At 40.6% G+C, this 278698-nt stretch overlaps 3 protein-coding genes, 1 long non-coding RNA gene and 1 pseudogene across 15 annotated transcripts; 2 read left to right on the top strand and 3 right to left on the bottom strand.

Annotated features, from left to right (window-relative positions):
- Nucleotides 39018–177888, top strand: RHOBTB1 (Rho related BTB domain containing 1). Of its 6 annotated transcripts, XM_021073602.1 has the most exons (12): nt 104566–104784; nt 106863–106913; nt 135762–135963; nt 136328–136431; nt 149429–149486; nt 154851–155036; nt 158964–159943; nt 161692–161810; nt 168779–168929; nt 171981–172069; nt 175019–175124; nt 175668–177851. In XM_021073602.1, exons 4-12 carry the CDS (start codon nt 136425–136427, stop codon nt 175835–175837), a joined length of 1866 nt encoding a protein of 621 aa, XP_020929261.1. In that variant the 5' UTR covers nt 104566–104784; nt 106863–106913; nt 135762–135963; nt 136328–136424; the 3' UTR covers nt 175838–177851. The 6 variants fall into 6 exon arrangements, with proteins under 6 accessions (XP_020929257.1, XP_020929259.1, XP_020929256.1 ...); XM_021073598.1 differs by lacking the exons at nt 104566–104784; nt 106863–106913; nt 149429–149486 and adding exons at nt 39018–39152; nt 55738–55839; XM_021073597.1 differs by lacking the exons at nt 104566–104784; nt 149429–149486 and adding an exon at nt 104027–104098.
- On the bottom strand, nt 89849–104421 carry LOC106506012. 2 transcript variants are annotated; one of them, XR_002338811.1, is made up of 3 exons: nt 100351–101098; nt 99987–100159; nt 89849–90381 (listed from the first exon to the last, which is right to left on the bottom strand). XR_002338811.1 is itself a non-coding variant. In XM_021073603.1 (3 exons), the coding sequence occupies exons 1-2, from the start codon at nt 104370–104372 to the stop codon at nt 99996–99998; spliced, it is 420 nt and encodes a 139-aa protein (XP_020929262.1). In that variant the 5' UTR covers nt 104373–104421; the 3' UTR covers nt 89849–90381; nt 99987–99995. The 2 variants fall into 2 exon arrangements, 1 of the variants encoding a protein (XP_020929262.1); XM_021073603.1 differs by lacking the exon at nt 100351–101098 and adding an exon at nt 104117–104421.
- On the bottom strand, nt 110146–203163 carry LOC110256801. 4 transcript variants are annotated; one of them, XR_002338814.1, is made up of 3 exons: nt 202664–203162; nt 188708–188828; nt 110146–112772 (listed from the first exon to the last, which is right to left on the bottom strand). It is a non-coding gene; the product is annotated as an uncharacterized LOC110256801 (long non-coding RNA). The 4 variants fall into 4 exon arrangements; XR_002338815.1 differs by lacking the exon at nt 110146–112772 and adding an exon at nt 151767–152142 and having other exon boundaries at nt 202664–203163; XR_002338812.1 differs by lacking the exon at nt 110146–112772 and adding an exon at nt 183277–185723 and having other exon boundaries at nt 202664–203163.
- CDK1 (cyclin dependent kinase 1) lies at nt 249059–270404 on the bottom strand. 3 transcript variants are annotated; one of them, XM_005671016.3, is made up of 8 exons: nt 270381–270404; nt 267907–267968; nt 263883–264039; nt 263026–263149; nt 260499–260669; nt 258478–258641; nt 258217–258358; nt 249059–255773 (listed from the first exon to the last, which is right to left on the bottom strand). In XM_005671016.3, exons 2-8 carry the CDS (start codon nt 267941–267943, stop codon nt 255675–255677), a joined length of 894 nt encoding a protein of 297 aa, XP_005671073.1. In that variant the 5' UTR covers nt 267944–267968; nt 270381–270404; the 3' UTR covers nt 249059–255674.
- Nucleotides 270074–277098, top strand: LOC100152879 (annotated as a pseudogene).

Raw genomic sequence — 278698 nt, 5'->3', positions numbered from 1 at the left:
GGGAAGGCCTGAGACACATGCATCTTAGAGTCAAGTCACAGTGTTATCACCTGGTGTTAACTGACATTATTGCAGAATTACAGCAAGATCCGTGATTCAAGATGGAGAACTTGGCCACTGAATTAACAAAAGTGGAGAGGCAAAAAAAACCCAAAAAACTCTTTTTGGATAAAATAGCTGAAATGTATCCAAATTTCTTTTTTAAATGAGGCTAGAGGTTACTGAGAATTCACAAGAATCTATTAATTGCCTTCCCACAATCATGATTGTGACAAGGGGTTCATACCAAATGCTCCGAAATATAATGAGACTAATTTGTAAATGTTCCCATAATGCACTAATTCTGAAGGAGCCCGCTGTCAGGGGAAAGTTTCTCCTGACCTCAGTTAATGACCTCCTTACATCGTGAAGCATGAAGATTGATAGATCTTGTAATTTTCTCCCCGTTAATTTAAATGCAGATGCTATTCTTGGGCAACTTGGTGATCACAAGATTTGAAATATTGATAAGAGTCTATAGGACGGTAGTAAAGAAAGCAGTTTTTAACAGACTGTGAAGGAACTTACAGCTTGTTAAAGAAAACTGGCTGCAGCTCAAAAATGCATGGGAAACTGACAGAGTGGGAAGCATTTAAGATAGAGTCAAGGAAGTAAACCATAAAATTTATATTTATGAAGCCAGCAATGCCAAATGAGCAACAGGAACCAATGTGGCTAAGTGTAGAAGGGAAGACGAACACAACAGCAGAGAGGCAAGGAATATTAGAAAAATAAAAATGCACACATACACTGCGATATTTTACCACCTCAATGTTGGCAGCTAAGAAGTGTTCTGAGAACACTGCCGATTTGGAGGGAGCTATGCCCAGGCTGGTGATGGACTGCCCATCACTCCAGCCATCCAAGCCCCCATAAAAGGTATTAACTGGTGATCCCTACATACCTCCTGGACCCTGAACCAGGTTGGCTTCAGGGACATCTGTAAGTCAGAACACCCAGTTGTCACATTAGGAAATTCAACCACGTAACCTGCAGGGCTGTGAAACATAACAGCCTTTGTGAGAAGGATGTCTCCGCATGTGAGAAAATGCACTCTGTGCAGAACACAATCCTTTCTAGCATTGTCAGGGGAGGCTGTTGTTTGGTTCGAGCTGTAACCCAACCCTAAGATATTATGACACCCAGCCAAGAAAAAAAAAAATGTTGACAGTTATCAGTTAAATTTCTTCCCATTCCACTGAGCTATACAGTATTGTCTCTGTCTCAGAGATGAATAAACATAAACAAAGAGAGTTTCAACAATGGGACCAGACAGCTGAGCAGTGGAGAGTCACCGTTGTAACCAAGATAGAAAGAACCTGTACTTTCTCATTACTTCTGAAATCCTTAGCCCTAGAACGTGAGAACAAAAGCATTAAAAATGGTACCTTGAGCTCTTCTTCCAACTCACTCTACTCATTTCTAATGACCAATCCTTGACTACCAGGAAAGGAAGGTGGAAGAGGAGTTGTAAAATATGGAGGAGGGAGTTCCCGTCGTGGCTCAGTGGTTAACGAATCCAACTAGGAATCATGAGGTTGCAGGTTCCATCCCTGGCTTTGCTCAGTGGGTTAAGGATCCGGCGTTGCCGTGAGCTATGGTGTAGGTCGCAGACACAGCTTGGATCCTGTGCTGCTGTGGCTCTGACCGTAGGCTGGCAGCTGTAGCTTAGATTCGACCCCTAGCCTGCGAACCTCCACATGCTGTGGGAGCGGCCCAAGAAATGGCAAAAAGACAAAAAAAAAAAAAGAAAAAGAAAGAAAGAAAAATATGGAGGAGACTCAGGAAAGATGGTTGGCATAAAAGTCACATGGTCCAACTAGGAGTTACAGAGCCCCAGCTCTGTTCTGCAGAAACCCTATGGCTGCAGCTCTCTGAGGAAGTGTTTTAGATCTCTTTGTAAGAGAAGAAGTAGAAAGACATCTTCTCAGGTCAGGCTCCAAAACACAAAGGCAACAGTGCCGGCCTGGAAGTCCGGTGAGCCTGGGTTCTCATCCTACTGCTGTCCCTCTCAAGGTCTGAGTGACCCTGAGCACATCACCAGAGGTGCCTTCTGGAGCTGAGGCTGTTTGCCAAAGAATGGAAGTTGCCTCCCACTCTGCCTTCAACCCTTCAAGCTCTCTGCTCATAACTGAAATAGACTTCAACCAAATGGCCAAGAACTGAGCTTTTAGAGTGTGACCCCTTCAGACAGCTGACAAATCAGCTCCCTATGGTTTCTGCCAGCCAGAAGCTACTCTCCGCAGTAAGATCAGCCCTCTGGAAAACAACCTGTATTTTTCCTCCTGAAAATTCCTATCAGTTCTCTGATAACTGAGCTCCTGTCTATCATTCCTTTGGACCCACAAGTTGCCTGCAAAGGTCTCAAAGTGAAAGTTCTCAAACTTCCTGAAAGAATTCAGACCAAGATGCTCTAACACTGAAGAATTCTCTGAAAGCCAAGCCCCTCACTGCTGGAATGGAGCCCAAGTGTCTACTCCATGGCTCGGAACTCACAATAACTAGAGTTGATGGACTATTTTTGTCAATCTGTTTTCTTTAAGTTCTGAATGTCTTGGATTCACTATTAGTGGTTTCTTTTGTTCCCTTGTAAAAGGCATTGCCTGACAAGCAGAGAGAAAAGTACAGTGACATGTTTTTATAGAACATATCACCAAAGCCTTATTATGAAGCTTGAAGCATTAGGGTTTTGAATATATATTTTAAATAAATAGAAAAGTAATGATGGGCTCCCAACAATTGTAAAATTAGAGGTTCCAACATGATTCTAACAGATGGCATTCTGCTTTGTGTTATCGTGTTCAAGTTAGCAACAGTCTTCATTATACAGAGATATTCTCCAATTGTGTGATCTTCATAATAGGGATTAAGGAAAGGATATAAATGCAGTAATTTAGCAGATCTTATTGTTCGAAAGTGCTCATTTACTTCTAACTTGCCGCATGACTCTGTTGCTTAAAAAATGTTTTCCTGCTGTTTTTTAGCAGCAGGGAGAACAAAACACATTGTTGTTAAGGTTGTTGATTCTAACTAGCTTTCATTAGGTATAAAAACCCATAAAGAATCAATGAATACTCTGTGTTTCTCTAAAGAGCATTCGAGGGTGGGTCCTGTTAATGTGTTCATTGTGTCCAAATAGTATTAGCCCAAGAGAAATAATGAGGAAAAACACGAATAGAAAATGGAAAGTACTCTCCGTTTGTATACTTTCCATGCAATAAAGCATTTTAAGTCAACAACTTGCTTACTACTTACAGGCCAGCATGATATTAAAAAAAAAAATTCCCTTATATAACTGGCCATCTATGTTTAATGGGATTTTTCCGCACAAATATTACATGGTCCCTGATGGAGCTATTAGCTGTTCATGGCAACTGTCCATCTTGATTCTATTCCTCTAAGCTAGCCCAACCCATCCCCAGACCACAAGGCTAGTAGCTAATTTAAAAAAAAAAAAAAGCTATGGCTCCCTAAGCTTTGTCTCAGGACTGCCCATTGACCCTGTAAGACCTATTACAAGGCAACAAACATGTCAAGTGCTCAATACATGCTTTGTGCATAGAAATGAGTCCTCTCCAATAACGTAGTTTATTTTCTCAAAATCACTTGCTGGTAGTAAAGCTGGTTTCATAAGAATAATATTAGAAGAAACTAGACTGTGACAATAAACTTGTGTTTTTTGTTTTATTTATTTATTTATTTTTTTATCATCATGCCCATGGCACGCAGAAGTTCCCGAGCCAGGGATCAAACCCGGCCCAGAGCAATGACCCGAGCCACAGCAATGACAACATTAGATCCTCAACCCACTACACCACAAGTTACTCCTTAAACTCCTTGAGTAATTGTTTATTAATTAGTCTATCTTTTTTTTTTTAACTTTTTAGGACTGAATCTTCGGCATATGGAAGTTCCCAGGCTAGAGGTCCAATTGGAGTTGCAGCTGCCGGCCTACAACACAGCCACAGCAACACAGGATCTGAGCCTCATCTGTGACCTACATCACAACATGGCAACGCCGGATCCTTAACCCACTGAGCAAGACCAGGGATCGAACCTGCATCCTTATGGTTAAGTCAGGTTCATAACTTGTTGAGCCACAATGGGAACTCCCAGTCTATCATTTTTAAGATTATAGATCCTTTTCAGAAATTGATGAGGTAATGAACTCTCTCCCCAGAAAAAGTCACATGAACACATACATATACATACAATTTTGGGGGTTCCATAAACCTTTTAAAGCATTGTGGATTCCATCCAAATTGGAAAAGAAGAAGTAAAACTATCACTATTTGCAGATGACATGATACTATACCTAGAGAATACTAAGGACTCTACCAGAAAACTATTAGAGCTGATCCATGAATTTGACAAAGTTGCAGGATACAAAATTAATACACAGAAATTGACTGCATTTCTATACACTAACAATGAAAGATCAGAAAGAGAAATTAGGGAAGCAATCCCGTTTACCATCACATCCAAAAGAATAAAATACCTAGGAGTAAACCTACCTAAAGAGACAAAGGACCTGTACTCCGAAAACTATAAGACACTGATGAAAGAAATCAAAGACAACACAAACAAATGGAAAAACATACCAGGCTCTTGGATTGGAGGAGTCAATATTATCAAAATGACTATACTACCCAAGGCAACCTACAGATTCAGTACAATCCCTATCAAAGTACCAAGGACATTTTCCACAGAACTAGAACAAAATATTTTAAAGTTTGTTTGGAAGCACAAAAGACCCAGAATAGCCAAAGATATGCTGATAAAGAAAAATGGAGCTGGAGGAGACAGTCTCCCTGACTTCAGACTATACTACAAAACTGTGGTCATCAAAACCTTATGGTACCGGCACAAAGACAGAAATATAGATCAGTGGAACAGGACAGAAAGCCCAGAATTAAACCCACACACCTACAGCCAACTAATCTATGACAAAGGAGGCAAGGATATACAATGGAGAAAGGACAGTCCCTTCAATAAGTGGTGCTGGGAAAACTGGACAGTCACATGGAAAAGAATGAAGTTAGAACCCTTCCTAACACCATACACAAAAATAAACTCAAAATGGATTAAAGACCTAGATATAAGACCAGACACTATAAAACTCTTAGAAGAAAACACCGGCCAAACACTCTCCAACATAAATGACAGCAATATTTTCTCAGATCCACCTCTTAGAGTAATGACAGTAAAAACAAAAGTAAACAAATGGGACCTAATTAAACTTAAAAGTTTTTGCACAGCAACGGAAACCCTAAACAAAATGAAAAGACAACCCACAGAATGGGAGAAAATCTTTGCAAATGAAGCACCTGACAAGGGATTGATCTCCAAAATTTATAAACACCTTCTGCATCGCAACACCAAAACACCAAACAATCCCATCAAAAAATGGGCAGGAGATCTAAACAGACAGTTCTCCACACAAGACAGACAGGTGGCCAAAAAACACATGAAAAGATGTTCAACATCACTCATTCTTAGAGAAATGCAAGTCAAAACCACTCTGAGGTACCACCTTACACCAGCCAGAATGGCCATCCTCAAAAAGTCTACAAACAATAAGGGCTGGAAAGGGTATTGAGAAAAAGGAACCCTAGTACACTGTTGGTGGGATTGCAAATTGGTGCAACCACTGTGGAAAACACTATGGCGAGTCCTCAGAAAACTAAACATAGAACTACCATTTGATCCAGCAATCCCCTTCCTGGGCATCTACCCAGAGAAAGCCATGACTCAAAAAGACACATGTATTCCAATGTTCATCACAACACTATTCACAATAGCCAAGACATGGAAACAACCTAAATGTCCATCGACAGAGGAGTGGATCCAGAAGATGTGGTACATATACACAATGGAATATTACTCAGCCATTAAAAGGAATGAAATACCAGCATTTTTAGCAGCATGGATGGACCTAGAAATTATCATGCTAAGTGAAGTCAGTCAAACAATGAGACACCAACATGAAACGCTATCACTGACATGTGGAATCTAAAAAAAAGGACACAATGAACTTCTTTTCAGAACAGATACTGACTCACAGACTTTGAAAAACTTATGGTTTCCAAAGAAGACAGTTTGGGGGGGTGGGGGATGTGCTGGGGTTGTGGGATGGAAATCCTATAAAATTGGATTGTGATGATCATTGTACAACTATAAATGTAACAAACTCATTGAGTAATAAAAAAATTAATTAAATTAAATTTAAAAAAAAAAGCATTGTGGTTTCGAAGTTAAGGATCCCTGACCTCCCAAAGCAATAAAATGGTCATGGGAATGTCAGTGACACACATAACATCGACTTTACTGATATGCACTAGATCAGATATGAACAAATGACAAAATTCTTTACAGTGTGATACAATGCAATTTTAAGAACCATTATATGAATATCACAGGGCATTCAAATTGTGGAGGCAGATTATTTGCTTCTCAAAGCAATTTTTCAATCTACCCAAGATGGTAAGCGTCTTGAAGCCAGGGAGTTCATGTCTTTGAAGTCACAATCCCTGTGATACAGCTGGCCTTTGGTCAGTATGTGTTGTGTGTGTTGGATGAATACAAAGTTCCCTTGCAGCTTCTATAAATGGCTATGCTTCATTTAAGTGTGTGCATTTAGGTCATTAAAAGCTTGCATGAATGAGCAAAGAGCCTCTGTCAATTGAAGATTACTCAGAAAAGAAGATAAAGCATATCTCAAATTGTAATGTGAGTCAATGGAAAAAGTGATTTACTTTACAAAAATGAAATTTACACAAAACTAGTGCATAAATCAAGATCTCCCCTTTCTCATGAATAATTTGAGTCACCTAGGAAAATTTATAGCCTTTGTCAGGAAACCAATTTAAAACCCTATTCCAATTTTGGTATATATTCTGTTAAAGATAGCACAAATCTTGATGCAGGAAACTTGTCTGAATTGCGTTTTGTTTTTTTGTTTTTTTTTTTCTGGAATAAGGGATGTGAGCTCTTTAAACATCAGGGTTTTTTCCCGTTTTGTTCTGTCTTGCTTTTTAGCTCTTTGCTGAGACAAATGTTGAAGTTTGCTGGATCACTGTCACAAAGAATTCTCTTTAGGTGAAGGTAATACAGAATGAGTGGCTCCAACTAAGGAAGCAAATAGCATATTGAGGGGGATTACTTCCCTCTTCTTCTGGAAATAGTAGAAAATTCCAAATTCCTGACTGGGGGGGAAATATTCATGAGAAAGTTTTTTGTTTTTTTTTTTTTTTTTTTTTTTTACCCCACACAGATCCCTTTCATACAGCACAATCCCCTTTACCACTAAGCTTCTCAGCTATGAGGTTCCAAACTGATTATCCAGGAATTTAGCTACCTCCATGTTAATTAGTCTGTGCACATTGCTATAACAAGACACCACAGACTGGGTGGCTTAAAGAACAGAAACTGATCTCCTTATAGTGCTGGATGCTACAAGTCTAAGAGCAAGGTGGATCCCAGCCACATCTTTGACCTACAATGCAGATCTGGTTTCTCCTGAGGTCTCTATGACCTGCAGATGGCCACCCTCTTATAGCCTCTGCATAGGGATGTCCCTCGACACACACCCCCTAGTGTCTCCTCCTCTTCTGATAAGGACACTGATCCTATTGGCTTAGGACTCCACCCTAACAGCCCTGTGTTAATTCAATTACCTCTTTAAAAACTATCTCCAAATATAGTGACATTCTGAGGAAATGGGGTCAGGACATCAACATATGAATTTGGGGGTGGGGTGCAATTCATCCCATAGCACTCCAAAATGCAGGAATCTGACTGCTGCCCTCTCATATCCCCATGTTCACTGACCACCTTGCACTAGATTTATTCTCCAGGATCAGGCTTAGAATCCCATGACTTCTTTGTGATCTCAAGATACAAAGTGTCTCTGATGCTATTGCAACATCACATCACTTCTGCTTACTTTTCCACTGCCACTAGAGTAGCTAGGAGCCAGGAAAAGGGTTCAAAGTAGAATTCAAAGGGACTTTTTCCTTCTACTTGACCTATGTGTGGATCAGTCTTGATATAAAAAGCAAACCTCCTATCCCTTGTCTGAATGAAAGCATTGATCAGCTGATAACAATAATTCCATTAACACTTGTGTAGAACTCTACTTGAAGAAAATTGTGGAGGAACATCCAGCAAAAGAGACTAAAAAGAGAGAGCCAAACAGAAGTAAAAGAACTATGAGAGAATGGTGTTGGTAGAAGCTTTTAGGGACACTGACCAATAAAAGGTCACAAATTTAGAAATTAAGAAACCATTGATAATCTTTTTCTTTTTATGGCCGCATCTGCAGCAGATGGAAGTTTCCAGGCTAGGGGTGGAATCAAGAGCTGCAGCTGAGGCCTATGCCACCGCAACGCTGGACCCTAGCCACATCTTCAACCTACAGAGCAGCTTGTGGCAACACTGGATCCTTAACCCACTGAGTGAGGCCAGGGATTGAACCGCTCATCATCACAGACATTATGTTGGGTTCTTAATCTGCTTAGCCACAATGGGAACTCCAGAAATCACTGAAAGTTTTGAGAACATTTTCAGTGGGAACTGAAATAATACTTGAAAGCCGAATATTATTGGTTTGGAATTTAATAAGAAGTAGAATAGTGAAGATGAGACAACAGCAAGTAGTGGGAAGGGTAGCTGGGGGAACTGAGTGCCAAGGAATGCATGTGTGGTGTGCATGGTTACAGGCTGAGGAGAGGGAGACAGTGTGGAGAAATTAATTGAGAACTAGACTGTGAGAGAATATAACAAATGAAGCCAGGTTTGGGGAAAAGAAAAGGCATCCAAGGTTCTAAGAACAGGCAAGGAAAGAGCAAAAAGTTGCTGGAAACCTTAGGGAAAAGAAAGCTCACATCCCTCCTTAATAGGGCACATCAGGAGAGGATGATTGTCAGCATGGCTAAGAGGGGAGCCATCTCCACCTCTCCTGGGGTTGGCAATCCCAGACAATTTCAGGAGTTCCCACTGGATATCCATTTGTGATACAGGATATGCTTCAGATGGCAGCTGGGAAAAGGAGGCCTTTGGGGAACGGGGCTCATGTTGAAAAAAGCATTTTGCTGAAAAATCAATTAAACAAAGAGTCGGTTCACTAAATTATCAGTGTGTTTAAATGTTGCTTCCCTTAACTGTAAGTTTACAGCAATTAGTGCTGGATGAGGTTGAACAGATTTTTGAAGATTTGGGGAAGTTTTGGGGTTGACTGATTTTCATGGATTCTTCATTCCACCATTTTAAGAAATATTTCATCTGTGGAAAGCAAAGCATCACCGAGTACTTTCACCTAATTACGAAAATGGGTAATATTCAGAAAAGTACAAGTAAATACCAGTAATTAAACTTTCAGTGTTTCCTATAGAGGATTTTGCCTTGCCCACTCTTTGCTGACTTTTGTTGTTATTACAGCATCAGAGCCAAAATTTAGTATGTGGTACAGTTGCTCTTATTTCCTCACAGTTATTTTCCCCCAAAACTACAGTATCCCCAAGGTGCAAAGAATCTATGAAACTGTCAGCTATTGTGTAAAACTCATCACAGGGAATTGCCCCTCATTCCATCTCTAGAAGTCCTGCCATGGCCTTCAAAACTATAATTTGTTTATAGTATATGTCCATCACTTAGTGCATAGCTGTGTTACTTGGGCTTTTTATGATGGCTGGAAGAGACAAGTTCGAGATATGCTCTATGGGTCAGGAACTTGGGGCAGCATCAGGCACAGGGTCACTAGGGGAACCTGTAACTCCAAGGCCAGGACACATCATCAGCTCCACAGAAAAGTGGGACATTGGCTCAGTGAAGCTAGAAAAGACTTACGCAAGAGTGGCCACCTGAGCACTCTTTCAACTAATACATCCTTTGATCTCTCCATCACAATTCTGTATTTAGATTTAATGTAGTTTGAATTTGAAGTCCTAATCACATGGTCCTTGACAATAATCCCATCTAAGCAGCCTTATTTTCCTTCCCATTTTTGAAGGGTTCCAAATTCCGTAGTTCTGCAACTGTCAACAAATCTATGCCTTTGGAATGCTTTCCATGGTAGCACAACATTTATTTCCTAAGAGACTGATGTGGAATATACAAGTGCCAAGGTAAATTTTATTTGGGCCGAAAATATACTTCCCTTTAATGAGAGAATAACAAATTAGATAATAAAAGCATATGTAAAGAGCCCCTTTGGGGATGAAAGAGGCTATCTTCTGACCCCTGAATTTTGATCAATGGCTTTCTAAGGAATATGGTGCATGACCCAGGGTCAGATTGCTGGGCAACACTCAGAATGTCAACCACAAGGTATGAGAGAGAGGAAGAAGGGGGCAAAGGGGTTAGAGGGAGAGAGAGAGCGAGAGGGAGGGAGAGCGCAAGGTATGTAGAAAGGACAGCTCTCCACAGTGGTTAAAAACCAGAGTCAGGTTTCCTAAGTGAAGTTCTGGTTAGTAATAAGTTTAGATCACTTATTACTTAATATTTGCCAAGTTATTTAATCGCTTTTTGAATTTGTTTTATCTTTCATGAAATCAAGTAAGAACTAGATGAGCGTGTGTATATGTTACTACATACACATGCTCGGTGCATAACATACACTGGATAAATGTTAGCTGTTTTGTACACAGTGGACGAGTCTGTAGATCCCAACCTAGGATCACACACAAAACTTTGTCAATTCTTCCTGTCTTACTTTTTTGCAAGGTGAAGCCTGAAAAGTTGAACTTGAATTGAATGTTATTGTTGCTCTGATACGGAATTCATTCACTCATTCAAGAAATATTCACTGAGTGAATACCATATGCCATACCACGTGCTGAATGTGTAATTAAAAAATAGTGAAAAATAAAACCAACGTGGTCTCTACCCTCGAGGAGTTTATAGTCTAATAGGGAGCACCTCGAACTATAAATAAGGCGCAATTAGAATGCATGTGATGATGACAGGAAAGAGAAGAACAGATGCAAAACAGATGTAAAATCCAAGGCTTCCATCAGTCTAAACCTGCGCCCATGACACGTGGCAGCCAGAATAGCTGCTAGACAAGAAGAGAAGTATTTGATTCTTTTCTGCACTAAAGGACATTCTTGAAGAAAATTAATCAAAGTCAGTTTCCTTTAATGAACTTGTATCTGTACATGGTAAGAAGACTATAGCAGGATGCACCTATCTCATTGGAGAGTCAACTATTAAGCAGTGAAATCTCTGCCTAAAAGAAAGATTCAAATAGACAAAGAAGTGGGTAACAGGCCCTAAAAGAGGGAGAGAGGGAAATTAGGAGTGCATAGAAAACACTTCCCTGACTCCTCTCTGTGCTCGGATTTCTCAGCCCTGGAGCCACATTCCCTTGTTCTGTTTACGTCCTCATGGGCACCTAGAAGGGCTGAAAAGTTCACTCTGAAGCATCTTGGGGAGTCCACACCATTGGCCCCTTCAGTACTGCTTAATAGAACTAACATATCAAGGAGGCATCAATCCCTTGGGCACAGTTGTGATAAGCCTCTCCATGCCCAAAGGAGAAACAGATCTGCATTAGCAGTATTGACAACCAACTGTCTCGGTTTGTCTGATGCTGAGGGATGCCCTAGGCTATGACTTCAACGCTGATACTGGGACCGCCCCACACTAACCGGGACAGTTGACCATCTTAATATCAGGCAGACATCTGTTTTACACTCTTCAGTATCTTCAGTGTGGGGCCTCTAGTAATAGAATGTGGTCATTAAATACAGGTGGGGGGAACCTCTAGGGTCAGAGGACATGTTTGCAAACCCAGCTTCCACTTTCAAGATGTGCAACCTCAGACATCTTCCTCTTCCTCTCTGCACCTCAATTTCCTCACCTGCAAAATAGCAATGCACTTCATGGTGTATTGTAAGGGTTAAATACAATGATAGATGTGAAGATTTCCACATGCCACCTGGCACGATGGCAGCACACACTATGTGTGATTAACTTTACTGCTTTAGTAAGCTCTCAACAAATATTTATGGAATGAACAAATACTTGCATGGACTTTGGATGAGGCTGTCATGTTTCTCACAGTTACAAATGGTTTTTTCCTCTGGAAGTTAAGGGGGTGGGTATGGAACGAATATGACACCCCCAGTGCCCAGATCATCCCACCTCAAGGCTCTACATTTGCCTTCCTACATTTTTCAGGATCCAGACATACTCCTGTAGAGTCTCCTCATCCCACCAAGCATACCTTGAGCAGAAGGACACTTCATGGTCCTAGCAATGGACAGTCACATTCTCTCCATCCTATCCTCAGGAACACTAGGCTACCCTGTAAGCATTGCTACATGGGACATAGTTGGTTGATTTGGCTGAGATCCAAGAAGTGAAGAGAAAAGAAGACAGCAGAACACGTTGCACTTTTTTAAGGATGTGGGAAAATGGACAGCAGGGGTCAAGTCAGGAGACAGAGGATGGGTTTTGTTGGGCTGTGGGTTGGCTTGGATTTGAACCAAAAATGATTAAAACAGCAAAGCATCCACTGTACAAAGTACATCTTACATCAAAAGTAAGTCTACTGATTGTCTTCCCACTGTGGCTCAGAAGAAACAAACCCGACTGGTATCCATGAAGATGTGGGTAAGTACATCTTACATCAAGAGTAAGTCTACTGATTGTCTTCCCACTGTGGCTCAGAAGAAACAAACCCGACTGGTATCCATGAAGATGTGGGTAAGTACATCTTACATCAAGAGTAAGTCTACTGATTGTCTTCCCATTGTGGCTCAGAAGAAACAAACCCGACTAGTATCCATGAGGATGCGGGACCCACTCAGTGGGTTAAGGATCTGGTGTTGCTATGCCTGTGGCATAGGCCAGCATCTGTAGCTCCAATTCAACCCTAGCCTGGGAACTTTCATATGCCACCCCTGTGGCCCTTAAAAAAAAAAAAAAAAAAAGAATAAGTCTAATAGGGAAGCATTATAGTTTACAGAGGAAAAGATCCTGGACTTCAAGGGAAATTCGTAGGAAGTATAAAAAGAACTATTTAGAAAAAGTACAGAAAATACATTAATACTACCCATGACTTTCAAAAAGTTTGGAGACTTGTTCTTGGAGCATTTAAAAATTAAACTCAAGATCCAGTAATCCCTCTCCTGGGCATCCAGAGAAAACTATAATTCAAAAAGATATAGACATCTGTATATTCCTAATGGTACTATTCACAATAGCCAAGACATGGAAACAACCTAAATGTCCATCAACAGATAATTGGATTAAGAAGATGTGGTTTTACATATATACAATGGAGTACTACTCAGCTATAAAAAAAAGAACCAAACAATGCCATTTGCAGCAACATGGATACAACTAGAGATTCTCATGCTAAGTGAAGGAAGTCAAAAAGACAAAGACAAATACCATATGATATCACTCATATATGGAATCTAAAATATGGCGCAAATGAATCTATCTACAAAACAGAAACAGACTCACAAAGGAGTTTCCATTGTAGCTCAGCAGAAATGAATCTGACTAGTATCCATGAGGATGTATATCTGATCCCTGATCTCAGGGATCTGGCGTTGCTGTGAGCTGTGGTGCAGGTCACAGACTTGGCTCGGATCCTGTGTTGCTGTGGCTGTGACGTAGGCAGCAGCTGCAGCTCCAATTCAACCCTAGTCTGGGAATTTCCCTTTGCCTCAGGTCTGGTCCTAAAAAGACAAAAAAAAAAAAAAAAAGAGAAGAAAAAAGAAACAGACTCACACAGACATAGAAAACAGACTACAGACTTGTGGTTGCCAAGGGGGAACAGGAAGGGAGTGGGATGGACTGGGAGTTTGGGGTTATAGACACAAACCATTACTTTTAGAATAAACAAAAAGGTTCTACTGAACAGCATGAGGAACTATATCCAATTTCCTGGGATAGACCATGATGGAAAATATTATTTTAAAAACATGTGTTGGGGGGGAGCGAGTGTGGATGGGTGGCTGGGTCACTGCTATACAGCAGAGATTGGCACAGTACTGTAAATCAACTACACTGTAATTTTTAAAAAACTCACTAATCCTGCCAAAATACCTACCCTTTGGAATAGCGCTCTCTCTCTCTCTCTCTCTCTCTCTCTCTCTCTCTCTCTCTCTCTCTCTCTCACACACACACACACACACACACCCTCATCCATGTTATCACATACACACACACACACACACACACACACCCTCATCCATGTTACCCACATCAGGAGTGATGTCGGTGGGAAAGCACAACTGGGAATCCATGGCTGGTGGAGAGAGCACTGGGTTATGAGACCAGAAATCTTCATTTCAACCAATTCATTTATGACTTCTCTGTTCATTAGCTGCTCTAGCTGCAAAAGGATCACAACCACTTCCGTTCATTTCTCTTTTATAGGATACTCAGAAAGTGGAGTAAGATCACATTCATGGAACCCACTCTTCAGAAGAGACTATTTGGATACCATATATCATTGATTATAAAATTGGACACAAAAATTCTGCCAAGAAACCTCTGTCGAAAAGTCAAGAGAGCCTAATTCCTCTGTAATGATTTTAGTCCTTTATACTACTTAGGCTTTGGAAATATGAAGATTATATTAAAGAAATAGAAGGTCACACTAGTATATAATCAGTCCCTACTAAATATTTTCAAGAGCCTTGTTCAAGTTAGTTTTAACTATTTCATTAACAAGTCAAGACTTTAAAATAGATATTAATTAAAGAAATCCCTTTCTATGCTAGATATTCTATAAGCTTATTCTTCCTCTATAAAGCACTTAGTTCACACTGAGAGAAACAAGTGGTTTCTGATTATAAAGCATAGTGAAAAACACAACCATCATTAGATAGCGTATGTTGAATAAATAACACTCAATCATGTGAGTCAGCCAACTACTGTGGATACAAATATATTTTTGAGTCATGCTGGTTATTAATCAGTGGTAACACCAATGAGCTGAATGAAAAATTTCATCCCGAGCCAACTACTGAAGTGTTGCACAGAATATCACTCAATCATTCTCCACATAATTAGTCACATTGCTAGCTTTGGTAAGATGGTTTGTTTTCCTATATCTTTTCCGGTTTCTTGGGTACTGAACAGTATTCTATGAAGGGACTAGAACAACATCTGGTTTCAATTCTGCTTGCGATTTGAAACTTGCCTCACATGAAAGTCACACCTGTAATAAAAGGTGGAGCCACATTCTGAGTCTTTTATGAGCGTATCAGCTCAGTCATAGCAAGTACATACTGTGATCAGTAAAAAGTACACAGTTTTCTGAATCACTGTGCCTCCTGGAATTCTTTTAGAAGAATGTCAACAGCACAGGGTCAATATTTCGACCTCACAGAACCAGCACCCAGCTCACCACATGATTGTGTTACTTAGACCTCCTACTTATTCATGTCCAGTTTCCTCTCTTGAATCCTGGAGACCAGAAAGAATCAGCAATCATTCAATAATTATTAGAGTTCCTGCTGTGGCATAGTGGGTTAAGAATCCAACTGTAGCAGCTCAGGTCTCTGCAGAGGTGTGGTTCGAACCCCAGCCAAGAGCAGTGGGTTAAAGGATCCAGCATTGCATGGGTCACAGCTGCAACTCAGTTCAATCCTGAATCCCTGGCCCAGGGACTTCCCCATGCCATGAGTGCATCAATCAATCAACCAACTTAAAAAAAAAAATCATTGACAGCTCCCTTTTCCACAAGCTGAGTGAGCCCTGATACTGCCTGTCTGTGTGGACTTTGATGTGGCTCCTCTCTAAGACAACATATTCTCCCTACTCTCAAGGAGATCACACTTTAGTGGGGAAGTCAAAACATATACTCAGAAAATTAAATAACCATGCAGGAGTTTCTTGGCGGCTCAGCAGGTTAAGGACCTGAGTTATTATTACTGTGGCTTGGGTTCAATCCCTGGCTCAAGAACTTTCACATGCCATGGGTGCAGGCTCAGCCAAAGAGATGAATTAAGTAAAATGAATGAATGAATGAATAACAATGCAAAATGTAATAACGTGGCTGAAGTATAAGAAATGTCAAAACATAGTAACTGATTAAATGCTAAATGAATGATATTGAGACCTGTGGATTGTAAACTGTGCTCCAGGTGACCCCAGTTATTTCGGGTAGTGGGGGAACTCTCAAGGATGCAGCACAATAAAAGAGAAGCACCGGGTAGGTGGGGCTTTAGGTGAGTCCTGCCAACCTGGCTTCTACCTCTACCTGAGTAACCCCTGTTATTTTTGGTTTTCTGTTCTCTGTTTTTTGCTTTCTATAGTGGATATTCACATATAATTTCATATCAAAAAAAGGGCTTCAGGAGTTCCCACTGTGGCAGAGTGGGTTAAGGATCCTGCATTGTCTCTGCAACAGCGTGGTTGACTGCTGAAACATGGGTCCCAGATCCCTGGGAATTTCTAAATGCTGCAGGTGCAACTAAAAAAAAAAAGAAGGGGGGCTTAAAATTTATTCTTTTTTTTAGACATCACTGATGTATTTTTAAATGTGATGAATTTCAAAAATCATCTCTGACCTGCTGTGGTGGCAGAAGTTTTGTTGGTAGAGGAGGACTCAGAGAATTATAAAGTCTCCAGTCTAACTGTTTATATAACACTAAGATGCCTCCACAAGCAGAAGTCCAAAGTGCTGGAACATGGTGAGGGGGGTGGTACCCTGTTGTCTAGATTAGCAGAGGAGATAGTGCCACTTGCACACAAGCTGCAGTACAATACAGTGAGGAGGGAGCTCAGGAGGCACCAGCCATGGAGAGGAAGCCCATCAAAACCCACAGCAACAGTCAGGCAGACAGAGACAAAAGCCGTGTACACAGATACAAGACAAACCAGAAAGCTCAGCAGAAAACAAGAAGTTTCCCAGGAAATGGGTACAGCCTATCTGGCTTGAGAGGGGGTCAGTATGGGTGGGGCTCCTGGGCCAACCCACGCAAACAGCAGAGTCAGAACAGTTTCAGGAACTAAAAGTGAGAGTCCAGACTTGCTAGAAATTGCTGAAACACCAAAACTTGAGGACTCAGTCCTTTTCTCCCAAAAATCTCTTGCCTAGAATTGAGCAGGCATCCTCTGTACAGGGAGGTGAGCAGGAAAAGCTCTCAAAGAAGTCCTGACACCTTTTCTCTTCATCTGAAGGTTAGACCTAGAATCCAGGAAGATAGCAATTCTGCTGCTATGGCCTGAAGAGACCAAGTTGTAAAACACCAAACATATTTGCATTTGTTGTTAATAGTAACAGAATCGATGTGGATTGCCTGAGCATAGGGAATGTGTTTTTCCAGATTACAAAAATAGAGCAAACACACCATAAGCATTCTTGGGCTGCAAGCACCAAGAAAAGGATAATTGAAGCATTAAAAATTACTATATATAAAATAAAAAATACATAATTTAAAAAGCAAAGTAACATATTGCTATTTTAAAAAATTAGAAAACTGGAACAAATAATCCCACAAATATCTTTGGAACCACAAAAGATCCTAAATTGCCAGAGCAATCTGAATGAAAAGAACAAAGATGGAAGAATCAGGCTCCCTGACTTCAGACTGTACTACAAAGCTACAGTAACCAAAATAGCATGGTACTATCACAAAAACAGACCTAGAACAATGAACAGGATACAAAGCCCAGGAATAAACCCATGTACCTGTGGTCAATCTACCACAAAGGAGGCAAGAAGAAATGATGGAAAAAAGACAGTGTCTTCAATAAGTGGTGCTGAGAAAACTGGACAGCTACATGTAAAAGAGTAATATCAGAACATTTTCTCACATTACCTACAAAAATAAACTCAAAATGGATTAAAGACCCAAATATAAGACTGGAACTGGAAAGCATAAAACTTTTAGAAGAAAACATAGACAGAACACTCTGACACAAACCTAGCAATATTTTTTTGGACCTGTCTTATCAGGCAAGGGAAACAAAAGCAAAAATAAACAAATGGGACCTAATTAAATTTAAAAGCATTTTCAAATTGAAAGAAACTTAACAAAGTAAAAAGACAGCCTACTGGAGTTCCTGTTGTGGTGAAATGGAATCAGCAATGTCTTGGGAGTGCTGGGACACGGGTTCAATCCCCAGCCAGGCACAGTGGATTAAGTGACACAGTGGGCTCGGGTTGAGACCGAAGCTCCTATCTGATCCCTGGGAACTCCATATGCTGCAGGGCAGCCAAAAAAAAGAAGAAAAAAAAAGACATCCTACTGAATATAAGAAATTATTTACAAATAATATGACAGATAAGGAGCTAATGCCCCCAAAATATAAAAAAAAAAAATCATACAACTCAATACAAAAAGAAAATAGGCAAAGAATATGATTAAAAAGTGGGTGGAGGACCTGAATAGACATTTTTCCAAAGAAAATCCACAGGCCTACAGGCCCATGAAAAGATGCTCAACATCGCTAATCATTAGGGAAATGCACATCAAAACTACAATGAGGCAGAGCCTCCTTGCCTGCCCACTTGCATCTCTCACAAGTGTCCTATCTTAATACACTTATTTCTTGCCTATCAAAAAACAAAACAAAACAAAACAAAACCTACAATGAGATATCACCTCACCCTGCCTGAGTGACGTCTCTGGCAAAAAGTCCACAAATAACACATGTTGGCAAGGATGTGGAGAAAAGCAAACCCTAGTACACCACTGGTGGGAATGAAAACTCTTGCAGCCACTGTAGAAAACAGCATGGATTTTCCTCAAAACACTAAGAACCGAACTACTATGTGATCCAGCAATTCTTAAAAAAAAATTAAAAAAAAGAAATGCAAAAACTCGACTTCAAAAAAATACATGCACCGCAATGTTCATAACAGCATTATTTACAATTGCCAAGATATGGGAGCAACCTAAGTGTCCATCAACAAATGAATGGATAAAGATGTTTTATTTATTTATACACACACACACACAGAAGAATAGTATTAAACCATAAAAAACAATGAAATTTTGCCATTTGCAGCAATGTAGATGGACTTGGAAGATATGCTTAATGAAATCAGACAAAGACAAGTACTCTATGTTATCACTTATACATGGAATCTCAAAAACAAAATGAATGAATGCAATGAAACAGAAACAGACTCACAGAGAACAAACTAGTTGTTACCAGTGGGGAGGGGTAAATTGGGGAGGGACATGATAGGGGTATGGGGTTAAAAGATACTAATATGTATAAAATAAATAAGCACAAATATATATCATACAGCACAGGGAAACATGGTCTTTATTTTATAACTTCAAATGGAGCATAATCTATAAAAATATTGACTCACTATGTTATACACCTGAAAGTAATATTGTAAATCAACTATACTTCAAATTTAGAAAAAAAATTTTTTTCTAGAACACAGGAGTTTCTTGTGGAATTAAGGATGAGGAACAACCAGCTTTCAGAAAGGACAAGAACAGGGAATCTCAGCAGCAAAAGCCTGAGGATCCCCTCTCCAGAGGCTGTCATTAAGGGTTCCCAGTTGCTTCCATATGTGCATGACCCCAATCATGTTTTTTTCTTTTTTCTGATTCTCAGGAAAGAAAGTGTGATTGGCTGTTACCAAAAAGAGTCAATCCTTCATGCAATCATCTATGGCAAGGAGAAAAGGTGAGCAGAACCTGGGTAGCTCTATGAGCTAGAAAGTCTCCTCAGCATGTGACCACAGCATACACAAGCATTCACTGAGTTATGAGAGAAGACATCTGCATGGACTGGATGAATCAGATCAGGTATATAGCATGGCTACGATGACAGTGATTTTGAAAATGCGAAACAAAGTAAGGAAGAGTCTAATAATGAAATTAGGGCTCCTCCAATGTGTTCTTATAACATGACTGTGCCCACCCCATTAGTGTACATACCACTATAACCATTATTTACCTTTTTCTCACCCCACCTCACCAGAGACTGGAAGCATCCCAAAGATGGGAACTGTTTCCTAGTCATCTTTGCATTTCTAATTACTGTACCACAGTTAAACATTTCTTGTATGTTAAATGAAAATCATGCCTTTTGGACTTAGGAAAGCTATTGGTGAGACACCAAAAACATATGCGTTCTCCAGGCAGGAGTTTTGAGCGAGGTAACAGAATACAGGAAGATGTGACCACTGATGAACACGTGCCATGAACGTGGTTGTGGGGCTAGTGAGAAATCCATTACACAGTTAGCTCATGGGAAACAGATCCCCACAACACAGGCTGACGCCAATGAGCCCCTGAAAGTAGTCCTGGGCACTGCCCATCTCAGCCCCTAAGGCAAAGCCTGGCTGACCTTATCTATGAATGGGACTGTTGAAGTTCCTTTTGTGGCTTAAGAACCCAACTAATATCCATGAGGATGCAGGTTAATTCCCTGGCCTCACTCAGTAGGTTAAGGATCCCGCACTGCTACAAGATGTGGTATATGTCACAGAGGCTGCTCAGATCTAGCATTGATCTGGCTGTGGTGTAGGCCTGCAGCTGCAGCTCCTATTGAACCCCTAGCCCAGGAACTACCACATGCCACAGGTGTGGCCATAAAAAGAAAAAAAATGAGGCTGTTATCTTCAGATAGATTCTGCAGCATCACATGCTTGGTCCTTCTCTAGCTACTCTTCCTTTTCTAAATATCTGCCCTAAAAGAAGAGAAGTAGATGAGGGTGAGGTGGGGAGGGGGCCTGTGTGTTTCCCCTTGAGCCTCACCCTCTATTCAATGAGAAATAGTTAATATTTTACTTTTTGCATAATCTATCCATGGAACTCTTTATGGAAAACCCGATTTCAGGTAATTTTATTATAGTTCCTACTTTCCAGGGGGCGGGGGGATTCTTTCACTCTAGAGGTGAGAAGCTTCCCTTTTCTAAATTGAGTCAAATTAATCAGAGAACCTCCCACCTGTCAAGGAATTCCATGAGAGCAAGACCATTCCTAGTCCAGCTACCACTGAGGCTCACCAGAAATCACTGCTTCTTTGAAGAATGTTGCCAACATGTCGTACCATTCCCCAAATACAAGCAAGAAGCAGGTCATCAGTGATGACCTTCAGAGTTATTTGATCATGTTCTTCTTGTGGATCATACTCAGCTTCTCAGAGTGTTTTTAAGGCAAAAGCACATAGGTTAAAATGAGACTGACTAGGAGTTCCTGTCGTGGCACAGTGGTTAACGAATCACACTAGGAACTATGAGGTTGCGGGTTCCATCCCTGCCCTTGTTCAGTGGGTTATGGATCTGGCATTGCCGTGAGCTGTGGTGTAGGTTGCAGACATGGCTCAGATCCCACGTTGCTGTGGCTCTGGTGTAGGCCAGGAGCTACAGCTCCGATTCGACCCCTAGCCTGGGAACCTCCATATGCTGTAGGAGCAGCCCAAGAAATATCAGAAAGACCAAAAAAAAAAAAAAAAAAAAAAGAAAAAAAAAAGAGGCTGACTATGAGCTCTTTGTGTAACTTTTTTTTTTTTGCTTTTTAGGGCCCCACCTATAGCACATAGAGGTCTAATCCGGGCTAGGGGTGTAATCCAAGCTAAGCTGCCAGCCAACCTACACCACAGCCACAGCCATGCCAGATCCAAGCCATGTCTCTGACCTACACCACAGCTCATGGCAACGCAGGATTCTTAACCCACGGAGCAAGGCCAGGGATCAAACAGCAACCTCATGGTCCCTTGTCGGATTCGTTTCCACTGTGCCATGACGGGAACTCCTCGTGTAACTTCTTAACAATAGTGCTCCTTCTATTAAGTGCCAGATATTTGGAATACGAACAAAGCCAAAGTCCCCTAGTGGCCAGGATAAAGGTCCACAGCTGATGCAGAAAACAGGGGATGGAGCCCAGGAGAAGAAATTTCATCTGTCCTGGCAAAGAAACACAAAGAGGAAATCTGGGTCAGGAGGCAGACAGCTTCTACAGTAACATTAGCATCAAAGAAAACGATGAGAATATTATTAAATATAGAATAAATGCATAAAATGTATAAGAGTTGAAACCAAATCGCAACTCTGTCCTTTTAAAAAGCATTATATTGCCTTCTTGGGAAGCATACATCTAAAATTATAATAAGTCAGACTGCTTTAGGTTCCACTCAAAAACATTTTGTTAAAAGACGGCCTTACATCATATTTGAAAAACATAAGCAGATTTTTACCAAATATAGACACAAGGATCATAAACTGAAAATAGAAACCAGAAGACAGACTCAGTGGAAACCAAGGGAATATTGACATTGTATTACACTTGGCAGTAAAGAAATAGAAATCTACTGTGATTTACTACCTCTACATATGAATAAAGAATTAGGTGAAAAAATATTCAAACTATCAGAAATAGTAAGATGCTTTTTGGCAATAAGTAAGAAAGAAGATTTATTTAACTTTGGAGAGGGTTGGCAGAAAGGGGACTCAAATGAGAAACAATAATATCACATATTAACTGTGTTCTTAAACATCCACATTCGGTGTATCAACTTTGGCTGTTGTTATATGCCTTGGCAATTCAATAAAGTTACTGAAATGGAAAATTGAAAATTTTTATTGTGATATTTCCAATTTCTCCACTAGTGGAATAGTTTAATAATAAGCCATTGCATATGCTTTCAGCATTCTCATTAAAATGAGTGAGCTATCATTTTTCTTTCTATTCCTAGTTATCAGCAGCTTTATTTACCACTGCATATTAAGTAGAATGCAAAGCTCAGCTAACCACTTGTGGTTGTTACTTTCCAAACAGGCAAGAACTATCTATTGCAAAGACATAGAGTGTTCAAACTGTATGGAAACCTAAGCATTTACATATTCCACGTCATGTTGTCCAGTATTATTTTGAATGTGCAAAATCTTCCATAGATTGCCCGACTGGGCAATGCCTAAACCAGCACAAAAACTTGTGCTTTGTCCCAACTCTGTGAAACCAGCATCTTAAGGGTGTATGATTTAAAGCCCACACTATTCAGATAGCTCTTTGAAGAAGTCACGTGGTGCAAAGTGAAAGACTCCATAACAGTCATTCAAACATTTCGCTGATGCCAATAAAAGGATTTCAAAGTGAATAAAAAAAAAAAAAAAAACATATTCCACGTCATGGTATCAATGAGGAAAGGGAGGCTCAGAAAAGTTAAGTAACTTATCCTAAGTCAACAGCTAGGCAATGGCAGATGTCATGCTTCTAGATGCTTCTGGAATGCTCTATTACAGCAGACTATCCTAGAGTCCCAATAATTTTTCAATAGTAAATGTTGAACATTGGACCACAAATTCCTATCTGGCAAAAAATAAAAAACTGAATGGCCAAAGAGAAGCCTTCATTTATTGAAAGCATACCTCAGCCTTATCACAAGGAATTCTAGATTGCAAAGGAATCAGATTTCATTTATAGTCACTTTACTTGGGACATTCCCCTTTGGGCTTTTATGAGTCTACCCCTAGCTTTGATATGTTTCAATGTTCTATAAAATGTCTCTTTGCATTCACTTCAGAGGCATGCAGAACATTGACAACTCCCTAATTTGTAAGGCAATATCTCCATAAAGCTGCATTAATTCCTTTGTTGGTCTTTGCAGAGTAAATTTACTTCTAATCTGGTTCCTGCCATCAAGCTGCTCATATCACTAATTTATTTCCCTTTTAAACAGCAATTTGGGCACGTTGTCTTTGGCTCGCGCTCTACATAAAACATTTACGTGAATTCTTAACCCTCCTGAGGAAGTGGGCTTGATCCGAAGAGGAACAGAATGGAGCTGAAAGAACCAAGGGTGGGTCCAATTCTCAGTTCAGTGGCCAGTAAGCCATGTGACCTTGAGCAAATCACTTTTCCTCTCTCTGAACCTTTTTCCAAGTGAAAAATGTAAAAAGGCAATTTCATGACTCCTACACATCTAAAACTCTGCATTTCTTAATTGATCATTTTTAAGCCAATCTGAACAATAATTACTATGCATTTACTCTAAATTTCCATCCCATCTACCTCTATTTACCTAGTACATATTTCAGTCCTAACACTGAGATAAGTAAATAAACCACAGTAAAATGTAATGTCTCCTATACCATGAACTCCATAAAAAGTTAATTCATTTTTATAGGCTCAGTGCCTAGTAGAGTTGAACTCTAAATGTTTGATATATACACAGAAGGATAGATGACTGTCACAGCATAATAGTAAGAAGGGCTAAGTGTATGAGTTTACATTATCTCTGTAAGTAGCCCAGAGATCATTATCCTGAACCTTATCGGAAGAGCTAGCACTTATGTGTAATTTTGCCTGTTAACGGTATAGTGGACTTTACAGTGCATCTCTTATAGCCTGATCCCCTCCTGCCTAATCTTATACTCTTAACCTTCCTTCTGGACCATAAGCTTTTTGAGAGCAAGATCTATGCCTGATTCATCCCAACTTTCTGTACCTAGTCATTGCATTTATTATCTTCCATCAATTTTAACTAATTAAATGAATTGAAAAAAGTAGTTGCAAGATAATAGTACCCAAATAAAATAAATGACACATTTTGTAACAAAGTAAAAACTGTTTTCAGGGATAAAGGTTTGGAAGAAGTTAACTGTGATAATACTTTTTGTCCTTTAAGCCTTTTATTAATCTCAAATTTTCACTTCTATTAAAAAATCATTCATTTTTAGTGACTTACTTTCCCTCACATATTATCAGTTCATAATTAATGTAATATAATGAGGTCTAATATAATCTAATAAGATCTCACAGAGGAGAGGAAGCATGAAGAGTCCTTTATATTTCAGCTGCAGTTCCAACAAAGAAATTGCAATAGAGTTGTATTTGCATGGTTTCAGTTTATATGAAATCCAGTGGGGTAGCATGCTTTGCATGCAGATTAGCTCTATGTTGCTTTAGTAGATACTTTGTCAAATGCTACTAGTCCACTACTTTGAGTAATATGGAATAGCACCAGAATATTAACTCCTGGTAGGATATTCTGTACTTTGGGGGGGGGGGCTATATCTATTCCCAGGCCAAGGATCAAATCCATGTCACAGCAGTGACAATGCTGGATCCTTAACCTGATGAGCCACCAGGGAATTCCTCTGCCTTCTTTTGCCTTATGCGATGCCAGGGTATTTACTTTAGGATGATGTATTTTTGTCCTCAGACATGTCCGTTCCCCTGGTTGAGGAATGCTTTCCCGACAAGCAGTTCTCTTTTTTAGGCAATATCAGTTTCTTGATTGCTATCTCATAATTTTCACATATTCACAATTCCATATTGGCATAAACAATCCATATTAAGATATACATAATGTTCATATTTTCTGACTCACTTTTTAAAGTCATTGCAATGCTAATTATGGTATTAATTCAGTATAATTATACTCATTATTACAAATATGATTTGTTCACAGGGATTTCATTATTAGAAACAGTACTTTATATTACTGTTATAAATACTACCAATAAACCACAATTGTCAGAAACAGCCTTAAAGTATTTCCTATTGGTTTCATCACATTCCAACATGATCAACATGGACATATTATGTGTGTGTAAACTTCAAAGGAACCAGACAATCTTTTATTCCTAAAAAAAAAAATCACTGTCATGCTAATAAAAATAATGGCTAAGATTGACTGTGCACTTGCTATGTGCCAGTTTCTGTGCCAGCACTCAGTGGGTTAATGTGGATCTTCTCACGAATGTTCCTAAGGATCCTATGAGGCAGAAGTTTTAATTAACCCCATTTTACAGATAAGAAAACCAAGGCTTGGACAGGGTAAATAATTACTAAAATGTTTACAGCTGATAAATGGTAGAGCTAGAACTGGAACCCAAACAATTTTACTCCAGATTATTGTGTTTGTGGAGAAAGGATGTACATGCTCAGTTTGGAAGATGCCATACTTTGTATATTTGTACAATTATTCCTCCAAACTCAAGTTTGCACATCATTTTAAAATTCCGCCTTAAAACCCAAAGTATATAGAGAATGCAAATTGAAATATTTGCACTAGGAATTATAGGTGATCAAAAATTTAATGAATCATTATTACTGGGAAATTAGCAAATAGAGTAAATCAAAGTAGGAGCATAATATACTTATTATATAATTATCAGTATAGTTTTCTAACTGTGAATTTGCTAGTGCTGACTGATTAATTTTATAGTTAATAAGCTTATTAACTGTGTACCTTAACAGCTTTTTCTTTTTAGTGTGTAAGGTTTAAAGTTTAATTTCTTCTCACAAAGATTAATCAAAGATTTTCCAGCTGCCAAAAGATAATACAGCAAAAAGGATTAAAAGTAAATTTAACCACAAAGGTTTGATAGTACTGCATCACAGCCCATCCATTTATGAACTGATTTTTGTAAAAAAAAAAAAAAGCAAATATGTAAAATCTGATATTCATTGTTGCCTTTATTATTTTCCATTTGCTGGTCCAATTAGTACCACATTCATAAGAATCATATGCATAAGATAGGCATGAAACCACATTCTCTCTGAAAGTCTATGAGCCTTTCAGAAAATATGCCTAAAGTATTATCTTCTTAAAGATAGCTGACAAATCAGAAATATTTCCTGATTTTTATATCCAAAGCCAAAACTACATAAAACATAAGAGCCAAATATTCCTTGCTTTTAAAACCATGAAGCCTAAATAGTTTAAATATTTATTCTGGGAAGCAAGTAAGTACCTTGAGATTGTAAGAATTCACCCCAATAGCCTTTAGAACAAAACAACACATTGTGATCCATTTCAAAACCATGCTCTATTTACACATTGAAAACTTATTAAGAGTTGGTCATATTCAAAACCCTGTGAGGCACACTCTATGCTGATCATGCCCTTAAAGAACAGATCTTTTGGACTGTCTTGTTTATTCTGTCTGCTTTTAATTATGAAAATAATAAAACAGATACTATTTCCTAACACCTAAGTATAAGAAAGGCTATTTTTATTATATGAAAGTCCAGATGGAGATACTCAAGCCAAGAACTCAATTTTTTTTTTGCTTAGAATTCCTTATACTCGGACCTTCTGAGGCCTGTAGCAGTACCACATTGCAAAACCCATCTATTAAAATTTCCCTTCAGTTGAAATAGATGACACTTAAGTTCGAGAGTGATTTTGCATGAGTATATTTTTAAGAGCTGTATTGCTTTTAAAAAGAAACTGAGATGGAGTTCCCATTGTGGTTCAGTTGGTTAAGAACCCAACAAGTATCCTTAACCCACTGAGTGAGGCCAGGAGTGGGTTAAGGACTCAGTGGGTTAAGGACCCAGCATTGCCATGAGCAGTATAGGTCGCAGACATGGCTCAGATCTGGCATTGCTGTGGCTGTGATGTAGGCCTGTAGCTGCAGCTCTGATTCAACCCATAGCCCAGGAACTTCCATATGCCACAGGTGTAGCTATAAAAAGGAAAAAAGAAAAAAAAGAAACTGAAGGAAAAGGGGAGCAGAGGTAGCATGGTAAGCAGTTGTGAACTTGGGGTCTACAGGAGGGGGAGCTGGAATACAATATTAGTTTCGCCACATAATGATTCACAGCCTTGGATGAGTTTTTTATTTATGACATCTCAGTCTTCTTCACTCATAAAACAGACATTATGTTATTTCCATAATAGCGTTGTGGGGAGTGGGTGATGCAAGTAAAGTACTCAGCATAATGTTGGTAACAAAGCACAGATGCAATGAATGGCAGTTATCCTCATAATTAGAAGAGGTAAACTGGGGAGGAAAAGGTATTATGTCATTTTTCAGGGAGGTTGCAACAACACAAAAACTGTAACACAAAAAATTATGCTTATCTGTGAAGCCACTAAGTTTGGACTGAACTCAAGGATGAAGGACAGAGGGTGTTCTCTTTGTGGCTCAGCACTTAACAAACCCGACTAGTACTCATGAAGACTGGGGTTCCATCCCTGGCCTTGCTCAGTGGGTTAAGGATCCGGCGTTGCCATGAGCTGTGGTGTAGGTTGCAGACGTGGCTCAGACCCCATGGGCCAGCAGCTACAGCCCCGATTCAACCCCTAGCCTAGGAATTTCCATATGCGGCAAGGGTGGCCATGAAAAGCAAAAAAAAAAAAAAACAAAAACAAAACAAAACAAAAAAGAATGAAGGGCAGAGTTCATATTGTGGCTCAGCAGATTCAGAACCTGACTATTATCCATGAGGATGGGGGTTCAATCCTTGCCCTTGATCAGTGGGTTCCGGACCCAGTGTTGCCACAAGCTGCAGCATAGGTCACAGATGTGGCTTGGATATGATGTTTCTGTGGTTGTGGTATAGGCCTGCAGCCGCATATCTGATTTGATCTCTAGCCCAGGAACTTCCATTTGCCGAAGGTGCAGCCTAAAAAGAGGAAAAAAAAAAAAGAATGAGGGCAGTTACCTTTCACGGCCATAAGCCATGCACTTAAAAACTCTCCAATGACTACTTGACCTAAGGAAAAACCATATGCTCTGAGGAAATTGTGGATAATTAACTTGTTAAATAATTCACCAAAATTAACCTCTTGTCCTCTTGTGAACCACTTGGTCACAGTTGAAGAGATTTTGTAAAACAATCATGCTTACAATTCAAAATTCCAGGTGCAAAATTCCTTAGTTGAAATCGGCTCGCAGACCCTATTAGAAGACCTAATTAGGGTTACACCAAGGAAAACAGGTAAAATAAGGTTAACACCCTATTTTTTGTTTCTGGTTTTAGGGCCGCACCCACAGCATATAGAAGTTCCCAGGCAAGGGGGTGAATCAGAGCTGCAACTGCCACCCTATGCCACAGCCACAGCAACATGGGATCCGAGCCATGTCTGCGACCTGCACCACAGCTCACAGCAACGCAGGATCCTTAACCCAATAAATGAGGCCAGGGATCGAACTGCATCCTTATGGATACCAGTCAGGTTCATTTCTGCTAAGTCACAAAGGGAATTCTCATCCTGGTTATTTTTGTAACTAATATTAGCTATAAGGATAAATCACATAAAACTGCTACTTTCATAAGCTTTTTTAAATGGTTAAATAGCAATAACTTCATAAGGTTCAACCTAATTGTCTGAGGTTTTCATATTCTGAGTTCAGAGAAGCATTGCAAGTCTGCCACTTATTTGAGTCTAAGTCTATAGAAGAGCCTAAATCAACTCCTTTAGGAGCCACTGACAAAATGGGGAAGGTTAGACAAAACAGCAAACACAGACCAATTCCCTGAAGGAAGCCAAGAAGACATTATGAAAGTATACTTGACTGTCACAACTGCCTTAAGAGTGTATGTTTTTAGTCCAATCCTTGAGTAATCCTTGAGTGGCCAATAATCCAAGTTTACAAGTTATAAATTTACGGGAGTATCAAGGACCCCTTTGGAATAATTTTGAATGCTGAACTAAATCGTTGGCTTTAAAAAAAATTTGCAATTTCACGGACTGATAGACACAGCTAGTCCACACTGGTATCAGGTTCTTCACTCCTTCCAGGGCATAGGACAACTTCACTTCCCCAGACACTTAGCCAGGTGGGACCATGGAGATGGTCCCAGCCAACAAAACGTGAACAGAAATCCTGAGTATCACTTCTCAGTGCTCAAGGACAGAAAAGGTGCATGTGACTTTCCTCTCTGCACTGCAGCAACCCAGGAGGTCTTAAACAGAGCTGGCAGAGCCACAGGTTCAGAACAGCCCAGATCACCAAGTCAGCTTAAGGACAACGTCTGTGAAGTCACTCAAACCCACTGGGTCCTTGCAGGAACGTGAAATAAAACTCTATTGTGTGAAAGCACTGAGAGTTTGGGGTCTTTTGTACCACAGAATAACCTAATCTGTCTTAACTACTACTATCTTTGAAAGCAACCACAATAACTCTGATTCCTCAAATCCTCCATTTAACCACTAGGCCAAAAAAAAAAAAGCAAGAAAACAAAGACTGAATGGAAATATTCTAAAATGACATTTTTTTTCAATTCTCCCAATTTTCTCTACTGTAGAGTTTTTTCTCTAAAAAATAAAAATAAAAACAAAAATTCAAAACTCGTAACATTTTCGCTCTCCAGCCCTCACCTTCCCTTCCCCTCCCCATCCTACTCCTTCCAGAAAAGATTTGGCTGTGTGGTTTTTCGGTTTTGGTTTTGATATTGTTTCTAAGGAAAACATTTCCTTAACATTTTTAGGGAAAAGTTACTTGGGGTTTGAGGTGAAAATTTAGAACTGGGATATAAGATTTGGGTTCTGAAATCCTCAGTCCTGTTTTCTAAAACATGTCTAGAGAGGGCTGGATTAAAACTTTTGGAGGCCAGCACTGGAGATACTTTGTTTGGCTCTGACCCCTCTGCCCATAAGTAATTCAATATGGCAAAGTCCTAAGTGTGTGTAAGGACTTTTAAGAAAGTTTTAATTTTTTTCCCCCATGACTGTGCCATCTTATTCAGTTTTTAACCATCAGAGATTAAATTGTTTTCAACAGGGCTCTGCATATTATTTCCTAGTGCGCTAAGCACTATGCCTACATTAACTTAGAACAAATTACCATCTAGTCATCAAATATGGTTGATCTGGCCTTCAAGCTGCAGAATGAAACTGAAACAATAATCCATATAAAAGAGGACAGTTCACAGAATAATCAAGCCGGGCTCTGCTGAATTATTTTGAACAGGATACATATAAATATCCCAGATAGTTTCAAATATTAATCGACAAAGTAATAGAAGTTTCAGCTAAACAGACAATCAGTTTCTAGCCCCGCTCCTGGTTTTCAAGCCAAAAGGTGTTAGCACTGTGTACCCCCACCAATAAAAGTAGGTGCAGGGCTCTCAGATTCTGCTGGCAGGGAATGTCTTAAACCTTCTAACTTGCTTCTTGCTCTTCCCTGCTCTCCCCAAATTCTGAACCTTAGATGTGCGTGCTTTTAAACTTGATCAAAGAATTTGCTTCCTGGCTTTTGACCCCCAGTATACCCCAGGATGCAAAGTGTACTTGGTCTCTAGCCCATCCTGTTCCTTTCCTGGCTTGAGGAAAACCAAGACAGCTAATAGTTAGTGAGCAATAGCCCTGTACTAGGCATGGGCTGGGTACTCGGTATACATCACCTCAACTAACATCCACACCAGACCTGATTGATAAGGATTTTTATCATCTTACTGTGATTGACACAACCAAAGAACTTGAGAAAGGGCATACGGCAAAAGGCCAAGACTTCATCAGAGATCACAATGCTATGCTTTTACCTACTGCTCCTATTATTGCCATATCCATTTATTCATCAAAAATATTTACTGAGCACCTACTATGTTTCAGGTTCTGTGCTAAACAATGGTTATATGGGTGTGAACAATACAGACAGGGTCCCTAATTTCATGGCATTTAAATTTTAATGGCATCATAACATGTAATGGAATAAATAATACCCTTTCTGAAAGTGATAAATGCTATAAAGCAAATAAATAAATAAATAAATGGTTAAAGTGACAGAGAAGCCCTGGAGAGGTGGATAGTAACACTTGATGGATGATGAAGAAAGGGATATTGGGAAGGAGCCAGTCATTTGAAAATCTTGGCTAGGGACATTCCAGACTGGGGAAACTACGAGTTCCTAGGTGCAGGGCCCGGAACGAGTGTGCTGTCTTTGAGAAACAGAAAGCCGCCGAGTGTCACTGAGCTTAGGGACCTAGGACAAGATCTGGAGAAAAGATCAAAGAGGTAGACAATGCCAACTCCTTCAGGGCCTGGTTGCCTATGCTGAGGTAGAGTTAATTCTAGATGCACAGAAGCCATATTTTGAGGAGGGAAGTGACTTGATTACAACGTAACTTTTTTTTAAGATAATGCATAATTTTTGGAGCTCTCACTGTGTCACAGCAGGATTGGCAGCATCTTGGGAGCACTGGGACGCAGGTTTGATCCCTAGCCTGGCACATTGGGTTAAGGGTCCAGCATTGCCACAGCTGCAGCTTAAGTCGTGACTACAGCTTAGATCAGATCCCTGGCCCAGGGAACTCCATATGCCACAAGGCAGCCAAAAAAGAAATGAATGAATGAATGAATAAATAAATGATCATTTTAACATTGAATATATAGAGAGAATCTAGCTAATATGAACACATAAGTTACTCCAAAAGACCGAGGCAGAAAAATTCTAAAAGGTAATGGATTTTATGCTCCCTCAGCAAATCAATTCTATCCCAGAAAATAATGGAGTTTGTGAGAGATGAAGGCTCAGGCTTTAAATTCCTAATATTTAGCAATATCAAGAGGTGTCATCTCCTAAGAAGGGGATATTCTCCCAAGGTGAAATGTCCTTGCTCCCACATTGGCACTCTAAGAGTATGCTCTCAGAATTCAAGACAGCCCTGGCAACAAATTCCAGCTCTGCAGTTTTTCCTCATAAAGCATGTTTCAGGTGGAAATGAATACTGCAACCACAAAATAATTTTTATCAAGCATTGCATGTTGAGAAACAGAATCCTTAAAATCAAGGACTGGTCTACTTTTATGAAAGGACAAAACATGGTGCCACTTATACACAATCCATCCTGGCAGATGTTATAGAGTTATAGAGATGTCTTTTTACCATACAGTGCTTTCTTTTGTAAGAAAACCCAGAAGGCACAGCACAGTACAAATAGGAACGTGACAAAATCTGAGACTTTGTCACTAAGAGAATTAAATGAAACGTCTATGCAATCCATGGGAATTTGGTTATAGAATTTACAAGTCACATTTATAGCAACTGCAGACAAATTTCTGAATTCCTCTCAGAAATATTCTATCCTGTTGCAGCTTCTACCATTTGGGACAGGGGAAGCATCCAAGTTAGAGAGAGAAGATTATCACCAAATCTCAGCAATTTTTTCCTTTAAACCATGCCATAAAATCAAATGTAGCTAGATTATCAAGAATGTCATGAGAATATAACTGACAAGTTTAAAATCCAGAGTCTAGAGCCAAAAACTCAAATGTAAGGGGGGAGCTATTGGAATGAAGGTGAGTTCCAGCATCAATATGACTGTCCTAGAAACAACAAAGAAAAAATATTCAGTGTATTTTAACAACGAAACTGCAGGGTAACTTCCTGCCCCTGAGAAAAAGAAAATCTTTATTTTCTCATAAAAGAATAAAGAACACACACATTTCAAGAACCATAAAAACTGCAACTAAGGAAAGGCCATCTGGGCAACTAGATTATCTTTACAATACACTCTTCACTATTTTATTTGGTCCTCTTTTATGTACCTCAGGAAATTAGGTTTCCATCATTCTCCTTGAAACTTTTCTACCAAACTATTAGGTATTATTGCTAAGTGGTAACCAACAATCCCCACCAACCAGCTGAAGGTATTCTGCCTGCCTGTGTCTTACTGATATTTTTTTCTACTATTTTTTTCATTAGGATTGTATTACCAGAATAATACGTTTTTGTGAAGGTTAAAGTTCTAATGGGGAAAACAGAAACTACCAGTGACGTAATGGTGAGTTAACACTGAGACCCCCCCACCAAGGAGAAAAATGAAATAATCTTTATTAATTGTAAAAATAAACAAATCTCCAGAAGAAAATGATCACTTTTCCTTCACGGGCACCCTTTGGGGTAGGGGACTTTGGGGAATTCAAGCATCGTGGGCTGCCTGATGCATATATGCATAGGTAAAATGAGAAAAAGTCCAAGATGTCCTACTTTCTCTAACTCACATTTGCAAAAAACAAACAACAACAACAAAAACCCAACATTCTCACCAATCTCCCTGTGAGGTCACTATCAGAGTGGAGAGTACTCAGAAGGAGAAGTCAGAAGGTTTGGAGTCTGTTCTCAGCTTGGCCAGGATCCAGCCATTTGACCACAGGCAAGCCCTCTGGTATTCTGAGACTTAGCCTCTCCGTTCACCCAATGAACTGTAGCCAAGTCTCCCTTTACGCTCCAAACAGAATGATGTCATGATACTCATCTAAGGAAAGAGCTAAACAGATAGAACTTCTGCCAAAGGTATGCTGATAACAGTTGTTATACAATGTGGGTGGCTGAATAACAGCTTATAAATTCATCCTGCAGAGCAACTGATGCGTAAGTTTTACAGTGGGGAGGGGGAGAATTTTTGAAGGGCTTGAAAAAAATGGGGCAAATCCTTCCCATGTGTGAGAAAGACCAGTCAGAAGAGTGTGAACTTGGAGTTCCCATTGTGGTTCAGCGGGTTAAGAACCTGACACAGTGTCCTTGAGGATGCAGGTTTGATCCCTGACCTCACTCAGTGGGTTAAGGATCCAGTGATGCCATGGCTTTGGCATAGGTCACAGATGTGTCTCAGATCCGGTGTGACTCTAGCTATGGCTGCAGCTCTGATTTGACCCCTAGCCCAGGAACTTTCAGATGCTGCAGGTGTAGCCATAAAAAGAAAAAAAAAAAAAAAAAAAAGAAGAAGAAGAGTTTGAATGTATTTCAATATTACTCACAAATTGCAGGCTCTATGGGATACATTCCACTGGAAGAAAAAAAAGTTAAACTAGTTTCAAGAAGATGGATGAAGATAAAGTTATACTATTGTGATGGATAGTAATTCAAAACTAGAATAGAAGAGTAAACCCCTTAGTAAACCCTGAACTCTTATTTTTATTTTTGGTAATTTTAATCTTTTCTGCCAAATATCATGGCAAATTAACAAGGTTTCTTCTCTTACTTCTCTTGAAATTTTTGAATGATAAAAATACAGTAAAGAGAAATACTAAAGTTCTGGATTATCCATACCTTGAGTAGATATTCTCAGATTAAGAAATTGGTTTTTATTTGTTCTTTTCTTTCAGGACCAGGATTTGGGGTTCTAATACCTCTGGTTACATAAATCAATGTTTCCAAGCTTTTCCAACAGGACACTCCAGCAGTTAAAAATGGTCTATGTGAGTTCCCGTCATGGCTTAGTGGTTAAGGAATCCGACTAGGAACCATGAGGTTGCAGGTTCGAACCCTGGCCTTGTTCAGTGGGTTAAGGATCTGGTGTTGTCGTGAGCTGTTGTTTGGGTCACAGACGCGGCTCGGATTGGTGTTGCTGTGGCTGTGGCATAGGCCGGGGCTACAGCTCCAATTCGACCCCTAGCCTGGGAACTTCCATATGCCATGGCAGCGGCCCACAAAATGTCAAAAGGACAAAAATAAAAATGGTCTATGTATATACTCAATACTTATTCAATTATTCATCAATTTATTCATCAGACTGTTTATTACATATACTATTATACATTACAAAACATACCCACAAATAAAACCTGTTAAAAGTGACTTAATGATGAACTAGAGCATAGCTGTTATTTTTTTGCTAGCCAAAATGCTTCATAGTATCATTAGGCTATATTTCAAAGTACAATATATGCTTAAGGCAAGGCTCATTGTTAATAAAAGTGGATATAAATCCATGTATCATACATCATCTTGATGATTTCAGTGGGAGGGAGAAGCTGACTTCTTGTAAGACTGAATTAAATAGATCATCAGCACTGTTAACCTCCCATTATGGTGAAGAATCCTCACTAAAAGTAGGAAAAGCTTCAATTCCACCAATTTTATGTTGCTTACTTATGCTTGTATTATTAGTATTATCTAATTATCTAAGCCAACTTTAAATCCTTTTAAGCCTCTTTTCCATTTTGTAATTGCTGTGGTTTGGTTAAAACTGGGTAATAGCTTCCTTAAGTCCTTAATTGAACACACATAAAATAATAAGACTCAACACGATGGAGATGAAATGAGTGTAGGGACCACATGTTAGCCCCTGCATGCTATAGATCTCCCAGATTTCCCTAGACACCTCTGCAAGGGAAGACAGGAGACCAACTGACCTATGGTTAAATAAGGGTGCCAGTATCAATATGTATATTATATTTTTGTAAGACCTTATTTTTAAAAATAAAAAACATAAATGGAGGTTCTAGTACAGCCTACTTTGGAGACCAAGAGTAGAAACAAGTAGGCAAGCCATTATCTGAAGCATCTGATATTTTGTTTGATTATCAATGGGACCTGATTCTAGGCACACAACAGCATATGAGTCCTTCAGTTTGACCAGTATGGAACTTCTGCAAACTTTAGAAGCTGTGCTCTCCCTCTGAAACAACACTGTTCACCACAATGACTGCGTCATTCCTTCTCCTCTGAGTGTCAATCATTCATGACCTCAGAAACAGACAACAAATAAGTTGTAAAAGACATCTGTTTATCTCGAATACTTATTCTATTCTCAGGTCCAGATAAGATTAACCTTCAAGCCTCAGCTTATTCTGGGAAGTTCCACAAAGTTTGTTCACTGGTTAAAGGTCACACTATCTCACCATTTCCTGAACTAGTGATCCTAAAATGATTAGCCATAGTTGTCTGTGGACTGTATCTAAACTCCTTCTTTTATATTTTTTGTACTTCATCTTAGTCTTCTCAGGCTGCCGTAACAAAATACCATAGATAGGAGAGCTTAAATAACAGACATTTATTTCTCATAGTTCCAGAAGTGGTGAAGTCTAAAATCAAGTTGTCAGTGGATTCAGATCCTGGTGCAAGCTCTCTTCCTGGCTTGCTGCCTTCTCTCTGTGTGCACATGGCCTTTCCTCCATACCCAGGGTGAGTTGTCTGTTCTCTTTTTTCATAAGGGCACTAATCCTTTCAGATCAGGGCCCTCAGCTTATGACCTAATTTAATTTTAAGCACTTCCAAAAGACCCTTTCTCCAAATGCAGTCACACCAGGGGTTGGAGCGTCAACTCAGGAGTTGTAAGGAGACATGAACCTTCAGTCCATAATATAACTTGTATGCTTTTTCAACAGGTATGTATGGGGTGTCTTCTATGTGCTTGGCACCATAACCAAACTACTGCTGTCATTCTAGAAGAGAGACAGCAGACAGTAAATATGCATGTGTGTGCTCGTGCACATGTATGTTTAAAGGAAAATTTAGGTAGATTAGAGTGAGAGGGTTGAAAGGGGGGCCGTTTTAGAATATGGGGGTCGAGGATTGCCTCTCAAACAAGAGGACAAGAGAGTACATATCTGATCTAAGTAAGGAGCAGGCCTCTGATTACAAGTTTAGAGGAAGAAAATCCAGGTTCAAAGGCCAAGAGGCAGAAGCATGAGAGTTAAAAGAACAACGGAAAGACCAGAGGGGTTGTGGCAGAGAGTGCTAGGGGAGAATGATGGAGATGGAGGTAAGAAAGATGTGGTAGCAGGCAGGTAAGGCCTTGGTGGCCAGGGTCAGGTTTGTGTTGTCGAGACAAGAAGCCACTGCATGGGTTTTGGGCAGAGGATTGACGTGAACTAACAGGTATTCTTCCCCTGGGGTCACCCTAAATTCTATATGAATAACAGACAGGGGGTGGGAAGCAAGAATGAGAGCAGAAAGGGAAGTTCAGAGGCATTTTCATAGACCCAACTGGGTGATGCTTGGACGAGAGGCAGTGGTGGGGAGGAGGCTGGATTTGGAAGACATTGTGAAGATGCAGCTATCAGGATTTCCTGATGGATTGGATATGAGATATGAAAGAAAGGATGTCCCCCCCAAAAAAAAAATTTTGCATAGAAGTAATTCTAGGGTTCAAAACAAAAGAGAAATCTAAATGACCACTTGGAGAGTGACCTAGCACACCATATTCTACATGCAACTTTTCACAGGTGAAATTAAGTATCTGCCATCCTCTATTTAGCAGTCACCCCACTCCACTTCCACCCCCCATCCTGTAAAAATGTGGGCTCCTGGTAAGGCTTGTATCTCTCTCTAGTTCACCCTGTTACCCACACCAAGCTCAATGTCAGTCAGGTACTTTTTGAACCTTCATTACATATTTTAAAGAATGAACAAACGTCCAAAGCTTTGAGCAATCTTGGAAATTGTATCTTCTTAGAAGGGAAAGTAGAATGCTGAAAAAAATATTTTCATTAGATGGCAGATAGGACTATAATGAGTCTATGTTTTCTAGCTTATCCTTTCATGTTATTTAAACTCAAATGAAATCAATTTCACCACTTTAAAAAGATGTTGTCTCTCCTCTGCTATCAGCCGGCTAATACAGGAGAGTTTTACCCTGCTCTGACATCATTACCATATTATACGCTTAATCTATTTAATAATTCTTAAAAAGTATTACTTCTGCTCAAAATAATAGATACCCCTAGCCCTCCATTATTCAAACTCAAGCAAAACGGTAAAAATGAAGTGCGAGGTCTACAGATAATTTCTGAATCTTATTTTCAATGACTGCAGACTGCCTCTCCCATAAACTTTTATACCAGCTGTTAAAAGCTCTTCAAATTGATTTTGTTGCACTTCATTTTCACCCCACCTCCACACTGCAAAGGAAATGAAAAAGAAGAGTAAAGAGAGGGAAAGTTCTGGTGATGGGGAGGTGCAAGGTAGTGACTGGTCTTGGTCTTCCCGGTCACCCAGAAGTATTTTCAAAGGTGACAATATTCAGAGCTTGGAACAGGGCTAACACCCAATGCATTGGTTTCTGGCAATAACTTTTTATTTTAAAATTAAGTCCCTTTAACCCTTTCACTGAAATGTCTTTTGGTTAGGGCAGTGAAAGTTGAACACGCAGCAGGCTGCAGGGTCAATGGAGAGCCTGTGATGTGTGATGTGTGATGTCAACACAACCCAAAGAAAAAAATTACTTGCTTCTCCACTTCTTGGCTAGAGAACGTTCCTACAAATAAAGGCTGACCCTTGACATGGACAGAAACTTTCCTGGGACCTGGCCCCGGGCCAGTCCCCAAGGTGTGTTATAGGGATGCGTCCCCCTCGAGTCCTGTGCGGAAAAGGGCGGGGTCACAGGTGCTTGAGTCAACAAAGCCTGAGGGCCTCCCCCCGCCCCCCTGTGTGGGTACACGGTACTCGTGGGGTGACAGCTCCCAAGGCCCCATGGCGGGAAGGCGGCTCAGGGCTCCGCCCCGGATGACTCTGAGCGGGCCTCGAGGGTGGGGAGGGACCAGCAGCCCCCGCCCTCAGGGGAGGTGGCAGACACCTGGGCGGGGTGGGGACAGTTGTGGGAGGTGTTGCCCCCTCCCAGATAGGTGGAGGGGAGGGCAGGGTCAGCCCGCTCTAAAGCACAGCCACGCCAGCCCCGGGCTGAGACCGGCAAGCCCTAGATCCGGCAAGCCCTAGATCCGTGCTGCCAACACCACCACCACCACCACGGTGCCTCGAGCGACCCCAGGTAGCCGTGCAGGGTGGAGTGGGACCTCGCGTGCAGCGTGGGAGGAAGCGGGTAGGCGGGGTTAGGGGGGCTCTCGGCGCACCCCCGAAATCGGCAGACTCGGGGGACACTTGGTCTTGGAGAATCCATTTGCATCCGTGAAAGAGAGGTGACCTGATTACCCCACACTGACCTCCTGACACTGCCAGGCTGCTCTGAGAAAGCACAGGGCCCCGGGGATGCTGGCTTCCAAAATACCGTGGGTGTTTTCTGCACCTGCCTACCTGTCCCCCAACACACACATACACACACTCACATACACCCCCACCCCTCACCCCCGTGGGCAGAGGCTGGCAGCGCTGGAGGGATTAGAGGGATAATCAGGATCAATCGTAAGAGATTAGCATTTGGGCGGGATGGGATGGTCCACACTGGGGTCTTCGGAAAGTAAGCACAGCATCTGCGGCTCCTTGTAGACAATCGCCCTCAGGAACACGATTGATTTTTCTTGGTTTGTTAGCTCTGAAAGCCCAGGGCTATAAAACCTTTGGGTCAAGAATGACACTCTGATCCATGGAGGCTTTCCTTGCCCTGCTCTCCAACACTTTCTGGTGTCTGCAAGAGGGGCAGATTGAAGGACTGTAAAGAGTTTGAGGTGGGTGTTGAACCAACTCTTTTAGTTTGAATTAGGTTTGATTTTTCAGTATACATGTATGCATTGTTAAGAGAATCAATAAGTGGGGGAGTTCCCATCATGGCTCAGTGGCTGACGAATCCAACTAGGAACCATGAGGTTTCAGGTTCCATCCCTGGCCTTGCTCAGTGGTTTAAGGATCCAGTGCTGCCGTGAGCTGTGGTGTAGGTTGCAGACATGGCTCAAATCCCGAGTTGCTGTGGCTCTGGTGTAGGCCGGTGGCTACAGCTCCGATTAGACCCCTAGCCTGGGAACCTCCGTATGCTGCAGAAGCAGCCCTAGAAATGGCAAAAAGACAAATAATAATAATAAATAAAAAGAATCAATAAGTGGTGCTGTCATTAGAAAGAAAGTCCAGCAGGTATGGAGGACATCATTAGATTTGAAAACTAGTACACTATACAGTTTTAGGAAAACGGCCTGCTTCCAAGTGTTCTTTTTTAGGTGTCATATTACCGGGAATGTGTCTGCGAGGGGAATCCTGTCATGTCACCTTGGTGTCTTGTGAGGTTTCCTCTGGTGCCAGCCACTGAACCTGAGGCAGAGCCCAACAGAGCCCCTTTCACATTTCAGGGTGCAAGCCTGCTTTCCAGACCTCTAGCCTTGGTTTCCAATGAGAGAAAAAGGTACCAGAAAGTGCTCTTGGCAAGTTTGGGAACAAGGAGGAAAGGTGTAGACTTTTTTCCCCCCATTAAAGTTTTCATGTACTGGCAATTTAAAACCCAAAGCATTGTTTACCACCTGTCAGATGCACTGGGAAGTGTAGGGATTAACTAATAAAAGATTCGTAAAATGCTTCCTGAATATAAAATTCCATAAATATGCTAAATAGTAATAATCCACCCATTGTTAAATTTATGTAGCTGCTTCTGTCATGCATACAAGATGATTTAGAATGCATGTTTCCTGTCAATTAAACAATGAGTTTGGAGGAAAATAATGAGTTCAATTCGCATCCTATGAAACTTTTGAAATACAATTTCTCCCATAAGGCACCATTGGCGGGGAGTCATAAAGTAAGCGGCATTTCAAAAAGCTATATATGGAATGGCATTTACCTTATGGTTGGGGGAAAAGGGACCCAGCAAACTTCTGAAACTAAGAAATATGCAGCCCTCATTCGAGTGTGCCTGAAACCATAAATATTCCCTTACGTTTTAGGTGAGACAACAGGGAGGGCAAACGGGTTTTGTGGGATGGCCTTATAGCTGTCCTCTTGAATCCATGAAATATGCCTCTTGCTATTTCGAGGCTGAAGTTTAATCTGTGGTTTTGTTCATAGACAAAGGGGAAAGTCTTCAGAGTTGCTTGGATAAATTATTCATTCTTCCAATATCATGGGCTTCGTTTTTAAGCATTCTTAACACCAGTAATCATTTTAATATCCTGCAGATAATTGAATTAGTTTGTTCCCAGTGGACTGAGTGACATGTTAACATTGTTCTCTTTGCATGTATTTAATAAGAAAGTGTGTCATTCTTCTGTTTACCAGTCTCCTGGAATAAAAGCCATTCCTTATATGCTAATTTTAGGTAGGAACATTGCTATGGATGGTCTGTTTAGGCTTATGAAGACAACCCTAGACTTCCCACTAGCTGATTAAGGGGTGAGCAAAACCATAAAGTTGCGAATGCTTTTCCTTGATACCTTCCCACTTTCCGTAGCCTTTTCTTCTCATTTCCTTTACTCAGCTCTCTCAGATGGACAGGTGCTAAACAGATACCAGTCTAGTAGTCCAGAACTTCCCTCTGCCCCCACTCTTCCTTTATCCAAGTAACTTAACCTCTGCCCTACTTCTAGTCCAACAGCTTGCTATAGCTGCAAGTGCACTAGGTGAAAAATCAAGAGAGTCCACGTGTGGCTATGCTATACCCGGCACTGTGCACCATTATCTCATTAAACCCCTGTGATCATCTGAGGCAGTAGATGCCATCTGTGTTTCACACAAGAGGAAACTTAGCCTCAGAGAAGCTCTGGACCAGGGCCTTTTGGCACTTCCTAATGCACTGTATCCCCTAAGAAGGGCTCACATTCTGTACTGAAGCATGAAAGACTTCTCCCATTTACCTAACTTGCCATTTGATAAGTCCCTTGAGCTCTCTGGGCCTTTGATTTCCTTTCTCTTGTTTTGGATTAAATTGTCTCTCAAAGATCGAAGGAACTGACTGTTCCAGGATTTGGGCTGCGAAGCACATAAGGTGCCCCTCCCAGGGGATTACTGACTGTGCTCTCCCCTGCCCTGCCCTTTCCTCCAATCCCTTCCCTTGTTTATCTTTTTGCTTCCTTTAAGTCCAAGAAAAGATCACCTTCTCCTAGAGGCTTTTCCCAGTCACAGCTTGGACTTCAGTTATTCCCTCCTTCAGTCTTAGTGATCCTTTGGAACACTGATTACAAGCTGTGGTTATTTTATTTGTGTGTCAGCTGACATGCGGTGGTTGTTTTTTATCTTCTCCCCCATCCCTCCCCCATAAGATGATAAGCAGCATGAGGCCAGAGCTCTTTTTTGTCTGTTTTTAATATTTATTTTCAGGGCCTGACTCTGTGACACATAGTTGGTGGTCAAGAAGTATATGTTGAATGAATAATTGTCTCTTATAAAGGACATGGGTTAATGGCCAATGTATTGTCCCCTTCCTTGGGATAACCTAAATGAAGTCCATCAGTCTTACACTGTGAGGGAGTTCTCACGGTGGCTCAGCGGTAACAAACCCGACTAGTATCCATGAGGATGCAGGTTTGATCCCTGGCCTCGCTCAGCGGGTTACAGATCTGGCGTTGCAAGGGAGCTACAGTGCAGGTTGCAGATGAGGCTCATGTCCCACATGGCTGAGGCTGTGGACTAAGCCTGTACCTGCATCTCTGATTTGACCCATAGCCTGGGAACTTCCATAGGCCTCGGGAGTGGCCCTAAAAAAACAAAACAAAACAAAACAAAACAAAAATCTCACACTGTGAGAGTAAGCCTAAATTATAAATGAGGATCCAAGTATAGTGACAGAAACAGCAGGTCTACCCTCGGTTGATAGGACAGATGGGCAAACTGCATATGGTCCCACCTCCATATTTTACAGCAGAAAGAACCACCTCAGAATGATAACAGAAATGTGGGTTTAGAAGACACCAGAAGAGACCAGTCCATGGTCTAAACCATTGCTTTACTGACAAAGAGACTGAAGCTCAGAAAAACACAGAACCCAAAGTATAGAATCTATGCCTCCTGACTTCCAGACCAGCACTCTTTTCACCAAGAATCAAAAATCTCAGTAATCATCTAGTCAACAAGGGTGGGGAATTTGGGACAATGATGCTTTCTTTCAGAAATTACAAAGATCCTTAGGTTTCCCAGACCAATCCTGGAAGCAGCATTACTCCAGAGAAGAACATCCTATTCATATCATCTTATTTTAAAATTTCATATGGCCTCTATAAACTACAGGGACTCATTTACTATTTTAAGGCTCCATCAGGCAACCTTGTAATACCTATCATTAGTTTACCAATTCTGTTTAAATACTTGGGAGCTCCAAATGAGAAATCTTCAGCACTGAGCATTTAACACTAGTGTGATAGATTTCAGATACATTTAAAAAATGATTGGTATTTTGAACTCTAAAAAATGATGGCGTGTTTTTAAAGGCTAAAATAACTTTTCTTCTCTAACTTAGACAGCAATCCTTGCTAGAGTATTCCTTCTCAGTAAAAAAGCTGTTCTTAAACTTTAGAGGTCAAAAAAATCATCTGCAAGGCTTTTTAAAAACCCAGATAGCTCGGAGCCATTCTGCACAATTCTGAATTAATACATATGAGATTGAACTCAGACAACTGCATTTTTTAACAGATACCTTTAGTGATTTCTCCATCAAATGGTCTGAAGTCTCACCCTGAGATCCAAAAATAACTTTGGAATGTTGTGAATTTTCCCAGATTCCTTCTAAGAGGATTTTTAATCAAAAAATCAGTGTGTTTGAATCCAGCAGATAGTTATGATCAAAATCAGTTTATTAGGTATTATGAACATCTGTTTCCTTATAGTAAGAGCCATAATGTATAATCATGATTTAGCTCCTAGCTTTGATATTGGCTCCAAAGTAAGAACATTCCAAAACATTTCTGCTGGGCCACAAAAAAGAAAAAAGAAAAAAAAAATCAGTAATTAGCAACTAAAAGTTGTGTGTTACCTTCCATGAAGAAATAATGAAGTCTCTTCCCCCTAGATGATTATATTCAATATAGTTGAGATATAAGGTTAATATCCACAAAACATTCAAGGACAGGGTTGCAGATCAAGTATAGGTGGCCTGGTTAAATTTGAATTTAAAAGACACAACAAATCATATTTTGGTATAGACATGTCCACTATAATATTTTTATTTACAAACCCAAATATCCCCCTTTTTTTTTTTTTTTTTGCTTTTTGCTTTTTTGGGGTGCCCCCAAGGCACGTGGAAGTTCCCAGGCTAGGAGTCTAATCAGAGCTACAGCTGCCAGCCTACACAGGCCACAGCAATGCTAGATCCGAGCTGCACCTGCAACCTAAACCACTGCTCATGGCAACACCAGATCCCAACCCACTGAGCAAGGCCAAGGATCAAATCTGCATCATCACGGAGAGTAGTCAGGTTCATTATTGTTGAGCCATGATGGGAACTTCCTAAATCCAGCCATCTTGTTCAAGGAACATTAGCATTTAATGTCATTAATTTCTAGACTCGTGTGTGTGTGTGTGTGTGTGTGTGTGTGTGTGTGTGTGTGTGAGAGAGAGAGAGAGAGAGAGAGAGAGAGAGAGAGGGGAGAGGGAGGGAGGGAGAGGTGCTAAGTGGCATGGTTAAGCTTTAAAGTACTGATAAAAGCTCTGGACGTGCTCCTGAGAAAAATGCCCAGTGGTGCTTTCCAAGAGAACTCTCATAACAATTCCATGGATTCCAGGCAGCCATGGTAGACAGCAGAGGCCGGCTCTTCAAAGCTACTTTGGGCTGGCGAGGTCTGGACGATGGCTTAGAAAAGTGGAATTTGAACAGGGCCTTTAAAAGCAGTGGAATTTAAGCTGGATTGTGGGTTTCGGGGACTTCTGAAGTTTGAGAGGAGGCAGCTTTCATGGGGGCTGAGCATATTTAGTGCAGAGTACTGAGAAATGAGCTTGGACAGGTTTCGTTTTGTTTTAAGTCCAGATCATGGACAGCCTTGGATCCGAAAGGGTTTAGACTGCCTATGTTGGGACATAGAGTATCCTCACTGATGTGTCACTTAGGGGAGAAAACATGATCAAACCAAAGGAGATAATGTGGAGTTCCTGCCGTGGCGCAGTGGAAACGAATCTGACTAGGAACCATGAGGTTACAGGTTCGATCCCTGGCCTTGCTCAGTGGGTTAAGGATTTGGTGTTGCCGTGAGCTATGGTGTAGGTCGAAGACACGGCTCGGATCTGGTGTTGCTGTAGCTCTGGCTTAGGCCGGCAACAGTAGCTCTAATTAGACCCCTGGCCTGGGAACCTCCATATGCCACAGGTGTGGCCCTAAAAACACAAAAAGGCAAAAAAAAAAAAAAAAAGGAGCTAATGTAGGAAACTGCAGAAAGCCTGGGTCAGCAAGCTTGGTATAAACTCCTCCAATAGCAAGTTGGGAAGCCTTTGATGCCTCAGCAACCTCTAAGAGCCTCCATCTTTTGACCTGGGAATTGAGAGTAATAATAAAGGCTACTAACAGCGTTGTTGTGAAGGTAAAGTTAAATTGTACGGTGCTCGGCACAGTGCATAGTACTGTGTAAATATTCAATCAGGGGTACCTAGTACTATGACTGCTACTGCTGCTACTACTGTCCTTATTATTGAACTGTGATTAGCCTTGCAGCAGCCTGCCAGGATGGTTTGACAAGAAAGAAAAGGAAAATGAGGATCTGATCTAGAGTTGGAGAAGGCTTGAAAATGCCCCTTTGCCAAGCTGAAATGTCATCATCAAAAATCAGTGAGGGCAGAACAAGTTAGTAAAATCACATTTGTACTTTTGACTGAGAATTTTTTTTACCTTTTTAAAATTGAGGCATAGTTAGTTTAAATGTTAATGTTATGTGTTACATTAATGTTGTATTAGCTTCAGGTGTACAGCAAAGTGATTCAGTTATATATATATATATGTATATAGAATCCTTTTTGGATTATTTTCTATTAAGGTTATTGTAAGACATTGATTATAGTTCCCTGTGCTATACAGTAGGTCCTTGTTTTTTATCTACTTTATATATGGTAGTGTGTATATGTTAACCCCAATCTCCTAATTTATTCTCCCCATCCCCATCTTGCCATCCCCTTTGGTAACTGTGAGTTTGTTTTCTATTTGAGAATTTTAAAACAAATTTCATTACATTAAACTTTTCATTGTTTCTCATAAAAGAGGGCATATTATAGCTAATTCAAACAATTTACTCTGATCCAAAATCAAGTAAACTTTGAGTTTAATTGTGTTGTGTTACTCTTGATAGCAGATTTGCTACCTTATCTTGTTTGGGCTAATATTTAAATTAATTTGCATATGATAAGCTCATAATCATTCAAAATGTTGTTCCCCAAAGTCTTTTAAAGAGCAAAGCAGATGAGCTTCTCAGATATAACTCCTAAAACAACCTCCTTCATGGAGCTGACTGATAAGGCTGGTAATGGTATGATGGAGGCTCTGGTGTCAGACTGCTTAGGTACAAATTCTTTAAACCTCGGTTTCTCCCTATCTGTAAAATAAAAGTAATAATAGCTTTTTATCTCCAAGGCCACGAACACAGAGGTCTCACAAAGTTCCTGGGACACTTTAACTGGCACATAGAATTCTGTGAACCCAGGCTTGTCTTCATCTTACTGGTCTATTATTTCTTCAACATACTCAAAAACAGTTCCATTCAGGGAAACATCTAATAATGTGGGAGATACCTATGATCTTTAGTCACATCTTAATTTACTGATCTCCAGAGCCAAGGCTGTTTAGAGCATTGGCCAAGCCATAGAGTACAGTGTTTTTTTTTGTTATTGTTGTTGTTTTTTTGTCTTTTTGCCATTTCTTGGGCCGCTCTCGCGGCATATGGAGGTTCCCAGGCTAGGGGTCTAATCGGAGCCATAGCCACCAGCCTACGCCAGAGCCACAGAGACACGGGATCCGAGCCGCATCTGCGACCTACACCACAGCTCACGGCAACGCCGGATCTTTAACCCACTGAGCAAGGGCAGGGATCGAACCCGCAACCTCATGGTTCCTAGTCGGATTCGTTAACCACTGCGCCACCACGGGAACTCCAAGTGTTCTTATTTCAAAGAATTTTTAATCCTAATTTTCACAATGTATTCCTTTCTCCTCCTCATCCATCTTCAACTTTTATAGGATGATTGGTGCCTTGCTAAAGAGCTTTGGGTTTCAAACTGTACATTAAAGTGTCTGGGCCTTAGAATTTACTTGGTTATAAATGTATGTTACAGAACAATACAAAATTGGTTTAAGGTACATTATGGTCACATGCATGGCAGTTACATTTCATTTGGTCTGCACTGAACACCTTGAGGGTATCTCTCACAGTGCCTTCAAGATGGCAGGCTCAAATATTTATTTATTGAGTGATTTTAATGTATAATAAAAGACATTGCACTCTTTTTTTCTGAGGATACCTGTCCCTTACATTAGGAAATCTAACTAAAAAAAAAAAAATGAAAACAAGGAAAAGATATCTAACCTTCATGCAGAAGATCATTAGTCTGATATTTCTAGACTGAAGTACTGCATGTAGATTTGACAAGTGAATCGGGAAAACCACCATTATGATTTTCTAGAAGAGCTGTGGGCTATAACAAGCCTGTATCTCCATGAGGGTCTTCGCATTAGCTGGTCTCTCTCTGGAATGCTCTTTCCTCCAATTTTGCTTAGCACGGCTAAGATTATACTGCCTTAGGGAGATCTTCCCTGACCATCCAATCTCATTCACTATCTGTTACATTACTTTGCTACAGTTCATTAATACCCAACTATTTCCCATTTGTGTTTTCATTGCCCACCCTCATCCCCACTGGACCAGAAGCACCCTGAAGTCAGAGGTCAAGGCTAAATGTTTACTGCTGTTTTCTGAGTGACTATTAGAGCACTAGGTACTTGGTAGGTAGTCAATAAATATCTTGTCACTTTGTTGAATGTCCAAAAGAGACCAAGATTTGGTCTTCTGGAGTTATTACACTGCAAAAAAAGAAATTTTTAAACTTTCAGGTCAAATTCACATCTAAGAAGTGGATTAAAAGAAAACGCTTCCACAGTAAAAATTTACATCACAAAATTTTGCATATAATGTGAGAGAGTCCCTGGACCTCAGACTTTCCAGCTCTGAAAGTATATGTATAAATATTAGGAAAATATAACTAAACTACAAAAAAATTAATTACTATGAACACACCAGTGTCTTAATGTTCATATATTTATGGCAGTGAGTTAGTTATATGTTGCCTTGGGAAAATTTTGCAACCCTCCAAAGGGAAAAAAAAAATAGGCTATCTATAAATGTTGTATATTTTATTTATATGCTAGAAAGGATTTGAAGCTTATAGAGAAAGGCTAATAAAAATACATACTGTACAGCAATATAAAATATATTTCAAATAGGTAGGAAAAAATGAGTCAAAGGAAAAAAATAAGGCTTGGGATGTAAGATAGGGCCAGGAGAGAAATTCATACTCAAAATTTATGGAATGAAATTCAACACTCTTGCTAGAAGATAGTAACAAATTTTATTCTCAGTTTTTTAGCAGCCAATGCAGAGGAGAAAAAAGTAATCAGTTATGCCTTGCGGAGGGTCATATTTTACATATACTTATATATGAATATATGTATATGTAGTTGAAAGAAGGAAACATCAGTGCAGTCATAAGGAATCGAGATTATGTTTCCAATGTTTGTTTTCAGAAAGTGCCCTTGTACCTGAGCCTGAAATAACCTATAGTAAAATGTCCAAAAATAACGAGCACTGTGGATATTGATAATCAAGATTTTATGGCTCTCTGTAATTTTTCTTAGCAGTAAGCTTTGCAGAAAGAGGCCTCATTTGGCCACGAAGACTTTCCTAGAACTCGGGGGAGGAGAGATGGGGGAACAGACAGTCAAGACCAAGGTTCTTCTCCATTCTCTTATACCCTCATCGGTCCCTGCGGCCGTGGCTCACGACTTAGATAGAACAACTGGAGCTCTCCCTCTCCCCTCTTCAGGGGTGTGCCCCTAAGATGCACGAGGTCTTCCAGCTAACCCTAGTTTCCTTGGATCACAGTCCACAGGGGACTTCTATGCCTTCTCTTGGAGAGAGCAAATACAATAACTAGCTTCTCAGAACATGATGTGGATCTGTGGCATTCTCTGAGGGGCTATAAATGGATCACACTGACAGCTTTATTTGTCATTCTCAAATGGATGTTTCTTCCCCTTTGTGTTAAATCAAAATCAGATGGCATGTCTTATTTCAATGTGGGATGTTTTGACTCCTATAATTGCCAAAGTACATTCACAACTGATACTATTCTAACTGACAAAATTTGTGTTTTATTACCAGGGGTGGGTGGATTAGGGGGAGGTCAGTCCTGTATTTGGAACGTCACTCAGGGAAAACAACTTAGGCAACATTTTCGTTTTGCCTATTTATTGAGAGCCTGATACAGTTGATAGAATTCTGTCACCATATGGAAGCAGAGACAATTAGATTGCATGTAATGACATGGGTTTTAGAAGCAAGGATATAAAAAGGCGTACCCAGCAGAATAGCCACAACCCAGAGATGGAAACATATTTGAAATCTCTTCTCTCCTTTGCCTCCCCGGTTTGTCTCTGGTCCTGATCCTCTCTTCCTGTCCTTGCAATGGCTCCAGTTCAATATATGCAGTGGCAAAAATAGCAGGAACAGGCTTGGAAAGTACTACCTTCATATCTTAGCATATTCTTATATGTGTGAAAAAAACAGATGCTTTGCCACATAGGTGATATCTTTTCATTTAAAAAAGAAATCCCTATCATTCCCATCTACCCACTACAGAATCTGGAAGAAAAAGGAAGCCCCCCCCCACTTTAATTTCTTAAATCCATCAAAAAGTTCTCGGTACTCTTGTATTTAATCTCAGTACTGTGCTTCTCTTTAGAATTTTTAAACACTAGGCTATGGGTACCTTTTCCTTGCTGAATTTATGTATCTGGGTTTGTTTTCATATTCATTTCATACATTCAAGTTTTCAATCAAGTTGGCTTTAGTGAATACCTACTATGCGCCAGACACTGCTGGGATGCGGTGAATGTCCTCAGGTATTCCCTGTCCTCATCTGGCCTACAGGATGGTGGAGCAAACAGTAACTAATGACACAAATCAGTATGAAATTGCAACTGCTCTAAATGCTACAGAGGAGAGACATGAGGTTCTAGAGAATGAGATCTAAATCATGTATAGAGTCAACTAGACAAGGAGTACAGGCAGAAGGCATGACATGGGGAAGTCATAATGTATGGAAAGCAAAAGAGAATGGGGACAATGAAGAGACAAGGAAAGGCAAGTGGTCAGAGGACAGAGAGCAGGGTGAAGAGATTGAGTCTGGAGATGTAATCGGGGCCATAACTATGAAAGGCTTTTTTGCCATATCAAAACATATGACTTTATGCTCAGACAAAATCACTATTCAAAGGGACACAAGCACCCCAGTGTTCATTGCAGCACTATTCACAATAGCCAAGACATGGAAACAACCCAAATGTCCATCAACAGAGGAATGGTTAAGAAGATGTGGTATATATATACAATGGAATACTACTCAGCCATAAAAAAGAACAAAATAATGCCACTTGCAGCAACACGGATGCACCTAGAGATTCTCATACTAAGTGATGTAAGTCAGAAAGAGAAAGACAAATACCAGAAGATATCACTTATATGTGGAATCTAAAATATGGCACAAGTGAACCTATCTACAGAACAGAAACACACTCACCAACATAGAGAACAGACTTGTGGTTGATGAGGAGGAGTAGGGAGGAAAAGGGATAGATGGGGAGTTCAGGGTTAATAGATGCAAACTATTACATTTAGAATGGATAAAAAATGAGATCCTATTCTATAGCACAGGAAGCTATATCCAGTCTCCTGGGATAAACCATAATGGAAAGGAATATTTCTAAGAATGTATATATGTGTATAACTAAGTCACTCTGCTGTACAGAATTTCTGGTTCTGTCCATGGTCATGCCTGTTTGAGACTCTCTCACAGGTTTACATTTTACCCCTATCTTGAGAGGCTACTTAGGGAGCAGGCATGATAGAGAGGAAAGTCATTCTGATGTTTTGCTGACCACGAGAAAGAGAGTGGAACAAGGTGGAAACTGCATGAAACAGTGAGGTTCTGGGGTCTGACTTGGAGACAAAAATCCCAAACTGACTCCAGGGAATTTTATGAGCATAACACTGCCTGTTCATGCAGCCAATGGTGTTCTTGTGCGCAGGGTCCATAAACCTCACATTGACTGGCCTTGCTAGCGGGGGTGGGAGGAGTGAAGAGTTCCTGGGCTGACATACTACACAGCACACTCTGTGTGACTTCTATGGCCTGGGCTGCAGCCTCAACTTCCCCTCTGCATCTCTACAACCCCAAAGTGTGAGCCCACCAGAGGGAGTCCTCAGACTGAAGGGGTGGGTGCTGCATACAGGCAGTCAGAAAAGACAGATAGACAGACCAGCAGAGCATCGAGCATCAGTAATTATTTACAGCAGTCTGGCTTGAAAGGGGAAGAGAGAGGCTGGAGGGCCGCCAGAGTGAGAGAAGTGGATGAGTCAGCACATATTCATTCCACAAATATGAAACTATCTTACCTGTGTCAGGCAAGAGGACAGGCTCCAGGAAGATGTTTTCTATCCCTTAATGGGAGACCTGCCGTAAGATATATTTCATGTGCTCATCTCCCATGTGTAAAGACTACTTTGTGATCTGATTCGCCAAAGGCGACCTTTTTCCTCAGATATAAATACTTAACTTGATTTTTATAAATTGATCACACACATTTGTTAATCTAAGAAAGAGAGAACAGTAATACGGCAAACTGTATTTGGGTTCTTTTCTCATCCTCTCTCCTTTCATGACTTTTGTTTCCCACATCTGGACAGCCTTGTTATTGTCTCTTATTCAGAAAATATTTTCTAAAATGGTGTCCTTCACCCACTGTTCAGAGCCTTTCATGGTGCTGTTTGGCTTTTTTTTTTTAAGTCTAATCTAAAAATATGGCACAAATGAACCTATCTCCAAAACAGACTCACAGACATGAAGAACAGACTTGTGGTTGCCAAGGGGACAAGTGGGGAGTAGGATGGACAGAGAGTTTGGGGTTGGTAGATAAAAACTATTACATTTAGAATGGATAGGCAGTGAAGTCCTGATGTATAACACAGGGAACTATATCCAGTCTCTTGGGATAGACCATGATAGAAGATAGTATGAGAAAAAGAGTGTGTGTGTGTGTGTGTGTGTGTGTGTGTGTGTGTGTGTGTGTGTAAATGACTGGGTCACTGTGGTACAGCAGAAATTGACACAACTGAAAAAATCAACTATAATAAAAAAAAATTTTTAATTAAAAATCTCTCATAATTTATATAGCATCCACAATATTTAAGCATGAAATACTGCACTGTGGAAGTCAGAAACGTGAAAAAAAAAAAAAAAAGCAGGGTTTCCCTAGCTAGATTATAAGCTTTCTAAGAGCCTTTGCACTACTGTATTTATAGCTATCAAAAATCAAGCCAGGGGAGTTCCCGTCATGGAGCAGTGGTTAACGAATCCGACTAGGAACCATGAGGTTGCGGGTTCGGTCCCTGCCCTTGCTCAGTGGGTTAAGGAGCCGGCGTTGCCGTGAGCTGTGGTGTAGGTTGCAGACGTGGCTCGGATCCCGAGTTGCTGTGGCTCTGGCGTAGGCCGGTTGCTACAGCTCCGATTCAACCCCTAGCCTGGGAACCTCCATATGCCCCGGGAGCGGCCCAAGAAATAGCAACAACAACAGCAACAAAAAAGACAAAAGACAAAAAAAAAAAAAAAAATCAAGCCAGAATACTATACATGTATATGAGTGTGATTCTTGTAGTTAAGGATTAAGGATTCTTAGGTCTATAGAGGAGGATACAATGAATTCTACTCAGGAATTAAGGAAGATCCCTGAAAAGAGGTGGTATTTGAATGGGAGTTTAGGGATGAGCATCTCTCAGTGGGTTAGGGATCTGGCATCATCACTGCTGTGGCTCAGGTTCAATCCCTGGCCTAGGAAATTCCAAATGCCATGGGCACAACCCAAAAAAGGGGGTAGGGGTAGGGTGGAGCATTTCAGGCAGTAGAAAGCTAGTAACCACAGTCATGGAGGCAGAAAACAGCTTTTGGACAAGGGGCACAGAGAGGGGAAATGGATTAGGATGACTAGAAAGGTCAAGTGAAAAACAGTAAAGGTGTTGAGCTCAGGTATTGGAAAGTTCTGCTGAGAAATGTTAGACCTGATCCTATAGGGACTGGAGAGCTTTTAGAAGTTTTCAAGCAAGTGGGGAAGCATGAGATTTAGGAAGAAAACTAGGATCATCATGGGAACTGGGAAGTGATGATAATTAGAAGCAGGGAGTACATAAGATGGAAGGCCACTGCCTGGATGGGAGATGGTGGAGGTTGGATCAGTTTTTGATTGACAGTGGCCTTGGACATGTGAAAGGGAAGTAGAGCATTTTGTGTGCAAAGTGGCCATAGTCAGGTAGATAGGTTTTGTGTGGAAATGCAGTGAGGGAGGCACGGAATGAAAATGATGCCAAGTTCAAGCCACAGAGAGGAACAAGGCCACTGATTGTAAGCAGGAAAAGAAAAGCCAAGTGAGGAGAAGATGGGGATGAGAATCCAGGTGGAAGAGCATCCAAAAAGACAAGCGAAGCTGCAAGTGTGAATGGAATCACTGCCAAGTGGAGAGCCTTAAAAAGGCTCCACATTAAGGGGAGACAGAAGAGCCTGAAGAGGAAAACTGAGGGGAGTTGCCTGAGATGGGAAATGAGGTTTCAAGGACGAGCTTTGTGCTGTGGTTTATTTCATCTACAGTCTAATCATTTGGTTCTCTTTTCCCACTTGGAACGGCTCCACAAAATGGGCTGTGCCACTGTCCTACTGTGCATCTGGGTTCACACTGCCTCTTTGCAGCTCTACCCCTATTTGTTATGAATAGTCATTGTCACCAGTAATCTTCAGAAACTCCTCCTCACCTCAGAGAAAGTAAAGGAGGAGCTCTTGGTGTGTGTGTTACGAAGGAGAGGTGGACGACTTGCTGATTGGGAGTTAGTGGGCTTTTACTTTGGATTTCCCTAATTGGAGCTTCAGGTTTGTCTCCAGACATAATACACTTTTCCTAGCAGTAATAACTATATCCAAGCAAAAGTACTGTCTTGCCCTTCAGTTTTCTTAGTAGACAGTCAGCCCTACTCTTATTAAATAGTGCGTTATTATCTCAACCTCCCTGTATCATGTTTTACATGGAAGACTTTCCTATGAATTTAACATCAAAAGGATAAAATACTTGGCTTCTTTAGGGAAAGTGATGTATTTTCTCCTCTCTTTCTTTTTCTTTTTCTTTTTTTTTTTTTTCTTTTTATAGCCACACCTTTGGTATATGGAATTCCAAATGGGAGCTGCAGCTACTGGTCTACACCACAGCCACAGCAACACTGGATTCAAGCTGCACCTGCAACCTATGCCACAGCTTGTCGAGACGCTGGATCCTTAACCCACTGAGTGAGGCCAGGGATGGAACCCACATCCCCACAGAGACAACATCGGATCCTTAACCTGCTGAGCCACAACGGATACTCCCTTCTTTTTAATAATAGGAGCTTCAGAAGAAATTCTCCTTTCACCTAAATTACCAAGAAACTCAAGTATAAATTATAACTTCAATCCTTTCAAGTGTTGACCAACATAGGTGGCTTATACACTTCTTCCATTTTTACTCTCCCCTCTATTTTCTTATTTTTATTCACATGTTTCTTTTTAGAAGCCACCTCAAATCCTTAAGGTGAAGAGTCAGAGAATAAATACATGAAATACTTTGACTATTAACTCAATGTCTTTGTACACATTGTCTCCTTTGACCATCAGAACAGTTCCCTGAATAGCTGGCATTAATACTCCCACAAGAGGTATATATACACAATGAATACTACTCAGCCATAAAAAGAAGAACATAATGCCATTTGCAGCAACAGGAATGGAACTAGAGACTCTCATACTGAGTGAAGTAAGTCAGAAAGACCATGACAAATACCATATGATATCACTTATAACTGGAATCTAATATATAGCACAAATGAACATCTCCACAGAAAAGAAAATCATGGACTTGGAGAATAGACTTGTGGCTGCCTAGGGAGAGAGAGAGGGAGTGGGAGGGATGGGGAGCATGGGGTTATTGGATTTATTGCTCTTGGAATGGATTTACAATGAGATCCTGCTGTGTAGCATTGAGAACTATGTCTAGATACTTATAGCACAACAGAACAAAGGGAGGAAAAAAATATATATACATATAAGTGTAACTTGGTCCCCATGCTGTACAGCAGAAAAAAATAAATAAAATATAATAAAATAAAAATACTCCCATATGAGAGATGAAGGAACTGGTCCTGAGTGAAGTTAAGGACCTTCAGTTCATGCAGGCAAATACCAAGTGGCTTCTTTCTCTATGGCCGGTAGTCATTTCACCCTTTCCTGCTCCAACTACTCTGGGCAGCTGGCTGATTTGTGAATAGCATATGGTTGGCTGGGGTAGCGCCTATTCAGATGAGAAATAACCACTGACATAATAAAGGAGTCTTGCTTACAAAGTTTTCTTCATGAGGATGACACCCTCCTTGCTTTTATCTCCTGCCCAGGTTTGATAACTACCCAGAAGCACATGGAAAAGGCCTCTTGCAGCAGGTATTCTTGATTAAGTCATGAAAATGAAACTGAAGTTTATTTTTCTCCTTCATATGGTAAGTAACTGCTAATACACGTAGTTCTAATTTATTCACAATATTTACCAAAGAAATGGAGTGACTTCGTGTATGAAGATGGCATGACCTAATATCTAGATTTGTCTTCAGAATGTTTCATAATAATGGGGAATATTCCATTTTTTAGTTCCCTTTGTGGGTTTTTTTTTTTAATTGATGTTAGATATGTTTTATCTGGTTTAGAATTTGAGTCATTTTGATCTACGCATGAGTTTTGATCATTAAAATAACCTAATTCTTCCACACACTTTTAAAATTCTCTGCTGAGTAGCATCTTGTGCAGAAATTTGACCTGTGGACTCTGGAAAGTCATGGCCACATACAGAGAAGACTTAAAAGTGCCAGATTGCTGTGTAGTGCCATTTCTCTTGGTCCTGGATGCCCAACTTTGGAGCAGCTACCCCTTTTGGCCTGGGTACTGACTGTCTTTAATTGGAAAAACTTATTATCACTTTGCAAGTGATTAGAACTGAGTCATCCCAAGTGAGCAAAATCAGCTCTGAAAGAAAGGGCTATATTACCAAGTTCTTTCACCAGTGGATTATGCCTAAAGGACTTAAAATGATTTGAGAGAGTTCACTCTCCTTTGTCCACTCATAAAATCATTTTTTTCCCTCTTCACATATTTTATTTTTCTTTTTATGTTCTAATGCATATTTCAAAGAAAATTTCTATATGTGTATTTGTCACTATTGTAAAATTTCATTTATTCTAACGAATTAGGGAAGTGGACATGTTTGAATTTGTGGGAAGGCTGAATTATAGATAACTTTTAAACAAATGTGGCTTTTATTACTTTAAACTACATATAGTAACTTCAACAAAACCTTATAAAATAGAAATCCTTAAGGAGACCTGTTATAATAAATCATATGAACATTTTGTTATTAGCATATAGATTGGGTGTATGTAGGAGCTTGTAAAGTGCCTGAGGTTCACTGAAAATAGTTTATTCTGTGTCTAAAAAGTGTGCCTAAGACTGAAAATAAATGTTTAAAACACCATATGTTATCTACCTATAAATAAAATGTTTGCAAAAAAAGGTAAACATCAGCCCAGCTCATGAGCAAACTATCAAAAGATTTTAAATTTATTGAAGCCCTAAATTAATGAGATATTACCATGTGTGCATAAATAACTTAAAGAATAAAATTTGCTGATCCTTCTCTCATATGGGTATTTGTGCTAATGAATCAGGATCCTATTTACACGATTAGTCCCCGAAGTAATTGCTTATTTGAAGAAGTTCTGTCTTATGGGTTTTCAGTTAATTAAATCCATTTGCATTTTATGCACACATTTTAAATTCGCAGGTCCTATTTTTCATAAGCCAGATTCAAATATGTTCATGTGATAATTCCTCTCATTAAAACATTAGTCTTTCATTTTAAAAGGAACTGTCAGAATAGCCATGTGCATAAAATGTTTATTAATGAAATCCAATCAGTATTTCAGAAAAGTCTACCCATTAAATATTGGGTTTTTTTTTTTTTTTTTTTTTTTTTTTAGTTTATGTTTTCCTATTGGTAATAGTCATTACCATGCTGAACATACCTTCCATTTCTAGTTTTTCGGTTAGATTTATTTATTCAGTGCCCTCCCCCCACCCCCGGCTTTGATTTTGCATGGCAGTTTTTAACTTCTGATACACCTTTAGAATTACAAGCATCCCTTTCCTACAGAGCAACTTTTTCAAGGTATGTGCATATTAACTGACTGATCTTGCCAACCCAACAGGGAGGCCACTAAAATATGGAGCAAAACTTTTCTAATACTGAAGAATAAAGTACAGTCATTCACAAAGTTAGGCAGGTTTGAACTTGCTTCTAGTTTTCAAATAATTGAAAAGTTGAAAATTAAAGTCCACAAGTGAGGAGTTCCCATTGTGGCGCAGTGGTTAACGAATCCAACTAGGAACCATGAGGTTGTGGGTTCGATCCTTGGCCTTGCTCAATGGGTTAAAGGATCCGGCGTTGCCATGAACTGTGGTATAGGTCACAGACGCGGCTTGGATCCCACGTTGCTGTGTCTCTCGAGTACGCCGGTGGCTACAGCTCCGATTGGACCCCTAGCCTGGGAACCTCCATATGCCATGGGAGCAGCCCTAGAAAAGGCAAAAAGACAAAAAAATAAAAAATAAAAAATAAATAAAGTCCACAAGTGATAAAACTTGTAAATGCCTTCATCAGATCCAGCCTATAGACATCTTTCAATGCTACCCTAGCTTGGAAGCTTGAAAAAGCTAATTGAAGTTAGGAGACAGGAAGCAGCAGCAGGACAGGCTAGATGAGGGAAGAGGCCATGAGGAGCCACAGGATCCTGGCAGTGGGCACAGGGTCTGCAATTAAAGAGCATGCCAAGGCCAGACACTGGGAAAGGCACAAAGAGGTACAATGTAGCAAGCAGCTTTGAAATCCCATTTTTAAATCATGCCTAACTCAACTGTTTTGAAGTGGTTATTAGATGTGTATCTAGTTTACTGTTTATCCAGATTCATTAGTTTCTCTTTTTGTAAAGACATAAAATGCAGAATCTGAATATAGGTAGGTTCAAACTCCAGCCTAAGATTACATTTGAATCAAAAAAGGGTAGAAATGGAGAAGAAGAAAGAAAAAATGATATCCTAAAATCAGAATGACAGTTAACAATAATTGTAATGATATGATAGTTATTTTTTCCTTTTCAGCGATACTAGAAAGTAATATAATTTTGTTGTCATCTTAACATGGGATTATAGTCCAGGTATAAAAGGGAAAACAACTTTTGATATCCTATAAAACTTATACACTTTATGATAAAATAAACAAATTTCATTCAATTAAATCTTACTGTTTCATTTAAGCAATGATCTATGTAAAGTGTAATACCATTAGTCTTCTAAAAAGATATCTTCTTTGAGCTGGAATTGCCCTAAGGAAGCATTTCTTCTCATTTAGAGAAAGTAGGGATAAAGCATTTGTATTACCATTTGTATAAATTTTTAATACTGAATAAAATATTAGTGTTTCGTGTAATATTGATTCTCAACATAATACTCTTCCATAATGGCATGCTAATTGGTTAGAATTAAATCAGCCAGATTCAAAAACCCTGGAAAGAGACCATCTAACACTTGTAATTTTTTTTCATTAGTTTTCAGAACTCCAGTTAAAATGAAATTAATCCTTCAAATAAAAGACAATCATTTTACAATAAACAAAATTCTGTGCACTGTGTCCTATGGACCCTCTCCTCCTCCCCACTTCTCTAGCCCCATGATGACATATAGAATTGAAGAGGGTGGCAAAGAAAGCAGGTCTTCATTTCTGAGTTTCAATCATAGAATAACAGCATTCAAGAGGCAGGCAATCTGTACATTCCAGCTGTGCAGTTTACTAACTCTGAGACCTTAGACATTTTACTTAAACCTCTGGTAGCCACAATTTCCTCATCAGCAGTATTACTAATCTAGTCGTACTGCCCTCCCAGGAGTTGTTGAGGAAGTAAAACAGGTTCTCAACTTGGGGCGAGGGGGTGCGATTTTGCCCTCCAGGAGACATGTGGCAATATCTGGAGAGAGTCTGGGCTGTCACAACTTGAGAGGGTGGGTGTGTAGAGGACAGGGATGTTTCGAATCTTCCTAATCTACACAGAAAACCCCCATCACCACCAACAAAAAAAGTTATCCAGCCCAAAAGATCAGCAGTACCAAGACAGAAACCTTGGAGCAAAGTCAAGTAATGTATGCAGTGAGCATGGTGTCTGATACACAGTAGCTCCTCAGTAAAGCTCAGTATAATTACATTGTTACTGTTGTCCTTTATTTGAGAAGGGACTCCAAATCACCTGCACAGTTTCAGGAGGGAGTAAGCAATTTGGTGAGCCCATCCAGTGCCTGTCTGCTGAGTCATCTGCTCAGGGTGGCCAATTTTTAAGTGTCTTTAGGAACAGACTGACCCACTTAATACTTGACTAATACAGCAGGCTCCTGAAAAGGATCATACCAAAGTACAAGGGCTATCACTTAATTTTTACCTTCTTAGAAAAAAGAAGAAAATAGGAAAAGACTTTTTGTAACTAACTTAGAGTTACGGGTGACTTTTACTTTTTAACTTCTGCTGTTCATAATGGCTCAGGGGTCTCTGACGATCATTTACTTTATAAAATAAACTGATATTTGTACAAATGCCTAGGAGATGTGGTCTTCTGATTAATATAAAATCCCGATTAACTGTTTATAGGGCACATGAACACTATCAATTTCCAAATCAGTTGAATGCAACACTACAGTTTTAGTCTAATGTTAAAAATACTTTAAGGAGGGGGGGAAACTCTTGTTTAATGCAAGATTAAGTCAAAAAGACCTGAGTTTGAACTTTAGCTTATCATCACTGAGCTGTGTGATTTTGAATAAATTTTCCCAACTTCTCTCGGCTCAGTCTCCTCATCTGTTTTGTTTTTTTTTCCTTCGTCATTTTTTATAGTTTTATTTAAGTGTAGTCGATTTACAATGTTGTGATAATTTTCTGCTATACAACAAATTGATTCAGTTATACATATACACACATCCATTCTTTTTCAGATTCTTTTCCCATATCGATTACCACAGAATATTGGATAGATTTCCCTGTGTTGTACAGCAAGTCCCCATTGGCCATTCTATATTCGTCATCTGTTTAATAGGCATAAAATTACCTTATAGAGTTGTTGCAAGAATTAAATGAGACCTCCAGCATTTGACACACATTAGCAGTGCATAAATGGCAGTCGTTGTTGTTGTCATTATTATCATTATTGTTTCTTCTAGGAACCATGCATTGCTTTTGCTTGGCCTTTGGTTCTCATTCTAAAGAATGATAACTGTGGAGTTCCCTTTGTGGCTTAGCAGTTAACGAACCTGACTAGTATCCATGAAGATGTAGGTTCGATCCTTGGCCTCGCTCAGTGGATTAAGAATCCAGCATTGCCATGAGCTGTGGTGTAGGTTGCAGACTCGGCTTGGATCTTGCATTGCTGTGGCTGTGGTGTAGGCCAGCAGCTACAGCTCCAATTGGACTCCTAGCCTGGGAACCTCCATATGCTTCAGGTTCAGCCCTTAAAATAAAAAAATAAAAATAAAAAGAATAACTGTGATGTATAGGTACTTTTTTTTTAATTAACAGAGGAAGCTCAAATTACTTCTATTAACTTGATAAACAAAATGTTAGACTTGCTTCAATAAATTTGGTTTAAGGAGAAAAAAACAACATACATGTTATACATGGAATTTTCCAGCGAGAAATTTTTTTAAGGAAATAGTGGATCTCCTAAATTAAAGAATGAACGATGTGCACTTCTTTCCCTCATATTTTAATATACTTGATAATCCACTTTTTAATTAGCCACTTAATTATAATTCAATAGAAATTTCCCTAGGTGAATGTAGTAACCTACTTCAGAGAGAGAAATGATGCTTTGAGTGGGCGCTCCTACTGTGAATTTTGACACTTTTTTCAGGTCCAATTTGTTCCAAACCTAAATGGCCCAGGAGAAATAGGGAGAGCTCTGTTTCATAACCTAATAATTCTGACTGCCAGAAAGGTTGACTTAAGGCTAAATTCACCTTTTATCGGTATTTTTATTTCTCTCTTTCTTTGTTCCCTGAAGAAGCCTTAAGCATTTTTTTCTTCCCATTATTCATATGTTTTAATTTGAAAATAAAAGCATAATTAATCCAAACGATGGCTCACTTTATTTTTCTTGGTGCTCTGCATTTTTAACTATTCAGGTTTCTCCAACATCCAAATGAAAGGTCCTGATTTTTGCTTTTGGTTTTGTTCTGGGCTTTGGGGGGGGTTGTTTTGGGGGTTTGTTGTTGTTGTTGTTTTGGTTTCCAGGACTGAAAGTACTTGACGAGACCATCATCTAATAGACATTTGTTTAATTCCACAACCCAGACCACGTTAAGGAGGGAGATTTTTTTAATCTATTCCTTAGAAGATATTCAAAGTTCCCAAACCTTAATTTAACATTTGGTTATTCATGAACTTCATTTAAAATGTTTTCAAACTTACCCTTCAATGCTGAAGAAATGAACTGATTGCTTTATTAAACTCTTTTCTTCCAACCAGTTTTAGTTTTGTGTAGTTACAAGTTCAGTGTCTTTGCATAAAATTTTGATACCCTGTCTCTGCATTTCTGGCTCATATTCATTAAACTTATGCAGAGAGAAGAGGTGAACTTGTCATTTTAACCAATTTATCTCCTTGCTTCCGCTCCTGTTCCCTACAATCTTTTTTCAATAAAGTGTACATCTGGTCATTTTGCTCTTTGACTCAAAAACTCTCCAGTGGTTTCCTGTTTTTTAAAAAATAAGATTTTTTAAATTTTTTAAAATTATTTTTAGGACCACTTCTGTGGCATATGGAAGTTCCCAGGCTAGGGGTTGACTCTGAGCCACATCAGTGGCCTACACCACAGCTGGCACCAATGCTGGACACTTAACACACTGAGCAAAGCCAGGGATCAAACCCACATCCTCATGGATACTAGTCAGATTCTTAACCCACTAAGCCACAGTGGAACTCTGGGTTTCCTATTTTGATCAGAGCAAAAGCTAGAACCTAACAATGGACTCAGCCATCTATGTTTTAGCCCCCATCAGGAGCATCCTCTCTCCCTGCCCTCATTCCCATGTTCTTGCCTCAGGACCTTTGCACATGCTATCTCCTATTTTGGACACTCTTCCCAGGGAATCCACACAACCTGCTCTCTCATCTCATTCAACTCATTTCTCAGATGTCAGTTTCTCAGTCAGATCTTCACTGACCACCTTCTAAACATGCAAGCCCTTCCCACAATTCTTAATTCCTTCCTTGGTGTGTTTCTCACCAAGATACTTGCCACCATCTGATAAATTATATAACTTAATGATTACTCATTTATTTACTGTCTGTCTCCCTCCATAAGACGCTCCACAAGGGCAGTGATTTTTGTTTGTTTGGGCTGGTATCCAGGAGGCACTTGATATTCAGTTGAACTGAAGTAGAATTGCAGCCTTACTGATCTTATTTTGTTTCCCTCAACATCTTAATTTGCCTCTATAGTTTTTCCTTCTGGTGCTCTGCCCTTCTTATAGTTCTTTTAGGGAAACTTCAATCACCCTAACCCTGGGTTACATAGAAGAAATGGAAGAAACATTTTCATCATGTTTCCTTTTGATCTCTGATAAGCTTCAACTGGGCTAAGTCTGCATTTTAGCCATGTTCCTTTCCCTATTACTTTTCCTCTTGTTATCGCCAAAATGGTAAATTGACTGGCATAGATTTGATCCCTGATCAGAATACTCCTGGGTGAATCCTGATGCCAAAAAAAAATGAGAGATGGGTGGAAATGCAAGGTTCCATAAAAGTTAAAGAAAATATGAGGGTTATTTTCCTCTGGACCTAGGCCTACTTTTTCTAGCACACATGTTCCTAGCATAAACATTAGAGCCTTAAACCTGATTCAAGAGGATACTTACCTCTTGATGACAAGAAAGCCATAAATGTAGTTCATGACCAAAGATTAGTCACTGTTTATTATTGCTGGTGACACAAGATACATAGGGGAGATTTGGCAATATTTCAGGTATCTCCAGTCAGCCATTTATCATTTCATAGTAGAAGATGAGGAGGTATTTCTATATTAATGGCTCCTACAAAACGAAGTGAGTGGAGAGATGTCTGATGTGTTTTATCAAAGGGGCACTGACAATGTTAAAAATGTGCTGAGTGGATTACAGGTTTTGTACAAGTTGGTTTTCTAAATAATAAGACTCCATTAAAAAAAAAAAAAAGAACACCAAAGAAAAGAAAAGGTAAAAGAATCAGGGAACTATGTCCTATGTTGCTTAGTTCTCCCCTGTGCCCCTGAACAACATTTCTGGACTCAGGCTGAGAAATAGAAGCTTGATTTATCTCTAAAGCCTTTACTGTTTTGAGCAGCATGGCTTCCTTGAAATCCTGCTGCTTTTCAGGCCAGGCTGCTGTCCTGGCCCAGTTTACATCACAGGCCAATTTGACGCAATATGCAGAGATATCATGTACCTCCCAGCTAATGGAACATCACTTCCCTACTTCATGTCATCATTTAGAAGAAACCAAGTCATGGAGCATTGTTAATTACTTCCACCTGATCGAAAAATTCAAGCCCATGTATCCTTTGTAAGTATGATGTCTATACAAGTGAAAGACCTAAAACCCTTTGGGAGTGAACTTAAGTGAGATCAGGGATGTGGCCAGCAAAGAATTTCGCTTTCTAAATGTTGGGGGTGTACCGCTGAAAAGTTTTTAACATAACCAATAACTTCTGTGATGCTCTGCAGAATTCCAAAGACACTGAAAAAATTTAAATAAAAAGCCTCAGCTTGGCTGTGTATATGCTTCAATAGGCAAAAAGATATATTTAATGCAGAGGGTGTTGAATCTGAATTAGTACAAATATTATTAATTTAATGTTCATACTGCATTTTATGGTTTATAAACTGCTTAGCAATAATTTTATATATTTTTCCTCACAGCACCACTGTAAAATATATCAGCATTTCATTTTTCCCCTTTTATAGATGAGGCAACCTTTAATAAGTGATCTATTTCTTTCCTGTGCATATTGGTTAACTGGTAAATGATTAATTTATGTCCACATGAACTTCATCATGCAGAGTATTTATTTTAGTGTGAGTTGGTATTTATTTTACCCACAAAGCATTACAGTATCCAATTATATATGCATGTTTTAAAGGCAGTAAAGCAGTCACCAGTAGTTAATGCAACATTAAGTCAGAGATTTTAAATCCACAGTAAATTCTGAGTTAGGGTATTTAAATCAACCCTCCCCTTTTCTCCCAGCTCTGGTCTGTGTGGGTGAGAAATGGTTCTTCTATAAAATGACCACGTGGCACCCATCCAATGACACAGAAAAGGTATGTTGCGATTTTAAGAGTTTAAACACTTAACTGTAAAATAAAGGACCTAAATGCTGATAACTACATTTGGCAAGAATGGAAGAGCAAGCAGGTCTGATCACTGACCCCTGCCCAGGGAATCACTTGGGACCATGGACCTTCTGTCTTGCTCTCTTCCTACTTTTATTTTTCTGCCCACAGGTCTTCCTTTCCCTGATCAGTTTCTGCATCAGTTAGATGGTTGGTGTGGCTGCTTGTAGGGAAAAGAAGCTAATCACACCCAAATGATACATTAAGGTTGAATAAAGAAGGCATCCCCTGCAACACTATCATTGTGTTATTTCTCCATAACACATGCTACTGCACTATTAGTAACACTATCTCTCTCAATGTGAGCTGCACTTAAAGTCCACAGTTCTCAACAAGCTTCCTAAGCACCGACTCAGCCACACCCCTCTGATGTCATTTTACCACTCTCCTCTTCTAATTTAGAGGACAAGCACCAAAAATCTCCATCATTTTATCCTGTCACATTTTTTAATTAATTAGAACTGTGCTTTCTTTTCATGATAATTTATAATATAGAATTTTCCTTCATTTATTGATCTCAAGACTCTTATATTTAGCCAATAAAACTAAGATTCTAAAAAATTCATTGCAGCGGGTCCCTGCCCTAATGTCACATGCAAAAGTTTCTGATAAAGTCTAAATATTGGCATGTTAGTTGTCAAACACAGATGATTTGAAATACATTGTGTGTGCTGGGTATTTATACTCTTCCAGAACCCAGAAGTCGTCTTTCAAAATTAAAATGTATTTTTTATAATTACTCAATAAATTTTATTACATTTATAGTTGTACAATAATGATCACAACCCTGTTTTATAGCATTTTCATCCCAAGCCCCTAGCCCAACCCCCATCCCCCGACCTGTCTCATTTGGAAACCATAAGTTTTTCAAAGTCTGTGAATCAGCATCTGTTCTGCAAAGAAGTTCACTGTGTCCTTTTTTAGATTGCACATGTAAGTGATAGCATATGACGTTGGTGTCTCACCATCTGACTGACTTTACTTAGAATGATCATTTCTAGGTCCATCCATGTTGCTGCAAATGCTGGTATTTCTTTAAATGGCTGAGTAATATTCCATTGTGTATATACACCACATCTTCCTTATCCACTCTTCTGTTGCTGGACATTTAGGTTGTTTCCATGTCTTGGTTATTGTGTGTAGTGCTGCATTGAACACTGGAGTACATGTGTCTTTTCAAGTCATGGTTTTCTCTGGATAGATGCCCAGGAGTGGGATTGCTGGATCAAATGGTAATTCTATTTTTAGTTTTCTAAAAAACAGAGGACTCTCCACTGTTTTCCACAGTGGTTGCACCAATTTACATTCTCACCAACAGTGTAATAGGGTTGCCTTTTCTCCACACCCTCTCCAGCACTTACTGTTTGTAGACTTTTTGATAATGGTCATTCTGGCGGGTGTAAGGAGTTACCTCATAGTGGCTTTGATTTGCATTTCTCTAATAATAAGTGATGTTGAACATCTTTTCATATATTTTTTGGCCATCTGTATGTCTTCTCTGGAGAATTGTCTGTTTAGATCTTCTGCCCATTTTTTGGTGGGGCTGTTTGATTTTTTGGTATTGAGCTGCAGAAGGGGTTTATAAATTTTGGAGATTAATCCCTTGTCAGTTGCTTCATTTGCAAAGACTTCCTCCCATTCTGTAGGTTGTCTTTGTGTTTTGTTTAGGGTTTCCTTCACTGTGCAGAAACTTTTAAGTTTGATTAAGTTCCATTTGTTTATTTTTGTTTTTATTGTAATTACTCTAGGAGGTGGATCTGAGAAGATATTGCTGTGGTTTATGTCAGAGAGTGTTTGGCCTATGTTTTCTTCTAAGAGTTTTATAGTATCTGGTCTTATATTTCAGTCTTTAATCCATTTTGAGTTTATACCTAAGGGTTCAGGAAGTGCTATGATATGAATTTTACAAAAATAAGTTTATGATTTAAAATGTTGTATATACTGAAATATAAACCCCATTACATCGGATCTATCAATAAAATAATGTATTATGAGGTAATATTTTTTAATTTGTGTCATTCATTATGGGGTGTTTTTATACAGTATCCATTTAATCAGGGCACAGGAGTTTTAAAAATGAGCTTTTTTTTTTTAAACAAGGAAGATTTGGGAGCTTCCTGGTGCCCTAGTGGTTAAGGATTCAGCATGTCACTGCTGTGGTACAGGTTCTATCCCTGGCCCAGGAACTTCTGCATGCCTCAGATATGGTCAAGAAAATTTTTTTAATTTTAAAAATAAATAAAACAAGAAAGATAAATACAGAGAAATGTCACTGAAATAGTCTCCTCAGGCTACTTGCTTAGAGATCAGTTATAAAAGGAATCAGAACCTCAGTGTAGTTTTCTAAATCAGAGTTAGATAGACTTGACCTTTAATGGGCACTGTGGATTATTTTCATATAATGAAGACAGAGAGAGAGAGAGAAATTGGGAGATTTTGGCTATCTTATTCTGCTATAAAAATGGAAAAACACATTAATGAAAAGAACATTTCAAAATATTAGAGTATAATCTAAATAGATGGAGTATAGAAACTTCATCCTTTTAAAAATCCCTTCAGCTAATAAATTACCCAAATGAAATGCTATTATAGCTTCCCTTAATACCACAGTTGCAATATCTAATATCTCAAGGCTTTTCCCTATACAGGACTTTTTTTTTCTTTTCTTTCTTTTTTTTTGGCTGCCGCCCAAGGCATAAAGAAGCTCCCAGAACAGAGATCAAACCCACACCATAGCAGTGACCCGAGTCACAGCAGTGACAACACTGGATCCACCAGGGAACTCCCCAGACTTTTTTGACTGCACTTATCCTTCCTATTTACACTGATGTGACCCATATTGCAGCTTCTCAATTAGACATATCATCTTCCTCTGAGACTCCACATTCTTACACAGCCTTATGGGAGAACTGTGCATTTATATCACCTTCTGGTGCAACGATGGACAGAATGGGTAGAGAACCAGATTAGACTCCCTGCATTTCCCCACATTTTCCAGCAACCCTCACAGAACATGAGATACAAATGAGCGTCCTGTTATTGTAAATGTTGAACTGGGCTTGAGTCCCAGGTTCTCAGTCTTGTAATCCCAGGATCCATTATTATGGTATTTCTGTTTTCATTGACTGTCATCTTTTTATACATTTCTGTTAGCTTCTGCCAAAATGAAACATTTCGAGGAAGGATTCTTATATGGGAAAACTGAAAAATAGTATTCATGCTAAGTAAAAATGCTGCATTTCTTTTCAAAAAGAGAACTTATCAAGTATTCATGATATTTCAGAACTGCATTTGGAGACGTTGCTGAAACTTAATCTTGCCTCCAGATAAAGTCAGCACAGCATTTATACAATTATTACCTAGCATTTCCATGCAAATGAATAAACAGTATTTCAGCTTAAAATTCCTGCTTTATTCTACACATACTTTAAAAAAATCTTACAAGGAAGCATTCCTGTCCATCAGAAGTTGGTACAGAAAAAGGAAATTCAAAGCAACAAATATGTCCTACTGTACAGCACAAGGAACTACATACAGTCTCTTGGGATAGACCATGATGGAAGATAACATAAAAAAGGGAATGTGTGCATATGGATATAGATATAGGGCTGGGTCACTTTGCCCTATAGCAGAAATTGCCACAGCATTGTAAATCAACTAGACTTTAATTAAAAAAAAAAAAGTCAAGGTCATCAAAAACAAAGGAAGTCTGAGAAACTGCCCCAGCCCAAAGGATCCTAAAGAGACACAACAACTGAATATACTATGATATTCTGGATGGGGTCCTAGAGTCAAAAAGGATACTGGGGAAAAGTAATGAAATCTGAGTAAAGTATGGACTTCAGTTAATTATAAAACATCAATATTGATTCCTTGGTTGTAACAAATGTACCATAGTGATTAATGTAAGATGTTAACAACAGGAAAAACTGGGGTGTATGGGAACTCTGTACTGTCTTTTCTATAAATACAAAACTACTCTAAAAAAATTTTTTAAAAAGCAGCAAATATGGGTAGTGCCTTTCTAGCACCTATAGAATAAGATCCTAGCCCAAGAATATGGGTCTCTAGACCATGCAGCAAATGAATTCCTAGAGAGAGAAGAGTCCATTAGGTTTTTCATGGCTTTGCATCCTCAGCCACTTACACCTTCCAATTTATTCTTCTGGTTCCGAACCCAGATTCACTTGGTAACCAGTTCATTGACTATAATTCCTCACATATATTTATTCTACGTCTTTATCCATACCTACAGGGAGAAATTACAGTAGTCAGTAAAACTCATTAGCTTGGTAGATATGTCTCATTGTAAACTAATATATTGGCTTTCTGCTTTTAAAAAAAGCTTTTTAATTAATGTGACTGTTGTCAATGAGATTATTTTAAAGTCATATAATTCCAGGCCACATACGGAGGAAGAAGTTCCATTTCTTGAACATGATACTAGATGGACACAGTCATTTCTCATCTTATATATTTGCTTATAAAATATAGCCACTCCCATACATACTATCACAACACTCTCCCCACTCCACAGGAAAGGGAAGTAATGCTTATAAGAAATGACAGTGAGCCTAACACTGTCCTCTGAGAAATAAAGTTCCTTGTGGAGGTTCACCCAGCCAGTATGTAACAGAATAAAACTGAGGTCTAACAGGTGTCCTTCCAACTAAACTGATGTCTTCACTCACTTTCTACCACTAGCAACGTGGGTCTTGAGGAAGAGAACCAAATTAAAGTCCCTTGGCTATTAGAGAATAAACACTGGTCCTCTAGCTATTTCTTGTGAACAGGTCTAATCCCAGATCTCACCCAGGAACTGGTTGTTCTGTAAGTGGTACTCTTAACTCCACAGACATTGAGAGAAACTTTGTCTGATCATTTAACCAACTCTACACATATTTTGGAATCTGATTTTTAAATGAATAGCAACATAAAGACATGTGTTCATAGTGAGCTCAAGAATTTATTGTATACTCCTTACCAAGAAAAGCCAAGAGAAACAATAGTTATTTTTCCAAGTAGTGTCATAGTTGTCTTTCATTGTTCATTCATATCTCTTTAATTTGGCCTGGCTATAGAATGAGTTATGAGGCTAGTTCCAGGGATCTCATTTTGTTCACTGAAATATGGTTTTGTTTCCAAGCATACATTTATATTATTTACCTAAAACTAATCTGAAAATCTGAAAAAGGCCTTCAATCTATTTAACTGGAGTCGGTAGGAGTGAGGGTACTCCTAAATAATTATAAGCTTAGTGATGCACAGATGAACTAAGGTTCCAAATCTGCACATTCTGCATCTGCAGATTCAACTAACTACAGATGGAAAAAATCTAGGAAAAAAATTCCAGAAATTTCAAAAAAACAAAACTTGAATTTTCCATGCCAGCTTAACATTTACATTGTATTTACAAGTACTTACATACCATTTACATTGTATTAGGTTTTCTGGTTTCTTTGTTTTGTTTGGTTGTGACTACTGCATGTGCAAGTTCCCAGGCCAAGGATAAAACCCCTTGCCACAGCAGTGACCCAAGGCACAGAAGTGACAATGCAAGATCCTTAACCCACTGAGCCACCTGGGAACTCCTATATTAGGTAGGTAATCCAGAGATGATTTAAAGTTTATGGGAGGATGTGCATAGGTTATATGAAACTTCTAGGGAGTTCCCATTGTGGCCTAATGTTAACAAACCCAACTAGTATCTATGAGGACGCAGGTTTGACTCCTGGCTCCACTCAGTGAGTTAAGGATCTAACGTTTCCATGAGCTGCAGCATGGTTGCAGGTTGGGCTCAAATCAGTGTTGCTATGACTGTAGGCTGGAGCGGTAGCTCCAATTGGACCCCTAGCCTGGGAACTTCTATATGCTGAAAAAGAAGAAAAAAATCTACATCATTTTATGTAAGGGTCTTGGGCATCCTCAGATTTTGCTGTCCATGAAGTCCTGGAACCAATCCCCTACAGACACTGAGGGACAACTCTATTTCACATGTTACAGAGAAAGACATAAAATTTTGGAGATTTTTTTAATCTTAAAAAATAGCAGGTATCAAATGTCATGTATTAAACCATTCTAATTTAATGAGGCCATCTTTCCATCTTCTATTACTATTTTGCCAAGACTAATTCAAATATAAGAATCTTTTCTTTAAAAAAAAAGATTATCCCTGGAAGACTGAAATTGTAGAACCTAAACAGGAACTCATTGCAGTGGCCAGCATACCTCCTCACCTGGAATCAATTCTTCCTAATATCTAACTCAATTCTCTCCCCAAATGTCCCATCTTCTCTGCTGCAAGCAATGTAATACTAAATCATCTTTCTCAGTCTGGATTTTTCATTCTTTATTCTTTTCCCATTTTCCCAGGCCTGCAACTTTCCTCTAGGTCAGTATTCTAGTAAAAAATTAGTTTCCTGTGTCACTGACAGCGTCATTTCAATTACAAGGGTTGTTTCTTTTGAATATAAGACCCCAAAGTGTTGCCGTCCTCATTGTAGCTCCGATGTTTCTATGATGCAATGCCCAGATGATGTTTTCAGAATTCCTTCAGAAATGAAGTACTGCTTAAAAACAAAAATAAACCAAAGAAGGCTATCTCGGATAAGACTCAAATGTAATCTGTGCTGAAATTTTTCAAGAAGAGGGTGATCGGTTTTCACTCTCAGATGTTGTTTTGAATGGAGACAGGAAGGTGAACTAAGTGACCTCTTAATGATCTGCCAGCCCTGTGATTTTTGTGATACTCCTGGCGTCTAGAATCTCATTTTCTCCAAACACTAAAATCTAATCTGCCCTAAGATATGAGAGTGTCTAACAGATGAAAACCTTTTAATGGAGGGAAGATTCTGCTTGTTTTCTTGGGAGTAATTTCCTTAACAATTGCTTATATTTCTATTCAAGGCAGCCCGTATTGAATCAAGATTAGCAGACTTACTCTGTAATGATATGCAGTTTATTTCTCAACTTTTCCCTTTGTTGCTCTGCATTAGAAATATTGACTCCTAGAGGTGTGGTTAAAGGATTCAAGAACTCGGCTTTGTTAAGCCTAAAATCCTCCTTGCTTTCTCTATACCACAGCGCTTGTTTCTATTTAAACAGGAAAGCTTTGTTAACATCAGTGGGCATTTTACTTCCAAGCCTATATACCTTCTGAGCGGGTTGCCATAGAGCAAATCACATCTGACAAGCCTGTTTGGTGAAGATTAGCAGCAGTTAGATTAGCAGTCCTTGAGCTTGCTATTTAATCCACCACTAGTGGTTTTGTGCACTAAGCCAATGATAATATTTGCAGGCACAACAATTAGGTTATTGGTTGTCATTACTTTTTAATCAGCTCTTTTTGAACCAAGAGAAGACTTTCAAAATAATTCCTACAAATGCAAAAGGAAAAACAGACCTCTTACCTCTCAGATGGATGATCTGCTTGACTCTAGATTCAGGAGCTATCATTATTTATTACATTATTTACTACATCATTTATTAAGCACTAATAAAGACAATGGTAAGACTTCCATAAAAACTAGCTACCCCAAGCTAATCTCCAGCTGGGTTTTACATATTTTCTTTGACTCATCACAACACGTCTCTGAAGTTTTACCAAAATAAAAGAGGGGAGTTTACTCATATATTCTGGGACCTTTTTTTTCTGATACTGACTTTGTGTGTCCATGAATATTTTGACAATGAGTCTTTCAGCATTCAGCTGGTTATTTGTTGTTGTTGTTTGGTCCCATTGCAATGTGGATGACAGAGAATGAACAGAGAAAACCATAGCATTAATCTTGAACTGTAAAAGCCCTATTTGTATTGCGACACAAATATAAATGTAAAGCAAGCAGAAAAAACGCTAAGTAAGCTCTTTTCTGGGCTGAGTATTAGAAAATATTTAACTCTTACGTTGTTTGGTAGATTTTCTATTGTGTGTACTCTAAGTGCAAAAAGAATTATGAAGTTTGTTCAAAAATTATTCTGAGGTTTTACAGCAAATGATTTTTATCAAAATTTTACTAGTTTCTCGAGTAAATGTACAGCACTGAACTTAATAAATTACCAAGATCCATGAAATATAGAATTAATATTCAGTATAGGTCAGAATTGTAATGATCAGCATATATTTTATATAATACACTAAGGAAAAAATATATGTTACCATTAATACCCCTGTCCTTTGAATAAATACTTGTCTTGTGAATGGAATAGTGGGTTTATATACACAAAGAGGGTAGCATTTGGTTGTGCCAAACACAAGCTGTATCTGCCAATCAATGATATCACCTAAGCCCCACTGTATTTGAAACTGGGAAGCATTTTTTATGCAGTGAGCATAACTGACATAGAATTATCATCACCAACAACCTATTTTTTTTTTAATCACAGTACTGAAAGGTTGATATTGACTGTAATAGGCAAACGGTCACTGATCACTATGACATTCTGCTAAATGACAGACCACAATCCATAGCATTGAATGATCTCTCTGCCAGATAACACCTGGAGATCACAATCAAATGCAGTCTCCAGATGATGGTTTTACCCCGTCGGCCTCATACATCAATCAAGCAGCTGCCTCAGTTTACCAGTTCTCTCTTGCTAACCTCAGATCTGAGATGGTTATAAAAGTTTGCATTCCTGGAGTTTCCGTCGTGGCTCAGTGGTTAACGAATCCAACTAATCCATGAGGTTGCGGGTTTGATCCCTGGCCTTGCTCAGTGGGTTAAAGGATCCGGCATTGCCATGAGCTGTGGTATAGGTTGCAGACGCAGCTCGGATCCCGAGTTGCTGTGGCTGTGGCATAGGCCAGTGGCTACAGCTCCAATTTGACCCCTAGTCTGAACCTCCATATGCCACGGGAGCAGCCCAAGAAATGGCAAAAAAGACCAAAAAAAAAAGTTTGCATTCCTGTCACCTCCATGTCAATCAGCATCCTTTTCTCCTCTGAGAGGGTTATTGGACTAATCAATTGGGGTAATTAAATATATCTGGATTTCTATAGGATATTCGCCAAGGCATTACACAGCATGCTTGGGGCCAAATGAGGAAATATGAGATAGAAATCAAGGAAAGAAGGATTTATAAGGTCTCTATTAGTCCAGGTTCACAGCTCCTACAGTGCAGCCTAAAAGGGACCCCAAAAGCTCCATCAATGTCATTGTGCAATAACTGTCCAGTTATTGTCTATTTTCTCTAGACAATAACTGTCTAGAGAACAACTCTAGAACAAAAGACTTTCAAGGTTGGGGGGACCTTAACACTCCTCTGATGCCTATGGTAATGTTAAAATATCTATGATAGGAATCTCTTGGCTTCTCAACTTCAGACTGTTTGAGTTGATTGAAAGTCCTTAAATCAAATTAAAATGTGTCTGTAGATTCTCCTTCCTGGTCCTACATATAACCTGGGGCTCTAATGGAATGTTTACTTCCCCTCTGATACCCTGACAAGCACCTTTCCAATGCCTCCTCATTCTCTCTGATTTCCTTCGTTCAATGCTCTGGTCATTTTCCTTTGAAGGTGTTTCAATATTTTTAACATTTTGCAAACTTTAGAGTATAATCTGTCCCACACAAGATAAAACACAAGTAGCAATAGCTTTATCCCAAGCTTGTCTTTCTGTTAACAGTGCATGTGTTTTTGTAGCAACTATATATGGAAGTGACACTTGAAATTATAAGTGCTCATCAAATATCTAAGCCAAGTCACATGTAGACCATCCTGTATCTGCAGAGTTGGGTTTCTGTATTTCTGTTCTGTGGTCCCCCACAGCAGGCTTCACATGCAGGTCCATTGTTACTTCATTCAATTTGTCCCATCCAACCAACGTGAATTTTTTTTTTTTTTTCCAGTTTGGAATGGGAGTGTACTCTAATTCTGTCATCTCACTTACTCACTGAGTAAAATAAATCCTACTTGTGTCACTGGCAAATCTGACTAGCATACATTCTACTTTAATACATGTTTTTTTTAAAGCATCAACAATACTGGGACCAAGGGGCCTGACCATTAGACTGTCCTTCTGGACAGACACTGACCATTCATTGTTATCCTTTTCGTGTGGCTGTTCGACAGTTGCCAACACCCTTGATTTCTATCTCATATTTCCTCATTTGGCCCCAAGCATGCTGTGTGATACCTTGGCCAATATCCTATAGAAATCCAGATATATTTAATTACCCCAATTGATTAGTCCAATAACCCTCTCAGAGGAGAAAAGTATGCTGACTGACATGCTCCATTCCTTAGGGAAGCTTCTGGAACCCAGATGCGGCCTCACCACAGGTTTTGAAAAGCCACCTCTCTCCTCCTTTGGAAAATCAGGGCTACATCTGCCCATCCTTTGCTGGTGTCTACCTCTCCTGCTTCCTGCAGTTCCTCAAAGACAGTCAGCAGTGGTTCAACAGGTTTCATCTGTGGCAGGGACCTCAGCTCACTCACTGCCCCTAGAAGCCACCACTGTGTCTAGAACATAAAAGGCATCCTACAATTTTTAAGAAACAGAACACACAAAATTTGGTATTTTGGTTGTTATATTCATGATTTAGAATGCAGAAAGAAGCCTTATACATATGTCTACAGATGAAGTTTATTTTAAACTACATGAGAATTTTTAATCGGACAAAACAACACCCTTGCAAGTTTTCTTGTGGTTGTAAATGCCATTTCCTGGGGTTTCCAGAAAGATGATTTCTGGAAATTCATCTGGAGACATCTGGGGCACTAGTTTTCCTGCCAGGGCTTAGATGGAGCCATATTTGAATTGTCTGGTGGGAGGGAGGGAGAGAGAGAAAAGCGGGGAGGGGCAGTAAAGAACACGCTCTCGTGTGAGACAGGTCTGGAGCAGTAGAAAGGGACTGGGTTTCCAGCTCAGTCCCTTGAGGCCCCATCCTTCTTCCTTACAACTGGAGCCTCTCTGTTCCCTCTTTTTTTTCCCCCTAGGGCCAAATTCTCTTAGGACCTGGCCCTTCTTCTACTAATATAATCTGCACCTCCCCTTCAATCAGCAAAATTTAAGCCAGAAGGCCAAGAGAATGTCAGGAGAAACTGCTCCTAAAGACAAGTAGGTGAAGATGACCAAATCTCCCATTTCAATAAAATCCTGGTAACTGAGATTATTCAAAAGAAATATAGGAATAACAACATTATCTCTTTGCTCCAGGACTGCAATCATTTCTAAGGGATGAAAACACTGGGACAAAATTCCCACCAATCAGAATCCTTGAAGGCATCTAGAATGTAGGCATCCTTGCACATTCTTTTTCATCTTCTCTTCCCTCTTAGCAACGGCTCTCATTTCCATTCCAAAGACATAAACAAAGAAAACAGAAATCTTACAATACTGTTCTCTTTCTCATCTATCAATGTTACTTACCATCACCTCTAAGCTGCAGGTCCATCTTTTATCGGAACACTGCACAACTATAATTTTAAAAATAATAAACATTTATAATTAAAAAAGAATTGCTCCCTTCTCACAGAGTACTGACTTCCCCAATCACCATACCTGAACTTAAAAAGCAAAGAGATACAGGTGTATATCCTGAGACTTTTTTTTAATTGGTTTCCCATCATTTGGAGTTTTCCTTTACATTTTCTATTCCCTAGCATTTTCTATTCTTCATCTGGATTTTTCCATGGTCAATTCGTAGCATCCAAGCCTCCAATAGATCAAGAGTTGCTGCCCACTTCTCAGGAACCCTCCTACACTGTTGATGGGAAAGTAAACTAGTACAACCACTATGAAAAACAGTATGGAGGTTCCTCAGAAAACTAAATATAGAACTACCATATGACCCAGCAATCCCACTCCTGGGCATCCATCCAGAGAAAACCATAATTCATAAAGATGCATCCAGGAGTTCCCATCATGGTACAGAGGAAACAACTCCGACTAGGAACCATGAGGTTGCAGGTTCAATCCCTGGCTCCGCTCAGTGAGTTAAGGATCTGGCATTGACATGAGCTGTGGTGTAGGTCACAGATGCAGCTCGAATCTGGCATTGCTGTGGCTGTGGTGTAGGCCACAGATGCAGCTCGGATCTGGCATTGCTGTGGCTGTGGTGTAGGCCAGCAGCTGTAGCTTCAATTAGACTCCTAGCGTGGGAACTTCCATATGCCGCAGGTACAGCCCTAAAAAACAAAAACAACAAAAGGATGCACCCAAATGTTCATTACAGCACTATTCATAACAGCCAAGACATGAAAACAACCTAAATGTCCATCAAGAGATGAATGGATTAAGATGTGGTATATATACATAATGGATTACTACTCAGCCATAAAAAAAGAACTAAATAATGCCATTTGCAGCAACATGGGTGCAACTAGAGATTCTCAGACTAAGTGAAGTAGGTCAGAGAAAGACAAATACCATATGATATCACATATGTGGAATCTAAAATATGGCACAAATGAACCTATCTACAAAACAGAAACAGACTCACAGACATAGAGAAAATACTTGTGGTTACCAAGGGGGAGGAAAGAGGGAGAAGGATGGACAGGGATCTTGGGGTTAGTATGTGCAGACTGTCCCATTTAGAATAGATAAGCAAGGAGGTCTTGGTGTACAGCACAGAGAACTATATCCAATCACTTGTGACAGAACATGATGGAAGATAATATAAGAAAAAGAATGTATGTATGTATGACTGCAGAAATTAGCACAATATTGTGAATCAACTATACTTTTAAAAAAAGAATAAACATTTACAATTTCTTAAAAAAAGAGTTGCTCCCTTATCAAAGAGGACTGACTTCCCCAACCACCATGTCTGAAGCAGCCACATCACACAGATCCCTCTCTCCTCTTACCTTGCTTTATTTTTCTTACATACACAATTGCTGCCTAGAATAGAAGACACGCTTTGTTTACTAGTATACTGTCTTTCTTCCCTACTAGAATATAAGCCCTCTAAGAACAAGGACATGCTCTTGTTCACCTCAGTGTCCCGGTGCCTGGAACAGTGCCACTACAAGCAAGCTTCTCAATGAATGTACACTTAATGAACAAAGCAATAAATGGATTACTTAAAGCAGAGATGCACAGAAACGGGAAAGAAGGTTATGTAAAAACCACCACTGTGGTTCTTCTTCATAGTTTTCAAGTTTCTTTCACATCAGAATTATGGTAACTACATGGTAGACATTGCTTCTTTTAAAGTAAAGTTAATTTTTTTGCTACAATGTAATCACAATTGCTTTTGATCATCTAAACAGGACTTCATAGACAAGTTAAAAATGTGGAGAGAGAAAATTTTAAAGAAACTACTCATAATCCTAATACCCAAAAAGACTGACATTAAGAGGTTTGGGGTATGTTTAGAATTTTTGCAAGCTTCTCAGTCCTTTCAAGGTATTTTCCCTTTGAAATTTCTTTGCTATAGAATTTTTCTAATCTTTTCCCTGAACTTTTAAAGGTCTGTTCTTATAAATTTGTTGTATTTGATGTTTTTCAGAATTTCTGTTCCCATTACAGTTTCTAAAACTCTATTTTCATTGTTCTTTGAAATTCCTGTTGCTTCCGCATGCCCAACCAGCTCTCCCTCATGAGTTAGAATTTGATTTTTTTGAAATATCAGTGCCCCCATTTATTTCCTTGCCAACCACTCAGGCAGTGACCTATCAGATGTCCTGAGCTTAGCTGAAAATGAATTCCAGGATAGTTGGTTAGAAACCACTGTCAATACTGTTTCACATAAAACACTTGTCTCATGTAGTCTTAAGACTTTATTCTACCATTATGGATATACCAAAAGAATAAAGGCAGTGGGAAAATACTCAAAAGACACTTCCTAAGAAATCTATATTCATTCATTCAGCCAGTGAATTACTGAGGCCTTATTGTGTGTCACTGTTTGAAGCACCTGAGATACCAAAATGAAAGCAAACTATACACTGCTTGGAAAAAGCATACCAATTAATTCTTTTATAAATATTTACTGAACACCTACTGTGTGCTGGGCACTATGCGTGGCTTAAAAGCAGAGAGGAACCATAATGTCAATGATTAGACACACCAGGGTTTAAATCTCGATTACAGTCTAGCTTACAAGATGCTGAATAATTTATCAATAAACTAAGAACAACAACACAATTCAAGGACTACTATTAGGCTTGAGAAATTACATCGAAGATACTGGTGATAGAGAGATGAGCAGAATAAATTCCCTTTTCTCAAGATACTTCTAGTCTGGTAGATAATACACATAAAAACTAGGCATTTGGTAATACTTGTTGAATACAATCAGAACTACTACAGGACAAAATGTGATACTATAATATTAATTATCTTTTCCATTGAATGGTAAGTTTCTTTTAAAACTAGAACTCCGAAGACAGTGTCTTTTTATTACTCATTAAATGTTACTACATTTATTGTTGTACAACAATCATCACAACCCAATTTTATAGCATTTCCATCCCAAACCCCAAGTCTACCCACCCACCCCCAACCTGTCTCATCTAGAAACCTTAAGCTTTTCAAAGTCTGTGAGTGAGTATCTGTTCTGCAAAGAAGTTCATTGTGTCCTTTTTTTAGATTCCACATGTAAGTGATAGCATTATGATGTTGGTTTCTCACTGTCCAACTTCACTTAGCATGATAATTTAGGTCAATCCATGTTGCTGCAAATGCCATTATTTCTTTCCTTTTAATGGCTAAGTAATACTCCATTGTGTATATGTACCACAGCTTCTTGATCCACTCGTCTCCTGATGGACATTTAGGTTGTTTCCATGTCTTGGCTATTGTACAGAGTGCTACAATGAACATTGGAGTACATGTATCTTTTCAAGTCATGGTGTTCTCTGGATTGATGCCCAGGAGTGGGATTGCTGGATCAAATGGTAATTCTATTTTTAGTTTTCTGAGGAATCTCCATGTGGTTTTCCACAGCGGTCACACCAATTTACATTCCCACCAACAGTGTAATAGGGCTCCCTTTTCTCCACACCCTCTCCAGCACTTACTATTTGTAGGCTTTTTTTCATGATGGCCATTCTGGCTGGTGTAAGGTGGTACCTCATATAGTGGTTTTGATTTTAATTTTTCTAATAACTACTGATGTTGAACATCTTTTCATGTGTTTTTTGGCCATCTGTCTGTCTTCTGTGGAGAATTGTCTGTTTGGATCTTCTGCCCATTTTTTGATGGGGTTGTTTGGTTTTTTGGTATTGCGATGCAGAAGGTGTTTATAAATTTTGGAGATCAATCCCTTGTCAGGTGCTTCATTTGCAAAGATTTTCTCCCATTCTGTGGGTTGTCTTTTCATTTTGTTTAGGGTTCCTTCACTGTGCAGAAACTTTTAAGTTTAATTAAGTCCCATTTGTGTATTTTTGTCTTTACTATCATAACTTTAGGAGGTGGATCTGAGAAGATGTTGCTGTGGTTTATGTCAGGGAGTGTTTGGCCTATTTTCCTCTAAGAGTTTTATACTATCTGGTCTTATATTTAGACCTTTAATCCATTTTGAGTTTATTTTTGTGTACGGTGTTAGGGAGTGTTCTAATTTCATTCTTTTACATGTAACTGTCCAGTTTTCCCAGCACCACTTATTGAAGGGGCTGTCTTTTCTCCATTGTATATTCTTGCCTCCTTTGTCATAGATTAGTTGACTGTAGGTGCATGGGAATTCTGGGCATTCTACCCTGTTCCACTGATCTATATTTCTGTCTTTGTGCCAGTACCATGCGGTTTTTGATGACCATAGTTTTGTAGTATAGTCTGAAGTCAGGGAGCTTGATTCCTCCAGCTCTATTTTTCTTTCTCAGGATATTTTTGGCTATTCTGGGTCTTTTGTGCTTCCAAACAAACTTTAAAATATTTTGTTCTAGTTCTGTGGGAAATGTCCTTGGTACTTTGATAGGGAGTGCACTGAAACTGTAGATTGTCTTGGGTGGTAATGTCATTTTGATAATATTGACTCTTCCAACACAAGAGCATGGTGTGTCTTTCCATCTGTTTGTGTCATCTTTGATTTCTTTTATCAGCATCTTATAGTTTTCAGAGTACAAGTCTTTTGTCTCTTTAGGTAGGTTTAATCCTAAGTATTTTATTCTTTTTGATATAATGGTAAATGGGATTGTTTCCCTAATTCCCCTTTTTGATCTTTCATTGTTAGTACATAGAAATGCAGTCAATTTCTTGTATTAATTTTGTACCCTGGAACTTTGCCAAAATTCATGGATGAGCTCTAACAGTTTTCTGGTACAGTCTTGAGGATTCTCTAGGTATAGTATCATGCCATCTGCAAACAGTGATAGTTTTAATTCTTCCTTTCCAATTTGGGTTCCTTTTATTTCTTTTACTTCTCTGATTGCCATGGCTAGGACTTGCAAAACTATGTTGAATCGTAGTGGTGAGAGTGCACATCCTTGGCTTGTTCCTGATCTCAGTAGGAATTCTTTCAGCTTTTCACCATTGAGAATGATGTTCGCTCTGGGTTTGTCATAGATGGCCTTTATTATGTTGAGGTAGGTTCCCTCTATGTCCACTTTCTGAAGGGTTTTTATCAGAAATGGGTGTTGGGTTTTGTCAAAGGGTTTTTCTGCATCTATTGAGAGGATCATATGGTTTTTATACTTCAGTGTGTTAATGTGGTGTATCACACCGATTGATTTGTGGGTACTCAAGAATCCTTGCATCCCTGGGATAAATCTCACTTGATCATGATGTACAGTCCTTTTAGTGTATTGTTGGATTTGGTTTGCTAGTATTTTGTTGAGGATTTTTGCATCGATGTTCATCAGTGAAATTGGCCTGTAGTTTTCTTTTTTTGTGGTGTCTTTGTCTGGTTTTGGTACCAGGGTGATGGTGGCCTCATAGAATGAGTTTGCGAGTGTCCCTTCCTCTGCAATTTTTCGGAATAGGTTCAGAAGAGTAGGTGCTAGCTCTTCTCTAAATGTTTGATCGAATTCTCCTCTGAAGCCATCTGGTCCTGGACTTTTGTTTGTTGGAAGTTTTTTAATCCCAGTTGTAATTTCAATACTTGTGATTGGTCTGTTCATCTTTTCTATTTCATCTTGGTTCAGTCTTGGAAGATTGTACCTTTCTAAGAATTTGTCCGTTTCATCTAGGTTTTCGGTTTTATTGGCATATAGTTGCAGGTAACAGTCTCTTACGATCCTTTGTATTTCTGTAATGTCTTCTGTACTGTCTCCTTTTTCATTTCTAATTTTATTGCTTTGAGTCCTCTCTTTTTCTTGATATGTTTGGCTAAGGTTTATCAATTTTGTTGATCTTTTCAAAAGAACCAGCTTTTCACTGCATTGATCTTTTCTATGGTTTTCTTCCTTTCTATTTCATTGATTTCTACTCTGATCTTTTTGATTTCTTTCCTTCTGCCAACTTTAGGTCTTGTCTGTTCTTCTCTCTCGAGCTGCTTTAGATGTAAAGTTAGGTTGTTTACTTGAGCTTTTTCTTGTTTCCTGAGGTGGGCTTGTATTGCTATAATCTTCCCTCTTAGAAGTGCTTTTGCTGCATCCCATAGGTTTTGGAGTGTTGTATCTTTGTTGTCATTTGCTTCTAGGTATTTTTTAATTTCCTCTTTGATTTCTTTAGTGATCCATTGGTTGTTTAGTAGCATGTTGTTTAGTCTCCACGTGTTTGTGGTTTTTGCAGTTTTTTTCTTGTTGTTTATTTCCAGTTGTACAGTGTTGTGGTCAGAAAAGATGCTTGATATGATTTCAATTTTCTTTAAGTTACCGAGGCTTGATTTGTAGCCTAGGATATGAACAATTTTAGAGAATGTTCCGTGTGCACTTGAGAATAATGTGTATTCTGCTGCTTTTGGATGGAGTGTCCTATAAATATCTATTTAGTCCATCTGGTCTAATGCTTCATTTAGGGCCTGTGTTTCCTTATTGATTTTCTGTCTGGATGATCTGTCCATTGCTGTAGGTGGGGTATTAAAGTCCCCCGCTATTATCGTATTTTTTCTAAAGATAGTATCTTTTGAGTAATTTAATATTCAACAAATGTTAAATGGATGAACAAATAGAATTTTTATAAGTAAGTTTATGTAACATCACCCTAAAGTCATGAAGTTTTCTCCTCAGGCAGAATATTTATTTCCAAATGCTTCATTTTAGTATTAATTATTTAAATTCTCCTGTAAGATTTAGAAAGGAAATCAATTTCTGCCTATGAAGTAGGATTATAAAAGATATTATCCCTAATTTTTCAAGTTTTACATAAAGAAGGTTGAATGATTTGATGATATTATGTCACATCTCCGATGTAAAAATCACGAGCTGATTTTTGCTCTTCCCTTAAAATTAGTGAAGCTTCCTTTGCCTAGAAATAAGTAACAGTTTGGCAATTTTGGAAATTTTTGCCTATTTTTTTCTGTACAAACTGAATTCATAAAGAAAGATTGAAGGAGCTGGGGTTTCTGGTTTCTGGTGCATTAAAAGCTACAAGTATAAACAGTGACTAACACATTAGTCATAGTAAGCAGCTGTTCCCTCACAGGACAAGAAATAACATGTTTAAAATTTTGCAAGAAAGTTAGGATAGACAAAATAAAGAAACTTTTATCTCCTGAGAGTGAATCTAAATTAAGTGACCCTAGAATAATATGCAATGTAAAGACAGTTTAGGATAATACAGCTATCCTTGAAGTAATTTTAATTTTTCATTAAGCCTTTCTTAATAAATTTAGACAAACAAGATGATTTTCCAAGGTCTTAAATTTCTAGGAGAAGCTTGAGAGACTGTGCTTATTTTCCATGTGTCCTCTAGAGGGCAGCGGTAGCCCAAAACACCGGAAAGGATTCCCTGTTAATCTCTCCCTCTCTGTTGACAACCTTTACTCAGGTCCCTTTACCACCTCGCACAGGTCCGCCTTCTGTGAAGGAGCTGCCAGTGATATGTCTGTTTCTGCGTACCCAACTAGCAAAATCATTAGACATTAGAAAAGAACACTGCATGAAGTATATTTTCACAGAGAGTGAAAGTAAAAAACAGGATATGAAGACTGTTTTATGTTTGGGCATGTCACTTCACACACACCAACCCATCCTTGTTGGTCCTTTTTATGCATGTTTCATGCATTTTGGAATAAAGGGTGCCAATGAGACAGTTGGGGGACAAAATAAGATGGGTCAAGGCAAAGAAATCAATGTTTCCTCCTCTAGTGGTTTTGCGACAATCCATAGTATTACTGCATGTCTACGTGTTCATTCATTCATTCACTTAGGAGTTACCTACATTCTACATTTGGTAACATGTCGAACAAAGAATCTATTGCGGGAAGCTTATGATTAAGCAAGCGATGCTAAATCACATCATCCAGAGAAGGATGACACAGGAATGAACCCAACTAGTAGCAATGTGCCATTAAAAAAATATCTGCTCCTTTGATCCATGTTTTGAATTTTTTTTTAACGAGGCCCATGGGTCTGAAATCCTTGCCTGGTCTAAGAGAACACATAATTCTCTATTTAAAAGGTGATGACGAACCATGGGAAGCTTCGTAAAGATGAGGGGAGAGCCTGAGTGTGCGCTTTTCTAATGCTGAGGTTTTCTTTTTCAGTTAATGTTGCTTGTTTAAATATTTTATTCTGCTCATAGACATTTTTTTGCGAAGGGTGCAAATTTCAAAAGAGCCTATTTGCAAGGCTACCCTAAAAGCTTCTTCTCATGCTTGTGAATTTATCTTCTGGGATTTGTTTTTTGGTTTTTTTTTTTTTGTATTGTATTCAGATTATTTGCTGATTCAATTTCTTCATTCACTTTTGTCTCATGAAATTGGGAGCAAGATGCAAACATTAAGTCTGGGAAGCAAAAGACTAACAGTGTCAGAATTATACTTCAGACACTATTTGCTGAGCCATTTGGGTTTTCTGTACGGAACAGAAGGTAACAAAAACGGTCTACCTGTGCACCAGTGAGTGGGTCTGAGAACATTCTTGCCATAACTTTGGGTCAAACCAAATGATGTGGTTTATATGACTGCTTGTTTATGCAGCCAGCTTTGGCTGGAAATTAACACATATTTGCAATACTTCTGGGGGACTTCTGCCATCACATCTGCAGCCATGGGCTGCTCTATGGTCAAGGCTTCACTGAAACATCAGAAAATGGACTTTCAGTCCTAACAATGTGGCTGGTAATCATTTATGATGCTCTAACTCTAGATTAGGAATGACACATTTGTACACTGAAACTATGGAGAGTTAAGTGATAATGCTTTGGAGAGAGAACACAGCAGAAACTAAGCATTGTCAGTGTACTGGTTAGGTTGAGGAGCCGGGACCAACCCAGGAAGGAGTCAAATTGTTTACAAGTAGACCAGAAACCATAGCGTTTTTGAAATCATTTCTCTTTGGCCAGAACTGTCTAAGCCAACTGTTATTTCCAGGGCTGCAGTAAATAACCTTAAACTTTTACCAAAGGACAGAGAAGCCTCTAAGTACTTGTCAAGTGGAAAACTTCCTTAGGAGAAAATAGAAAATTATGACTGTTTGAAAAAGACCTAGACATTTATAGTAGACCTTGGGGGTAGGGGCAGGGGCGGGAAACACTATATAATGTGCTTCTTTCTGAGGATGTGGAAATTTCTCCTAAAAGGTTTTTTTAAAAAGTTTGTATAAAGAGTAGGTATAGGACAGAATTTGGTCTCCTGACTTTATTTTGCATTTGTACATTTGAGATGATTCTATAAAACGGCTACTGTTAAACATTATTTATTCCTCTCTCCTCTGCCATTTCTGTGTGCTTAGAGTGAAAAGAAAAATATAACCATGGTGTGTATTTTGATATATTATCTGCTGTAGAGAAGTGTCTCTTTTTCTATTGGGAAGGATTACTGAAGGTCAGAGACAGCCAGATGATTTTAATGCTGGCTCGAAAAAGAACTACAGATCACTACCCACATATAATGAATCAGGAGACATTTTCTACCATGTGGCTCATTTTGAAAGTCTCTACTCATGACCATCCTACTGTTGGATCTCAGGTGCAGAAAAATGGCCAGCTCCTTTAAAAATATTGTCAACAATCACTACACTAACAGCATTGCAATAATGCATTAATAGAATAGCTTCTCTTACTTAAAATTTATAGCTTTATTAAAAGCATTTCCACACACAGCAATGAGTTTAAACTTTACACAGATCCTAGGTGGGCATAGTTAAGTCCATTCCAGACATTTCTAAGTGGAGAGCTGGGGAGGGGGGGGGTTGGTCCCAAGGTCACATAGCTAGGTCACATAGCTAAGCTCATTCTCAAGCAAGGTCTCCACGTTCTGAGGCTAGATCTAAGTGACATTCTAGTGAGGCTGTATTTACAACCTCATTGTGTTCATTTGATTATCCAAAGCAGCCTATGTGTGTGCAGATGTAACATATGCACAATGGTGCTGTTCTCATGTGCCAGGCAGTGTACTCCAAGCACAGGTCTCATTTTCAGCGACAGGGAAGCAGAGCCCCAGCAAGTCTCAGTAACGCATCTAGTATCACACAGCTAGTGACCAGTAGAGCCGGGGATACCCAGGTTTGTCCAAGTGTGAGGCCACACTGCCTGCCGGAAAAGCACTTTCTTCCCAGTGCTGCTACAGTTCTAGACTAGGCTTTCACTTCCCAATTTTTCTATTCTAAAACTGTCCGGTCATTCTGTTCTGACTTTTGCCTCACTGTTACATGTTTTCATTGAACCTGAGTTTTCTACATGTTCCAAATGATGTGGGACATGAACTCTCTATTTAAAGTGTAACTTGCAGAAGAGTTCTCTGGTGGTCTAGCAGCTAAGATTCCATGTTGTCACCACTGCACCGGGTTCAATCCCTGGTCTGGGGACTGAGATCCCGCATCAAGCTGCTGTATACCGCAAGTAAAAAAAATTAATAAATAAAAAATAGGAGTTCCTGTTGTGGCTCAGTGGTTAAAGAATCTGACTAGGAACCATGAGGTTGTGGGTTCGATCCCTGGGCTCCTTCAGTGGGTTAAGGATCCGGCATTGCCATGAGCTGTGGTGTAGGTCGCAGACATGGCTCGGATCTGGCGTTGCTGTGGCTGTGGCATAGGCCGGCGGCTACAGCTCCGACTGGACCCCTGGCCTGGGAACCTCCATATGCTGCAGGTGTGGCCCTAAAAAGACAAATAAAGTATAACTTGCATGGCATGGCATAATGCCTTCCAAACATTAACAGAGGAACAAGTGAAGTAATTCTGGTAGGCCATGGCTTTCTGAAAGAGACAGCTACCCCTCTTGTTCCTGTGGTTGGTTGACGGGTTGGAAGCAAAAGAAGGCCTGAATAAAACACACTTGACTCTGGGCACAGGACAAAGTAAGTGACTCTTACCTACCCACAAACCCAACCCCAAGTGAAGAAAGATAAGGAAGAGCTATAGAAAGAAGTTTGAAAAAAACTCCACAGTCCTGCTCTCAGCACTGTGACCATGATGGGTTCATCATCTTCCCAAAACTGTACCATCAAGTTCAAGGGTATTAGAGGAGGTAAGCAATGCACCACCAGCCAATACCAAGCAGTATGGGTAACCAAGCTTCCAGCACTGCCCAAAAGGCTACAGAGAATGCAATCCCATGAGTCATTACCAGTGCTTCGCGATTCGGACTGTGATTGACTGTAAACAGCAGAGTGTCCAATGTATGTTGGAGGCAGGGTCCATAAGTAACATCATTAAAGCTTTCTCATGAATATTTCCTGTTTGAGTATTTGATCCAACCAGATAATTCAAACTCTCAGACAGATACTATGACTACGACTTTTTTGGAAAAAGCAGTCATTGATACAATATGTTTTGTTGCAAATGCAGATCATTAAATTTCTGGTTCTCTAAGGGAGTATTTTGTTCCCATGAGCAGCTTATTTACAACTGGCAAAAATCACATGCCTGACTGTGGAGTCAGACTGTTGGATCACCTAGATAAACATACTCTTTGATTAAATTCACCGATGTAATCAGTAGTGGGTTCTGGTTGTCTCATTAATTAGATTCTATGGAAATTCTATGGATGCATCATTTAATTAGATTTTTCACTTAGTACTTATCAGAGGATAGGAAATGTTATCATAGCAATTTTTTGCACATGGTAATGAAATCACTGGTACATTACCAAGATTAAATCACGAAAGAGTAAGAGTATATACCTGTCTTCCTTCCTGCTGCAAGTATCAAGCTTCTTACAGTACCACCTGTGATGGATGGGACATGCAGAATTTCACAGCTTTCCATGACACCCACCAATCTCCATGTCAGAAAAAATTACTGTCTCCAGTCTACTGTTGATCATTATGGCATTTTAGAACAGAATAGCTCATTCTTAAGAATATTAATAGCATCTACCTTTATTGGGCGTTCAACATGTAGAAGGATTGTGTTAGGGACTCTACTTCCATGACCTTATTTAATCTTCAGAGAAACACACTGAGGTTTCTTTCCATTATACAGATGTAGAAACTGAGGCATGGGTCACAGAGATGGTTAAGAATAGAGCCAAGATTGAAATCCAGATCTGACTCATTCTGAGGCCCATCTAATCTAATCCACTTTATTTCGCAGATGCAGAAGCAGGGGGAGTAATCTGTCTTCCCAAAGGGCACACAGCTAAGTAGTGGCAGACAAAAGTAGAATTCAGGTTTCCACCTGTTATCTTTATTGCCATGAGCCTTCACTACAGGCCCGAGCTATTCTGCTTTTAATTTTGTTTCATTTCTGTTTTAGCATAGGCCAGCCAGGCTCAGAGACATGTAAGCAGTACCCATGAGCACCGCTACCTGTGGTGTGTAGAGCAGTCACGTTTGTAATGGACTCTGCGGCCTTGCTTGTCTGCACAGCTCTTAAAGAGGTCTGGAGTTAATCTACTGCTCACTTGGGTCAGCATTTGGCAGCTTTCTTCCAATGGCAGAGTTGGATGTCTGTGGCTTTTTGCTTTCTCCAGTACCTCTGGAAACTTGGCCCAAGAAAGTCATTCTATAGCTCCCTGTTTCAGGACCAAGAACTGTGACTATGGCACAAAGTGCCTTCTACTCTGAACAGCACGGATCTGGCCATGCCTTTTCCTTGCTTTAAATACTTGGGTAAAAATTTTTACCATGAATGAATGTTAAATTTTATCAATGGTTTTCTCTGCATCTGTTGAGATCAAGATTTTCTATTCTACTAATGTGATTTACATAAGTGAGCTGTTTCATAGTAAACCAACCTTGCATTCCTGATCACTTGGTCTTGATGGATCATCCTTTGTTAAGCTGCTAGCTTTATTCATGTTTTTATTTGCTAACATTCTGCTCAGGATATATGACATTCTTGTCAGGTTTTGCTGTATTATGAGGACCATTGCCTGACCTTGGTCTGAGGGTTGGTCCCACAGGTATTTGCATAAATTGAAAGTCATTTAACTTTAAATGCTAAATATTTTACTATGTGTATATTGCACTTCATTTGAATACAGTTTTTAAAAATAATTAAGTTCGCTTTACCTTGTCCTCAAGCCAAACTGATGAGAATGGCCTTCAAGGCTTGTCTGCTTAGACAGCTGGGTAACCTATGTTACTTAACCCTCTACCATGGTCCCATAAGAATAGGTTTAGTTACTCTATCAGTCTTTGGGAAGACATCAGAACTTTTCTAATGCTCTTCCTTCAGCACAGAATGACTTCTCCATACAGCTCTTTCTCCACTTGAGAGAACTCCTTTCATCTTCCAGGCGTAACATAAATGTCATTCCTTATAGAATATTTTGTGGAAGATTCTGACCCCTTCCCCAGCCACTGGCAGATGAGCTGATCCTTTCTCCAGGCTGCCACTGCACTAGGCACACAATGTTCTAACACACAAAGCAAATCCTATGTGTTAGCATTTCTGTCTCCTCTGCTAAGCTAAGTCCTTTTCTGAGTCTCTTGCTTTGCTCACCTTTGGGTATCTGGAACCAGACAGCATCCAACAGGAGTATTTGGCAAACACTGAATGAAAGAATGAATGCTTTCTCCAGTACAGAGTTGGGGCATGGGAAAGAATGTAACATGATAATGCTGTTACCATTTTATTAAACCAATAAACTAGTGAATGAATGCATTCTCCAAAACAATGGGAGCAGGGAGCTTTGGTATATGCTTATGTGTTGTAGCATTAAAAACTAATGCAAAACTTGGAGGCTTAAAACCACAAGCATTTCATTTATTCACTCCCAATTCTGCAACATAAGCAGGGCTCTGTGAGGATACCTGCTCCGCATGGCATCATTTTGGGGTGGTTCAGCTGGGGCTGGAGGATCTTCCTTTAAGATGGCTTCATTCACCTGTGCTGGCAAGCTGGTGCTGGCTGTCAGCGGGGAGCTCAGCTGAGACTGTCTTCTAGGCCTTGGCTATTTATCCGTGGGGGCTCTCTAGTGTCTAGGTTAGGCTTCTCAGAAAGGCAGTCCCAGTGTAGCCCAACTTCTTGCCTTGTGAATAGTTTCCTCCCAAGCACATAAGCAGAAGCGATCAGACCTTCTTAAGGCTTGGGCCCAGAACTGCCATAGCTTCTCTTCCACCACATTCTGTTCACAGGTCACAGAGCAGTGTCTTCCAGGAGAGAGAGTCCCACAGGCAGAAATATTGAGAGGCATGGTTCATTTGGGGATACCAAAGTAACACAGTGAGGATGTTACCATACTAATTGTAAAAATGAAGTCATCTTTATTTTTTTTATCTTTTTGCCTTTTCTAGGGCCACTTCCTGTGGCATACAGAGGTTCCCAGGCTAGGGGTCAAATTGGAGCTGTAACCACCAGCCTATGCCAGAGCCACAGCAACGTGGGATCCGAGCCACGTCTGCTACCTACACCACAGCTCACAGCAACACCAGATCCTTCACCCACTGAGCAAGGCCAGGGATCAAACCTGCAACCTCATGGTTCCTAGTCAGATTCATTAACCACTGCGCCACGATGGGAACTCTGAAGTCGTCTTTATTTTAAACTCTACTCTTTCTTCTTTGTTGGTGGTTGGTATTTTGTGAGATATTTTTAGAAAACACAATGAAAATTCATATCTACACAACTTTTAATTCCAAGTTTTGCCTTATAGATCCCATTGTAGTTACTCGTCAAACAAAAAGAAAATATTTAGCTCCTCTGACCTGTGCAATATCAAGGTCCCAACCCCTCCCCCTTTCTGGTCTTTTTAGGGCTATACCCATGGCATTTGACCCCTAGTTCCCAGGCTAGGGGTCGAATCGGATTTGCAGTTACCGGCCTATGCCACAGCAACGCAGGATCCAAGCCACATTGACAACCTACAAGACAGTGCCAGATCCTTAACCCACTGAGTAGGGCCAGGGGTCGAACCTGTGTCCTCATGGATACCAGTCAGGGTTTGTTACCACTGAGCCACAACAGAAACTCCTAAGCTCTCTTTTTAAAGGGTTTTATTGAAGTATATATTTATAATGTTGTGATAATTTCTGCTGTACAACCAAGTAATTCAGTAGTTATACATATACACACATCCATTCCCTTTCAGATTCTTTTCCCATAGAGATTATCACAGAATATTGGGTAAAGTTCCCTGTGCTGTACAGCAGGTCCCTCTTGGCCAATCTCTCCACATACCAAACACTTTTCAAACTAAAACCTATTGGTTTCTTTTGCAAAAGATCAGCTCAGAAACTGGTTTTTAAAGGAAATGAGAGTTTAAAATTTTGATGCCAGACAAATTATCAGAAAATTTACAATCCCATTAGTGTTCTTTATATCATACTGTGCTCCAAACTAAATGTTTTCAGGTTTCAACTGTATGAAAATAAAAATGGGATCATGTCAAGTTCCCTGTAATTTCATTCAGAGGTTCGTGATTTTCCTGCCTCCCTAAATGTGGCATTTAGCTTCCTTGTTCCCTGGACTCTATCTTTTAACTACATGTTCTGAGGACCCAATTACTGACTTCTTAATCGGATTAAAGATGGGGTCTGTGTCTGCTCTGGCAAAGCACAGAAAATACACTCACAAGTGATGTGTGCTCAAAGACCTTACACATTGCTGCAGGCTATGAATTTGGGTTTGAACTTAGAATTTTGATCCTTGAACTCCTCTTTCTATGGGCATGATCTTGCACGAACAACTTAAATTCTCTACACCTCAGCTTTCCCATCTGTTCGATGGAGCAGAGAATAGTACCTTGAGGGCTTCAGGGAAGATGATACAAGATAGAACTTGCAAAGCACTGAACAGTGTCAGCCATGGAGTAAACATTCAGCAAATGCTGTCTGTCGTTGTCATTATTATTACCATTGGACGAATGCTTAAGAATACCTTAGTTTTTTTTTGCGGAGTTCCCGTCGTGGCGCAGTGGTTAACGAATCCGACTAGGAACCATGAAGTTGCGGGTTCGGTCCCTGCCCTTGCTCAGTGGGTTAACGATCCGGCGTTGCCGTGAGCTGTGGTGTAGGTTGCAGATGCGGCTCGGATCCTGTGTTGCTGTGGCTCTGGAGTAGGCTGGTGGCTACAGCTCCGATTCAACCCCTAGCCTGGGAACCTCCATATGCCGCGGGAGCGGCCCAAGAAATAGCAACAACAACAAAAAAGACAAAAGACAAAAAAAAAAAAAAAAAAAGAATACCTTAGTTTTTCAGAAACGGATTATTAAATTAGCAATTGCCCTAAAATGTTGCCCCACCCACCCACCCACCCTATCTATTCTTTAGTTTGAAAGGACTTGCCTTTCAGAATTCTCATTATCAATTAGCATTTGACTCAGGGTGGTTTTGAGGATGGGAAGAGAGAATGTGAACTGATTCCTAAGGCTTTGAAGTGGTTATACCACTGCATCAAATTGTCTGGGAACAGCTGAAGTCACTCAGAAGAGGATTACCAGCCTATTAACTGTAAAACTTTTGTGGAAGCAGTTCTATGTGTTCATTGATAAAATGAACGGCTAAAAATTGCTATGAATTTAATTGCATGTTTAAATGAAAAACACTTCATCCACTTTGACAGCACATATTAATTTTCAAAATAGTAACTTGTTTTTTTTCCAAACCACAAACTAGCTTGGTATACACATGGTCTCTTGTTTCCTTTGGGAATCAAACACTGGGCCCTTTGGAGTATCTATCATTGACAAGTCACAGATGACATATTTAGATTAGTCTAATAAGAGAATGCTTCCTCATACTGGGGCAGTTACTACCATGCTACCTTAATTAATCACAGTATTACATCATCAACACTGCCAGTATATACTGAACTGACAATGTAAATAAATGTATTTGTGCTGTGTAGTCAGAGCTGGCAATTATCCATGGTTTGAGGTAACCCAGGACAGTTACTCCTAGAACAACGTACTACGGTGACCCACATGTCCACTCAATCAGAAAGAAGCCTTCATGTTAAGGTGTTTGGAACAATTGATCCATGCGGTACAAATGTTTTGGTTATTATTGATGTTGCTGTTCACCAAGAGTGTTCAGGGGTACACTATGGATTGCTAACAGGTCTTCTAAGACCAAAAAGAAGGGATCCTAGTCCAATAAGTGTGGGCTGCTCAACAGAAATGACTCCCCTCTTAAAAACACATTATTTCCTTTCACCTATAAATGCCCTAAGAGTCTTGCAATGAGAAATACAAACTTCTTGAAGAAGAGGATAACATAGAAAGTATTTCTTGGAGTTCTCGTTGTGGCTCAGTGGTAATGAACACAACTAGTATCCATGAGGAGATGGGTTTGATCCCTGGCCTTGCTCAGGGGGTTAAGATCTGGCGTTGCCGTGAGCTGTGGTATAGGTGGCAGATGCGGCTCAGATCCCACATTGCTGTGGCTGCAGTGTAGGCTTGAATTGGTGTAGCTCCAATTCGACCCCTAGCCTGGGAACTTCCATATGCCACAGGTCCTAAAAAAAAAAAAAACAAAAAAAAAAAAAAAACAAAAAACTTCTTAAAATTACTTTAGCATTTAAAAACAAAAGACTATTCCCCTTCATTAACCACGTTTGGCTCAGGGTTGGTCTAACAGAATATATTTAGGAGATAGTTAGGTAGCACTTCCCCAATTATTAATAGAGTCACTGCTAGATAATTCCAAAAATATTTCTGTCTACTTTCCTTCAATCCAGTTTTGTTCTCCTCTCCTCATCCTTTCTGAAGGATTAAACTGCCGAATTTAGCAAATGGATATTCTAGATACCTAACTACATTTGAATGTCAGACAAACAATGAATAATGTTTTAATAAAAGTCTGTCCCAAATACTGCATGGGACAGTTGAATGTAATTGGGTGTCCTGTATTTTATCTGGCAACTCTGACCCCAAGCCAAATGAGAACCGTCAGTAATTAATTAAACTGTCAGCTTAATTTAGTAACAAGTACGAGGAAAGAATCCATTCAATGTTGAATACGTTTTTTGAATCTTTCCTAATAACAAAAGTGTGAAGTGTTTTGGGGATCATTATGTCTTTGGTCTTTTTTATAATAATTTCAACATGAAAAATGCATTCAATCTGGGGACTGCCATGAACTCTAGTACTCTAGTCTGGGCACTTTTCATTTTAGAGATGGGAAAATTGGGCCCTGAGAGAAGTGACATTTCCTGCCCAAGGAAATTCTCTCGCAAGGCGTTGATAACCACCAGTCTTGACTTCTCATAACCTAACTCTCAAGCCAAGGGTCTAAACTCCTATCCAGGCAGTCTTCATTGTTGTATACTGTATTTGGTAGTACCAAAAAAATAGCAATCTCCCCCCCCGAAAAAAAAGGTGACGAACGGGTAAATAAGTGTTCTGAATAACTGAGTTAGCTACGTTTACCATTTTAATGGATAAAATCACAATAAAATGCAATACATTAAAATAATTTTAAAGGGAGTTCTTGTGGCTCAGCAGAAATCAATCTGACTAGTATCCATAAGGACACAGTTTCAATCCCTGGCCTTGCTTAGTTGGTTAAGGATCCGGCGTTGCCATGAGCTGTACTGTCAGTCCCACACAAGGCTCAGATCTGGCATTGCTGTGGCTGTGGTGTAGGCCAACAGCTAAAGCTCCAATCCAACGCCTAGCCTGGGAACCTCCATATGCTGTGGGTGCATCCCTATAATGACAAAAAAAATTAAAAATAATGATAATAAATAAATAAATTTAAAGCTTAAAATATCCTGGACATAACTTATTTTTTTTCTCTTATTCAGAAGGCACCTGAGTGTCTCCCAGTACCTGTCCCTCACTTTTTTATAGTATGCTAGAGTACAAATTTAAGGAGAATTCCAGAGTGTCTTTCAGGTACCTATGTGTTTCTATTTGTAAACTAGTACTCAAGATATATAGACTTTTTTCCCCACCCATTTGCCACCTCCTATGTGTTGCTGAGAATAAACATCAAGTCCAGCAGTAATCAAACTGTATACAAGTAATGCTTAGAAGAGCAACAGTTGTGATGGGTTCCTTTCTATAGAAAGTGGAAGCACTATTTATATTCACAACAGATGGTATATCATCTTTATTAGTAAAAAGAGACATTGTTTGAATTAAGGTACTGAAAACTGCCAAGAAAAAAAGTCACTCAGTTACTGCTTTTTGTCTCCTGTGTCCTATTTAGTACCCATACCACACAAAGACCACTGTCCCTGCAGATGCCATGCAACTTAGAGAAAGGAGTGAGAGCCAAGGGCTAACAACAAGGACTCCAGATTGGTCAATAATTAAGAAGAAGCATCTCTTTGAAACCAATGAGTTATTATGTGTACAGCATATTCCCCCACTAGACAGAAATGGCTATTTAAACATCATGAATAAACATCCTTCACTTAAATATCTGAGAATGACACACTCCCCTGGAGCCTGCATCCCTGCCTTACCCGCATTGCCCATGTATTTAAAATCTAACTTCATAATCACACCATCTGTCAAAATGGGTTGTATTTTTTCTGCATAACCTTCCACTCTTCTCTCATCCACCTGACACTGCTGGTCCAAGGTGGAACCTTTGTCATATGCCACTTGATTTATTAAAAAGTGGAGCAAGAATTTCTTGAGGAAATATCAAGGAATGAACTAGAGATTGCATTATCTCTTTTTCCATAAATTGTGTGTTTTCTGCAATATGGTGATGAGGTGATAACACTCATAGACACCTGGCCCACAGGTGTTAGCTAGCTTGTCCAGGACACTGCAAGTCCTGAAGTTGTCAGCTGGTGAAGATGAGGCCTCTTCAGCTCTACTCAACCTTTAACCCACCTAAGGTTTCTAAGACAGAAAGGGTTAAGACCGTTTACCTGAGGTTTGAATTGAAGAGAAACTGTAGCCCATCAGTCTTCCAGTGACATGGTGTGAGGTCATGCATTGTAATCAGCATTACTTTGAATGGAGAATGTTAGTATGAAATGCTAATGATCTAAAAGTAGATGTCTCCTCTGTCAGCTCTTATTTAAATGAGTAGCTTGGGTATTTGACCTTGGGCAAGTGACTTGAACTTTCTGGTCCTCAGTGTCCTCGTCTATAAAATGGGGATAATAGTGGCACCGCCCCCCCCCCATAAAGTCACTGGGAGGAGTTAATGAGAGTGAGTGTGAAAGCATTTCGCACCATGCTGAACACATAGTGGCTGCTACCTAAAACATTAACTAGTATAATTACAGATTAAAAAGTCAGGTGGTGACCACAGTGTTTATTACTGTTATTCATGCACACCGTACCTTACCTATTTATTACACGTTAACCTTTGCAAAATATTTTCATGATCTCAAAGTGCCCTTTCATGAATGATCAATGTAATCTTGGCCATGGTTACAGTGGAACAAATCAATCCATAAAGAATAATTTTCCCTGAAAAGTGTAATTTAGTCCTAAATCGCATAGGTAGCCTTGTATATATGAGTAATGAGAAGAAATTATAACTATGGAGCCTTGTGAAAGTTTTCTCATGCACCGTTAATAAAAACACTTTTTTATATGGGCTTTCTTGCCTCCACTGCTATTCAAGACACCATGGCATTAGAGACACAGCATTTTCACCAAAACCTCAGGCTCCTCTAAAGTTGATCCTGTGATGGGAAGTGAGATTTTTACCCCTGATCTCAGCTGTTATCGGCTTATGTTTACAAGCTAAGGGACTGGGCTCCTTCAGTGTTGATCCTGACATGTTTAACTGCTTTATCATTCACGTGTGACACAGTTAACTATTTGTTCATAAAGAAGAATTGGAGTTCCTGCTTGGCTAAGCGGTAACGAACCCAGCTACTATCCATGAGGATAAAGGTTCGATCCCTGGCCTCAATCAGTGGGTTAAGGATCTGGCGTTGCTGTGAGCTGTAGGCTTGGTTTGGATCTAGCATCACTGTGGCTGTGGCGTAGGCCAACAGCTGCAGCTCCGATTTGACCCCTAGCCTGGGAACTTCTTTGTGCCACAGGTGTGGCCCTAAAAAGCAAAAACTAAAAAAAAAAAAAATTAAAATTAAAAAAGTAGTTTACTAAATAGTAAATTACAGGTACTGCAAAATATTAAGGTAAACATAAATATTTACAGAGCTCAGGAGAGACTATAGTTGTGTGCCAGAGACATGGTCTTGACTCCAGTGCAAGGATTCAGGTCCTCTGTGCTTTGATATAAGGAAGTTATTATGAAAGCAGAAGTGATGACAATTAAGAAAAAGCCCCTCTCAGCTTCCCCTCCCCCTCTCCCCTTGGGGGGCTGACTAGTAGGTCTCCTTCCAGGTCATAGGTATTTCTAAAAAAATTAGTATTCCCTTTAAAGTGATATCTATACATAAATTAGTGTCCGTGGACTAAATTACTTCAGAATATTTACTTTCATGTGATCAGAAGATCAGGGTTAGAATTCTGGTTCCCCCGCTGTTAACAGAGAGCAAGTCACTTACCCTCTAGTAAACTTCATTTCCCCATCTCTCCTGTTTGAGGTAATAACTCTCGAGGTTGTCATGAAGATTAAGTGACATGTATATTAGAGACGCTCAGTAAGCAAAAAAATGTGACATGAACAAAGGCGGAATTATTTTTCTGAAATGTGCGTGTGTGCACGTGATCCACTTATTCTTCTAACTTCTGCATGTAGTTTAGCTGACTTCTAACCAGCAGAGCAAAAACTCAAACCTCAAAAACTAAACTTTCTACTTTATGGGGAGAACTTGGTGGAGCTATTCTGTAGAATACTGTCAGCACTTGGGGATGAGTGACTGATTTTTGGTCCTCCCGAATCAAAGGACATCCTGTGTTGCACGGTATTTTTAAATGGCTTCATGATGAGTAATTTTACACTTATCAGGGTGTATAAAGCTTCACATTTTACAAGACATTTCCCACAAACATTTTTATTTAGTCTTAACGAACTTTATGGAAAGTTATTATTCTCATCCTCATTTTATATACAGAAATTTTAAATCCAACGAAGGAAGGAACTAGCACAGAATTACATGACTAGTTGGTGGGGCAGCCAAAATACCATACTGCTTTCCTACTCTCCATTACTCTATGCTCCCTTTTATGTGTTTGGGTGTTTGTTTTTTACTTATTTTGTGTGTGTGTCTTTTGTCTTTTTAGGGCCTCACGCATGGCACAGGGAGGTTCCCAGGCTAGGGGTCAAATTGGGGCTGCAGCTGCCAACCTATGCCACAGCAACGCAGGAGCCAAGCTCCGTCTGTGACCTAGACCACAGCTCACAGCACCACCGAATCCTTAATCCACTGAGCAAGGCCAGGGATCGAACCCACGTCCTCATTCAGGTTCATTAACCACTAAGCCATGACAGGAATTCCAGTTTTTGATTAATTTCATTAAGGGAAACTGTTTTGTATTTTTTGTATGAAACAGTTGGTCCAGCAAGATAGCCTTACACACGCTATGACAAATAAATCTCATCATTTATTTTTAATTCAGCAAAGTTGAAGTCTAGCATCAACACCTTTGGTAATATAGCAGCATAGCTTACTTTGAACAAATATCCCTTTCACATGCAGATATTTTTTCCCAGTTCAGAACTGTACTTTTTTTACTTTAAAAAAAATTCAAAGATCATGTGCATTAGACTATTGTGTTTTTCTTTTTTAGAGGTGTGCCATACATGTTTTACAATTAGCAATGCCATATTAAACAAAGCCGGGCAGAGGACCATAAAAGCTGTTTGCAGCCTCCTCTTATACGTGCTGAGCTAGACCAGTGGAACACCATCTTGGTAAGAGAGATTTTGACAGGAAGATGAATGTAGTTAGAACTGCCGTGCTTGCAAAATCACATTTTTACCAAACTTGCCCCACTGCAACACAAAACCTAATGAATGGATCCATACAGAAAGGGTTTTATGCAAATCTGTGCAAATACATTTAATATGCTCTAAGAAAAAGGATACTTTTTTGTCTATTTCCAACACATGGCCTATATATGCCCTCCAGTACCCAGTAATATAGGAACTCTAATTGAAAAAGCATGTTCACCTTCATAGAAATGACAACTAAAAAGCACACTGTATTTAATGCTTCTATCTTTAAATGGGTAACCAAGGAAATGCCAAGATTGGATCTACTAGATTAGCATGAGTGTTCTTTTATAAAAATATATATACTTTTCAAAAAAAGCTTCTCCTAGAAACTGCATTAAGACCAATAACAATAACTAGATGACAAACCCAAGGCCAGGAGTTAATTTACCCTTAGAGCTTTTAGATAAAGGGCATCTCCTTCAGTTGATTCCCACAGCCAATGCTAGCACAGATTTCCCCAGAACAGTAGACAGGAAATAGGAACTTCACAGACCCCAAGAGCAGGTTTGAGTGACAAGTGAGATAAATTCCAAAGCAGTCAAAACCCGACACAGCTGGGCTACTGAGGCTAAAAGGTTTTCACTCTTACACAAGTGAAAGCAATTCAGGTGAACCGATTCGGTGAAAGCGATTCTGTCCCTGTGGTACTTGGGATAAAAAGGGCACAGGATAGTAGGATAGTCCATGTTGATGCATCAACAACAGCAAAGCTGGGGGAGGGGGCCCCCGACAGAATGCTGAACCTGTCCAGGCCCAGGCCCCAGAGCAGTCTGACATCTGGGAGAATCACCTACTCTGGCAGAAAGACTAGAGATCCTCAAAGCAAGAAAAAGTTTACAGAGAAACAGAGGGCCCGGGAGGCTCAGGTCATTTCCTTCTGGATCCCTCAAGACTACGCGTTGGTGAAGAGCCCAGAAGAGGGTCTTCCTTACCTTCTGCCATCACTCGCTCGAGCTGCACACAGCCTCCTGCCTGCTGCCTGGGTGGGGGAGCCCGAGCCCCGGTTCTTCCGGGAAGCTGGCATGGAAGACGATATTGACAAGGAAGGCGCCCCCAAACACTGCTGAAGTCCAGTGCCCGCGGGCCTCACTCTGCAGAAGCATCTCTTCAAAGTCAGGAAACCGAAAATGTTAGCTCGCACGTCACTCACTAAGCCTCCAGCCCCCAGATTCTGTAGCGTACAGCAAAGTTGTCGGAGGTTTCAGGTAAACACCAGGAATCCGTTCCTACAGCTGTTTCTCCATATCTTTCTACCAAACACATCCCTTTGTAAAATAGGCGCATGGGTGCACATACTTTTTTGGCATTTTCAAATGCTGGTAGTGCTTATCCATGAAATTTCTCCATAACACCTGGAACTCGCCACCTAAAATAATATCATCTAAACAGCCACGGGCAGCATCACATCTTGCGTCCAAGAAAGAAGAGACGGACTGTGCAAAGTGGGCCTCCCTCAGGCTTTTAGGGCAGCCATAGCCGCATCCCCATGGCGAGGGCCGCTGGAGGAGGTGTCTGTGCCTGCGCAGTGGCCCCGCCTCCACTACGTAGGCTCTGGCCACAGGCTGCCCAGGCTCTGGGTGTTGGCTACCCACAGCTGAAAAGCATGTTCATCAAAGATTCCCAAAAAAAAGACCCTCTCTAAAGGAGGTTTAGGTAAGCACTGGAGAATATTTAAATACCTGAGAATATTCTCCATAAAGGGAATGACAATAGAAATGTTGAATAGTGATTGAATTGAAGAGTTATCTTGAGGTAGCATTTAGTTTGCAATGTGAAAATTCTATGATCCCAGAATGTATTTTTGGGGAAAAAAAATAATTCCCAAAACTCAGTAGTTAAAAAAAAAAAAATCTAGTTATAAAATAGGCCAAAGATATGAACAGATATTTCAGTAAAGAAGAGATATGGATGGCAGGTGAGAGGCCGTTCAACATCACTAGTCATTAGGGAAATCCAGCTTAAAACCACAGGGACTTGTCCCTACAAAACTCTTAAACAATTGAAATTTTTTTTAAAAAAATAGTGATAACACCAAATGCCGGTGAGAATGTGGAGAAACTAGATTTCTCATACATTACTTGTGGGAATGTAAAATGGTACAGCCACTCTGGAATACAGTTTGATGGTTTCTTAGCATATGACCCAGCAATGGCATTCTTGGGCATTTATCCAAAGAAATAAAAACTGAAGTTCTCACAAATACCTACAATATGATGTTTACAAAAGTGTTTTTCTTAATAGCAAAATACTGTAAGCTACTCAAAAGTCCTTCAGTGGAAAAATGAATGACAAATTTTGGTATGTCCATCTAATAGAAATTTACTCCGCAATAAGAAAAAATGAGCTATTGATATAGGCAACACTCTGGATGAACTTCAAGAGCATTACGCCTAATTTAAAAAAATTAATTCAATCTTAAAACATTACATACTGTATGTTCTTATTAATATAAGCCTCAAAATGACAAAATTCTAGAGATGGAGAACTGATTAATGGCTGGTGGGAGGATGCAAGCACCATGAGTTAGCATGAAGTTTTTTTATGAGAATGGAACAGTTCTGTATCTTTGTTGTGAGAATTTTTTTTAATCCTATGACTTTGGTAAATCATTACCATAAAAGACAGTCAAAAGTTTTTGCACTGCTTTTGTGCAATGTCGGTTTAACTAAGTTTAAGTACCAATTATTATACTTATTAAAAGTGGATGGTATTGATTTCATTACAAGCAACAATTTTAGTATACAAATGTGGATTCTTCTGTGGTAATAACAAAAACAGGGATACATTCATGGCATTGATTCAGGGGATTATTTGCTATTGTTACTTTTCTCTCCTTTCCTATAGGCAAAATATAGTCTGTACTCCTTGCTGCATTTCCTCCAACTTTTCCACAGTCAGTGGAAAAGTTTCATTTGTAAATTATAGGAGCCATATAGCACAGTTGTGGCAACCTCCTCCTCAGATCACTGCCCTGGTTTGGAATGACTTCCTAAAACAGTGACTTTTCCTCTGCCATACCTGAATTATTGTTTACACCAGTTTATTTTCCTGGAAGATCTTCCAGTCAATCTTCCTCAGATTTAGGCATCCAAGTGGGTAATTCCATTGATGACTCTGGGTTTTTTGCCCCCTATGGAAGAAGCATCCTTTGGAAACCTATCTGAACTTTGGTGCCCCCTGGAGGTGGATGGCAACATTGAAACAGTTGCCTACCAACTGGGATCTTTGTATAGGTCCTTCTGGCCCTAATACCTACCTACTGCTTAAACATGCCACTTAACTGTTTTTAATTTATAACTGAGGAAATGAAAGAAATTGAGAAAAAGCATGATGTCAAAAAGCCAGTTAGTGATAAAATAAGGCCTTGGCACCGGCTGACTCTGGTGCAAATGCAACTGACAAAACCTTAGAAAACTACTTCTGTGTGCCCCAGTTTCCTCTTCCATAAAATGGTGATGTTAATAATGCATCTACCTCATCCGTTGTTATGAGGCTTAATTGAGAAAATGTGTTTGAAACCTTCTAGTTTAGCCCATTGCCTGCCGCATGTGAAGGCCATAATACATGTTGATTCCTATTTCTTTTGAGTTTCTACACTATTTCTTAGCCCCCAGGGCAGTTTGAAGAGAAATGGCTTGCAATAAAGAGGACTGATTGCCAAGAGTGAACAGGGTTAATTAACTTTTCCCAAGAAATGTGTTTTTGAAAAAAAAAATGTACATTGATTAAGGCTTTCAAAATGGAGTCACTTTTAAATAGACACAGTGGAGTCTGCTTTGTGCCAAGTAAATGATCACCCCCTCGTGTATCTGTCTTGAAGTTCATAGAGGAGACTTTCATACTTGTTTTTTATTGTCCTCTCTTCTGGGCATCAAAGATTGGAGACTATTAACTCCATTTCCAAAGACAGTTCAGGGAAGATGGCTTAAACAAAACAGGTTGTCCTTAATACCTTTCCTTGTAAAAACATTGAATTTCATTATGCTTTGGGATCTCTGGGGGATTCAGAGAGCACTAGTCAAGATTTTGTCTCCAAAATGGAACATAATCTAGTGGGAAGAGAAGGAATATGCAGTGAACTAAAACTCATCTGGGGATCCTGGGAAGGGAGAATATTCCATCTGAGAAACTGAAGATAATTTCTTGGAAGAAAATGAGGGATAGAGAGGTTTGTTTGCATTTATAATTTTTCCTAATATTCTGTTTCTTGAGGGATAACACAAAGAGACAGCCCTTGCAATCAAATATGGCTCTCTTTCCCTTTTGAGGTTTGTATCCTGCAGAACCTCAGGAATCCATGACCTGAGAACTCCTTGGGGATTAAGGACACATTGTTGCCTTCTTTGTATCCCCAGTCCTCACTACACAGCCTTATCACTAAAGGTTTATTAAATGAATGAATCCCTTAAGGTAGCTGAACACATCAATACCTTTACCCCCCAGCTGGCTTTTTCTAGGCTGTGTGTGAGGGGGTTTAAAGCACACTAATTTTAAAAGGCCGACTGAAAGCTCCTTGAGGCCCTGCAACAAGTGGGTTGTGTTCATTGTCACCTCCTTAGCTCTTGACAGAGTACCTGCCCTACTATAGGCACTAAACAAGTATCTGTCCTGCAAATGCTTGAAAACTACCCCTGGTCCTTTCCTTCAGAGCTCACAGTCAGTCTGGAACGATGAGACAGAGTTCATGAGGGATGACTGCAGTGGGTATCTGAGCATTCTGACAACCCATGAGGGGCCAGAAGTCAATTTCACTTCCTCACTCAGCCATGTATAGGAGGTTGTGAATCGCCTCCTTATTTCGGGTGGGGACAGCCGGTGCGTCCTTATGCCCCTGCGGGGACCCCCCTCGAGCCAAGTCACAGAGGCAGGTAACCCAGAGGGGGGGAGCCTGCCGGCACGTGCAGCGCCCAGGGGAGGAGGAGGCTGGGCTAACGCAGCCCTTAGTCAGCAGCTGGGTTCGGGTTTTAAAACAATAGCCTATGTCCTCCCTCGGAGTCCGCGGCCGGTCAGCTCTTAGGGGGAAGAAAGCCATGCTGCCCAGCCGGTTAGTGGCCCAACTTACTTCTCCAGAGCCTGGGACAAAGGGCCAGCAGTTGTACGGGAGTGGGTGGGGCGCCGGGGACAGAGAACAGGGGGGCACAGGTCGCCCGGCCCCTTCCCTGCCGGCTGCGGGCGGGGAGGGCTGGGGTCTTCCAGGTTCCGTGCACGTTCCTTCCCGGCAGCCCGCCTCCCAGCCGGGGCCCCCCGAGTCTGCAGGAGGCCGAGGCACCCTCGCCACCCGCGCCCCAGCGCCCAGACACACCAGGCCCGGGTTTCATGAATGAAATCCAATCGCGTGGATATAAATAGCCGCGAAGCTGCTCACGTCACCCAGCGAGCGGCGGCCGCCACGGCGGCGGAGCTGGGTGCCGAGCGCTCGGCTCCGCCCGGTCAGGCAGCCTGGGAACGGGGTGGGGGCCTGAGGAAAAGGGGAGGGCTGGGGGCGGAAAGGGGCGAGCCCCTCTCGGCCCGCACCGGGAAGAGCGGCCGCGGCGCCGGGTGAGCCCGCCAGGCCGGGCAGTGCCATGCTGCCTTTGTGCAAAGTTGGGCGGCGGGCGGCACGCCGCGCGCAGGGGCCCCGCACGCCCGCGAGCGCGCGCGGCCGTGGCTGCTGCTGAGTGGCTGGGGGCCCTCCCCCCCTGCTCCCCAGCCCTTGAAGGCGGAGAGAGCTCGCGTCCCGCTCGGCTCCGGGTAGGTTCTGTGTCGTGAGTGCGCTATGCTATGAAACTTCTCTGAGCAGCTGCCGCCGGAGCCCCCGCCGCCCCGGCCCCGGCGGGCGGCAGGTGGGGGGCCCGGGCCGCGCCACGCGGCCGGCAGCGTCCCAAGACCGAGTGGTGGAACCCAGCTGCTCTGGGAGCCGCCCTCGCCCCTCTGCGAGGCCGGGAAGCCCACACATCAGAGGCCAGCAGAAGAGATTTCTAGGAGCGCCCGCACAGCCGCACCCCTAACTTGGAGCAGAGAAAATGCACAACAGGCACCCTTAGCAGACGGGCTGCGCCAGGGAGAGGGTGGTGCCGCGCGACCAGAGGGCTCCTTTCCCTGGAAGGACAGTGTTGGGGAGCCAGAGGGACTGCGGAGGGGGATACGCTAGCCCCTTGGGCGCTTGCACCCCCTGGAGAGTTAGTTGATCGGTCAGCCCACAGTTTGGTGCTCCCCACCCCCAGCCCGTGGCCATGGAGTCTGTTGTGAGTTGCTGTGACAACAGGAGGAGCTGCCATGGGCTTGCAGCACACCTTACCCAGTCTCTGCGTGCTCAGTTTTCGGGGAGAAAAACAGGGTGGGAGTGGGAGGAAGACGTGCAGACAAGGGAATCCAGCCCCCTCGGGGAGGGGGGGGGAAGGGAATGGAAGGCGCAACTATGTGAAAATATATCATTAAATCCTACTGTTAGCTCCGCCGTTTCTATCCTTAACGGTATCAAACATCTCAACTGAGGAGCAATGTCAATATTTAGACTTGGACAAGCCAGAAAGTTAGAAGGGAGTGCCAAGCGCAGGGTTTTGACTTGGCTTTGCACGTCAGCACACAAGCTGTGCCTTTAGAGCTGACTGTACACATTTGCTAGGGGAAAAAATGCATGAAGATTGATATATACACAAAGGCACCCAGACCCAGGAAGATCTAGGAAGTTATGACCAGATGAGTCGCCTTGACTTTGAACTTCCCCCAACCTGTGCTGTCCCAGGCAGCTCTGCTGGACCCCAGCCAGACGCTCAGCTTGAGGTTTCCCTAGTTTGGGGCTCCCCCACCACCAACCGGGCTAGTGCTGCTTATTCTCCGCTGTACTGCGTACAAAAGTACTGTTATCAGTAGTTTTCATCTTTGAAACTGTCCTCTCAATGTCAGCAGATATAAATAGCCAAAAGGCTCTATTTGTTTGATTTCGGCAAACTCTAGGCTTTTCTAAACATACGCTGATAAGTTTGTTTACAAACACTTCAGAAATTTGGAATTATATTTCATTTGCAATAACTCTGTAGATGCAGAAGAGAGTCACTGGTTGCTAGAAAAGAAACACAGTCTCTTTGCAATACAAGTAATGTCTTCATACTGCTCCGCAGATGGGGTAGGCAGCAAATTATCATCAAGCAGAGTTTCCTCTGGGATTCGTGGGTTGTATTTGGACATATTAGTGTTTAACTTGTTCATCTCAGTGTGGAAGACTTTGAAAAATCATTATGAAGTAATAAAATCATAGTCAGTGTTCTAAACTTGCCCGTTGATTGTTGTTTTCTCAAATCGCAACAGTAGTGTAAATTGAAGTCCACAGGGCTATGTGTGTGTGTGTGATCCCAGAGGTGGAAATAGAAACACAGGTAGCTTGGTTTCATTGTCACAACAGTATAACTTATTAACTACACCAGTGTAATTTAATAGGAAAAACTGGAATCATTTGGACTTTTGTTTATGATATTGTCTAAAAATATTTTAAAGGAATAGCATGTCCACTTCTTTGACTTCTGTATTGTAAAATGTCTAGAAGGTTTTCCTTGTTCCTATATATGGGTGTGTGGCAAAATGCTTTTTTGGTATCAGCCCCAAATGCTCAGAAATACATTTTCAGAAATGCTACCTACAAAGTTACAGCTCTTTCGGGAGGTATATGACCCCAAGAAATGCCATTAACACGGACACTCAGCAAAAGTAAAGCAGATTCTGCCCTTGGGTGTGGGGTGCAGGGGGAACAATGTATGTTGAAAGCGTCAGCGGCTCCCCATGTGTTCCTGGCAAGCAGTAGGATTTATAAAGTATTTCTCTCTTTCATGTAGGTAAGTCCAGCTGGGAGCAGGGTATTCTGTTCTTCACTTCCAGCAAGCCAGGTCAGTGTCTTTGTGCAAACCCATTACCAGAGATTGATGACATCCTGTGTCTAATTCTGAGTGTGCATTTCAGAACAAGTGTCTTCCTCGTTTGTCTTAAAACAGTGTGTCCTGGTTTTTTTTTTTTTAATTGACTCAATTATGAATATCACAATTTTAATGATTATTAAAAGTATTCTCCTTACTCTTTGAGTAAAATGGCACTAAAACGGGCCTTGAATCAGTTTGTTCTTTGTAAGAGTCTTTTTGGGGGGGATCGGGTGGTGCCAGAATAGATGAAGATACTCGGGATTTGAGTGCTTGATAATTAGGATTTTACATCTATCCTAATCTTAGGGCTCTAGAGCTGAAAGAAAGTTGATATAATAATAGTTGACATTTTGAGCATGAACCAAAGTTCAAGTAATGTGCTGCATTCTTTGCACTTCTGTTTTCATTGTGCTTTAAAACAAAACAAAACAACAACAACAAAAAAACCCTGTGAGGTGAAACTACTCTCTTGGTCTCCAAAGGACAGGTGAAGAATTGAAAGTTAAGAGAGGTTAGGTAACAGGTTCAATTTTCTGCTTCTAGTAAATGGAAGAAATAGAAAAAAAAATTTTTTTTTAATTCTGTCTTACTCCAAAACCTGAATTCCCTAGTTTGGAAAACCTTCTCCAATAGAGAAACTGGGGCCAAGAAAGGTGAAGTGACCTAACTAAAATAACGTAGTAATTACAGCTTATGTAATAACCTTCGGTGGCACAGCTGTTACCAAAAAAATAAATTCCATTCTCTTAAGTAAACCAGCAAAAATTATAAGCATTTATGTGTACTTTCTGGCATGGCCCCAGGTACAAATTTAAGAAAGTTTTTACCATGGGGTCTCTTGTCTTAAGGATTTTACAAACAGATTTAAAAGACAAGATATTAAACATTCATGCAGAAAAAATGAGAAAATAAATCAAGACCATACATGCCAAAAGTATGAATTGAGGGTAAATGGTACATTTAGGAGAAGTTCCGCATTTTCCACCCTGTGGGATTACTTTGCAAACCCTTGTATACATGGGGGAAAAATTTCCAAGCACATTTTTGTCTAGATAGATAGATAGGATGAGAGTTTAGAGAAAGACAGAATGTAGAATTTCAACCCTAGAGGGAGAGATTATGCATTCCTTTAGAACCGCTAAATTACTGTATCTCAGACTCAAGGTGTTATTGCTTCAAAAGTGTTGAAACAAAATTGTGAGCTGTCTGAATCTGCACAGCATCTTTGAGAAAGCATTACAGTTTGGCATGGTACTTAAGAGTACTGGATTCCTTCTGGAACCTCAATTTAAAGATAAATCTCAAATGTGCCACACAGATAAATTTGGATACATAATAGATAAACCCCAACTAAAGTGCTGGAAAAGGCCAGTATTTAAAGATGAAGCAGGACATTTTCAGTTTTTGTTGACAAACTTCTCTTCTCTCCCCTTCCACACTCCCCTCCCACTTCTTATAGAAGAACTTGTAACATTTGTTAATCCTTCTCCGGGAGTATCATGTAAATGGGAAATAAAAAATGAAATGGGGAGTAAATGACTAAAGAGGCCTTTCTGCATCATCTTTTTGAATGTACTGATACCTCCAACTCAAGCTAATAACTCTTAAAGCTTAATTAGTTAAGAGATACATTTAACCGTTTAAGGAGTTGTTATAAGCTGTCCTGAAACAACTTTATCCTGTAAAAGTTGTTACTATAGTGCATCATTACAAAATAGATTGTAAGAGTACTATTAGACTGGGAAGATCCTGCTACAGGTTAAGACCTCATCATCAACTGATATTGGGTTAGCTATGACAACAGTAGATTGCAAATTATCAATAAAACAACTATAAACTATAATCACTTAAAGAGTAAAATTATACTCTGCATCCTGTAATATTAGCACCAAAAGAGATTTTAGAAAATACATAGTATCTCTAGTAATAATTTATTTATTTATTTATTATTATTTTTTTTTTTTGGTCTTTTTTTTAGCTATTTCCTGGGCCGCTCCCATGGCATATGGAGGTTCCCAGGCTAGGGGTTGAATCGGAGCTGTAACCACCAGCCTACGCCAGAGCCACAGCAACGCCGGATCCGAGCCGTGTCTGCAACCTACACCACAGCTCACGGCAACACCGGATCGTTAACCCACTGAGCAAGGGCAGGGACCGAACCCGCAACCTCATGGTTCCTAGTCGGATTCGTTAACCACTGCGCCATGACGGGAACTCCTCTAGTAATAATTTAATTAACAATCATTTGTTTGATTTTTTTGAACTTCAGAGGCTTTGGTTAATATGCTTGACATCTCAAAACATGCCTGGAGAGATCTGAAATTTTACTGTTTCTGGCTCAGGAAAGTTACCTCAGAGAACAGGCATCTTGTCTTTAACCTTTCTCTGGGACTTCCTTTTAGAAAACCAGCAGTTCGGTCTCATTATTTGAGCCTCACTCTAGCATCACCTAAGAGGCTCCAAAGAGTACAGGTGATGTAAATCTGGTTCTAGTGCTCATCTTCTTTTCTCCACCCAGGCTTCCCACCAATGTCACAACATCAAAACAAAATTTGGAGAGGGGAGGAGACATAAGGCACAAAAAGTGTGGTGTATTTAGAAAGAGGGCAGGAGATTGGAGAGTGAGTGGAGGGTGGAGGGGGAGGGGTGGGAAAAGGGAGAGCTGGGGGGAGGGCAAGAGGCTGTCACTCAGATGCATGGGATGTGTAGGGTTTAGTTATTTATATGTCAGCATCGGAATTGTTTATTTGCTTGTTTTAGTTTATAAACAAAGTGAAGTCACCTTCTCCTCTTCCTAGAGTCTTTGGTTCCTTGTGCTCCAAGGGCTGAAACTGAGAAATGGGCAAATAGAGACAGCCACTCTTTCCGGATGCCCCAGGACACTCTTGGCTTCAGACACTCCCTCCAGTTATCCTGTCAAGTACAGCAGCATATCTCTGATGAGATTTTATCCTCTAAGGAGTGAATTAGAAAGTTTGACAAAGAAAGAGATAGATGCTCCATTACAGTTCGCCACCCTGTACCTGAGTTTACTTATTGCATAGATGCAGGTGATGATGATGTTATGATCTCAGGCTCCATCCCTCGGTGGAGAAATTTCCTTTGAACTGTTACCCAAACATGGTGCAAACCCCTAATGCCCAGTGGGCTAACGATAACCAGTACTTACTCTCCTACTAGATGTCAGATGATTTGTCTAGCTAATATTTGTTATTAGTCACAATTTTATAGAAGCAAAAAGGAAACTCAGATATGTTAAGTCAAAGAATTGATTGGAGGAAGAGCTTGGATTTATACCCAGATCTGCCTAAGAACTTGAATATATATTTGGGGGGGGAGCATTTCATTTCTAAACATTAAATTCCAGGTTACTTTTGCAGATGGTAGAGTATAGGAAGTAAGTAATTATTCATGTGGGTTTTGTGTATTTGGGTTTGTTTCATTTTTGATTTGGTACCTCTGGAACCACACAGCAGTCTTGCCTGGACAAATTTGTTAACTCTTCAGGTCATTCCTAGTGTATTTTGATGGAAGGCACTATCTTAAACAGTTGCATCATGGACCCAGAAAGATTCTTAAGGATACTTAATCCAGCCTCACGTAGGTTAAAAAAAAAAAAACTGCCACCCCAAGAAGCAATGTAACTTACCCATTCTCTTAAATAATAAGGGACACAGCCAGAATTGAACCCAAGTGTCCAAGGACCAGCCTAGAGCTTGTATCTATTACATAACACTGCCTGAAACATGCCAAGTCTTCTAAACCCTCCAACATAGCCAAAAAATTACAGCTATCTGGGTTTGAAATACATCTGAAACCTAATATACATCCAGAAATGGGTGATAAGAGGATTCCAGCCGTGTAAAGATATGGTGGGTACTAGAAGAAACCTCACTTACCTTCACTGATGTCAAGAGAAACCAGTTTTTTTTGTTTTTTTGTTTTTTTTTAAGGCTGAACCCACAGCATATGGAAATTCCTAGGCTAGGGGTCAAATCAGAGCTGCAGCTGCCGGCCTATGCCACAGGCACAGCAACACAGGATTCAAGCCATGTCTGCAACCTATACCACAGCTCATGGCAAAGCCAGATCCCTGACCCATTGAGAGGAGCCAGGGGTTGAACCTGCATCCTCATGGATCCTAGTCGGTTCTTAACCCACTGAGCCACAATGGGAACTCCCCAGTCTTTCCTCTTATTCAAAACATAACAGTCCCCCACTCTGATCCCTTCTAAGCTGTCTTTGTTGAGAAACTTTTGTAAATCAAGTGTGGAGCTTTTTAATTTTGTCTGGTGGCATTCTGGCTTTTTATTAACTAAATGACATGAGTGACATACTTCTTTGGACCTCACTTTGCTCATCTGTAAAATGGGGACAGTGTCACCTCACTCAGGACTATGATGATGTTATAAAATGACATGGGTAAAACAGTAGATGCTCAATAAGGGTGACTTTTCAGCCTTGCTATAGTGTTTCAAGGGAAAATATGATTACCCATGAGGGCAGTTGTATTGTTTTGCTGCAAAATGTCCTGGAGTCATGTGAATGCTGATATTGTAAGGGATGGTTATAGTGACCTTTCCTCTCCAGTGAAAACAGGCCTAGCAGTGTCTCTGAGTGGCCCGGTCACAATTACATTGGTTTTCTTCACGCTCCAGGATTGCCAAGGTTTACTTGAATTATTTTCATGCTTCAGTTTCTGCTGCAAATTAATACCAAGCTCCTCCTGTAAATTTGTAGCTCTCATTTCCTCCTAGGCACTGTTTAAGTATCTATCGGGTTTTCCAGGTAGACTTTTGCATCTCAAAGCAGCTACAATATTTTCAGCCAAAGCAAAAGAAATATTCCCTGAGAATACCGTTGCCAGTAAAACATTTGCGCTTTCAATTTCAAAAGATGTGAGACTTTTCTCCTATCATTTCAATTAAGTCTAGTATTGAATCTTTCCTGTGCGCTGACCCTATCTTTTCTTTTTGTCCTGGGTTGCTGACTGATAGACTGATGGGAAAAGCATAAACACTACCATCTCCTCCTTTCCTCCTCAGCACTTGATAGCCACCCTGGCCTAAATTACACCTCCGGGAAGTATTTCATCACCCTCCTCTCCCCAGCTGCCACTTTGTCATGTGGCACTTGCTGCCCTGCTTTGGGTTTTTGGAACCAAGTCTTTGGCAGTATCACATATGTGAAGAAAAGCTCCTGTTAGGATTTTTTTTCTTCCTTGTCCTCCCCCTGCCCCACCTTTTAAATTAATAATCCAGCTGTCCTAGAAGAGCCTTCATTTTCCCTGAAAAGTCCCAGTTTCCCTTTTCAGTATTTGACAAATGTGTATCTCAGGATGTAGGTCCTCTTCAGGTTGAAGGGTTGTGATTATGTGTTTTCCCCAGTGCTGTGGCTAAACAGGTGGGAAACACTTAAAGATTACCAGTTGCTAGGTGGTTCCTAACCTGATTACTAGTCTCAAACTAGTTATATAAGTTTTAGCTCATGCCAAGTAGTTTATTTTTAAAGCAGTGCTTCTCAGACTTTGTGTGCAGACAGATCACCTGAGCATCTTGATAAACGGCAGATTCTGATTCAGAAGTTCTGGGGTTCGACCAGGGATGATGCATTTCTCGTGGGCCCCTCGCCGATACCAATGCTGTGGGTCTAAGGGCTGCGTTTTGAGTAGTGAGTCTCTCTAAGGGTAGTCACTACTCTATCTTAAGCTGAAAGTCATGCCTTAGAGGCTTTAAGACTCCCATCTTTGTTTGCTTCTTTCTTAAATCATAATAGAGAGTCACAGGATCTTAAACTTGAAAGGGATGTGCTAGAAAATCAGCCAGCACCCTGGAGGGAAAAAAAAAAAAAAAAAAAGTGCATTTATTTACATACATGCGTAACTTGGTATACATTTTGCCAACATAAAGAATGTGTGTAGCATACCATTTATAAATACTAATAAAGACCACTCTTTATTGTAAACTCCATTTAGCTAATTGTGTTTTACAAAACTCTCGTTGGTTTTAGCTGAACTCATCTACCCAGAGTCTACCTATGGTACACTTTATGAGTGTAACTCCAGGATAAATGCTGGCTGATATTTCCATTATGTTAATGAGTAAGACAAAAGTGAAACAACAAAGACATATGTCAGAACTGTCCTCATTCATCAAAGATAGAGGTAACTTCTTTGCTGAACCAGATAATAGTTTTTAAAGACTGTAAGGATATTTTCTTAAATGCACTATTTATAATGCAACGGCTACACATATAACACGCTTTTAAGTTTAATCTGCATTATTAACATTTTAAAAATCATTTTCTTAAGGCAATCAACAGAACAATAAAGCAAGCCCTGACTGGAGTGGTTGCCAATTTCTGTCATCTAAATACTTCCATCATTGCCAACTTCAAGCCACCACTGTGACTGAGTGTAGAGTTAGAAAGAGATGGCACAATAGCATACCGTTTTATAGTATTTCCCCCATGTTGATAAAATTGGTGTAAATAACCTCAAAAAATAGGTAACAGTAAATGTAGTAAAATAGGGTGCTGCGTTTTGAGTATTTACTACTTTTGTTTTTAGTGTAATTTATTTAATAGAAATGTTATATAATTTAATTTTAAATAGTGACTCTCTTTTAATAGGGGCAAAAAAAAAACTGAAAATGTAACAGTTGGTGCATGTATAGTAGGGGCTGACTTTAGCATACCACTAGATGTAGATCATCTGGTCCAGTAACTCTCAACCTTTGCTAGACATCAGAATACCCCCAGGAAATTTATAAGCTATAGTCTTAGTAGATTCATGCTAGGACCCAGGTATCTGAATTTAAAATATTTTTTAATTGAGCTGCAACTTATTTAAAGAAAAATATACAAACTGAAAGTATATAACTTAAAGAATTATCACAAACTGAACACACCCACATAACCAGCATCTATATATAGAAATAGCATTACCAGTACCCCAAATCCCTTCTTAAGCCCCTAGTCAAGCACTACCCAATTGAGGCAAGCATTGTCAACCTCATACCATGGGTTAGTTTTGCCTAATATTGAACTTTTATATAAATGCAATCTCTTTTGTGTCTGGCTTTTCCACCTCAATACTATGTTTATAAGATTCATAGTGACATATGTAGCAGTTGTCCATCCATTTTTAGTACTGTATAATATTCCATGGTGAGTACACCTCAATTTGTTATTTGCATATCCATCATGCTGTTGATGGTTTGTTTCCAGTTGTTGGCTGCTTGGAATAGTGCTGCCAAGGACATTCTTGTACAAGCAGAAGTATTCAAAACAAAGCAAATTCCCCCAGTGATTCCGATGAGCAGCTGATTTTTTCACTGCCTCCTCTGCAGTTCCCCTTCCTCTCTTTTATTTCCCATATGATAGGACCAAGGCTATTGATTCTTTTGTGTGAATGCCCTTTTAGTACCTTAAGCCACGAAGCTGTGCACTTCCATTCATTATAGCATGTTCTCCTGGCTCTTTTCAATATAGGTTTACCACCACCCCCTTTCATCAAGACATCTGCTCTTGTGTGCTCTAAATAGGGATGAGATTTGGCTTCACATCAATAGCATGGAGGAATAATAGACATGGTGGAGATGAAGCCAAGGCTAAATTTGGCAGCTGATCATTAAGGCTCCTGGAAAGAGGCTTCAAGGAAGGGAAATTGTTTCCCTTTGTGTGTGTCAAACAAAAATCAACAATAAATCTTTGAAATTGTTCAGATTCTCATTTTTTAAAAAATTCATTTCTTTGAAGTAGACCAGGAATCTCTTCTGACACAAGAATTGAAATCTCTCAAAGTCTCACAACTTGATCTGGAAAGAGGTTTCCCCACAGGCTTGTTCCTACACCTTATGAGCAGCTGGTGTATCCGTGGTGCATTGTTCTAGACTAAGTGGCCATGTAGTTTTTATGATTGGGTTTATTGAGGTATTTGTTCCTTTGATAGAAGTCAAGGCAGCTCAATGATCAGGAGCTCCAAGATGATACTATTGATGAGTGGGTTGGCTGCTCAGAATTGAAAGAAAACTGCTAGGAGCAACAATGCTGTTTCCTACTATATGAAAGACAGTCCACATAAAGCTTTCATGATATGTAGAGAGAAATAAGGAACAGACATTAATCCCACAGAATGAAAGAAGAATGTGTTCTCGCACACAACTATTGTAATATCTGGTTTTCCTACCTCCCCACCCTCACTTTTTTGTAAAGTGTCTCTGTTATGAAATAACACATTCTCATTATGAAATGATGGAATATGTAGGTAAGGAAAAGAAAAATCAATTATAAATCTACTTGGCATTAATATTTTACTATATCTCTATCCCAAATGTTCCTGTGTATATTTACTTTCATAATTTTTAAGGAATGATATTACTTATGAACCTCTAACTATAATAATAAATGTACTCCTGTAACACATTTTTGATTCCTATATACTCTTCCATTATATGGACACTTTTTAAAAATCAGTTCCCTCTGGTTGGATTTCTAAAATTGTTTCCAGTATTTTGTTTCCACAGTAATATGATGAGCATTCTTTTACTGGAATCTTTTTGTAATCCTGAGTATTTTTCTAGGAATAAAATCCTATAATTGGATGAAGGTTATGGACATTTTAAAGTCTTCTGAGTTCCTGAGGCATTTTAAAATAATGATACTGTCTTCCACTCCCACAAACAGTGCCTCATCCTGCTTTTTAAAAAATGTACAGTCTTTCATGTAATAATTCCTACCAACCTCTGGAGCACATAGGAACTTGTTCTGTAAATACTACCTGGAAACGACACATTGCTTCAGCCAATAACCTCAGATAAAATAGAAGATTTTTAATCCACCATTACTTTTGCATTTTGGGTCTAACTTTGCTAAGAAATCCTGGCGGGGGGTCGGGAACAGGAAAACAGTTTTCTTTATGCACCTGAATCAGAGCATAATCTAATCCTAACTGACACATTATAGTCTCATAAATGATTAAAGGGGATTGTTTGACTGTCATCATAGCTGAAGTTTTCACAGCAGGTGGTCTCTCTGGTGCTACCGAAGCTGACCCAAGTGACATCTTTAGGGAATACTTTCAATGAGAATCTTACGACAGAGGACTGTAGAGACTTGCCTACATGAAGATGGATTGTTTAAACACATCTAGTCTGCAGTCTTGATATTAGTTTTCTCCAACGAGTGTGTTGACATCTCTTTAAAGACTTAACCATTATTTTAATTATTAGTTCTTGACACAGCTTCCTGATCCAGCCCTTAGCTAAGGTTCACCCACATGAGGACTACAGGCCCCCCAAAAATAACATAACGGGGCTTTTGTTGCATCATTTTTTTTTAACTTTAATAAAGTGTATTGAGGTCTAACCTGCATAGAGAAATGTGTATGAATCGCAAGTGTGCAGTTTGATGAATTTTTGCAAACTGAACATAACCTATATAGCCAGCATCTATATCAAGAACCAGACACCACCAGCACCCCAATTGTGGTCCCCACCTCACAGCACTCTCAGTGTGTTTGAACCACTCCAAATTTTATGTTCTGGGTAAGTCACTAATTTACAGAATTTGATTTTTCCGTGAACCCTTACTTTATAAGAGCTAGCTGCAGTCAGCTTTAATCAAGCTGTCTCCCTTATAACTGAAAATATGTAGAATTTGCCTTTCCAAGTAAAGATTATAACATTAAATTCATGTACTGAGTGTGCATCAGTATTTATGTTTTGTGATTTATAGGTACACAAATACATAACATGAATACAAACAAATTTGGAGCTTTTTTGTAATGAATATAAGCTGTTTATCCAACTTTAAAAACCTTAACTACCATTGATTGCCACACAATAGTTCATGTGCTAAGTTTCCAAACAATTTCTTAAATGTGGTCATTTAAGTTACCATAAGTATTCCCTTTGAACACTCAGAATTTAAAAGCTAAGAATTTTTCATCTTCTCTTTGAGATAGAATTGTACATATGTGTCCTCATTGTCCACAGCTCTCTATTTTGGTTCAGTTTCTGTGATATTCAGCAAGATGTCATTTAGATTCCTATGTGTTTTTTTCTTTTAGTAGAGAGCTTGAGTCAGAAAAAAAGAAAAAACAGGTTTAACAAGTTCGCTATGCTTTTTAAATACATGGTTTTGAAAACCAACTTCTGCATCATCAATAATAATTTTCTATTATATCAGGTTGTACCAGTGTACTCACAGTAGAATGAACAATCAAGGGTTATACATATGTACTCATTACTTTTTTTAGAAGCTAAAATACTGTTCCCATTATAGAAGTAATACATCTAAGAATATTATTCAGCCATAAAAAGTAATGAAGTACTAATACATGCTACAACATGGATGAGCTTAAAAAACATTATGTTACATAAAAGAAGACCAAAGGCTATATGTATGGTTCCATTTATAAGAAACGTCTAGAATAGGAAAATCCATAGAGACGAAAATAAATTAATGGTTTCCAGACCTAGAGGGAGGAAGGAATGGGAATGACTGCTAATGTGGCACAAGGTTTCTTTTAGGGATGATGAAAATGTTCAAGAATTATACAGTGGGAATAGTTGTATAACTTCATGAATACAAAAAAAAAAAAACCTCTGAATTGCACACTTTAAAAGGGCGTTTTTTATGGCATGTGAATTTGATCTCAGTTTACAAAAAAAAACAGGTAATATTGGAGTTCCCTAGTGGCTCATCCGGTTAAGGATCCAGTGTTGTCACTGCCATGGCTCTGGTTACTACTGTGGCATGGGTTCAATCCCTAGCCAGTTAACTTCTGCATGCCTAGAGCACTGCCAAGAAAAAAATATGTATATATATTTTCACTGTAGACGATTTGGAAACTAAAGGAAAGTAGAAAAAAATGACAAGTTATAGTCCCATTGTCCAGCAGTAATCACTGTTATCTGTTCCGTGTACTTCCTTCAAATTTATTTTCCATGTATTGTTGTTGCAGGAGGAAGAGATTGGTGTTGTTTCCTTTTAGATGACAGAAACCCAGTTATTATATTTTATGTATTCATGGAAAAAATAAAAATCATTATTAAAAAAAATTTATGTATTCACACACTAATATCCGCCCATCTGCCCTCCAAAGAAAAGGGCAGGTTCCCAAGGAAGTTGCACTTCTTTGGCTGAAGCAAATCCAAGTGAGAGAAGCAGAGAGCAGTGACCAGCCCTAGGAGAGGGGATGAAATAGCACGTGAAGGGAAAGATGTCGGGTTCAGAGAGGCAGAAAGACAGATCTGAGCAGTTGCCATGAGAGGCAGAACTCTTCAGGGAAACATTCCAAAGAGACTCTTTCAGAGTTTTGCTGCAAGATGCCTGATACATTATGTAAACCACAGCTCTCTATTCTTAAATACCCATATTGTTTGCATGGTTTTTTAAAAGTCACATTTTTGTTTCTTTTAGATGTGTCCCTGTACTAAGATGGTACTTCGAGTGAGAGAATGAGGAGCCCCAGGTTCAAGTTACACGTATTTGTTTATTCTGCATAGTTTTCATCAACTACATTTCAGATTACTAGCCTGCACTTTCCCCTTAATAGTGGAACATTAGTGTTTCTCTATATTATTGCAAACACAGTGTAAATGTACTTTTAATTAATGATAATCTTAATAGATTATGCCTTTTGTGTTCCCTTGATGGCTGGATTGTATAATGATTAAAATATTTTGCAAGCATTACCTAATTTCATCTTCCCAACAGGCTGTTGAAGGAGTTGATTATCCCCAGTTTACAGATAAGGAAATAGAGGCTTAGAGTGATTAAGTAATTTGCCCAGGATCCCATACAACTACCTTAATTAATTATCCTGTCACTCTCATGGATTTAGGTGGTTTTCATTTTTTCTTATTTTTAATAAGGATATGATAAATATATTTACTTTTAAAACATCTTCCATTTATAGCCATTTCCTTAGATGGGTATTTTTAAAATTTGCAAGTAGTTGAGTTTTTTGGTTGCTTTCATAAAACCTTTCTTCTTTTTAATTTATTTCTTTGTGGCTAGAGAGTTTGGGTGACATAACTTATGTTCTGGGGGATATTTGTCCTTATGGTTGGTCCACATATAGTCAACTTTTATAAACGTGCCAAGAACCCTTGAAAGCAAAGCAGTCTCTTACAGGTTTTTTAAAATCTAGGTTATCTATTAACTCAATCATACTTTTTATGCTATTTAGGCTTTTCATGTGTTGTTTTTCATTTTTGCTTTCTTTCCCCCCCGCCTCCACCTTTTTATGGCCACACTTGTGGTATATGGAAGTTCCCAGGCCAGGGGTCAAACTGGAGTTGCAGCTGCAGGTATGTGCCACATCCACAGCAACGCCATATCCGAGCCATGTCTGCAACATACCCCGCAGCTCACAGCAATGCCAAATTGCTAACCCACTGAGAGAGGCTACGGATCCTCGTGGATCCTAGTCAAGTCTAGTATCTGACTTGAGCCACCATGGGAAGTCCCTCATTTTTGTTTTCTTAATCTGATGGCAAATCTGATTTTTCAATCTGATGTGTCAGTTATTTGCCTGAATTTCTCCTTACAGAATTGGTCTTCGTTTTTATTACATGACTTATGGTCTATGAAGGTTCGTTATTACTGCTATGATTGTATTATGAATTGCCCCTTATTTTAACCTTCTAATTATCTTTTATGAATCATTTTTCCATATAAATTTGAAACCAAAATCTGAATAACTGTAGGCTGGTCTTCTATTCTCAGTTGGTTTTGGTTTCCACAGTTCTTTAAAACCAAAATGCCCATTTTTAAAAATTTTTTTAACTTTTAATTATCTCAGGGTGTTTTGGCAAGTATGTTAAATAGTTTAATTCCTTAAAGATGTTTGATTTTTTTGCCCAGAGTGTTTGATATCTAAAAATAATTTTATGTTGCCCTCACATCAGTATTCATTTGACCAGATTCAGAAACTTGTCACTATGTCCTTTTTCTTTGAAGGTTCTGTATGTGTTTTTCCACTGTGTGAAAATACCCTGTTAGCGAAGTGTATGGTCATCCTTAGTATTATTTCTTGATAGAAATGCTTTTGGCCATTAGTTTTAGAAGATGATTTGCTAAAACACAGATAGGATTATTATACAATTATTTTTGGCTGAAAAATGTATAGATTTGCAATCTTCTTCTTCTCCTCCTCCTTCCCACCCAGTACATCCTCTTTTTAGTATTGGGAAAGTTTTGTTCTAGTAAGCCATGCTCGGCAACCTCGTTTCTTCAAAAGCCCTGCTATCTAGAGGATTGCTTTTCAACAGTTAGCCTCTTTATCTAATATCTTCAGTTACATCCTTTTCAGATGGCCTTCCTTCTATATTTAGAATTTCTCATGTTTGGCCTCTGCCTCACTAATTCATTTTACCACATTGTCAAGGCTGCTATTGACTGTTGCCAGTGTGGTTTGAATTTGGCTGTCTTGTTTTTCATGTATACGTGGGCTTTACTTATCTTACCCTACTGCCTACTTAGAGCCTCATCTACTGTTAGTTTATATACCTGCATTATCTTTTGCATGAGCAAGTTCATGGATTGGATTTTTTTTTAATTTTCCCTCTGCTGTTTCTTATAGCCTATCTATTTTAGTAGAAGACCTTTCCTCTATGTCTTTAGGTGACTGCGTGTCCTTTTCTGTGTCAGGGTTTTTAATAGACCGTATGTTGAATGATCCCTGTTTACTTCGTCTGTGTAGAAAAGGTTTTATGCTGGCCTAGGATTGACATATATTTATTCCAAATGCTTGGATAACCCTAGGTTCATCAGAGACAAAGGCACATCTAGAGAGACCCAGGAACCCACCCATTCCCCAGTGGACCAGCAAAGCTGCTCAGTTTGGTCAGGTTGAGAGAACTTTGGAGGGTGAGTTAAGGACAATGGTGAGGAATGTCACCACTGAAGCTATGCCAGCCTTCTACCTTAGGGATTGTGCCCCCCTCAGCCCGCCACCTCTTGCATCAACCTCACAAGATCAGTGTCTTCTGTTTGCAATGTCAAAACTGAAACAACCTGGTTGAGCAGGCTGAAGGAAGCAAAAATGAAACAGTATCTCTCCCAATGCTCAGTGCTGTCTACCTAGCTCATCCTTGGTTGGTGCGATGCAGGGAGTACTCCTTGCCGATGGCAGTGTGCCAGTTTCACAGTGGCTTTCCAGTGGCTCTGTAGTTTCCTCTTTCCACCCTTAGCCCAGTCAGTCCAGCTACCTCACCCCAGACCACAGGCATCTGTGGCAAATAGCATCCAGATTCCCTCCAGGCCAACTCTTTGCCCTATTGAAATGGGCAGTCGGCTGGTCTTTAGTGAAACTTTCCATTTGGTTCCATGGAAGCAAATTGGATAGAGGCCAGTCCAGTCTCTGGTACATGGTGACACCTTATTACTAGTTTCTGGTTCTGTTTTGGAATCTCTTATCTGTACAGAATAAAGTTAATTTCAGCGAGATGGGAGTGGAAGAGAATCCGAGGTTTCTGTTCTTTCATTGCTGACTTGCCTTGAAGTCCAGCAAATTGCCTTTTGGGATGTGGCTCTTTTAGGTAAAGATTGAACTTCTTCCAGGCTCACTTTCATATCAAGTATAAACATTTCTCCCTCTATAGTGGCTACACCTGCCCTCTTTGTCTCCTCCTTTTCCAGCCAAACAGTGACTCACCAGAAAGTGTTGGGAGTCCCTTGAATTAGGATGTCAGAGTCTAAAAGTGGATGAGAACTCTATGGAGACCCTTCCATAGAAATATTCTTAAGACTCATAAACTGGCTCTAAACACTAGAGTACAGTGCAAACTCCACCCCTTTATTTTTCTAAATCAAATCCAGCCCTAAGCCACTCCTGTCTGCCTGTATCAGGGCTCCTCCCTGCCCCCTCTGCCCTCCTGTTTGGGGGAGTAGCCTGGACCTTGGTCCTTTGTGGTTCCCATGGTTACTGATACTCTTCCTGCTGGGGCGCCATGGCTGGTGGTGCCATCTGTCGGAGGCTGCTCTCGTGATGGGCCACACAGATGTCCCTCAACATGTTCCTCTCACAGACTGCCTGCTGCTTTTGAGGCCACAGGTTCATGATCAGTCCCAAGAGACAGCCAAGTGTGAGGTCTTGGTCAGCTCCAGGAGGATGGTTTCCTAAGGAAGATGGAGTAGCTGTACTTTTCAATGCAATTGAATGAATATTTATTGAAGGCCAGGCATATAGGTGAGGCACCATGAAAAGATGTGGTTTTAAAAATGAATAACAGTCTTCATTGTCAAAAATGCATAATCTTTATGGAGTGGAAGCAAGATACATAAAAGCATAATTGTCAGTATTACGAGTTGGAATTCAGTCAATACCATGGGAGACAGTATAAAGGGAGTATGTGCTAAGTGGATCTCCTTCCAAAATGAACTTGAATCTGTCTGCTTTGCTCCATCTCTGCTTCCCTATTCCCAGCCACCGTCCTCTCCCTCCTGAGGCACTTAGAAGCCACCTTACTGGGCCTTCTACCCCTGCTCATAAGCCCCACAGCCATCTCAATGATACCGTGATACTTTTAAAAAGCGAATCAAGGAGTTTCCACTGTGTCGAGGATCCAGCATTGCCTCGGCTGTGGCGTAGGTTGCAGCTGTGGCTCAAATTCAACCCCTGGCCCGGGGACTTCCATATATCAGGGGGGTATCCAAAAAAATAGAAAGAAAAAAAAATTTTTTAACAAAATAAAAAGCAAACCAGAACCTGTTACTTCTCTGCCTAAAACTCTTCAGTGATGAATCACTGCATAGAGAATAAAAAGCCAAACTCCTGACAGTGGCCTAAAAGGCTGGATGTGATCTGGCCCCAGCCTGCTCTGCAGCCTTCCCTCTCCCCAATCCCCTCCACCTGAGCTTTTCCCACCCGTTTCCTTTCCCATCTCACAACAGGCCCTGCTCATTCTTCAGGGAGCAAGAAAATGCTCCTGATGGAGCCCCCCCCCCCCCCGCCCTCAGCCATCATTTTCTCTCATAACACCTTTCGTTTGTTCTCCAGGAGCTTTTCCAGTGTGTGATGATGTCCCCCTGTGGGATTGCCTCGCCCCACCTGAGAGGTCCATGAGGGCAAGCACCACACCTGACCTATCACTGCCATCCACCTGCAGGCCTGGCACCCACTCAGTGCTCAGCCTCTACTTCTTTAGAACTAAGAAGCCTGAGTCCTAAAGGTAGAAAACCATTTCAGCAGGTGGATCAGGGGCAAGCAGAAAAGGCATTTGAGCAGAAATAGTGGCGTAATCAACACTGTCAAAGGAGAGGATCCATGGCATCTTTGTAGCCAAAAGTAGATCAGGAACGTCACACACATGTTTACCTGGGCTGGTTTTGAAACCCTGTCCTGGAATGTTTATGCCTCTTTTAAACTGTTTTCCATGTTGTTTGTTTTTCAATTGAGATGCCCTTTATTAAGTGAACAGATAGAAGAGGAATTTCTATCCCTGCCCACCCACTGACTGAATTTTTAAAAGTGAGAGAATATGATCCGCTGTAGGTCTTCACCTGGCTCTGCTAAGGAGAATGAGTGAATGTTTTAAAAAAACTGCCTCTGTATTGTTTATATTCCTGGACATCTCCGCAGTATTCTTTCTGTTACTTAATCTCTTTTCTGTTTTGATCAAAACTTTCCATTGAAAAAATATTGTTGATTTGAGTGATGAAAGGCAGTTTTATCCTGGAGGTATATTTTGGTGAAGTTTTTGATTTAAGGAAGCCCAGCCCAGCCCAGCCCTGCCTGTCTCTTCCACAGGTCTGCACCCATTCTCCAGGCCAGCTAGGATGTTTATATAACACAGAAGGCAGCTCCTGCCTAACTCGGTCTGGTGATTAAGAGCTCAGGGTAATGAAATCTGCACAGTTGAAACTTGGCCGTTGGCTAGAGTTATTATGCAACTCTGAACATTTCCCTTTTGTTTCTGCCAATAATAGAAGATTCTCAGTTTTTTCTTGCAGAGCTAAGTCTTCAAAGACACCAAAATTTGTTCCACCAGTATTTTTAATGACCAAGTTAAATTATGTCTTCAAGTTCAGAGTATATGTTTTTCTAAAGGACAGGAGAATTTTGTGGCAGGGCAGTAGCACTGTTCAAACAGCTGAATGGAGCTTCAAGTACAAAGGCCCCTCTATGGGGCCTTAGATTTCTGCCTTTAAGCAGACTCTCACTATGCCTTGATTGCAATAGCAAATATAGCAAGAGACACCGCAAAAGTGATGGTAAGAGGTGGCATATTCTGGTGGTGCGGAGATGCAGAGCAATTAGGAGGTGCCTAGTGAAGCATCTGTAACAAATGGTGAAATTTCCCTGCCCACCCTGCCTAATATCTGACTTTCTGATGTTGCAAGAGACTTGTCCCCTTACCTGAATTCAAAGAATGGCCCTATAATATTGTGCACCTGGAACGGTCAGGAATATCGAGTTTCTGTTTTGTTTTGGGGGTTTGGGGTTTTTATTGGGGGAGGGGTGTTCTTATGGCCACACGTGAGGCATTTGGAAGGTCCCGGACGAGGGATTGAATCCCAGCCACAGCTGCAACCTACACCACAGCTGTGAAATTAGATTCTTAACCCACTATACCACAGTGGGAACTCCAGAAATAGCTAGAGTTTTATAAGCCACAGTGGCCCTGAATTTTTGAATTACAGGGGCAAGATTCTGAAGGTCATTTAGCTGTCCTGTGATTGAGGAAGTGAATATGCTTGATGCTTCCTGAGAACCTTTTCTTAAAGAAGTATAGGACACCGCAAAGGCCATCATCTCAAGGACTGAAGGTGGGGGTGGGGTACCACCTTGGGAAAGAAAATGATATGAAGAGGAGGCTAGGGCAGCTAAGGTCATGTTAGGCTCCATCAGTCTTTTGCCCTTGGTTGGTCCTCAGTATTACAAGGATACTGAGGACCTATGGACCAGCGTGAGTAGACAGAGCTTTATAGAACAGGGACATTGTCTACTCATATATTCCAAGCATTTCAGTATATACTAGTACCCCAGAAACACTTGATGATTCATTAAGTGCACAAGACGGGCACTTTGAAGTTATAGCCACAGGAAAAAAAAACTGAAAGTTCACAAACCACCATTTAATAATTTGCTGACATAAGAAAAAATGAGTTCCCATCATCGCTCATCAGTAGACAACCCAACTAGTATCCATGAGGATGCGGGTTCTATCCCTGGCCTCACTCAGTGGGTTAAGGATCCGGCATTGCCATGAGCTGTAGTTCAGATCCCGACTTGCTATGGCTGCGGTTGTAGGCCGGCAGCTGCATCTCTGATTCAACCCCTAGCCTGGGAACTAACAAATGCCACGGGTGCAGCCCTAAAAAGACCCCCGCCCCCAAAAAAATGAGTGAAAGAAAGAGAGATGAAGAGAAAGAGTATTTATATTTTCAATTTCTTCTCCTAAAACCATTTCTTTGTAGAGAGGAGAAGGTAATTGACTCTCTAGGGAGGTGGGGCAATTAGGAAAGTTTTTTACAAGAGGTAATATCTGAGTAAGATTTTAAGGAATGAATAGAATTTGGCAGGCAGATGAGGAATGGTGGAGGGTTGGCAGACGGAATGGTATGTGTAAAGGCACTGAGGTGGCAAACGATGTTTAGAATTTGGGAAGCCAATTTGTGTGGCTGCAGCATGCTGTGTTTGTTTCCTGTTGCTGCTAACCAATTACCAAAAATTAAATGCCTTAAACTGACAGATTTATTGTCCTAGAGTTCTGAGGTCAAAAGTCTGAAATGGGTCTCCAGGCTGAAATCAAGGTGTTGGCAGGCTGTGTTCCTGCTGGAGGCTCTAGGGGGGAATCTGTTTCCTTATCTCTTCCAGCCACCAGAAATGACCTGCATTTCTGGGGGGGAGAGCTCTTCCCTTCATCATCAAAGTCTATCTTCATATTTCTCTCTGACTCTGACTGTCTGCCTCTTTCTTCCACATGTAAAAAGGATCCTTGTGATTGTATTGGGCCAGATAATCCAGGATAATCTCCTTCTAGTAAGGTCAGCTGATTAGCAACCTTAATTTCATCTGCTCTCTTAATTCCCCCATGCCATGTAACAGAACATATTCACAAGTCCCAGAGATTAGAACATGGATATCTTTGCGGGACTATTGTTCTGCCTACTACGCAAGCAGTACAAGAAGTTGAGGGTGATTGTGTAGAGAAAAGTTGGCATGATTCGTTAACCCTAAGTAGAAAAGATCATCCAAGGGGAGCCTATAATTTGATTTTTTTTTTAATGGAGTAATCAAGGAGATTTTCCTAAGGTATAATGTGTATGTTTCAGCTAACCATTGCCGTGTAACAAACCACCCCAAATCTTGATGGCTTATAATAGTTTGTTATTTCTGACAATTCTGTAGGTTGGTTTCCTCAGCTGGTCTCACCTGGGTTCACTCCTAAAATGACATTCAGCTGGAGGTTGGTTGGTCTAGAAGCTCCAAGATGGCACCACATTATGTGGCATTTGGTGATGGACATCAGCTAGACCACCTCAGTTTTTCTCACTGACTCCTCATCTGTGGGATGTGTCTTAGATGATGGCCTTGAGACATTGTTGCAACAGCATGAAGGTAGAGCTGCAGGAGCTGTGGAGTCCTCGATTCTGAAACTTACACAGCATCACATTCGCCAAATTCCTTTGGGCTGAGCCAGAAAGTCACTCACCTTCGAGAGGAAGGGAAATAGATTCCACCCCTTGATGAGAGCTGCTACTGTGGCCATATTTCACCTAGCACAGGCTGTAAAGACAGGCGTTTTCGCTCTGAGAGTCAGATTTTGAAATAGGAGATTTCAGAGGCAAAATGTTTCCAGATGACAATATCCAACGCTTAGCCAAAAGGTCTCAGTGGCTCAGGTGGAGTGTGGTGAACATCACTGGTACTGAAGAGGTGAAGAATCTGTGGGGCTCAGGTGTGGGAAGCATCTTCCCGTGGACACAAGACTGAGTTGTTTGTGGATGTGGAGGAGGGACAGTAGATGACAGTAGTGATGGCATGGGGCAGATATGGAATAACCAAGCCAGGTGGGGTAACTTGATAGCCAGAGAGCATGACCACACTGTTCTAAGTCAGCCTTGTGGAGGGTTGGCACCAGTACTCAGAGGGACATCCACCCTGCAAACCTCACCCTGTCCTTCACTTCCCAACTTCCACTGTCTTGTTCACTTACCAGTTTTTTTTTTTTAATTGCAGTATAGTTGATTTACAATGTTGTTGCTTTCAGATGTACAGCAAAGCGATTCTATTTTATATATATATATATCATACATGTTACATATGTGTTATATATATGAAATATATGTTATATATATATGTTGTGTATATATGAATATCTATGTTCTTTTTCAGATTATCTTCCATTATAGGTTATTATGAGATATTGAATATAGTTCCCTGAGCTGTACAGTAGGTCCTTGCTGTTTATTTTACATGTAGTAGTGTATATTTGTTAATCCCAAACTCCTAATTTATCCCTCTACATCCATTTCTCTTTTGGTAACCATAAGATTGTTTTCTATTTCTGTGAATCTATTTCTGTTTTATAAATAAGTTCCTTTGTGCCATTTTTTTAGATTCCACATATAAGTGATATCATGATATTTGTCTCTCTGTCTGACTTACCTCATTTACTATGATAATCTCTAGTCCATCCATGTTGCTGCAAATGGCATTATTTCATTCTTTTCTGTGGCTGAGTAATACTCTAGAGTGCATGTCTCTGTGTGTGTGTGTGTGTACACACACAGACCACATCTTCTTTATCCATTCACTTGTTGATGGAATTTAGGTTGCTTCCATGTCTTGGCTATTGTGAATAGTGCTGCTATGAACATTGGGATGCATGTATGCTTTCAAATTCAAGAGTTTTCATCTTTTCCTGATATAGGCCCAGGAGTGGGATTGCTGGATAATGTTGCAACTCTGTTTTTAGTTTTTTAAAGAATCTCCATACTGTTCTCCATAGGGGATGTACCAATTTACATTCCCCTGCAATAGTATAGGAGATTTCCCTTTTCTCCACACCCTCTCCAGCATTTATTATTTATAAACTTTTTGATGATGGCCATTCTGACTGGTATGAAGTGATACATCATTGTAATTTTTATTTGATTTTCTTGAGTAATTAATGATGTTGAACATTTTTTTTTCATGTGCCTGTTGGCCATCTGTATGTCTTCTTTGGAGAAATGTCTGTTTAGGTCTTCTGCCCATTTTTTTGATTGAGTTGTTTTTGTTTTGTTTTATTAAGCTATATGAGTTGTTTGTATACTTGGAAAATTAAGCCCTTGTCACATCATTTGTGAATATATTCTCCCATTCTTTAGGTTATCTTTTCATTTTGTTTATAGTTTCATTTGCTGTGAGAAAGCTTATGTGTTTGATTAGGTTCCATTTGTTTATTTTTGCTTTTATTTCTTTTGCCTTGGGAGACTTACATAAGAAAACATTGCTATGATTCATGTCGGAGAATGTTTCACCTATGTTCTCTTCTACAGTTTTTATGGTGTCATGTCTTACATTTAAATTCTTTAGTCATTTTGAGTTTATTTTTGTGTGTGATGTGAGGGTGTATTCTAACTTCACTCATTCACATGCAGCTGTCCAGTTTTCCCAACACCAATTGATGAAGAGACTCTTTTCTCCAAAGTATATTATTGCCTCTTTTGTTGAAGATTAATTGACTATAGGTATATAGATTTATTTCTAGCCTCTCTATTCTGTTCCTTTGATCCATATCTATGTTTTTGTGTCAATACCATGCTGTATTGATTATTTTAGCTTTGTAGTATTATCTAAAATCTGGGATGGTTGTACCCCCTGCTTTGCTCTTTTTCCTCATGATTGCTTTGGCAATTCCGGGTCTTTCGTGGTTCCATATAGGTTTTGAGATTAGTTGTTCTTAGTTCTGTGAATGATGTCATGTGTAATTTGATAAAGATTGTATTAAATCTGTGGATTGCTTTGGGTAGTATGGCCATTTTAACATTATTAATTCTTCCAATCCAAGAGCATTGAATATCTTTCCACTTCTTTGAATCATCTTTAGTTTCTTTAGTAATGCTTTAAGGTTCTCAGCATGCAAGTCTTTCACCTCCTTGGTCAGGTTTATTCCTAGTTTTTTGTTTTTGGGGTTTTTTTTTTTTTTTTTTTTTTTTTTTTTTTTTTTTTTTTGGACGTGACTTTTGGTTGTTTGTTTTGGGGTTTTGCTATGTTTTTCCTCTTCTTTTTTTTTTTTTTTTGTCTTTTGTCTTTTTAGGGCCACACCCATGGCATATGGAGGTTCCCAGGCTAGGAGTGCAATCAGAGCTATAGCTGCTGGCTACAGCCACAGCCATAGCCACAACAACACAGGATCCGAGCTGCATCTGCAACCTACACCACAGCTAACAGCAACGCCAGATCCTTAACCCACTGAGCAAGGCCAGGGATCAAACCCACAATTTCATGGTTATTAGTCAGGTTCATTAACCACTGCACAATTTCATGGTTACTAGTCAGGTTCATTAACCACTGAGCCACTACAGGAACCCCTGTTTTTCTTCTTTTTTGGCCTCCCTGTGGCATATGGAGTTCCCAGGCCAGGGATCAGATCCAAGCCACTTGCAACCTATACACAGCTATGGCAACACAAGATCTTTTAACCCACTTTGCCAGGCTAGGGATCAAACCTGCATTCTGGTGCTGCAGATACACCACCAATCCTATTGCACCACAGATGGAACTTCTGGACATGATTTTTAAAGGGATTGTTTTTGTACTTTGTCTTTCTGACATTTTATCGTTAGTATAAAGAAACGCTACAGATTTCTATATGTTAATCTCTTATCCTGCTACTTTGCTAAATTCATTTATCAATTCTAATAATATTTATTCAGGTGGCATCTTTAGGGTTTTCTATATGGAATATCTTGTTATCTACATATCATGACAGTTTTACTTCTTCCCTTCCAATTTGGATACCTTTTTTTTGTCTTTTGTCCTTTTAGGGCTGCACCCATGGCATATGGAGGTTCCCAGGCTAGGGGTCTAATCAGAGCTGTAGCTGCCAGCCTACACCACAGCCACAGCAATGCCAGATTCAAGCCGCATCTGCAACCTACACCACAGCTCATGGCAATGCCGGATTCTTATCCCACAGAGCAGCAAGACCAGGGATCAAACCTACAACCTCATGGTTCCTAGTTGGATTGTTTCTGCTGCGCCACAACGGGAACTCCTGGATACCTTTTATTTCTTTTTCTTGTCTGATTGCTGTGGCTAAGACTTCTAATACTATGTTAAGTAGAAGTGATGAGAGTGAGCATCCTTATCTTATTCCAGATTTTAGCAAGAAGGCTGTCAGCTTTTCACCATTGAGTATTATGTTGGCTATGAGTTCATTGTAAATAACATAGCTTTTATTATATTATTATATTGAGATATGTTCCCTCTGTACCCACTTTGCTGAGAGTTTATACCATAAGTAGATGTTGAATTTTATAAAATGCTTTTTCTGCATCTGTTGAGATGACCATGTGTTTTTTATCTTTTGTTTGTTTGTTAATAGAGCATATCACATTTATTTTTGCATATTTTGAACCATCCTTTTGACCCTGGGATGTATCTAACTTAAGCATGGTGTATGATTCTTTTTACGTGTTGTTGGATTCAGTTTGTTAATGTTTTGTTGATAATGTTTGTATCTATATTCATCAAGGATATTGCCCTGTAGTTTTCTTTTTTTAGTAGTGCCTTTGGTTTTGGTATCAGAGTGATGGTGGCTTCATAGAATGGCTTTGGGAGTATTGGAAGAGTTTGAGAAGGATTGGTATAAGTTCTTTGTTCGTTTGGTAGAATTCCCCAGTAAGGCCGTCTGATTCTGGATTTTTGTTTGCAAGAATTTTTTTTCTTTGTTTTGTTTTTTTGTTTGTTTGTTACAGTAGCAGACTCTCTGGAGTTCCTGTCATGGCTCAGTGGTTAATGAATCCGACTAGGAACCATGAGGTTGTGGGTTTGATTCCTGGCCTCGCTCAGTGGGTTAAGGATCCGGCATTGCCATAAACTGTGATATAGGTTGCAGACACAGCTCGGATCCCGCATTGCTGTGGCTCTGGCATAGGCTGACGGCTCTGATTAGACCTCTAGCCTGGGAACCTCCATATGCCATGGGTGCTACCCTAGAAAAGACAAAAAAAATAAAAATTAAAAATAAAAGTAATAGATTCTCACTTCTAGTAATTGGTCTGTTCAGATTATCTATATATTCTTGATTCAGTTTAATGGGCTGTATATTTCTAGAAACTTGTCCATTTCTTCTAGGTTGTTTGATTTGTTGGCATATAACTTTTTATAATATTTGCTTGTGGTTTTTTGTCTTTCTACAGTATTGGTTGTTATTTCTTCTCTTTCATTTCTTATTTTGTTTATCACTTGCCTGTTTTTAAATCAACTTACCACTTCTGACTTCCAAAGAAAATGCAGATAGATTCTTCAGGTAGCATTTTAACTATCAGCATCCATGTACTGAAGATTCAGTCAACATACAAAGTTCAGGTCGGTTGTTTTGTTTTTTGTTTTTTGTTTTTTTTTTTTGTTTTTTTGTTTTTTTTTTTTGTCTTTTTGCCATTTCTTGGGCCGCTCCCATGGCATATGGAGGTTCCCAGGCTAGGGGTCGAATTGGAGCTGTAGCTGCCAGCCTACGCCAGAGTCACAGCAACGCGGGATCCAAGCCGCATCTGCGACCTACACCACAGCTCATGGCAATGCCGGATCGTTAACCCACAGAGCAAGGGCAGGGATCGAACCTGCAACCTCATGGTTCCTAGTCAGATTCGTTAACCACTGCGCCACAACGGGAACTCCTCAGGTCGGTTTTGAGTTAGAAGATTACAGAGATGCCATAGCATCAGGTAATGCTGATACTGGTCAGTTAACCAGTATAAGTTCTTCCTAGTTTTTATTTGCCTTTTAGACCTTCCTTTTCTCTTCAGATATGAATCTAAGGGCAAAAGGATATCTGCATAAATCAGCAGAATTTATGGTGGTGAAATTTATTAACAGTGTAAATGAATAATATTTACTACTCTCTTTCCAGGTAAATAAAAATCAGAAACCAGATTGTCATTATCCAGATGGTCCTAAGAGCTCATTCAACCATATGAGTGCTAGATATGAATAAATTTGAGCCCATAACAAGAAAAGGAGGATAAAATTGCATATTTTTATAATTATACCATCATACGATGTTTATTCGTTTATGTGTAACAGATGAATAATGGATTTACAATACAAGAATGCATGAGTTTACATCCTTGGTTGTGACTTCATCCTCTTTTTTAATTATTATTATAGTTTCTTTCCAATGTTATGCCAGTTTCTACTGTACAGCAGAGTGACTCAGTCATACATATATATACATTCTTTACATTCTTTTTTTTTTCTTTTTTTATGGCTGCACCTGCAGCATATGAAAGTTCCCAGGCTAGGGGCCAAATCAGAGCTGCAGCTGCCTGTATACACCCCAGCCACAGCCACACAGGATCCGAGCCACATGAGCAACCTATGCTGCAACTTGTGGCAATGCCAGATCCTTAATCCACTGAGTGAGGCCAGGGATTGAACTCACATCCTCATAGACACTATGTTGGGTTCTTAACCCACTAAGCCACAATGGGAACTCCCATTCTTTTTTTATATTATTTTCCATCATGGTTTATTCCTGGAGATTGGGTAGTTCCCTGTGCTATACAGTAGGATCTTATTGTTTATCCATTCTAAATGGAGTAGTTTGCATCTACCACCCTAAACTCCTAGTCTCTCCCAATCATCCCTCTCTCCCCCTTGGCAACCACAAGTCTGTTCTCTGTGTATGTGAGTATGTCTTTATACTCTTAAAGTCCTTTTTAGATTCCCATGAAATAAATTTCCACCCAAAAGGAAAGATTTGGAGCCTCAGATTTTGAAATTCCAGCAAACTCTTCCTGGAAGTTCCCCATGTTGAGTGAGTGATACGGGCTGTGAGGACTTAATTCTGCCTGCTTCTCACTTCCCTTACACATTGGCCCCTTTGTACAGGGCTCAGTACCTTTGGCAGTCACTTCGGTTTTGAGCAGATTGCTAGAGATTAGAGGACCAGCGGATGTTATTCTCACCTCTGACACAGAAATTCTTTTTAGGACTGTGCATGAGATGCGTCTATAAATAAGTAATGATACTTTTTTGTAATCACAGCCTTAACATAAAACTAGAAGAGCTTTTGTCCCCCTCAAAGCCATCTTCTGTAAAAGGTACACAGTGGTTCCACCAGTACTGCCATGATTTAAATTATGTGGGGGACCCTTCTTTGGGGGCTGCCATCAGAACAAGTTTGCAAGCCAATGAGGGAACCAATTTTTTAGGTTTTGTGTCATGTGTAAATTTTTACTAAATCTAAACATTCTCCCAAATTTTAGGGACTGGCTCTCTTTGACTTTTATCTATCAAAAATTAAATAAAATAAAAGTCACTCAAAAGAGTAAAGTTTGAATCTCACTTAGGACATTCAAAATAATATACTTCAGGTTCCAGAGTTGTGAGGCTTCAAATGGAAACTGATTTGTTGTTGTTGTTGTTGTTGTTGTTGTTGTTTTCTGACACAGGCTACCCCATGATAATATCACCAGAATCTTGTAAAAACACTGTTATTAAGTGTTACCATTTTTATTCTAGAGTCTAGAAATGCCCCATAAAAATATTTTTAACCTACCTTTCCAACTCTATTATTCTCCAGTTAACGCTGACCTCCTCTTCTCCCCGTCCCCACCCAGAACTTTTTCTGCTTTCTTTGCATCAGGTCAGCTTTGCTCTGTCTTGTGTTGTTCTTCCATTTCAATGAGTTACCCTTTAATTGCTCTACTAAAATGTATCCTTTTTATAGATTTTTATGATTATTATGTTTAGGATTTTGTATCTAATTCTGGACCTCCTCCTGTTTCAATTTTGTTGTCATCTGAAAGAATTCATTTCAGCATGAAATGATAATTTTTGAAGCCATCAGTGTGTTGGATACTGCACTGCAGACTGAAAATATCAGTTCACCTAATTCTCACAACATTCAGAAATGGATACTATAATTCTCCTTTAACAGATGAGGAAGCTGAGGCTCAAATAGAGCAGATACCTGGCCCAAAGTCAAAGAAATGACTAGAATGTGGAGATAGCAGGATTCAAACTCTCATCCACTTAAGTTTTCCCAACTCAGACTATGCTGTTTGGGGCCGGATAATTCTTTGTTGTGGGGGCTGCCCTGTACATTGTAGTATGTTTAGCAGCATCCCTGGCCTCTGCATTCCTGAAGCCAGGAGCACTCCCTCACCCCATTGAGACAACCAAAAAATGTCTCCAAACATTGCCAGATGTTCTAGGGCTGGTACCTAAGAACCACTGATCTAATGCCAAACTCAGGCTTTTTTGCTACATTGTACTATTTTATAAGGAACTTATAAAACCATAGAATTTGAAGGCTAGATTTTAAAGAGGTTGATTTTTGGTGTCAGCACAGTCGGCTAATCATTAGAAGTGGAGATTTTTAAAGATTTTCTTTTCCCACTGAAGACCTTCAAGATGAGCATTCGCGAGGTGGGGGGCAGGTATCTGTCTATTTTAAGCCTCTCCCCAGTGCAGGGTCAGATCTAACCTCACCACACATCTGTTCCTTTAATTACTCCACTCCTTTCCTGCCAAATAATTCTCCAGCCTGGGCTTTACTACCTCCTGTGATGGTGTTATCCATGCTCATGCGGTCCTAACAGTGCAAAAGCTTTCTTCTTCACATTCTTCTTTAGATCTCTCCCTGTTTACCCTTAATCTCATATAATCCAAGTCAAATCAATTGAATGAAACAAACACATATTGAGTCCCAACTATGTATTAGGTCCTACTCTGAACAGTTTCGATTTTCTTTCTTTCTTTCTACAATGGCTGTTAAGACCATTATGTACCTTTGTTTAAAAAAATGACCCTCTAGGAGTTCCCTGGTGGCCTAGTGGTTAAGCATCTGGCATTGTCACTGCTGTGGCATGGGTCTGATCCCTGGCCCAGGAACTTCCACATACCATAGGTACAGCCAAAAACAATGACAACAAAAACCATGCTTTTGGATTTACTTCAAAATGTTGAAAATAATAATACATTGCTTTTTTTAAAAAAATGACCAGTTTTCTCAGTTTAACAACAGACTTCCTCAAAAGAACATTCACAGTGCATTAAAACTTTGGAATCTTGCCTCACCACCCATCCAGCTGCTGCCAGGAAGCAGTCTGCTCTATAGTTTGTGGAGGTTCCTGTCCTGAGGAAGCAGTGCTGCCTGCAGCTTTTCATCATGATAGTTTAGAACCTACAGGAAACTGCTTTTGAATGAGAGAAGCTGGTTCCTTGGAAGACTGGAGTGGACACTAGTATTGCAAAGTCTGCCCATGCCTCAGTGTGTAAGGTTAACACTGCGAGTGCCCAGTCTCTTTCGCCGGGCAGCACAAGCAGCTTGTGAGCTAGGAATGTGTGCCAGGAGACTGGCCGGGGTGGATCTCCAGTAGGCAGGTTGTGTTTAGAGAAAACCCAGGAGAAAATAACACGTTAACCGGAATAAACCATTTAGGGGTCAAAATAACAATCTGCTGTTTTTGTGCTTGTGAGAGATATAAAAAGAAAAGCTGAGTTCCAGTTAGGTTCAGTACGAACTTGCAAACTTCTGCCATATGCTTGGGCACCTCTGGACCAGGGAGAACCACCTGAACCCCTCCCATCTTTGACGGTTCTGGAAAGCCCTGGTGTCTTTAACGCGGTGTCCTCCCTTCTTCTAGAGTTTTATAAATGGACACTGACATGGATTACGAAAGACCCAACGTTGAAACCATCAAGTGCGTGGTCGTGGGAGACAACGCAGTGGGGAAGACGCGCTTGATCTGTGCCAGAGCCTGTAATACAACACTGACGCAGTACCAGCTGCTAGCCACCCACGTACCCACCGTGTGGGCCATTGACCAGTATCGGGTCTGCCAGGAGGTAAGAAGTACCCTGTTTCTTTGGAATCCCAAGACACATCATTGCTCTTGCCGGTACGATTTTTTTTTTAAGTGGGGGAGGCGGTTAATGTGTACCTTCAAAACAAAACGCACCTTTCTAATATCACAAGGGAAAACAAAAGCAACATCCAGACTCGGAATGTGGCTGAGGTATCCTGAGTGAGGGTTTGATCACGTGATTTCCAGGCAGAGAAGCAGGACTTGCGCTCAGTCCTGTTAGTAGGGAAGAGAAAGCGAAATGCCGGAGAGTCTGGTGGGCATTGAGGGGTGATGACCCGGAAATCCCTCCCCGCAGGGAGCCTCTGATTGACAGTAGTCATGGCCACTTCGTCTTTCTCCTGCAGGTCTTGGAGCGTTCCCGGGATGTCGTTGATGAAGTGAGCGTTTCTCTCAGGCTTTGGGATACGTTTGGCGATCATCATAAAGACAGGCGTTTTGCATATGGCAGGTAAACCAAGACTAGTGCAGCTCAGTTCAGCTTGAGTTCAGTTTCCTTTCCCAAACCCGTCTCTGCTTCACGAATCAACAAAAACCACATCCTATGGTCTTGAAATGTGTCGAGTTCTGCACTGTGTCTAAGAAAAGGAAAAAAAAACCAGAATGGTGTTTCTTGATGTCTAGAACAGCAGTTTGCATTGCCACTTGGTTCCTCCCAGGAAGTGCTTTACTTAAAACAAACAGTGCTGGTTAAACTGGATGTTTGCTGGTGTGGGATTCTGTTGTGCCCTCTATCCTTGGGCTGCTTTGATTGCTGTTTTCCTGAATAACACTTTATTTGCCTTCTGCTAGGATTTTTTTTTTTTTTTTAGCACTTGGCCATCCCACTTCAGAAGGTCCCTTTGGTCTTTTCATGACCATATTACCAGAGCCTGATGTTACTTGCTTTGGGCTCTGTTGTCTGCAAAGTCTGTTATTTTTATTTGAAGGTCATTTTTAAGAAGGAAGAAAAATATCTCTGCAGTCCTTCATAAGGCACATTTCCAAAATGAACTGAGGCATTAATGTCTATTTTTTCATTAAAAAAAAAAGGAGGAGGGGAAAACCCAGTGAAGGGAAGATAAGGACATTAATATAAATGGGAACATGGTCAAAGTACCCTAAAAGATTTAGCACTTCTTGTCACCAAAACTCCGTCAGGGTCTCTATGACTCCAGCTGTTTTCACATCTCTCTCAGGGAAGTTCCTGTGCAGTGCAGTGGAGTAAAAATTCAGGGTTGCCATAACCCCAGATGTGGTTAAGTCCCTGGCCCAGGAACCTCCACATGCCGTGGATGCAGCCCCCCCAAAATAAGTTTAAAAAAGAAGTCTCTCCTGGTTGAATATAACTATCAAAATCCAGATAAGGAGGAGATTTCCTTACCACTTAATTGCAAATTAACGCATTTCCTTTTAAGTTTAGAATTTAGGTCTTTGTCAACATCCAGCATCTTGTTACCTCACAGGACTGGGTTACTGAGATATTCCAAACCATGAGGTACTCCTTGGTATTGAGATAAATGTTTCTGAAAGTACCCCTCTTGCTTCAAACCAGTAACTCTCTTAAGCTTCTGAACAGACCTTTGTTGGCATTGATTCAAGTGGTCTAAAATAGTGGATAAGCCGCTGAAAGGGTTTGCCCTAGTCCTGAGAGGTAGTTCACCTTCGCACACTGAAAGACTCTTGCACTTTAGTCCATTTTGTCCAGAGGGGTTTTGGAAAGAGGCTTATGGAAGCCAAAATTAATTTTACTATCCCCTTGGTAACAAGGACTTTTGAACTTAATATCCAGCATCATAGATGCTTTTCTTCTCCTTGAATTTCCTGGGTTTCTTTCTTTCCTTTCCATGATGGTCTTGATTCTCATCTTAGGTGCCATTTTGGTTTTTTCTGCTCTCTCTTTATTATGCACGTACAAAAATAATAATGAATGAATCTGCTTGCAAGTACTAGGCAGTCAGATTTGTAATTCCTGTGGGTTTTAAGAAAACATAATAAAATGGTGATTTTAACCAAGGATAAACACAGTCGGTTTCAAAGGACTGTGTGAACCCCAACTTCTAGAAAGGTGTGGTGAATAAAGATGAGCTGACCGAGATACTGGGTTTGGCTTCTACAGACTGTCCCTACAGCCCTGTGGTTTATTGCCACTTGAAGGTTATGTATTTGAGATAATGAATTTTAACTTGGCCCCAGAGTATAAAACATGTACTGTAGTAACATAAGGGCTGCTTCATTGTTATCCTGTGAGATTCCTGCTTAGGGTTGATTTAATGGTGCTGTGGCCTTCATAGATCTGATATTGACAGGCTCCATCCAGCTTCCTGATGTATCTGGAGTCATTTTCAATGTCATGCCTGTGCTTGGTCACTCCCAACAAAACTAAGCTGCTCTTTTATGTGACTCTGTCAGTTCAAAGTGCATTGTTCTGCTCCCTGGTCTATAATGTTTGGTTCTGTCAACTGTAACCCATCCCCCTACCGCTTTGATGGAAACAGGACATGCTTTCCAAGCCAAGTTTGATTCTCTGAGTGACACAGAGGGGCTCAGGAAACGTGCCCCAGTTTCTGGCCAAGCTCTCCGTGGGCCTCGCTTTATGTGCATATTTGTACCTTGTATTTCCTCTGTCTTTTCCGATTCTCCACAGCCTCCATGTTTCCTGCCACAGACCCTACCACTTTAAAGAACAAAAACCAGAGTTTGTCTGTCTTGGATTCCAGCATCTTTCAGTAAATGCTAAATATATAATACCACATGGATGTTGCACCAAAAAAAAATCACATTTTATGGAAAAGTCTGATAGTAGTAGACATTTCTTTTACTCAGTATAGGGCTCTGACTGCTATATTTTATTGCTATGCAAGAGGTGTTTAATTTCTGTATGGCGTCCATTTTTAGTTCCCTATCATTTGTGAAGGAGAAAAATCATAATTATGGTTTCTGACAATCAGTTTGGTTTGCAGACCTGTTTTTTGACTGATGTTTTTACTATACTTGGTGTGAATTACAAGTCAGTGGGATGCGATATATTCCTTATACTTGGATATGCATTTGGAACCTTTTAAAAATAACTCATCTGCTCCTTACAACGACAGTGAGAGAAACCAGATTCATACCAAGATGCCTTAGACCTTGCCTTCAGTTTCCTCTGCTTCTTAGCACCAGGTCGTTAATAAGTTGCCCCCTCAAACCTTCTTTGTTATAGACAGATCTAGTTTGCAGAGTGGATCCAGTGAGCTAGGGTGGTGTCAGTCTGCTGATTTGAATTTGTAATTTTCCCAGCATGGTATAACTATAATCAGAATGTCATAGCTCTCTTTATGATTTAGAGGTAACCAATCAACCCACTTATTTTTAGCCAACTAGAATAGTAGCCCCAATTTATCAAAGGCCTACAGTGTGCCAATCAAAATATTTGGTACTTTGCCAACAGTAATTTAGTTCGTCCTTTCCAAGACCCTAGGAGGCAGGGGTTATCTCCATGCCACAATTGAGTAGATAGTTGAGTTCTTTTACTACCATAACCAGACCAGTGGTGAGTTTCAAAAACAGATTCAAACCCAGTTCTGCCTGACTCCTGGCTCCCACTCTTTCCATCGTGACAAGCTACCTCAACCTCATTTATTTTATTTTATTTTTTATTATTAATATTTTTTTGTGTGTCTTTTTGCCTTTTCTAGGGCCCCACCCGTGGCATATGGAGGTTCCCAGGCTAGGGGTTGAATCGGAGCTGTAGCTGACGGCCTACACCAGAGCCACAGCAACTCAGGATCCGAGCTACGTCTGCAACCTACACTACAGCTCACAGCAATGCCAGATCCTTAACCCACTGAACAAGGCCAGGGATCGAACCCACAACCTCATCGTTCCTGGTCGGATTTGTTAACCACTGAGCCACGACAGGAACTCCCTCAACCTCATTTTAAACAGAAGGCAACTGAAAACCATCCCATGTTGATGGGCGGGGTGTCCATTTGCCCTTCCATATTTGTTCAATGGCTTAGAATAACAAGAGATTTCAAAAAGTCATCTGGTTGACGCCCTTTCTCCAGGAAGGAAAAATCATCCATCCCAGAAAAAACAGTGGCAGGAGCTCTTCTATTCGATGGACATGACAGGTAGCAGAGTAGTATTAGCAGCCCAACCAACACTTAACCAACACATTTGAGATTCTTTCAAACCCTCTTTTGCCTGGTGCAAACAACTTTCGGAGCCTATTTCCTACCACCTACTTTCAGTCCACTTTTGGATGAACTTTTGAAGCTCTTTTCTGGATCTTTTAAAATGTCAACCAAACTGTACATAGTAACCATGACTGATCGGCTGCTCTTTTTTGGCAAGAAAAAAAAAAAGTTCTCTTTTTAAAGGGATATTGCTCAAGAGTTTTTCCCTGGAACTGTTACAAGAAGGAAGTTCATACTTAGGGGCCTGACACTGAAAATGTAGGCTAGTAGCATGGGCTGTGCCTTCCACAGGACCTCTGGGCCCCTCGGCTCCCCTTCTGTAGTCACACCACACGTATGAATAATTACCAATTTTATTTGTTCACTTTCCTTGAAAACCTTCCCCACTGCTCTGTCTCAAGGTCAGATAACCCTCAAACACATAAAGCCTACGGGGCTGGAGGTGGTGATAACAGCAGCTACAGTGCAATCAGGGCTCTCCAGAAGGCAGGCCTGTGCTCAGCACTGTACGTATCTTGTCACAGCACTCTTGTGGTAACCCTGGAAAGTAGGCTCATTTCACAGCTGGGCAGGCATGTGCAGAAAGAGGCCAAGGTCAGAGAGCCGGGAGAGAGTGGTACAAAACTTTTTCTATGAGTTCTGTCGGCCTCCACAGCCCTTTCTACCAGGCTCTTGTAGCTGATCACGATGATGGATGGTGAACTTACTTGACGTTTATCCTCAGTCCAGTCTAACTCCTACCCTATTCCTTGTGGACATGAAATACCAGCATTTACCATCTGTCACCAACTCCCATTAAAATTCCATTGTTCCTCTTAAGTTCGTTAATACGTAGCAAATAACCTAATTCTTTAGGTGCATCCATGAGTGGCTAAATATGAGTCCTTTCATGTTCAGTAAAAAACAGTACATGCAAGAGAACTTTTGGAAAGTGAGTAAAAACCTTGGGTACTCAGGATGGCATGTTTTCTCCCCCACATTTAACCTCAGCATGCAGCATCACTGCATTTGCCCTCACACCTAAGAGTTTCTGGGCATATTTTCAATCCAGCTGGAACTCACTTATTATGTAGATTATTCTTACACACCCATTTTCCTCAAATGTTTTTAGGTCGGTGAGAAGGACAGTACATGTTTTAAATGATAACATTAATCAGAGCCACAGTTTCTGAGTGAAGGTTTAGATAAATGGGCTCTAATTTCAGCTTGAAGGCACATGTAACCAGATACAGCATGAATACATCCCACTTTGAATGCTTAGTTGAGGCCCTTTAAAAAATTCAGGACTGTGGGTGACCAGTGTTTATGTATTTGTCTGGGGTTGGCTGTACTTGTGGTTAACGGCGAGGGGAAAAGTAAGAAACAACAAATGTGCCCAGATAAAGTATTTTGAAGTAGCTCTTACTGTTCAGGGTACATTCTAAATGCTGGGCCAGAACTAACATTCTAAGGAGGATTTCAGGAGGGCAAGCAGCCTGCTGGACGGAGAAACATATCAAGTGGAGATGGACCAGGGCCAGGACTAGGGTAAGGCAAGACAGGCGCTCACCTTGGGGATAAAATATCAACAGTAATACTCTTTAAGATAGGAGCACTCTTACTGATCTTTCCTTCCTGTCTCAGGCTCCGCCTGGCACTGTTGCTCATCCTGCCATCTAAAATGTTGGGATTTTGTCCATCGTGGATTCTTTTTTTACCTTAATTTTGATTTTTGAAAAAATATGGTTCATCTGGATGCCTGAGGTTAGGGGTACCTCTTTACTGTTGGCACCTGAGGCAAGTGCTTCCCTCTTCAGCCAAGTCCTGGCCCTGAGGGTGGACTTTGTAAACAGATAACAACGTAGCAAAAGAAGGAAAATTATGGATGCAGGTACTTTATGGAAGAATCCCAAAGAACATTTCTGAATATGTAGTCCAGAGGAGCTAGGAAAACTACTGAAGCTTGTTTCCTAAAGATATTTAGTCCTGTGTACAGCTGTAGCATAAAGGACTCAGACTTGCCCAGGTTAGAGAAAACAGTAGGAGTTCCCATTGTGGCTCATCGGTACAGAATCCAACTCGTATCCGTGAGGTGGCTGTTTCGATCCCTGGCCTCACTCAGTGGGTTGAGGATCTGGCATGACTGTGAAGTTTGCAAACTCAGCTTAGAAATCTCATTGCTGTGGCTGTGGTGTGGGCGGGCAGCTACAAGTTCCATTTGGACCCCTAGCCTGGGAACATCTACATGCCATGGATACAGCCCTAAATTAAAAAAAAAAAAAGAAGAAGAAGAAGAAGAAGAAAACAGTGAAAAGGCCTTAGAAGAGCAGCTAGTTGGACCAAGGAACAAGAATAGTTGATCCCTAAGAAGTCAGGCTAAAACTGTTCGTTCTCATACTTGAGTACTCCAAAGCCTGCTGGTTATCTGATGTCAGAGATATGGACGAGGTGAATGAGCAAGTTTTAGCCAGTTACCTGGAGGATTTGAAAGCAGCTACTCCTCAGGCCATGCTTTAGGTAAACACGGCCATGGAAATTTCACTGTGCTCTTTACTGAGACTCAGCCAAACAGGAGGAATCTCTTTGAAGATTAGAGAGAGAGCTTTTGAATGAAGGAAACCAAGACCAAAAAAAAAAAAAAGAGCACATGGGATGTGTGGCTCCATTTCTGTAAAACTCTGGAAAATGCATTGTCATCTCTAGGGACATAAAGTAGGTCACTGGTTGCCTGAGAAAGAGGACGGAGGGGAGGATGGGTTACAAAGGGGCACAAGGACATTTTGGGGGTGATGGTGACGTTTGTTGTCTTGATTGGAATCACTGTATCAGAAGTATACACCTAGGTCAACACCAATGAATTTGAGCCCTGGAAGTCTACGAAGTTTAGTGTGTTTCAATTGTAGCTCAATAATAATTTTTTTTTTTCTTTTTCGGCTGCCCTGAGGTGTGTGGAGTTCCCACGCCAGGGATCAGATCCGAGCTGCAGTTGTAACCTATGCTGCAGCTGCAGCAACACCGGATCCTTTAACCCACTGTGTGGGGTCAGAGATTGAACCTGCATCCCGGTGCTGCAGAGACATCACCAATCCCATTGCAACACAGTGGGAACTGCAGTAATTTTTTTTAAATATAACCTTTTTATGGGCAAAGTAGTCTAGCTAGGTGAGGAAATTTGCACAATTGACAATATGTGTTTTGATTATTTGTAGAACTTAAATGTAGTTCTTACTGAAAATATAAATCATTTGCGTGAACTTAAGGGGAAAATAAAATAGGAGCAGATCCTTAATAGCTGAATATGGGAATTGGAATGGTTCTGGCATCTCAAAGCTAATGATGGGCCACTACCAAATTGTCCCTAAATCATGCTGGATACCTTTTTCCCAGAGATAGAGGCCCTCAGCTGTGTGGATCATAATCCTACCAAATAGCCTGTGTCTTTGGCTGTGGTTATGTATGTATCTTTTTCTGAGGAAGTTGTATTTGACCAGGTACCTTGTGATAGCTGAATGGAGAACACCACATTCCTGGAAAGTTTTCAGTTTCTCCATCAAATAGTAACAACTGTGTCTCTTCCTGGAACTAGAGAATGCTGTGAGGCCAAGAGAAAAGGGGGGGATGCGTAGTCAGTCACATCTCCAAAACCTCCCCCTTTCTTGCCAAATTTTTTAATTTGTAAATTTGGTGGAGAGGAGCAGGAATGCCTTGTTTGGATGAGTGTTCTTCAGAGAGTTTCATGTAGTAACACTAACGCTTTTCCAACTATCATTTGTTTCTCCTCTGGGTATCATTTCCAAGATCTAAGAATCATTTTAAAAAAGAATTATATGTCTTTTTAATTCATTTGCCCATAGATGAGGGCATTAAGTAAAATAATTGAAGGTGGATTTTTACTGCTTTATGCTAATCCCAAACAAACAAAAATATGTTAGACTAAATGCATTCAAGTAATTTAAAAATGTTAATGTAGTGGAAATTTATGGATTCTGTACTAAATCACTCACACATAGGACTGCTTTGATGCCACATCATCTGGCACACAGAAAATATGCCTGTGCCATGCTCTGTGCTACCGTCAGCCTGCTGTCCTACCCTGTCCTTCCTGCTCTGACCTGGTACATCTCATATTGGAACCAGAAGACAATCAGAAGAGCTGGGATTCCTGTGCCCAACCCAGCCCTGTTCCCAGGATGGAAATGTCCTTGGGAAGCAGCAGTGCCAAAGGAGATAGGAATAGGGCTTGACTGATGACTGGAGTCACTCTTGTTCTAGGACCTGGCAGGATGCTGGCTGCAGCCCAAACACTGGTCACCTGGCTGGGAAAGACAGTCCTTTGTGGTTGAGCCCAGAACATCATTTGTGGCCCCAAAAGATGCTGCAGAAATAAGAATGATAAGCCAACAAGATGGGTAGAGAAAGTAGGGAATGTATGTACAGTTCAATACATTAACAGCATGTGTTTTGCTTCTTTTTACCTTTTTTCTGTAACTACATAATTACTGCAAACTTGACAGGTTGGGTCAAATATAGCTACATGTGTTGACTTTTCATCATGGGCAAAGAGAAAACATCAGTTTGTGATGTTTCTATACTAGAATCTCCTGATCAAGAAATGTATTCAGCGCGTATAGTTTTCACTTTTAAATTAGGTGGTAAGAAGAAAGGGACTGTTGAAAAATTCTGCAGTGTCTTCAGAGGATAATTCTGTTACCCTCTTTCAGCAACTCCCTTTAAATGAGCCAAAAGGAAAAGATTTCTTGATGAAAATGTCTTGCCATTCTTGTTAGCTGCTATATACAAGAAATGTCTTTAGTGACTTTTTTAAAATTATAGTTGATTTACTATGTTGTGCCAATTGCTACTATACAGCAAAACAACTCAGTCATACATATATACATTTTTTATTATTACTATATTCCATCGTGGTCTATCCCAGGAGATTGGATATAGTGTAGGACCTCATTGCTTATCCATTCTAAATGCCATCGTTTGCATCTACTAATCCCAAACTGTCTGTCCATTCCACTCTCTCTCCCCTCCTGCTTGGTAACCACAAGTCTGTTTTCTATGTCTGTGAGCCTGTTTCTGTTCTGTAGATAGGTTCATTTGTGCCATATTTTCTTTTTTTACATTATTATTATTTTTTTTCTTTTTAGGGCCACGCTTGCAGCATATGGAAGTTTCCAGGCTAGGGGTCGAATCAGAGCTACAACTGCCAGCCTATGTCACAGCCGCAGCAACATGGGATCTGAGCCGCATCTGCCACCTGTGCGGCAGTTTGCAGCAACACTGAATCCTTAACCCGCTGAGCAATGCCAGGGATTAAACCTGCATCCCTATGGTTACTAGTTGGGTTCGTTACTGCTGAGCCACAATGGGAACTCCCTGTGCCATATTTTAGATTCCACATATAAGTGATATCATATGGTATTTGTCTTTGTCCGACTTAACTTCACTTAGTATGAGAATGTTTAGTTGCATCCATGTTGCTGCAAATGGTATGATTTTGTTCTTTTTTATGGCTCATATTCCATTATGTATATGTACCACATCTTCTTAATCCATTTCTCTGTCGATGGACGTTTAGGTTGTTTCCATGTCTTGGCTATTGCGCATAGTGCTGTAGTAAACATAGGGGTGCATGTATCTTTTTGAATTATACTTTTGTCTGGATATATGCTCAGGAGTGTGATTGCTGGATCATGTAGCAGTTCTATATTTAGTTTTCTGAGGAACCTCCATACCATCTTCCCTAGTGGGTTGTACCAGTTTATATTCCCAGTATTAAGTGACTTTTGAACCCATAATCCTATTTGCCTGATAATAATTCATACCTTGTGGTTTACAGACCAGTTTCCCAACTATTTTTCTTAGTGAATCTTAACAACCGTCACATGAATAACTTTTAATATTGACCATTTATTAGATTTCCAAAATCATTCCACCACTTTGTTCCCTCCCCAAAGCTCATCCACCCCCAGCTAGAGAATATAGTTAGAAGGACAAAGTACCAGATTACATACAGCAAGATAAAACAGATTAGCAAAAATGTCTTTTAAATTTATCACCTTGGTTATCTTTTGGGGGATGGTGGCATGTTTTTTAAAAAACAAGATGGTCTGTGAAGTAGAGGATGTTCCTTTATGCCTCAATTCTGTGACACTAACCCAGAATTCATCCTGAAAGTAATCTGCCTGTTCTTTACATTTCCTTTGCTTCTGGAGATAATCTAATTTCCTAGAAGAGATCATTAATCCATTTTTATTCTTGCATTATGAACATATCCAAATTAGATCAGCTAAATCGATTTTTAAGATAAATTCAAATAATTTTAAAATGTATTTACTGGATAAAGAAAAATTCAAATAATTTAAAAATATATATTTACTGGATAATCTCTGGTACATACCAGAGATATTATACAGCTAACTTAGAGCAATAATTGTCCAAAGAAATGTTATAGCCCACATGTCATTTTTTATTAAAACTTAAGGATATCCCTTCACTGACTTATTTTAGGTCTAAATTCACTCCTAGGAGATTTTGAGTCTGCAGATATATTTGCATCTACCTCCTCCAATATCTCCAAGGCCTTTTTATTTGATAAACAGTCACTGAGGGTCCCTTTTGTTACAAACACTGTGTAACAATGGGAGAGAAACTAATGGGGATAGGACAAAGTCCCTAAAGATGAAATTCAGTGTAGTGGGTAAGACGGCAACACAAATGGTTACGATTCAGTGTTAAAATGCTGAACTAAAGATGTCAGTACCAGGAACAGGGAAGAAAGAATTGTTCGGGGCAAAAAACTCTAGCATCATTCTTGACTCCTCTTGGTCATCATACACTCACTCCATCAGCAAAGCCAGCGGCTCTTACCTTCCACACAGACATAGAACGCAGCCACTTCTCACCACTTGTACCACTCCCAGGCCAAAGTCACCACCATCTCTCTCTGGAGTATTTTCATCTGGCCTCTCCTTCTATCTTATTCCCCTGACAACCCATCCCCCCACCACCCTTTAGCCAGTTCTCATTATGGTAGTTGGGTTAAAACATAAATTATATCATTCTGCTCAAATATCATTCTCCTCTTCCAGTTCACTCAAAGAGAGAACCAGACCCATGAGGCCCCTTCCCAGCCTAAGCCCAGAATTGCCTCTCTGAACCCAGCTCCTGCTCTTCCTCCCCTCACCCACAGGGAAACCCCCAGGAATGCTCCTGCCTCAGGGCCTTTGCACTAGCTGTTTCCTCTTCCACAGTGCTCTCCCACCAAATATGAGCAAGTCCACTCCTTCCCTTCCTTCAGGTCTTTAATGAAATGTCAATTTCTCATTAAAGCCCTCCCAGACCACCTCATTTCAACAGTGTGGATGAAGAAGGTTGCCTGTTATCTCAGTATATCAAGGATGGTGGGGCCACGAAGCCAGCAGCCACTGTAGCCTCCCCAGGCTGTGCACCCTGAGGGGATTCAGGATGGAGAAAAGCCAAGGAATGATTTCAATTAGCCCAGACTCCAGTATCTTCCCACACAGAGAAAAGTGCTAAATTCCTTAACTTGAGGTATCTGGTTTTCTCTAATGAACATAATCTTTTGATGTTCCAGCTACCTGGTTTTGGTTGCAAAACTCCTATATGTCCTGGCTCCTCTCTCACCTCTTCAGAGCCGTCCCTCAGAGCTGAGAGGCCTCCTCCAAGTAAACTGTTAATTCTCAACTTTTGGGTTGTGCAGAGTTTTCAGTTCACAACAGCAACTTCTGCTCCCCCATATTTCTGTCCCCCTTCTCTGCTGTGTATCCTACCTAGCGGCCTAAATAGTCTACGCATTTTTCTTGCTTATTGGCTCTGTTCTCCGTAAGCATGACGAAGGTGAGCAAAGTGAAGGCAGTGATTTGTATCTTTAATAATTGTGTCCCCAGGGTCTAGAAGAACACTAGCACATAGCAGGTTGTCAGTTAATATTTCTGGGGAAAATGATTGAATGATGGCTTATTGAGAGTGGACAAGAGACTTGACAAATCCGTGTACCTTTATTGATTCAAAGAGGATTGGTGAGAGGCCTGGATAAATGCCTGGTGTTACCCCAGTGGATTGACTTTGCTGGTTTGCACAGTTTCATTTCAGAAGAGTCAGGGAGATTCATCCCAGTGGCCTCCTACCGGCAGTCGGGCCACCATGGAGGCATTGTTATACATACAGTTAGCCTTACTATTAGGAGAAAATGTCAGCGGCGTAAGAGGGACGTTCCTCAGTCATGTAGCTTCAGGACAAGCCAAAGGGAAATGAGAATGAGGTGGAGTAGACAGAAAATTGACAGTTTTGCCTCCTCCTGTTAAGCCTTCTCTGTCCCAGGGTTTCCTGCTTTCACTGACCAGGGATTAAATGAGGTTCAGTAGCTCTTTTAATTAATTACTTGTGCTTCACCTAATTTCACAGGCATTCACCTTTTTCAGATGATTGTGTAAGATGTAAGAACACAGAGAGTCCTTGACTTACATGGTCCAACTTAGAGTTTTCCTACTTTATGATGGTGCAAAAGTGATACGCACCCAGTAGAAAATACTTCATGTTTTAATTTTGATCTTTTCCCAGGATAGCAATATACAGTACAGTACTCTCTCATGATGCTAGGCTGTGGCAGGGAACCAGGCTCCACACCAGCCACGCAGTCACCAGGGTAAAAGACTGATAACACATAACTATTCTGTACCTATATAACCATTCTGTTTTTCACATCAAGTACAGCAGTTAATAAATCGGGCTTTGTGTTAGATGATTTTGCCCAACCGTAGGCTAATGGAAGTGTTCCGAGCACATTGAAGGTAGGCTAGACTAAGCTATGATGTTCAGTAGGTTAGGTGTTATTATATGCATTTTTGATTTATGATATTTTCAATTTATGATGGGTTTATCAAGACATAGGCCCATCATAAGTCACAGAAGATCTATACATTAAAGAGAGCAGAGATAGAAATTTGGGATAGCAAATTTAAAAATAGCTGATTTCCACTGAATGATAACCCACAGGCTTTTATATGGTTAGGCCATTGCCTTCTGTGATATTTGTACTCCGATGGCAGAACCAACCATTTTTAAGTTTTGAGTGTTATCTATCTTAGGACTTGGTGGCATTGGTGGGATGTTAATATGGCTTTCCTGCACTTATGAGCGTGCATTGCTTTGGTCTCGTTTTTGGAGGGTGGGGGAAGACCGGTTTAAAATGTTCCTTCCTACTAAACATATAGTTATGGGCTTGGAAGAAATAGTTGCGCATGCTAATCACTCCCAAATCTGGATATATTTCAGGGTGTTTTCACAGTTTTCCCCACATAACATCTGTACTTAAGAAGCCTCACTGCTATTGGTAAAGTATTGACTTGATTTCTCTGCTCACATTCAGGGCGCTGCATGGTACTGCCCTGCTCTCCCCAGACCCCCTTCCAGGCGCTCCGCCACAGGCCTCTCCATTTTCCATGAGTATGAGCTTAATACGGCCATTCATCTCCAGGTGGTTATGTTCACCATCACTGACAACTCCCTCCGCATCTCATACATACCGGGCTGCTTCCCTACTAAAACTTTCCAAAGCCACGTGTCACACATTCCTCTTCTCCACCATCCTCCCAGCTGTTGTGTGCTGTTTTGGTCTGTCTGTTTGCATAGCGCTGTCAGACTATATGCATGAAAGGTGTGTTGTTGACATGAATGGTATTGAAAATGTTTCTGTAAAGAGCCTTTTTTGGTCAGCAGCAGGGGGAGAAGGAGGATAGGGACTCCTGCTTGAGTCTTTGCCAGAAGGGGACTTAGGTATATTGACAAAGAAACCCATTGAAATGTGATTATGATCTGTAGCAATGTAAAGGCTATGGGAGTCTCTACTAAAACAAAAAAAAAAAGAAAAAGAAAGAAATAATAATAGGCATTAGTGATGTAAAGAGGTAGAATCCTAGAATAGAGTAGAAGGCTTAAAGGTATCTTGTTTAATTTAAAAGGAGGCACTTCCAGGCAAGACTCAGGGAAATAGGATTGTTAGCTTACTTTGGGTCACCAGCCATGCATCAGCATAGCTGTTCTGCTCACACCTTCCTAGGGCACTGGATGGAATCTACTAGCCCTCACATTACCCATCAAATTGGCCTGATCTTACCTAGATAAGGGATAATTTACTCAGATAATGGGTAAGCAGATAAGAAAACCCAAGACTCACAGCTCCACAGCTGGACAATGGTGGCATAGTTGATGGGACTAGAAAAGGGAAGACAAACTAAGAAGATGGAAGGCACTTTTGGGATAAGAAAGAACATAGAAAATTCATTCCTAACACCAAATTTTTGGTATTGACTATATGCCCTCTTCAACCACTTCTTCAAAGGATGAATTTAGTTTCTCTTTGCTTCTCTGATCTTTTCCCACCAACTTTGCTATATTTGACTGTAGATATTATAAAGGCAAACCATGAGAATATGTGGCATTTGATGTTTAAAATCTAGCTCAAAAAAATGTATACACACACACACACACACACACACACACATTATTACCTTAAAAGGAAAATCCGCCCTGTGTTTAATTGAAATCTTTTTTTTTCCTTTTTCGGCCACACTTGTGACATGTGGAAGTTCCCAAGCCAAGTATCAAATCTGAGCTGTGGTGTAGGTCACAGCTGTAGCAATGCCAGATCCTTAACCCACTGTGCTACAGCAGATTCTCCATAATTGCAGTCTATTTAAAATTTTCACTCCGTGTCCATAGCAACATACAATATAATATAATAAATAAAGTATACTCTTTTGGGACCACACCTGTGGCTTGTGGAAGTTCCTGGGCCAGGGATTCAACCCACACCATAGCAGTGATCCAAGCTGCTGCAGTGACAACGCCAGGTCCTTAAGCCATTATTGAGCTGCAGAGGAACTCCTAAAATACACTTTTTAAAAAGTCTATCTCAGGCCAAGATACATGGGTAAGATGTGCTTTTTTCAGATTTTTTTTTTTTCCCTTTAATCCTTCAACAAAGATTGGGCCCAACTTTGCATGCTCTCCTTATGTTATCCAAATATCCTTGCCAATCTTTGACATGCTATCTTTGGCCAATGTTCTCCTTAAAAGATAGCTGGAAAAAATATGCTTTTTTGTTTAATATCTGAAGAAAAATTAATACAACCAAGGTTGGCTTTATCAGCCCAAGCAATTTTGGGTAACTAGGTCTCTCTCTGATCCCCCTCTTACTTCCCACCCCTCCATGAAACTGGAAATCCGCAGTTGTTTTAACGCACAGATTTACTTTGGATTGTTCTTAACTCAACTAGTCAAAACATTATTGCACAGGCATGATTTGATGTGTTCGTACCCCAGTGAAACTTTCGTATTAATATTTTCCTCTTAGGAACAATCCGTCACATTTTTCTCCAAAAAAAAAATCAATATTTACAGGCAAGCCACTGAGACCATACATTCTTAAACCCTTCATAATCTTGTTGTCTTTAATAAAGTCACTTAGCTCAGTCCAAAATAAAAATTCCAGGCCTCTTCCTACTCTTCTCAGTCTTTAAGTTCTACTATGTGCTTTATCTCTGCATTCTCAAATTCTTGTGCTCTCTACTCCGAAATAGCTGTAGGACTCCATTTAAATCCTATCCAATTCTTTTTACAGCTGAAATTGGAACCTTGAGGTCATTTCTAGGCTAACCCTGCTGCCTAATATGTGAGAATGTCCTCATCACACCTCCCCCTCCCAATTATTTTTAAACTTGAACTCTTCAAAGTTTAAAAAAAAAAAAGAGTAACAGAGCTGCAGAAGTAGAAATGCTAGAACTTGCCTTTTTCTTTTTATCTTTCATAGGAATGGCATTTTTAAACACAAACTTGTGTCAGACATTGAACAGTCTCCACACAGGAATGAATGTTTTGATTAAAAGTTATTTAATATCTCTCGTTCCTTGGAATTCTGCCTAAAGCTGGAGATATTCTTAGCTGCAGGTCTTGTGCTTTCTTTGACTAGGTAGAAAAATGGCTCAAACCTAGAGGGAATAAATGGCAATGCTCAAAATAGTTACTTGATTTTATAGGTGTTTATATCACAGAGGAGACTGATGTGCTGAGAATTAAGATTTAGAAAAGAATGTTGGGAGGAGGACGAATGGGTCAAGGCAGTATCTTTGTAGAGCCCTAACGTTAGACCCACTGATTCTCAGGCTTTTGTTTAAAATACTACATGCCTATGGCAGGCCTAACGAATAGGATTCTATATAATGTGTATGCAACGTTTCTTAACTGGCATTTAATCAACAAGGGTTAAAGACATTTAAGCAGGGTGGTAGATAAAATATCTACTTCTTTAACAGCGTTCAATGTAAAATGATGGAGACAGATTCTCACAGCTTCTAAATGTGCATTTAAAAAAAAAGGAAAAAGAATATATATTCCAAAGATGCAAATAGAACTTTGACTCAGTAAGTTATTTTAGCTTCAGAGGTAGCATTGCTCTCAGTACCACTCCTTCCCTTTACCTAGCATCCTTTCGAGGCAAAATATTTACAGAGCATTGAATTATTTTTCTAGCTTTCCAGCAGCATTGTGTGCACCAAGATATTGATGTGACATAGTTAGAAGTTGGGCCCTCTGGACCTGTATTGTGCAATAGCATTGTGCTACTAGCATCAGGAGATTCCATTTTTTCCAGCCCCCTAGGTCCTGTCTGTACTTGTTTACAGGTCATCTGGATAGCAACTAGTATATGTTCAGTAGCATGAGTGTTATCATGGTAACCTTGGCAACCGAGCTAGCTCTGATTTCAGAATCTCACATGCTGTATCATAAAATTAGATAAGAGAATTGACATTTAGCTACATGTCTGTCATATAAATTAAGTTCTGAGAATGATTTCCTTTATTGCCGTGTGCCTTAATAAAGAAAGAGAAGACACCAATTTTATATGCACACATAACTATTCCACATTGAGGTGCTGGTTCCATTTCCTCGGATCTTTCTCTATTATTCTGAACCTCAGGTACTGCCGTATTACTCTCACTGTGCCAGATTTCTTGGCGGCTTTATTTTATGATCAGGACAAAGCTTATAGCAGAACTGCATCAGATATCCTATATAAATAGGATTATGAATAATAGAAAACTCCCTCCTAAAAAAATGTAAAATTCAAAGCATTCTTGACTTTACTGGATACTGTTATTTATGCTGATTAGAAGTAAGACTGTGCACAGAATATTCCACTAACTAAATCAGAATCCCAAAGACAAGACATGCTCTCCTTTCATTTATATAGTTATGCATATTTTTACACACATTATATTTTCCAGTGCCCAAGAATCTTTGACAGTGTCTTTATTTCAAGGACATTTTAAACATACAGATTAATCCAGTCCTCTGCTTTGAGTCCTAGGTCCTCTTTTATAATTTGTAAATATTTTAATGTCAGGATTTTCCCTTCTATTTGTTGTGGTCTGGTGCAATTTTTCTTGGGTATAAATTCGAGGACTCAACTTGTGAATTACGTTTAATGTAAGCACCCTGCAGTTTGCTGTATTGCAAATGATTATTTTTAGAAATTTTATGGTTGCTGGCTGTATTTGATTGTCTTCATTGATATGTAGGGAGAAAAGCTCATTAATGATTTTAAAAGGTGTTTTGATTCATTGACTTGATTCTTCTCATTACATAAACAATAAAGGCAATAAATTAACATCTAATAAAAGTGTAAGTTTTATCTGAATGTAGCTGCAAGATAGTCTTGAATCCTTGGGTGTAACTTTTTCTATTCTTCATATTTTTCTGCCTCAATGTTTTCAAAGTCATTATTCTGCATATTTTAACCTAGAAAGATGGTTTATAATCTTTATTAAAGATACCTTTTAGCAGCTATCTGTCAAACACCATAATTGAACAACTGTTTTGTAAAACAGTTCTTTGGCTTCTAGAATGGTAAGTTATTAAAATGGAAGATCCTTATGTCACAATTGACTATAAAGCAGTTTTTCTTTTTTTCCATTTACCTGCTGTGTGTCACATATAACATTTGAGAAATCTGCTTCCAGCATTTTCACATCTTACTAGCCATCCATCTAACTTTTGCCAGTTTTCTGTTGAATACTACCTTCTTGCTTTATACCTAATAAAGGTTCAAAATCCCTGCAAATTCAGGACTTTTTCTTTTCAGAAACAGAGAAATGGTTGTGCTCTCTCCATGTGTGCTTAAGTGAGAAGAAGGGCAAAAAATCCTTCTGTGTATTTGCCTGCCCTGTACAGCAAATACCCGTTACCTTTGCAGTGATGTTTAAACTGTTTGCTTTATCTCATTGAGTCATCATCACCTGTATGTTTAAACTAGTAATGGTAGTTTTTTTGTTATTTTCTTTTATCTTGAAACTATTTCTTGTGATGAACAGAAATAGTTCCGCATGTGGTGGTTCCAGGACTGAGCCCAGTTTGGGTAACCATCTATACTGTAAAATAACTTCCTGTGAAATTTTTCAATGCATAGGCAGTGCAGTATGGAAATGAACTCAGGCTGTGGTGGTGCTGGAATGTGGAGGCTTATCAGGCTGTTTGCATGACTCCAAGATGTATTTTAATATCTGGTCTTTTTTTGAATTTTTTTTTTCTTTAATGACATGATATGGCATTAGATGGATGTGGGAGGGGAGGAACCATCGTGACCAAAGAAAAAGAAAAGTTAAAAGACTATACAGCTTCTTTTGTGATTTTCTTTTAGGTCCGATGTTGTGGTCCTCTGTTTTTCGATCGCTAATCCCAATTCCCTAAATCATGTGAAAACCATGTGGTATCAAGAAATCAAGCACTTTTGCCCTCGCACACCTGTCGTTCTAGTTGGCTGCCAGTTAGATCTCCGCTATGCTGATCTTGAAGCTGTTAATAGAGCCAGACGCCCTTTAGCAAGGTAAGCCAAGGGACTCAGTGTTTCACTGTGCTGGCCAAATTAAAATTGAAGTAACATATGTCTCTGTAGCCTTGGGTTCTATTCTTCAGTGACTCTGGGACCCTGTCAACCAGCTATTCGCTTTAAGTTAGCTTGTTAATGGTGAGGGGACATGTCTTGACCCTTCTCGTGCTCACCGTCACCTCTTAGGCAAAAACTCATTTTTGTAAGATGGTTGGCCAGTCAGTGCTTGATATGGTGTGTACAAAAGTGCCTTGAAATTTGTAAAGTATTAAACAAAATGTTGGTTACTCATAATCATGCCTTTCTTGAAATTATGATGATTATAATAAAGGTAACTAACATTCAGAGCAATCAGCCATAATTCTTGGCCCCAGGAACATCATGTTCATGCAAATACACATATCCAAGTGTTTTTATTATCTTCTCATTTAGTATTCTCAAAATCCCACCTCTGAGAGAATTTCATTCCCAAGATGACATTGTCCAGTTTTTAAAACTTCTGTGGACCTATGGTTGCAAAACAGCAACGTTGCTTGTTAAATGGTTCTAGTGGATATTTTTAAAGAGTCATGTGTTGAAAATGCAATTTGAAGAAGGATGTTTTTTACTCTGCATAAAATATGTACACCAATCGTGGTGGGGGGTTCCCACTGTGGTGCAGTGGGTTAAAGATCTGGCTTGTCTCTGTGGAAGCGCCGGTGTGATCCCCTGCCCAGCACAGTGGGTTAAGGATCTGGTGTCGCTACAGCTGTGAAGTAGGTTGCAGCTCCAGTGGAGATTCAATCCCTGGACTTGGAGCTTCCATATGCCATAGGGGTAGCTAGAAAGAAAGAAAAACAAAACAAAACAAAACACAATCTTGGAGGGAAATAAGAGCTTTCTAAAACCTTGTGCTCCTTCAATAGTCTCTTTAAAAATTTTTCTTATGTTTATGTTTAACTACATTTTTTTGCTGGAAAGCATACAGCTTTTCCCAAAATGTAGATATTAATACCTTCCTTCCAGGTAAGTACTCTGCCTTAATAGGCTTGTTACAAAATTTTATGCGGACACAAGTTTTTATGTTGTAAGGGCAAAAACAAATAGTACTTTCTTGAGATAATTTCTGATGTTCTAGGTATGTTTTGGATAAATTTTCTGAAAACATTTCTTATTCTTTCTATTCTTAAATGCATGGACTAGGGATTGACTATAAGCCACATCGAAGGAAAGAGGACTCGTGGTGAATGAGACTAGCTAGCCCTTCGCCTCAGAACTTTGTTTAAAAGATTAAAATAGGGAGTTCCCATTGTGGCTCAGCAAGTTAAGAACCCAACTAGTATCCATGAGGGTGTGGGTTCGATCCCTGGCCTCACTCAGTGGGTTAAGGATCCAGCGTTGCCATGAGCTCTGGTGTAGGTCACAGACTCGGCTTGGATCCTGCATTGCTGTGGCGATGGTATAGGGCAGCAGCTACAGCTCCCATTTGACTCCTGGCCTGGGAACTTCCATATGCCATAGGCGTGACCCTAAAAAGAAAAAAATCAAAAACAAACAAAAAAAGGTTAAGAGAGTTGGGCCTCATACAATAGATGTGTGGAGGACTGGAGGAGAGTCACAGAGCTGCAGAGAACAGTCCCTTCCATAGACAGTTCTGAGACTTCCTGGAGGAGGCGGTAGTTGGGCTCAGCCTTGAACAGATTCATCAGTTAGTGATGCACAAAATGACCACAGGAGCAAACCTGGAAGTAAACCCTTCTTCCCTGCACTTCCTTCCACCTTTGCAACACCTTGCAGCCCTCCCTCTTTTCCATCAAGGTCCTAAAATCCCAATTCTACCCACTCTAAGCTTATTTCTCTTAAGACCAGTGCCTGCCACCCACATTACCGTTGGTCTTGAAAGTCAGCTATTTATTTGGGAAGATCATCTCCTAAGAGTAATTTCTCAATATTTGGGGAATTTCCAAATGTTACTCTGTTCTTTTTTTTTTTTTTTTTTTTCTTTTTACTGCCCCACGTGACGCATATAGAAGTTTCCAAGCTAGGGGTCAAATTGGAGCTACAGCTGCCAGCCTACAGCACAGCCAAAGCAACACCAGATCCAAGCTACATCTGCGACCTGTGCCACAGTTGGCAACAACACCAAATCTTTAACCCACTGAGTGAGGCTGGGGATTGAACCTGCATCATCATGGATACTAGTTGCCTCCCATGACGGGAACTCTGACATTCTTGATTTCTAATTTAATTCCTTTGGAGTCACAGAATATACACAGCATGGTTTAAGTTATTTTATGTGTTGAGACTTGTTTTATGATTGAATATATTACTTATCTTGAATAATGTTCCATAATAACTTGAAAATTAATGTGTATTCTGCAGTCGCCAGGGGACTGGTTTACATATGTCTGCTAGGTTGAGTCCACTGATACTTGATCCAATAGCATACATATTTTTTTTATTTTCTCTCTAGTTCTTCTATCAGTTATTACTATTTAATAGTGAATTTATCTTTTCAGTTATGTCAGTTTTTGCTGCAGGTATTTTTATTCCATCATTAGTTTATGTATATAGTTGTAATATCTCCTTGATAAACTTTAAAAAAAAAAAAAAGAGTATGTCTCAGAATCAACTATGTATTTGTGAAGAGAGTACATTCTGGAATCTCTCTGGGTCTTGGCCATGGTTATGCCATAATTACAGCACTATTCTGCTGATAATGTTTCAGAAGATTTGGCCTCCCAGCCTCTGTGCCAGACTAAAGGCTGTAGACTTTGTTCCATGGACTCTGTGGAAACGGGGAAAATTTTTTTTAAAGAATTGCGGCTGGAGTTCCCGTAGTGGCTCAGCCATAATGAACCTGGCTGGTATCCATGAGGATGTGGGTTCAACCTGTGGCCTCACTCAGTGGGTTAAAGATCCAGTGTTGCCATGAGCTACATTGTAGGTCGCAGATATGGCTCAGATCTGGCATTGTGGCTGTGGCATAGGCTGGCAGCTTTAGCTCTAATTCAACCCCTAGCCTGGAAACTTCCATATGACATGGATGTGGCCCTAAAAAAAGAAAAGAAAGAAAGAAAAGAAAAAAGAAAAGAAAACTTTGGCTATCATACTCATATGATGTAAGGATTTTTCATGCAACAATAAGAACTGTGAGCTAACATGTGGAGAACCTGAGGAAAGATTAGTTAAAAGGCTAATGAATGTACTAGTCCAAGCAAAAGATGAGACTGAAGAGAGTGGAAGAAAGGGGTTGAGATATGAAAGAAGGTTCACCAACCTAATAGAGGAGACTTAATGGATGTGTGTACCAACTAGTCTAGAACGAGGGGGTTTTCAACTCCAATTGCTTAGTAAAGGTCTCTCTGCAACTTGCAAAAGTGACCTTAGGCAAACCTTTCTTCCAAATGTAGAACAAAAATAACACCCCTAGGGTTGTAGTGAGGCTCAAGTGAGAAGATGAATATGGATTCATTTTAAAGTTAAAAGAGAAAATTCTAGCATAAGGTGATGATGAAGAAGATGATGGGGTAGTAGTGAACACCACTAACAGGGACTGTGCTGGGCGAATAATCTCATTTAAACCTTTCAGTAGTCCTTCAAGATGCAAGGACTCACCATTATGACTCCTGTTTTACAGATGGGAAAACAGAGCCTTAAAGGGGTTAAGTAACTTACCCAGGACCAAACAAACATCTGGTAAACGGCTGATACTTGAGTTACTATTGTTAGGACTGAGAGCAATTTTTATTTTCCTGCAACCCTAAGAACTTTATATTTGAAAGGCCTGAGGTTGGTAGATTTTTCAAGAGTCTGGTGAAAAGCCTGCAAAGAATTTTAGATGTCTAGGTGCTTAGGTGGGCCCTGGTGACTGTTTCGCTTCCCCACCCCACCCCCAGCCCCCGAAATAAGACTGACTGCCCTGTTTAAAACCTTCTCTTCCAGGCCCATAAAGAGAGGAGACATTTTGCCCCCGGAAAAAGGCAGAGAGGTGGCAAAGGAACTTGGCATACCCTACTATGAAACAAGCGTGTTTGACCAGTTTGGAATCAAGGACGTGTTCGACAATGCAATCCGAGCCGCCCTCATTTCCCGCCGACACCTGCAGTTCTGGAAATCTCACCTAAAGAAAGTCCAGAAACCTTTACTTCAGGCACCATTCCTACCTCCAAAAGCCCCCCCACCGGTCATCAAAGTTCCAGAATGTCCCTCCATGGGGACCAAGGAAGCTGCCTGTTTACTGGACAACCCTCTGTGTGCTGACGTCCTGTTCGTCCTCCAGGGCCAGGAGCAGATCTTTGCACACCGCATTTACCTCGCTACCTCCTCATCCAAGTTTTATGATCTTTTCTTAATGGAATGTGAAGAAACCCCCAACTGGAGCGAAGGAGCCTGTGAGAGAGAGAAGCCCAGCCTGGATTTCCAGGCCCAGGAATTGAGTCTGGACCTGAACGAGGAGAGGGAGGAGGGCAGCCCAAGGACACCTCAGGCCGATCAGCGGACGTCCCCGAGCCAGAATGTGTTGCAGCCAGAGGGCCCAGGGTTGGAAGCCGAGGGCACGGTGGTGGAGACACAGAGCCTGTCGGGCTGGAGTAAGGGCTTCCTTGGCATGCACAGGGAAATGCAGGTCAACCCCATCTCGAAGCGGGTGGGCCCGGTGACTGTGGTCAGGATGGACGCATCCGTCCAGCCAGGCCCTTTCCGGACCCTGCTCCAGTTTCTCTACACGGGGCAACTGGATGAAAAGGAGAAGGACTTGATGGGCCTGGCTCAGATCGCAGAGGTCCTGGAGATGTTTGACTTGAGGATGATGGTGGAAAACATCATGAACAAGGAAGCCTTCATGAACCAGGAGATTACAAAAGCGTTTCACGTCAGGAAAGCCAATCGGATAAAAGAGTGTCTCAGCAAGGGGACGTTTTCAGGTGAGCGGGGTCAGTGGCACAGGCCATGGGTTGTGTTTTAGCCAAATGTTGGCCAGACATAGGCAGGAGAAGGATAACCATCACGTATGAGGGAGGTCCCTGGTGGTTCAGTGGGTTAAGGATCCAGCATTGTCACTGCTGTGGGGTCAGTTTGATTCCTGGCCCAGGAACTTCCGCATGCCACGGGCACACCCCCCCATAACAAAAAAAATACAAACCTAACATGTATAAGTACTTCTTTTCCCATGTACCTAAGTTACGTGGATTCACTTATTTCATTCTCATTAGATTTAAGGGTTAAGTATTACTATCTCCATTTCACAGATGGGGAAACAGAGAGACAGAGAGGTTGGGTAACTAGCCTGTGGTTGTACAGGTAGTAAATGGTCAAGCCAGGATTTGAATCCAAGCTGCCGCCTAAAGCCCCAGGGTGTATCATGATGCTTCTTAAGGGCAGGGCAGGTTACCCTTAAGCCTGAGCAGGTCAGCCTGATGCTCACAGTTCCCCTTTAGGACTCCTTTCCTGACCCTGGCTATTGTCCACTAACCCTTCAGCACACACCCAGGACAAAACTCAGTGACCTTTGATCCCCAGGCCACTGAAATCCTTGAGGCAATCCTTGAGGCAGTTCCCACCTTCTGTTTCTGTCCTCTGTCCTTTTTGGTTCTCACACTCCTTTACCCTGCTCATCACTATTTTTCTTCTCCTTTGTCTCTGATAACTTGCCACACGCTACCCACAGCGCCCTTATAGAGTCACTTAAGCGCATTGGTGGCCCGGATCCAAGATGGGTTACTGGCCCATGCTTATATGGTCATACGCATTTATGCTAGTTTGGTTCTGTAATTGTCCTGTGTACTTTTCATTGTCGCATTTTGACTTCCCGATTCCCATTTAGATGGAGATGTCTATTTTTGTATTTATCTTTCATAATGCCTGTCATAGTAATATGCATTTAATAAAAGGTAACCGAATCTGTTCATTAATTTTATTTTTTTTGTTGTTCATTAATTTTAAAGCTTTGGGTAATATTTACTCCAAACAGTGACCCTCCTGGTAGAGAAACAGTCTTTAAAACTTAATGAAAAGAAATGTTACAGACCTGCAGTAAATTAAACAATGAACTTTAAGTGAAGGTGTTGAAATTTCCCTTTCCTTACTACAAAGGCATAATAACCAAATACAATGTGGGAGCTTCAATTGGATTGTCTTTTTAAAAACTCTAAAATTAGAGGGTAATTAGAAAAATTTGAATATGAACTAGATAATGCATGATATTTGGCAATTGTTGCCAACTTTCTTAAGACTAACAGTAGTAAGGTGATCTAGGAAAAGAATCTTATTTTTAGAAAATTCTTGGTAAAGCAGCTAGTGAAGTGTCATGCTGTTAAAAAAAATGTCTCCATACATTTAAAATATATGTAAACATACAGATAGAATTAACCACGGATAAATGAGCTGTTTTTGGAGTATTCCTTCCACTGTTCCATGTTTGAAATTTTTCATAATAAGGATGAAAAAATATTCCTCTCCTTTCCGTTACTTTATGGCTCAGGGAACGTGTGTTGTGACCTTACGTGTTATGTTAAAGGCTGACTCCTCAGAGAAGATGGAGAGAATTTGGTGTGGACACCATATCAGTGGTGACGGGGATAGAGGAGAGAACACGAGAGATGGGGGCGGATGAACATGGGAGGAACTCTAGAAAAGGCTGGCTCACGCCTGTGCTTCCTCCGTCCTTGGGCAGATGTGACATTTAAGTTGGATGATGGAGCCATCAGCGCCCACAAACCACTGCTGATCTGTAGCTGCAAGTGGATGGCAGCCATGTTTGGCGGGTCGTTTGTTGAAAGCGCCAACAGTGAGGTATGTGCCTTTCCCAAAAGCCCAGGTGGTATCTTTGTGGACATGCCTGTGTATTTATATTATAAAGTGTTGAACTAACCAGAGGACTTCGGTGCTTTAACTGCTTCCTTGAAATAGTTTACAGGCTGTGCTTAAGTGTCAGGTTACCCTCTACTTCTTTTATTGATTGATTGATTTTTTCTTTTTTTTATGGCCAAACCCACAATATATGGAAATTCTCAGGCCAGGGATTGAATCTGAACCACAGCTATGAATTTTGCCACAGCTGCAGCAACACCAGATCCTTTAACCTACTGCACCAGGCCTGGGATGGAACCCATGCCTCTGTAGCCACCTGATCCGCTGCAGTCAGATTCTTACTGCACCACAGCAGGAACTTCACGTCACCCTCTTCTTAATTCTGCAGTTATGTAGAACTGTTGTCATTGTTCATTATTCTGTGTGATCTCCTAAGAGCTCCTCTACCCTTTCACCCCAGAGCTGTCCTCATCCGGAAAACATGCTCGACTATATTCCTGAACAAATGTCCCAGGCAAGATACCATCAGAGGCACATAGAGGAGGAGTACAGCCTGTCTTCCAGAAGTTGGAGACAGTAAAAAGTTTTTTTTACTCACTCAACACCTGGGCTCAGCTCTGCCTTACAGATTAGGGGCAAGGGAGATCTTAAAAAGACCCTGTACCTCAGTTTCCTTATCAGCAAGACAGGGAGGCACCAGGTCAGTTTGAGGTCCCCTTGCATGACAACACCCCATGAGGCTCTACCCTGACCTGCCTTTTCTTCGGGTTTGTCAACTCCAGGGTAGCAGTAACAGAGCAAAGGGTTAGTCCTCTGAAAGGCCTCTCAGAGTGCTTTACAAACTGTTGGAAAACAAAGAAAAATTCCCTTCAAGCATTTCTAACTTTAGAAGAAGGCATTTTGGTTGAGTTTTGCAAGTATTTCTTAATCATTTTTTAAAAAACAAAACAAAACATGGGGACACCCCATCACGTTTATTGTCCTGAGGGGCTTATTTTGCTTATCTCAGCAGCTCTCCAAACTTTTAACAGAAATACAGAAAACAATAGCTAACTTTGACAAAGCAGCCCTCCTCCCAGAAATCTGAGCGCTCCTGTTATGACCCTGGAGCCTGCATTTGCATCCCCAAGCAGGGAAATGAAATCCTAGGATCACAAGCCAGCACAACCCAGCCCACCATCACCAGGCTACCTTCCTGCTTCCAGAACAAATTTCGTCTGCTCCTAAACCAACCCCCAGCAAAAGACCATCTACTGTTTGGGGAAAAGATGTTAGAATTATAGAATTATCCTGATGACATCTTCCAGTGTCTGCCAGCCCTTGTAAATCAGGAGACCCTCCCTCAGGTAAACCAAGTCCTCCTGGGCCATCAGAGGTATGTGGCAGCATTGTTACTGAGAGATACCCAGTGAGGCGAGGGCTGTGGGGCTCAGATCCCCAACTCTTCTACGTACAGAGCTGTGCAGGCTTGGGCAAGTGACCACTTTTCTGAGCTCCAGCCTCCCCATCCAGAAGACGCGATAAGAGGCCGTGGTGTGGATGTGACATGTGAGAGTCAGCACTTGCAGAGCACCTCGTAAGTACGACACACATGGTCGCTGACATCATGCTTATTCTTCACCTCTCACTTCCAAGGAAATTTGGGACAGCCACCGATTCATAAAACCTCATCCAACTGGCATGTCACCGACCTCAGTAATCTCCAGAGATAAAGAACGCGGAGGCTGGTTGCCCTTCTTTGTCCAGCTCCCTGACGTGTGCACTGATGGCGCTGCAGAGCGCTTGCTTTCAACCCAGCAGAGAGAAGTTGATCAAGGTCAGGAGCCCAGGCACAAAGGGACACTGTCAGAGCTGACCTCACAAATGCTAATCCCCTTTATCCCTTCCCAGAATGGACTGTAATTGTCTCCAGATTAAAATGTGCAGGAGAGGCAACCAAAACAAAAACTTGGCAGCAGATGTGAACAGTGCACATATGTGGTGGTGTCACAGCCTCTCCTGGACGAGACCCCTGTTTAGCATCCCCTCCCTCCCCCGATGAGGTCACTCACCATTTAGAACTGTAGCTGAGCCCAGTAGGGTGTCAGCTCAGCTCAAAATACAAAGACTATGGACCCAAACAACCAAAGGTCTGTACCAAGATGGCTAATCTATGAGGAATGCCATGAGCTGTGGACACGCCCACCCTTTCCTGCCCCTTCTCTGGATTTCCAGTCTAGGCTATAATGTTACATAGTTATGAATTCTAGTCTCAGCTTGGCCTTGGGCAAGCGACTGACTCTCATTAAACCTGTGTCCTGGCGTTCCCTGGTGGCTCAGTGGGATAAGGATCTGACATTGTCACAGTGACTCGGGTCACTGCTGTGGTACAGGTTTGATTCCTAGCCCAGGAACTTCCACATGCTGTGGGAGTGGCCGGAAAATAAATAAATAAATAAATAAGTCAATAACCCTGTGTCCTCATCTGTAAAATGGGAACCCCAAGAGAACCTTCTACAAAGAGCAGGTGAGGCATGAAAGTATACATGTAAAGCATCGAATGTGGTACCTAGAACATACAAATGCTCAAGAAATGAGGGTAACCATTCTCCTGGAAGATTCTTATTAAATTGTTTCCATGAGGGGGTTCTTTGGTGACCTGGCAGTTAAGGATCAGGCATTGTCCGTGCTGTGGCACAGGTTCAATCCCTGGCCTGAAAACTTCCACATGCTGTGGGTGCACTCTTCCCAAAAAATAAAACTATAAAAAAATTGTTGCCATGTTTAAAGAAAGATTTTATCCTCCTGAAGCCCTAAGGTAACAAGCCCCCATCCCCTTCCTAAACTAGAAAAGTGTGGTAGAGATTGTTATGAGGGTAAGAAAAAGCACCAGGTTCAAAGCTCAATAAAAGCTCCATGGCTAATTTAGCCCCATATTTGCTTGGGCCTTTTCTTTCTAGGTCACCTTTTAACTCTTTATTGTCTTGTAAAAATCTGATGTCCTCCCCAAAATCCAGCCTATTTTTATTTTTGCATTAATAGAAATCACAGGCATATCCAGAAAGGAATAAAAGATGCCCATGGATGTTCTGTTAAAATTTTTTGTCATTTAATATTTAAGAAGACACTGTATTTTACTTGTGTTTTTCTCATTACTTTTAATGTAGCAGTAAGCATAATTCTCTCCCCAGAGGTACTCAGCAAGTGGTTCATTAAAAATGCATGCCCGGGTTGTAGTAAGCAATGCTCTGGATCTGGAATACTTTCTCATTCTCGATGAGCCCATCTCTAATTATTAGCCTAATAGTCTGAGCTGATCTTTGCAATTAAAATTTCAAACCAGCTAAACTGGAATATGGGTCGTTGTTTAGGGTAGCATTATAGTCTTAACCTTTTTTTTTTTTTTTTTAGTTACATTCAGCAGGTAAGGGACAAAATTTCTAATTCCATTTCTTTTGCTTATTTTTTTAAGTTCTATAAAAATGGTTGCTCTGTTGCTATTCCGTTAATTATGAATGTTGAAAACTATAGAAACAGCCTTTTTAAAAAAAAATCAACCATGAGAAGGAAAAAAAAAAAAATGCATGTTCTGCAAGTGTTTTTAGTTTGTTCTCATTTGCTGCTTACTTCTGAGGGTCCCTAACATTATTTGCCAAAAAGAGCCACTGCTTTAAAAAATAAATATTAGTGTTGCATTAAGCAGAAGAAAACAGCAGGCCATGGATGATTACAAATGTCAGAATACTCCAAAGACGCTGGGAGTATTGGGGTCGGGCTGCTTGCTGGAATCTGTTATCTGCTGCTGCCAGAAATAATTTCTTTTTATTCAGGACATCCATTTTGCCATTACTTAGAACACTCTCCTAACAAAAATTGCTAAGGTAATCTCAGTGTCTTCAAAATCCATAATCTCAGTGAGAAAGAAAAAGCTTTATTTAGATTTCATCTATTCCAAATCTCTCCCATGTAACAGATGAGGAAACTGAAGATCAGAGAGGAGGATTGATTTGTCAAAGGTCACAGCATTTTAGTGACACATCCCTGGGCCTGTCCCAGCCTCTTGCCCTGTCCTCCTAGCAATTATTTTCACAAACAGAGACATGCCCACCCCTGAGAGAGCACGTGTTCACAGGAAGCTTGGAGACTTTTTATATTTGTAATCACTAACACTTTGTAGCACTTGGTAAAATGTACATATTTTTGCTATCAGAATGGCCCAAATTTTAAAGATTCCCTGCTTAATTAAACTTTAGCTATCTAAAAATTGTACTAGAGAACGGAAAGTCTGCCAGATGTTGATATACACAGAAACTTGTTAATAAATTCATGTCTCTATAAGATAAATGCATGTATATACAAAAACATATAACACAAACCAAGTCACGAGAATAGCCATTAATTAATGTACAACAGCTTTTTTAAAAATAATATCAGTAATACTTTCTACCTGTCAATTTTTATTTACTGTAGAGGTTGTTTTAGAAACTTGACATGATCACACTTGTCAAGTCATTGATTTTAGTAACCCATGCAACTTATTTTTTTAATTACAATTAATTTACAATGTTGTGCCTATTTCTGCTGTACAGCATAGTGATCCAGCCATATGTATATTGTTTTTCTCATACTATCTTTTATCATGTTCTATCCCAAGAAATTGGATGTAGTTTCCTGTGCTGTACAGCAGGACCTCATTGCTTATCCATTCTAAATGCAACTGTTTAGAGCTACCCCCTTCTCTTTCCCCACAAGTGTGTTCTCTATGAGTCTGTTTCTGCTTTGTAACTAGGTTCATCTGTGCCATATTTTAGATCCTACATATAAGTGATATCATATGGTATTTGTCTTTGTCCGACTTCACTCAGTATGAGAATTTCTAGTTGCATCCATAGTGCTGTAAAAGGCATTATTTCATTCTTTTTTATGGCTAAGTAGTATTCCATTGTGTGTCTGTACCACACCTCTTTTTTTTTTTTTTTTTTTTTTTTTTTTTTGTCTTTTTAGGGCTACACTCGTGGAATATGGAAGTTCCCAGCCTAGGGGTTCAATCAGAGCTGTGGCTGCCGGCCTACACCACAGCTCATAGCAACACTGGATCCTTAACCTCTGAGTGAGGCCCAGGATTGAACCTGAATCCTCATGGATACTAGTCAGATTTGTTTTTGCTAAGCCACAACAGGAACTCCTGTACCACATCTTCTTAATCCATTCATCTGTTTATGGACATTTAGGTTGTGCCATGCAGCTTATTAATAGAATCACAATTGTTTTCACTAACTATGTCTGAGAGAGGTGGGGGTAATTTTCTTAATATTTCTAGGAATTTTTCTGGGCCTTCCCTTTGATGCACTTATGGAAAGCTCTGTTTGAAAGAATGTTCCCTCTCTGGGGTGGCTGGTGGCTATGCAGGAGAATGATATAGATGGTTGCTATAGCTTAAACAAGTCTACAACTGCACCACTAGATGCCATGAGCCCCTTGTAGATTGTGGAGGCATCACACACACACACAGATACACACACACACACACACAAATGTCTGGAGAAAGAGATTAGATATATAATATAGAGGTAATTGTATATAATGCATAGATATAATCATATATAGATTATATCTTTATATGCTATATAGAGAGTTTATTAAGTACCAGAATTAACAAGTCTATAACTGGTTATCCTTTTGAATTTGGAAATCTAATTTTTAAAAAACTCTTATTGAAATATAGTGCTTTGTTGCATTAATAGCTTTCTTCCTTTCCATGAAAGGGCTCCAGTCCTGCACAGCAGTTCTGAACACAGACTTTAGAATCATATTTCCTGGGTCCAAACGTCAGCCCCAACTTCCTAGCTCTGTGACCTCAGGCACAGGACTTAACCTCCCTGAACCTCCATTTCCTTATCTGTAAAGTGGCCAAAAGCAATAGTTTGTTCCCCCTCAGAAGGATATAAGGATTAAAATAGATACTTGCATGAGGCAAGTTTATTAGCACAGTACCTTGGGCCTGGGAGAGCTTCAACGAGTCCAGTCAATTATTCAATGAGGTTAATGCTCATCATCACCATCATTCTGATAGCAAGCCTTGGTGGCACCGTTCTGCGCTCTGCCAGGGCGCATCTCGTGGAGTTAGAGACCCTTAATGGGGAAGAGCTGCAGCACCATGTACATCCCCATGGTTCTGGGCCCAGCCATTCACAGCTCTGCTTCCCAAGCAGTCCCAGCTCCTCAGCAAACTCTCGCATGTGTGTATAGGGGCAGAAGCTACAGGTGCCCGGGAGGGAGGTAAGAGGATCCTGAAGGGAACAAACAATTCCCCATACCCAGCCCTCCCCCGACCCCCATGTCCACAGGTTTCTCCAGATTTTCTGAATCTACTGATACCTGATAATGGCCCAGTAGTTCCGAATCTATGTGATTGCGCCCTAGGAAAAATAATAAAGTGTGTCTATCATGCTAGCCCATATTGATAGAATTGATAGAATGCTGGAGTCAAACCAGTCACCGTGGCAACTCGGGTAGTTGCTCATAGCTGTCCCCCAGTCCTGCTTTTGACATCTCCAAGAACTGGGCTGTATTGGGTATCAGCAACAGTGCAGTTTGCAGCTCCCCCCAACACCTGTCATGTTGCCGGGAGATTTCTTTCCCCACAATAGAGTATTATAAGGTACTTGGCAAGGAGGGCCTATAATGTCATCCTACATTTACAGCCCATTTTTCTGATTTATAAGCCCAAATAGCCATTTAAAAATTCCAAATCGGGCTTTGTCAGGCAGCCCTACTCTTTTGTCATCTACAAATCAAACTGTTAGGTTTAAGGCCATAAATAGCGAGTGACTTTTTCTGCACAGCGTCAAAGCAGGTGTCCCAGACTCACTAATAACAGATCACACAGCCAGGAGATTTACAAGCAGTGTAGCCTGAGAACGTGCCCCTGCTTTCTTCAACAGAACTTACCTTTTCAAATAACATTTCAGGTGTATCTCCCAAACATAAACAAGATGTCAATGCAGGCAGTACTGGACTATCTCTACACCAAGCAGTTGTCACCCAACTTGGACCTGGACCCTCTGGAGTTAATTGCCTTGGCAAACAGATTTTGCCTGCCACACTTGGTTGCACTTGCAGGTAAGGCTGATGACTCTGGGCCATGCAGCGTCTGGCTGTCATATTTATCAAAATCACATTTAAGAAGATTTCCAGGAAATGGAAATTAAGTTTTTTTTATCACCCAATATAGGAATGTCTTGTGCAGGGTGACATGAACTGATCACATGTATCAGACAGCCCAATTCAATAACTTTCTTTTCTTTTCTTTTTTTTTTTTTTTTTTTTTTTTTTTTTTTGCCATGCCCATGGCTCATGGATGTTCCCAGGCTCAGCTCAAATCAGAGTCACAGCTGCAACCTGCATCACAGCTGTGGCAACCCATTGCGCCTGGCCAGGGATCAAACCCACACCACCACAGAGACAATGCCAGATCCTTAAGCCACCGTGTCACAGCAGAAACTCCAGCAACTGTTTTTTAAGCATCTAGTTTGTGTAGGTCCTGCTGATGCACACTAAAAGATGAGTAATGCATGACCCCTGCTCCCCCATGACCCATGCTCTATGCACTCTGCCTCCTTTGTGGACCACAGACCTGGAAATAAAAGCTGTTATGTCCATTTATCCCCATACTGTGTGCTTAGACACAGTCTCTAAGAAAGAGGCAGTAGTTAAGAACATGGGCTACAGACCCAACTTGCTTGGGTTCTGATCCTGGCTCCACTATTTACTGGCTGGTTGACTTCATACTGGATCTAACTGCTCTGGGTCTCAGCTTTCTTCCTGTCTAAAACGGGGATAACAGTATTCAATATTCTACCATAAAGTTGTTATGAAGATTAAATGACTTAAGTCCTTAGAACAGTGTCTGGCACCTAGTAAGCATTATGTAAGTGGTTTTCTTAAAGCTATTTTAGAAAATGTTCTGATATTGTCAAGATCACTTTGGGAAAAAAGAGAAAAAGGGAGACTTGGCTTAGCTTCGCAGAATCTTATGCATCATTTCTAGATTTGTTCGGTTGTTAAGCTGAAGAGATAACACGGTCTCCATGCGAGATAGGCATTCAAATACCTTTTTTCTTGACTTTAAACCTTCTGCTTTATTCACCATAGGTGTCAGTTAGCACTATGAGTGTTTCTTGCCACATTTAGTCGACTCCTCTTAACCACGAAATCAGAGGGGGTGTTCACTGCCCTAACCCTTGCTCACAGAACAGTGCCTGAGCATATGAGGTTCTCAATAAAAATGTGTTGAATCATTCAATGAAAATGAATATATGAACAAAGCAACCAGTCCTATCTGCACTTGACTTCACAGCAATATCTTTAGAAAAAAATTTCCCTGTGTTCCAGATTTCTCCAACGCTCAACCAACTAGAGATCACAGTTTTCTCTTCCCCTTCCTTCTTTACTGTTCATTTTTTTTAAACTGTTTTTTAACCAGAACACCTTAAAGTCATAGATCCATATGAGTATTACAGCTTTTTAATTACTAACTCTGGGAGGCTGCAATGGACCATTCTTGTTTTTCAGAAGTAAGAGTCCCAAACCACCTGACTATCCAGTTTTTACAAATATTTGTCCTTTCAGGGTAGATTTGATGTTTTCTTAATAGTCAAAAGTAATTTGGAGCCAAATCTGTTGAATAAGTTTTGTGATCAGGTTTTTTTTTTTGGCATTTTATTGAAGTATAGTTGATTTACAAGGTTGTGATAATTTTTTGAAGTTGAGCCATTCTTACTTAAATATTAACTATGGTGATAAAACCATGGGACTGATTTCTTCATGAAAGAAACTGACCCAAAGAAACCCCCTTGTGTGAACTTACAGACCTCTATGTATGTTTACTTCTCTTGTTAAATGCTGTAATTACTGTCATGATTATTTAATATATGGCTTCTTAAGATGATTCTTTTAATCATTTGTATAGTGTTTGCTGTTTAGCCTAAGTATGGATGTTTAGAACATAGTGTTTTACCTAAAACTTAAACCCAGTGACTTCTCTGGGAAATTTAGTCACAAGTGGTTCTTTGTCTGTCAGTCCAGACAGCCTGGAAGATTGTGCCAGAGACGCCAATCCAATCTTGATCCCGTGCGGACCAGATAGAAGCATTATTGAGTAACAAGTAGGCAGAGCCAAAGCAGAAAGTAAGGGTGACTGACTTGGACAATATCCTAGATTAGAAAAAGGAGATGGAAACACACTACTTCAATGTCAAGGACCAGAATCACTGCGCCAAGACAGTACCTACACATGTCAATCCCAGAGGTGGGAGAGAAAGCCCACTCAGAAGCACAATTTTTGTTTTGTTTTGTTTTGTTTTTTGGGACCACACCTGAAGCATATGGAGGTTCCCACACTAGGGGTCAAATCAGAGCTGTAGCTGCTGGCCTACCACCACCACATCAACACTAGATCTGAACCACTTCTGTGACCTACACCACAGCTCATGGCAACACTGGATCCTTAACCCACTGAGTGAGACCAGGGATCGAACCTGCGTCCTTATGGATACTAAGTCAGATTTGTTTCCGCTGCGCCACAGCAGGAACTCCATCACAATTTGAATTCAGTTTAGGTGCCTGGAACACAGCCTCTGAGCAAAAATGGCTCTCCGGTCCAGATTTTTTTTTTTTTTTTTTTTTTTTTGATCTCTGGCTCAAGTTCTCCCCAGTCTTTAGAATCTAAGAGGTTGAAACAGTCCATCCCCCACCTGTTGCTGTTGAAACAGACCTATGCATTCCCAACTTCAAGGCCCCATTTGGACTCATTTCTGTTACCAGTCACTCTTCTGTCAGAGAATACTGAAAACTGGAGTGATACAAGTGAGGAAACTGAATTTTTTTTCTTGAATTTTAATGAATTTGAGTTTAAATAGTCTCTTGTAGTCAGTGATTACCAGACTGGACAGTGAAGGCTGGAGGACTCTGGCTATTTTAGAAGGACCAACAAGTGTCCCCAGAGTCATTGGTGTAGTGGCTGGAGACCAGAGCTCCACGTATTGATCAGCCACACGTCAGCATGGGCCCTCGATTCAGTTTGTGTGGCTGGCAGGGCTGTGCCCCATGCTTTTTCCCCTCAGACCAGACCCTCCAGGCACTAACTTCCTGCTGTTCCCTCTCCCCCACCAGAGCAGCACGCCGTTCAGGAGCTGACCAAGGCTGCGATGAGTGGCGTGGGCATTGATGGGGAAGTGCTCTCTTACTTGGAATTGGCCCAGGTCTGTAGCATTTTGCTTTTCACCTTTTAAGCATGTTCCATTCATTCGTTTAATACTGATAGAACATTCCACTGTTGCATCTGTCTAAATAAAGATGTCACCACTCAGTCACTGAGGCCCCCTGAATGCAGTGAGATCTGAGAGTTTTATGTTTCCTGCACCAATCTCCCAGCTGGGCTTCATTTGTAAAACAAGGACCCTACCCCCAGCCAGCTCCACAGTGCCCCTGAGGCACCAGTTTCAGTGTTGGAGAAGGACTTGGGACATGCGAGGGGAAGGCTTTGTCCCTCCTTTTGTGAATTCTTAGACATGGATTGGCTGAAATCAGTTTCTAGAATCCCCTGAAGTCCAGAGATGCCCCCCACTGTGGCTCTCCTGGGTCTTTTTCTTTTTTCAATCAGCATTGGTTGCTTTTGATGTCGTAGGTCCCTAATCCCAGTACACACTTGCCCGCTTCCTCTAGAGAGGGTCTGAGGTCCAGGCTCGGCTTCATCACTAAATAACTTACTTCAGACACAAAGCTAAACTCTGCCTCCATTTCCTCACCTGTAGGGAATGGGAATGGCAATTCACACCCCATCAAACCTTACAGATTATTTTGAGAATCAAGTGGGAGACATTGTTCAGGAAAAAGAGCAGGGAAGAGGGAAAGCCCTCTCCTAATACAGGGCATGTGTGCAAGTGATCCAGTCCTTGGCAGAGTCTGGTGCTGAGTTTAGTCTTGGAGGAAGGAACTAAGAATCCATTCTTGTCTTTTCGTCAGCCTGTTAGGGCAGTGGTTTACCTAGTCTTGGGTCAGGCAGTCTTCGTTTTGGGGGTGGTTTTTTTTTTTGTTTTTTTGTTTTTTTTTTTCTTTTTACAGCCACATCTACAGCATATGGAAGTTCCCAGGCTAAGGGTCCAATCGGAGCTGCAGCTGCCAGCCTGCGCCACAGCCACAGCAACACTGGATCCGAGCTGCATCCATGACCTACGCTGCAGCTTGTGGCAACACCAGATGCCTAACCCACAGACTGAGGCCAGGGATTGAACCTGCATCCTCACAGATGCTATATCAGATTGTTAACCTGCTCAGCCACAATGGGAACTCCAGGTCAGACAGTTTAAAGCAGTATTTCTCAGTCAAGAAGAGGAGGGAAGCCTTTAGGAGGTGTCCCGCAGGCCACTCCAGCTGCGGCCACGGGAGATTTTCAGATTCAAAAGAGAAAAAGGAGGGCTGCAGGACTTCACAGCAACCTGCTCGTTCTGATGTAACATTCTACAAGTGTGTGTGATTTTCTCCCCCTGTACCAGGCACGACCCTAGATGAGAAAACAGGTAGATACAAACACAGTAGGTTTTCTGCCCTCGGGGCCATCATAGGCAACTGAGAGAAACAGACACAAGCACCAGTTATTAAAATCAAATGTTTAAAAAAAACAACAAAAAACCTAATGGCGGTTACGGTTAAAACTGAGAGCAGACATGAACTGCAGTAAAATCAGCAAGCCCCCTGCTTCTCAAAACTTATTGTCTGCATTTGGAACTTGGTGTCTTTTGAAACAGGCCTGGGGGACCGTTTATGACTTGTGCTCTCTCCTAGAGAAAAATAAAATGACCCAGAACTTTCACATAGGGCCCGCCCACTCCAGGCAATGATTTACAGTTGTGTCCATCTGTTTGCTTTGCGTTGCCACCCCCTCCCCCTCCCCTTCCCCCCACCTCCCCCCCAACACACACACACCCTGCAGGGAAATAGGATTACTGCTAAACTCTGACAGGCCTTGACAGGAAGAGTTTAGGGTGGAGCCGCCCGTATCTTAGCCCATTGCTTAGACCCTAATGGAGGGTGCATTGGTGAGTATTGAACAGTCAGCCTGGGGACAAGTAGGACCCTGATCTGTGGCATTTTCCGGTTTCTGTGACAAATCCTCCCACCTGAACAACTTTAATGACTCACAGTGACTGAGCTCAGACAGTAGGGAGAAATGTGCACAGTTGACTTTCCTGAACAGGTAGAGCCAACTCAGGAAACCACTGCGCTGAGCTGACTTTCAGAAAGAAGTCAATTATCAAGAGAAGTTGGAAGCACCTACTAAAATTGTCTGTGATGTTGGGCGTCTTGATTTGCAGAGTCAGTTTCTGAGGACTTTGGCTTTTGTCTTAGCCTCCGTTCAGGGCGTTGATTTGGCCCCTGAGCAAGCCTGCTACGGGTTTCTGGGGTTTGCCTGCTCAAAGAAACTTCCAGAGCAACAGACAGCAGAAGAGAGGTCTGAAAGGGGCCTGGACGGAAAGAGTGAGGGATGGGGAGACCTGCCACATTTGGGGAAGGACTGGGGAATTAACTGTTGATTTTTGAGCATCAGGTCTTTTTTAGTCACAGCCACCTCAGCCACCAGCATCCTGAGCACCTGCTCAGAAAGGATAGGGTGGCCGGGCTATTGGGATTCCTCCCACCCTGCCCACACCACTCACTCTCCTTATGTAACCTAGGGACAGGTATAGGACAGCCACATGGTCCCGCAGTCTCCTCTTTCAGATCTCTGGCCCCAGCAAGCCGAGCTCTGACATGCGACACGGAGGATTCTGTTGCTGGGGCGTCCTTAAACAGAATGACATGGCCACTTTCTGCTGTTGGCTGGTGCCTTCCAGAAGCCACAGCCACTGATCACTAGACGGCAGGTGGGGGCGGCGGGGGGGGGGGGAAACAGGGCATACTTGAGACTCCAGATCTGATACAGTGTTTATTTTTAGTGCACCTGTCATAGGGGGTGTGGGGAGAAGGGTGCCAAATGCCACACTTGGCTGGTGTGGGGATCATGGCCAAGTCAGAAACAGTCATCCAAACAAGCAGTGTCTGAATTAGTCATGGGGGCCCTTTTTTCTTTGACCCCAATGATGGCTTTTTATCTCTTTAGAGCCCCACTTTAGAAAAGAGAGTCTGACCCCTTTCTGGTCACTTCCCTGCAGTTTCACAATGCCCACCAGTTGGCCGCCTGGTGTTTGCACCACATCTGCACCAACTACAACAGTGTTTGTTCCAAGTTCCGCAAGGAAATCAAATCTAAGTCCGCAGGTAAGCCTGGGCAGTCCCCATCTGTCTAACTGCCATACCCTCTGACCAAAGGGTTTGCTTCACTGTCCTGGAGAAGGAACCCAGGCAGCTCACAGCTCGTGGAGTAGTCCCTGTAACTGCGTGGCAGTCACAGAGTCCTGTGACGTGACACAAGGAACCACAGGTTGGAAATTCCCTCTGGAGAATTTCACAGTCGGGAGGACTGGGGCAGAGGGGGTTCAGGGGGCCCCACTGCAGAGCGAGCTGAGGTTGTTGGCTCATCCTCGTCCAGGGAGGTACAGTTAGGAGTGAGGGTACACTCTAAAGTCAGGGGGTCCTGGGTTCAGGCTCTCTGGGTCCAGCTGTGTGACTTAAGGGGCGTTGAGTCTACCTCTCAGAACTTCAGTGTCATGATCTGCCTGCAGTCCTACTCATAGTCCCCAAACTTGTGTTGTTGGGAGGACACACAAGCTAATCACGTAGGAGAAGCATAAGCACAGAACCCCGCGCACAGAAGCTGCTTGGGGACAGCAGGTAGGATCATCTGCATCTTCCCTTCCCCAGACAACCAGGCGTACTTTGAGCGGCACCGCTGGCCCCCCGTGTGGTACCTGAAGGAAGAAGACCACTACCAACGTGTGAAAAGGGAAAGAGAGAAGGAAGATATTGCACTAAATAAACATCACTCGAGACGAAAGTGGTGCTTCTGGAATTCATCTCCAGCAGTCGCCTGAGGCGGGAAAAGAAAAATCAGTCATCTGACCCACCACTTTTAAAAGCACTACTGTAAAATTAGTCTTATTATTAGAGAGAAAATGTAGTTCAGGTTTCAGGCACTGATCTTCCTCCACTTCTGTGCATTTCTCTGTGTGGAGATCAAAGCACAAGCTCACCATCCATGAGCCTGGACGAAAAAGGGAAGTTGACGCTCACTGCATTCCTTCAACTTCTATGTAGATTTTTTTTTTTTCTTTTTCTTTTTTTTTTTTTTTTTTTTTTTTGGTTAGGAGGCTTCATAAACTTCAGTCCATTATTCATTTCTTTTTATACAAAGGAAAAAAAAATTCCAGCTTTCATGTTTCAAATTCCAAATTGGAAAATATTTTTATATGGTCTCTTGTAAATGAAAATACCGTGTATTACTTTATTTTACAGGCCACAGATTAACCATGAAGTCGCCCTGTGATTCTTTGCCCACATGCCCACTGAGCATTATTACTTAATTAGAGGGTGATCCTTTTGTTGTGAAGTAAAGGCTTGGAATGAAATTCCCCAGCGAGCAAGTTAGAGAGTGTTTAATCTTTGTTCTGCCGAATAATGTCGGTATAATTACCAAGTCAACTACAAGAGTGTGTATTTACAATATTTGCCGCGTAAGTGCTAATAATTATATGGTTATATGTGCCATGTAAAATATAGTGATATCCAATCTTCTGTTGTTTAAAATGTCTAGATTTAAGAGGATAATCTTGATCATCATTAGAAGGGCTTATTAAATCCCAGCGATATCCAGGGCAAACCCACTGGTGGACCTGAACACAAAAGATCCGTAAGAGTGTTGGTGTTCGGATTGCTGGATTAGGATGTACGTCTCTCGGTAGTCCTTGATCTTGCCGTGTTTCTGCATGCAGATTCTCCACTGACTTGAATCAAGATGGACAAGGGTCCCGGGACTCTGTCCCCACAGCGTCTGCAGGCTTGTTGCATCTCACCACCAGAAACAGGCTTCCTCAGGTCTCTCACCTGTGGCCAACTTCAACTTTGTAAGACCCCTTCTTTTTAACTCTTCCCAGGGAAAATCCATGTCACTGCAGAAGGAGACCAAGGCAGACCACCCACCCCTGCTGAAGTTCAGCAGGGCCTGTGAAGGCATGAAGCCGGAGGCCGGGTAGGGTCCCTGCATTTTCCAACGCAGACAGGAGTTTTACTCCAGGAGTCTAGGAAATGGTGCTATTGTGAGTTAGTTCGGACCCTTTGTCATTCTGAGTTTTCAGTGTTAATATAGAAAGTATTGAGCAGGGGAGCTTTTGAAAGGCTGTCCATCACTGCTTCTCTGTAAATGAAAATGTTACAGCACTCGGACAGAGCATCTTAAGGCCACAGTTCCATACTTTTCATGGGATGCTGTGTGATGGAGGCTGAGGCTTCTCCTGTCAAGAGGTCAATTGATGGATGCTCAAGGTTGTTGATTTTTTGGTTTTTTTGTAGCCTTCAATAGTTGGAGAAGAGACAGTTGAGTCCAAACTCCAATCCTGACAGCCAAATGTATTTGGAAATCTATCCACATTATAGGTGGGCATTTATTACTAGCAGAAGATACACATCAGAGACAAGAGTTTGGAGAGGTCCAGAAATGTTACCACCCTCTCATGACAAAGGAGGGGGCAGTAGAGTAGGGATGGATGGTTATAAATGCATCCCCTTTCACTTTTGGTCAATAGATTGTAAATTGTTCATGGAAGGAGAAAAGAGAGAATGAGAGGATAGATGTCAAGACTCAGGAAGAATTGGCATATATCCCATCCTAAAATGGGAGAGGTGGAGTTTTCAAGGAGTAGGCAGAGTTGAATTGATACAACCAAAGCTCCCATTTGATTGTAATCTTGCCAAAATGTAATGGACATATAAATGAACCTGGGGTATAAGCAATAATATCCACTAGTACTTGTTATCAGCTACTGTAACCAAGTGGCTGGTTCATTTGGTCGGCGCTGATTATGGCCTTTAACCGTGGTGGTTTGTTTTGTGTTTTTTATTTCACAAAAAGTCAATAAAATTGTTTAGCTATAAAAATGCCTCCAGCTTTTTCTTTAAGGACTGCCATCGTTATCATAGGTGTGGTTTTGGTTGCTTTTAAAAAAAAAAAAACTATCAAAACTTCAAAGGTGCTAGGTCCAAGGGGATGGGGGTGAGGGCTTGTGTGCTCCAGGCACAAGGCAGCTTGAAAAAGCATCATCTTTGTCTTTAGTACTGCCAGCAGAGATCCGAGAGCCATGGTGGAAATGAGGGGTCTGGCCTTTGGCCAATATGGTTGTGTCATTAGATAGGATATAGTTTTGGAAAAACCGAAAACGACATCTCTACCCTAATGGGATTACTAGAATCTGGGTTTGGGTCATTCTGTAGCAGTGAAATGAAAGTTTGCATTGGTGGGCTTGTGAAACAGATCTGAGAGAGCCTTTGGAAAAGTCTGTCAACAATTTCTGCACTTCTAGGCACTTCTAGGCACTTCTTTCTGCCCCAAGATCAGGTGGAAAAAGAGTCTCTAATGAGGTCACGAAGGGGGATTTCCTGAGTGGCAAATTCCCTATAACTCCATGGAAAGGAGTTGACAACTATTAAAAAAAAAAAAAAAAAAAAAGAAACTGCAGAAAGAAGACATTGAGTCTCCAACACATTTGCACATGTCTTAAAGGTAGTTGGTCCAGATTAGGCACCTTTCACATAATGCATACCAGTGGGTCTTAACCTATAGAAAAATCTTGCCAGAGTTTCTCCTAGGGCAATACTTGGCAAACCACTGAAGATTTCAACAACCCTATGTCAGCATTATAGGGACCACAAATTCTACTGGTTTAGACTAAGTATTTTCATTAGAGACATTCAAAACCAAGATGCCTATACTTCTAAGATTATTTTTTCACACTTCCTTCCATTGTCTGGTATACCAGTTGTCAAAATTCAGTTTTTCATCACTCTGACATTGGCTAAGTAGAATAAATTCTAGTCTGATGAAAAAATAAAGTGAAATCTGAATTTGGAAACTTAAGAGTGCAGCATTTCTGAAAGAAAGTGACTATGGCATAAAAGATGCGGTGTTAAAAATTAGCCAGGGAGAATGTGTTTAGATTGTGTGTGTACATGTGCATAAGTAATCAAGAAAAAAGGGAATGAAGTGGGGAAAAGGCTAAAGGTAATGGAAGGAAGGAAGGAAGGAAAGAAGGAAGAAAGGAAAGGAAAAGAAAAGAAAGAAGAGAAAAGAAAAGGAAAGAAAAGGAGTTCCCTTCATGGCTCAGCATGAAGTGAACTCCAACAAGGATCCATGAGGATGCGGGTTTGATCCCTGGCCTCACTCAGTGGGTTAAGGATCTGGCATTGCCCTGAGCTGCGGTGTAGGTTGCAGATGCAGTTCAAATCCAGCATTGCTATGGCTGTGGTGTAGGCTGGCAGCTGTAGCTCCAATTCGACCCCTAGCCTGGGAGCCTCCACATGCCGTGTGGGGCCCTAAAAAGCAAAAAGCGGGGGAGGGGGAGAGAAGGGCCACTTACCAGAGCCATGGAAGTTGAACTTAGCACTTTGAGCCATGGATGTGCTCTTTATTTTTGCCAAAGTACTAATTTATGACAGTATTCCATATTTCATGGCTTTATTTATTTTCAGATGAAGAATTTGGTGGGAATTTCCAGTTAGGAGGTGGGTGATGTATGCAACATGGAAAGGCACTGGTGTGGCAACACTGGCGACTTCCTATAAGAGAAGAAGCTGTGCTCTTCCCTTGGGCTACATTTGAAAATTTCAACCTGTGCTGATTGTGCCCTTAAGTGGGTATTTCTACTTATGCCATTTATATGCATGATTTTTCCCTGGGTTCACATGCAGGTGTCTCATCACTTAGACTTTTACAGACTGCCGTTTACGAAATATGGAAATAATATGAGAGCAGAGAACTCTTGGGTGGAAACAAATCAATCACACCATTGCACATTCATACACACGAAAGTGCTAGAAACAACAGTGGAAGGCATGAAGGGACTTGCCAGCAATTCACTCCTCTTGCTCCCCGTTTCTCAAGGAACAGAGCTTCTTAGCAACATGCCTTTCCAGTAGAATGCAGATGAAATGAGTGATTCCTAAATGTGGCCCCATGGAAGGAGCACTTAAATTCTTGGAATCTGAATAGATTCTCAATCCCAAAGACAAGAATGGTTAGATTTTGCACATGATCAATGAGAAAAGAACTTGATTCATTTCTCTCTGCTTGGATGCCAACCAAAGTTTGGGCATTTTTTTTTTTTTTTGGTTTCTTTCCAATCTGATAAAAAATAAACCTCCTTTTGATGATTCATGGTATCCCAATTGGAGCAATAATGCCCATGGAATATTAAGTTTAATTGTTGTGTGAAAAGATCCACCAACTCTCTAAGGTTTAGTCATCCAAAAAATATGAGAATGGTTTTCACTGGGTTTTTGGTGCCCATTAAGTGGGATGATTTAGGTAAAGTACTTGACACAGTGCCTCGCACATAGTTATTGCTCAGTAAATGAACCTGCGTACTTGGCATGTCAAATACCCAGGCAAGAAATCCAGGAGAAAGGACTACTCTGCCAGTTAGAAAACAGAACGATGTCATCTTTCCCTGCATTTCTTTAAATGATGTGCTAACCTTGCTGCTTAGTGCTTCATGACAATGATTAAAAGATTAAGAAATAGGAGCTGTGGAAAGACAAGAGGCAGGTGGTGGGAGGATCTGGGGAGGAGAGTATGGCTCATTCCAAGAAGACATTGCCCCTGACCATTCCTCCCTCCCTCGCTGTGGAGTAAGGGCTAGACCGCCCTAAGGGAAGCTTCTGTTTCACTTGGAGCTCTTTTTTTAATTGCTCCCAGTCATTTTTTTTCCTATTGTTCTCAAAGCTTGGATGCAGAGTTGAGTTAACCAGACTCTGGTTAACAGTTCTTAGCTCGTGCTAGCATTATCCTCTTTAGCCTTCTCCTTTTTATATTCTCCTCCTTCCATAATATCCACTCCCATAATATGTTCAGTAGATGTCTTTAAATGTGCAGATGTCCTTTATACAGTGTTGGTTCACGTGTGTGATCGTTACAAAAAGGGTATTAAGTAATAAATTTCATTCTTTTGGAAATCCAGCCATGTTGCAATGTGTACAACACCCCTCTGCTTTTCATGGCTGCTCAGTGTTTGTGCCCAGCATTCACATGACCCTGTCCCATTCCACTGGCCACAGAATCACAAGTCCATTCCACTCCCAGGCACTACAGTGAACCTCCTTGCACATGCCCTGGGGTCAAGATCCAAAAGCAGATTCCAGGTTCGGCTCCAGATGAACAGAATCAAAGCCTTCTAATGTGATGGACATGGATGGGAACAGTGGACTCAGTGATAAAAGTCCTTTCCTGCTCCCAGAACTAAGTTGACATGATTCTACAGAATTCAGGAATCATCAAGAATCTGAAAGGCTCTGGCCCAGCCCAGTGACTGGCTGTCTCCTGACACAGAAACGAAACTTAACTCCCTAGCACCTGAAGCTTTCCTGCTGGTGGAAGTAGTCAGAGAGCAGAATGAGCTGGTCAGTCCCATCTGACCTTGGCATTTTGTGTCATCTGACCCTCATGAAAGGCAAGAGAACAAGAAGATTTCTCAAAAGCCCCTCAAATACTAACATTTCTGATTTTCTGCCTTTGAAAAACCCCTGGAGAGGAGTCCTCTTGTGGAACAGTGGGTTAAGGATCCAGTGTAGTGACTGCAGTGGCTCTGGTCACTGCTGTGGCACAGGTTCAATCCCTGGCCTGGGATACATGCCACTGGTATGGAAGAGGGGAAAAAAAAAACAACCAAAACCCTAGAGAGCTTCTGCATACACATTAAACGTTGCCCTTAAGTTTTATTTCACATATGAAGTCTAAAGAAAAAGCATCCTACCAGTACAAATTCTACAGATTGGTCAAAGTGTCTCAGAACCTTTCAGATTCTTTATGACTCTTAAATTCTGTACTCATATCCATATGAATGCAAAACTTCGTTTTTCACTCTGGGTGGTAAACCACAGAGCAAAACTACCCAATTCATTAGATGGAGGGTGTTCAGACTACTGTGATTCCTTCCTCAGCCTCACCCTCAGTGGGATGCTTGGACCTCAAGCCCACCACTACTAAGATATATTTTCATTTATATATGTGAGAGAATTCGTTAAAAATAAGTAGTCATCCATGGGCTTAATTTCCAAAATATAGAAATAGCTCACGCAACTCAACAAAAAACAAACAACTCAATCAAAAAATGAGCAGAAGAACTAAATTGACATTTCTCCAAAGAAGACATACGGATGGGCAGTAGGCACATGAAAAGATGCTCAACATCACTAATTATTAGAGAAATAAATGCAAATCAAAACTACAATGAAGTGCCACCTCATGCCAGTCAGAATGGATATCATTAAAAAGTCTACAAAAAAACAAATGCTAAAAAGTGTGGACAAAAGGGAACCCTTCTACACACAGAGCCACTACAGAAAATAGTATGGAGGTTCCTCAAAAACCTAAAAATAGAGCTGCCATATGATTTAGCAATCTCACTCCTGGGCAAGTATCCAGACAGAAATAATTCAAAAAGAAACAGGTACCCCTATGTTTGTAGCAGCCTATTCACAATAGCCAAGACATGGAAGCAACCTAAATATCCATCAACAGAGGAATGGATAAAGCTGTGGTACATATATACAATGGACTACTACTCAGTCATAAAAAAGAATGAAATGATGCCATTTGTAGCAATATGGATGCAACTAGAGATTCTCAGACTACCTGAAGTAAGACAAAGGCAAATACCATATGATATCACTTATATGTGGAATCTAAAAATGACACAAATGAACTTTTATGAAACAGACACAGACTCCCAGACAAAGAAAACAGACTGGTGGTTCCCAAGAGGGAGTGGGGAGAGGGAGGAATGAACTAGGAATTTGGGGTTAGCAGATGAAAACAATTATATATAGGATGGGTAAACAACAAGTCTTACTATATAGCCCAGGGAATTATATTCAATATTCTATGATAAACTGTAATGGGGGAGTTCCCTTATGGCACAGGGGGTTAAGGATCCAGTATGGTCACTGCAGTAGCCCAGGTTGTCTGTGGCTCGGGTTTGATCCCTGGCCCAGGAATCACCGCATACCATGGGTGTAGACAAATATATATATATATAATGGAAAAGAGTTTTTTTAAAAGATTGTGTATATATATATATATATATATATATATATATATATATGCATAACTGAATCACTTTGCTGTACAGCAGAAATTAACACAACATTGTAAATCAACTATACTTCAATGAACATACATACATGAAAATAACATAATGATATAACTTAAATGACCAAAAAAAAAGTAAGTAGTCATAGTAAATGACTAAACATTTGAAATGTCCAACTCGTAGAGAAATGGGCTTACCAATATTTTTTTTTTTAATTAGAAGGCAGTGGACTCTTTCCCCAGAAATCCTGCACTTCTGGGTATACTTTCGTCCATTTTGCTTACATTTGCATAGACAGCCAGGGTGCTGAGGCCTTGGGATATCAATTAAGACACGTATTCACATGTTCTTTCCTTCTTATTCCAGTGTTTCCTTACTGTGCTCAACCCAATGAATTAAGGTTCTGAGCTCGGCACCAATCTACTACCAGAGTCCAAAACATGAACGTGAGAACCATGATAATAATATTTAATATTTTTGAGTATATATTAGGGCCAAGCAATAAGTGCTTTACATGCATTTAATTTACTGCATTTAATTCTTACATCTTATGGGTAAAGTAATGGTTTCCCCAGAAGCTAAGCCTAGAGGGAGATTCACAGGCCAGTGATTGATTTAAAAAATGCCCTGAGATGAGATGGACAAGGGAGGGTGAAGGTAGCAGGAAGGTAAGAAGTCCAGCAGGGCCACGGTTTCAAGCAGTCCCACTCTCAATCCAGTCTAGAGGTGTGCCCTGGAGCACAAAGGACACCCTCAAAGCTGACTTTTGTATTTCTACACAGGTAGTCAAAGGCTAAGTGCTTTGGGCAGGGAAGTAGAGGGTAGAGGTGTAAACTCCTGGGCTTTAGGCCTGCATTAGTGAGTTGAAGAAAGTGGTTCCAGTAGCAAGTAGGAAATCTTCCAAGGAGGGTCACAGGTGTGGGCTGTTAAAGGGAAGCAAAACATAAAAGATGGTAGGGACACCCACAAAAGTGAAAAGGACCCAAGGGCATCTGGGAGGGCACAAGTTGATCTGCTCACTAGCCTCTACCTTGAAATTCTGAAAAACCACCTAGATCAGTGTGATGGGGCACACTGACAAAATTTGTGTGTGCCGATGACATGTTGCATCCTCTTTTGCTCCCAAGTCAAAAAGCTTCAGGAGTCAGTTTGAAGAAGATCAAAAGATGAAGTCATCTTGATTAACTTTCCAAAATTGCAGAATCTCAAACATAATCATCCTCCCCCAAAATGTACACAAAACCTTATTTCAAAAGGTCATTGAATTTTCCCTAGATTATGCAAAACAATTTAATAACGATTGACTTGAACCTAAACAAATTCTTGCCACACAGCATTTTCTAGATTTACAGCAATTTCTAAAAAAAATCCCCAGGATGGCAATTCTGATTCTTCCTCAAAATTCCTACCATCTCCCAATACACACCAGAACTGGTCCAGCAGAAAGCATCAAAGACTCAGGATTTCAAGTCTTTAAAAATTTTTATTTTAATACCAACTGCTTGATTTCTATAGTTTCACAGCCTGATTTTTATTGAGCTAACCATAGGACCTAAAGTAAAGTCATTGCTCAGAGCCTAAGAATTGGAATCTAGACCTACTATTTTTAGTAAATGAACAGAGCATTCCTTCATCTGCCCAAATGCTCAGCAAACCTGCCATCATCAGCCATAGGGCAGTATCTTCCCTTGGATCATTTTTCTGATTTTATTTCAGATAGTTCTGTGGGTAAGAGAATGGTTTTATTGATCCACGTATCTTTTTGCAACTTGCTGAGGGAGGATACAGACAGGAAATACCTGAGCTCTTCTCAGTGGAGTATCTTTTTGTTTTCAGAGTTTGGGTTGTTTCTGCTTGATGAATATGTTGGTAATAGGGGGTGGATGATGTCTCTATGGATGATAATGTTTGTTGAAACTAACTCTTTCCAAAATGGTGTATTTGCAGTGGGGATGTTCTTCTCAATTATGTAGTCCATAAAGCAAAAAATGACTGCATGCATAGCCAATTGGGATATATCTCCCCATCTTAAAAACCCTTGATAAAAGGGAGGCCCTCAGGTGATTGCCCTGAAACCATGCTTCTATTCACAGTGTCTTGACCCAATAATCCACACAGGAAATCAAGGCTTTCCAGGCTGAAGATCATTCCAGATCTCACTTCTCCTTAAACAGACCACCCATTCCCAGCAAAATGTGTTAACAGGGTCTCCTTGATCCTCAAGTCGGAAGGAATGCATTATAGGTGTCACTTTCCCATCTTGCACTCTCCCTCACCCCAAACCTGACCCCTGCTCCTGGGTCAGGCCCTTAGAAATCCATTTGACCAACATCAGACCATACCCAGATGATGCAAATGAAGATTTGGAGGCTTTGTGGTAGGATAGGTGATAAAAGTCCACTTTTCAAATCCTACAGAGATTCAAATTGAACACCTTAATCTTAAATCTCTGGCATCAGAACTGACTTTCTCTTCTATTGTATTCTTCCAGGAGGTAGCTTCATTTCATTCAGTGTTAGAAATATCTTCTGTGGGTGTGGTGCAAACCATCCATGCCTCATCTTGGGAAGCCTCATGATTATATGTCAATTTAGTCCTCCTTCTACCTTGCCAAAGGGTTGATCTAAAGATGATCACAAATCAATTCATCTAAGACTTTCTGAACTTCGACACATATGAGACCCAGTCTATGACCCGGGCGAGCACCTAGTATCTGGCTGGACACAGCCAAATAATAACAACCATAAAACAATAAACATCTCAAAATTGTATGCCTATCAGTAATGCATGATTATGTGCAATTTACTCTAAGGCATAACCCAGGCTCCAGGGCAAAAAGTGTTGGGATAGCTTGACATATCATGTCTGACATGATTCTGAAAGAGTGAACTGATAGTTAATTGTCAAGTTTTATTCATTCCACACATTTTTATTGCACTGATACCTGCCTCATAGGAGCAGTCACTTTTCTAAGTGCCAGCATCCCTATCATTGTGAAGTTGACATTCCATCATGGGGAGGCATGCAATGAAAATCAACAAATATGTACTTTTATCAGTAATTGCTATGAAGCAAAAAGGGAGATGATAGAAAACAATCAAGACTACCATTTTAGACAGAGGCCATCAAGGAAGTCCTCTCCTAGCTGAGTTATTGGAGTAGAGATCCAAATTAAGTCCAGAATTGAGAGAGGAAACAGTTTGGCCAGCTTGTCTCTCCTTCCCAATATTTGGGGCATCAGCCAAGAACTGGAGGTCAGTGGTAACTGAATGGCTAGGGGTTGGAACCACCTGGAAGTGTCTCACATATTTGGTGGTTGATGCTGGTTCATAGACGAGAGCTCTGCAGGACTGTGGACAAGAATATCTCTATAATATCTATCCATCTGGTCTCTCTGCAGGGGCTTGTTTGGGATTTTTTTTTTTTCTTTTTAGGGCGGCACCCATGGCATATGCAAGTTCCCAGGCTAGAGGTCGAATTGGAGCTGCAGCCACTGGCCTATGCCACAGCCATACCAATGCTGGATCCGAGCCATATCTGCAACCTGCACTAGCGCTCAGGGCAACACCAGATCCTTAACCCACTGAGTGAGGCCAGGGATCGAACTCACATCCTCATGGATACTACCAGGTTTGTAACCCACTGAGCCACAACAAGAACTGCTCACGGGCTTTTTTTTTTTTTTTTTTTTAATAGAATGGCAGGTGGGTTCTAAGAGTGTGTGTCTCCAGAGAGAAATGTAGAAGTACAGGATGTGTTTTTGATCCAGCATCAGGACTAACATAGTGTCATTTCTCCCCATACTCTATTGTTTGAGGCAGCCAAAAAGGTCCACCCAAGTTCAATGGGAGAGGGCACAGACTTTACCACTCAATGGGAGAAGTGTCAAGGTCAATTGTAAGAAGAACCTGTGGAATGGGAGATATTGTTGTGGTCTTCTGCCACAATCAGAGTTGACTGGTTTTCCAGAGCTGGCTTTTGACTGGGGGAAAGAGAAAACGGAGATGGGGAGATAATGAAGGTTACTCTGTGCCCAAAAGGGAGAAAAGGAGAGCTGGAAATGGGGTCAGGACTCAGAGTGAAGGAAAAAAGTTCTGCCTCTGCTGGCTTTATTTGTTTTTGCTTTTTAGGGCTGCACCTGTGACATATGGAAGATCCCAGGCTAGGGGTTGAATCCAAGCTACAGCTGCTCACCTTCACCACAGCTCCAGCAATGCCATATCCTTAACCCACTAAGCGAGGCCAGTGATTGAACCTGCATCCTCATGGATACTAGTTGGATTTGTTTCTGCTGTGCCACAACGAGAACTCCCTGCTGACATCTGACTCCCTGCTGACTCCCTATTGACATCTATCACTTGAAAAGCTACTTGTCAGAACTGCTCTCTGAACTTCCTTGCCTGATTCCTGCATTAACTCAGGTTCACTTAACTGACACAAACTCCACCCATCACACCAAAGCTTTTGATCATTGAGATGGTACCTCCCCAAGTGGGGCAGCCACTGTACCTTAGCAGCTTCAACTGTCTGAAGATGATTGACCTAAAGGAGGCCCAGCTACTTTCCTATTGGACTCCCAGGAAAGAAGAAGCCTCCCAAAAAGCCATGTTGTCTCGTTGTTCTCACACAAACTTTTCAGAGAGGGTCTGAACTTCTCAAGTTCATGATCTTTGGTTCAGGAAAAGTTCAAAATAACAAATATTTCTTCATCAACAACAAGAGCGGCAACAACATTCTTTTCAGTGGAAGAACTGGAGAGTCTCAAGGTCAGTACAAACTATGAAGGGATAGTGCCAGGATCCTTGTGTTTTTGGAGCATTCTGAGCGATTCTAATGGGCAAGGAGGTTGAGAAGTGCAGCCCACCTGGTTTGCCCTGACTCCCTTCCAGAACACCTCCCTGCCTCCCCTCCCCTCACCTATTGCGTTCCAGCCAAACGAGTCTTCTTGATGAGCCTTTAATTGGCTGTGTTCTTGCCCTGTGGTCTCTGTACATACTGTTCCCTCGGCCATCTGATGCTCTTTCCCCCAGTTAACCTACTTGACTCACTCCTCAATTCAGGGACCTGCCCCAGGCCACAAAGCTTCAAGAAGCAGCCGTTTCTTCTTGGATGTCCCACTACATACAACTCCATGAGTTTCTATCCATCTGTATAACCATCGTCAAGGAGGCACAGAGGGCTTGTCCTAGATACAACCATCTCAGCTGAGGGTTGAAAAGAATTCAGCCTGGAAGTTCTATAATGAGACACATCACTGCTCGCTTATCAATTTTACCATCAGTGCAAGAAGCAGCAAACTCAAACTTCCACAAGACGCCTTCACCAAAAAGAGTCTCTTGAGGATTTCTAGGTAAACTCATTGTTCTGCCTTCAAGCTAGCCCTGTGGCCTGGCTGCAGCCCCAGCCACTCCCTGGCTGCCCCTTCTCAGTGGTTCTAAGGAGGCCAAATGCCAGCACAGAAGGAATGGTGTGCAAAGAGACTGCCAGCGAGGATACCAGTTAGGAATCCCTGGTGCAGGGCATGTTGGGGAGGAAAAAGTCCCCCTTTCCCCAAGGTAACCTTTCCAGAAACAAACATCTTTCTTTCTATCAAAATTACTAACTTACCATGTATTCTTGGGCACTTGGTACTAGAACGCTCCAGCTGTTCCACCTTTGGTTTTCAACAACTTCCACAGGATCCGACATTCCAATCATTCAAGGTGAATGGAGACATGGCAGATTATGTCTGCAACAGGTGTCAGAAAGGGTATTATTCATAAATGTCAGACTTGAAAATGCCTTGAGCCCATGCTTCTCATAATAGTGTAATTGTTATTTTTAGCACCACAGGCACAGCCACTTTAGAAGGGAACCCTTAGCGGCCCACCCATGTTTCAGTAAATTTCACAGGCCTCCCCACCATGGGGGAGTCTTGGAGCAAAACTTCCAGAGCCTCTGACCACTCCCACCTTTCGTTCCTCCCCTACAGAGCAGCAGCCAACCTCATTAGTGGCTGTGGGACCCTCACTGGACAGGGCTGCTCAGGCTCTCCCTCCCCTGCCTTGAGGAAGTGCAAGAAGGGCCAGGACTCTCTTATATTCCCTGCTCCAACAGGGTCAAGACTTTGAGAGGTGGCCTGAAGGCACCATTCTCCCAAGAGCTTTCCTATTTCTGCCAGCAGTGATGCGTGAGCAGGGTCTTGCACCGCTGTGCTGCTTGGTAAGGGTGCCCTGAGCCTGCAGACAGTGACTAAGGCTTGGGTTTGAGAAGCAGCAGGAAGCCCTTGCTGGGTCTCCGATCCAGCTTTTCCAAGAAACCCTGAAATTCAGGACCACTGGGCATTTGAAACCATCTAGCTAACCTGGATCACCTTCTGGCTGCTTCTATCTTATCTCCAGTGGTCACAACCAGCAGACATGATTTGATGACCAAATGACACCCCCAAGCACACAAATACATTTTTCTTCTATCTTCTTTGCCTGTTTCTGAGATCATTCTCTCTTAGGCCAGGAGGAGGAGAAAGCTCCTTTGTGCTCTGGAGAAACCCAGTGTACAAGCTTTGTATCAGGCATGCAAGGTGGAGGAAGACTTGGGGAGAAAGGATGAGGGGAGTTCCCTGGTGGCACAATGGGTTAAGGACCTGGTGTTATCACTGCAGCAGCTTCGGCGCAGGTTTGAACCCTGGCCTCCTAGAACTTCCATATGCCATGGGCAAGGCCAAAAAAAAAAGGAACACATTGTTCATACTGTGTAGCACAGGGAAATTTACCCAATACTCTGAAATAACCTCTATGGTAAAAGAATCTGAGAAAAAATGGATATATATATATATATATATATATACACACATATATAGACATGTATAACTGAGTTACTTTACCATACATCTGAAACTAACACAACACTATAAGTCAACCATACTACAATAAAAAAAAATTTTAAACTAAAAAATAGGAGCTCCCACTGTGGTGCAATGGGATCGGCAGCATCTTAGCAGACTCGGGTTTGATCCCTGGTCTGGCACAGTACATTGAGGATCGGGCATTGCCGAATTGTGACTTAGTTCTCGGCTGCAGCTCAGATCTTACCCCTGGCCCAAGAGCTCCATATGCCACAGGATGGTCAAAAAAATTTTTTTAATTAAATATATAAATACAATCTTATGTTTAAAGAATTGAAAGGGGAAAAAAGAACACATGGTTCAGAGTGACTTAACTCAGGTACCTGTCACTCTCTCTTGGCTTGTGGTGTGTGGACTGCTAGTTTTCCAAACATCCTCTGTTATAGGCAGAAGGAAGGGACAGTCACATCTCTTGCATTTGCTGCTGTACTTCTTGGGACATCGACCCCCATTTGGAAGAAGATTGAAGGGCTTTGACTTTTCTGGAAGGGCTACTCAAGGCTGTGCTCTCTCACTAACCTCCTTCCTAAAGCAAAGATGCATGGTGATTTCCAAACATGTTTCATCATGAGAATTGCCCCGGGAACTTTAGAAAATTCCCTATTTCCAGGCCCCACACCTTATCTTCCAAAGCAGAATCTCTGCAGGAAGGAGCAGCACAGGATTCCACATTTTTAAGTCCCCTATCCTCCCCCATTAAATTCTGATGATCAGCACTTTGCATAACCAACTAAATTTAAACTGAGATTGAAGGATGACAATGCAGAGACTCTCTGAGGTAACTATTTGCATAAGTGAGAAGGTCTCTCCTGAAATGGTGACTTTGCGATCAGCTTGTGCCTAAAACCAGGAGCACACTGTGCCGTGGGGATGAGGAAGAATCCGGGAGGGTGCGCACTCCCCTAGTCTACCCAAGAACTTTGAGCTGGTCCCTGGTAGAAAAGGGTGCCATGTGCTAAAACCAAGCAGATGCTTTCCTAATGCACTATGGGCACCAGGAGCAGGGGCTCTGACTGACACATAGAATCAAATGGAAACGTCCTTCCAGGTTTGTGCTGGGGCTCACCTGCACCTGTTAATTTCTCAGGAATTCTGCAAGCAAGTGGGAGCTTGGCAAAAAGCCATGGTGAAAGCATTTATACTGCAGAAAGCGGGAAAAACTATAAATCGAAAACTTTTTTCTGGCGAGCCAGTTAATAAACATTTCCTAGCACCCTCCTGGCTTTTCCCATTCTTTGGGAACACAGTGCATGTGGTACATAAAGCACTTGGCAATGATGGTGTGGAGCAGTGACGGGCAGCGGGTGCCTTACTCAAGCAACTCGAGCAGGTGACATCAACAAGCAGGGCTATTCAAAAGACCATAGGGGAGTTCCTGTTGTGGTGCAGTGGGTTAAGAACCTGATTATAGGGGCTTGAGTCATTACAGAGGCACGGATTCAATCCCTGCCCAGGTGCAGTGGGTTAAAGGATCCGGCATTGCCACAGCTGTGGCATAGGTCACAGCTGCAGCTCAGATTCAATCCCTGGCCTAGGAACTTCCATATGGCATAGGTACAGCCATTAAAAAAAAAAAAAAAAAAAAGCCTAGGAGTATTGGTTTGAGCATATGCAAAACACCTGGGGACCCCCAGCAGTAACCTAGGAGACTCCTACGGTGGGACCAGCCTTCCAAATGTGGACTTAGAGCTAATATCACCTTTTTTAAACCTACATAGGAGGAACTTTGCGTTTATAGTAGAAACTCCTTCTCCAGGCTTCCTCACAGATCTGTGTGTGGTCTCTCCTTAAATAATTCAGAATACAAGGAGCTCCCTGCCCCTACATTGGCCCATCTCATCTTTGGGCAGCTTGAGCTGCTAGAAAGCTCTTTCCTACATAAGGCAGAAGTTTGCTTCTCCATCACCTCCCCCAACAGCCCATTTGGTCACAGCGATCTCCCAGGGCTGCTTCCAGTAGAAGCCACGTAGTGATGCTGCCCAGTTCCCGTGGGAGGAAGCACTGCACACACCCCTGTCAGTACAAGAGCATCTTCATCACAGTCAGTCCAGTGGATCCTCCCCTTGCTCAGAAACCCATCAGGGAGGAGCACTGCCCAAGTTTGCACGTACTCTTGAATGTTTCAATCCAACAAAACATCACTTTCACCAAACCATGTCTCTCTCCTGCCATGTAGTATGATCTCCATTACTCACAACCTGTCCCGATATTCCTCATGGCAAAAACTTTACTGCCAGGGGTGCAGAATTGATTTTGCAGAGTGGTTTGTGCATTATGCGTAAGATCTTCTAATTTGTTTATGTGAAGGGATCCAACGCTGGGCTGGGCCTCCACTGGGCAGGGCAGCACAGGGCATAGGGTTTCCAGACCACACTACCTTGGAAACCATGGGACTTTGAGATGAAGCCCAAGGGGGCCCACAGCAAATGAAGGTCTCTTCCCCAAGGGGTTCTCCAGCCCTCCACCCAAAATGGGTAATAAGACTCTAAAGGCTGCTGCCAAATAGTACTCTGGCCAGCACCCAGCTGTGGAAATACTCAAGCAGCATTTCATAGCCCTTCTGAATGGCCATGCCTCACTGGGCTCTATTTACTGTGGATAAAATCAAGGCATGTGGGAAGAGGTTGGGCTTTGCAATCAGAAACCCTTGAGTTAAGCACCAGCCCTGCCACTAGGGAAACAACCATCTCTCCTAGCCCTTGCTTTCTCATTAGGAAACTGGGTTAGTAGGCAAATTAAATGCTAAAAATCATAGAGCCACCTGAAAAAATGCTCAACATCACTGATTATTAGAGAAATGCAAATCAAAACCACTATGAGGTACCACCTCACACCAGTCAGAATGGCCTTCATTAATAAGGCCGCAAATAGCAAATGCTGGAGAGGGTATGGAGAAAAGGGAACCCTCCTGCACTGTTGGTGGGAATGTAAATTGGTACAACCACTATGGAAAACAGCATGGAGGTACCTTAGAAATCTATATGTAGAACTACCATATGCTCCAGCAATCCCACTCTTGGGCATATATCCAGATAAAACTCCTTGAAAAAGACACATGCACCCATTTTCATTGCAGCACTATTCACAATAGCCAAGACATGGAAACAACCCAAATGTCCATCAACAGATGATTGGATTAAGATGTGGTGTGTATATATACACAATGGAATACTACTCAGCCATAAAAAAGAACAAAATAATGCCATTTTTAGCAACATGGATGGACCTAGAGACTCTCATACTAAGTGAAGTAAGTCAGAAAGAGAAAGAGAAATACCATATGATATCACTTATATCTGGAATCTTATATATGGCACAAAATTAACCTTTCCACAGAAAAGAAAATCATGGACATGGAGAATAGACTAGTGGTTACCAAGGAGGGGAGGAGGAGGGAGGGGGGTGGACTGGGAATTTTGGGTTGATATATGCAAACTATTGCCTTTGGAATGGATAAACAATGAGATCCTGCGGTATAGCACTGGGAACTGTATCTAGTCATGATGGAGAGTGATAATGTGAGAAAAAGGAATGTTTATGTGTATGTGCGACTGGGTCACCTTGCTGTCCAGTAGAAAATTGACAAAATACTGTAAACCAAATGTAATGGGAAAAAAATCATTAAATAAAAAATAAATAAACTGCCAAAAAATTAAATAAGGTAAAAATCATAGGAGCAACCTACAGCAAGGCTTGGTACATATAAATACCCCACAATGGTATGGCCCTCTGATTACTAAGAGCTTCTTAGCAACCCCATCTGATCATGAACATGGCTTTTCTTAATTTCCTTAGCAAAGTAGATTTTTGGTGACTCTCTCTGCCCCTTGTGGCAGGCACAATAATACCCACCCCCCCAAATATCCACGTACCAATCCCTGGAACCTAGCAACACTACTTTACATGGCAAAAGGGATTTTACGTATGTGATTAAGAATTGTGAGATGAAGAGAATGTGATCCTGGATTATCCAGGTGAGCTCATGGTAATGACCAGGGTCCTACAGGTGAAAGCAGGAGGCAGGTAAGTGAGTAAGAGAACCAGAAGTTAAAACCGAAACAAAGGTTGGAGTGATACAAGGTTGATATGCAGATGCTAGGCTGCTGGCTTTGAGGCTTGAGCAAGGGGTTGTGAACCAAGGAAGCTTCTAGAAAATGGAAAAGGCAAAGAAATGAATTCTCTCCTAGAGCCTTCAGAAGGCAGATAGCTGTCCATATATCTTGGTTTTGGCCTGATGAAACTCATCTCAGATGTCTGACCTCAGAATTGCAACATACTAAATTTGTGTTGTTTGAAACCACAAAACTGTGGTCATCTGTTAGAGTAGCAATGGGAAATTAGGCCCGTAATCCTAATCCACCCTAGAAGATCTGCCAATTCTCTCTAATTTGGGAAGTCGGAATCCTCCAGCTTGGTTCTGGCCCTACCCAACCCCATCTGGATGAAGGAGAGAAGTTAAGTCTGACTCGGGATAGAGCCACTCCACCAATAAGGAACATGAACTGAGGGCTTTTAAGTCCCTTACACGTACTAATGTTTAATCCACTACACATCCACAAGGCAGGTACTTTATATTCTCCCTTTTACAGATGAGAAGCTGAGGCAAGAGATGTTAAGTAACATATCAAAGGCCCACATGGCTGCTAAGTGACAGGAAGGGGATTGGAACTTAAAACATCTTTCTTAGTGTCCATGGTCTAAACCACTGCTCTGTCAGCAGGAAGTCTATGTCCTCGGGAGGAAAGTGCTAAAAGTGCCATCTCACTTTCTCCCCTTCCAGGGACTCACTCAGTCTGCACAATCTGAGCTTGCAAACATCTTCCTTCCCTCTAGAGTTTGAATCATGGTTGGAGAGTGGGTGGAAGCCAGTCTACCAACCCCACTTCTAGAATGCAATTACTGGCAGCATCCAGAAGGCTTTCCATGATGCCAAGCAAAGACTGGTCCAGATAGATTGTGATCCCTCACGTGCAAATTTCCCTACTTTCACACTAGGCTCTGCTTTATGCTGAGCCCCAGAGGCCCCAATCATCCCCCAGCTGGCCAGGAGGTGTGGGGGCTCCATGGGACCAGGCACCTCCTGCACCCCCTTGCAGGGACACTACAGGGAGGCCCCAACATAGGCATTAGTCAAGAGAAGAGTTGGATCGTGTGACTGATGGATTCTTAAAGAGTTAGTATCCAGAACGTTGCCTGGTCCACAGGAAGACTAGGCAAGCATTGTTTAATGCCTTGAGCTTCTCTCCCTGGACAGAAAGTTGCCAGGGGGAGAGTCCTGGAAAGCAGGGCTTCTCAAACTTTAAAACACGCATCACCTAGAGGTATTGTGAAAACACAGGCTCTGATTTAGAAGGTCTGAGGTAGAGCAAAAGATGCTGTGTTTCTAACAGGGTAAAGTAGCCCTACTGGTCCATGGACCAGACTTTGAGTAGGAAGGATGGAAAGCACAGATAACATTACCAGGAAGCCAGGCCCATTATGAGAAGAGGTCCTGAGGGTCCAGTGTGTACCCTGACCTCTGCTAGGAGTCTAATTTCTCAAACTTCTCTCCCCTTTCTGGGCAAGAGGCTCTGGACAGGTGGTGCCCATTGGCCTGGCCAGGACAGTGGCAATAGGCCATTTTCACTGAAAACCTGGCAGTGCCTGAAGCACAAAGGAGGCGCTTAAGCCAGGAGGTCAAGGAAGGTGTGGACCAGTAGACGCTTAAGGCCTTCAAAGCCTTCTCCATTCCCCGCATGATAAACACCAAGCTCCCTGAGATTCACACCCATGTCAATGGGACTCAAAATCCTGACCTCCTTTCTACCACACCACACGACTTCTCAAATACTGGCTGGAGCCAGATGGCTTCCCCCTGGATCAAAGAATTTCTCCTGTCCCTTGGAAATCCCAGTGACTTGCATGCTCGGACAATGAGGCAAACTGTAACCTCTCAGCTCCTCACAGCCCCTGGTGGGTCCTCACTGCCTCCTAAGCCCTTACCTCTCAAAGTGTGGTCCATGGACAGGCCCACATGGGTACCACCTGGGAGCTTGTTAAACAGGCAGACCCTCGGGCCCCACCCAGCCTGATTGGATCAGAAGATGAAATTTAACCAGACCCCTGGTGGTTTGTGTGTCTGTCAAAGTCTGAGCATCGCTGGCCTCAGCCACTTCTATTTCTGCGTGTGCTTCACCATTCACACTCAGTCCCCATCTCAACTTCCCTCTCCCAAGCAGGTCAGCGTGACCCAGATGCCGAGTATAAATTTAGCCTCATCTTTGCTCTCCTCGGTGACCTCTCCTTCAGACGCTTCCAATCCATGCCTCACCTTCCTCTATCAGGGCCAGTTCTGCAACCCCACACCCTCCTGACCTTAGTCCCAGAACGTGTTAATAGCCAGACCCTTATTTAAGAATCCTTGCATTAATTTTTTTCGCTCTGAATAAGACATTATTTGCCTGAGGGTTTTAAGCTGGGGCCAGACTTCACAGGCATGTGGCGATGTGTGTTTTCCACTCTGGCCCCTTGAGGCTGCCTGCACACCTGAAGAGGGAGTCAGCTTTGGTGGCACAAAGAGGGAAGGCCACCACTCGGGGACAGTTCTTGTCCTTGCAGCACCTTGGATCATAACAGGGCAAAAACAGCAAAACTGCAAGCAGTTGCTATGCCTCACATGGCACCAGCCAGGCTGACCCAGGTCATCCTAGAAGAGGTGGGGTTATTCCAAGAAGTGCTTTTTTTTTTTTTTTTTTGGTCACCCTGAACCATATGGAGTCCCTGAGCCAGGGATCAGATCCAAGCTGCAGTGTCAACCTAAGCTGCAGCTGTAGCAACACCAGATCTCTAACTCACTGTGCCAGGCTGGGGACTGAACCTGCATCCCAGGGCTCCTGAGACACCGCCAATCCTGTTGCACCACAGCAGTAACTCCAAGGAGTAGCTTGTACAAACAACCAGTGGAGGGTTCCTTTAAGGATAAATTTCTAACTGAACCTTGGAGTAATGAATGGTCCTGTTTCCTCTTTTATTCCCTGTGAGAACAGCCTTCACAACTCTCCATGAAATCTTCTTAGTGTTTTATTTTTCAATCCAGTCCATCAATTTATCTCAGAACATAGAGATACATGCAGAAAATTTGCAGTATAAATGCAGACACTTTCATCAAAGAAAATAAAAACTGGTTCACCAAGCAGAGAGAATCACAGATCACACGTGGGTCTGTTTCCTTCCTATCTTAGTACTGCATGTCTAACACAATTATGTTTTATGCCCTTACACATGAATGCGCCAAGACACACAATATCCTTTACAAAATAGGGATGAGGAGTTTCCGTTGGGGCTTAGCGGTAATGAACCTGACTAATATCCATGAGGATATGGATTTGATCCCTGGCCTCGTTCAGTGAGTTAAAGATCCAGTGTTGCTGTGGCTGTAGTGAAGATCGGCAGCTGCAGCTCCAATTCCAACCTAGCCTGGAAATGTCCATATACTGCAGGTGTGGCCCTGAAAAGCCAAAACAAAACAAAACCCCCCCAAAAAAATAATAATAAAATGGGGATGACACCAGAGTTGCATACACTGCTTTTTAACTTAAGAAGAATATGCATGACCTCATGTCATTAAACTTTCTTTGAAAACATAATTGTTCACATCATGAAGTTCGGTCACATGGCTCTGGTCATCATTTATCTATCCACTCCCCTAATGTTGACTATTTCTTTTGTCTTTTTTTTTTTTTTTTTTGCTATTTATTTTTTATTTTTTAAATTATTTTGGCTGCACCTGAGGCATATGGAGGTTCCTGGGTCAGGGACCAAACCCACATCACAGCAGCAACCCCAAGCCCCTGCAGTGAAAAGACTGGATCCTTAACCCGCTGTGCCATAAGGCAACTCCATTTTTTGGCTATTTTTAATTTCTAATACCTTTACCACATTGATTAATAAAAATTAATCTTTCATTTATTTACCAAATATGTATTGAGCATCCACTAAATGCCAGGTACTCTTCCAAATGGTAAGAATGTAAAGATGAATAACTGAGGAACTCATAATCTTGCAAAGAGACAGCAGATAAGCAAACGCACAGAGTGTCATCAGACCTGTAATAAAGGATGTGCAGGGTAAGAAATGAAAATCCTAGTCATGGAGAGCAGGATTCCCCAAAGAGACCTTCATGTGGATGATAACTTCAGAGAGTACTGAGTAGCACAGCTCCTCCAAGATAAAAATCATTGTTATTTACACATACAGCCTGTCATATGCCACCTCTGTGTTTATGGTGGCAATGTATTTTCCTGGCATTTCCCATTTCGATCACATTTTCAATATCAATACATAGCTTCCCAAATCTCTTGGGGCACCAACAATCCTGCAATTCCCTATCCCACTTAACCACAGTTTTCCCCCATAGAAACCAGTGCCAGGATGACAAGGAAAAGATCCATCACCCTGGAGAGCAAGATCCAGAAAGACTAGGTAAGTGGCCTGTGTTCCCACCACAAGGGCAGATTCAGATCAGGACTCCAGATGTAGCTGCCAACACATTCTAACCATCTGTTCTTGGTTGAATTGCATCCTCCCAAAAGATGCTGAGGTCCTAAGCCTGCTACCTGTGAAGGTGATCTTATTTGAAAATAGGGTGTTTGCAGATGATCAAGTTAAGAAGAGGTCATTAGAGTGGGATGTAATCCAACATAACGTATGCTCTTATAAAAAGAGGAAATTTGCAACAACAACAACAAAAAACAAACAACCCAATCAAAAAATGGGCAAAAGGCCTAAACAAACATTTCTCCAAAGAAGACATGCAGATGGCCAGAAGGCCCATGAAAAAATGCTCAACAACACTAATTGTTAGAGAAATACACTCAAAACTACAATGACATAGCACCTCACACCACTCAGAATGCCCATCATTAGTAAGTCTACAAATTGCAAATGCTGGAGAGGGTGTGGAGAAAAGGGAACCCTCCTGCACTGTTGGCAGGATGTAAATTGGTACAACCACTATGTAAAACAGTATGGAGTTTTCTCAGAAAAAGTAAATATAGAACTAACATATGATCCAGCAGTCCCACTCCTGGGCATATATCTAGACAAAACTACAACTCAAAAAGATACATGCACCCCTATGTTTTTTATAGCACTATTCACAACAGCCAAAACTTGGAAACAACTTAAATGTCCATCAGCAGATAAATGGATTAAGAAGATGTGGTCCATATACACAATGAAATACTACTCCGCCATAAAAAAAGAATGAAATAATGACATTTTCAGCAACATGGTTGCAATTAGAGATTCTCATATTAAGGGAATTAAGTCAGAAAGAGAAAGACAAATATCATATGATATCACTTATATATGGAATTTAAAACATGGCACAAATGAACCTAAGAACAGAAACAGACTCTCAGATATAGAAAACAAGTTTGTGATTGCCAAGGGGGAGGGGGAAGGGAGTGGGATGGACAGGAAGTTTGGAGTTAGTAGATGCAAACTATTACATTTAGAATGGATGAGCAATGAGGTCATACTCTATAGCATAGCGATAGACCATGATGGAAGATAACGTAAGAAAGGGAATGTGTATATATGTATGCCTGGATCACAGCAGAAATTGGCACAACACCGTAAATCAACTATATTTTAATAAAAATTAAAAAAGAAGAAATTTGGACACAGAGACAGACACATCCAGAAAGAATGCCAAGTGAAGATGACAACAGAAGTTGAGATGATACCTACAAGCCAAGGTGTACCAAAGACTGCTAGCAAATCACCAGGAGCTAGGAGAAAGGGGTTGATACATATGCTCCCTCAGAACCTTCAGAAGAAACTAAACCTGCGGACACTGTTTTCAGCCTTCTAGCATCCAGAAAATAAACTGTGTTTAAGCCACTCCATTCGTAGCACTTTGCTGCATACAGTAGCCCTAACAAACTGACCCCAAGTTGATGTCGATCAACTGGACAATTTGTATCATGATGAACCTCTTAGCTAGACTCATTCCAAAGTTCATTCAGTTTGGAGAGTCACCGATTTTAGACTTGTGCATATTGTACATCATAGCTTTCATAAGGAAAGACACAGAGCGAAAGAAGGACCGGTAAGAGCAATCCCAAATTCTCGAGTCATCAACTGCCACTACATTTCAGAGCTGGACGTGTGCAGAAGTGAAACTCCAGATAAAAGCATGCTCCAAATCCCAGTGCTCTAGCCTAATGAGCCACATTCATCACAGGAGAGGTCCCAGAACATCTTTTGTCCCTCTGGCCTGAGTCCTAAAAGCTCTGTGAAGGTAGGGACCCTTGTTTATTATACCACCCATGCTTAGTAGGATTGACCCTCAGGATTTGCTCAAGAGGTATAATTTTAAATGAATGAATGAATGAATGAATGAACAGCCTCTTCATTTCCTTTTAAGTTCACAATATGTTCTTAGCCGTCTTAGATCACTAGTATCCAAATTTGAGTGTGTACTCCTCATACATGTGTATTTATTATAAATATATACTATGCTACATGGTAAAATACACAGAAATAGAAACATCCAAAGATGAAAAAATAAACATAATCGGAGGTTCAATTACACACTCCTCAAGCTCTAATGGGTATTCTTACGCACCCTGAAGCATCCTCAACCACCACCACCACTGCAGGTCTTACCACTTAATGACAAGAAGGACAAGAAAACAGGGACCCAAGGCTTCTCTCTCAGATCAGATAAGCAACCCCAAGTCCCACATACCCTTGCTACTCATTTGGCTTTGGTGGGAAGGGGTGGAGTCAAAGGGAGGAACGTCTCAGCTATTTATTTTTGGCCACACCCATACGGAAGTTCCCAGGCCAGGGATCAAACCCGGCCACCACAGTGACCCAAGCCACAGCAGTGACAACACCAGATGACTAGAGAACCCAGGGAAATGTCCCTTGTTGAAGGGCAGGTTATGGGTACCTCTCCAGATCACACCCATGACAAATGTGAAGCATATGATCAAGTGATTCTGTCTAAAAGATCTAGCCCAGGACTTCCCAGAGCTGTTAATATGCTAATACGCTTTGGAAAAATCCCAGGAGGAGGCTGGAGTCTGTTTCCCTTGGAAGAGATGGAGAACAAACTGGGATCATGGGAGAATATGTTTCAGTTTGTCTAAACAATTCAGGAAAAAAGCATTCTTGTTGCCCACCATCCCCCGAGGGCTTTCTCCCAACTTCTTTGATCCTACGCAAACTTTTTTCGTGGGTGAATCCTTATTCACATTTTGAGGGAAATTAGTTTGAGGGTGAGCCAACCAGAGAAAATAGGTACCTAAAAGTATTAAATAACCATCTTCAGAAATGTTAATTTTTCATTCCAATATAACTAAAATGTTTTTCACTTAAATTGGGAGTATTAATACTTTCTTGTAACAAATTTTCAGAAACTTTTAATGAATTTGTCATCAATTGAATTTAGGTTCCTGTCTTAGCCCTAACTACACAATGGACATAAAAAACTAAATGTAGGCAAAAATATTCAGCTCTGCTCACAATTAAGGAAACATAAATTAAAAGACAGCTATTATTAAATTAGAAAGAAAGAGAAAGACAAAATGCTGGTAAATACAATGAATGTGTTGTTTGATGCATTGTAGCATTTTGCTTCATTGGAACCACTCTTTTATAAAGTAATTTAGGAATCTATACTCAGAGCCAAGAAAATGTCGTATACCCTTTTACTGATTAATCCTATTTCTTAGAAATAATTGAAAGACTGGAACCAGGACAAGAACTGAAGGAGGGGCAATTTATACATTCATTGCATTTTTATTTTTAATGGAAAAAATCTAAATGTTTCATCCTATAGAAAACAGTGAATTTTGGCCCATCTCCTGGAAGGAATATCATATAACCATTAAAATTTTAAATTAAAGTGTGGAATATGTAGCAACATGAGGAAAAACTTATTTTTTAATAAGGAAAAAAGAACACCAATACAAAATTGCATAACAATATGAAAACCATATGTCCACAAAGGATTATAAAAAGATGAGTTTTTGTAGCAGACTGGTAAGATCAATAGGCAAATTTTTTGTTGTTGTTCTCTAAAACTTTTAATTATTGTATTACTTTTACCTTTTAAAAATATTTTTAAGAACATAACAACTGTTTGCTGCTAGCATACCAGTGCTCCACTAAAGAAATATCCATATACATTTTTAAACCCAAATGAATTTCTCATAGGGTACAAAGCACATTCTTCAAACATTTTCCCACTCATCTTTAGACGCATTAAAATTCTACTAAATTTTCTATGATATAAATTATCTTTCAACTTGAAAGGTCTGCTAAGGCCCTTAGATAAATATAACCATTTCTGGTGCCCAACATGATTATTTTAAGTAATTTTACAAAATCTATTCCGCTCTTGCTGCACCTGGTAATTAAGTTCAAACATCCTGAAGAAAGCCGCCTCATTTCCCTGAGGCCCAGAAAGAATTTCAATTGCCATTTAAAGCTTCCAATTAGTTCACAACATAACATTACAATTTACTTTTGATATTTTTTCCTCTGGGTCTAATTTTTTTTAACCACTTTCCGTAACCCATATTGTAATTATGCCTGCTCAATCTGATGCAAAGCATCCTCTCTTTTTATGGAGGGCTTATTAAAGTATAACCTGGCTAGCGGGTCACTGTCCTCTCTAACCATACCTGTTCCTGAAGACAAAATGTCACTCCGTGCTTCTGGAAAAGCCTGATCGGCAGCTCTGACTGAAGACCTCCAGTCTAGGCTGTGGCCCCAGCCCTCGTCAGCTGACCCTTGAAACTATCATTCTCAGGTGGTGGGACTTGCAGGTTTTACCTTTAACACCTGTTTCCATTTCTCTAACCTGATTTCTAGAATGGCCCCCATTGTAATTCAGGGGCTGAAGATAACCAGTGAAACTTACCTTCCCACCAACCACTTGGGATGGCACTTACCAGCAGCATCATTTATTGCAATAATAATTTATTTGTTTTTCTTGTTTTTCCTGTGACGTTCCTTCTTCCTATGTTATTAAATGTACTTTATCCGAGTATAGTTGACTCACAATGTTGTATTAGTTTCAGGTGTACAGCAAAGTGAATCTGTCATACATATAGCCATTCTTTTTTCCCATATAAGTTATTACAAACTATTGAGTGGATTTTCCTGAGCTTTAGAGTAGGTTCTCATTAATCATCTACTCTATACAGTAGTGTGTATATTTATTCCCACCCTCCCAATTCTTTCCCCCATCCCTCAACCATTTCACCACGGGTAACCTTAAGGTTAGTTTTAAAATCTGTGAGTTTGCTTCTCCTTTGTAAATAAGCTGTTTTGTATCATTTTTATTAGATTCCCCATGTAAGGATCTCATATGATATTTGTCTTGGTCTGATTTACTTCACTCAGTAGGATAATCTCTAAGTCCAACCACGTTGCTGCAAATGGCATTATTTCATTCTTTTATATGGCTGAGTAATATTCCATTGTGTATATGTACTCCCTCTTCCTATTTTAAAGGGACAGCCCAACCCTTCACAAGTCCTTGCCTCAGGATTGCCTCTTCTCCCTCCTTCCCCACCGAAATCTGCTGTTAGCAGAAATCAATATTTTAAAATACTTAATTCAGGAGTTCCCATCGTGGTTCAGCAGGTTATGAACCCAATTAGTATTTATGAGGATGTGGGCTCAATACCTGGCCACACTCAGGGGGTCCAGGATCCGGTGTTGCTGTGAGCTGTGGTGTAGATCGCAGATGCGGCTTGGATCCCACGTTACTATGGCTGTGGTGTAGGCCGGCAGCTGTAGCTCTAATTCAACCCCTAGCCTGGGAACTTACATATGCCACGAGTGTGACCCTAAAAAGACAAAAATTTTTTAATTAAAAAAAAATAAAATACCTAATTCATTAAAGAGCTTATACAAATAGTCCTGGATAGCAATAGGAGAAAATAGATTTTGAGAGGAGGGAGAGTGAGGGGAAAGATGGCTTTCTGTCACTCACAGCTCTCCCCTTCTCCACCTCCTCCTAACCGTGAAGAGGAGAGATGTATCTAGGATCCATGGATAGCAACAGAATGGTGGGCGGTGGGCAGGTCTTCCCAGAGAGTAGAGGCACCCTTCTCCTGGGCCCCATGGTTTAGAGGATTCCACTTAATCAAAATACACTAGATTCGTCTCTAGTCATTAAAGAACATGCTAAAAATCTGCTCTTTTACATAATAACTTTTAGGTCCCAGGGCAATTCTTCTTCCATCTCTTATTCCATTTCCTCAAACTAACTGCAGCTGAATGCCATCAAATTTTGTATGTGGTCCCACTGATAACGTCAGAGATGGGAACTGCTTGGAAGTGTGGGGAGGATTTGAGAAGAGCAAGTTTTTAGGTAAGAGAAAAGACAAATGAGTTCATTTGTCATATCTTTTTTACCTGACATGAATGCAGTAAGTCTTGCAAATAAAATATTAATTCTTGGAGTTCCTGTCTAACTCAGCAGTAGCAAATCCGACCAGTATCCATCAGGATGTGGATTTGAATCCTGGTCTCGCTCAGTGGGTTAAGGATCCAGTGTTGCCATGAACTGTGGTGTAGGGTGCAGATAAGGCTTCGATCCTGAGTTGCTGTGGCTGTGGCTAGGTCAGCAGCCGCAGCTCTGACTGGGCCCCTAGCTGGGGAACTTCCATATGCCATGGGTGTGGCCCTAATGAGACTATATATATATAGTCTAAGAATTCTTACACTACTGAGAATATATATGTGTGTGTGTACACATATATTCTCAGTAGTGTAAGAATTCTTTTTCTTCCATTGCTTCATGTCCCAATTTATCATTACAGAGCCAGTCAATGATCAGAGCAGTGTTTGCAATATTTGCACATAGTAGCTGAGAAACCTTTCACGATATTAAAGAATTCTTATTTTTTAAATTTTTACACTTAGGTCTAGATTATTACACAGACAGTTGGATCTTGATTTAATACAGTGGCAACTAGAACACTGAACACTAGAATTGTGAATAGGTTTTTTTTTCTAATTTAACAAGATTAAATTAAAATTCCAAAATTAATTTAAAACAGGCTCTAGTACATATCTTTTATTTATAATTTTAATATTTACTATAATATGCATCTTTATTTTATTTTAATGATGTTAAAATAATAAACACCAAACTTCTTTTTAAAAACATACAAATAGTTTTTAAAATTTTACATTTATCTTAATTCTATATATATATTTTTTCTTTTTAGGACTGATCCTGCAGCATATTGAAGTTCCCAGGCTAGGGGCCTAATCTGAGCTGCAGCTACAGGCTTATACCACAGCCACAGCCGTGCCAGATCCGAGCCGCATCTATAACCTACACCACAGCTTGTGGCAACAGCAGATCTTTAACCCACTGAGCTAGGCCAGTGACTGAACCTGCATCCTTATGATACTAGTTAGGTTCTTAACCTGCTGAGCCACAACAGGAATTCCTTAATTCTATATTTTTAATGAAAATACATTTAAATCTCCCTTCTTAAATTTATTGGATCACAACTATAAGTAGAACATAAATTAATTGAAAACCTTGATAATAAAATAGCGATTTTTTTTTGCTGATATAAAACAAAAGGAAAACAAAGCTTATTTGTAATAAATATATAATAACTGGTGGTGTGTATGTGTGTTCGTGTGTTTATTGCTCATTTAATGATCACTGGCCTGCTGCTCAATTATGCTCAATAAAAATTTAATTAATTTCTTCCTGGGGATTTGACAATTTTTGATCATATAAAACTCATTGTTTTACACATTTTGATTCTGTCATTTTGAAGCTGTATTTGTCAATGGTACAAGGACAGAATATCATGGTAGGGCAGAATATCTCATGAACCATCTGGGTACTTTGATTTATAACTTCATCATTTTTAGACATACTGTATGATACCTTCATTTGCGCCCTGGTCATAGCAGCTCTGCTGTGGAAGAGGGTCTGCTTCCAGACACAAGCCAGAACCGAGCCTCTTTGGCTCTGATTGGGTCACATGACCCTCTACTTCTGAGCCAGTCTCTCCAACCAGTTGAATGCAATGTACTATTGAATGGCCTGATGTGAATTGTGAAACACCTCCCCTCCCAGAGTCTGGGATGGAATCAGCTCCACTTGAATGTCATAAAGTGGGTGTGGTAGGAAGGGTTGTTCGCAGAGGCAGATCAAGCTTCAGTTCTAACACTTTTTCAGTTGATGGGGTGGGGGAGCTTTCTAAGAAAAGACAAAAATTACAAATTCAAAAATTCAAAATCAGATGTTGAAAGAAAATATTTCAAAGAAAAAAAAATCCCAAATCCCCCAAAAGAAAGGAATGCCACCACCATCATAAAATCCTCCCTAGAATAGCTCTATGATTCTTTTTTCCCTACAATTTTTTGCTGAATACTCTTCATTCACTTCTTCATACAATTATCACTTCAAAATATCATTTTTTAAAGGAGAGCAAAAAGATAGTTCAGTCCCTCTTCTACCACGGTTGAACAATATTTATCACTGATTGTTTTAAAATGTTCTTTCAATTCCCCAATGTGTTAATTGGTAATTTTATGGCCACACCCACAGCACATGGAAGTTCCCCAGACCAGAGATTGAATCCTAGCTGCAGCTGAGACCTAGGCCACAGCTGTGCCAATGCCGGATTTTATACCCGACTGCGCCAGGCCGAGGATCAAACACACACCTCCACAGTGACCGGAGCCACTGAAGTCAGATATTTAATCCAATGTGCCACAGCAGGAACCCCTATATTTTATGCTAAATTATTATTATATTATTATCATTGCCAAATTTGGGACTCCTCTCAAGCTTCTCCTACAAATGAGCTGGATGATTTAGAGATATTGCCCTTTTTCTTGACTGTATCTGACTCATCTTAAATACTCTTCACATTGCCAATGTTCATTAACCAGTTTGCTATCAATGTCCTCTTGTCGTACCAGATCAGTCACCACCCTGGTCAGTAGTGAGTGTTCAGGAATCACATTAGGATGCCACAAACACTGAACTCTAATCAAGTGACTATGAGCCACATAAATTTACCCATTGAAACACAAACAAAATGTACTTCCAACTCAACTTCCCCTTAACTGGACTCAAAAATAGAAGGGCTGAAGACAAAGGGAAGTGTGAATGAGGAAAGTCAGGATGGAAAGATACAGACATGCACATGAGAGGCTTGGAGGCGTCAGCTTCAGTAGTTTTACAGCATACCCACCTCTGGTGTTTCCCCCAGGAAAATTCTTTTTTTTTTTTTTTTTTTATTTATTTTTAGGGCTGAACCGAGGCACATGGATGTTCCCAGCCTAGGGGTCTGATTGGAGCTACAGCTGCTGGCCTACACCACAGCCACAGCAACGCAGGATCCTTAACCCACTGAGCAAGGCCAGGGATCGAACCCGCAACTGCATGGTTCCTAGTCAGATTTGTTTCCGCTGTGCCACAAAGGGAACTCCATCCCCCAGGAAAATTCTGATGCTCTTTCCTGAAGCAGGGGAATGTGTTCTGGCAGGTCAAAACAGTAGCTGTCCACAATTATCACGGTGGCTTTTATTCTTTCCGTCACTAAATTCATTTATTCTCTTTGACTAAATATATCTTCTACAGAAGATTTTTTTGCTGCCCTCAATTAAAAGGACCCTTGGTTTTTTGCTTTTGCTTTTCTCTCTCTGGAATATCCCGTACCCCGTCTTTATTTGACATAGTCATGCCCATCTTACAAGGCCCAGCCAAGAGCTGTCTTTTTTTTTTTTTAACCTCCAATCTCCCTATCCCAGGGTTTTCAAAATAGGTTCCCTGGAACACCAGCTCCTTGAGGGAGTTTCCATTGTGGCACAGCAGGTTAAGGATCAGTCATTGCTGTAGCTGTGGCATGGGTTTCAGCTGCAGCTCGAATTCAATCCCTGGACCAGGAACTTCCATTTAATGACTTTCAGGTGCAGCCATTAAAAAAGGAGTTCCCTTCGTGCTCAGCAGTTAACAAACCCAACTAGGATCCATGAGGACGAAGGTTCAATCCCTGACCTTGCTCAGTGGGTTACAGATCCAGCATTGCCGTGAGCTGTGATGTAGGTCACAGATTTGTCTTGGATCCAGTATTGCTGTGTCTGTGGTATAGGCCAGCAGCTATAACTCCAATTTGACCCCTAGCCTGGGAACTTCCATATGCCACGAGTGCAGCCCTAAAAAGAAAAAAAAGAAAGAAAGAAAGAAAAAAGAACACTAGCTCCTTGAAATGCTCTGGCAAAAAAAAAAAAAGAAAGAAAGAAAGAAAGAAAGAAAGAAAAAGAAAAAAAAAAGTGTCCTATAGTCAAACATGTTTGGGAGAAGTTGCATGATTTCTTTTTCTCTCTTTTTGATTCATAATGTTAGTACTTTGGGAGCTGAGAAGTTCTGCTCTATAAGAATACTCGTTACTGAGAAGTCACTCTATGCCAAGTTGTTCTAATTGCTGCATGTATTATCTTATTTAACTCTCGCTACTTACTCTACAAACACATTGATTTTACAGATGAAGAAATTTTAGGGTTAAATAATTTGAGCCATTAGTATATCTTTCTCATCTTCTCCAGTAGGTCATAAAACCTTTAAAGGGAACTTTGTCTTAGTCTCCTTACCCACCTAACCTCTCACAGCATCTGACACATGGTAGGTATTCAATAAATATTTGTTGACTGAATACATCTGAAAGCTTTTTAAACTTCCAACTTGTATTTCAATTCCAAAAGGAAAAAGCAAATCCAATAAATTAAATGCTAGAAAATGAAGCCAGGAGCCTTTATACAACTTTTCCAAATCCTTTCATATTTGCTCCACTTCTGCTGTTTACCAAGTGAATAAGGAAATTAAAAAGCAGCTACAAGCTGTTTTAATAGTCAGACTTATATTCAATTTGGAATCAGCACAGAGATATATTATTTCTGAAGGCCCTTCACTGCAAAAGGGCTGGAAAACATACCAAATAAAACTCAATCAATCCTAGTCTGATATTTTCTGCTCTGAAAGAGGAAATACATAACAGCATTATTCATAATGTCCAATAATTCCCATAGCACAGGGACACAAAAAATATTCATTGTGAATGACAATATCTCAATTCAGGTTCTTGTCTTTAAACCTAGCATAAACAAGGAGCACCTTCTGAATATCCTATTTTTAAGAATGACCTGGGTAGAAGGGATGTTAGTTTCAGAGGATTCAAGTTCAAATCATGAGTCATCTTCTCCATTTCAATCACAATTCTGGTATACTTTGTATTGGCTAAAATGAACATGTCTTACTGCAGGGGGGAAGAAAGAATCTAAGCAAATTGGCACACTCACTTTAAAAAATTTTAATCCAACATATTTTGGTTCCAGTGTAAACAAACCTCACCCAATTTCTCACTGTCTTTCAAGATAGCAAAATGGTTTATCTTAAAAACTCCCTCAATCATTGTATGAATATATCACATATCACAAATTCATATTACATTATTTTGATTGCAAGGAGCCAGTCCAAATATTTCACATGGAGAGTTTGAAGAGTGAAAGTCTAGCAACCTGTTGACCAGAACTGCCTGCCCGTTAGGCTCCCAGCTGTGAAACTGAATCCATCCTCCACGTGACCTCCAGAGTGCTTGTCCCTGCCTTGCTTCAAGTCATTCAGGGGCTCTCAAGTATCTTTAGAAGAAAGGACAGACCAAAGAGCCCCTTCAAGGCCTAAATTACTCTTTATTCTTTAGCCTTATTTATCACCACTTTTTCCATATAGAACTGCTTAAAGTGCATATGCCTTTCTATTTTATACATCCATGGTTTGGCTCAAAATGCAAAATATTCTCCCAGTTCTTATCCCTTCTTCCTCCCTCCTCTGACCCTCCCTGCCCCTTCAACCTAAAACTCTAATCCTTCAAAATAATGCATATCCATGCAATTCCACTCCCAGGAAAATACACAAATGAACACATGTCCACACAAAAACTCATACATGAATGTTCACAGCAGGTTTTTTTCTTTTTACAGCTGGACCTGCCTGGCACATGGAAATGCCTGGCTGTATCAGAGCTGCAGATGTGGCTATGCCATAGCCAGAGCAACACCAGATTGGAGCTGCATCTGCAACTGATGTATGCTGCAACTTGCAGCAACGCTGGATCCTTAACCCACTGAGCAAGGTCAGATATCAAACCCACATCCCACGGAGACAATGTTGGGTCCTTACCCTGCTAAGCTACAATAGGAACTCCCGTAGCAGCTTTATGCATTAGAGACAAATAGTGAGAACAACCCAATTGTCCATCAACTGATAAACTAAATGGAATGTATCCATACAACGGAATATTATTTGGTACTAAAAAGGAAAGAGGAGAGTTCCCGTCATGGCTCAGCGGAAATGAATCTGACTAGCATCCACGAGGACACAGGTTCTATCCCCAGCCTTGCTCAGCAGGTTAAGGATCCGTCATTACCATGAGCTGTGATGTAGGTCTCAGACACAGCTTGAATCCCGAGTTGCTGTGGCCGTGACATAGGCCAGCAGCTTCAGCTCTAATTTGACTCCTAGCCCGGGAAACTGCATATGCTGCAGGTCTGCCCTCCGCCCCCCAAAAAAAGACAAAATTAAAAAATAAAATAAAATAAAATAAAAATTTAAAAAATAAAAAGAATGAAGTACTAACACATGCTACAACATGGACGAATCTTGAAAATGTTATGCTAACTGAAAGATACCAGACACAAAGGACCATATATTGTAAGATTCCATTTACATTAAATGGCCTGCATAGGTAATCTACAGAGACAGAAAGTGTATTAGTGGATGCCTAGGAATAGAAGGACTGGGGGAAATGGGAAGTGAGTTACTTGTGATGAGTAATGAAACTATTCTTAAACTGACTGATGCATGTGGTGGTTGCACAACTCTGTGAATACACTAAAAGTCATTGAATGGTGCACTTTAAATGAGTAAATTATATTGTGAATTATCTCTCAATAAAGCTGTTATGAAAACAATGTTCAGGGAAGAGTTTCCTAATGGCCTGGCAGTTAAGGATTCTGCATTGTCACTGCTGTGGCACAGGTTCAATCCCTGGCCCAGGAACTTCTGCATGCCACAGATAGGGCTGGAAAACAAAACAAAACAAAAAAGCCCCCAAAACAAAAAACAGTGCTCAGGGAAATTCTGGCTTTTCCCTAAAAATTTGTAACTCCATTCTCCAATTACTTCTATCTCTAGCACATGAATTTTTAACTGCTAATTTATAACAATTAGTAGCTGTCATTTTGCCAAGGACTTTATATTTTATTTAATATTTCCAATAAACCCAAGAAAAATATTATCATATTACTTTACAATTAGATATATTTTTAAGTGCTTTGTCATTCAACAGGACTGTTTCTCAAAGACAGAAGTTGCATATATGTGGCCCACTATGATTCAGTGGAATTTTTTTGTTTGATTCGAAGTCACAATGTTTTTCAAAAACTTTAAATAAATTGATGACATTTTAAAAATCTGGATATTTTATGCAAAAATCCACTTTGCTAACCTAGCTTACAGAAACTCAGAGGGCCTTATTATAAGATTTGACCAAAGCCTTTGAATCTGGACAGCCCTCCTCAACTTGCCGAAGTCTTTATTCCTACCTACTGTCTCACATTTACCATGCTTTACTAATTAATGCTACCTGCTTAAGGTAGCATAATACAGTTTGTAAGCAGCAAGCACCCCTGAGCAAGGACTGTATCCTATTCATCTTGTGTCCTTATGGTACCTGGACAGTACCTGATAAGTAACATGGACACAGTCCATAACCTTGAATTGTTATCTCTGACATTATAAGTGAGCTGTGTTCTAGAGCATATTTCTTCATTTTACCTGCTAATAAATCTCCAGGGCACAGCCTTGCTTTGGGCTCTGGGTTGAAACCATTCCAACGAAGTTCAAATCCTGGCCTTCCAGGAAAACAAAGGGAGGTAAGATTCCACTTACTCACAAAACCACTAGCAGATGGTACCAAACACTATTAACAGAATGTCAGTGAGGTGTGCAGATTACAGAGCTGGATTTCCCTGTTACTATTCCAAGAAAAGATTCAAGTTTAGTAAGCTTTAGACAAAATATACGCATATTTACAGTAAAACCTCACTAATTTTGATTAGCCAATGTAAGCTGGAATGGTCCAGCCTGAAACTGACCTATGAATTTTCTATGAGGGTATATTTTGCCAAGCAAACTAACAGCATAAACAGAACTTGGAGGAGTTTGTTTAACCTACTTAGAAGGAAAGAAAAAAAAGTAAGGGTTTTATTGACTCTATTATTGCTTATATGCAAATTATACTGATTAAAATGAACTTTCAATTACTTAAATACTTCCAGTAAGACCCCTTGAAGCATTTTATTGGCACTTGGTACTGACTTCAGTGACAATATACTGAGCTCTGAGTCAATCTTTCACTAGTTCACTGGTAGTGCGGAAAATTAGCCAAATTCCTACTATATAGCACAGGCAACTATATCTAATCTTTTTGGATAGACCATGATAGAAGACAATATGAGAAAAAGAATGTGTGTGTGTATATATATATGTGTGTGTATACATATATACATACATATATATGACTCGGTCACTTTGCTGCACAGCAGAAATTGGCACAACATTGCAATCAACTATACTTTAATTTTTTAAATTAAAAAAATACTTTTTAACATAAAAAAGAAAATTACCCAAATTATGTGTGTATAATATATGTAATATAAAACACATGTGTATATATGTATATGTATAATATATGTAATATAAAATTAAAATGAAATATATACACAGTTATGTTAATCACATACATATGCTAAAGTACAATTAATCATGTACATACTGTAATACATGTAAATACATGTAAATGTATTACAGTATGCTAAATCTTTAATCTACTAATAATGTAATAATGTTTTTAGATAAGTATATCTTTTTAATTTTAAAATGTTCATACTCATAGAAAATTAGAAGAAAAAATATTGAATTTTTCATAATCCCAACCAGAGACTAACATATAACATTTTAGTATCTTTTCATATAGTCTACTTTCTATGCATATTTTTTCATAATTTTCATCAATAAGGTATATCACTTTTGCACATTGCTTCCCATTTAAAATTATAACAAATTTTTTAATGGCTGCTTAATATTGCATTGTATGTACCCTAATTTATATATCTAGCTCCCTATCATTGGACATTTAATTTGTATCTGATTTTTCAGATTTATTAATAATGCCACAATTATCTTTCAGTAAACAACAGTTTTCATATTTCAAATTATGTCCTCAGAATAAATTCCCCCAAACAGAATTACATTGTTAGGATCTTCATCTGTATTTACCAAAATTCTGTACAGGTCTGATTGATTTCTATTCTTACCAGGTGTGGAGGTTCACTAATCCATTCTCAGTCAAGATTTTTCTCTTCTAGGAGGTCCCTGGTGGCCTAGCAGTTAAGGATCTGGTGTTGTCACTGCTGTGGCTCAGGTCACTGCTGTGGTGCAGGTTCAGTCCCTGGCCTGGGAACTTGCACATGGGGGGACGGGGGAGGGAGGGTTTCTCTGTCCTCAATGTGATGTGTAGGGCCAGCTGCAGACAATCTTGCAGAAGTCAGGGAAGGATGCCTTGGTGTCACATCACTTGCTTTTCAGTCCTGTTCATGTGATCACCTTGATGCACCTCCATCCTGCCTCCTTGGGCTCCCTCCCCCTTCAGGCCTACAGTGCCTCTGGCTTCTCCACTTGGGTTCCCTACCAGACCTGTGTACTCCAGGAAGGTGTTAATTGCTGGAGCCAGAGTTTGGAAGGAATAGATAAAAGGGAAGGTATGCTCATCCTAGAGAGGATTTGCATCTGCAATATTTCCAGGAGCTACACATCTGATGGAAGGCCTTGAGGTAGCCAGGAACTTCCTCGGGTCCTCAAATCTCACCATGGGGAAGGCTGCTGGCTTGTTTTCAAAGAATTGTTTTAGAGGGGAAAAAAAGAAAAAACTATTTTAATTTCAATGACTTATTTTTCCTGATTATAAAAGTAATAAAGGCTCCCTATTAAATATCTGGAAAATATTTTTAAAAATCTGAAAAATACTACCACCAAAAGAATTAAGAAAAAAACAAAATCAGAGTTTCCACTGTGGCGTAACAGGATCTATAGTGTCTCTGCAGCTGCAGGGATGTGGGTTCTGACACCCTGACCGGCGCAGTGGGTTAAAGATCCAGCATTGCCACAGCTGTGGCATAGGTCACAGCTCCTGCTCAAATTCAGTCCCTCACCTGGGAACTTCCATATGCCACAGCGTGGCCAAAACAAAAAAGAAAAAAAAAATTACCCAAGATTGCATCACCAGCTCAGAGCATTTACTTGGAAGCCTCTGTACCCTCATCTTTCGGTCCTGTGGTGTCTGCAGTCCACGGGAGAAGGTAAGTCCTGCCTGTTCCTATTTGTGCAGCTCCCAGACATTTATACTCAACCCTGCCTCCAGAATTAGAAGCAGAAAAGATGGTTTTATCTCATGTAAGCTCAGAGGGCCCTTGGAAGCCCAGACCAGCAGTTCTACCCCTTATCACCTAGAGGATAGCACACTTCCTGTCTGTGTTCTGAATCCAATGGCGTTTCCTGGAATTCAACCCACCTTCCTCTTTCTACAGAGGAAGTGAACAGTTTGGAAACTTCAGCTCTCCAGAACGGGAACACAGTTATTGGCATAAATAATCCCTTGAGTGTAATTATCAAGTAACTTCCATTTTGCTTCTGGTTTGTAGTACAGACATTTGAGTCAGGTCAAGTCTCTGACCTTTCTTTTGTTATTATTTTTTGTTTGTCTTTTAAGGCCACACCTGTGGCATATGGAAGTTCCAAGGCTAGGGGTTGAATCAGAGCTGCAGCCCACCTACACCACAACCCCAGCCAAGCCAGATCTGAGCTGTGTCTGCGACCTAACGCTGGATCCTTAACCCACTGAGAGAGGCCAGAAATCGAACCTGTACCTAGTCATGGAGACTAGTCGTGTGCATTACCTCTGAGCCACAACGGGATCTCCTCTGAACTTTTCTTATGTAAATTAGTTTTTCTTGGACTCAAACAGCTTTAAACTAATTGGTCCCTTGAAGGCAGTATGGTGCAGTGGTTAGGGGTGTGGGTCTTAGGACAGCACACCCTAAGGGTCGCCATGGTGAAATAGGTGACATGAGCATGTACTCTGATACAGAGCTGGTGGGAATGGTAAAGGGTACAAGTCCCTGGGAAGGGAACTTGGCACTCGCTATCAAAATTGCAAATGCATATAGCCTTCAATGCAGTCATCACACTTCTGGGAGTGTATCCCACAGACAGATCCACACACATAGGAAATAAATGTGCACTTGATACTTATTGTAGTGTTTATAATTATTATATTATTTATTATAATTATGTTAATTATATAGTATAATGGTATATAGCTCACAGCATGCCAGATCCTTAACCTGCTGAGTGAGGCCAGGGATAGAACCCACATCCTCATGGATACTAGTCTGATTTGTTTCTGCTGCACCACAATGGGAACTCCTATAATTATTATTACTATAGCGAAAGACTTAAAAGCAAAATATCCATCAGTAAAAGACTGGTTAAATAATTACAGCAAATCAACATAATAGAATACTATATAAATGTTTTAAAAAGTGAGAAAGCCCTCTATGCACTGTTACAATAGATACTTAACACTATATGAATGGATGTGTGTATATGTACAACTGAATCACTTTGTTGTATAGCAGACATTAACACAACATTGCATATCAACTATATTTCAATAAAATTTTTTAAATTTTTTAAATTAAAAAAAATCTTAATAACTATTTTTGGCAGAAATCCACCCCCCAAAAACACTATATACAGAAGATAAATAATTCATATTATATAAAGTGAAAAGATTTTTTATTAATATGTGATTATAGTATATATTCATGATGTATATTCTCTAAAAAGTACAAAAAAGGGAGTTCCCGTCGTGGCGCAGTGGTTAACGAATCCGACTAGGAACCATGAGGTTGCGGGTTCGGTCCCTGCCCTTGCTCAGTGGGTTAACGATCCGGCGTTGCCATGAGCTGTGGTGTAGGTTGCAGACGTGGCTCGGATCCCGCATTGCTGTGGCTCTGGTGTAGGCTAGTGGCTACAGCTCCGATTCGACCCCTGGCCTGGGAACCTCCATATGCCACGGGAGCGGCCCAAGAAATAGCAAAAAAAAAAAAAAAAAAAAAAAAAGTACAAAAAAGGCAGCTTGGAGAGGTTAAGAGCACAGATTCTGGAGTCAGACTACTTAAGTCAGAAGCAAGGCTCCACCTCTTCCCAGCTGTGTGATCTTGGGCAAGTCATTTAACCTCTCTGTATCTCAATAAAGTGGAAATAATACACTAATAGTGTATCTCTATAAAGTGGCGATAACACTGCTACTTAAAGTGTTGTTGGGAGTATTAAATGAGTTAATACACATCAAATTCTAAGAACTGGGTCTGGCACACAGCAGAGAAAAACCACATAAGTGTCAGTTACTTTTACATTCCATTAAATGAAAAGAGCAAAGTTTTGAAGCATATAAAATGCAACTCTTGTGTAAGAAATGGGAGAAAATACCAACTCCTATTTGTATTTGATTTTCTTTGCACAGAGCAGCATCAGAAAGATACTTATAGGAGTTCCCGTCGTGGCGCAGCAGAAATGAATCTGACTAGGAACCATGAGGTTGCAGGTTTGATCCCTGGCCTCACTCATCTGGTGTTGCCGTGAGATGTGGTGTAGGTCGCAGAAGCGGCTCGGATCTGGCTTTGCTGTGGCTCTGGCGCAGGCCAGCAGCTAAAGCTCCAATTAGACCCCAGGCCTGGGAACCTCCGTATGCCACAGGTGCAGTCCTAAAAGAGACAAAAAACAAAAAAGATATTTATAGGAGGAGGGGGCGTAGTGCTGGAAACAGGAGCAAACATTTTAACTGCCTATCTCTGAATGTCCTTTTGACTTTATGACCACATGGATTTAATGCCTATCCAAAAAATTCTTTTTTTAAAAAAAGGGGTATGAATTTCAGAATTATGAGAATTTGAACTCTGACTCTGCCATTTGAGAACTGAGGCCTTATCTGCCTTGCTTGCATCATTGGGAATGGTCTGCTTAGCCTCTATGCTCTGTTCCCCAGGAGGCTAAAAAGGACAAGACTTAGCAACTGACCTTCAGTAGTTAAGCCACCCAACATTGGAATAGCTCCAAGGCCTTGCACAACATTACAAACTTTTTGATCTCTCCAAGCCCAAGATTTCTTTCTCCATAAACATCATATCCACAGGCGGGTGAGGTACACCCTAAAGTGTCTGGTGTAGGATGGCTCGTGTTCAGGATGTGTTACAGGCCCCTGATACCACTTGATCTTCACTTCACTTTCATCCCCAAAGACACTGATTTTCTTTCTCCAGCTGCTGCCATTCTAGAACCTGAGCCCAGATTACCTGTGGATGGAAGAGGAAGGCCAGACTCTGACATGAAATCAGAGCAGGGGGCAAATCCCAGCTAAGTCCGTTATTATTACCCGCCTGGCCTTGAGCAAGTGGCCTTGGTTTCCTCATTCGTAAAATAGAGATACTGACAATAACCACCATTGTGGAGTGTTGTTAGATGACATTTGTGAAGTGCCCAGCTTAGCATAGAGAAGGCCCTGGGCCCACAGAAGTAACTGGGAGGCAGACGGCAGGAGGGGCAGGGGGAGCTGGGGAATGGCTCCTACACCCAGTTCCTGCTTTTCCAGTATTGGGGCGGCTTAACTACTGAAGGTCAGTTGCTAAGTCTTGTCCTTTTTAGCCTCCTGGGGAACAGAGAGCACAGAGGCTAAGTAGACCATTCTCAGTGATGCAAGCAAAGCAGATGAGGCCTCAGTTCTCAAAGCAACTACACTCCAATGGACCATAAACAAGCCTGCACAGAGAATTAGGATTATACTTGTGGGGTGCTGCCTGAGTCAGAAGGCTGTGCAGGTTCATTGGGGAGCTCAAGCTTAGGATTTGAATATGCTTTTTTCTTTCTTGGCCATACCCGCGGCATGTGGAAATTCCCCGGCCAGGGATCAAACCCAAGCAGCTGCAGTGACAACGCTGGATTTGTAACCCACTGAGCCACCAAGGAACTCTTGAATGTGCTCTTTTTCACACAGAAGATGTCCTGGTCTCCAGTTTTTTGAAAGATGGAGGACTTCAGACATAATTTTCATCAAAGAAGGAGGAATGGAGAGGTCAACTTACAAGGCAGATTAAGTCCTTCTCCACCATTTACTGGGCCTGTTCTCTCAACTGATAGAGTAGCAATTGGATTGGAAAGTGGCTAATTATCAAGATCCTGACGTTGCAACCCCGATTTGGCATTTACCATAACATCCATGCAATGTCATGGCACAATATGATTTTTATGTCTTTGTAAGCTTTCCGTTTTTCACTTTTCCTTTTTCTGAGAGCTATGTGCAGCTCTGTGTATTATGGAGTCAGGTTTTCACTCTTCTGAACGTGAAAGGTCACATTTTTGGCATGATGTAGATAAGCAAAACCCCATGTGTGTCTATAAAACTAAATAGGAATTTCAAAGTATCTCTTAGTATGAGCCCGGGATGTTTCCCAGATTTTAAAATCTATAATTTTAAATTCATGATCCTTTTGAGTGAAAATGCAGAGAAGTAAAATAAATCTTCTCTTTTATATACAAGTGCCTCAGGGAAAACAGATTTTATGTCAATAGCTGCAGGTGGTGATGTAACAGTCTTCCAATAGCCCCAATAAATTTTGGAGTTTTCCAAGTGTGCTCTGAGCAAAGGCCCTGAGTCTTTGCACATTCTGTTCCTTCTCCCTGGAGTACCCTCTCCCTTCTTCCCTCCTTGCACCGCGTTCATCTAAAAATTTTCTAATTTTCCTTTAGTAACAACTAAGATAACTCTTTCTCTGGTAAGCAGGTACCCTGTGCTCCTGTTCCGTGGCCTCTCCACCACCTGAGTCTTTACCAAAAATGATTTAAATACTCTTTACCACGCTGTTTAAATAAAGCCCTTTTTTTGCCCTTGTCTTCACAGGTACAGAATTGGTTGAAAAACAATCCTTGGTTTGTAACGCCTTATCATCACTGGTCTATGCCTGGCCCTGTTTTATAATCAAAAGTCTTTCCTTTTATCTCTGTGTTGATGAATAACCTACCACCTTGTATAACTATAATGGGAGACACTTAAGGAGCTTTAAATTTGTTAGCAGCTCCATTTAAAAAAGTATAAAGCAACAGATGAGGAGTTCCCTGGTGGCTCAGTGGGTTAAGGTTTTGGCTTTGCACTACTGTGGCTTGGGTTGCTGCTGTGGCACAGGTTTGATCCCTGGCCCCAGAACTTCTGTATGCCATGGGCACAGCCAAAAATAAATAAATAAAGTAACAAATGAAATTAACTGTAATAATATATTTTGTTTAACCCATTATAGCCAAAAGATTATCACTTCAACCAATTATCAATGTAAGCATTAGTAATGACGTACTTACATTCATTTTTTTTTTTCCACAGGAAGACTTCAAAATCTGGTAAGAGTTTTACATTTAGAGAAAATGGAATTGGATCTAGTCACATTTCCGATGATCAACAGTCGTAGGTGGCCAGTGACTACCCTATTGGACAGCATAGCTTTACAATATAGCCCAACTCCATGCAAACATGACTAAAACCAAGAACTAAAATATGACCAGTAAGATGCTTCCTTCATCCTGCTTCTTGTCAGTGGGTCCAACTAGATGTTAAGGTCATGAAAGATACAGCATGTATGTGCGATAGATGTTTATGTTTCACTGTCTTCACACCACGTAGTCCCTAAATGCTGGGAGTCCCTCAGGCACTTTCAGGTCGAAGTGTTCATATAATAATACTAAGATGTGGAGTTCCTGTCATGGCTCAGCAGTCAACGAACCCAACTAGTATCCATGAGGACGTGTGTTCCAGCCCTGGCCTCACTCACTGGTTTAACACAGTTAGGATCCAGCATTGCTGTGGCTGTGGTATAGGCCAGCAGTTACAGCTCCAATTCGACTCCTAGTCTGAGAACCTCCATATGCCACAGGTGCGGCCCTAAAAAAAAGAAAAAAATAATAATACTAAGATGTTATTTGCCTTTGTCATATGCTGACATTTGCACAAATTACAAAAGCAGTGGTGTGTAAAATTGCTGGCACCTTAGCACAAATCAAGGAAATAGCCCCATGCCGTATCAGCAGTGACTGTAATCTTCAGTTATAAACGTTGGGCTTTAAAAAAAGTTTCACTGAAAAAGTCCTTGATTGAGCATTAAAATGTATTAATTTTATTAAATGTTGATCCTTGAATGCTCATGTTTTTTAATATTCTTTGTGACAAGTGGGGACACACATAAAAGCACTTCCACTGAACACTGACACACCATTGTCGTCCCAGAAAAGCATCTGTGCAGTTGTTTGAGTTGTGAGCTAAACTAGTGGGTTTTTTCATGTAACACCATTTTTTTTTTTTTTTTTTTTGGCAAAAAAAAAGGCATATGGAGTTCCTGGGTCAGGGATCAGAACCAAGCCGTAGTTGTGACCTACACCACAGCCGTGGCAACACCAGATCCTTAACCCTCTGTTATGGGCCAGGGATTCAACCCGTGTCCTAGCAATCCAGAGAATCGCCAATCCCGCTGCACCACAGCAGTAACTCCAACACCATTTTTACTTGAAAGAACAACTGACAAACCATGGTTATCCAGAATTGGGAATTTAGTGGACATGTTCTCAAAATAAAGTAAACCTGTCCCTTCAAAGAAAACGACTCACAATATTTATGGTCAGTAATAAAAATTTGAGCTTTCAAGTGAAAACTCAAATTTTGGAAAATTTGTATCCACCACTGTGAATATCAACAGCTTCTCAATATCTAAACACTTTTCTGAAGAAGTTAATGGTGAGGTTAACAAATGCGATTTTTTTTTTTTTTTGGTTACTATATAAAGAAGTGGGAACATTTGGAAGATATGTATAACTCAGGGAGCCAATATTTTCCAAACGACCAGTGTATAATGTTAACAAAATCATTCATTGGTAAAAAATCCATTCAGAGTGCATGATAAACCAGTGGATTTTAATGTAATAGAGAACAAAACGTTCACTGATGTGGTTTCTGATTTTACACCACAACTAACCTTAAGAAGCTATCACTGACTGAGTTTTGGTGTAGTATCAAAGATTATCCACAATCATGGGAAAAGGCTACTAAAACACCCCTTCCTTTTCCAATTACATGTGTATTTTTCTCTTTTCTTTCATATACTCTAAGAAAAAACCATATTGCAACAGATTGAATCCAGAAGCAGATATGAGAATTCAGCTGTTCTCTATTATGCCAGACATTAAAGATGTTTGCAAAAATGTAAAACGACATTCTATTCACTATCTTTTTTGTTCGATAAAATATAGTTATTTTTCATAAAACATCTATTCATGTTACTATGACATAGGTTCATTACTGTTATTTTTGCATAATTAAGTCAATTTTTTTTTCCTTTTTGGCCACACCTGCAGCATATGGAAGTTCCCAGGCCAGGGATTGTGGCACTATCACAGAGCCAAAGTCGGATCATTAACCTACTGCATCACAGTGAGAACTCCATATTAAGCGCATATTTAAAATTTTCTAATACAGTAAGTATTAATAGATACAACTATAATAAACAAAAGTGCAGAGTCTCCTGGTGGCTCATTGAATTAAGGATCTAGAATTGTCACTGCTGTGGCCCAAGCCACAGGTTCAATGCCTGGCCCTGGAACTTCTGCATGCCACAGGTGCAGCTATAATAAATAAAATAAACAAAAGCTCCTTGAGATCCTCAATAATTTTTAAGAATATAAAGTACTGGAGTTCCCATTGTGGCACAGTGGTTAATGAATCTGACTAAAGAACCATGAGGTTTCGGGTTCAATCCCTGGCCTTGCTCAGTGGGTTAAGGATCTGGTGTTGCCATGAGCTGTGGTGTAGGTTGCAGACGCGGCTCGGATCCTGCGTTGCTGTGGCTCTGGCGTAGGCCGGTGGCTACAGCTCCAATTAGACCCCTAGCCTGGGAGCCTCCATACGCTGCAGGAGCGGCCCTAGAAAAGGCAAAAAGAAAGAACATAAAGTACTTCTAGGATAAGACCAGAAGTTTAAGAACCACTAGCCTAACACATATTACATTATTATATCATATTTACATTACATTAGAGATTAGATTAGAGTTCACTTACATGTTATACTGCACTTATATTATATGTGTTAATATATATTTTATAGCTTTCATAGTATGTTTACTACTGTCTTAACAAATGATGAAAGTTAACATCACCAGTGATGGGACAAATCAACATCACGGCTCCCCATGTAATTTACTGGAAAGACACAATGTAATTCCTATGGTATTCCTAACAAAAATGCACATCCTGAGTCTAATCACAAAGTAACATCACACTGACATTCTACCAAAAACTTTGCTTGTACTTTTCAAAAACATCAACATATGTATTTTAAAAATAGGAATAAAAACAAAGCAAAAACCAAGAAATGGTTTGTTTAAAGTAGCTTAGAGAGGTATGACAAGCAAATGCTATATATGACACAGGGGTTTCTTTTACTGTGAAAATAATATTAATGGCAATTGTAAAAACCTGAATAAAGTCCTTAAATTAGAGAATAACATCTGTTAATTTCTTGATCTAGATTACTTGTACAGTGGTTATGTCAGAGAATGCTCTTGTTTTTAGGAAATACACAGTAAATAGGGGAAAAGTATCATTTCTGCTGTTGACTCAGTTCAGAAGACAATAGGAGGAAAGGGGAGGAAAGAAAAGAGCAAAGGTGGTAAAATTTGAATATTTGGAATCTGGGAAAAGGAAGTTCAGAAATTCTTTGCATCATTCATGTAATTTTCAGTCAGTCCGAAATTATGCCACAATAAGAAAAAAGGGCAAAAGTTTACTCAATGAATACATGAGTGAATCTTTTCCATAGACCCCGATTTCTTCAGCTTCTGGATGTAGATGTAAGAAAGATTAATCGGAGGAAAAAGAGTCTTTTAATGGTCATTATCACATCCTCCCACAGCTTTAACAAAATGTGCTGAAAGTGCGTCCAAAATCTACCTCCCCTTGCAATTTTCTTCAAAGGGCCTTTAACTCTCCAGAAATCGAGGTTTTCATTACAGGAACTCCAAATGACTTTGTTTCTACTTTGATGTGGGGGAAAGAGGGATCGCTTGCCAGCCTCTAACACAACACGAAGAGGAAAGAGTAATTCTATAATTACCCCTGGAAGAATTTAGAAGGGCACTTGCAGTCACATCTCAGCTTTGGCCATCATGAGTTAGGGCAGTTGATCCCAAGCTGCTCTCTATTCGGGAAGGCTCCCGAGGACAGGGCCAGGGGGTGGGACCCGGTATCCGTGACTCTTGGTTCCGCTTCTCTGGTCTGAAAGTGCATCGCCTGTGGCTTGACGGCTTTGAGGGTGAAAAAGGAGCCTGGGCCATCTAGGATTGGCTGAAATGTGTGTGGTTAAGAGTCTAGCCCTCAGTATAATTAAAAGCAGACCTTGGGAGTGAGTGAAGGATTTTTTTTTCTTTCTTTCTTTTTTCAACAACACGCCCTCAATTTTTTTTTAACAATTCAATTCTGCAATGGTCGCCTCGCCCGCCTCCCTCTAGTGGTCGCGAATGGGATCGTCACGGCCAGAGAAGCCATTGTGTTTCTGACTGTGGCTTCCCAGTTCAGAAAGGGGTTGTGAGCTTTGGTTTATTTTAAGAGCAAGCGCCTTTATGAACTAACTGGTTACTCCAACCTAAGTTAAAGACATTAAACCTTAGAGAGGTTAAAGAAATCTCCCGGGGAGCAGAGCAAATTCAAAGAGCTAACCCAGGACAGGAACTTCAGCCAATAGAAGGGTTCCAGCCCCTCTTAGAACGACTTGAAGAGGAACCCAATGGCTTCCCACACAAATGGAGGATCCGCAAATCCATACTTAAAAGAAAATACGAAGCCCTTATCTCCTTATCATTCACAGCCTACAGAGCTCTGCACACCCCACCCAGCTTACTGTCTACTTACCCCTCTCCCAGGCTCTGTGGGCTTCCACCAGCTGCTTTATGTTTAGTATGGAGCCAGCAGCATTGTCTGGCATTAGACTGTGCATTTATGTATCTGTTCACTGTCTTCCACTGCGGAAGTATAAGCTCCCTGAAGGCTGCTTTTCCTTTATTGCCATCTCCCCAACACCTACCACATAGATTCCCATGGTTGACATAAAAAAATCACCACAGCAATTTTTTTTTCCTGATGCCTAGAAACAACGGAAAATTCTTTTACATTTCTGGAGGTCAGAAGTCCGAAAGCAGTTACACTGAGCCAAAAATCAAGGTGTTGGGGTTCTCTGTTGTGGCCCAGCAGGTTAAGAACCCAATATAGTGTCCATGAGGATGTGGGTTTGATTCATGGCCTTGCTTAGTGGGTTAAAGATCTGGCATTGCCACAACTTTTGGTGTAGGTAGCAGATGCGGCTCAGATCCAGTGTTGCTGTGGCTGTGGAGCAGGCTTCAGCTGAAGCTCCAATTTGACCCCTAGCCTGAGAACTTCCATATGCTGCAGGTGCAGCTGTAAGAAGGAAACAAAACAAAACAAAACAAAAAACCAAAACAAAACCAAATCAACGTGTTGGTAAGGCCACACTCTCTCCAAGGGCTGTAGGGTTCAAAGAACAGTCTGTTCTTTGCTTCTTGGACTTTGTGGTGGTGGGTGGCACATCTTAGCGTGTAGCTGTATCACTCTAGTCTTCAAGGCTATCTTCCTCTCTCTCTCTCGTTGCCACTCTCTTAAGGAACTTGTGATGGCATTCAGGGTCCACCCAGATAATCCAGGCTAGTCTCAGGAAATTGAGATTCCTACAGATTAAGTGACTGCCCGTGGTCAGACTGGTAGGAATCAGAGACACAGTTTTGAACCCAGGCAGTCTGACTCCAGGGCCCCTCCATTGCCCTGTGCAGGAGTCTGATGTGTGCTTGTGCTTTTATGGTTCTTTCTTTACAGATGAGCCCAATTAACTATCCTCACTACGTGCTTTTCTAGACACTGAAGGAATACAAGGAGATCAAGGATCCGTCCTTCGCCTTCAGGATATATCTGCTTATGTGGAAAGAAAAGGCCTAAAGTGAGATAGTGGTTACTTTTATGTGATAAAGTGACTTAAAGAGTGCATGAAGGAGCTTCTGGGAGCCTATATTGTCATTTCTTGACCTGGTGCTGGTGACAGTAGTGTGCGAAACAGTTTGTAAAAATTTAGTGCTGTACACTTGTGATTTATGCACTTTGTGTATATTATATTTTGAAAAAAGCATAAAGTTAAGGTCTAAAGTCAGGGGTTGCAAGAGCCCATAAAGCAGTCTCTCCCATAGCACTGAATGTCTAGGCCATTTCCTAGCCTTCTAACTGCCTAATAAAGGGCTGTGAGGTAGGAGGTAAGGGTCTGAGAATTTTCCAGGGCTTTTCCTATCAAAATTCCTAGGGTTAGCCCACCTCAAACTCAGTTTGACTGCAAAGCAGAGTTAAACAGACATTTTAAGTAACAGTTAAAATGTTGCCAATGAGGATTAACTTGCCCCCCCCCAAATCCATAGTCTCATAAATTTGGAAAATCCTGGGCTAAACAAATTCTATCCCTTTCTTTTCTGCAGGACTTGTCAGAGCCTTTAATATATTAACATGATTTCCAAGTTTCCAAAAGAGAGATATATTTTGCATTTTTCCCCAAAACATTTTACTGTGGAAGTTCCTGGGCCAGGGATCAACTCCATGCCCCAGCAGCAACCTGAACCACTGCAGTGACAACCAGATCTTTAACCTGTTGCACCACAAGGAAACTCCTGGGATATTTATTTTCTTAACATTTTCAGGATTAATTTCCTAAGAAGAAAATTTTGGGAAGTGATACTATAAAATTATAATGTATAGATCCAGTTCACCCAAAGATCATGGAGACTGAAAGTCATCTTTCAAAGCATTTCTTGAGGCCTTTCTAGGTTACACTCACTATTCCTCAACAGGCCACAAGAGTTGGTTCAAATGACCCAATAAAATATCCTATAACCTAAATGTCTGAATAAATGATGGGGGTAAGGGGGATAGAGGACAATTAGGGAGCAGAGCAGTGTTGGGGTGCAGAAAGAAAACATTACAATGACTTGAGCTCTACATGATCCTGAAAAGTCCTAAGAGTGGTTCGGTTGAACACAATGATTATTTACTGTGAGGATGCAGGGCTGTCTCCCACAACCAAGAGTGCACCAGGGGACCCAAGGACAAGTTGGAACTGGACACCTGGATGCCATCAAGGCTCCCTGTGACTGATCCTCTGTGCCCCTTTCATTCTTATCTCTCCCGACCTGTAGACCAATGTCTTTGCTTCGTTGTTGGCAAGATGGGAAAGATGGTGACCAACAGTTCCAGAGTCTGTGTCACTGTCCAGTCATCAGGAGAGACACTCAATTGACTTAATCCCAAATCCTTGAGAAAGGGCTATGGGTCAGGCTGTTAGGCCCTGCTGAGAACACTGGGTAGATCACATCGTCTGCCAGTCACACCATTACTGTGTGGGTGGAGGATGAAGTATGAATGCCCACATACAGGTGGGAAAGTGGGAAGACCACCCAAAAAATGGCTGTTCAAATATAAGGATTCGGAGTTCCCGTCGTGGCACAGTGGTTAACGAATCCAACTAGGAATCATGAGGTTGCAGGTTCGGTCCCTGCCCTTGCTCAGTGGGTTAACGATTTGGCGTTGCCATGAGCTGTGGTGTAGGTTGCAGACACGGCTCGGATCCCGCATTGCTGTGGCTCTGGCATAGGCCAGTGGCTACAGCTCTGATTCTACCCCTAGCCTGGGAACCTCCATATGCCATGGGAGCGGCCCAAGAAATGGCAAAAAGACAAAAAAACAAACAAACAAACAAAAAAAAACAAATATAAGGATTCCCTCTCTGTACAGTTGCTTTTTTTTTGTTTTGTTTTTTTTTTTAGGGCCACACTTGTGGCATATGGAATTTCCTGGGCCAGGAATCAAATCAAAGCTGCAGCTGCCAGCTTATGCCACAGTCACAGCCACACCAGATCTGAGCCGCATCTGTGACCTACACCACAGCTCACAGCAATGCTGGATTCTTAACCCACTGATCGGGGCCAGGGATCAAACCCACATCCTAGTCATGTTCTTAACCTGCTGAGCCACAGCAGGAGCGCCAAGGCTCAGCTGCTTTTTATTTTATTTTTATTTTATTTTTTTGTCTTTTTTCCTTTTCTTGAGCTGCTCCTGCATATGGAGGTTCCCAGGCTAGGGGTCGAATCGGAGCTATAGCCACCGGCCTATGCCAGAGCCACAGCAACGCAGGATCTGAGCTGCATCTGCGACATACACCACAGCTCATGGCAACATTGGGTCCTTAACCCGCTGAGCAAGGACAGGGATCGAACCCGCAACCTCATGGTTCCTAGTGGGATTTGTTAACCACTATACCATGATGGGAACTCCGAAGCTGCTTTTTAAAAACACTCTCTGGCCTTCTATGTAAATAAAGACCTTTTTTTTTTTTTTTTTTTTTTTGATGACTCTGGAACTTTCCATTCTCCAGAATCATGATCCAGGAAAGTCACTCTCTACTGACCTGGAGATGTGTCCTATGGAAGGGCCACTGCAGGCTGATTTCTGAAAATCACCTTACCCAAGAAACTGAGAGAAGCTTTTTAAAATGATGTGTTTCTTTCCCTCTGAAATTTGAGTCCACAAAGGGAAATTTGGTTAATTAACATTATTTGTTTTGGGAAGCTGGTCATTTAAAATTTCACTGGGCAGGACTTCAGTTGTTTTCAGCTGTGACGTCCTCCATATTTAATGCCATCATTTTGAACATGGATCGACTACAGAAGTTTTTTTCTCTTGCCTTGGAGATTTTGAACATTGGCCCAAATGGGTTTTTATTTTCCATTTTAAATTATACAGTATAGATATGATGCTGGACTTCTTCGGAGTTAACAGTTTCACTGTGCAGATGTTTCTTGAAAGCCTTTTCAATTCATAGTGTTGGTTAAAAAAAAAAATTTATTAGCCTGGCTGTCTTCCAGTTTAAAAAGAAAAAAAAAAAAAACAAAACTCTTTTATTTTGCATAGAACTGTAAGATTTTCTTTCCCTGTTACTTCCCCACCCCCAGCCACTACATGATTATTAGTATTAAAGATGCCATAGTGACATCTTGTGGTCAACCACCAGAGACACAGCAAAAGCTGATCATGGTGGGACATTAAGAGATCTCCTTCATTCTCCCATAAATTACAAACCTCATTTCTTCATTTACTTTATCGCTTTTTTTTTTTTTTTTTTTTAACCATTCAGCTCAAGCCACTCTAGATTTCCAGGTTGTTTTGGTTTACAGAAAATATTCAACTTTGTCCCCATTGAGAGGATAAACATGCAGTGTTCTGGAAGGGAAAAGGACATGACCCTTGCTTTTGGCTTTTTGTTGGACCCCTTATGAAAACAGTGTTGCACAAGTTACTCGGTGGTAACTGTAAAAAATATCCAAATCTTTTCCCTAAAAAGGGACAGGAAATAGTGATTCTAAATGAGGTCTCATTCATTATTCTAATTCTAAGCTTTCAGAAACTAATGGATGGTTCGTTTACTTCAACTGTTTGGTATCTAGATGAAAATGTATAAATAATGATCCTCCAACCTTATTTCCTCTCCCTAACTAGCATCAATGGAGATAAAAATCTGCTTGCATGGTTCTTTTTCTTTCTTTTTTTTTTTTTTTTTTTTTTTTTGGTCTTTTGTCTTTATAGGGCTGCACTTGCGGCATAGAGAGGTTCCCAGGCTAGGGGTCTAGGCGCTGTAGCCGCCGGCCTACGCCAGAGCCACAGCAAAGCCAGATCTGAGCCCAGTCTGTGACCTACACCACAGCTCACGCAACACCGGATCCTTAACCCACTGAGCGAGGCCAGGATTGAACTCACAACCTCATGGTTCCTAGTAGGATTCATTAACCACTGCGCCACGACGGGAACTCCTGCTACATCTTCTTTTTAACAAAGAGAGATGGCCTCACCATAATACAGAAGAAAACAAGAAATTAACAGTATTTTACTTGCATCATATCATTTTTTTTTAAAGTCAAGAATCATGTGGAGTTCCCGTCATGGCGCAGTGGTTAATGAATCCGACTGGGAACCATGAGGTTGCGGGTTCAATCCCTGCCCTTGCTCAGTGGGTTAATGATCCGGCGTTGCGTGGCTGTGGTGGTCAGCGGGGATCCAGCGTTGCTGTGGCTCTGGTGTAGGCTGGCAGATACAGCTCCGATTAGACCCCTAGCCTGGGAACCTCCCATATGCCGTGGGAGCGGCCCAAGAAATGGCAAAAGGACAAACAAACAAACAAACACAACAACAACAAAAAAAGTACCAAATACTACTGCAGCAATTTAAAAAGTATGCTCACCAGAAATTTTGTAAAACATGGAAGATATGTTGTAATGTTAAAAGAGGAAGACAACAAATCATAGATCAGCCAAGATCCCAGATTCATTTCAATGTGAAGCTCTATATACGTGTAGAAGTTGACACTAGGGTGGATGTAAATGTCAATATCAAGGTCAACATGGAGAACGGGGTTAACATAGAAATAAGTCCACAAGAAAATATATATACTAATATTTTGTTTCATGGCATTATACCTAATATTTATTATGTTTTTCTCAATTTTATATTTTTTCTTTTTATGGCCACACCTGCAGCATATGGACATTTGCAGGCTAGGAATTGAACTGGAGCTGCAGCTGAGGCCTATGCCAAGTCTTGTGGCAACACCAGATCCTTAATCCACTGAGTGAGGCCAAGGATCGAACCCACATCTCACAGAGACTATGTCAGGCCCTTAACCTGCTGAGCAGTGGGAACTCCAATTTTCTGTTTTTTCTTAAATGCATGTATGTTAAAAACATATACATATATATATTAGTATAATATATATAACTAAATCACTTTGCTATACACCTGAAAATAATATAACATTGTAAATCAACTACACTTCAATTAAAAAAAGAAAGAAAAATCATAATCAGGAAAAATATTTAGCCGTTTTTTTAAGGGTCAAGGTTCTGTTTATATGTAAAATATCTCCATTGCACATGACACAGAAACATGAAAAAAGAAAACCTGCAAAGCGAGAGCATAGCAATGCCCTCAGATAAGGGAATGAATCACAGATCAAGAGCAAAGTCACTCAGGAAGAGCTGACGGGCTTGGCTTCCAGAAACATAAATTTAGGCCTGTCTTGTCTCTCAGTTGCCTTCTCTGTGGAGCTGAGAATATGGGGTCTCTCTGGTACATGGGGGCATTTCTGCAGGAGAGGTTTGCCAAGGTCTTAATAAATAGCGAATTGTTCAAGTTTGTCTTTGGTGCAAAGTGTGCATGTAACTATTTTGTCAGTACCTTGTGTATAGCAGGTGCTGTGCTAGAATCTTGGCTACATTAATGCTAACATTGACAATTCTCCAAGTTATCTGTAAAAGTGAGGAAAGTGAGAGTTGGAGAAATTAAGTGCCCCAAATCACACAACTGGTAGGACTGGGATTTGAACTCAGTCCCATTGGGCTCTCAAGCCACTGCTCTCTATGCTACACCTGCTTCTCACCATCCTTTTCAGGAGGTGAAATACTCCACACACCTTGGGTGTCCCAGGTCTCCAGAATCGTAAAAGCAAATTCCTTGAAGAGCCATTGACATGTATCCTAGGAGGAATCCCTGACAGACACCCCTCAAATTCCGGTGTTACAGTGAACACCTTTATCCACCTGCTCCTCATGTTTCCATAGAAGAGGTTTTCTTCTCTACTCCCCAAAAGAGAGTGGTAAATATTTCTTTCCTTTTTTTTTTTTTTTTTTTAAATGACCGTACCCATGGCATATGGAAGTTCCCCAGCCAGGGATCAATGGAGCCTCAGATGCAACCTGAGCTGCAGCTGCGGCAATGTCAGATCCTTAAACCACTGTGCCAAGATGGAACTCGCACCTCTGCAGACCCAAGCCGTTGCAGTGGGATTCTTAACCCACTGCGCCTCTGGAACTCCAGAGAGTGGTAAGTATTTCTGATTGCCTCTCTTCCCATCACCCACTCGACCCCACAGGCAGAGGAGTGTGATATCACATTGCTGACATCCACCGGATGACACAAACCAGGGGGCAGGATGCCCGCACTGTAAACATAACATGTACAGCCTTCGGTCCCCTCTGCACTAATATGTTACACAAAGCCAATTGAATATTCACTTTGCAAACTAAATAATCCTAAAGTTTAGATGGAAAAATAAATAGCAAAAGTAGCCAAGAAAAATCTGAAATAGGCCTCCTGAGAGCATATTGGAAATTTAGTAGGTGCTAAATTTCATAGAGCTTAAAAGAACAATAGCTCAAATCCATGGAGAAAAGATTGCTTATTTAATGAAAGGCTTTAGGACAAGTGAATAGACATCTAAAAAGAAGTAGAGTTGGGAGTTCCCGTCGTGGCATAGCAGAAACAAATCCGACTAGGAACCATGAGATTGCAGGTTTGATCCCTGGTCTCACTCAGTGGGTTAAGGATCTGGTGTTGCCGTGAGCTATGGTGTATGTCACAGACACAGCTCAGATCTGGCATTGCTGTGGCTGTGGTATAGGCTGGCAGCTGTAGTTCCGATTAGACCCCTAGCCTAGGCCATGGGTGCAGCACTAAAAAGCCAAAAAATAAAATAAAATAATATAAAATAAAAATAAAAATAAAGTTGGATTCCATACACCAAGAAAAATTCCAAATTGTACAAAAATTTAAATATAAAAAAGAATAGCATGTTTGTTACAAATGATTTAAGAAATCAAGGGCAAATTATTTAATAATCTCAGAGTGCAGAATATCTTTGCATTTATGACATGCATGATACACAGAAGTCACAAAGTGCTGCAGGAAAAAAAAGCCAAAGACAAGTGACAAAGCTGGAAGGAAAAAATATCTGTAACAGACACAATGCTAATTTTTCTAAATATACAAAGAATTCCTGAAAACCAACTAGGAACAAACCAAGGGCCCAATTTTTAAAAAGGCAAATGATTCGCAGCAACAATGTATGGACCTACAGATTATCATACTAAGTAAAGTCAAAGACAAATGCCATATGATATCACTTATATGTGGAATCTAAAATATAATACAAATGAACTAATTTACAAATGGAAATAGACTCAGAGACATAGAAAACAAACTTATGGTTACCAAAGGGGAAGGCAGGGAGGGATAAATTAGGAGTTTGGGATTAATGTACACACTACTATATATAAAACAGATAAACAGGGAGTTCCCGTTGTGGCGCAGTGGTTAATGAATCCGACTAGGAACCATGAGGTTGTGGGTTGTATCCCTGGCCTCGCTCAGCGGGTTAAGGATCCAGCATTGCCATGAGCTGTGGTGTAGGTCGCAGACGCGGCTCGGATCACATGTTGCTGTGGTTCTGGCGTAGGCCGGTGGCTACAGCTCTGATTAGACCCCTAGCCTGGGAACCTCCATATGCCGCAGGAAGCGGCCCTAGAAAAGGCAAAAAGACAAACAAAAACAAAAAACAGATAAACAACAAGGTCCTACTATACAGCACAAGGAATTATATTCAATACCCTGTAATAAACCATAATGGAAAAGAATTTTAAAAAGAATGCATGTATGTATGTGCATAACCGAATCACCTTGCTGTACACCAGAAACTAAAACATTGTAAATTAACTATATGTCCAAAAATAATTAATTGATATTTTTAGTAGGCAAATTTAGTAGGCAAAACCCAAACGAGTCTTAAAACATCTGAAAAGGGGTTCAATGTCATTCACAATGGAGAGGCTCACTTTGCAACTATTAGGAAGTGTCATTTTGCACCTGACCCATTCATAAATAGCAAACTGTGGTAGGAGCCGGTGTCTGTGAAGGTGTGGGGATCCTATTCTCCTACACTGCTGGTGGCAGTGGAAATTAGAACAAGTCCCATGAAGGGCAGTCTCTAAATGCACACATTCTTTTAACACAGCCATTCCACTTCCAGGAATTTATAGAATAAAAGATGCTCCCACATGCAAAATGACTTATGTAGATGGCCATTCATTGTAGTGATGTTTAAACAGCAAAAGGCTGAAAAACATCAACAGAACATTGGTTAACTAAATTATGGGGTTTGGGGGTTTTTTTGGCCACACATGTGAGATCCTGAAGTTCACAGGCCAGAGATTGAACCCATGACACGGCAATAACCAGAGCCAGCACAGTGACAATGCCAGGTCCTTAACCTGCTGAGCCACCAGGGAACTCCTTAACTGATACAAATTTGACATTCTTGTCAACAACATATTTACATTAGTTTTGAGATAAAAATAATTATTTCTTTTTCTGCAAGAAAGATGCATCATATGGAGCTGAGGCCTCAGATACAGATTCATGGTGGCTTTCACCCCGTTTGGGCAGCAAGAGAGAATCACTTAGGATCCACACTCACATCTTTAACCACCCACCACTGTATGCTTGATCTTTCCTTGTGAATCCCAAATAAGAACAAAAATAACTGAGCTGTAGCACATGCCAGGCATTTTGACTAAATGCTCATGGCCACCCTAGGATGGGAAAGTTACAATTATCCTCATTTTTAAAACACAGAAGCTCAGGCTCAGAGGGGTTCAATGCTTGTCCAGCAACACACAAGAAAAAAAGTAGAAGAAATACTGAAATCCCACCACACCAAAGTTAATTCTCTTTGTATCAAACAACTTCCAGTTCTCTCTGTTCTTCCTCAATATCCTATTTAATTCTCTTTCTAGGGCTCCTTCTGGGCATATTAAACCTTCTAAAACCCTCTCTACAAATTTATTTATTTATTTATTTATTTTATTAATTTTTGTCTTTTTGCCTTTCCTAGGGCCACTCCCACGGCATATGGAGGTTCCCAGGCTAGGGGTCTAATCAGAGCTGTAGCCACCGGACTACGCCAGAGCCACAGCAACATGTGATCCGAGCCGCGTCTGCGACCTACACCACAGCTCATGGCAATACTGGATCCTTAACCCGCTGAGCGAGGCCAGGGATACAACCCACAACCTCATGGTTCCTAGTCGGATTCGTTAACCACTGCGCCCCGACGGGAACTCCCAGTCTACAAATTCAAACCTGCTGCACATTGGACTATCATGGAGAGATTTTAATTTTTTATTTTTATTTTTTTTTGCCTTGCAGAAATTCCTAGGCCAGAGACTGAACCTTGTGACTGGAGCCATAGCAGTGACATCACTGGATCCTTAAACGCTAGGCAACCAGAGAACTCCTCTTACAGAGATTTTAAAATGTACCTGTGACCACAACTCATTCTCAGATTCATTGTTTTAATTGTTCTAGGATGGGGTCCAGTAATCAGTGTTTTCAACCATTGACTTCCACGCCAGTTGTTTTATTCAACTTTGCACTCCCAGGGCCTAGGAGGCAGTCAACAAATATTTGTTAAATGAATGAATGATGAAGGAATAAGGGGAGGGAGGAAAGAAAGGAAGAAAGGGAGAGGGAGAAAAAAAGGAAGAAAGGAAGGAAGGAAGGAAGGAAGAAAAGAAAGAAAGAAAGAAAGAAAGAAAGAAAGAAAGAAAGAAAGAGAGAGAAAGAAGAAAGAAAGAAAGAAAGAAAAAGAAAGAGAGAGAGGAAGGAAGGAAGGAAGGAAGAAAAGGAAAAGAGAGAAGGAAGGGAGGAAAGAGAAAGAAAGAAAGAATTTTAGGATAAGGTAGAAGCCAAATTGTTTTTGATAATAAAACAAGAGTAGTTTTTGAAAGACTTAGGCTGGACGGTAAATGCAGAATCATTTTGATCTCCTTCTGGGATGCTAGAGAAGGAAGCCACATCCTTGAAACCCACTCCAGAGCCCCACACAATGGAAAACTATAAATAGCAGCCCTGAATCACACAGGGTTACATAATATAAGATTCACAGGACAGGCTGCCTTTATCATGCAGGCTTAAGTTGCACTGAAATGGAAACTCTGCAGATGCCCTATATATTAGTTTCTCCAAAAGATGAAAGTCTCCAGCATTCACCCAGACCATCTTCTTTCCATCACCCAGGTTTGAGGCTGGTTGCCAGGGCCTTTCTTGCTAAGGAATTCTTTCTGTCTTTCCAGATAACAAGCAGGCAATTTCAGCAGTGGAACTGTTTTTATTTGCACAGATAAGTCCAGAATTTCCCCTTGATCAAGTGAAAAGTCTTTTCAGACCCTTGGGAATACTGGCTCACAGCCTCCAGCAAGGAGGTAGATAGACTGTACTCATGTGTCTGGTTCTGGATAGGTCACCCCTGCTTATTGAGATCTGCAGATCATCTGAAATCCTTTGGCAAAACATTCAGATCCACTCTGTGCCATTAAGAAGAGGTTGACAAAGCATGACACCATCCTCTATAAAATGATAGGGTATCCAACTTGCCTGGAAGAGATCCTAGAGCTACCTCTGAATATACATACAATTATTCTTACTGCTTGGTAAATACGGACTTTGAAATAAATGTTTCCATGAGCCAAAAGGTAAGTATGCGGTGGCAGAGATTGGTACCCATATTCTCGTTTTTTTTTTTTTTTTTTTTTTTTCCTGTACCCAGAGGCATATGAAAGTGATTCCCAGGCTGGGGAACAAATCCGAGCCACAGCTTCAACCTCTGTCACAGCTGCAATAACACCAGATCCTTAACCTACTGTGCCAGGCTGGGGTTGGGAACCTGCACCTCCACATTGACCAGAGCTGCTGCAATCAGATTCTTGTTCCCCTGTGTCATGGCAGGAACTCCCCCTTTCCTTCTTTAATGCCCAACTGGCTCTCCTTTCCCAGCCTTGCTTGCAGTTAGTTGTGGCCGTGTGACTGTGTTCTAGCTAATGGAATGTGAAAAGTGAGGCATGCCATGTCCAGACTTGGCTAGGTGCATTTTCCCATGTTTTTAATCTACTTCAGGATGGCTGGTATGGAGATGCCTCCAAGGGAAATTCTGGAAGCCGTGGGTTGAAAATGCTAGAGCATCAGCAGTCTGGGCCCTTGAATGACTGTCTGCAGGAGAGCCATCCTGTCATCCTTTTCATTACCCAATCTATCATCAGAGCAAGAAATAAACCTCTGTTTTGTTTGAACCATTATGTACTATAGGGTCTGTCTCTTACAGCAGTGAGTTGCCCCTGTCTAATTATGGATGTCGTCCACCTGTCATTATAGCTTAGCATCAAGGACAGGAATACTTCTTTTGCTTTGGAAGAAAAGATCCCCCAGAATGGCTTACTCAAAACAATTTGGCCAGACAGCCTTTGCCCCCAGGAGGCCCTGGGAGTTGATAAGCTCAGAGTTCTTGTCTGAAACCAGGTAAGGTTGTTTTCAAGGGACATCTGGCTTGCTTCCAACTTAGATGAGCAGCTTTTCCAAATTTCATCTCTAAACACAGACACTCCACTCAATGACTTTAGCAAAGGCTAAAGTGGAAGAAGGGACACTTCAAGTAAAATGCACATTACATTACAGTTGGGTTTTGGAAAAACTGATCAAAATTGAAATTTTTATCAAACATCATACATCAAGAAGATTAAAAAAAGAATCTTTTAAGATCTTTTTGGAGTTTCAATAATCACAATCCACCTCCCCCCCCCAATTTTTTGAAATAGCACAGACTTGTAATTATTCTAGTGAAACACAACCTATATTTTTCAGAAGCTGTCATGACATCCATGATATCACTGTATCAAGAGCAGAAGAAGGACAGAGAAACAAGAGAACACTTAAAGTGAGAAACACTCTTCAGAAATCCATGATGGTACAGCAGAAAGGATTCCGGGCCAGAAAGTAAGCAAAGAGTGTCTGATGCACAAACACTGGGTTAATGAGCAGAACTTATTGGTGGCTTTGGTAGAATGTTTTGGAATTAACAAGAGAATCCTGCTGGGCATCTCGTGCCAATATAAAAGACCCCAACCAATGAATGCTCTTCTCTCTCTAGGTTGGGAGCCAGGAGTGAAGGAAATGGATGAAGCATGGCACTTATTTGGGAAAATAGGTGAAAAGCCACTCTGAAGTGGCACTCCAACAACAGACAAACAGAAAACGAATTCTCCAATCATGATGGGGAAAAGTAAGCTCTTACAGCTCAAGATACTGGCAGGGAGGAAGTGCTTATTGAGTTGAGAAGAAATCTATCCTTCCTCTGTGTTGGAGAGAAGATTTGGCACAGTCTGTAGGACCTTACTCAAACTTCACTGCCTATAAACCTTGTATAATTCTCTCCTCTGCCGTGAGGCTAAATCTGAACCCAGTGACTTTGGAAAGCTTTCCAAAGGAGCCTTTCATCAGAGTTTTAAATACTGTTGAGAAAGAAGCAGAAGTGTTGCTGTGATTGGACAGCAGGGAAGCCCAAGATCTTGACTGCCCACCCCATCTATTCAGCACATTACATAATCTGTGTGTAGATTATGGATTCATAAAGTATACATGTGCCCCACTGTATGTAATACTGACATATCATACATCATGTAAAACATAATCCCAATATAAGAAATATTATAGGGATGCATCAAAATGTTTTCTTCTTTCACCCCATGTGGGCTATCTTGTACAAGTAGGACATGACCATCTATATGGTCTTGGTCCAGGAACGGAGACCTTATCTTCACAAGAGTTGTGGCATCAAAAAGGAAGGAAAAACTCGGAGTTCCCGTCATGGTGCAGTGGTTAACGAATCTGACTAGGAACCATGAGGTTGCAGGTTTGATCCCTGGCCTTGCTCAGTGGGTTAAGGATCTGGCGCTCCTGTGAGCTGTGGTGTAGGTCACAGACGCGGCTAGAATCCCGCGTTGCTGTGGCTCTGGCATAGGCCGGCGGCCACAGCTCGGATTAGACCCCTAGCCTGGGAACCTCCATATGCCGCGGGAGTGGCCCTAGAAAAGGCAAAAAGACAAAAAAAAAAAAAAAAAAGAAAGAAAGAAAGAAAGAAAGAAAGAAAAAGAAAGGAAAAACTCTTAGCCTGTGCTTTAGCTAAGTAATACTTTTACAGAGCTGTCCCCTCGTTGCCTAGGTGGAAAGATTAGATTGTATGTTATCTAATGATTGTTATCTATCTGCTCCAAGTCTGTGGCCTAAGTAACCAAAAGAATCAGGTGGAATGGAGCTTCTTAAGGGGATAATTCATGTTTAATTAACTTATCCTCCACAAGGGCTAGCAGGGTAGTCTAGGACGCCAGAAACATGCTGGGTCCTCAATGATGTCTGTTGAGTTCGAACATGACTAAATGATTGAACTATCAAATAAATGCCTGGAAAACATTTTTAAGCTATAGGAAAAACACACCATTTAAGATGTAATTCTCAACTATTAGTGAAAAATCTCCACTGCTGGAAGAATGCGTATCTTTTGCCTTGCCTACAATCTGGAATTGCCAGGACCAGAAATTAGCTAAAGTTCTTTCAACTTCTTATCAGGAGCTCTTCCTCAAAGGCTTTCAAGGGCTAGGTGGGTAACACAGATGCCTAAAGACCAAGTAAGGCAACAGAGCAGTGATGAAAACCAGCTAAATGGAGGACAATGCATAGGGCCTGATGAGGGTGACAATTTTTGCCTCTGTTGGGCCAAGTGTTTTCTTCTCTGGGTGTCTAATGGTTTTGTGACTTATCAACTACACTGTTAACCTAAATAAGTCCAGTAATATAGGGTGTTTCCTCTTTCTCCTGTCCCCACCATGGTCTGATGGAATGAGAACTGGACTTGGAATCCAAATCTGTCACTCTTCTACCCAATCAGCTCTATGGCCTTAGTCAAGGCGCTTAACTTTGTGATCCTCAGTTTCCTTAACCAGCCAATAAGAATAGTACTGCCTCATTCAACAGGATGTTCAAATGAGCAAAAGAGACACTTGCAAACTGCAGTACTGTGCACAAATGTAAGGAATTGCCATTATAATTAGAGGATAAATATTTGTTGAAATGCATTGAACTGAATAGAGGCAATGCAATTCTTTATACTGCAGAGAATCAATATGTGCTTCTACTTAAAACTCCTTTTAAAATTAAGATATAGGGAATATATAGAGAGAAATTTTTTTCTTTTCCTTTCTTGGCTGCCCTGCAGCATATGGAGATCCTGGGCCAGGGATCCAAGCTGCATTTGTGATCGTGCCGCAGCTGTGGCAGCACCGGATCATTTAACCTACTGTGCCAGGCCAAGGATCAAACCTGTATCCTGGTGCTGCAGAGACACCGCTGATCCCATTGCACCACAGTAGGAAATTCAGAGAGAAAAATCTTTTAGATACATACAGAGAGCAAGTTAACACATATATCAGCACATCACATGATTGTCAGCAATGAGTTGGAAATATTGAATGCTTGTGACTTTATGGTAAATAAGCAAGTATTGATTAATGCTTTCCCACTTTATAATTTAAAATATGTTAATTGTATATGTGTCTTGCTTTGTTTTGTTTTTTTCTTAGGGCTGCACCTGTGGCATTTGGAAGGTCCCGGGCTCGGGGTTGAATGGGAGCTGCAGCTGCTCGCCTATACCACAGCCACAGCAACACAGGGTCCGAGCCTCATCTGCAACCTACAACACAGCTTTTGGCAACACCAGATCCTAAACCCACTGAGCAAGGACAGGGATTGAACCTGCATCATCAATGGATACTAGTCACGGTCCTTAACCTACTGAGCCACAATGGAAAGGCCTGTATGTGTCTTACTGGGACATGTAGTATACTAGTTACGAAGTACTGTATCCTAGACACTATAGTGGTTATCATTAGAATATTTCTGGGTAGTAGGATTTGTCTTAAATTTTATTTTCTTCTTTGTGCTTTTCTCTATTCTCCAAATTTTAATAAACACATCACACAATTTTTTTTCAGATTCCAAAGTATTTAAATAGAATGAAGATCACCCTGTTTATACCTGACTTACCAGTCTTGACTGGTGATTTTTTTGTCTTTTTGCCATTTCTTGGGCAGCTCCTGCAGCATATGGAGGTTCCCAGGCTAGGGGTCGAATTGGAGCTGTAGCCACCAGCCTACACCAGAGCCACAACAACGCAGGATCTGAGCCGAATCTGCAACCTACACCACAGCTCATGGCGACGCCAGATCCTTAACCCACTGAACAAGGCCAGGGATCAAACCGGCAACCTCATGGTTCCTAGTCAGATTCATTAACCACTGAGCCACAACGGGAACTCCTTGACTGATTGACCACAGACTTTTGTAAGAAATTTTTTTATTTTTTTTAATTTTATTTTTGTTTCATTTTTTATATTTTGACTACAGCATGCAGTGGATTGATGTGGGATCTCAGTTCCCAGTTCAGGGACTGAACTTGGGCTGCAGCTGTGAAAGCACTAAGTCCTAACAACTAGACCACGAAGGAACTCCCTGTAAGAAAATTTTTAATTTGGCAAAAGAAAAGGAAAAAATTATCCAAAAGACACACAGTCAGTTCATAGGAAAGATATAATTAAATAAAATTTGATTTATATAAGATATAATTAAATAGATAATTAGATATAATTAAATAAAATTTGATTTATAATTAAATAAAATTCTTCTGAGTTCCTGTTGTGGCTCAGTGGTAAGGAACCTGACTAGTATCCATGAGGAGTTGGGTTTGATCCCTGGCCTTGCTTAGTGTGTATGGATCTGGCATTGCCATGAGCTGTGGTGTAGGTCTCACATGTGGCTCAAATACCTCATGGCTGTGGCAGGCCAGTGGCTACAGCTCCAATTTGACCCCTAGCCTCGGAACTTCCATACGCCACAGGTGAGGCCCTAAAAAGATTAAAAAAAATAAAATAATAAATAAATAACAATAAAAATTCTTCATCAAGACATATACATGGCCAGACTCACATGGCTCAACAACGCTAAATATTAGAGAAATGCAAATCAAAACTACAATAAGGAGTTCCCGTCGTGATACAGTAGTTAACGAATCAGACTAGGAACCATGAGGTTGCAGGTTTGATCCCTGGCCTCGCTCAGTGGGTTAAGGATCCGGCGTTGCCACGAGCTGTAGTGTAGGTCGCAGACGTGGCTCGGATCCCACGTTTCTGTGGCCCTGGCATAGGCCAGCGGCTACAGCTCCGATTAGACCCCTAGCCTGGGAACCTCCATATGCCGTAGGTGCAGCCCTAGAAAAGACAAAATAAAATGAGATACCACCTCACACCAGTCAGAATGGTAATCAATAACAAATCAACAAATAACAAATGCTGGAGAGGGTATGGCAAGAAGGGAACTCTCCTACACTGTTGCTGGGAATGTAAATTGGTACAACCACTATGGAAAACAGTATGGAGCTTCCTCAGAAAACTACTAAATATAGAACTTCCATCTGGGAGTTCCCATTGTGGCTCAGAGGTAATGAACCCCACTAGGATCCATGAGGATGCACCTAGAGATTCTCATACTAAACGAAGTAAGGCAAAGGGAAAAAAACAAATAACATATCACTTATATGCGGAATCTAAAACATGGCACAAATGAACCTACCTACAAAACACAAACAGACTCACAGACATAGAGAACAGGCTTGTGGTTGCCAAGGCGGAGGGTAGGGAATGGGATGGATTGGGATTTTGGGGTTGGTAGATGCAAACCATTACATTTAGAATGGATAAGCACAGAGAACTATATCCAGTCTCTTGGGATAGAACTTGATGGAAGGTAATATAAGAAAATGTGTATATATATGTGTGATTGGGTCAGTTTGCTGTACAGCAGAAATTGGCACATTGTAGATCATCTGTACTTTAATTTAAAAAAAGCAAAAGGGAGTTCCTGTCGTGGCGCAGTGGTTAACAAATCCGACTAGGAACCATGAGGTTGCGGGTTCGATCCCTGCCCCTTGCTCAGTGGGTTACCGATCCGGCGTTGCCGTGAACTGTGGTGTAGGTTGCAGACACGGCTCGGATCCTGCGTTGCTGTGGCTCTGGCATAGGCTGGCAGCTACAGCTCCGATTCGACCCCTAGCCTGGGAACCTCCATCTGCCACGGGAGCGGCCCAAGAAATGGCAAAAAGACAAAACAAACAAAAAAACAAACAAAAGGAGTTCCCATCGTAGCTCAACGGAAACAAATCTGACCAGTATCCATGAGGATGCAGGTTCAATCCCTGGCCTTGGTCAGTGTGTTAAGGATCTTGCACTGCCATGAGCTGTGGTGTAGTCTGCAGACGCTGCTTGGATCTGCCATTGCTGTGGCTGTGGCATAGGCCAGTGGCTGCAGCTCCAGTTCAACTCCTAACCTGGGAAACTCCATAAGCCACGGTTGCAGCCCTAAAAAAAAAGAAGTAAAAATTCTTCATTAGGAGTTCCTGTTGTAGCTCAGTGGGTTAGGAACCTGACATAGTCTCTATGAGGATATGAGTTCAATCCCTGGCCTCTCTCAGTGGGTTAAGTATCCCATGTGGCCCCAAACTGTGGCACAAGCCAGCAGCTTCGATTTGACCCCTAGCCTGGGAACTTCCATATGCTATAGATATGGCTGCAAAAAGAAAAAAAAAAAAAAAAGTCTTCATTAAATATATCCTAGATCTGTAGATTTAAAAAAAAAAGTCTGTAGGGAGTTCCCTGCTGGTCTTATTGTTAGGATGCGACACTTTCAATGCTACAGCCTGAGTTTAGTCCCTGGTCTCGGAAACGAGATCTCACATCAAGCCACTGCAGGCCATGGCCTAAATAAATAAATAATCTGTATATGCTATTTTTGTGTAAAAACAAAGAAGTATAACAACATACATTCATATTTAAGTGGTATAAGGAAAATATTAAGAGAGAGCAGTCAAGACGGGAGTGTAAGGCAGGTACTCAGATGATAAGAACAAGAAAGAAGCAAGGCTCTGTGTACCTGTTGTTACCATGGTTTAAATTTTTAAAATATCATATGCAAGTGATAACTATCCTAAAATACAAGCGTTGTAAGAGATCCTGACCTTTGTTGTGGGGAGTCAGCCCTCACAGTGGATCTATGCTGGGAGAAATGGATGCGTGGACCTGTGAGCCCAGGGAAGCGCCAGGCTAGTCCAGGATTCTTCCCCTTGGCCTGCTGTGTAGTCATGCTTAGATTTATCTGCGTCCGGTGGCAGTGTCAGGCTCTGGCTGCACACCATCTGTGTTCTCATTTCCAACCCAGTGGGGCCCTGGGTCACCAGTTGGTCACATTGAACACAGCTGGTGACTTTTCAGGGACTCACCCTGTTCAATAAACTTTCCAAGCCAGCCTCAGTAGAAACTGAAAAAAACAAAAATAAAAACAAAAGCATACATGCTCCCATTACAGGCTTGTGTCCAGCAGAGTCTGAGGTACAGTTCGGCTAGAAAAGCCTGGGAGGTGCCCCAGCACAGCCATGCACCCTCTAGGCCCTCCCAGCTAAGATCTGGCCAAGAGAGCCTCAGACTTCCTCTCGAGTCCCTCCATTCATTCCACATCCTTGGCTTGCCAGCTGCAAGCTGCTTTCTGCGCATGCTCTGTCAAGAAGATTTGGGTTGCAGAGGTTTGTGAATACAGTCTGGTCATACAATTTAGCTCACAACTGGCAGCTCTCATCTCATTAGCAATGCTCGGTGGAGCTCAGGGAAACATTCAAACTTAATGAGAACTAAATTAAAATTAGAAACGTCTGTCCAAGAGAACATACTGTCAAGAAAATGGCAAGATAAGACAAAGAATTGGAGAAGATATTTACCATACATGTTCCCAAAAAAGAACTAGTATTTTGAACGTAAGCAAATCCTATAAATCCATAAGAAGCAAACAATCAAAAAATAGGCAAACAGGAGTCCCCTCTGTAGCGTAGCAGGTTAAGAACCTGGTGTTGTCTCTGGGGTGGCACCAGCTCATCCCTGGCCCAGCGCAGTGGGTTAAGGCTCCCATGTTGCTGCAGTTGTGGTGTAGGTTAAAGCTGCAGCTCAGATTCAATCCCTGGCCCAGGAATTTCCAAATGCTGTGGGTGTGGCAAAAAAAAAAGGGGGGGGGGGCAAACAATCTTTAACCTCATAGGTAGCTAGATGTGGAATGGCTCTATCATAGCTTGTTATATATTTATCTTTTTAAGGAACTCACAAATTTTTCTTAAAATGATTGCTAGTATGAAGAAATGCAATATATTTTCGTATTCATATTATATTCTGTAGATTTGGAAATGTCATTAATTAGTTCTATAGATTCCATAGAATTTTTTATGTTGATGATCATGTTGCATGCAAATAATTTTTAAAAAGTAAAATAAAGGAGTTCCCGTTGTGGCTCAGTGGGTTAAGAATCCAACTGGTCTCCATGCGCATGCGGATTCAACCCCTAGCCTCGATCAGTGAGTTAAAGCATCCGGCATTGCCGTTGAGCTGTGGTGTAGGTCATAGATGTGGCAAGGATCTGGTGTTGCTGTGGCTGTGGTGTAGGCTGGAAACTACAACTCCAACTGGACCCCTAGCCTGGGAACCTCCATGTGCCTCAGGTGTGGCCCTAAAAAAAAAAGGAGAAAAGCAATTTGCCAAAGGAAAACTCGAAAGGTCAATAATATTATAGAAAGACCTTCAATCTCAAGAAAACTAAAACTTCAGTGAGATATTTTTTCAGACCGATTAGCAAAATTTTACAATTATGAAATTTCCTTTTTTAAAATTTTATTGTAGTTGATATACAATGCTGTTATTATCTGTCACACAGCCAAGTGACTCAGTTATACATATACACTCTTTTTCACATTCTTTTCCATTATGGTTTATCACAGGATATTGAATATGATTACTTGTGATATGCAGTAGGACCCTGTTACTTACCTATCCTGTATATAAGAGTTTGCCTCTGTTAATCCCAAACTCTCAACCCATCCCTACCCCAAATCTTCTTGCTCTTGGCAACCACAAGTCTGTTCTTTATATCTGTGAGTCTGTTTCTGTTTCTAAATATGTTCATCTGTGTTGTATTTTAAATTCCACATATAAATGATATCATATGGTAACTGACTTTCTCTTCCTGACTTATTTCCCCTGGCATGATAATCTCTAGATCCATCCATGTTGCTGCAAATAGCATTATTTCATTCTTTTTTTTTTTTTCCCCCTTTGGCCATATCTGCAGTATGTGGAAGTTCCTGGGCCAGGGATCGAATCTGAGCTGCGGCTGCAACAACGCTGATCCTTAACCCACTCCACCAGGGTGGGGACCAGACCTGTGCCCCCGCAGAGGATCCTTAACCTGCTGCACCACAGCAAGAACTCCTACCACGTCTTCTTTATCCATTCATCTATTGATGGACATTTGTTTCCATGAAAAGTCTGACAGTTCTTAATATTGGGCGTTAAAACAATGGAAACACACTGTTGGTAGAAGTATAAGCTGGATATCCACTTTGAAAAGCAATTTGAAGATATGCACAACTTATATTTTAGGAAGTGACAGGAAAACAAAAACCATTCAAGGTACTGAAAAAGGAGGAATGTAATCTAAGGAATTGGTGGCCTGTGAAGGGAAAGAGCTGAGAAGTCAAACAGCAGACAATGAGGCAACCAGGAATCAGCCACTTCAGGATCCCATTCCACTCCAGTCTCAAGAGACAAAAGAGTGAGGCTAGAGATTATCAGGAGTTATCTGGTCTCTGGGCAGAATCTCGAAGCAGGTGGACCTGTGGGATGGGAGCTGGAGGGGCAGAAGCAACACCATCTGAACGGGAGGCAGAAACACACTCTGACTACTCTCTCTTGCGAATGCCTCCTATTGGCTAAGCCCAGAAGCCAGCTGGGTGACACAGCAATCTGATCAATGAAACCTATGTGGCTCAGTTCCCCAAGATACAGAGCAGAGCAGGGAAAGGACATGGAATGGACCCCAAAAAAAAGGCTGCAGAGTTCCCATCGTGGCTCAGCGGTAATGAATCTGACTAGCATCCATGTGGACAAAGTTTCAATCCCTGGCCTTGCTCAATGGGTTAAGGATCTGGCATTTGCCATGAGCTGTGTTGTAGGTCGAAGACGTGGCTTGGACCCAGCGTTGCTGTGGCTATGGTTTAGGTCAGCAGCTACACCTGATTTGATCCCTAGCCTGGAAACCTCCATATGCCATGGGTACAGCCCTAAAAAGACAAAAAGAAAAAAGAAAAAAAAGCCCTTGCACACAAGCAGATGGAGACATAGCTAATAAAAATTATAGCAGCACTGTTCATACAGCAAAGCGGGAGAAATGAGTCTATTCAAAGAGATGAATAGATTAGAGTCATACAATGGAATAGTCTACCAAATGAAAGCCAATGAACTATAGCCACATTTATCAACATGGATGAATCTCACAAAGACAAACTAAATAAATAAATGTCATTAATTTTTAATATTTATATAAAGCATAAAAGCATGCAATATGATGATGATGATAAAAGTATAAAGAAATGTTGAAAATGTATAAATTCCATCTTTTGGGAAAGTCAACAGAAAGAGATGTGCTGTGGATTTCAAATCTAATAATAATGACATCAGGTGATGGGTACATGGGGTCACTGTAGACTACCACTGATAATTTATATTCAAAATGTTTCAAAGTTCCCATTGTAACTCAGTGGGTTAAGAACCCAACATAGTGTCCATGAGAGTGGAGGTTCGATCCCTGGACTCACTCAGGGGTTGCCACAAGCTACAGTACAAGTCGCAGACGGCATATGGAAGTTCCCAGGCCAGGGATCGAATCCAAGCTGCAGCTGTGACCACAACTACACCAACACTGGATCCTAAACCCACTGCACCAGGCCAGGGATTGAACCTGTGCCACCTCAGAGACAACGCCAGATTTTTAACCCATTGCTCCACAGCAGGAGCCCCATTGTCTGGTATTTAATATTAATACTTTAACAAGAGGTCCCACATTTTATTTTGCACTGGGCCCTGGAAATGATACAGCTTATCCTGGGATAGGTTCTTAGAACCTTCTCCATGTAAATCTGCATTATCAGGTATGGAATGCTGATAACTACTCTAACAACTACCTTACAGGCCTAACAGTCCCTTTCCAACATCCCATTCCATTTATTTACTTGCTTACAATCTGTCTTCCCAACAAGAATCTGGCATGAGCTATAGGTCGCAGATATGGCTCAGATCCAGCGTTGCTGTGGCTGTGGTATAAGCCAGCTGATTTGACCCCTAGCCTGGGAACTTCCTGATGCCAGAGGTGTGGCCATAAAGAAAAAAAAATGTGCCACAATTAACTGTTTGGCCTTCTTGACATTTAAAGTTCAGTCCAGGAGTCCCCTGTTGGCTTAGTGGGTTACAGACCTGGCGTTGTCACTGCTGTGGTACAGGTTTGATCCCTAGCCTGGAAACTTCTGCATGCCATTGGTGGGGCCAAAAAAATAAATGATCTTTTTTTAAGAAAAGTTCATTCCAAAATGCCTAATTTTCAGCCTATTTTTCAGCCTTAGTATTATCTCACCCATTTAATTAGTGCTCAGATGAGACTGCCTCAGGTTAAAATATTTCAAATTATAAAACAATGAGAAAGAAAAACATGATATCACACTTATATGTGGACTCTAATAAAAAATTATACAAAAGTACTTATTTATAAAACAGAATCAGCAAACTATTGCATTTGGAGTAGATAAGCAAAGATATCCTGCTGTATAGCACAGGGAACTATATCTAGTCACTTGTGATGGAACATAATGGAGGATAATGTGAGAAAAAATGTATATATGTGTGTGACTGGGTCACTTTGCTGTACAGTAGAAAACTGAGAGAACAGTATAAACCAACTATAACAAAAAATAAAATTCATTATTCAAAATAAATAAAACAGAAACAAACTCACAGATTTCAAACCAACCTTATGGTTACCATAGGTGAAACCACTGGGGGGAGGGAGTAATTGGGAGGGTAGTAATAATATATATACACTACTTTATAAAACAGATGATTAATGGAAACCTATTGCATAGCACAGGAAAATCTATCAACAGTGTGTAATAACCTATATAGGAAAAACAGAATGGATATATGTATATGTATAACTGATTCACTGCCATACACCTGGAACTAATACAACATTCTAAGTCAATTATCCTCCAATAAAATTTTTTAAAAGAAACAGTCAATGTTAAAATAAGGAGAGTCATCACACAAGCACCTGCAGGAGCTCTAATTCTGGGAAGCCACAGCTTGGCTGACACAACACTGACAAAGGGGTGCAGGTATTTGCTTTTCCTGCCAAAGTGCTGGACGGCAGCAGCATAAACCAGTTTTACAGTTGGCTTGGCTTGCCAACCTTAAAATGGATTTTCAAAAATCAGTGATATTTGCCTTATTTTAAATTCTACACATAAGCTTAAACATAATGAACTATTATTTGACCTTTGTATAATTAAATTCACACAAATGCAACCAGACTATGTATCACTAGTTACCTGTATTTCAATGTGTCCATAAACACACTGCTTTTCAACTAAACAGAAGAAAAAGTGGACAGTGAAGCAGCAATGGCAGAGGCAGCACCAGATGACCTGAGTGGTTTGGGCAGCAAATCAAACACAAGGATACTCCTTTAAAGCCATTTGCTCCACATGGCAAATGATGGAAGAAGTGAAATATCTAACTAATACCTAATATTTAAATCCTAGACAAAACATTTTAGTGTAAATAGGGAAGTGCTTTATTTACTCTGATCCAAGCCAAAGGTAGCTGGATAATTAGTTTTCTTTAAACAACATTCAGCTTTGCTGACATCTCATTTTCCAAAAGCAGCTGTTAGCCAAATATAGTATTGTTTATTCACTCTCTGGAAGGCTGTTTTGAAAAAGCGCTTCTTCTGGTAAAAAATATTGCATCACATAATTGGAGATAACAGGAAAAGTAGGAGTTGCTGTTTGTATTTAAATAAACATCTGCTCAAAAGTCCAGTTTTCTGTTTGGGAATAATTCCTTTATTTTTTTTGCCATTAGCCACATTGAATTGCTGTTTATTCCTTGCTTTTTGGCCACACTAGGGACTATTCCAAACATGGTAACACATGAGATATTTCTCCTGAAAAAGGCTAAAAGATAAGGTTGAGCTCTTGGCCCTTTTTCCTTTATTATACATAAGCAAATATGTAATGAAAATGTAACGAATATGTAATACTAACATCACCATGTTTATTATCTGATACGGAATTAAATTGAAGTCAGATAAAGTTAGCTTTGGTTTTTTTTTTAAAGAATACTAACTATTTAAAAATACCTGTAGCATCTGTGTTACATCCATTTCTTGACTCCATTACTGATTCCCAACTTCACTGTCAGAACCAAGCTAAAACAGAACAAATTGCTTTAAACTGGAAGTCAGACAATCTAGGTTCTATTTCTCACTCTGTTGCTGAAATCTGCAGGTTCCTCCTTGGGAAAATAAGGATTGAACCGAATGATGTTCAAGATCCCATTCAATTCTAAAATTCCATTTCACTAACTTGGAAATGAGATTTGTTGCAAGTGGGTGGGTCACAGAGCAAAGGCCAAAAGTTGAGGTGAGCTGCTTGCTCTTTAGGCCTATATAAACTAATACTAGCATGGGTGATTAAGCAGTCCCAACATGTAAATAACATTTCATTTGTCATCCAGACCATGCAGCTTCAGATTGATGCTGACTGGTCTGAAATGTTTTGCGCTCACCTGGGAAATTGCAATCTTTTTATGTCCTGAACCATTTTCCATTAGAGCTTGTGCATGAGAAGTAATTCAAACAAGAAGCCAAAAGGCATTTCTAAAACTATGTTCAAATTCTAGCAAGATTTAAGATGAAGCAAATGTTCTGCTTCCCATTTGGATCTTTGAAGCAGTGAACACAGTTTGTGAAGAATTTATATTTTCTTTCACATAAATATGTTTGTCATGATACCAGAACCATTGAAACAATGGCTATGTTCTGTTAGGAATGTATTCTTTCTGTCCATATTATAAAGTATGTGTTACAGTATAATTATTCTTGCAGTCTTACAGCTAAGGGCATTTTTATAGTATAGGAAGCTTGTCTATTGAAATAGCATATGCTACTTAATTACTATAAAGCTCATTACAAATATAAAAAAATGACTAATACTCATTAGGAAATAAATTATCCAAATACATTCTGCTTTTGTTATTGCATTACTTCCTTAACAGAAAAGTACAGTAGGGACTTGAACGCCTGTGTTAAGGGAAGGAATGAATGCATAGCAGAAGTTATTTTTACAGATTTCTACTCCTGACTGGTATAAAGTATAGGTACACATATATAAACATTCCTCCAAAGTTTGTAGGTTCTTTGAAAGGTCAATAGGCCTACATTTTTATCACTACTGTTGTATACAACCAATACTAGATGCTCTTATAAAAACGATGATAATGAGCAATAAAGAGCTCTTAAAGGAAGCTATTTAAGGATTTACAAACACAAGAGTACCTAAATTGAGGATTCCTTTAAAATTATTTATCCAACTGTTATCTTGGTACTGAGGCTGTGGCTCTTTGAGGTTTAAATGACAGAACTCCGACTCAAACCAGATTAATTAAGCAAAAATGAAGACAAAACCCCACAACTCCTACACCTACAAGGGGTTCTGGGTAGCTCACAAACCTTAAGGCAGCACTGCCAGAACCAGGGCCTCAGTAGGACCAGAACTGGGGTTAGAACTGGGTTATGAAGCTCCCTGGAACCTTTATCACTTTCTCAGCTTCAGCCATGTCGTCCCAGTAGAGCACTATCAGCAGAAAGACTTCATCTTCTCAAGGTCTCTATAGCAAGGACTCTCCTGGGTCTTGTTTTAGGTCATTTGCCCACCCCTTGGACCAATTACTGCTGATGGGCTGTGGTATACTGAGACAGTCCAATCTGGGTCACCCTGAAGAACAAGGAACTGGAATTAAGAGCCCCAAGAGGACCACATGCAATATGATAAAGGGGGACATTGCTACCTAAAAAGGGAAAAGAAAACCCTTTGGTCCTGTCCACCTTGAGGTAGAGTCTCCGTCAGAAGCTTGGGTGCTGAAGGGTCTGAAGGCCTGGGGGCTGGTCTGAACAACTCTGAGCTTGGTGTTCCTTGGCTTCTGGACTGCACTGGCTTTAGTATTTGCCTGTCTTCTTCAGTTCTTCCTTAAGCTTTGAAACTAAATACACAATTCCCTTTATGGTTTTATCTTGGGAACCAACCTGGTTCCATGGAAGGAGTACAGGGTGAAGTCAGAAAGCCCCCCAGATGCTTGCTCCGGCGTTCACCGGCCTTGTGACCTTTGGCAAGTTACTTAAGCTCCGTGAATCTTAGTTTCGACATCTATAAGAAGGTGACTGCTCCCTTGCGTGGTTGCTGGAAAGAACTGGAAAAGTATGTAAAGCATAGGGCTGCTCACTATAGATATTCAGTTATTACTGAAGGGGAAGTGCCACAACCTTTGAACAACACTGAAGGACTGTGATGGTGTCTTATGCTGAAGCACTCAACTGAAGACTGGAGGATCAAAAGAACATGACATGAACTCAATGGACTTAGACTTTAGTAAGAGAGAAAATAAAACTGCTAGAAGAGGTATTATGAAAAAAAAGTGCTGAGAGTTCAAAGGAGAAAGGATATTACCACGTGCCAGGAACATTACCCATATTCTGCAAAGAATGCACCATGTGTTGCCATTTTAAGATGTAAGCACTCATTGCTACGGTAGAAAATTGCCCTTACTGCCCAATCAGTATTTGTAATGTATTGAAAAAAACATTTAGGGCATCCCAACAAAGAGAGGGCACGTCCTATACATTGTACATGCAGAATGCATCACAACCTACATCTCTCGCAAAAATCCCGATTATGTATTTCTACATTTATATAAATATTAAATCCTAATTATTATCTCCATGGTATAATAAAGACACTGAATGACTTGCTCAAAGCTATAGACAGAAATGGCAGAAATAGGAACCAAGCCTAATCCAGCTCTAAAACTGGGATCTTTATATCATTGTTTTTTCCCAACAATGACAATTTAAGATTGAGTTTCACTTCACCCTCTAGATGCATGCCTGGCCTTAGCTCAGTCTCTCCTTTTGCATCTCTGTACTTCCCCTGACAAGCTGACCAAATAGCTGAGCTTCTTCTATTGTCTAGAATCTCCACTTCTGAGAGCTACACAGTGATTCTCCAAGTGTGGTCTCTGGACTATCAGCATCATTACTTGGAAACCTAAGAAAGTATATTCATGGCTATGCAAGGCCTACTTAATCAAACTCTGGGAATGGACCAGAAATCTCTTAACAAGATCCTAATTCAACTTGGAAAACCAGATCTTCAGCATTCTAAGGAATGCTGGTATTATTGATACCCTTTGTCCTCCTCAACAGAGCCTTCATCCTCTGCACATTTTTTCTGAAGCTTTTAAGACATCTTAGAAACTTCATTTTTTTTTCGTATTTTGTCTTTTTAGGGCCACACCTGCGCATATAGAGGTTCCCAGGCTAAGGGTTGAATCAGAGCTGCAGTTGCTGTCCTATACCACGGCCACAGCAATGCAGGATCTGAGCTGTTCTGTGACCTACACCATAGCTCATGGCAAAGCCAGATCCTTAATTCACTGAGAGAGGTCAGGGATGGAACCTGCATCCTCATGGATACTAGTCAGATGCGTTTCCACTGAGCCATGACATGTTTAACTATAAATGTCATAAAATTCATTGAGTAATTTAAAAAAAGATCTTGTCCCAGACCTATTTAAACACCCACTACTCTTTTAACGTCACAGTCCAAACATCTCTAGTTGTCTCTACTCCACTCATGAAATGCAAATGATCCTGTGAACCTCACTGACTCTAGTTTTAATTCAGCAGATATTTAAACAGAGGTGGGACTGAGGTTGACCTATTATGAACTGCTAAAGGTACTAATGTACAAGGTGTCCCACCTAGACACCCTAGAACTCAAGTCTCCTTAGGTACTTTAAAAATTATTTTACTAATTAAAATTTCAGTATATTACCCAAGTTCCCCAAAGATCTTTTATTAACTCGAGAACACATCATTTTTTTCATGAACTCATATATGCCATATATATAAATTAGCAAGATTTTACTATACATATTAAATTTTTGCATCATTACAGCCTAAATATTTTTAATTAAACAAACAAAACCCTTCTCTGAAGACTAGGGACAGCGATAAGATGGAGCAATTGAGGAGTTCCCTGGTAAGCTTAGCAGGTTAAGGATTTGGTATTGTCACTGCTGTAGCTCAGATTGCTGCTGTGGCACAGCTTTGATCCCTGGCCCAGGAATTTCTACATGCCTCAGGGAGGGCCAAAAAAAAAAAAAAGAGAGAGAGAGAGAGAGCAATTAGAGCAATTGTTACAGTGCTATGCTCAAGTAAATGGAAGTTTTCTATTGGTGATAAAATACACAACCCTCTCCCCTCACTAAAGAGTACAGCCTGAAAGAGAAATAGAACAAGTTAATGTAAGATAACATCAAGTTTTAAGACAAGTGAAACTAGACATAGGTCCAAAGTCATTAAATTCACCACCAAATGGTGATAATTGGCAGCATTAGAACCATCTTGGGGAACTTTTTTTGAAAACACATTTTCCAATTTTCAATTTCAGAATTGTTCAGGGTGAGACCAGAGTTGGGCTCAGGTATTTCTAGCACACCACAGATTTAAGACCTAGTGGCCCAGAGACAAGCTCCGTTTTAAAATTAATCAGCAGCACCATCACCACAGCACAAGCCTATTTAAAAATATGTACCAGACGAGGACCCAGTTCAGTAGCTTTTCACCCAGTCACCCAGGATGACGTACACTTCACGTAGGACTTTACAGATGGGTGGTGCAGGACAAAAAATAGGTCACTTGTCGTAGCAACTGATGGCAGTGTTCTACCATCTCAGTTCCCTGGTCTACCAAGTAGGTTCTAAATTGATGAATTACAGACTTTTCAGGCAGAGTGCAATGAGGAGGCACAAGGCCGCTACCCAATCCACAAGGCCCTGAACAGTGATGACACCAATGCATCTACATACTATTGAAACAAAAGTACCAAGGAATAGTTACATAAAATACACAGATAGTTGGGGGTGGGGGTGCCAGTGATTGATGCCGATCCTGAACTGCTGCTAAAGGGCTGCAGTCTGTGAAACAGAGCCACTTCAGTATTTCGTGGGTCAGAAAACACCAGTCTCTACTAGATGTGCCATTTCACCATCTCAATTAAATCTTTTCTGTGACCCTTCATTTGCCAGAGTCCACCGTGAAATCTCTCCACAACATGACCTTCAACAACTTCCATCTCGAGGCTCAGCACTCCCTTCCTGCAGGCTGGCTTCTGCCACAGGACCTAGAACAGGCCACCAAACCTCTCACTTTACAAGCCCTGTTGCCAAAGAAAGTGCAAAAAGTGCATACCTTCTCCTTGAGTGCAAAACTTCTAAGACAACATAGATTAGGTAGATCACTCATTGCATAGCCAATCAACCAGATCAGTGGCACAGGAATGCACAGCCAAGCCCAGGTAACCAGGAGGAAAAACGGAGTGTATGGGCAGACAGTGGAGAGAGGTACATGAAAAATGACATCGCTATTTTTAGAGACATTTCTCTTGGCTACAACAAATAATTAGGCTGTTTATAAGTAAAAACCACAATGAGCAGCATTATTAATCAATTCCCAAAGCTAGAGATTTTAGCTAAATAATCATACATTAGAACCTTCTAAGAAGGCTGCTAATAAACTATGTCAAAATTTGCAAACAGCTTTAAAGTCAGGTTTGAAAGCCAAGATAAACAACTCCTTTGCATGATTATTACCTCTGACCTGAGGCAAAAGAATTCACTCAGACAAATAACTTTCATGAGCTACCTAAAAATAGGATGGCTCATAAATTTTCTAAACTGTTCTTTCCAGCTGTGGACAGCCCTTGATCTCTGACTGTAAAACCTAGCAAACTTGGCATACGCTCATGTTAGTTTTATAAGTTACTGAAAACCTCTATAAATTAGGCATCATTTCTCAAATCTGGATAGTTTTGTCATTCTGAATGCCTAAACATTTAGATCACAAATTGAAATACCAGTAGAAAAAGATTCATCTTTAGGCAGGTTTATATAGTTACCACACGGCAAGAAACTGACAAGAAAATTTAAACATTCAGAAGTTAAAAATACTTCAAAGAATTAGGAACTTTGAACTTAGCACTTTCCTGAACTCTAGTATTTCCAACTACAGGAAAACCAGACTGTCGGAGAGTTGAGATGATTTAAGGTAACTCAAATTTTTCCCTGATTTTGACATCAACAATAGATTTATATAGTTTTATTGTAGTAACAAATAGGTTGTTACAGTGGAATCTACAAACATATACAGAATTATATTTAAATTCATATAGAACAATATTTACATTTTTAAGTTACACTTTGAAATCAGAAGATGAAGTAAGCTTAAGTTTTACAACATAGAAAAGAAAAATACACAAGACAAAAGCAGAGTTAACAGTAAAAATACAACTATCTGTTCTTGATACAACGTGTGGGAAAGCTACATTCTCTTAACTTGATTGTCCAAATCATTAAAATATGGATGATTCAGTGCCATTTTGCCAGAAATTCGCTTGGCAGGATCATAGACTAACATTTTCTGAAGGAAGAAAAAAAGATTAAAACAAGGTTTTTTAATTTTTTAAGAAATAAGCCATTTTAAAAAGCCTTACTTTTCCACCGTAAGCCATGACCTAATAATGTGAATGAAAAATTACTAAATGTACATTTCCATCATTTTAATACCAAACCACATAAATTTCTTAGATTCCTCACCCCCTAGCTCTAAAATAATCTACTCCTTAAATCATAGGTACCTTGGGAAACTCTTTCTGCTATAAATTATGGTTTAAGACACAAGCATTCACAATAGTTTTAAAACCGAGGCATAAATTTTAAAAAGATATCTAGTTAACTGTATTTACTTGGAGAATTAAATGGCCATCTGAATTATTTACAACATTTCTGAAATGGTGGCAATTAACCATAGAGGTTTCTAATGTAGTTTCCAGCAAGTTCCAAATTAAAAAAACAACCAAAGAGCAGTATGTTATAAACAGGTAAAATGAGTCACTAAATGAATTATGGTCAGACAATCTAGTATTAAAGTTAATTTATACATCACCAGAAAAGGCTGAATTAAGGTAAAATTTATCTTAAATATTACTCTTTTTTTTTTTTTTTTTTTGGTCTTTTTAGGGCCTCATCTGCAGCACATGGACGTTCCCAGGCTAAGGGTTCAATCAGAGCTGCAGCTGCCGGCCTATACCACAGTTCATGGCAATGCCGGATCCTTAACCCACTGAGTGAGGCCAGGGATGGAACTCACATCCTCATGGATACTAGTCGGCTTCATTACTTCTGAGCCATGACAGGAACTCCCAAGAAATATTAATCTTAAAGGAAACTAAATAAGTAGATGAGAGCTACTTTTACTATCTGGTTACCATCTGAGCTCTGATTATGTATCTGGCGTTACATTAAGTGCTTTGTACATTTCATGTTACTTACTTCTCGCAACAAAAGGTAGGTATTAGTCCCACTTTAAATGAGTACATTGAGACTCAAAGAGATTAAGTAACTTGCCCAAATTCAAAGAGCTTAAGAGTAATAAGGCTGGAAGTTTCCATCATGACTTACTGGAAATGAATCTGACTAGCATCCATGAGGAGGCAGGTTCAATCCATGGCCTCGCTCAGTGGGTCAGTGGGTTAAGGATCCGGCGTTGCCCTGAGCAGGGGTATAGGTCATAGACAAGGCTCAGATCTGGCGTTGCTATGGCTGTGGCATAGGCCAGAGGCTGCAGCTCCAATTCCACCCCTAGCCTGGGAACTTCCACATGCCGTGGATGCTACCCTAAAAAGACAAAAAAAAAAAAAGAGTAATAAGGCTGAAATTTGAAACCAAGACCGACTGATGATGCATAGCAGGAATTCTCAACCTGATCAGATTTTGCCCCTCAGGTGACACCCAGCAAGGTATGAAGACATTTTGGGTTGTCACAACTGGAAGGAATGTGTTAATGGCATCCATGGGGCAGAGGACTGGGATGCTGTTAAGTATCTTAAAATTTACAGACAGGCCTTCTACAGCAAAGGAGGATCCAGTCCAAGATGTCAATACTGGCTAGACTAAGGATGGATGGGTAGTATGATTTTCATTTTATTAACTAAAGTGAAATTCCTCATGTTCAAAAATTTCCTAAGTTAAAAAGACAGACTGGGCCAGTAATATAGAAGGCCTCAATACTGACATACAAAATATGTAAATGGCATGACTTATAAATCGGGAAAGGGGCCCAAAGACCAATTAGAACATGTATATGGTGATGTAGCAGTAGATATTTTTTATTTAGTAACCTGGCAAAATCTTATTATTTTTCTGGAATCACATTACCTGAGATTCATAAAAATTAGTTCTAAAATCTCAGTATTTAAATACTATGCTAAAACAAATTTCCCAAGGCAGGTCTAGGACAATTCGTTATCTTGACAAATTTTTTGTTGTTGTTCTTGTTTTTAAAGAATACAACTGTTAGTTGGGAATGGCAATGTAATAGAGGGGAAAAGTTTTAGAAACTACATTCATCCTTCTACTACTCTTTCTGATGTAGAAACAAGGCACAAGTGAGAAATGGGAATTCATCAGTAAAGGCTCTAATAACTAAGAATATAAAGCAATAAGGAAGACACCTATGTCTAAACTAAAAAGTAATATATACCAGAACAAAAAAGCTTGAAAGGAAGACCACAAGTCAGCAACCTAAAGGTATATTAACCTTGTCCTCTCCTTCAAAGTATCTATAGCTACCTATCAGATTAAAAACAAATGAACAAAAGCAAACTAATGCCAGATTCTCCTCTCAAAAGAACTAGTATTTTTTCTTATCTAAAATGGCGCTGGTAACACAATAAACAGACTTAATAGTTACACGCCTAAGTCAATCAGTATATGTTGGTTGTCTTCCTGTTTGCTAGGTAAAAGAAAGAACTGAGTACATTCAAAATAATAATGTTCAAGTCACTATAAAGAGCATTCCTTACCGAGAGCAGATCCAAGCCATTTTCATCCAAGTTTTTGACGTGGGATGCTAGGCTTCCTGGTTTCCACTTGGGAAATGTATTCTTATAGTCCTGTAAAGACTCCACTTCTGGCCACACTTCATTATTGGGAGTGCCCAAAGCTCTAAAAAGCCATAGCAAAACAAAAACTGAAGAGTTAAAGGATCAACATTAATCTTATTATATACATGTTGTCTTAATATTTAAAGTTCTTAACAGCTTACGTATAAAAAACAAAAATACCTGAAAATTCTGAAGAGTTGATCGATTTCTGAATCCCCGTGGAAAAGTGGTTTCTTAGTTGCTAGTTCGGCAAATATGGTACCTATACTCCAAATATCAACTGGAGTTGAGTAGCGAGCTGACCCCAGCAATACTTCTGGAGATCTATACCAGAGTGTTACTACCTATTACAAACAAAATATTTTACTTTGAATAAATGTGGCTTAAATATAAACATTTATATTTCATTAGGACTGTCCTTTAGAAGGCTGCATAATGGTCATTGATAACTGTTTAAAAGTCAATTAATTACATATAATATTAAATGTTAAATAGTTCATTTCCAAGTTATATATGTTGGGGGTGGGGGAGATATAAAAGCTTACCAAGTCTTCTCAAATGAGTAAAACGAGAAACTCAAAATAGTCAAGATAGGCTTCACTTTAAAAAAAAAAAAGTTCCCATTGTGGCTCAGTGGTTAACAAATCCGACTAGGAACCATGAGGTTGCAAGTTCGATCCCTGGCCTCGTTCAATGGGTTAAGGAACCGGCATTGCCATGAGCTGTGGTATAGGTCGCAGGCATGGCTCAGATCCCGCGTTGCTGTGGCTCTGGCGTAGGCCAGCAGCCGTGGCTCCAATTAGACCCCTAGCCTGGGAATTTCCATATGCTTCAGGTGCAGCTCTAAAAAGTAAAAAAAAAAAAAAAAAAAGCTAATTGGGAGTTACTGTTGTAGCTTATTCGTAATGAACCCAACTAATAACCATGAGGATGAGGGGTTCGATCCCTGGCCTCTCTCAGTGTGTTAAGGATCCAGCATTGCCGTGAGCTGTGGTGAAGGTCACAGATACTATTTGGGTCCTGCGTCACTATGGTGTAAACCACTAGCTGCAGCTCTGATCCACCTCTAGGCGGGGAACTTCCACATGCCACACTAGTTGCCTTTAAAGAAATAATAATAAAATAAAATAAAAATTTAAACTTTAAAAAAGCTGACTGATAACAGATTTAGGGGTGATACTGTACAAACACTAAAATCACAAATAAATTATTCAAACAGTTTATTAGTGGTCTGGAGCCAATCTACTATTTTAGCATGCCTAATATATCACAATGGAGGTCAAGTGCATCTGTGTAAGCCAATGGAAACCAAGTCATCCTTATTTATATAGCCATGGAGAAAATGAGAAAAAGGAATGAGAAAAAAAAGCCAAGACATCTGGTGAAAAGAGAACTGCTATAAGTTGTAACCTGGAGAAAGTATTTGGGCTCAAAGGTAGACACCTATACAGAAGAGTTTTCCAACAATCCTTAACAAAGTGATTCAATATTCACTTTCCCTCTAGATATCATCAGTACAACACTGACAGAACTTGTTTATAATTAGTAGCTTCTAAATACATCTGAAACAGTAGGCTTTAAGCAACAAAACCTCTTTTAACCGATCTTACTGTTTCAAGAGAAGATCCAATCAAGAGACAAATAACATGACAACCTGAATAGGAATTCTTACTATGAAGGATTATTAACAACAGAGGATTCAAATAATCAGAGATTGACTAGAAAGAATAACTCTAAAAAACTATATAGCAACGTCCTGCTGTAGAGCACTGGGAATCATATCTAGTCACTTATGATGGAACATGATAATGTGAGAAAAAAGAATGTGTACATGTATGTGTGACTGGGTCACCTTGCTGTACAGTAGAAAATTGACAGAACACTGTAAACCAGCTCTAATGGAAAAAAATAAAAATTACTTTAAAAAAAAACTATACACCAATGAAAACCCTTTCTTCCTGCAATGCCTCTCTAGCACCCTCTACTGATAAAGAGTAGCATCACACCAGCTGGCAAAGTAAAAATATTGAAAGGTTCCAGATACATTTTCAGACAGCAGGCAATGAAGGATAATGACTTTGGAGCAGAGGCAATGAATTTATACTGGCACAGAGTGGAAATCTTTTTGACTAAGTATTTTTTTCTTGACAACAGAAAACAATACAGCAATCACACATAACCAAAAAGTACCAAAAGCTTACCTCATGTGTATATACTCTAATAGGTATCCCAAAAGCTCTGGCAAGACCAAAATCTGCCAGTTTAATTGTTCCTTTATCATCAATCAATAGATTTTGAGGTTTTAAGTCTCTGTGTAAAACTCTTCGAGAGTGACAAAACACAATCCCTTGCAGGATTTGGTACAAATAACTCTGGAAGAAGGAAACATAAGTTAGAAACAATGATTTTCCAAATAATATTGATGGATTTATTTCATAGACAATAAAACACACTATAATGCAGGGAAATAATTTACCAAAAAAGCTTTCAGGCCATTTGAGACTAATGGGAAGTATTTGAGGGTAGGAAGCCCATTTATATAAAGTATGTTTGTATATCTAAGGGAAAGCTATTCACCTTATGCATACATCATATGTATATGAACTCATTTATTCTTTTATTTTGGTCCCTAATTCTTAGGTCTTAAGTTAGCTTTTGATACTGAAAGTTTCTTAAACTTTTGTATTTATATACTTATAGCAACTCTATTTCTATCTTGAATCAAGTTAGTCTTTTCTATTTCTATCTTTCACTTTACATATTCATTTTCCCTTTGGAAAGACTGATCACTGATTCCAAAAGAAACAACAAAAAGGATATTATGACTATATGTGTGTGTGTGTATATATATATATATGACTATATACATTATGGACATATATACCTATATTATGTATATATTATGTGTGTGTGATACATACTTATATATATATATATATATATATATATATATATATACACACACACACATATATATATGGGGTTTTTTTTTTGCTTTGTAGGGCCATACCTCCGGCATATGAAAGCTCCCAGGCTAGGGATCAAATCAGAGCTATGGCTGCTGACCTATACCATAGCCACAGCAACAAAGGATCTGAGCCTCAACTGCAACCTACACCACAGCTCATGGCAATGCCGGATCCTTAACCTACTGAGCAAGGCCAGGGATTGAACCCACATCCTCATGGATACTAGTCAGATTAGTTTCCACTGTCCACGATGGGAACTCCCTTTATTTAAATAGATACAATTATCACAAGATGCTGTTTAGTAGTTCAAATAAATGTTTTTACAAGATACTTATTGCCAAGACAATGTAATTGACATCTGAAGCAACATGGTATTACAAAAATCTATCGTAGACATAGTAACAGTACTGACTGACTTATAAAGTTCAAAATTATAAAGTACAATAAAATCAATCAGTTGGAACTGGATAGCCATTTGGAAAAAATTAAGAACCCTAGTTCTCACACCAAAATAAACCTTGATCCATTCAGATTTTAAGACACAAAAGGATGGAGAGGCAATCTACTGAAACTACCAAAAAACATTGTTTTCTGATACATATGATCTGAGTGAGGAAGACTTAAATAAAATCTCAAAGTCCAAAAGTCATGTACAGGACAATTATAAAAATTACTAATGATATACACCACCAAGAAATCAAAAGGCAAAAAAAGGAATATTATCAACATGCTACCAATAAGATGGTCTTAGAAACCAGTGAAAAAAATATTCTGACAAAATCATCAGTGGAGAATATATAAGTCACTATATATAAAATGGCTAAAAATGAAAAAAATGTTCAATGAAAGGCAAAATATTGTTTTTTTCACATAACAGATTGATATTCAAAAGATTGATAAAACCAAGTTTTGACAGTGAGGTACTAAGAAAATAACTGTTACACACCATGATGTTTAAGAGTAATTCCAGGTGTGAGAATTTATTCTATAGAGTTTCATATGAAGATATAAGGATATTAACTGTAACACTGATCATAAGAGTATGAATCACCAAAGCAGAAAAGCACCCCAATGTCCATCAGTGTGGAACTGGTTTACATTATTATATCAAAAAATTAGACAGGTAGACCCATGTCAAAAAACGTTTTAAACAGTAAAAGGGAAAATAGTGCATACACACACACACACACACATATAATCTCATGTTTACAAAGACAATATACATAAACAGTGTATACAAAGTTGACATACAAGTATCTATCTCTAAGATTACTAATAAACATTGGCCACCTCTGAGGAGCAGTTTTGTAGAGATGGTGTAAGGATAAGTGACTATACACTTTACTACTTTTTAAAAAAATTATACATTTAAATATAATGGCAATGATAAATTCAACCCCTTCCTACCACCATCCTATCCCAGGCTTTTGCTACTTTGTTTTATACATATCTCACTGCCAAATAAAGACCAGAAAAAAAACTAGTTTCCAACAATAAAACACCTCCTTATTACTTTTATGTTATCTCAGGCATTATTTTTCACTTGACAACTAGAAGCACGATCTAGTAATAAAATGGGTTATGGACAATCTAATCTATAAACTGTGTGGGAGAAATCAAAATATTCTTTTCTTCCTTGGTATACTTTCTAACACTTAAGAAAATTCTCATGAATTCTCTTAAGCCCTCAGAGGTGTCTGGAGTTAGACCATTTACATTCACGTGGATAAATACTAATAAAATGAGCTAAGAGTCTTACCTTAACAAGTGAAGAATCCATGAACTGACCAGGAGGGATAGAATCCAAGTATTTCTTGAGATCCATAGAAAGGAATTCAAAGATGAGATATAACCTGGAGTCTTGCATAAGCACATCTTGAAGACTAAAGAAAAAACAATTACATGAAAAAAAGAAAAATCTAACAAGCATTTTTCACCTCTCACAAAATAAAACTACTTCTATAAATCTTGCAGTTAAATCCTAATTGGGACTGTTAAGAAGACACACATGCCCCCAGAGATACCAATCTAAAAGAAACATTTCTTTTTCTGACCCACCTGTCTCAAGACTGACCAGAGCTCTAAGAGCAGAAGTGGTGACAAAGCTCTGTGAAAAGGACTCTTTCCTCCAATGACTAGTTTACCCTGACTTTCCAGCCCCCACAACTAATCTCTACCACAAGCTCCTCCAACTGTTTCTGCCTGACCAACCTATTTTTCCTATGCCCAGCATTCTCAATTTACAAAAACAGTAGAGTTCTATTCTGCTCAGCAAGGCTAAACTAGAAATTGAGCAAATATAAAAATTTCCACACTGAGGAGTTCCCGTCATGGCATGGTGGAAACGAATCCAACTAGGAACCATGAGGTTGAGGGTTTGATCCCTGGCCTCGCTCAGTTGGTTAAGGATCTGGTGTTGCTGTGAGCTGTGGTGTAGTTTGCTCACGAGGCTTGGATCCTGTGTGGCTGTGGCTGTGGTGTAGGCTGGCAGACTGGGAACCTCCATGTGCTGTGGTATGGCCCTAAAAAGCAAAAATGAAAAAAAAATTTCCACATTGAAATTTACATTTGAAATAATATGCAGAAAATTACTTACACTCTGATATTATACCATACCTGACTATATTTGGATGGCGAAGTTCTTTTAATAGAGATATTTCTCGAATGGCAGTACTAGGAACACCTTCCTCTTCACTTTCTAGCCTGATTTTCTTCATGGCTACCACTTGACCTGTAGTTTTGTGTCTACCCTTATACACAACTCCATAGGTACCTGAAATAGACAAAGTAAACATCTGCTAGGTGACACCCTCCTCAAACTAAAGATTTTTAAACATGATTGATCCCAGAGTTCCCACTGTGGCACGGTGAAAACAAATCAGACTAGTATCCATGAGGACACTAGTTTGATCCCTGGCCTCAGCCAAGAATTGGGCATTGCCGTGAGGTGTAGTATAGGTCTCAGGGGCCCCTTGGATCCACTGCTGCTGTGGCTGTGGTATAGGACGGCAGCTGTAGCTCAGATTCAACCCCTAGCCTGGGAACGTCCATATGCTGCAGGCGCGGCCCTAAAAAAATAAAAATACAAAAAGGAGTTCCTGTCGTGGCTCAGTGGTTAACAAATCCGACTAGGAACCATGAGGTTGCAGGTTTGATCCCTGGCCTTGCTCAGTGGGTTAAGGATCTGGTGTTGCCGTGAGCTGTGGTGTAGGTCAAAGCCTCGGCTAGGATCCTGCATTGCTGTGGCTCTGGCTGGCAGCCACAGCTCCAATTAGACCCCTAGCCTGTGAACTTCCATATGCCACGAGCGTAGCCCTAGAAAATACAAAAAAAAAAGAAAGAAAACAAAATAAAAAAACCCTCCAGGACATAGACTTTTGTATATAATTTATTAAAAAAAAAAAATAGGACAGGAGTTCCCATTGTGGCTCAGCAGTTTATGACTTTGTCTCCGTAAGAATACAGATTCGGGAGTTCCCGTCGTGGCGCAGTGGTTAACGAATCCGACTAGGAACCATGAGGTTGCGGGTTCGATCCCTGCCCTTGCTCAGTGGGTTAACGATCCGGCGTTGCCGTGAGCTGTGGTGTAGGTTGCAGATGCGGCTCGGATCCCGCGTTGCTGTGGCTCTGGCATAGGCCAGTGGCTGCAGCTCCGATTCGACCCCTAGCCTGGGAACCTCCATATGCCGTGGGAGCAGCCCAAGAAATAGCAAAAAGACAAAAAAAAAAGAATACAGGTTCGATCCCTGGCCTTGCTCAGTGGGTTAAGGATCCAGTGTTGCCACAAGATGAGGCATGGGTCACAGACGCTATTCCAATCCAGTGTTGCTGAGGCTGTGGTGTAGGCCTACACCTGCAGCTCTGATTCTACACCTAATTTGGCAACTTCCATATGCCGTGGATGTGATTGTAAAAAGAAAAGCAGAACAGAGTTTATATAGCATCAGTTTGCCTTGACAAAACTATCCTTAATATTCTAATCAAGCAAGTAGTAGGTCATTATTTGTTAGAGGCCTTTTCTGAAGTATGGCTATCTTTGGAGAAACTTAAAAAACTGTAGAATAGACCTCCCTAGATATTAGAGCACTGTAACTGCTTTGAAGTTACACTCATGTCATAGAATAACAGTAAAAGCTATTCAACAAAATTACCATACACTTTAGGGGGTTAAGACTTTTCTAAATTGTCCAACCCCAGCTTAAAAAAAAAAAAAAAACAAACCAATTATCTAGGGATCCTGTATATGAACTGGTTTTTAGCTGATTGGTCCATCGTCTCCCTTATTGCCATCTGTTTCCTCCATTCATTCATACCAGGATCCCTTATATTGACCTCGTTGCTCATTATCTGAAGCCCTTATATTAGCATCAACTTCAAAGTGGATGTGAGGCTTTCCGTAGATAATACGAACTTGAATAGATTAAATATTTAATAAAATATTTTCTTTTCTGGATGAGTATTGTTGACTGTTCAATGTATGCATGAAGTATTCTACATGAAATTTTCTGAAAGTATCACTGTGACTCCTGTTAGTATTATTTCCTGACCCCAAATTTTTACACTATTTTATGCCTACCTTGTTGGGTAGGACATTTGACAGGAGAGAAGTTTCCAATTTGCAAATGATCCTTTTTCTCTAAAATGGGCTGGAAAATTAGAAAATTGTGACTACATGAGCTTTCTAAAGTATGGATACAATAGGCTGTAGTTAACCTCAGTGTTTTTTGCAGAGTGAGAGGGTACAACTATGAGTAAGATGCTTCCTCTCTGGCCACAACAGAAGTTTCTATCCTTGACACCTTATGGGATTGATTGTTTTTTCTTTTTTCTTTTTAGGGCCACACATGTGGTATATGGCATATGTAGGCTGCTGGTGCTGGCCTACACCTGTCACAGCAATACCAGATCAGAGCCGCACCTGCGATACATACCACAGCTCAGGGCAAAGCCAGATCCTTAACCCACTGAGGCCAGGAATCAAATCTGCATTCTCATGGATACTTGTCAGGTTCTTAATCCATTGAACCACAATTGGGAACTCCCTGTCTTGGTATCATTTTAAAGACATAATTTGACATAAAATCCATTGCATATCATTTGATTAAATTTAGATTAACTGTGCTTTGGATAACCAAAATTATTGAAGACTATGTAGGATTAATCTTATTTGCTCTTCATAACCATCCTTAAAAGTAGCCAACTTTAGGAGTGCCTGTGTGGCTCAGCAGGTTAAGAACCTATCTAGTATCCATGAGGATGGCGAGTTCAATTCCTGGCCTTGCTCAGTGCGTTAAGGATCCAGCATTGCCACAAGCTGCAACATAGGTCACAGATGCAGCTCTGATCTGTCATGGCTGTGGCATAGACTGGCAGTTGCAGCTCCAATTTGACCCTTAGCCTGGGAACTTCTAAATGTCACAGGAGCTGCCACGAAAAGAAAAAATAAAGTAGGTAACCTTCTCTAGACTTAAAACCTACATTTTTCAAATGTAAATTGTACTTGCATTAAACACAAAAGCAGGTAAGCTAGAAGCACCCTCATCTGGCACACCATTTACACTCAGAAGATTAGTCATTTGTGGAATATAGCCAAATAGGCAGTTAATTTTAAATACAAAAAAATTTTTTTTAGTATTCTTACTTTTCCCTCAAGTGTACAGCACTCATAGACCTAAAATCTACTTATAACAACCATTAATTTATAGTAAACACTCAAGAATTACTGAGTTTTAAACATCATAAGTGCTCTATGTCTCCCTCCTGACTCTGAATTATCACTTCTCATTGAACTACTAGAATAGAGCTCTAGTTAAATAGAACAAAAGGATTCTACTGATTAAGCACCAAAAATATTTGTATGATACAAGGTATATGCTCTGAACTGAATATTTAAAACTTAAAAAACATTTGCTATGGTCAAATTATAAAGCTGCTGGTGGTAAACAAAAAAAACCTTTAATCAACAAATCTTTAGAGTACCTACTAAATGCCAATTAAGGTTCCACATCATGGCTGTAACCATGCTATGATCTAAAAAGATGTTTTCTTAAAGACACGAAGGAATTCAAAGACTAATGTTACAACACTCAGACTTTTGTAATCCAGGAAAAACAAGAGTAATAAATGAAATCAGAAAAGCCTGGGTGTATTTAAGGAATGAATTAGATTGTCAAAAACCTCAATGTCAAGGGCCTATTCTAAATTAGAAGTGATTAAGGAGACATTAACCACGAAATGAAATGTGTGACCTTGACTAGAACCTCAGAATATATATGCACAAGTATTTAGAAGTAAAGTACCTAATTCCACTGCATGAACACTCTCCCAACCACACCTACAAGATATCAATAGGATTCAAAATACAAATATTGCTTTAAGCATTTGTCTTAGAAGAATGTAAGATTATTGGAGGGGGCTGTTGGGGACACATGCGAAAATAATTTCAATTCTCCTGAACTGGGAACATTTTTATGTTTCAATTATCATGTAAAGAACATATGTATTAATGTACTAATGTACTGTAAGGTACCTATAGAACATTCATTCTTTAATGAATGTTCACGTCTTCATGTCAAGGATGCTGCAGCATCATTAAATCATTAAAAAAAAAAAAACCTTGTATATTATTAAAACTACTCACCTTCTCCAATTTTCTCTATCTTGGTATAGTCTTCCATAGTTACTCAGTGGATGTGGTAGATCCTAAAATGAGAGGAAAAATGGACTTGATTACATGCCACAAACTCAAAGGGCAATTTTAAGTTATTAATGAGATACTAAAGGGAAGTATTTCCACAGTGCCTAGTGCAGTATTAATTTTCCATAAATCTTATATTAAAACAATATTTACATGGGAAAGAACTAAAAACTCTCCCACCTTAGCTCATGAAAACACTGGAAATAATTGTATATCCTATACTAGTGTAACATTTAGTGCCTTCCAAACCCTCAAATTTAGACAGATGTTCTCTTCATGTAACACTTTTAAAGGGCACCAGGAGTTCCCCCAGTGGCACAGCAGAATGAATCCAACTAGGAACCATGAGGTTGCGGGTTCGATCCCGGGCTTCTCTCAGTGGGTTAAGGATCTGGCTTTGCTGAGAGCTGTAGGTCGCAGAAGCGGATGGCATCTGGCGTTGCTGTGGCGCAGGTCGGCAGCTGCAGCTCTGATTGGACCCCTTGCCTGGGAACTTCCTGGCTGCGGGTGTGGCCCTCAAAAGACAAAAAAAAAAAAAAAAAAAAAAGGAGCACCAACAATATGTGTCAGAGTTGTACCCAAATACTTTAACAAAGAATGTTATTTGACTGAATTTGTATAGATTTATGATATTTTTATGAAGATAATTTTTAAACAATTTTTAAAGGCATGAGCAGGGAGTTAAAATGTGACACTGCTCGCTCATTATGGGTTTTTTGGGGGGTTTTTTAATGCAAGAAATAGATTTATTAAGATAGGATGCTTGTGAAAGATACAAGCAGGCAGACAACGCGGCTCTTTTTTTTTTTTCATTAGTGTTTAAAATAGCAAAAGTGTTTCAGCTCGCTCAAGTGACAGTTTTAATCATTCTCCTGTTCTCAGCAGTCACACAGGATAAAAATTTGGAGGGTAAGGCAGGAAATATCACTAAGCACTCTAAAAGAAAAGGTACAATTCCACAGGGGGGAAAAAAAATCTATACCCCACACAACAGACAAGAACAATAAAGGCTTAAAAAAAAAAAAAGCTGAAATGATAATCAGATACAAGACTTCCTGTTAAGTCTTGGCTGGTTAGTTTGCCTGTCAACCATTTACTTCAGAAGCTCAAAATCTAATTTTATAATACAATCACTGATAAGCTTATATACAAAGGTCACTCTGAGTAATTTGACCCGTAGATTCTATTTCTCACATTCATCTTCAAAATCATTCCAGAAATAAGCAGAAATAGATCTTTCTAAATGAATTAAAATTGCACTACACTTGCCATCCTAGAAAGGTTTAATTTTACAAATGGCAGTGGACGATGAAGATAATTATCTTTTCCTCAATATCCAGATTTAATATGCCTAAAGCACAATAAAATTGTTAAGCTCAGGTTAAACAAATAACTAAAAACTAACTCCATCTCAACGCTGGGTTCAATTACTCTCCCTCCATTCTCCGGTTGTAACTATTTGAAATAAAGATAGCAGCTTCGGAATTTGAGTATAGCCGGCCTTGAAATACCAAGACTTCATCTACAGAGACCTCCAGGTCTTTAGAGGAAGCAAGACGTACAAGTTATTAGGTAAAAATTGACTATAGGATTTAAAAACACACGTTTCTAGCTGTAGGCTTTTCTTAGATATCTACTCTTTACCAACTCCATGGTATATAACAACCACCAAGCATAAAAACAAATTAAAACAAATCCAAGTTCTCTCGGGCTGTATGCCTTGGCTAAGTCTTCCTTAAAGCTCTAGGTGGGCTAGGGTCACAGGCACAGACGCAAGCCTGAGAAGACCCACAAGTTAGTTCATCCAATCGGTTTCCAGGGGCGTCCTGGGATCAGGAAGAGGTTCGGGTACCTGGCCCAGGTGCGGCCTTGCTTTCCACGCCCAGAGGCGAGGGCAAGGCGCACCAGGGACGGGGGGAACTGCAGGACCGAAGGCCGAGCCTGGCACTCGGCAAGCACTTGGCAACGTCGAATGCGCGGATTCGGCTTCAACCATGACCTCAAAGCCTCCTCAGCCGCCCGCGACCCCAGGCTAAATTCCGAGGCCAGAGCAACCCCAGCCCGGCCGGAGTAATCCTGCCAGGGCTGGGCTCCCCCAAGCCTCGCTCTCATGACGGACCTCGGCGTCACTCACACGCCCAGGCCCCAGATAAAGGTCCCGGCTGGCCACACGCAGACCCTTGCTGCCCAGGGCCCAGCCTCCTAATTCTCACCCGGTTCCTTAACACTCCCCCTCCGAGGCCCGCGAACCTCCCCTGCCAACTGAACGCCCCATAAGCATGACCCTGACCCCAGCGACTCTACCCAGCTTATTATCCTGCGACGAAAGCGGCGGCAGGGCTACCACGTCAGCGTCGCTCTCCTTAAGCTCCCAGAGCCAGCTTTGAAAAGCTAAGTGCGAGCAGTTTCAAACTCACCGCGCTAAAGGGTCCTGGATCCACCAATCAGGTAGCCCGTAGACTTTCAAAGGATCCAATCAGAGCCCAGCTGCTCTTGGGCTGGACCTCCTGGGTGGCTAGAGCGCGAAAGAAGGAGGAAACGGCGGCTGGAGAAAAAGCAGGAGGGCGGGCGCCAACTGAGTGTGAGCGCAAGCGCTGTCTTCCATTCCAAGAAAGCGTCGTCCTACTGTTTCAAGTCATCAGAAATCTACTGTTCGCCAGGGGTTGGCTTTTTTCCCCTCACAATACTGGCACATTTAAAATTTATTGTACTCAAATACCTCATCAGAAAAGTGATAACACACTTAATCTAGATCCCATTACTTTCACTTAAAATTCTTAAAGCTAGCTCACATTTGTGTTTTTCTAAATTAATAACTCTCAGGCTGGGCCAAAGGACATTTCAGTTACCTCAAGGAAATAATAGAAAACTCAAAGATGTCCTGATCAATGTAAAGAAAAACTTTATATCACACACACACACACATATACACATTGGACTTTACTATTTTTACATTACACACATGTTGACTATGTTATGTTTTTAACCTCACTTTTTAAATTTAAATTATTTTGTCTATTTAAAATGTTATTTAAAAACTAAAAACAGGGAGTTTCCGTTGTGGCACAGGGGTAATAAATCCGACTAGTACCCAGGAAGATCCCTGGCCTCACTCAGTGCATGGAGAATCCAGCGTCGCCCTGGCTGTGGTGTTGGATCCACGTTTAAAACATTTTTAAAATATTCTTACATGAGAATTATAAATTTATATTATAAATTATAAATAAAAAAAGAGTTCACATTTCTATGAGGGAAGAAAGAGATCTAAATCATACTTTAAATAATCCAGTGTCCCAAAACTCTTTCATTGCCTTCCACCATATCCTAAAGAGGGAGTTCTGCACCTGAACACCATTCTTAAGTCCTTAGGGAGATAAAAGAGCAAAATAGAATAAGGGATAAGAGTCTTTGCACTGACCCTAATGGAATGTAGGACAAAAAAATCATTACCATGACCTCTACAGTTATATGTTAGATGACTCAAGTTAGGCTAAGGAAAGGAGCTAGTATACCACAGGCATTTATGTTTTTAATACCTTATTATGCAAGGAGCAGCATCTGTCATCCGGCCCTATATATGGCACAAACCCTCAGCCTTGGAAACTTTGTGCTCCTGGGTATCAGAGGCAGAGCATTTGGGATTCATGGTGGAGATAGGGGGTTGGGAAATCTTGGCCTGAACCTAATAACCTTTAAAACCTATTTCTAAAATTTCAAATTCACATTTTAAATGAAAACTGCCCCTGGAGAAAAGCTCTAGAGAAGAAGACTGCTTTCTGGTAGTTTAGTGTACTAATTTTACCGAATAAATATATATATCTTTCTCTTGGGAGGCCTAAGCAAGAGATTCAATTTGCCTCATCTAAAAACAGCTAGTAAATCATTACAAACATTTTACATTCAGCATAAAAAAGACCACAAGCTTCCACAACTCTGACGCTAGATTTGTATTTAAATTTAACTTGGCTATCTTTCCTTTTGTGTGTGCATGGCTGGTGTTTTGGAGGTTTTGTTTGTTTTTTATTATCTTTCTTTCTAAAGTTTCAGGGGTCATTGTAAATTCAGGCCATCACCTTAGCAAGTACAGTTTATTATCCAGGGTCAGCTTCTCTTCAGTGTCTCTCTCTCTCTCTCTCTCTCTCTCTCCTCTCTCTCTCTCTCTCACACACACACACACACACACACACACACACACCAGATACATTTTCTGCTCTAAGTGTTGGGGGGTGGGAGAATTACTTAAAATTACTTAAAATAAAAAATTACTTAAAATAAAAAATTACTTAAAATTCGCTTCTGGCACTGATGTTATAACTTATGCTATAAGGTGATATGAAAACATAAAGGAGGAAATAACTAATTCAAACAGAGGATGTGACATTTGAAGGGACACTGGAGAAGCCTGTGACATCTGAAGGAACACTGGAGAAAGAATTGTGGGATGGGCCTTCCAAGCAGAGGAAATAGCCTGAGTAAAGCACTGAAGTTTGCTCATGTAATTCAAGGTGCTTCCATCAGAGGGTGTAGGGCTCTTTAGGTATTAAGCAGGGAAAGGAATTTGGAGTCAGAAGCTTTTTTTTTTTTTTTTTTCTTTTGAAGGCCGTACTTGCAGCATATGGAAGTTCCCAGGCTAGGGGTCTAATAGGAGCTGCAGCTGCTGGCCTAGGCCACAGCAGTGACAAAGCTGGATTCCTAACCTGCTGAGCCACCAGAAAACTCCAGTTTTGTTTTTGTTTTGCTTTTGTCTATTTAGGGCCGAATCCAGGGCACATGGAGGTTCCCAGGCTAGGGGTCCAATCGGAGCTACGGCTGCTGGTCACAGCCACAGCCACACCCACAGCAACTCAGGGTCCAGGTCTCATCTGCAACCTACACCACAGCTCATGGCAACTCGGGATCTTTAACCCACTGAACAAGGCCAGGGATTGAACCCATGTCTTCATGGATACTAGTCAGGTTCATTAACCACTGAGCCATAACGGGAACTCCCTTTTTTTTTTTTTTTTTTTTCTTTTTAGGGTCCCATCTGCAGCATATGGAAGTTCCCAGGCTAGGGGTTGAATCGGAAGTGTAGCTGCTGACCTATGCCACAGCCAGAGCAACTATGGATCTGAGGTGTGTCTGCAACCTATACCACACCTCGCAGCAATGCTGGATCCTTAAACCACTGAGCAAGGCCAGGGATCGAACCTGTGTCCTCATGGATGCTAGTCAGATTCGTTTCAGCTGAGCCACAATAGGAACTCCATTTGTTGCATTTTTGATGGTAGGCATTCTGACAGGTGTGAGGTGGTTTTGATTTGCATTTCCCTGATGATTAATGATGTTGAGCATCTTTTCATGTGCCTGTTGGAAAGAAGTCTATTCAGATCCTCTGCCCATTTTTCAATGTCATTTTCTGTTTTTTGTGATTTTTAAATCTAGTTTCTTTCACATATGAGCTGTTTGTACAACTACTCTAAGTTTATGTCTCACAACACAAGAATTATAGGAGATTCTAATTTGCATAATGCTAAATATCACAGATCCCTAAAATTGTCTGCTGCATTTATAATTGTTCATGCTGTGTTCATGAGTGTGTTCCTGATACAAGCTCAGTTTGGATGAGGTAGTAATAGGAAGCAGTATGGAAAGTGCTCTCTTTCACCGACTTCCACCATATCCTTAAAAGAGATTTCTGCACTTGAACATCATTCTTTTTTTATATATATATATATTTTTTTTTTGGTCTTTTTTAGGGCTGTACCCCCGGCACATGACACTTCCCAGGACAGAGGTCAAATTGGAGCTACAGCTGCCGGCCTAGACCGCAGCCACAGCAACACGGGTTCTGAGCTGTGTCTGTGACTTACACCATAGCTCACCACAATGCCGTATTGTTAACCCAGTAAGCAAGGCCAGGGATTGGACCTGCATCCTTGTAGATACTAGTCGGGTTTGTATCTCTTGCCCTGTATCTTCATTCCCAGATGCCAGGAGAGTGACCAGAATGGGTGGAAGGCATTGTCCTGGAAGTTTTTCCTGGATTAGGACTGCTGGCGGTAACTTGGAAGTGCTGTGGATAAAGAATCCTAAATTCAATGTATCCTCAATTCAACATCTCCTGACCTGAATCTCAACAGTGTTCGTGGTCCTGGCAACATCACTGGACAGGGGGGGAAGTGTGACTGACTGGGAGTTGAAGTGGAAAGAAACAGAAGCTTTAACAAACTGTTTAAAATATCTTATTTTATACTTTTTTTTTTTTTTTTTTTTTTGGTCTTTTTAAGGCCGCACCTGCTACACATGGAAGTTCATAGCTAGGGGTCAAATTGGAGTTGCAGCTGCCAGCCTACACCACAGCCATAGCAACACCAGATCTGAGCCACATCTGCAACCTGCACCAAACTTTGCAGCAACGCTGGTTTCTTAACCCCCTGAGCAAGGCCAGGGATTGAACCTGAATCCTCATGGGAAGATACTATGTTGGGCTGTTACCCCACTGAGCCCTAACAGGAAATCTCCTTATTTTATACATTTCACAAAGACATGACCATGTGACCAGGACCCTCTCTCAGAGCCCTGGAAGGGGCCCATGAAAAGGCAGGACCCTGACACCTAAGGTTCATTAGATTCAAGATGAATCTAACCCTGAAACTGGCAGACAATTTTATACATATTTGGAGCTACGGGAAATGATCACGGCTGTCATTTTAGCTGAATATCTGAGATATTTTTGATACTTTTTATGAATTCCTAGCGTTCCTTAAATTTTATCACAATACTGCCTACGTCTACAATATGCCCTCTGCCAGAAGTAAAAATTTATAGTAAGAAGTAAGTCTTTAAATCTTTAGCTTTGCAAAGTCACCTCAATAAGTCAAGGCAATGGAGGAGTTCCCATCGTGGCACAGTGGAAAATAATCTGATTAGGAACCGAGGTTGCGGGTGTGATTCCTGGTCTCGATCAGTGGGTTAAGGATCAGGCATTGCCATAAGCTGTGGTGTAGGTCTCAGACACAGCTCGGATCTGATGTTGCTGTGGCTGTGGCACTGCCCAGCGGCTGTAGCTCTGTTTGACCCAGAGCCTCGGAACCTCCATATGCAGCGGGTGCGGCCCTAAAAAGCAAAAAATAAAAAATTTTTTTAAAAATCAGGGCAATAGATCATGACTAGGTCTTTCATCAGTTAAGAAATTCATTTAAAAATTCATATTTTAGAAGTTCCCACTGTGGCTCAGTGGTTTAAGGATCTGAATCGTTTCTGTGAGGATGCTGGTGCGATCCCTGGCCTCACTCAGTGGGTTAAGGATCTGGCATTGCCACAAGCTGCAGCATAGGTCAAAGATGTTACTCTGATCTGTGTTGCCATGGTTGCGGCCATAGGCCTCAGCTGCAGCTCTGATTCAACCCCTAGCCAGGAACTTCCATATGCCACAGGTGTGGCCATAAAAAGAAAAAAATGCTTATTTTAAGAGTGTTTTAAAAAATGAAATTCTTGGAGTTCTGTGCTGTATCAGATTAAGGATCCAGCTTTGTCTCTGCCATTGCTTTGGTTGCTGGTATGACCAAGGGTTCATCCCCTAGCCCAGGAATTTCCACATGCTGCCAGTGCAGTCAAAAAAATAAATAAATAAATAAGCTCTATTATGACTCAATAAACTGTCATCTGGAATTATACAGGCCTGGGATTGTACATTATGAAATCCTCTGCTTCATGTTAAATGTGTATTAAATTTGAGAAATTTCAAAAAAGCAATGTTACAATAACATCCTCTTACTGCTAAAATGACATGAAACATAATTGACTCTGCCCTTAGAATGAAGCACAAGTAAGTTCCTGTCATGGCTCAGTGGTAACGAGCCCAACTAGTATCCAGGAGGATGCAGGTTCGATCAGTGGTCTTGCTCAGTGGGTTAAGGATCCAGCGTTGCTGTGGCTGGCAGCTGCAGCTCCGATTAGACACCTAGCCTGGGAGCTTCCATATGCTGCAGGTGTGGCTCTAGAAAAAAAAGAAAAGAAAAGAAAATGAGACACAAGAAGCTCCTGCTATGGCACAAAGCCATGGGCAGAGTCACTGGAACACTGAGACACAGGTTGATCCCCAGCCAAGCCCAGTGGGTTAAAATCCAGCGTTGCCACAGCTTCATTGTAGGTCACGATTGCAACTCAGATCTGATCCCTGGCCTGAAAACTCCATATGCCTTGGAGTTTTGGGTGGCCAAAAAAGAAAAGAAAGAAAAGAATTGGGGTCAGGGCCTTGGTTGTGTGGCAGCGGGGCTGAGTTGGGTCAATATCCCCAAGTAGCCTCTGTCACTTTCTCCTGCAGTCACTGTGTTCCTCAACTAGCCTAAGAATGGCACAGGCCATCAAGCCTTCACTCGTTATCCTCAAACTTTCTCCTGAAGGAAGAGTATTTCAAGTGGAATATGCCATTGACTCTATCAAGATTGTTTCTATAGCCATTGGAATCCAGGCAAGAGAATTACTCTTCCCTAGCCACTCCTGGAGCCCAGCAGCACTAAGGATATTGTAGAGATTAGTGCTCATGTAGTTGTGCCCTAAGTAGGCTAATTGCTGATGTTAAGACTTTAATCGATAAGAGTTCTCTTTGGCCTAGCAGTTGAAGGATCAGGCACTGTCACTGTTATAGCATGGATTTGATCCCTGATCTGGAACTTCTGCATGCAGCAGGTGCAGCCAAAAAAAAAAAAAAAAAGGCTTTAACTGATAAAGTCTGAGTGACACAGCACCATTAGTTCACCTACAATGAGACAATGACATTGGAGAGTGGGACTCAGGCTATGTTAAATCTGGCTCTAGAGTTTGGAGAAGATGCTTATTCAGATGCCATGTTTTGTCCCTTCAGAGTAGCACTGTTATTTGGAGGAGATGATGAAAAAGGACCCCAGCTGCTTCATGTGGACCTATCTGGAACCTCTGTACAGCATGATGCTCCAGCAATTGGCCCTGCTTCAGCAGGTGCCCAGAGCTTCTGGCAAGGACTTTACCAAAAGTCTACGACACTGAAAGAAGCCATCACTCATCATCCTCAAACAAGTAATGGAGGAGCTGAATGCAACTAACAGTGCAGCCTGGCCAGAATTCCAACATGTCACAAAGGAGGAACTTGACATGGTTATCAAGGACATTTAAGGAAGTGTAAACCTCAGAATTTCTCAGGGAAATTTCAGTTCTCCTAGTTGCCCTTAACATTTTTTTTTTTAATGGCCACTACTGTGGCATATGGATGTTCCCAGGCCAGGGATAGAACCTGTGTCACAGCAGTAACAATCCCAGGTCCTTAACCCAGTGAGCAACCAGGGAACTCCACACCCCTTAACTTTTATTTCCAACTCCAGTTCCTTGGGAACTCTCCGGTGTATGTGCATTTTTCAATAATGTCTGTGAGTAATGGTAATTCTGAAATAAAGAAAAAAAATTGTTTTTCTTTTTAGGGCTATACCTGTGGCATATGGAGTTTCCCGGATAGGGGTTGAACTGGAGCTGCAGCCACAGGCCTTAGTCACAGCCACAGCAATGCCAAATTTGAGCTGTGTCTGAGAACTACATGGCAGCTCATGGCAACGCCAGATTCTTTAACCCACTGAGCAAGGCCAGGGATCGAACCCGCATTTTTATGGATACTAGTTGGACTCTTAACCCTCTGAGACATAACAGGAACTCTAAGAAAAAAATTTTTAAATGAGATGGAAACTTCAAGCCTTGTAGCGCCCGAGGGCCTCCCCAGAACATCAGTTGTCTGGCTCTTGTCTGTGCACCAGGTTTATTTGTTTGCTTGCTTGCTTTTTAGGGTTGCACCCAGGCATACGAGGTTCCCAGGCTAGGGGTCACATCTGAGCTACAGCTGCTGTCCTATGCCACAGCCATAGCAACATCAGACCAAGCTGCATCTGCGACCTACACCATAGCTCATGGCAATGCCAGATCCTTAACCCACTGAGCAAGGCCAGGGATCGAACCCACAACCTCATGGTTCCTAGTCGGATTCCTTTCTGCTGTGCCACGATGGGAACGCCTGTGCACCAGTTTATACCAGTGATGTGAGAGCGAAGTAAACAGCAAATTAAACACTATTGGCTCCACTCACCAGATACTGGAATTTCTTCTGTTAGTATGGAATCATTTGGTGGCTAATAAAGATACAAAGATGAATTAGATAACTATGCTCATTGAGCTCGACAGGAAGGTCTGGGATAAGAAAAAAATGCACCAAATAATTATACTTCTTTTATGCTAACTAATTAAACATAACCCTTCAGCTAGTGCTTTGAGCCAAGTACTGAGGGACTATAAGATAAAGTGGAATTCCCATCGTGGCTCAGTGATTAATGAATCCGACTAGGAACCATGAGGTTTCGGGTTCAATCCCTGGCCTTGCTCAGTGGGTTAAGGATCCAGCGTTGCCATGAGCCACGGTGTAGGTCGCAGACGCGGCTCGGATCCCAAGCTGCTGTGGCTGAGGTGTAGGCCGGCAGCTACAGCTCCTATTTGACCCCTAGCCTGGGAACCTCCATATGCCAAGGGTGTGGCCCTAGAAAAGACAAAAAAGAAAAAAATATATATATATATGATAGTGATGTTACATTCAGATAAGACAAAAAGAGAAGGCTAGCTGTTGTTTCAATAACCTTGGATAAGTGAAGAAGCTCTTACTATGCCCCAAGCACCAGCTTAAATAATGGGCATGCAAACAATAATCAAATGTAAGCTCCAGAACTTTGGAGTACAGATG

The sequence above is a fragment of the Sus scrofa genome, chromosome 14 (genome assembly GCF_000003025.6).
Source record: "Sus scrofa isolate TJ Tabasco breed Duroc chromosome 14, Sscrofa11.1, whole genome shotgun sequence".
Taxonomy (NCBI): Eukaryota; Metazoa; Chordata; class Mammalia; order Artiodactyla; family Suidae; genus Sus; species Sus scrofa.
The sequence above is the reverse complement of the archived record's forward strand: the minus strand, read 5'-3'. Positions and strand labels throughout refer to the sequence as shown.

Coding starts and splice junctions, on each gene's coding strand:
- LOC106506012 (XM_021073603.1), bottom strand. CDS start 104,372: ATGAAACCCGGGCCTGGTGTGTCTGGGCGCTGGGGCGCGGGTGGCGAG. Junction 100,160..104,116: donor TTGTCCCAGGCTCTGGAGAA/GTAAGTTGGGCC, acceptor CTGACTTTGAAG/AGATGCTTCTGCAGAGTGAG.
- RHOBTB1 (XM_021073601.1), top strand. CDS start 135,772: ATGGACACTGACATGGATTACGAAAGACCCAACGTTGAAACCATCAAG. Junction 136,432..154,850: donor AGGCGTTTTGCATATGGCAG/GTAAACCAAGAC, acceptor ATTTTCTTTTAG/GTCCGATGTTGTGGTCCTCT. Junction 159,944..161,691: donor CAGCAAGGGGACGTTTTCAG/GTGAGCGGGGTC, acceptor GTCCTTGGGCAG/ATGTGACATTTAAGTTGGAT.
- CDK1 (XM_005671016.3), bottom strand. CDS start 267,943: ATGGAAGACTATACCAAGATAGAGAAAATTGGAGAAG. Junction 260,670..263,025: donor TGGATTCTTCACTTGTTAAG/GTAAGACTCTTA, acceptor TCCTTCTTCCAG/AGTTATTTGTACCAAATCCT. Junction 258,642..260,498: donor TTAGAGTATATACACATGAG/GTAAGCTTTTGG, acceptor TGTTTGTAATAG/GTAGTAACACTCTGGTATAG.